The sequence below is a fragment of the Gallinula chloropus genome (genome assembly GCF_964237585.1).
Source record: "Gallinula chloropus genome assembly, chromosome: 19".
NCBI lineage: Eukaryota > Metazoa > Chordata > Aves > Gruiformes > Rallidae > Gallinula > Gallinula chloropus.
The window spans coordinates 10,457,086-10,678,839 of NC_140104.1; the positions used below are offsets into that span (position 1 = coordinate 10,457,086).

Genomic DNA, 221,754 nt, shown 5'->3' on the forward strand with positions numbered 1-221,754 from the left:
CCTCCTCTTCTCCAGGCTGAACACTCCCAGCTCCCTCAGCTGCTCCTCACAGGATTTGCCCTCCAGCCCCTTCCCCAGCCTGGTTGCCCTTCCCTGGACTCGTTCAAGGACCTCAATGTCCTTCTGATGGTGAGAGCAGGCCGAGCTTTTGTCATGAGCTGTCTGCTTGCAGTATGGCTGCCTGGTCAGGAAGGACCTTTGCACATGCAAGCAAAGGGAGGTAGCAACCCTCAGCAGAGCTTCATCAACAGCATCCAGTTCCTGCAGCAACCCCTCAGCAGAGCTTCATCAACAGCATCCAGTGCTGGGCCAGCTTTCCCAGCAGGCTGTGGCCAGTGGCTGGGGTGTTCAAAGCAGGCAGGCACAAGGCCAGAGTGGAGATTTCTCTAAAGCTTCAGCTGTGTCCTGGGGTCCAGCTCCCTGCTCAGCACGTGTTTGATATTGAAAGAGGCACAGCTGTGGCACAGATCTGTTTATTGGTGCATCCTGGGCTGCACCTGGAAATGCAGCCAGGAGGCCAAGGAAAGGGATTATTCACTTGTACAGGTGGGAGATGACAGCTGCAGTGCTGTGGGACACCCTCTGCACAGGGGACTAAAACTCCAGAATGAGTCCAGCCAAGAGCAAGACAGTCAAGGCAGGAGCACATGACATCTGTGGGCAGGCTGAGAAAGATGGGCTTCTTCAGCCTGGAGAAGGGAAAGCTGGGAATGGTTCTTGTTGCTACCTACAGCTACCTGGTTTGAGGGCAGAGAGCAGATGGGGTCAGGCTCCTCACAGTACTGTGTCTTGTTCTGGACCCCTCATTATAAGAAATATAATGACAGACTGGAGCAAGTCCAGTGGAGACCACCATACTGGTCGGGGATGTATCAGAAGAATCTGAAAGAACTGGGCTCACTGGAGAAGAGCAGGTGATGGGGAGGTCTTATTGCTGACTACAACTACCTCATGGGAGGATACAGACCCAAATTGTTTAAGGAGGTGCATGGTGGTGGCATGAGATCTAAGCTGGAACATGGAAATTCCAGTCAGAAATAAGGACTTCTTTTAACATGAGGTCTGCCAAATACTGGAACAGTTGTCCAGAGACAGGCTGTCCAATTCCTGTCCTCAGAGCTGTTCAAGACTTGACTGGACAAAGACCTGATTTTTTTTAGATCTGCTTTGAGCAGAGGCTGGTCAAGATGCCCTCCAGATGACCTCCACTAAATAAGGCTGTAGACAAGTGCCCCAACCTCTAACCAAACAAGCAGGGGTGAGATCTAAGGGTTCAGATGTCAGATGATCCAGGGATCCCTTACCTCAGAGAGGTCTGGATGCTGCTGTCCAGACCTGCAAGTTGTACTGCTTGATATGGGCTTCTGGAAGGTGGAAGGTTTGGAGGAAGCCAAAACTGGCTTGCTGAGAACAGCAGGTTTAAAACTGTGCCATGAAGAAGACAACTGGTCAGTAGGTTTCTGAAGACAACACATGAGAAGAAAGTAGAAAGGACAGATCTTTATCCCCTTAAAACTGTCTTAACAAAGTGATGGAGCTGTTTGCACCTTCTGGCATGAGCTACAGCCCTCTTGCTCCTCTGGTCCACATTGCTGGGACCAGAGAGACACCTGCAGGGTCTCACCAGGCCAAAGACAAGGACTGGGAAGGAGACTGACGAAGGGACCTGTTTAATACCTGGTGCCCTTGCCCTCTACTGAGAACACACAGATTGGGGTGCAAGGGGACAGTGTCTGCAGTGACTTCTGGCTGCTGGACACTGGTTCCAGTGATCCTGAAACCTTCCAGCAGAGAATTAGCAAGCAGGCACATTGCTTGAAGACCCATCCTCATCTTTCCAAGGTCACCTTTGGGACTGGGCAAATAGGAGACCTAATCTCTCTCTCCTTTGCTAGTTTCTATGTGCATGTCCTTCAAAAAGCTGGGTCTCTCCACTTCAGTTTGATCACAGCTCTCCAGAATTTGTTTCAAGCGTGGAATTCACATGTAGTGTTTGTGTGGCTGGGAGAGTCAGTAATTGAAATCCCTCCTCATGGAGGGGATTATTTTGCCTCCCAGCCCTCGGGGGGCTTAGCTGTGCTGTCATGGGACCTGAAACCAGCTCAAGGCACAGTATGCAAGTGCCTCTACAAATAAGGAGTGTGAACTCAAGTGGGTGTGTGCAGTGCCTATAAAGTCACCCTGGAACTCTCTCTATGGGAGGGCACAGCACCAGGTTCCTGCTCTCTGCTCAGCCGTGCGGTTGTGATGGGTGAGTTGTCTTTCCAGTGGCACACTGTGTTCGTGTGTGCTGCTGGGCTCAGGCAAAACCTGACTGGGGTGAGTATATGAAGGCACAAGATGATTAGCAGGACAGCAGCCATGGTCTTGCCTGGGTGCTGCATGCTGCCAGGCATCCTGGTAGCAGAAAGGATGCAAGACCAAAGCAGCAGATGACACAAATGCTTGGTGCCAGCCTGTGCTTTCCCCAGGCTGTCTCTGCCCTGTATCCTCATGTGCTGTCAAGGGAGGTAAATGCAGAGACCTAGATTTCAACTTGGTCCTTTCCTTTTCTGGCCAATGCATGTGGCATCTTCCCCAGTAACTGAGCTAGTGCAGGGTGTAGGGGTGTGCTGGTGGCCAGCACAGAGGGTTTGGGCTTGTGTCATTGTGTGTACCCAGTAGACTTCCTCTTGTCTGCCTTAGAATGGTACCTGTACAATGGGACCCATCCTTTGGATCTGGGTTTCTGCTGTCTGTCACTGGGCTGGAGTGGCTTGTATAAAAGGCTTAAGGATGAGTAAAAGAGCTGGTTCTTGTGATCCCTACCCCTGGCAAAGTACTGTCCCCAGATCCAGCCAAGTCGCTGTGCTCTCTTAGCTACTCTTGGGGTGTAGGTTCCAAGAAAAGATCTGCAGATTTCTTTCTGGTGCAGGGAAGGGGCTGATCAGGAGGGAGTCAAAGCCATATCTCACCATACTTAACCCCTTCTGGGCCAGAGCCTTCACTGAAGCTGCAGCTTCCATCACCTCAGGAGCAGCCCGCTCCTGCCTGCACCCCATGGCCCTGCCTTCCCCAGCCCGAGCTCCCTGGGGGCTGTTGGCAGGGTCAGAAGGGACTGCCCAGTGACTCTAATGGCTCTGGGCCCTTTCCTCCCCAGGGCTCCGGGCTGGGATGAGTTGGCTCCGTGGGGACCTCGTCCTCCTACCCACAGTGGTGACAATGCTTCTCCTCTGCACAAGCGCTGGCGCCGCGGTACCCACTGCCAGCTCCAGGACTGGTGAGTATGGAGCGGGTGGGGGCACTGGCTGGGTACCCTGGCACAGAGCAGTAAAATGTGTCCCTAGTTCAGCACTGACTCCCAGGTCTGCTGAAGCACTGGGAAGGCCAGCAGGCACCCAGAACCCCTGAGCCATGGCTTGGTGAGGTAAGCAGCCCAATAAAGGTCAGGCCACCCTCACCCCCTTGGCATGTCAGTGTTGACACTGAGGGGTTTCTGGCCAAACACCCTAACTTGGGAGGACTGATCTTTCTAGGAGAGATTGTCCCACCATTATTTTCTTTAGCTCTTGTTGGATTAGACAGCAAATGAGTTTGGCAACCGAGTCATGACAGATCAGTCCTGCTAATGTAAAATGCAACTGGCTGAGGGGGAGAGATCCCTATGTGGCCAATGTAGGACTCAAGTCTTCTTTTGCAATGCCATGATACCCAATGGAGCATTTTGGACACTTCTGATCCTTGCAAGAGCTGCAGCTCAGTATATCAAGGGACTTGTGTGAGGGCCAGATGTACTTGGAGGACATCACTGGCATCTGGAAGGTATTTTTTTCCCCACATCTTTTCTTTGCCAGATGCATTAGACGACTCCAAATGAAATAGCGAGTTATATCCTAGGGGTCACACCAGGACCACTGTCTTAGAGACCTTCAGTTGCCCTGAGGATGAGCAAGTGGAAAAGCTACTCTACACTGTGGAGCAGACCACAGATAAAACCAGCCCTTCTAGTCCCGAGCCCTCACTCCCACCCAGGAGCCCATGTTGCCCTCACAAACTCACCTGACCCTTCTCTCTCCCACCTCTCTCTCCCACCCCGCCCTGCGTTTGCCGCTGTGCAGTCCCAGGGTTCCCCGCAGACTGTAGCCACCTCCGCAAGACCAGCCCCAGCGGGGTGTACGTCATCCAGCCGGCCGGGTCACCCCCACGCGTGGTCTGGTGCGACATGGAGACCGAAGGCAAAGGCTGGACCGTCGTCCAGAGGAACTCTCAGGACACTGAGATTACATGGAAGCAATCCTGGACCACCTACAAGTACGGCTTCGGGAACGTGCAGGGCGATCACTGGCTGGGCACCGAGTACCTGCACTTGCTGACCCAGCAGGGCACCTACAAGGTGCGTTTCGTCGTGAGGAATAAAGCCAACGTCACCCACTACGCCGAGTACGACATCTTCCGCGTGGAGAGCGAGGCCAGTGGGTACCCGCTGAGGCTGGGCCGGTTCTCCGGCGATGGGGATGACTACCTGACCCTCTATCACCCCAAGAAAGGGGGCATACATGACAACATGAAGTTCAGCACATCTGACAGGGACCAGGACCAGTACAGTGGGAACTGTGCCAGCAGCTACGGGGGCTGGTGGTACGACAGGTGCCAGAACGTCCTGCTCAACGCCAAAAAATACATCGTTTGGCCGGGGTTCTGTGATAACGGTGACTGTTCCTCCTCCCTCATCCTGGTCAAACCCACAGACGTGTGCTGAGCATGCCGCAGCGCCCGGCCTCCCAGGAGTTGGTGGGAGTGCCACCGTCCCCAGCTCAGTGCCCTGTCCCCACGCCTGCCAACAGCCCTGTGCCAGCCCCAGTGCACGTCCTGCGCTGCCTGCAGCTCCTGCGCCGGCACCAGCTGGAACAGGAGCAGCTGCCCGGAGCCCTGGGCACACCAGCAGCTTCACCCAGTGCTGTGGTGCTGGCCAGCACTGGGGCACAGGCACTGCTTTGGGGTGGGTGGTCCACTCCTGCCCTGGGGAGGGGGAGACAGTGCAAGCTCCCCTCCCTGTGTATCAGTGTATCCCTGCTTTGCTCAGGCCCCGCTGCCTCCCTGGGCCCCACAACCTCCCCACCTCCCCCTCCCCAACTCTGCTACATATGGTAGGAGAAATCAGCTGCAATAAACCCTGGAGCCAGACTTTGCTGCCTTGTGTCTTCCTGCCACTGAAACACTGCACATAAGTGTGTGGACATCACTCTCTCCAGTCCCTGGGGTGGTGGACCTAGGGGAGAGTAGATGTATTATACAGGTCCTCTCCTGGGCAAGGAGACATACCTGCCCAAGAGGTGCTAGGTCTCACAGGGCATGCAGAGCTCACCTCTCCCAGGGCTGATGTGGTGGCTGCTATTTTCAAGGTGATTTATTTTTTCAGACAGTGCTGGGCCAGGCCAGCTGTGGAGCTGATTCTGCTCTTAGACTGAGCTGGTGCAGTGCTGGTGTGGCATGCAAGGGCTTCCTGATGATTTTTCTCTTTCCCTTGAAATATTTCAGCCCTGGCACTCTCCCAGCTGCTCATTGTCCCCAGCATCAGTCTGTAACAGCTTTTCTCCCTTTGATATGGTGGTTGTGCACAGCTGAGTACAACTGCTGCACCCAGTTATGTCTGTGGTTTGGTTCTCAGGTCTCTGGATGCAGTAATGCTTCCAGTAGCTTGTTCCAGCCACTTTGCACTAGCTGTAAAGGCCACAAGTAGCCAACAGAGCCAGCAAAGCCCAGTGCCTGGCAAAACCCTCACCTACAGCTTCTCCCTGTCCATGGATGGGTGGTTGCTTTATGCTGGGAGGGGGAAGAAACTTCTACAGATGGAGGTGTGAAGAGGGTGGCAGGTTCCTTGGGGCATGAGCAATGTGGGTAAGTCAGCCACGTCATACTCTGCTGCAGAGGGGAATGTGGCTATGGGTCTCCTCTGTGACAGAAGGAAGTTTGTCTGCACAGGTTTTGAAAGCAACTTTATTCTGCAGGTTGAACAGTAGAGCTGAGATATGATACACACACGGCCTGCCTGGGCTTAAAGCAGCTTGTATGAGTGATGACTGGTACTTTCCTGCTGAAGTCATCTATGCCCACAACACAAAAAGAGAAAAAGACCTTGCTGGATCAGGAAGATTTTTTTGTTTCTGAGTTTTCTCCACAGTGAAATATAAAATTTGCTCTAAAAATGATCTCTACTAACCTCCCACGTGTGAAAAGCCAGAGACAAAGCAGGGAGCTTTGCAACTCCAAGAGGAGAAGAAAAGAAAACAGCTCTTGATACAGAGGAACAACCCTATTCCCCCTGTGCCCCCAGCCACAAAACATGCCCCAGCAAGGGGCACTGAGCTGGTCATGTGCCCAGGGCAGATGGAAGAGGGAAGGAGAGCTAATAATGGTGCAGAGCTGGTCGGATGAGTATGGCAGAGGCTTTGCAGTTCCCTTTGCACAGGCTGCCCCATGTCAAGCCCCCCTTGAAATTCAGCCGTACGGAGTAACAGGCCGAGTACCACCACCCGCCCCCGTGGCTGTAGGCACAGTTCCTGCGGTGTGTGTCCTGGTCCCGATCCTTTGTGGAGAACTTCATGTTGTTGTGCGTGGTGCTGGGACTGTCCGAGGTCATGGCATCCCCGGCGGTCCCCGCGTACGTCCCCAGCCGCAGCCGGTAGCCCTGGGACTCGTCTTCCAGGCTGAAGAAGTTGTAGTCTGCGAACTGGGTGTTGTTTGCAGAGTCCCAGAGGACAAACCTGACCTGGTAGTCCTTCTGCTTGGCCATCTGGTGGATGTACTCGGTGCCCAGCCAGTACTCGGTGCGCACGTTCCCGAAGCCATACTTGTAGGTGCTCCAGGACTCGGCCCAGGTGATCTCCGTGCCCTGCCGGTTCCTCTGGATGACCGTCCAGCCCCCCCCAGCCACATTCATCTCACAGGACACCACGATGGGGTGCAGCCCCGGTGGGTGGATGACGTAGACACCGCTGGGGCTGCCAGCAGACACCTCGCTGCAGTCCCTGGGCCAACCTGGGGCAGCAGAGAGGGTGAGTTAGCGAAAGTTTCTGTAGCAGGACAAGACCACCATGCCTCACCCTGTCACAGTGTGTCCCTCCCTTCAGAGGGACATCTGGCCTGAGTACCTAGGGAGCATCAACTGTCCCAGCCCAAATAGCTCAATGTGCTGGGCTGGAGGTGAGAGTGGGTTGGTCTCAGCACTCTGTTCCTCTTCCACATGGGACACCTAACAGGAGGCAATCCCAGTGAATGGCTCAAGATCCCTGTTGCCAGGCCACAAGACTGATATGGACACCAGTGGGCTCCTTTGGGTCATCTGAAAAAGGGGTTGTGTCACTAAAACAGGGTCACGCTAGGGAGGAAGGTGAAGAGGAGCTTGCCCCTTCCTGTGACTGAGGGAGCAGGAGAAAAGTGGCCACTTCAGACACACAGACACCCAAACCAGTTTGCACATTGCACACACTGGCGTATGAACACACCCCACCCTCCGCCCTGGAACAGGGACAGGGGTGTTGTAGGGTCCTTCCCTACACAGAGCTTGCACACCACGCTGGATCCCCCTTGTGCTGGCAGCTGTGATCTCCCCATGCCTTCAGTGTGCCTGCTGCAGGACCTCCCACTGCAGTTTAGATCATCCTGTGGGATGGGCAGGGCTTTTCTCCCCAGCTGATGAGGGGCTGATGCCACATCCCCGTAGCCCACCTGCCTGTATACACCGTGGAGGTGTTTTATCTGAGGCATCACATCACACCCTTTCCCAAATATCAATTTCCAAGCTTGTACTGGCCCTGAGCATGGGCTGGGGCTGGTCATCAGGTAGGGCTTTACCAGACCAAGAGGTGGGTGAGAGCACTGCAATGCCCACAGGATGCTACATACCAGTTTTCTTCAGAGCACTTGCTGAAGCGTTGAAGGGAGATTTCTTGAAGATGCTTAGGGTTTGTATATTCATGGAGTGGCCTGGGGCAGCCAAGACCAGCATGCAAGGAAGAAGCAGAAGGCACCAGGCTGCTAGAAAGGGAAGAGATAGGAGAAAAGATGAAATGTGACTTTCCCTCCAGAGAGGGAGGAATCCCACGGCTCCAGCACTACCCATGTGAGATGCAGGAGCCCACTAATGCTGCACAGCATTGCAGTGGTCCGTGGAGGCTAGAAAGCTTGACTAAAGGCCTCAAGTGTTTTGCAAAAGGGGAGACAACCTTGCCTTTTCCTCGTGACCAGCTCCCAAGAAGTCATGCATGAGAGCTTTGGACATAGAAGTACCCAACAGCTCACTGAGCCAAGTTCCATCCCTGGCCCCTGAAGCAAGGGACTGGCTGGGGTGAGCCAGAAGGCAGGGCACAAGCTGCTGGTATTCAAAGGGGTGGCAGGTGAGCATGCCCTCTAAGGGCACAGATGTCACTGCACCCCACCAGTGTGTGAGGACCAGTGGATGGAGCCTCTCCCTATGGCTGGGCTGCCCTACCTGGGCTCCTCCACCCCTAGCAAAGAGCCCACCTGCTTCCCAGCCCAGTACTCACCCATGGCACCCACATACAAATGCCCTCTGGAGCACAACACTGCAGAGCAGTAGGTCTCACAGGGGCATTTGTAGTGTTCCTCTACAGTGGGTGGGGTAAGTGGGTCCTACCACACGCCCCCACCACTCCCCTCTCCATCAGGCTCTGTTTCATTGGTGCTGTTACAAAACATCAGCCCAAAGGAAGGTGCCCTGTTGTTCCAGGTGCACAGCTTCCAGAGCTGCAAAGAAAACAACCACGTGGCAGCAGAAGTCCTTGGCATGGTCTCTTCTGAGAGTGCTTCACTGCTTGGATACAATTTCCCCTGGGAACAGCAGATTTGGGAGCTTTGAAGATTGCAGGTCAGTAAAACAACACTTCAGTTTCAGTCACAAAGGAGTGTGGAGGGCAAATACTGGGCACATCTCCACCTCCCACCGCTACACCAGGGTTCTGCCAGGCTGATGGGTTCTTGTTTAACGTATTTTTGACGAGCCCAGATTAGCTCTTGGTGGGGAAGTCAGAGTGGCCACAGAATCCCAGAGTTGTGGGAGAGTGTTGGGAGCAGCTGGTGTTTTCTGGACCACATGAAAGCAGGCAGAGGGCTGTGGTGCCGATGGCAGTTACTGGGGGCAAGAGGAATGTGAGTGTGCCCAGAGGGGAGAAGTCTAAGGAGACACTGAAAGGAACAGAGAAGATCTGAGGATTCGAGGAGGAGAACAGAGGAGATGTGGGTGCATACAGAGGGAAACAGAGGACACTTGAGTGTACAGGTTGAGGAAGGGAGGAGATATGTTTGTGCTAGGAGAAAAACAGAGGGATTCCAAGAAGGAACAACGAAGGGAATGGAGAGGAAAAGCAGCTGGAGAGGAATGGAGAGCATCTGAGAGTGCTTGGAAGTGAACAAAGTGAGTCTGAGAGGCTCTAGAAGGACCCAGAAGGGAACAGAGGGAATCTGAAAGCATGCAGAGGGGCTGTGTTTTGGATGTAAGGAGCTCAGAAGGGATGGCAGTGCCTGTGCGGCGCACAAAAGGGCAGTGGAGGAGATCTGAGCATGCATGGGTGGGAACTGTGGAGTTCAAAGGCACAAGTAGGGGAGCAGGGAGGGAATTGCGGGTAATTGAGGGTCTACAGAGGGAAACAGAGGGAGCCTGAGCATTCAGAGAGAAGGATAGAAGGGACAGCAGTGGGGTGTGGAGTAACAGAGTGTGCACGGATGGGAATGGAGGGCATCCGAGTGAGACTGCAGCTGGAGTACTTACTGCATCCAGCTCCAGAGTCTTCGGTACAGGAAAGACATGGAGCAGTTGGAGCAGGTCCAGAGGAGGCCCATGAAAATGATCAGTGGGATGGAACATGTCTTCTATGAAGAAGGTATGCCCTCATTTACTCCCCAAGCCCTCCGCTGCCTTCTTATGCACTCTGTTTCCCTTTGCACATCCTGTCACCCCCGAGGACCTAGCAGGGTCCTGCACAGTACTGGAACTCTGTGATCCTTGGGGTCCCTTCCAACCCAGACCATTCTATGATTCCATGACCTTTTTGGCAGGATTCTCAGTAGAAAGTCAGGACAAGACCCTAGTCTGGGGATAGTGGCAGTTCACTGCTTGCTGGGGCCATAAACCCAGCGTGTTTCCAGATATAGGGAAGGTCTGAGGTCACGTCTGGAAGCCATGGCAGTGGATTCCATCCAGGACAGAACTGGAGGAATGAGAGTGGGAGCAGACATAGCTGGTGCATACTTTGCATGGAGCCAGCTGTAAAGGTGCAGCTTAAAAGCAGCTCTTCAGGAGGAGGAGGAGCAGACCCTCACTTCTAGCTTTGTTCACAACAGCCCTCTTCAGTGAAGGGGCTGACCTGGGACGTGGCCAGCTGACCTTCTTAACTCAGTGAACTGTACTCCAGGAGGGTGGAAAGGGCTCAAGGGTGCTGGCATTGGTTTGCCCTCACAAGCAGTAACACAGGAATCTCTGGAACAAATGGTGCAGAGCCCTGTGATAGGGGAAGCAACCCCCAATGGCTCCTGGGACCAGCTCCTGCCTCAGGATCTGGGTCTTCCCACATTGGAAACACAAGGATCCTAATGGCCTGTTAAAGACAGGTTTGTAGTTCCAAAACTAGGGCCAAAGGACAGGGTCTCTGGGTGCCAAGTGCCATGGCTACTCTAAGGTCTGCTGGGTTACTGCCCCATCATGTGTTCTTCTCCCATCTGTAACAGTGACAGTGTTTGGGGAGGGTCTGGGTGTTCCGAGCAACTTCAGAGGCCACAAACCTATGGGAGGCCCATAGGGGATGGTGAGGACAGGGGGTATTGATAGCCAGGTCTGAGACCTGCCTCAGACTCTGAGGAGGGTGCACTCTGGCCAGCTCACTACTGAAACTTTAGGCAGCCCCAACCTGAAGTGGCCCATAAGGACTCACTCCTCTGGGTCAGACCCTTTGGACAGCGTCAGGAACAGGATTTTGTGCTTAGCAGCTGATGGGTTCTGTGCTAGAGGTCCAGCAAGTTCCAAGGCTGGCTGAGCTGCTGCTGCACAGCTGAGTCCCCTGCCCCACAAATGGCTCCAGAGCATGCAATAAGGCTTGAGAGTCCTGGAGGACATAGTCACTGCAATCCTCATTGCAAATGACCACTTAGCAAGCCCTTCACTGTGTGACTGCAGCCAGCCAGCTCCCTTTCTGCCCTCCGCTGCTCCATGTCCTCCTGAGCCCCTCCAGCACTCCCCTTGCCTGTGGCAGAGATAAGCAAGGAGGCCAAGAGGTGTGGGAGGAAGGGAGAGCCCATGCCCAGTGGCTGCATCTTCCTGTCACCCTCCTTTGCCAGCTGTCTATGCTCCTGTCATCAGCTTTTAGGATGGGAAGAGCATCCTCCCCTTCCCTTTGCTTCACACAGTTGTCTGCCTGAAATAAACCTGTGACCAAAAGGTGTGTGATTTACCCCCCACCCCCATCCCAACATGCTAGTCCACTTGTTAGCAGCAGAAGAAATGGGGATCACACAACCTGAGAGTGTTCCTAATGGGAATTGTTACTTGGATGAGAAGATTGAGCTGCAGCCTGCAGGATGAGCACATGGTGGCTCTGCCCCACCATTACCAGGTGACCACAAGAGGAGAACAGAAGGTCTTTGCTGGGGTCCAGACCGGCCTCTTTGGGGTGGAGAAGCACAGGCCAGGACTTGAGGCCAGAGGTTGAAGCTCAGTCTCCTCAACCGTGCCCAGCACAGTCAGCACTGCAGATTGAACTGCAGCTGGACTGCCTGCAGCTGGGTGATGGAAGCATTTGACCAGTTGCTTTGGGCCTGAAGGCACCAGTGGGCCATGGGCACCTTCTGCATGTGCTGCATTTGCAGCCTGGTTTGTCTTATTTTTCTGGGAGTTGCTTTTTCTAACATAAGTCTCAGTTCAAGACAGCACAGAGCACGGGAGAAACCATGAGCACAGTCGTGAGGGTTGGTGGTTTGTTTGGGTTTGTGGCTTTGGGGCTTTATTTAACCTCCTTTCCAAGGAGCTGTGTAGCATTCTTCCCTCTCTTGTTTGTTCCTTTTGCTACAGCCTGGGTCTACAGGGGGGTAACACTAAACACACAATAAACTGCATTTAGACAAACAATCAGAGGAGGGAGTCCCTTCTCCTTTGTAGTGGCCATGAGACACAAACATCTTACTATACACAAGTATCTTTAATCCATCAACATGAAAAGAAAGCTTTCCTGCAGGCCAGGCCTTCCCTTGGTGCCAGCTGTTGAAACGCAGGGTCAGAAGCATCAGAACTCGGTTTTGGACTGTTTATGTACCACCCAGCACCCAGTTTTTCTCTATTCCAGCCCCCAGATGTCCATCTTCAGCATGATCCAGATGTTTAGATCTCAGTGGCTGGTTTTAGACTGTTCTCCTTTGCACACACCAGGCTCCAGGGAGGAAAAGCCACTGCAGACACGCTGATCCTCGCGGATGGATCCGGGATTCGAGCTCCCTTAGGATGAATCCAGTCATTTGAAAGTCCATGGGGGACGCTGTGCTCCAGTCCATGGGGGACGCTGTGCTCCAGTCCATGGGGGACGCTGTGCTCCAGGTGTGTGGGATGTCTGGGAACCACGGAGGTCTGGGCGTTTGGCATTGCCAGGTGAGCCTGGGAGGCAGAAGGAGTAATGCAGAGAGAGGAAGGGAGGAGGAGGAGGAGACGCTCTACCCCATCAGGGGGTGGGGTAGGGTTGGGAATCCTGGGGCATCTGGCAGGCCCAAGGGGAAGCTGAGAGGTCCTGGGAGAAACTGATGGGCCTAAGGATGAAAGGATGGGGCCCTGGGGACAACTGGGGCAACTGGCTGTAACTGGGGCCCCAAAGGCATGGTGGAGGTTCTGGGGAAAAAGGGGGAAGTGTCAGGGTCACAGGGGCGATTAGGGAACGTGAAGGAAGGGAGGTGGCCTGGAGTGCTCCTGGAAGGGGCCAGAGGGCAATGGGCAGCTCAGAGGCTGTTGTAGTTTTGCGTGGCTGGGTTCTGGTGGGGAAGGGGGGCTGCAGGGGCGGCTGCTGCAGGAAGCAGCCAGAAGCTCCCTGCAGACCCCACAGAGCAAACACCAGCCGGCTCAAGGCCGGAGTCGCTCTTGGGAATCACAGTGAGGAGAAAAAGAAATGCAAGCAGCTGCTTTTTGCCCCCAGAGAGCAGAGTGAGAGGATGTGAGAGAGGGGCCAGACACCAAGGCCACTGAAGAGGGGGAGGAGGCGCCCCACCTGCAGCCTGTGGAGAGGCCCAATGCTGGAGCAGGGGGAGATGTATGGAAGATGCTGTGACCTGCATTGGCCAAGCCCCTCCCAGCATTTGCAGCCCGTGGAGAGAGACAGAGTCACAGAGATGAGCAAGAGAGACAGACCCATGCCAGAGCAGGTTTGCTGGATTGGAGGGGCAGGGGGGCAGCTTGTGACCGTGTGGAGGACCAGGCTGGAGCAGTCTGGGCCTGAGAGACTGAGAGACAGTCTGTGCTTTGTGACTGCACCCATAGCAGTGCCCCAGACTGGGCCAGCTGAGAAGAGCTGAAGCCCTGTGGGAAAGGACTCACCGTGGAGAACTTCACGGAGGACTGTATCCCGTGGGTGGGACTCCGCGGTGCAGCAGGGGCTGGGTGTGAGGAACACCCCACTGGCCAAGAAGGAAAACAGCTTGTGAGGAACTGACTGAAACTCCCATTCCCCCAGTCCCTGCCCCTCCCTGTGCCACAATGTGGGGAAGAGGGGGCAAAATAATGACTAAACTTTTCTGCTAAGAAGGGAGGGGCTGAGGGGAGGTGCTTTAAGATCTGGTGACATTTCTTATCACCCAACTCTGGTGTCACTGGGTGTGCAGGGCAGTGGCCAGGATGGGGGGTGGGTTGGGGGCGGGAGGGGGTGTTGTGGAGGGCAGGTTGGGAGTCCCGTATTGGTCTGTGGGGAGCCCCAGAAGCCTGGGGATTTTGAGGGTAAGGGTTACTAGGTCAGGAGGACTTACATCAGTACCAGGATGAGTACCATGGAGCCAAGTAGCAGTCCCAGCCCCAGCAATGCCATGTGGTTCAGGGGCAGCGTCCTGACATGGGGCCAGTGCAGTACAGTTCTGAACCGAGCTTGGAGTTGCTGCTCTTCCTCTATGCTTCTGTCTGATACTGTGGGGACCAGAGCCTTGGGTCATGGGGCACTGCCCCCCCAGGGACTAGGTGTCCCTTCAGCACCCGCTCCAGCCTCAGATCTTCCTGGCCCAAGGGACCCAGGTGCCTGGGGGGGTCCCACTTCACTCCATGCACCCCACCTCCCCCAGAGGAGCCAGACATCAGGGAACACCTTGGTCCACTCCAACTGTCCACCATGGACCCAGGTGTCCTGGCAACTTGCTCACACCCCCATGCACCACCCTCCCATGGGCACAGGTGTCTGGGGTCCTAGTCCACTCCACCCCACCCACTGAATTCCCCCCATGGCATTCAGGCCTTGCGCACCGTTGAGGTAGAAGTACTTGCGGGCCACGGGCGCAGAACGGGTTCCAAGAGTGCAGGCGATGGTTCCTGGCTTGGGATCCGTGATGGTCAGTCTGAGAGGGCCCTCCTGCAGCTCCTCAAACAGCGCCAGATCCCGTGTGTACAGCTGGGGCATGGGGGAACACAGCAGCACAGCCTGGTCTGCCAGGTACCCAAACCAGCATATCTGTGCACACGGCGGCACCTGTGTCCTGCGTGTGCTCATCACGTCCCCTCCCAGCTGCCGGGAGCCCGTGCGTGTGCACGTGCCTCACGCTCCACGTGTGCTCCTCGTGCACACACAGGGCTGCACAAGCAGAGCATATGCAAAAGGCACACCCTGCACACGTGTGCACACAGGTACCCTTCAGCCTGCAAGCACTGGAGCGTCCTGCCTCCTGCTTGTAGGCACCCTTCCCACGGGTGAGCACCTGTGTGCAGCCCACACTTCCACGTGGTGCTGCTGCACACACACATCTGCTGGATAAGCACTCCCTGTACCCAGCGACAGCTCCCAGGCCAAGCACACAGCTCTGTGCATGCAGGCCTGGCACGTGCAACTCACATCCTTGGCAAACATCCAGGTGGCGTGCAGGTTGGAGGGGGTGGGAAAGGACACACCGCAGCGCAGCCGGATCACTTCATCCCCGTGGACCCGCACGTCTTCCGCTGGGAACACGGACAGGCCTGTGAGACCACATCTGCTCCCACCCCTACAGCAACGGCCGTGCTGGCCGTGGGCATGGGCAGGCGTGCGGCTTGGCACGCTCTGCTGGCTGCACTCGTGGGGGGACCCAGCAGGTGTGCCCACATCTGAGCAAGGAGGGCTGCCCCCAGAGCCCTGGCTGCCAGGGTCCATCCTGGCGCTGTACCTGGGCAGTCCAGGGGCAGCCGGCATTCCCTGAGGCTGCAGGTAGCGCACTGGAAGACGCGGGCAGCTGGCTGGTACCCTTGGAGAGAGAGAGAGAGAGAGAGACTTGGTGGCCCCAGGAGGATGGGTGATGTACTAGGGGCAGCGGGTGGGAAGACAGAGGGATGAGCACTCACCACAGGGAGGGATGCATTCTGGAGCTGGTGGGGAGGAAGCAGCATTAGGCTGGGGATCGTTTGGGATCCACAGCCCTGTGATGAGCTGTCAGGGCACAGCCCTTGTACAGCCCAAATGTGGTCTAGCCCCTAGAGGTTTCTCCAGGATGGGGTCCCCACTCTACCTTTCTCCAGATGGCTTAGCTTCTCCCAGATGAAGTCCTTGGTTTCCTGCATAACCACCTCCAAGGGTCCTGGGGTGTGACAGATGTCCAGGTTAGACAGTGTGCCTGTGCCCTGATTGCCATACCCCCTCCCTGGCCTTCACAGGTCCCCTGTACAACTCATCTCCACCTCATATATTTATGCTCGAGTGCCACATATCCCCAAATATCCCCATAAAATCCCCCAGAAGCTGTGTATCTGGAAGCCCAAATACCTTCAGAATTCCCCAAATATCCCCTTACAGCCTCCAGACCTCCATATATCCTGCATTTCACCCCACACCCCATTCAAGGTCTCCACGTTCCATTCCCCGTGTCCCACATCCCCTGCTCACCTATGTCCTTCATCTTCTCCAGAAAATTCAGGGCATCCATGACGATCACCTCAAGTTCACTGATCTGCTCTAACCCTGGGACCAGGACAGGGTTGGGGTTGCAGGGATGTGAGTGGGGTGAGTAGGCTGGGGGTGTCCAGTAAAGGCTGGGGGTTTTCTGGGGGTTCCTGGAGTCTTGGTCAAGGTTTAAGAATACTGGAAATTCCTGAGGTCCTGGGTAGGGCCAGGAGGTCCCAGGGAGTCTCCAGTATGTCCCTGGTCAGGGTTTGGTGATTTTTTTAGGGCCCCAGGCAGGGTTGGGGTTCCCAGAGGTTCCTGGGGTGCAGGTAAGGACCAAGGAGACTTTGACATAGTTGGGAGAGACCCTAGGCTGCTTGTCTGTGGGAACAGGGGGGCAGGGCAGGGTATATCTATAGGGTCCCTGTTTAGGAAAGGGGTGACCAACTGCCTGCGAGCCTGGCCAGGCCTCGGTTGAAGTGATGAAACCCAGAGGGGTCCCCTGACTCACCCACAGTGACAGAGCCAAGTTGCAAAGCAGCCTGGACAAGGGCCTGGACGCACTGTTGGTGTTCGGGGTCCCTTGGGAAAGCCCCAGTAATGTAATAGCAGAGCCGTGACCTCTCAATGGGCCGCGAAAAGCAGAACAGGCAGGGATGCACCCCAGGCAGCCAGGGCAGCAGGGCCACCCACTGCCACAGGCCAGGTCCCCCTGCCCGCATGCCTGAGTTTACAGGGAGCCAGGGGGGCAGCAGCAGCAGCAGGGCCATCCACCACCACGCCATGGCCTCACAGTGTAGCACCCAGGTGCCTGGGTGCCCAGGGACCAGCAGGGTTTCTAGGCGGAGCCCGGTTGCCTGGGTGCCAGTGGGGCTCCCAGACAGGTCACAAGCAGCCCCTCAGAGTTCTCGTAACCAAGGGAACAGTACTAACTGTGCCCTGAGTCATTTTCAGGCTCTACCAGGGTCCACCTTCAAAAATGGTGATTGTCCAGCAACTGCCCAGTTCTTCCAGCTGTTCCTCATACCACTTGTGCTCCAAACCCTTCACCAGCCTTGTACAAAGGGTTAAGCAAGAGCCAAGTAGCACCAAGTTTCACACACACATGGGACAAGACTTGTTCAAGAGCCAGCCCGAGGCTCCTTGCTGTCCTGTTGCCACGTCACAGCTTCTGCTGAACAACCCTTTGAAAGCTGGCCCAGGAGTCAGCACCTCTGCACACCAGGACTGGCCATGGACACGTCCACCTCTACACTTGAGAGATGCTGCTTGTGCCCAGCAACTCTAGGTGAGTGTCAGATACACCACGGCTCAAACACCGCCCTGCTGGTGGGCTGAACAAACACGACCTATTGATCATCTCTACAGCCTGAGATTGGAAAGATTCCTTAAGTTATGAGCAAGTTCCCAGTAACCAGCTCAGCTCCTGGCTAAAGACACGAGAGCATTCCATCTGAAGCCTGCTTATGTAGGTAGTTAAGGCCTGGCGTTGGGAAGATGTCGTGCTGTACGGAAAGGTAGAACCCCCTCCAGGTAGCCAATAGCATTTAGCCTATGATGTAAGCGGGTAGAAGTGATGTCAGGAATCTGAGCTATGTAATGCTGTTGCAGTCACCATTAAATGCCATTTGCTGTCCACCACATTGGTGTCTGTGAGCTGATGGCCCGAGCAGCCTGGGAGTGGTCGCCGTGCTGTTCCTGAACCAGGTCGCCACGCCTCGAAAGGCAACAGCTTATTAGATGATCCTGCTGTAGATGCTGCATTCTGCTTCCTAAGAGTCATCTTCTCTTGTGCAAAGTGATGTTTCATCTTGCCCTGTCGCTGTTTGAACTCCGAGGTCCGTTTGCCTCTGACCCCTGAGCCAACCCTGAGCCGCTGGTGCCACCTGTTGTTGAACAGAGCCCTGGCCAGGCCAGAGCTCAGCTCCCCAAGCAGCCAGCCCAGGGGAGCTGAGTCAGGCAGGGCTGTTCCACACCCCACAGAGTCACCGAATCACCAGGTTGGAAGAGTCCCTTGAAGATCATCGAGTCCAACCATTCCCATCCTAAGCTAAACCAGATCCCTAAGTACCTCATCTGCCCTTTTTTTGAACACATCCAGGGAAGGTGACTCAGCCCCCTCCCTGGGCAGCCTGTTCCAGCCCTGACAACTCTTTCAGTAACAAATTATTTTCTAATATCCAATCTGTCCCTGCCCTGGCCCAGCTTCATGCCATTGCCCCTTGTCCCATCTTCTGTCCCCTGGCTGAAGAGGCCATCACCCACCTCTCTGCACCCTCCTGGCAGGGCAGTGTAGGTGGTGATAAGGTCTCCCCTCAGCCTCCTCTTCTCCAGGCTGAACACCCCCAGCTCCCTCAGCTGCTTCTCACAGGATTTGCCCTCCAGCCCCTTCCCCAGCCTGGCTGCCCTTCTCTGCACTCGCTCAAGGGCCTCAATGTCCTTTTTATGGTGGGGAGCCCAGAACTGCACACAGTACTCAAGGTGTGGCCTCACCAATGTCCAGTCCAGGGGCACAATCACCTCCCCAGACCTACTGGCCACACTGTTTTTGATCCAAGCCAGGATGCCATTGGCCTTCTTGGCTGCCCTTGGCCCCCTGACATCACTGCCCCATCAAAGGGGCTGGCTGGGGAGGGCCAGGGGCTTGGTGCCTCGGGGGCAGTCTGAGTGCCTGGGTCGGGGCTGGGAGGTGCTCTATGTCAGCTGGGAGTGGGAGTGGAACTGGCCGTTACTGTTCGTGTTCAGGTGTTTCTCGGCAGGGGCCTGTGCGTCCCCCAGCCCAGCGCCTGTTCCTCTCGCGGGGGGCAGCGAGCGAGCGGCTGGTGGTGCCGCAGTGTGAAAGCACAGCCTGCTCCTGAGGCGCTGGCACCGGCTCCTCCTTCCCTGGGGCTAATGACGTGCTCAGGGGTGATCACGGGAATACCCTGACCCTACACCCGCAGCAACCGGTTGTTATGAAACAGACTGAGTTGTTTTGCCCACGCTGAGCTCGGTCATTTGGGAGGGGGGGCGGGGACGACACGGAGGGCAGGAGGGGCGACTTTGGCAGCCGCAGAGGCCCGGCCGGGCGTTCTGTTCCCGCCCCTCAGGCCCCGCGTCCGCTCCTCTCCGTGCGGCTCTTCCTGCCGCAGCGAGGGCGGGAAACGGGCGGCGGCGGCGGCCAATAGGAAAGCACCCTCGGGGGCCCCGCCCCCAGCGCCGCTCGCGCCGGGCGGGGGAGGGCGGGGGGGGGGCAGGAGCGGCGGCCGCCATGTCCATCTTCACCCCCACCAACCAGATCCGCCTCACCAACGTGGCCGTGGTGCGGGCGCGGCGCGGCGGGAAGCGCTTCGAGATCGCCTGCTACCGCAACAAGGTCATGGGGTGGCGCAGCGGAGCGTGAGTGCGGGGCCGGGCCGGCTGCGGGGGCGGCGGGGCGGGAGGGAGGCCGCTGGGGCCGGGAGGTGGCCCCGGCTGTGGCGGCGGGGAGGCCCTGGCCGGGCCCGGGCTGCGCAGGCCGGGAGGAGCCGGGCCCGAGGAGCGCCTCGGAGCCCTGTGCCCGGCCCGGCCCGGCCCTGGGGAGCGGCCTGGCCCCGCTGGCTGCGCCCCGGCAGCAGGGCCGGTCCCTCCTCCTGCAGACTCCTGTGCTCTGCCTTAGCCTGGCTGCCTTGACGAGTTCTCCCCCCTTGCCCCAACCCCTAGGGAGAAAGATCTCGACGAGGTGCTGCAGACACACACGGTGTTTGTCAACGTCTCCAAAGGCCAGGTAGCCAAGAAGGAAGATCTGGTGCAAGCCTTTGGGACTGATGACCAGACAGAAATCTGTAAGATGGTAGGTCGCAGCTTCTCTGCACTTCCCTGCTTTCTATAGAGCTTGGAGAAGGTTTCCCAGCTCTGTTGTGTGAGGGACACGCAGGTGCAGTAGGGTTGGTTCGGCCCTGGGAGGGCTCTGTGGGGTGCAGCACTGTTGTAGTGACAGGATGGGCTGGTTGGTAAGAGACAGGTAGGGAAGAGTGGCAACTCTGTCATCCAGGCTTCAGTTTTATGCTTGCATTTGACTGAAAGAGGCTCTGAGTGTTCTGTGTAACGTACAGCTGCTGCGTGCTGATGTCTGTGGTGTAGCTTTGGGAGGCTGGGTTCTGGTGGGGAAGGGGGGCTGCAGGGGTGGGTTCTGCCAGGAGCAGCCAGCAGCTCTCTGCAGCCCCACAGAGCAAACACCAGCCGGCTCCAGGCTGGAGTTGCTGCTGACCAAGGCCCAGCCCATCAGCCATGGTCACAGCGCCTCTGGGAGTCACAGTGAGGAGAAGAACCCACCAGCAGCTGCTTTGTGCAGGGCAGTGTCATAAATCAGTTTTCTGTCCTTTATTCTGTGTTGAGTCTGTTCTGCCTGTGACTCTGATTGCAGAATGATCTCTCCCTGCCCTTATCCTGACTCTTGAGCATCTCAATACCCATTTTGTCCCCTGTCCAGCTGAAAAGGGGAGTGTCAGAGTGGCTTTAGTGGGGGTCTGGCCCCCAGCCGGGGTCAAAGCACCACAGTCTGTTAAGCAGTGCTGAAGAGCCTGTCACCTAAGAGACATTGTTAAGCGTGGAGGGAAAGGAAGAGACAGTTGCTTCCTTCAGACAGTTCAGTTCAGGGTTAAGAACAGATCTGGTCTCTTAGTCCTTCTTGGATATGAACTGTGGGCTTGTGGGTGATGGGAATTCAAGTCAACTTGCACTTCTCCTTCTGTAGTTTGGTAGAGTTCTTGTCTGCAGTCTTTTTGCTGTTGTCTGTCATGTGCATCATGAGTGTGGCTGTTCTTTTCCTGCACTTCACGTCTAACCAAAGCATTCAAGCAAATGTCAAATGTAACAGAGTTCCCAGAGGTTTCACTCCTCAGCCTGTGATGTTCAGTCTGTCTGCCCAGAGAGGGGGTGGGTGCCCTGTCCCTGGGGGGGTTCAAGGCCAGGTTGGGTGGGGCCCTGGGCAACCTTGTGTAGCTCCAGGCCTGGAGGTTGGTGGCCCTGCCTGTGGCAGGGGGGTTGGAGCTCTGTGGCCCTTGGGGTCCCTCCCAGCCCAGCCCAGTCTGGGGTTCTGTGTTTATTGACTGGTTTTGTTTTCCCTGCACAGATTCTGTCCAAAGGTGAGCTGCAGGTGTCAGACAAAGAGCGACACACACAGCTGGAGCAGATGTTTAGGGACATCGCAACTATTGTGGCTGACAAATGTGTGAATCCAGAAACAAAGAGGCCATACACAGTAATCCTTATAGAAAGAGCCATGAAGGATATCCACTATTCTGTCAAACCACACAAGAGCACCAAGCAGCAGGTTTGTTTTCTTCCCAAGTCGGTTTCTGCTCAGAGGTTTCCCCTTTGAGTGTAACTTCTCCTTGGCAGTCACAGAGGGAGCTGCAGAGCCCACAGAGGGGCTCCTCGACTGCCTGACAGGTGAATGCTGTGTCCAAGCAGCCTCTGGAACACGTGTGGTTTGTTTTCTCACCCTTCAGGGAAGGGAGAAGGAAAGAAACTTAGTTAAAGCAGCACCAGTAATATGCCTGGGAGACAAGAGCCCTGTGATGTCTTTAACTGGAGATGGTAAATGAGGCTGTGCCCCTCAGCCACGTGGGTTTCTGTTGTGCAGTGTGACTGCTACTTCATGTTATGTCAGACAGGGAGATTGTAGCATTTGAAATGATCACAAGCAGCAAGAACTCTGCATCTTGTTAATCAATCCAAATAGCCTAATAGGAAACTCACTGTAGCAGAGCAGCAGTGATCCATAGTGAGAAAGGTGTCTGAAGCTGATGCAAAGGGCCAGAGATCTTCCCCTGCATGGTGTTCTTAAGCAGCTGTGTAAATGCTTTTCCTTCATGTCTTTACAGGCACTGGAAGTGATCAGACAGCTAAAGGAGACCATGGAAATTGAACGTGCTCACATGAGGCTGCGATTTCTGCTTCCAGCAAAGGAGGGGAAGAAGCTGAAAGAGAAGCTCAAGCCACTGATTAAAGTTATTGAGAGTGAAGACTTCCATGAGCAGTTGGAAATTGTAAGCAGGGAAGCGGCCCGTGGCTTTCACAGAGTGTTAGGGGTTGGTAGGGACCTCCAAAGGCCATCTAGTCAAAGCTCCAGAGCAGGATCACCTCAACCAGGTCACACCTGAACATGTCCAGGCAGGTTTGAATGTCTCCAGAGGAGACTCCCCAGCCTCTCTGGGCAGCCTGTCCCAGGGCTCTGTCACCCTCACAGGGAAAAGGTTTCTCCTTCTATTCCCATGGCACTTCCTCTGCTCCAGCTGCACCAGCTGCCCCTGGTCCTGTCACTGGCCATCCCTGAGCAGAGCCTGGCTCTGGCCTCCTGCCACTCACCCTTTACATACTGATAAACGTTAATGAGGTGACCCCTCAGGCTCCTCCAGGCTAACCAGCCCCAGCTCCCTCAGCCTCTCCTCATCAGGCAGCTGTTCCACTCCCTTCAGCATCTTTGTCACCCTGTGCTGGGCTCTTTCAAGTAGCTCTCTGGCCTCCTTGAACTGAGGGGCACAGGACTGGACACAATAGTCCAGATGTGGTCTCATCAGGGCAGAGTAGAGGGGGGAGGAGAACCTTTCTCAGCCTCCTAACCACAGCCCTTCTCACACACCCCAGGGTGCCATCGGCCTTCTTAGCCACGAGGGCTGGTTCGTGGTCACCCTGCTGCCCCCCAGGACCCTCTCACCCACGCTGCTCTCCAACAGGCCAGTCCCCAACCTCTACTAGTCCCTGGGGCTGTTCTTCCCCAGATGCAAGAACCCTACAACTGCCTCTGTTGTAGTTCATGAAATTCAGCCCAGCCCAGCTCTCCAGCCTCTCCAGATCTGGCTGGGTGGCAGCACAGCCCTCTGGTGTGTCAGCCACTCCTCCCACCTTGTGTCATCAGCAAACTTGCTGACACCTCCCTGTCCCTGGGGGTGTCCAAGGCCAGGTTGGATGGGGCCCTGGGCAACCTTGTGTAGCTCCAGGCCTGGAGGTTGGTGGCCCTGCCTGTGGCAGGGGGGTTGGAGCTCTGTGACCCTTGGGGTCCCGCCCAGCCCAGCCCAGTCTGGGGTTCTATGACACTGCCCTCAGTTCCCTCACCCAGCTGCCTGGTGAATATATTGAATAGTACCTGTACTGTCATACTTGATTTCACTAAACCTGGACAGTTTACTAGCAGATGCACTGAGCTGCAGCTGAACTAGAGATCCTAAACCAGAGGTGTAGTTTGTACATTTAATTTCACAGAATGCCAGTGATGAAATCTTGGAAGCAGCCTTTAGTACAAGCTGCTTCAGACTGAGAAGTGCTGTGAAATTCTTCTTATCACTGACTGTCCTAACAATTTTCTCAGCTGGTATGGAATGTCACTCTGTCTATGTGGTGGGTCAGCTGGTATTTAGTGGTATTTATTGCAGGCTTTCATTTATTTATCACAGGTATTTATTACAGGTGGTGAGTTTTTTTAAGTAATAGCCTGTTGCCCTTCTTGGTCACTCAACAGTATTGTTTTAAAGGAAAAGTAACACTGACCCTTGGATTCATAAAGCCATTTAGGTTGGAAAAGGCCTTGTAATATCAAAGTGGGCTAGGAAAAAGCAGAGTGTTCCTGCCTGCCTGCTCACCTGTGCCCTGTTCCAGGTCTGCCTGATCGACCCCGGCTGCTTCAGAGAGATCGACGAGCTGATCCGCAGCCAGACGAGAGGCCAAGGGACGCTGGAGGTGCTCAGCCTGAAGGACGTGGAGGAAGGAGATGAGAAGCTTGAATAACCAAAACACTTCCTGCAGCACTTTCCACAACATCCTCTGAAACAACAGGCACGAGCCACTCTTTTCTGTTAGGCCTTTGTGGGGTTGGTTTTTTTCCCCCTCTCTCTTGCTGCCAGATACTCTCTAACACTAATCCCTTGGGATTTTTCCATGCAGTGTAAGGGGGTTTCTTTCTAAATCATTTTACACTTGCTTGGTTTACTAGCTGGGTTTGCTTGTAGGAATGTGTGCTGCCAGAGTTGCACTGCTGACGACTGAGTTAAGCCTTGCTGTGGAAGTTCATCCAGCTTTGGTTTGCTCTGAGGGTTGCTGTTGGAGTGTTTGACCCATAAAGTGCCAAGTGGGTTTGCTGTTAAGTTGTCAGTGTTGAGTGGGAAGTTGACTGAGTTGCTGAGGGGTTGGTTTCGTATGTGAGGAGAAGAACCTGAAGAAAAGGGAGCTGCCTTTTTACTCTTAAACAGGTGCAGATTGTGGGTCCTGTCTAAACTGAGCTCTTGGCAGCATGGAAAATGTCCTAGACTCCTCTAATTGGCTGCTCAATAATTAGAGAACTTTAAAGGACCATTCTTAGAGATTCTTTTGCTGGATATAGCAGCACTTGCTGACTTAGGGAAAAAAATGCTCTCCAAATAATTTATTAATGAAATATATTTAGGTACATTAATAAAAATGAACTATCCTCCATTTATATACTACAGAGACAGAAAAAAAATGACTTGTTTTTGTTAACAGTACAGGAGGTGTGTGGCTGTGGCAATGCTCTGTGTAGGCTGAAGGGGTCAGCCTGAGCTTGGGAGCTTCTCTTGCTCACGTGGTGGAATGAATGTGGAACAGGCAGTGGTGGCCCGAGCTGTTCAGAGCCAGACAGGCTTTTGTCGGGCTGCAGTTCCCTGGCTGCTTGTACATGACCCTTTTCTTCTTAGTAAGATAGAGAACCATTCTGGCAGCTGTCCTGGAGCCTTCACATGGCTTTCTAGTGCATGCACAGAGTGTCACAGAATCACAAGGTTGGAAAAGACCTTTAAGATCATCCAGTCCAACCGTTCCTGTCCTGTGCTAAACCAGATCCCTGAGCACCTCATCTCCCCGGCTGTTAAACACACCCAGGGAAGGTGACTCAGCCCCTCCCTGGGCAGCCTGTTCCACAGCCCCACAGATCTTTCAGGGAAGAACTTTTCCCTCACATCTGAGCTGACCCTGCCCTGGGGCAGCTTGAGCCCATTGCCCCTTGTCCTATCTCCTGTCCCCGGGCTGAAGAGACCATCACCCACCTCTCTGCACCCTCCTGGCAGGGCAGTGTAGGTGGTGATAAGGTCTCCCCTCAGCCTCCTCTTCTCCAGGCTGAACACCCCCAGCTCCCTCAGCTGCTCCTCAGAGGATTTGCCCTCCAGCCCCTTCCCCAGCCTGGTTGCCCTTCTCTGCACTCGCTCCAGGACCTCAATGTCCTTCTGCTGGTGGGGAGCCCAGAACTGGACCCAGCACTCGAGGTGCAGCCTCACCAGTGCCCAGTACAGGGGCACAATCACCTCCCCAGACCTACTGGCCACACTGTTTTTGATACAAGCCAAGATGCCATTGGCTTTCCTGGCCACCTGGGCACACTGGTGGCTCATATTCAGCCTGCAGTCACCCAACACCCCCAGGTCCTGGGTGACAGCCTGCCTGACAGCTCTCCAGCCAGTCTCCCCCAGCCTGTAGCGCTGCCTGGGGTTGTTCTGTCCCATGTGCAGCACTCTGCACTTGGCCTTGTTACACCTCATCCTGTTGGTCTCAGCCCATCAGTCCAGTCTGTTCAGATCCCTCTGAAGAGCCTCCCTACCCTCAGGCAGATCAACACTTCCTCTCAGCTTAGTGGCATCTGCAAACTGACTGAGGGATCATTCAATCCCTTCATGCAGGTCACTGATGAAGATGTTGAACAGAACTGGACCCAGGACTGAGCCCTGGGGGACGCCACTCGTGACCGGCCTCCAGCTGGATTTGGCTCCATTCACCCTTTGGGCCCATCCAGCCAGTTTTGAACCCAGCTGAGGGTCCCCCTGTCCAGGCCAGTGGCAGCCAGTTTCTCAGTCAGAATGCTGTGAGAAACAGTGTCAAAGGCTTTCCTGAAGTCCAGGCAGACACATCCACAGCCTGACCCTCGCCCATTCAGCGGGTCCCCTTGTCACAGAAGGTGATCAGGTTAGTTTGGCAGGATCTGCCTTTTGAAAACCCATGTTGACCGGGCCTGATCCCCTGGCCATCACGCACGTGCTGCAGGACAGCTCCCAGGGTGCCCCTCTCCATCATCTTCCCCGGGACTGAATGAGACCGACAGGCCTGGAGCTGCCCGGATGCTGCCGGGTGTGACACCTGCCGGGATGCAAAGGGGCTTGGCCAGGACATCAGCCCCTGGTCTCTCACCAAAAACGCTCCCCCGGCACTAGTGAGCCGACGCTTTGGTTCCGCCTGATCGACGCTGTGATTTTTGGGTTCCGGGCCGCATTGAAGCTGTGCTGTTAGTCGCCAAAAAAAAACCCCAGTCCCCACAAAAAAGTGACCCTGAGACGTTGGTACCGGGTAACTTTGGTTCCGGTCTGTTTGTTACTGGTGACTATGCCAACCACAGGCAGTGAAAGCCCTGAGCCCCCGGCTGGGAGGGGCTGCTTGTGGGCAGCCTGGGGAGGTTTCAGGCCAGCTCTGTCTGTCAGTCCTGGCTCCTTGGCTTTGGGAGCCATTGCTGGATGTTTGGAATTGAACATGGGTACGGCTGAGAAGAATCCCTAGGGAAGGAGTAGGAGGGTTCCCTGGAAAAGGAAAGCCCTGAGCCCCAGGCTCAGAGGGGTTGCTTGTGGGCTACATGGGGAGGTTTCAGGCCAGGTCTCCCATTCCCACATGGAAAGAAAGAAGCCTGGAGACGGCACCGCGTGATCTGTCAGCTGAGGCTTCCAAATGGCCGCATGTCCCTCGCTGTGCCTGTCCAGTGTCCTCAGGCCAGGCTGTACGAGTCAGCTGAATGTTAAGCTGGAGTAATTCTGGGCTGATTAAACAGGCTGGCTCCAGACAGTCCAGGGGTTTTTTTCCCCCCTCCAGAATGCACTGAAATGCAAGGACGTAGCCCAAACCATAAGATTGCTTTTAAAGATTACCTGGCCCCATGCCTGTGCTTACACCACTGACCTGAAGTAAGACTAACAAGATTTCCACGACAGAAAAGGAAGAAGCTGAGCTTCCAAGGTGCTCAGTTAGTGCAAACAGCAACACCACAGGGCTCCTTTTGTGCAAATGTTGGAGCTTTGCGTTTTTATTAACATTTTTTTTTCCTCTCCTCACATGGTTTACAGCCATTTAACTTTTATATTCTACAGAAATTGAAACAGAACACAAACAAAAATAGATCCTTAACAACTTTTGAAAGTCAAATATTAATTAACAGTTCTATTCTACCTGTAGCTGCAAGAGTCCAACCCCCCCAAACACACACACACACTTTTCCTTCCTGTAGGGACAAGCAGAAGCCAGTCCCAGGGCTGGCTGCAGCTTGTTGTGCCAGGGCTGTGTGGACTGGGCCTCCAGCCACTGTCGTGCATGGGGGGGGTGGATTTGGCTATACAGAGTCTCCATCTGGAATGACAGTATCATGGACAGAGACTTGGACACATGTAACAAATCAGACGCACACAGGGATCCATTGTGCAGTGGGATCTGAAACTCGGCCTCCTTACTGGGGCCAGGGCCAAGACAGAGGCCTGGTTCTTTCCTGCAGTGCTGTTCCCCTTCTCTTTAGCTGGTAGTCAGGAGGAGCAGGGTCTGGAGTGTGAGCCCTTGGGAGGGGGGGGGAAAGGACCTCCCCCTCCTTTAGTCGCTTTGCTGGTGCGAGGCCGGCAGGTGCTGCCTTCCCTGGGGAGGGGGGCTTGGGACATACCTGGTGCATGGGTGGCAGGCAGCTGGGCTCTACCTGGAACAGTCCGTTAGTCAGGAGGGTAAAGGCAGCAGGGATAGGCTTGGTCACTTCTCATCTGTCTCCCTTTGGCACAGGAGAGCACAGGGGCCAACACAAGGGGGAGGGGGGGGGGGCTTTTCCCACGAGGACATGGATTCGGCTCACAGAGCGAAAGGTTTCGTGTCTCAACAGGTACCACCAGCACCTACCTGTGAGTGTGGGGGACACACTGGGAGCCAGGCACTCGGGCAAGCAGCTGTCCTGCTTTGGGACATGGCCTGACAACTCCAGCTGTCAGCCTGGGGGGGGAGGGGGTCAAGTACTGGAGCCACCAACTAAACCAGACCTGAACTGGCCATTTTGTGAGGAAATGAAACACTTCTGCCTTTAGCAGCAAGAGCCACAAAGGCCTTCCTCCTCCCTGTGCAGGTTTCCAGGGTGGGTGATGGTCCCTCTGCTGCACAGAGCACTCGCACAGTGGGCACTGAGGTGGGACCATGTGTTGCCATTTGCCTGGTGCCTGGGGCAGCAGGAAAGGCCAAGGAGGGACACAAAAACCTCCCCGTTCTAGTGGCCATAGCAGGAATGGCTGCTGCCCCAGGGCACAGCAATCCTTGTGGCAGTGCTGGGCTGGAAGGGGTGGGGGGGTGGTGCATGCCTTGCTCCGGCACAGACACAGGCGTATGGATACAGCAGGGAGCCTGTTCCCTACTCTGCCAAGGCTTCTTGGGGGAACTGTGGGATCCACATGCCCTGATAAGACCTTACTGGTGGCAGAGCACAGCCCTGGGATCAGCCCTGTAGAGGAGGAAGCAGACCTGCCCTTCAAGCCTGCCATGGACTCGAGACCAGCACAGCACCGCTCGCTCCAGCCTTGTGTGATGGGTTCCCCCAAAATGCTCCTTGGGGAGGCGAGAAACAGCGAGGGGAGTAACCACCAGGCTACACACACACACGGGGCAGGGCAAGGGCTGTAGAGGGGCCTGGCCTGAAAGCACCCAGAAGAGATGCAGCGAGGAGGAAGGAGCAGCCGGCTCCTCCGCTGCCGTGGTCGCAGGTTTGCTGTGGCCAGAGCAGGATCCAGGCACAGGGTCCAAGGGTTGCGCAGGCAGCAAGCCAAAGCAGAGCTGGAGGTCACTGTGGAGGGAAGCCCCAAGCTCCCAGCCTCTGAAGCAAGACAGTGCTGCACATGCAGGCGCAGGGGGAAGAGAGCTGGGCACCGAAACAGGCACTGGTGGGATGCTGCAGGCTTTGAGCTGAGCAAGACGAGGGGTGGGGGTGCCTGGTAAGGAGTGTGTGGGCAGAAAGGAGTCCAGGAGAAAACGAGCCAAGGAGGGAGGGGGGGAAGCCTGTGTCCACAGCCCTTGTCAGTCACTACCTCTTCCATTGAACAAATATACATAAAAACAATTCTTGAACACAAGGAGGGACGTCAGACACAACTACTTTACAGAGAGGCACGGTGCCTGGGGTGGGACCGGGCCACTGGTAGGCGATTGTACAGGAGCTGCAGGTGGCACTGTCCTGGGTCCGGGCCCGTCTCCCTGGGGAGCTGCAATCCAGTCCATGACCCCAGCAGGGAGCTGGGAGTGTTTGCAGCTGGTGCCTTCTCCCTGCAGGCTACACGTCCGTGGAAAAGTAAAGTGTGTTGCGTTTCAGCTCAGTGAAGGAGATGGGAGGATGCTGCAGGTAGTAGAGAAGGACCTGGACCTGTAGCAAGCGAATTAAGGGGTGTTAGGCCATAAAGGGGCAGAGCTGCCACTTCCCAGCTTGTCCCTGTGCGGTCACATCCAGCAAAGAGCGACAACTCTACCCAGACACACAGGTAAACCCCTCTGCTCCTCACTCCAGGGGCGCTGGCACAGGCTGCGGCCCCCACAGCTCTTACCTGGGCCATCACATCGTGGGACCAGATGTCAGAAGCCAGGGTGAGGTGTCCCTTGCTCTCCCCCTCCGAGGGTCTCAGCAGTGTTGGCCCAAAGACCGTGGCCAGGTTGTGGAGAGACATTTTGTTGATGGGCTCCTTTTCAGCCACCCTGCGGGGTACAGAGACGGTGGAGGGGGGGGGGAAGAGAGAGAGCTTGAGCCCCTCACTCTCTTCTCCCAGAACGGGGGGAGCCACAGAGGAGGAATGTGTGTGTGGGGGGTGATGTGAGAGCCAATCTCCCCTCTCCCAGCCCCAGCAGGACCCCGCTGCCCCTCGCAGTCCCCGGCAGCCCCAGGTGCAAGGCAGGGAGCTCTGCCCCTTGCGCGGCCTCCGACAGAGCTGCCGGGCCTGGCCGGGAGCCCCGGCTGTGATGTGGCAGCGACCAAGCCCTTGCTTCCTCCTGTGCTGCAGAGCCTCCACCCTCCCTGAGCCCTGCCAGGGTACAGGGGAAGCTCCACACCAGCCATGAGGGTGCTTCCCTAAGGCTCCTTACCCCTCCAAACCCCACAGGCCCCCAGCCAGGCCGGCACAGAAGGAAGAGGGGTCACAACATTGCCATGTTAGGAGGCAGCTGTGCTCCCCGGCACAGGCTGCAGGGTTGAGCCCCAGCCAGGGGAACAGATGTGGGAACTGGCTGTGCCCAGTTCTCAGGATGGAAATGGATTTTTTCCCTTCCCCACCCCCCCCCCCCCCCCCCCCCAAGCATCCATCACTTTTTCTGTTTGGTTACAGCCAAACCAGAGAAAAGAAGAAGGGGAAGGGAAAAAAAAAAAGAAGCTTCATGTTGCAAGTAACATGAGCTGTGAGCTCCATCCTAAGCTCAGGGCCAGCTCTGGCCAGGCTCTGTGTGCTGTGCTGCTGCCCTGCCACAGCCCTGGGCCCTTCATGGGGTTTAGGGCCCCAGGAACCCCCAGAACTGCCAAGGCAAACCATACACTGCTCTGCTCGCCCCAGGGCAAGTGACACAGGGCATCACCTGCAGCTCTGGGACATGTCCACAGAGCTGACTGGTGCTGGCTCTTGGCCCCCCCACTGCAGACAGGTTTCAGGGGTCACTGCACCTTGTGTTGCAGGGGCTGCTGCTGGACTGGTGGGAAGGGCTGCAGCACCCAGTTTCCCTGCTAAAGCCGGACACTGCACGGCTCCCAGTTGATTCCCTGTCCCACACCAAGGCCTGCTGCTCCCCGTGGAGAGCTCAGGGGCTGCAGCAGCCAAGAGCTGCCTCTCACCAGAGGCTCTGCAGAGCTGACCCACAGCGACAGCCACACACTGCACTGTCCCTGCTGGCACCGTGGCCGGTGGCCCTGGGGGCTGCTCTGCAGAGCAGAACGGCTCCAGGATCCCCCCCCCCAGCATCTTACAGGGCCCACAGCACGGAGCCAAGGGAGGCCAGCACCAACATCAGCCAAAGGGACTCATGGCAGCCCGGGTTCCAGCCTCAGCAGGCTGCAGCCTGGCCAGGACCCCAGCAAACGTGTCAAGAGCTCAGGGACACAGGGCAGGTGGGTCACATCCCAGGCTCCACTCACTCAGAGGAGCTGGGAGGGGAAGCAGAGACACCCTGCTGCCTGCCCTGCACTGAATTGACGTTTCTGGCCCTGGCTGCCACCCACAGCCCTGCTCAGCAACAGCACAGCACCATCTGCCTCCAGTTTGGGATCATCCTGCGGTCAGCACAGTAATCAGGCAGTGACTCCAACTCTGCTCTCGTCCCATCCCCATGGAAAAGCAGCAAGGCAGACCTGTCCTGCACCTCCTGCTGGTGCCCTGCAGCCCTGGGAGATGCAAGCCAAGCCATTACCTTTTCAAGTGCTCCAGCAGGAAGAGGAAGGTGATGAGGTTGGGGTCAGGCAGCGAGCGGAGAAGGTGCATCATGCAGTTCTCCTTGGCAGCAGGATCCGAGAGGGCTGGAGACAAGGAGGGAGAGGGCTCAGGACAGGGGCTGGTGACATCCTGGGCTGCAGTGGGACCCACCACACCCAGCTGTCTCCAGGCAGGCAGCGCCCTGGAGAGCAGCACCACAAGCCCTGAGCTGGCAAGAACAGCCAGGACTGAGTAGACTGAGCTGGGAAGGACCCTTGGGAGTCTCCCATCCTGAAGCAAGCAATGCCAGAGCCACACCTGGGCACTGACCCCTTCCCCAAAGCCCTTACCGATCCCCTCCATGAAGGCAGGGTAGAGTCTGTCAGTGAGGAGGGGCTCTGGCAGCTCACGGAAGTACAGCTTCAGTGTGCCAGCGATGGCATTGATGTCCATGTCACTCAGCATGACCAGGATGTCCTTGTTATCTGTCCACAGAGAAGCCACACGTGATGCCTCCTGCGCCTCCTTCCCCTCAGCTCCAATCCCCCACATGGTTCCTTCCAGCTATGTGGACAGGCTGCCAGCTGGAGGGCAGGAGCAGCACTGCTGGCTCCACAGCTCAGTTTAGCCAGGCTGGGGCTGGGAAGAGCCGAGCGGCTCCTGCCTGGCTGGGCAACGGGACATGGAACAATTTGCAAACCCATTTGACATGTTGCCCTGACTCAGTGTGTCCCAGGAGCCAGCCAGGCAAGGATGCAGCTCAGAGTCATCAAGGCATAAACAAGGCTGGGATCCTTGCACGGTTGTTTTCCCAGCTACACCCTCCTCTTTGCTCCCCCCAACCCCTTCCTGGGCACACCAGCACGTTTGGCACACATGCAGGGCAATAACCAGACCCTGGGCTTGCAGGACAGGGCACCAGGGATGGGGAGGTCTCAGTGCCTATGAACCCTCCCAGGGGGAATGTGATGTGAAGGGTGGCTGTCCCCTGGGACACTCACTTGCATCGAAGACAGCTTTCAATGCCTGGATGTCAGTGGCGACTCCAGAGATCCTGTAGATGCCAACCTCTTCGATGCCCCTCTTCTCCACCTCCTCAATGCACTGGCGCACGATGTAAGGCACCTTGGAGCGCTCACGCCTGGCTCAGAAAGCAGAGGCATGAGCAGAGGGTCCCAGGGCAGCCCACCACGCTCAGCCCAGCTCAGCAACCCCTGGGCCAGGGGCAGCAGGATGGACAGGGCTGGGTAGGATGGACAGGGCTGGCAAAGGAATGGGCAAATCCCCAGCAAAGAGCAAAACCCAAGCGCTCCCAGTGTTGCTGGGAGCCAGGGGACATGCTGCAAGGATGGCACAGGTCCCCCAGGGTCCCCAACCCCACAGGGACTGGAGCAGGTCAGCCTCCTCGCACGTACTTTGTCACGACGCTGATTTTGACCCCGAAGACACCAGTCTGCTTTTTGGATGGGGTCCTCTTCAGGCTCATGTCCCTGCTCGTGAACTTCATGGAGAACTCCACTTTGATCTGCAGGAAGACAGGGGGTGAGTCCCAGCAGCCCAGCTCCTGGGGAAGGAGCTGCAATCCAAGTGAGGGGCCGTGGGGTCCCTGCTGCCACACTTACCCCATTCATCTCAATCACATCCATGTGCCAGTTCTTTGTCTGCACGGCCTGTGGGTCCAGCTGCAGGGAGAGATGATGCGTGAGCTCCACGGGGACGCAGCCCCATGCAACCTCCCCCCCACTGCTGCCCCAGCCCACCAGCCCCCAAAGCCCCCAACCCACAGACAGTTAGGGGCATGGGACATGCTCTTCCCTGGCAACGTGCTGCCCACGGCAGGAGGATGGAGACGGGAAGGTCTGGGGTCCCTCTGGCCGTGCCCTGAAGCTGGTGGGCTGAAGGACCCTGCCTGGACCCCCCCCTGAGCTCCCCTGAGACAAGGCTTTAACCCACACCCCAGCAGCAAGAAATTTCCAAGAAATCAGGACTATTTCTGGCAGCAGATTGATGAAACAGAACTAGGGCAGCGTTTTCCATGCAGAAAAACAACATCTCCCCATAGCCAAAAGCTATTTATAACCCCTGGGAATGATGGGCTCTGCTATTTCTGGCTTTGGGGGTAGCGGGGGACTCGGTGATGCTGCCCCCAGTGCCCAGCTGCCATGGTGAGGTGCTGGCATTCACAAGGCCCTGGCACGTGCCGTGGTGGGTGCCAGGCTGGGTGGTGGCTGGGCAGAGGTGGGTGCAGTCAGTCGCCTTTCGGGCTGTTGCAGTCCCTGGCTGGTGGCATCGATCTGGCCCCATCGATCCCGGTAATGCACGGGATGGGCAGCAGGGCAGAGCCCGGCACTAATGTCCCCTCAGGGAAGGGGATGGGACACAGGGGCTGGCAGGGGCTGGTGGGGGCTCCTGGGGCCACGCACACGCAGCTGCCCGGAGAACCTCGCGCCAGGCACGCGGGGTCACTCCTCAAGGACGCGGGGATCTCCTGCGGCTGCTGGCTCGGGAGATGCTCTGGGCCAGTGAAACGACATCCAGAGTCGCTGCTCTGGCTGCAGAGCCTCTGTTGCCCTGGCCCAGCTTCTGGCTGCCCAGGAAACCACCACATGTCACGATGGGAAGGGGACCCTGGGGTTCTTCATGTCCCCTCTTGCATGGCAAGACCTTGCGCTCCCATGAGCGATGCTCTGGCTCTTGGCACAGACCCAGCACCACAGCACAACCCCACCCCAGCAGCTCTGTGGGGGCTGGGGAGCTTTGGGAAAAGCTGCAATCTCCAGCACAGCCCAGGAACAGCCCCTAATGTAGAGCCCTGCCCTTGCACCCTAGTGCCAGCACCCAGGAGAGCCCAGCAATCACAGCACTTTCTCTTCCCTACCAGTCCTGTGGCTGCTGGGAACAGCAGTGGGGGGGGAGCAGGAGGAGGAAGGCTGCAGCTGGTCTGGCTGTTCAGATTCCAGGACCATGAGGCTGCAATCAGACTGCCACCAACCCCAGCACTGCTGCCCCCAGCCCCCATGTCCCCTCCTGCCTGGCACCAGGTGACCCTGCGGTGCTGCCGTGCACCCACCACAGCCACCACCAAGCCAATGCCAACTGTCCCAAAGGACTTTCACCCACTTTCCACACACAGCCAGGTCCTGCTGGTGGCAGCATCCAACCCAGAGAGCCCCACGCAGCAGCAGTGAAGCCCCTTCACCCCTGGGTCAGAAGCCATGGGGCTCCCTGCTCTGCAGCACAACTTTAATTGCAACCACCACATACACCTTCCCCGTCCCCCGGGTCCCCACGGCTGCGATGGCCCTGGCAGCTCACATCTGGAAAGGCTTTAGCAGGACTCTGAAGAAAGCTTTAATAAAAGCCAGGTTGGCTGTGACCAGTGCTGCAGCCCTTACCCAAGCACACTAGTTCCTGCAGCTGCTTGCCCCCCAGTCAGGCAGAAAATCCCCCATCCAGCTCCCCCCAGCCACTGTCACAGCCCTGGGTTTGGACTAGTTTAGCCAGAACCACCAGCCTGAGCCTTCTTGGAGCTGGGGCAGGTCCCCCTTCACCCACAAGGCACCAGGCTGTGGCCTGGCCCCGGTGCTCCTCCAGCCCCATGGAGGACACAGCAGCCCCCATGCATCACCACGCTGCCCGCTGCCCACAGCAAGCAAAGCTGCGGCTGATGCCTCGTCTCCAGGCGTGGGAGGACGGATGGGAGCATCCACCCACCCTGCCAGAGGCAGTGCCTGCCCACACGGTGCAGGCAAACACCCCATCTCAGCTTCCACCACCATCTCCTTCTCCACCAAATGGAGCCTCCTCGCTCCAGCAGGATGCAGGGACAATCCCAGGCCGGTGGAGAACTGCCAGTGCTGTGCAGGATGTCATCTCCTCCTTGGCAACTCAATCACCAGCCTGCACCCAGAAAAAGAGCTCATCTGGGCCACCCATGCCTCTCCAGGCTGCTATGCAGCCCCTGGTCCTGCCTGCAGGGATGTGCCATCATCCTGTTATCCTAAATTATTTTTGCTTGTCGGGTGAAGCCCCCAGTTGCCAAGGGAAAGGCAGCAGTGTGGCAGGCCATGAGCATCCCAGCAGCCCTGCAGAGCTTCACCCATCCTGGAGAGGCCCCGCTGGCAGAGGGATCCCCCAGTCCCGCTGGTGCTTGCCCCCCAACCCCCTGCCTGCTCCTCATACCGTGCACGGGGTGACTTTGGAGTTGAGGTGATGAGGCCAGGTGCTGGGATTTCGTCCTCATGACACCTCTGGGCCGTGCACCATGGATACAGGTCCTGTGTGGGCACTGCACCCCCAGGGCTCACGGGTGTGGAGCTGGGATAACCACAAACCTTTGTGGCAGCTCTCTTGAGCACTGGGATGCTGTGGCAGAGCAGGGACTGCCAGGCTTGGCACACCCCTTCCTTGCATCTCACACTCATGAGGTCACCCAACCACCAGGCTGGGGTGAAGCCATCAGGAGCACACTGATGACTCAGCCGGCGAGTCCATCTCCGCCACGGCCCTGAGAGAGGGATCCCAGGGAAGCTGCTACAACTGGGGTTGCTTCAGTCAGCACGGTACCCCTGGACACCCCAGCCTGGCCTCTTGCACTGCCCTGGCTCCAGCAAACAGATGCCCCCTCCAGAGCTCCATGCCAGGAGCTCCCTCCCCAGGGAACAGGAGTTCCCCGGAGCTGCTCCATGCCACAGGGGCTGAGCAGCCCCCGCCCCACTCAACGCTGCCAGAGGCAAAGCACAACCCCTAAAACAACCAGCGATTCACAACCCCATCCCAGAGCGACCCGAGAAGCAGCACAGCCCCACAGCGTGCCCAGGCTCTGCACACACCTTCCAGGCCCACAGCCAGTCCCCGCAACCCCAACCAGCACTCCCGGGCTGCAGCAGGCAGCAAAGCCAGCGGCCGTGGAGGGCTGTGTGGGGCTGGGAAACAACAGTCCCTGGTGTTTTGACCCAGCAACAGCCGGCGGGCAGGCAGCCTCCCCACGCAGCCCTGGCAGCCCCTTAATCCCCTCTGCGGAGCGGCGGCGGCACAGAATGGAGGTTAATGCGGCTGCGTCACAGCAGCCCCGCTGCCCCGCGCAGACCTCGGCCCCGCTGCCGCCAAACCCAACTCCCAAGCGCCCAGGCAGCTCCTGCCCACAGCCAAACTCCCTGCACAAGGGGTACCCCGCAGAGGGAAGCCTCTGAAGCCCCCCCATGAGATCGCAGGGGCTCTGGGACAGGCTATGATGGTGCCGCTCCCCTCCCTTGTCACCTCTGTCGCCCACCCCTGCCCTGCACTGGCTGATGTGGCTGTGACATGGCTGTGAGCTTGGGGACACAGGGATGGATGGAGCTGGGGGGGGGGGGGCTGCAAAGCAAGCAGCACCCGTGTGAGAGTGGGGTACGCAGGGGCTGGGTGCTGTGGTCCCACAGCTCTGGCCAGCCTGCAAGCATCGCTGCCTCCGGGGCAAGCCAGGGCAGGGGGGGGGCTCCACTCCCTCCCTCTGCAGGAGCCCCCAGTGACCTCAGCCCAGTCCCCCCCAGCTTCCCAGCACATGGAAGGGGAGGAAAGAATGGAAACAAGCACGCTACAGGCTTCTAACTGCTTCTAAGAGCTCCAAAACAACTCCCCTGCTCCACACACAGACCACACAGCCCCCTCCCCACAAGCAATATAGCCTCCCCCGTATCAGAACCGCCTGCACCCCCAAAGCCACCAGCCAAAAAGCAACTACCACCATGCACAGCAGAGCCCAGCAACGCCACGAAGCCATCCCAGAACCCATTTGGTGCCTGCCACCGTGCCCCCCCCCCGCCCCAAATCATCCCTCCCCCCCATCCCTGCCCCAGCCCCCCCCAGCCCAAGAGGCACCTTCTGCCGGAGCAGCTTGCTGCGCACCCTGCCCCAGAGCCGGGCACCCGTGTTGGGGGGTCGCTTCCCCTCGGGCTCCTCCACGCCGTGCTCCGGCCGCTCACCCACAGGACCGGGGCTGCTCTCCGGCTGTACCAACACCTCCGTCATCGCCACAACCGACCGAAGCTCCGGGGAGGCGAGATAAAGGTGGCCGGGGCTGGGTTAGGACAGCACCCGCATCCCTTCAGCTCCAGGCGGGGCGGAGGGGGGGGGGGGGAGTGGGGGGAGGGCGGGTGGTCAGCGGCAGCCAGGGCCGGCGAAGGGAGCCCGGCCGGGGCAGCGGGGAGGTGAGAGGACAGGGCTCATCTTCAGGGTGTGTGAGCCAGGCTGGCGAGAGGCAGCTCGGCAGCCCAAAAGCCTCCCTCCCCCTGCGAGGAAGTGACTCAAAGGCAGCGCTCCCCCCGGCGGCCCCCACGCGTTTAACTCTCGCCCTGCCGCCCGGCGCTGCCGCTCGGGGGGGGGCTGAAGGGGCTGCCCGGCCTCCCCGCCCTTATCCGCCCTTATCCAGTAGCCGCTTCCCTGCGCCTGCGGCCCCGGGAGGCATCGCCGCTGTCGGGTGCAGCATCCCCGGCTCCGGGCTGGTCCTCCCGGGCTCGGCAAGGAGCGCGGGGACGGGGCTTTGGGGGTCTCCTGACAGGCCTAGGAAGAGGTGGGGAACCCTCTCAGTCTGCCCTGACCCTCGTCAGCCCCGTTGGCAGGAGGTGATGCGGTGGGCTGCAAGGCCAAGGGATGGCTCAGCCCCCGCAGCCCAGCCCGGGAATGGTCCCTGCCCACCGCATCTCCTGCCAGGCAGGGACACGGCGAGCTGCTGGCTTGTGGGGGAATTTGTGCTGCAAGTCCCTCAGCAGCCCCCTGAGTCTCCAACCCTGTGGGTCCCGGCAGGTCTGGGGAGCCACGACGCCACAAACCTCCCCCTCCAGAGCCTCTGCCAGGCCAGTGTGAGGGGGACAGATGGAGGAGCAGCTATTCCCCGCAGGTACAGCAGGCACGGTGCCCATGACAACACAGGCTCCACTTCAGCAGCTGCACCCCCCCCCCCCCATGAATCTAACAGGGGCTGAGGAATGGGCTACTCCATCCTGCCCCATCACACTGTGACACCCTTCATGCACCCATTGCCCGTCTCCCCACCAGACACGGGGGCCAGACCCAGCCTCTCCTCTCTGTAATATGATCACAAATGCTCACAGCTTGCCTCTGCCCACCACTGGCATCTGTCTGCCACCTCGTCACAGCACCAGGCACCCCTGCCAGCACCCAGAGGGCACAGCCCTGCACGAGGCTGTCCAGCTGCTGGGAGCAACTGGTTCAGCTCAGGGCAGGCTGAGTGCTGCAGCACTGGGGACAAAAGCCCCCCCCCCCAAAGGGATGCAAGCCCCCCACGGCACCTCTACACCAACCACATCACATCACAGCCTTGGAAACCACTCATAAAGCAGGGTTAATGCCAACTGGGAGACCTCCCCATGGAGCAGACAGTGGTGTAGCCAGGTCCACACAGCACAGGGTGCCCACCCTCTGCCAGCCACAGGGACAGGGCACAGGATAGGGGGTCCAACACTCTCTACGCTACAGATCCCTTGGGGCTCGTTGCCAGGATGCTCAAGAGGAGGCTGGTGCAAATCCCAGCCCCTCCAAGCACCCAGCCACATCCTTTGGGCTGGCAGGACGCAAGTCCCTTCAATGGCACCTCCACAGCCTCAGGAAGCCCCTGCTGCTCCCTCCAGAAGGGTTGCAGTGTCCCCCCCTTTGCACACCGACCTGCTCCTGCTGACCCACGATGCACTAAGCTGCTTTTGTGGCTGACCCACGTGCCTGGGCCATCAGATTAGAGCCAGGCAGTGGGCACAGCGCCGGCCTCAGGGTGGGGTTCAGCCATCCAGGCAGCCCTTTCCACACCACGGGTCTTTGCCAAGCTGCTGATGCCAGTGCTGTGTGTCTCCTGCTCCTAACTGGAATCAGCAGCAGCTCATGCTGAGCCTGGGGACCAGATGGGGTAAGGACCATCTGGGGCAGCAGCTCTGCCTGCCTGAACTGCTCAGGGTGGAGGGCAAGGGGGAGCACTGCAGTTTGGCCACAAGCCCCCCAGGCAGCACTGCTCACCCTGCCTGTGGCCGTGGCTGCTCCGTCCCTGTCGTGTGACCCACCCCGCTCCCAAATCTGTGGCTCAGGGTGTCGACAGATCAGCCCCCCAACCCTGACACTGCTCTGTCCAACCAGGTCCTCCCTGGAATAACTAGCCTCAGGGCTTCCTCTCTCTCCCTTTCTTCCCCCACAACTTCTGCATGGCAGGGACAAGCTGTGCTGTCCCTGTCCCAACCCCCGTGTCTCCCAGCGTGACTCATGTTTATTGACCCAAGCTATTTCCGAGCGCGCAGCTGGGTTGATCCCCATGGGACACTGAGCCCCTTCCCTGCCTCAGCCCTCCCATTTGGCATGATGCCACCCCCACGTTGCCATTTCCTGGGGGGGGGGGGGGGAGAAGGCAGCAGACAGGTGATCTCAGGCTGAACAAGTTGCTGGTGAAGCTGAGCCCCCATCTCCCACCCCAGGTTCGGGGCAGTGCTGTCCGTCTGCAGCGTCCCCTTCCCAGCAGCTGCTCCCTGCTCCCCAGGGACCTGCCCTCAGCTGCTTTCCCACGGAGCAGGCGGCTGTGCCAGGGCCTTTGAAGTGGCCTTGGGTAGAGAGCTGTGTCCCAGACACAACACTGTCCCCAGTACAGGGGGGAAGGCAGCTGGACCAGGGGTCCTCCCCCAGGAAAACACAGAGGCACCTCCATCCCAAACTGTCCCCACTGCCCTGAGTCTCCCTGAAGGCAAGGTGGGTGCTGGAGGAAAATGGGGTCTGGCAGTAGCTGACAGCCCCCCACCACCTTCCCTGTCCTGCTCACCTAGGAGCATGGCAGGGCAGCCCAGGGCTTCATCCTCCCTGCCTGGCAACCGCAAATCAGAGGTGGCTCAGCAGTTGCCCTGGAAACCCCCGTTGCCATAACAGCAGCTGATGGAGGCTCAGGCAAGGCAGATGGTGGCAGAAGGGGACAGCCATGGCTCTCACAGAAGCAGAGGGGGCTGCATGCTCAGAGCCCTCCCTGGGGCAGGTGCCAAGCCTCCCTGCAGCACCCGGATACATCTCAGCCCAGCCAGCCTGCCCAGACACCTCTCCCAGCTCCCCGGCTGGCACATGCTTGCTTTGACCTGGGGACTGGGGCTGGATGCATGCCTTGGGAAACACTCTCTCCCTTTGTCCCACCTTCTGCAGCCTATGCACCCCAGGACCATCACCCACATGTCCGATGCCCCCCCCCCCCTTACTGCCCAAGCTGCAGTCCCTGCCCTCTGCTCCCAAAAGCAGAGCAGCCTGCCCATGCTGCCAAGGTATCTCCCATCCCAGGCACCACCCCAAAGCAACCCTCCCAGCCCAGATGCCTGGCTCCAAGAGGTCCAATATTGGCTGAGCAGTTGCCCAGGACCCCCAGCACATACCTGGATCTGCCCCTTGCCCATGATCTTGTCCACAATTTCATTGTTGTCCTTGTTGATCTTGGTCTTGTCGTAGCACTTCTCGTAGCAGAGGATACGCAGAGACTGGGAGCCCTCCAGCTCGATCTCGAACTCCTGGGGTGTGGAGGGAGGGTGGCTCAGCCCCAGAGCTGCTTCAAAACTGGGGCTGGGAGGGAAATGGAAGGGCACAGTGCTCCCTCCCTGCACCCCACCCTCCTCTCACCTCATTCCACTGCGGCTCGGTGGTGTCCCGAAAAACCCTGGTCTTGGCTTTACTGACGAAGTAGCCGAAGGAATCCACCTCCAGCGTGCAGTACAGGTCTGAGGGAGCACAGACATGGCTGAGGGCCCCAGGAACACGTCCTGGCTCTGGCAGGGAACATTCCTGCCGAGCTCCTGGGGCTGGGACCCGCCGTGGACCCCAGCTCCTCTGATCCCATTGGCCCCTCTGAGCGAGAATGGGCACCCACACTTACTGGCAGACTGCTTGAAGCCCTTGGCGGAGTGGACAATGACATGCAGGAACCCGTAGAGCCCGGGGGACTCGTCGTCTGTGGTGGGGAGAGCAGAGGCTGTGTCAGGGCTCAGCTGCCACCCCCCATGCCCAGGGCCAGCACACAAGGGCTGGGAGAGGACACCCATCCTCTGTGGCTGATCATCCCTGTCGGACATCCCGAGCTCTCCTGCTGCCGGAGGTTCCCAGTAGGAGGGACTGGGTCTCACCTTGGGGACACCCTGGTTCTGCCAGCCCATGGAGGAGCTGGAGAGGCCCCCAAAAATAGCCCTATGTTGCAGCCAGCATCGCTCTGCCTGGGAGCCTGACTCTGCTCCGGCACTGCCACCTGGTGGGTAGCTGTCCCCTTGCACATCCAGGGTCCCTCAGCAGGGAGCCTGCTCCAGACAGGGACCCTGCAGCTCACCCTCAGCATCGTACGGAGGCAGAGGGACCTGCCAGCCCAGTGGACACTCACCGTCCTTGTTGCTGGTGACTGGGATGTTGTGGACGGTGCGTAGCTTGAAGCAGGATCCCGTGAGCACCTGCAGCTCCACGGAGCTCAGGACAAAGGCCTGGAGGTCTGGGAGAGGACAGGAGAGGAGCTTCAAGTGGATGCAGCCAGCACTGGCCATGGGGACCAAACGGCAGCAAGCTGCAGTCGTGAGAGACCTCCCCAGGGCAGCTTCAGGGCGGGGGGGACACAGGAGCCTCCCAAGGATCCCAGCAGCCCCAAACTTACCCTTTTTCTGCAGTTTCTGAATGGCCTCTCTCCACTCAGACCTCTCATAGTCAGATGACAGCAGGAAGAGGTAGCTCTGCAAAGGAGAGGGCAATGCAGAAAGCTGTGCCTAGCCAAGGCAGAGCCCCCCCCACCCCACCCCCCCAGCCCACCCTGCTCACCTTCCCGTTGCGGTTGTGGATGCGGAAGGGGATGGCAGGGGAGTTGAGGAGCAGCCAGAATTCATTCTCAAACATCTTCTTCTTGAGTCGCTCAATGGCCCGGCTCTGCCCCTTGTTGGCTTTCTGCAGGCAGGGAGTGGACACCAACCTTTGCAGGCACCCCTGACACCCCCCCCCCACCCCCCCCATATCCCATTGCTGACCCCAGGGGAAGGCACCCCAGCCCAACAACAGCAGGTCTCACGTGCTCTCTGACCACCCACAGCCTCCTCTCACCTCCTTCTGCACCTCGCTCTTGATGGCTGAGATCTTCATCTTCATGTCCTCCAGCTCGTGGTCAGGGATGACGTGGACCTGCGGGCAGTGCTCCGACTCCTCCGGCGAGGGGAACACCAGGTCGGCCAGGGGCACGTACCACTTGCAGTCGTACTGCTGGTGCTTCCTGCAGCGGGGCGCGGGTGCTGAGTGATGCCTGAACCCCTCCCTTCACCCCACAACCCTCCAGCCCACTGGAGGACAGGGGGGGTTGTGAGACGTTCCCCCGTGCCCAGCATCTTCCTTACCCCACTGCTGTCTTCTTCAGCTTGGCACAGAGCAGCACATCGGTGAAGAGGAAGACATGCCGCAGCTTCCGCGAGCCCTCCGACAGCTCCACCAAGAAGCCATCCTTGACAAGCTGCCGGGTCTGCAAGGCAGCACGGCTGGCATGAGAGCAGGCAGGGAGCAAAGGCCAACACACCGCAGCGGATGGGTGCCCCTGTCCCTCCCCATGGCCAAATAAACAGGAGCACGGGAAGGTCCACGTCCTCTGGGTGCTGTTTTGGGTATCATCCTCTCATTAGGGTGCCAAGCAAGCAGTGAGAACCCAGCGGAGCCCTGACCTCGCACCCAGGACTGCATGCAGAGGAAACTCTCCATCTCCTGGCCAAACACCATGGATCTCTTCAGGGTGGATACACTGCCCAGGGGCTGGCAGAGGGCTCAGCCCTCCCCCTATGCCCAGGCACTGCCCTCCCCACTGCCTCACCTCCCCCTTGGGGGTGGTGACTGCTGTCCTCCGGGGATCGATGTCCTCATTGATGCTGGAGAGGAAGTTCTGGGAGATGCGGAGGGCGTCCTGGAGCAGAGGGTAGTCAGGGTGGTCGGCTGGGGTGTGCTTGAGGAGGTCCTGGAAGGCAACAGGCATGGGTGAGTGGCCAGAGGGCACTGCCCTGGAGACCTGCCAGCAGCATTGTCCACAGCAGCAGGTTCCCCAGGAGCAACAGGGGCACAGTCTCCCCCCCCCCCAACTCCCCCTCCCCTCAGCCCTGTCCTGGGACTGGCGTTACACTCACGTGCAGGACAAGGGTGCTCCGTGTCACCCGGTCAATGGGTTTGTACAGCAGTGCTGCAGGGAGAGAAGAGCTGTCAGCAGCCACCCATAGCCAAGGCCCCAGCCCCACTCCCACCCATCAGAGCTGGGCAGAGGTTCAATAAAAGCAAGTGTAGAGTCCTGCATCTGGGAAGGAACAACCGTTCGTTTCAGTACAGGCTGGGGCATGACCTGCTGGAGAAGAGCTCAGTGGAGAAGGACCTGGGGGTCCTGGTAGATGACAGGGTGGCCATGAGCCAGCAGTGTGCCCTGGGGGCTGAGAGAGACAATGGGATCCTAAGGGGCATCCGGAGGAGTGTGGCCAGCAGGTCACAGGAGGGGATCCTACCCCTTTACTCTGCCCTGGTCAGGCCCCACCTGGAGTATTTTGTCCAGTTCTGGGCTCCCTGGGATAAAAAGGACAGGGATCTCCTGGAGAGAGTCCAGAGAAGGGCCATGGAGATGATTAAGGGCCTGGAGCATCTCCCCTATGAGGAGAGGCTGAATAAGCTGGGGCTGTTCAGTCTTGAGAAGAGAAGACTAAGGGGGGATCTAATTAATGTCTATAAGTATCTTAAGCAGGGGATGCAGGGGGAATTAGCCAGCCCCTTTTCAGTGCTCTGTGGGGACAGGACAAGGGGCAATGGCTGCAAGTTGGAGCACAGGAAGTTCTGCATCAACAAGGGGAAGAACTTTTCCCCAGTGAGGGTGCCAGAGCCCTGGGAGAGGCTGCCCAGGGGGTGTGGAGTCTCCATCTCTGGAGATATTCCAGCCCCATCTGGACGCCTCCCTGTGCAATATGAGCTGGGGAGCTGCTCTGGCAGGGGGGTTGGACCCGATGGGCTCTCGAGGTCCCTTCCAACCCCTGGGATTCTGTGAGAGCCAGCACCACACCTCACTGCAGCAAGGAAGGGAGACCAGAACATTCCCAGAGACCCCCAGGTCTGCACAGAGCCCTGGGTGAGCACCTGGGGTCCATATGACCACATTACCACCCAGGGCAGTGGGGAGCCAAGGCTCAATGCCCCAGCTCCGTGCCCTGCAGTGCCAGGAGCAGGAGAAACCTTGGCCAGGACAGTGTGCGGAGCGAGGGGCACAGCCCAGTGCTGGCAGCCACCCAACACACACCTCCAATTTGAGGCTGCACCCAAAGGGTTTCACCAGCTTCGTGGGCACCTGCGAGGTCCCTGGTGGGGTGACAATCCTGGACAACTGCCACACGGCGCTTGCCACAGTGCTCTGCTCCAGCCATGGCCCTGTGCTGGCAAAGCTCTGTCTGTCTGCACCCTGGGACAGGGCACGATGTGGACACCAACCCAGACACCGTGTTCTCCTCTCCTCTGCTGCCACAGTTGGCAAAGACCCAGGGGCTGCCACCTCTACACCTATTGTCACCAGCTGCAACTGCGCCAGCACATTCCCCCCCGGGCTGAAGGGCATCCCAGGGTGCAGGGACTGGCACTGCCAGCTTGCCCTATGGTGGCTGTGGAGAAGAGCCACTCATCACCCCTGGCAGATTTTTCAGGTTCCTTTTTAGCTCAGCAGCAGGTCCCATCCCTGCCCTGCCCTCAGGGTGCTCTCCCACCCCATCACATACCCCATATCCCCCTGCCCCAGCTGGCCCAGGGGGGACCCAGCCTGCCCTGTCAGCAGTAAACACCCCCCTCCCCCCAGCCAGAGACCCCGGGGGCCGAGGCATCATCCCAACACCACTGCCCCATGTCCCCTCCATGCAGCCCCGTCCCCACATGTGCAGCTCCATCTGGGGCAGAGGGGCCAAAGCTGCCCCGGACACAGACACAGACACCTCCCTTCTCCTGTTGCTCTCCCTCCCAGTGGGAAATTGGCCCCAGGGCCTCTTCAGAAGCATGTTTCAACCCAAGCAGCTAGACCTTTTTCCTCCTCTCCCTCCCCAGCGCTTCTGGGGGGTGAAGGTACAGAGCACATCCATGGTGCTGCTCTCCGCACCCGTCCACTCGCGTGTCTCCCTGGGCTGCTGGGAGCAGGGGTTTTTGCTTCAGACCACTTCCCCAAACTGCTGGGGCCCAGTGGGACAGGGCTTCTGGTGGGAGGAGAGGAGGGAAAGGTGCCATTTGCCCCACTCTGAGTATGAGCCGCAGGGGTCCCCTATTCCACTTCCCCCAGAGGGTGCTGCCTCACGGCGCTCAGTCTGGAGAGGGGGATCCCCTGTCCCATCGAGCAGGGGGGCCCTGCCCAGAAGGTGAGGACATGGGGCTGGACCCCAAACTGGAGGCTGCATCCCCCCCACGACTCCATGCCAGCAGGTAAAACCGGAGCCCCTCCCCCTACAGCGACCAGTGAGAGTCCTGCCCTGGGACAGAGGGGGCAGGCAAGGTGACCCCCCCCCCCCCACTTTCCCCACAACAGACCCACAGGAAGGACGGACCCTCCTTGCTACAGGCACATGCAAAGCACTGGGGAGCCCCGGGAGGGCTGTGCTGGCACAAGAGAGGAGCACTGGGCTCCTTGCTAGCACAGTCCCACCAGCCCAGGACCCACACGTGGGCAGTGTGGGGCCAGACACCAGCAGGCAGGGCTGCCCCACACCTCTCCTCCCAGCCGCCGAGAGATGGGCGTTCCAGCCCCACGATGCTCCCAACCTCCAGCAAGCAAACGGGGACCCTTCCCTACTGCCAGCCCCACAGCACAGCCCAGGCAGAGGGTTCCCCCCCACCCTCCCCAGCCCCTCACCATCACACCACCAGCACGAACCCCCTTCCCAGTGGGGAAGGCGAGCGCGTGGCCGCGTGTGCCGGAGCCAAGATGATTCAATAGAGCCTGGAACAAAGACGCTCCCAAGTTCAAGCTGCAGAGCACAACGCAGCTTCCATCCTCCCCCCCACCATCTCCACCCCAGCAAGGACAGCCAGCCCTGGGCCAGCATCCCTGCTGGGACCCAAATTTGGAGCTGCACTCCCCCCCACCCTACACCTCACCATAGGTGCAGTTACAGCAGAGCCGGACAACGATGAGGATTTCCATGGCAGCTCCGTCTCGGCGCAGCCATCTCTGCCGCCTCGCGGCAGCTCAGCCCGGCTGCGCCACGGCATCGGGCCCTCAGCACGGCTCTCAGCGCAGCCAGCGGGCGGGGAGGAGGGGGGGGGTGGGTGGGTAGGGGGTGAGGGGCTGCTACACGCCCCCAGAATCCTAAAGAGCTGCCTTTCCCCACATCCTCGCCAGCTCCGCACATGGCAACACAAAGGGCTCCCTGCTCAGTCATTCAGCCCTGCCAGTCCCGTGCACAGACAAAAGGCTGAGCCCCCCCACCCCCCCAGCCCCCCTCCTCACGCCCGTGCCTGTCATACCCTCCATGGTGACGGATGTGTGGCTCTCCTTCGAGTCCTTGGGGCCCTTCACCTTCAGCTCCTAGGGAGGGAAAGGCCCATCAGAGCAGCCCAAGGTAGAGGTGAGGAGAGGGGGTGGGTGGAGCGGTCACTGATCAAGGTCAAGGGGCTCCCCCACACCGTCCTGTACCCTGCTATCTCCCCCTGACCCCCAGCCTGGCTACACTGCAGGCCACACGTGGGTGCTGGAGTGGAGGTGAGGACTCCATGGGATGCTGCTGGGCCATGGGATGCCATGGACCTACAGGGCACCCAGCTTAGGGAGGCTGTTGGTCCCACTGAGCTGGACAGCCCTGCTGCTCAGGGGCTGGAGGTGAGCCACAGGTGCTCACTGGATGGGGCAAGCAGGTGCAGGCTGCCCCAGCATCCAAGAAATGAGGGCAACAAGGGTTGAGTTTGACCCAAGCTTGCACAGACCAAAGGGCAAACCCTCACAATACCCAGAGGCCACAACACCCTGGCACAGCCACCAACCACCCTGCCCCAGGGACGGTCCCCAAGAGTCCCCAGGGCAGGGAGAACATCTCCATGGGGCACACAGCATCAGCTTGGCCACAGGGATAGCATGCTCTGTCCTGCCCTGGGACAGCCCCACCATGGCAGTCCTGTCCCCCTGGCACAGCCCTGAGCCAGCTTACCTCTGAGATCTTCTGGAACTGGTAGTTGCTCTGGCTGCACTTCTCTGCAGTCTCCAGTGCGATTTTGTAGTTATCCACAAAGGCCTTGTAGACCCCCAGCTGGCTGGCCTGCAGGGAGTGGGGGGGGTTAGCCAAGCATCCATTGGGATGCTGAAGCCCCTCCACAGTGTGAGGGGCCAGGCAGCCACCAAAGGGACATTGCCCAGAGCCATCCCCTCCTAGCAGGGTATTCAGCCAGACCATACTCAGCTGAGGAGCCACACGCTTGGCCCCACATGGAAAAGTCTTGCCCAGGGCATGATGGTGGAGGTGCCACCCAGCCCTGTGCCCCCCCCAAAATTCAGTAGAGCCAAAGGGTGATCAGACAGCAAGAGCTGAAGTGACAGCACACTTCAACCTGCGCTCTCCTCCTCCCCTCCCTGACATGGCCATGGCACCCACGGGCACAGCCCATCCAAAGCAGCAGTGGCAGGAACTGGAGCATGACCCCGAGGAGCCCCCGCTGCAGCCTGCAGGCAGCCATGGGTGAAGAGGCAACAACCCCCTGCTTCTCCCCAGAGGCTCACCCACACAGCCCCAGGGCAAAGCCACACAGCCCCAGGGCAAAGCCACACCACGGATCTCCAGCCAAAACCCTGCTGCGGCTGCACCCAGGACTCGCCAGCTGCGGGTGCCCCTGCCGCGGAGAGGGGCACGGAGGCTGCGCTGACTCCCATCCTGGGGTGGCAGGGCTTGGGCAGGTGGCTGCAGCTGCTGTGGGGAGGGATGCAACAAGCCCCACAGTGAGCAGTGTGGCAGTGTGTGAGCTGAGCTACGCCATGGGGTCGAGCACGGTGCTCCATCTCCCCGGCCCTCCTCCTCTTCCAAGCAGAGCAAGCTCCAGGGAAGGCGCGTACCAGCTTCTGGAAGAGGTGGCCCATGGTGACGTTGCTGTCCCACTGCTGCACCTTCGGGCACAGGCTGTCGTAGAACTCCTTGTGGATCTCATAGATGTCCTGGATCTTGTAGAAAATCGTCTCGATCTGCTGGAGTGTAAGGACAGGCTGCGATGTAGTGGCCGTGGCCTTCAGCGGCTTCATGGGCTGCCGAAGGAGAAGGGAGAGCATTTGAGGTGAGGGTTTGGAGGGGAGGCAACTCCAAGACTCCTCCAGCCCCACACTATGGCTTGTGGCAGCCCAGACCCACACCCCATGGGCAGCCCTGCCCAGCCCTGACTCCGCACCATGGGCTACAATAGCTGCCTCCTCTGTGGCCACGCTAATACTGTCAGCACAGGAGCCTGGAGATGCTGGGGACAGAGGGATCTGAGCCAGCAGTGAGGGCTGCCCAGGACAGGTTCTGGCTGGCAGCTGGACCAACACCAGCTCCCGGCTCGTGTATCCCCGCAGATTTCCCCATCCATGGTGGTGGTGACCCCCTCATTGTGCAACGGTGTCTCTGTCATGAGGGCCAACAAGTCCACAAGAGGAAGCGGGCTATAAATACATCCCCACCAGGCATGCTGGCAGCTGGGGGCGGTGAGACAGGGGGTGGCCAGCCAGAGCGTGGCTGGCTCTGGGATGGCTCCCGCAGCTTTGCTACTGCCCAGGCAACATCCAAACCAAGCCTGATTGGGGAAGGCTATCCAGGAAGAAATTACTTCATGCATCTACCCATGCATGCATCCATCCATGCATCCATCAGTGCATCCATCCATCCATGCATCCATCCATCCATGCATCCATCCATGCATCCATGCATCCATCCGTCCATCCATGCATCCATCAATGCAACCATCCATCCATGCATCCATCAATGCATCCATCCGTCCGTCCATCCACGCATCCATCTGTCCATCCATCCACCTGTCTGTCTATCCACTCCTTCTGGGGGATGTCCCTGGAGGGGGTGCCCTGCCTGGGGACAGTGCTTACCAACAAGAGGGCCTCCAGCTGGTTGATGTAGATCTCCTCGCTGGCCAGAAAACCGGAGAGTACCAGCTTCCGCATCTCCAGGCCTTTGCCAGCATCTCGCTCACCCTGCACAACAGGAAGAGGCCTGACTGAGCCAGCAACCAGCACGGGAAGAGCCCACCGATCCCACCAGAACATCCCCACCAGACCATCCCCACCATCCCCACATGGACACATGTCCCCAGCCAGCATCGGGAAAGCTCCACGGCAAGGGGCGGGCACGTGCCCACGGTGTGGCACAGCCAGGCTGGAGCCAGCTGGGAAGGCTTGGGCTGTGCTGGCTTCGCTCCCCTCCTTGCTGGCCAGGAGCCCGGCACCGCTGGCAGGGCTCCAGAGCGGCGTGCGGCATGACAGGCCTCTCGCAGGGCAGAGTCCAGAAGCGCCCGGTGAAATCATGCCCGGCGGCGGACGGTGCTGCCACGTGATCCAGCACCACCCTTCTCCCCAGCTTGTGGCTTTCCTGGCTGGGAAAGTGCCACCCCAGCGGTCATTGCCCGATGGCACCGGGATGGATCCCGAGCGGCGTGGAGCCCCGGTGCCGCTCCAGCGGTGGCTCAGCCAGTGCCCGTGTCTGTGGGGCAGCGGCACAGCCCTGGCAGCAAGGAGCCAGGCAATGCCCAGCTGGGCTGGGAACTCTGGGACCCCCAGCCAGGCTCTGCCCATACACAGGTATGGATACCCCCGGTCCCCTGACTGCCTCAAACACCCGGTGTGCCCTGGCCTGCCCCACAGCACTGCTTGTCCTAAAAATGGCACTCAGGAGCTGGGCTTTCTCACGCAGACCAGGGCCAAGCAGAGCCATGGGGACATCAGTTGCTCTGCAGAATGAGATATTTGGGACAACTTGGGGGTGTATCGGTCCTGTTCCACCCCCACCCACACTGCCTGCTCCTGCCATTGTGCTGGCAGCTACAAACACCCAGGGGTGCACAGCCACGGGGCGGGTGCAGTCACAGATCAGCATCTCCCCATCCTGCTCCAGCATTCACCCGTCAGCCCTGGGGGGCTGCTGCACCAACCAGGGTGCCCACCCCGTGGGTCCCCACCCAGCTACACCGTTAAGGCCGGGCTCCGCTGACCGGCGCAGTAGAGGGGTGCGCGGGGGGGCCAGTTTTGTGAGCCAAGATCTCGCGGGCTCTTTGCCACCGATTAGTCACAGGCTCTTCCTGCTTCCCCCAGCCTGGGCCCTGTGTGGGAGCTGGTGAGATAAGGGGTCTGTCCGTGCCCAGGACCCATAGTGTCCCATGGGGATGCCAGCTGGAGCCCCCTGACCCAGAGGAGGAACCCTAAAGCAGGGCCTGGCAGCCACCCCATACAGGAGACCCCCCAAGGAGAGCAGGTCCAGCACCCTCCACAAGCCCTGTGCAGAGCCCCTGGAGCACCCAGAGACCCCCGTCTGGGTGGGCAAGAGATGGATGCCAGGCTGCACCCGTACAGGGGTTCCCCTGGTCCTCCCTTCAGTGATGGGGTTTGGGGACATTTAGGGGTTACTGGTGGCTGTGCGGTGAGGCAGCAGCAGAGTGTGGTCCAGCCCCTTCCTGAGCATCCCACAACGGCTCTGCTGAGCCCCACAGCGCCCCACAGCAGCACATGTGCACCCTGCTCCCCCATGGGAGGACAGATGGGTGCTCACTCCATTCTGCACAAGCACCCACTGACCCCTTTGCACCCGATGCTTTGCCCAGCCCTGCCCCGTGCCCCCAGCCACAGGCAACCCCGGGGGAGGAGGGGGTGGGGGGAAGGGGAAGGGGGAGGGGCAGGGGGGGTAGGGCTGCAGTGATGCTCCCACTGCCCCCTTGGCTCTGCCCCCCCCACACACCAGCTCCCACCACACCAACACCGGAGCTGCTCTGAGACCCAGGTGTCATCAGCACCACCGAGATGCCCCTCATCCCCCCACCTGCCGCCCAGCACGGGAGCGGGGTGCCCCCGCTGCCCACCTTCTCGCCGACTGAGAACGGAGACCCGGGGCTGGTGGGGGTTCCAGGCTCAGAGTCATCTTCATCCTCCAGCACTTTATCCAGGTACCCTATGGCCTCCTCTTCCTCCTCCATGGCTGGCCGGGTAGCGGGGACCCCACGAGGCTCCAGGCAAGGGGCTCACGCGGCCGAGCTGTCCCGGCCTGACTCAGCCCTGGACGCCAGCCACCGCCGCGGGATGAAAGGAGCCATTATGGGATCCCCGGGGCTCCCGCCTTGCCCCAGCTCCAGGTCCGGCCCTCGGCCCCGGCGTCCCGGCCGCAGCGCTCTCCTGGGGCGGCGGCACGACCGGCTCTGAGCGGCGGCAGCGGCGGCGGCAGCAGCTCGGGGCTCAGCGGTGGCGGGACAGGAGCGCCAGCCTGACTCTTCCCCGGCCTCCGCTCCCCCGCCGCGGGGGTCGCTGGCAGTGGAGGGCCGCTGCCCGCCGCCCTGAGCCCCAGCCAGCCCCGCCGCTCCGCCCTGCACGCTCGCTACAGGAAATGCATCTCTCTCGGCGGTGGAGGTGGGGCTGCTCTGCGGCGTGTGGCCAAGGCTGGGGTGGGTGCGCGGCAGCCTCCTTCCCCAAGCCGGCTCTCCCGGCGCGGGCAGAGCTCGGCGTGCCCAGCGAGACCCATGGGGAAGGGGGTGGGGGGGGGTGTCTCCTGGCCCCAGCCAAGACCCTGCGCCCTCGCCGGGCAGAGCAGCCAGCAACTGAGCGCACCCGTGCCCCTGGTCCCCTGATCCCCTGTGTCCCTTGGGAACGGGACTGCAGCCAGTGAGAAGTGACTTTGCAGGGTAGCAGCATCACCAAGTCCCACAAGGGGATCTGGCTCTGCACCCCCAGAGGGGTACTGGACCTGCTAACTAAGAGCTGTGCCTTCCCACAACATCTGCCCTGCATCCCAGGGGGATCAGCACCGGCACCTTGCCGCTGTCCCCAGTCCAGTTACCACCCCAGGAACAGGAGCAGTGGTGTGATGTCTGTGAGGGACATCATGGGCCCCAGCGAATGGGGCAAGAGTGGGCTGGAGGAGGGGACACTAACGCAAGAGCTGTTTCAGCAGTTTCCCTCTGCACCTCAGAGGCAAAAGGGGAACCAGTGGCTGCATGCGCCCTGCCCGCAGGAGCCGGGTCTCCTCCCCATGCCTGTCCAAGCCTGAAACAAACTCCTGCTGTGAAAAGAGTGCAGGGACACAAACACAGGGACTTTCCAGAGCCTGTACCTGGCCCTGTGTCCATGCTACAGCTCATGCCTTGCCCAGCCTTTGCTAATAGGGGTCTGTGCCAGGGCACTCAGACCCTACCCACCACAGTCAGGTCCCCAGAGCAGGAAACACTTCAAGCCCAGGGGAAGGCTATACACTGTGCCAAGCCTGGGAGCAGAGCCTGGGCCACCACTCGACACCAGAACAGTGGCCCTTGTTTCTCATGTGGGGGAGGGAGGGACAGGCTGTGTCTGCACTTAGTGGCTGGGGGCACCAGGAGCTTGCAAGAAGGTATGTTCCACCAGAAACCTCCTCCAGCCCTCCAAAGGCAGTGACACCAGTCCTACCTCACCAGAGTGATGGAGCAAGCCTGTTACCCGGTGCCACCAGCCACAGTGGGACCTACACACAAGCCTGCACCCATCACAAAGCTGGACGTGCAGGATTGGATGTGCCCAAATGATTGAATGCGTTCAAATGATGCTCTGCTGAGCCCCAGAGCAAGGAGCCACAGATAAGAGCTGGAGGCAGAGGCAGCACTGAGCTCCACCACCTCCCAATCCTGTTAGTGCCAACCAAGCCAACTTCACCACCTGCATCCAACCCCAGCACACTCCACCAGCCACTTTGCCAGTGTCCCCGCAAACCCGTTTCCCCAGGCCCATGCTCTGCTAGCCCAGCTGTCCCCTGGGGACGGAGCCAATTGCCCACAGCACGTCGTCCATCGCCAGACCCCGGCACTGGGGGCTCAGGGCTGGCCAGGCTCACAGGGCGCTGTCCCGCTGGGGAACAAGGGGGCCTGAGCCCGGGTGGCTTGGACCCAGCTCCGGGACAGGATCCTGCGCGCAGTGGAGTGGCCGAGGGCCGGCAGCCTCCCTCCATCCCCAGGGACCGCAGCGGGACGGCGCTGGGTGCTGGCAGGAGGATGCTGCGCAGCAGCGGGCCCTGGGGAGGAAGCCACACCTCTCGCCTCCTCTGCCTCAGCATCCGGGTTAAGGGCTTAACCCTTTCCACGACAAAAAACCTTCCCGTTTCCCAGTCCGGCCTCCTGGCCCTGCCACGCCACAACGCACAGCAAGAGCCCGGCACTTCCCCCAGGCTGGGCAGTTGCTGGCACCGGGGGTGCTCCCCCAGCCCGGGGCTTGGTGGTCGCTCCCCGCACTAGCCCTAGCCCAGTGCCGAGGGGCCAGAGGCGCCCGCTGCCCTGCCAGGAGCCCGCAGGTCCGGGCCACACACCGGGTACCGCAGCCCCGATGTCCCCGGGCACAGCGGCCTCACCCACTCCCCCCCCACCCAGCCTTTACACAAACTTTTATTCTGGAAAACAACAGGTTTTCCCTCTGGTTTCCCGCCCCACAAGTCTCCGAGCGCCGCCCCCCCCCGCCCCGTGAAATATCCTGGATAAACGCCACGAGGTGCCCGAGGATGCTCTCGGAAGAGCAGAAGGCAGAGGAGGGGTTAAATCTAAGTTCCCCGGGAGGTGGGACACACACACACACACACGGTACGTCCCTCCCCAGCTGGCGGCTCGTCCCCAAGTGCCGCTAGATGGAGCCGGCGGACCGGCTGCGCCCCCTCCCATCCTGGAGCGGGAGACCCCGGGAATCCCCCCCGCTTCCCAGCAACCCCCGGCCGGGCTGCGGGACCCGGAGCCTGCTCTCCGGACAGCCCGCGGCGTCCGGGCTCTGCCACCGGCGTGGGACACAACGTGGCACCCTCACCACCCGCAGCAGAACAAGGTGCTGCTCCCCTGAGCGCAAAGAGCCGCGGGTTTGGGACGCCAGGGGACAGTCCCTCGGGTCACAGCAGCACCAGAGCACCCCCGGCGCTGTCAAGCCAGGCATCTACAGCCCCGGCCTCAACCACACTCACTGTACTGCACATCCCGAGGACTCACCCCTGTGCCGAGGCCATCGGTGGGTGTGGGCGAGACACCGTCTCCGTTGTCCTGGCCACGAGCGCTGAGCTGGGGGGACATGGTGGGTGACTCGTCGATGTAGGGCATGGTTTCCGAGCCCTCCGGCAGCGCCTTGGGCTCCTCATTGCCCTCGGCGTCGTACTCATCTGCACCATAGTTGAAGTCTGCCGGGGAAAGAGAGGGCGGTGGTGAGCAGCCAGGCAGCAGCAGCACAGACAAGGGTCACTGCACAGCTCCAGCCTGCAGTTACCTGTGGGCAACTGACCCTGTGACCAATACCCCGGGGCCACGTATGGGCACACAAGCCCACACCCGCAGTCCCTGCTGGCCTCAGCTGCCTGAGCAGGCAGGGCATCACACCACACAGAGCATCCTCAGCCCCGCAGGGCATCCTCCGCTTGACACACTTCCCTATATTTGCATAATGAACAGGCACTGAGGCTGAGGGCTGCTCTGTGCAGGGACAGCTGCTCTGCCAGACACCCTGGCCCCGCACAAGCGGCTCTACCCTGCCTGCCCAGCGGCCGCCATCCCCATTGCCATCCCCCAGAGAGGGATGGAGCTGGGCTGGCAGCCACCGCCGCCATCCCCTCCGCTCCTCCATGCCTGTCCTCGTCAGAGCATGGGTGCCAAGACACCCGGGTCCACAGCATGGAGGAAAGACACTGTTGTCTTTCCCCAGAAGAAGGGGGATGGCAGCAGCTCCATGGTGGCTGGGCAGCCTGGGCCATTCCCTGGTGTAGAATAGGGCCACAGCCACACAGGGCCAGCACCATTTTTGGATGCTCTGTGCCGTTCCACAGGCTCAGGGGATGTAATTTTGGGGAGCCAGAGCCCCAGGTAAGGGGGAGGGGGGGCCCAGGGTCTGCAGCAGGTCCCTGGGGCACAGCAGGGGACCAGGGTACATCCTAACCTGTTACCATGGAAACGGCAGCGGCTCGGTAGCGGCGGGAAGAGGCGGCTGCAGCAGCCCCGAGATGCTGACAAAGGGGAGGGGGAAGGGAGCCCGGCTGCGGCAGGGGCGGCCACGGGGGTGCAGCCAGCATCCTCATCTGGGGCCTGCAGCCAAGAACCCCTCAGCAGCTCCCAAAGAGGTGGTGGGTACGGCTAGCCCAACCTGGCCCCACACCAGCCTCTTGCTGCTCTCCTCTCCCAGCAGCCCCACGGCTGTCCCCACAGACTCCTTGGGCACAGACAGCACAGAGCCCCTGAGCAAGGCAATACCCTGGATGAAACAAGGTGCAGAGGCTGGACCAGCCACCTCAGACCAAACACCACACTGCTGCCACTTCATGCCACCATGGCCCTGCCACCCTGGCTGAGGACTCCCCTGACTCCCACCAACAGCACTCAGCACATTAATGCTGCATTTGGCTTCATATTGAAAGTGGATAAATCTGTCAGTCAAAGAGGCTGTAAAGCCTGCCCAGGCCAGGAACCCTGATGGTGCCAGTTGGGAAGGATGGGGAATCCCATCCTGCATCTAGGCGAGGGATGGAGAGCCCTAACATGGGCCAGATGCATCCCAGCTCTGCAGGGCAGCACAGCCCCTCTCAGATGATGCTTCATTAGCAATTAGCAGCTATTAACAATCCCTCAGAGGCTGAAACGCTACTGCAGCCCCTGCTCAAACTGGGAGCTGACTGGAAATGAACAAACTGGATGGGCAGAGATGGGGGAGCCCATAGATCCCCATGGTCCTTAGCTTCCAAAGAAAGGGGATCCCGAGTTCTATGCTGTCCTGCCTCCTCGTGGTGGGATGTCCCTAGTGCCTCTCCTGCCTTTGACAGATCCCAGCTGGGATGCCTCCAGCACTGATCAAGAGCAAGGCAGCATGAGGTACGTTAGCACCAACCTGGGACACAAACCACACACAGCGTGCTGAGTCCACTCAACTGGGTGCACTCCATGCCCAAGCACCCTTCCCCATCAGGCAGGGCCAAAGGTGGCAAGAGAGGTGACAGAGCTGCTAGTCCCCATCAGGCACACGAACTTGGAGGCCACCAGGCTCCACCACCTACCCTCCACAAAGGCCAAGGTCTGCAGCTCTGGGCTTAACTGCAAGGCAGGCAACAGGAGCACCCAGAGTGGCACTGGCACTGTGGGAGACCTGGCAACCCAGGCTGGCAGCAAGGTAATGAGGAACACAGCTTTAATGAGGTGTCTGGGGACCCTGGGAGGTGACACAGTGGTACAGAGAAGAAGGTGGCATTGATGGTACAGAGGGGGAAAGGACTGGCTTGCAGGGATGCAGGAATGAGCCAGTGCTCACAGAGCCATTGCTCCCAGTTGGAGCAGATCTATGTCCCAATCCCAGACCCAAACTGGGGATGGGGCCTACAGGCAGTGCCCCAACAGGCACCCAGGGAGCAGGACCCCATGCTGCCTGCAGGAGGGAGGACGGAACTGTGTCCCCCCAGCTCCAGCAGTGCCACCTGCAGTCGTTCAGTCTTTATGGGGCTCTCACCCGGGAGAGATGGGCAGGGGACATCCCCAGCACCTGCTGCAGGGAGGGAACCAAGCACTGCCAAGCACCTGGGACAGGTGAGGGGGGACATCGCTGAGCGAGAGGATGTGGAGGGGCTGCCCCTGCATCTCTCTGCCTGTGGGGTGCTCCTGCCAGCCCAAACCGAGCACCTCCCTTCTTCCTCCTTCCCTCGCAGCTGCATTGCCCCTGCAGCCTGTGCCTGTGCCTGTGCCAAAACCCAATGCTATTTTTGCTCAGCTTTTTTAGCAGCAGTGGAAATCCTCCTGCTCCACCCCAGGCAGGGGGACCAAGGGGAGGGAGGCAGCCTAGCTCAGGGGAGCCACTTTGGGGGGGTGAGGACAACCCAGCTCTCACACACAGACCTATAGCCCCGAGCTGGGTCCAGCTCCATGTCACACCAAGGGCTGTGACCTGCAGGACACCAGCACCCATCGGGCAGGGCCCCACAGGATGGCACCTTCCTGGCCCCAGCAGGGTGACAGGGCCAGGCATGTCTCCCTGGGGGATTATTTTCCCCATGAAAACAATGTTTCCACTCTGTCACTTCCCAGGTCTGACCTGGGGTACTCCCAGTGTGATGGTCCTCAAGAGGAAGTGCAGCCAAGGACAGCAGCCCAGGGAGGTGACAGCAGTCACAGCAGCTCAGGGTAGCATTTTCTTTGCTTTCTGCCCAGAGGTGTGCTGTACCCCAGCACCCCAGGAGCACACCAGCACACCCCAACACTCACCCATCCTAACCCACTGCTGGGAGAAGCCACGGCGCCTGTGAGGTTTTGGGGAACCACTGCGGTTTCCCTGTGCCTGGGTGAAAATTCACCATGACAACACAGATGCGTGAGCTGGCCTCAGACCTGCCTCCGCGGGTCCCTCCTCCAAAGAGTGGCTCCAACACAAACAGCATCTCCACGCTGCTGCCACCTTCCCTGGCATGACGAAGGCCAGACCCTGCCCCGCAGCCCCTGAAACGCAGGCACCGCACCAAGCAGCCTCCCCCGCGCCGCTCCCCTCCATGGTGAGGTTGGCTGGAGGAGGATTTGGGATGGCAGAGCCATCGCTTTGCAGAGATACTGCGGCTGGGAAGGAGTGTGTGGAGGCTGGGGCTGGATGCGGCCTCTGGGCTCCAGCCCAGCCGTCTGCACAAGCTCTGCTGGACCTGGGGACTGCTGCTGCTGGATGCAGCCTCTGGCTGTGGGTGTCAAAGGCTTTGGGCTGGAAAACTGGGGGGCGAGGGGGGGGTCAGCCAGCTGCAATATGCCCCTTGCAGCCCCCACTCCCTTCAGGGCATGTTAGATGCCAGATCCATGCAGGGGATAGCATGGTCCCTTCTCTGGAGCACCCCACCTTTCCATACACCCACCTGTGCTAAACCTCACTGCCCCTCAAATGCCAGGCTCTGAGCTCAACCCTGCACCCCAAAACCCACCTCCAGGCTGCCCACACAGCCCAACACTCTCCCAGAATGAACAACAGGGATCCCGTGACCAAGCCCCCCCCCCCCCCCGCTTCCCTCGTCGTGTCCCTGGCTCCCCTGCCTACCGCCGACACAGCTGCCATGGGACCGGGATGGGCACCGGCACGGCTCCGGGGCTCATTCCTCCCCACTTCCCATCCGTGGGACGAGGGGACGGCGGATTCGCACCCGCCCCGGGGCTGCTGCAGGACGCCCCCGGCCCCACCGGCCGCCAGCTCCCGGGTACCGACACCGCGTTGCCACAGCATCCTCGGCGTAGTGCCTCGGAGCTCACTGCGAAAATCACGGCTGGGGGAGAGGAGCCTTTCCACGGCCACGCAAGGACGGGGGTGGGACCCGAGGCAGGAAAGCACCTACGTCCCCAAGGACCCCTGTGGGCAGCACCGGCTGTCAGGCTGCTCCGGCCTCAGTGAGCTCCCCCCACTCCGGAGCCACCGTCACCCGTCCCACTCATCCCGCCTCCCGCAGCGGGCAGCGGGTCCCCGGAGCCCGGGGAACGCTGGACCGCCGCCGCCCAGGGCTGCCCTGCCCCCGGGATGCTCGGGGAGGGGATCACAACCCCCCGGCCAGCATCTCCCACCCCCTGCCCGAGCTCGGCTCAGCCCGGAGCCCCCCGGCACGGCGTCCCTCCCCAGCGCGACGCAGCATTACACAACAGGTAGGGAGGGGGGGGACCCACCATCACGACCCCCCCCCCTCCTCGCCGCCCCCCCTCCCCAGCCCAGGCCACGTACTGCTGTAGAGAGTGTCGATCCAGGAGAGCCGCGGCAGGCCGCGGTGGCTCAGCGGCTCCATGCTCGGGAGGGCTGCGCCGGCTCTCAGCCCCGCCAGCCGGCTCTCATCGCACAACAAAGGCGGCGGGCGAGGGCGGGAGGCGGGGGGCCGCGGGTCCAGGCGGGGGCTGGCTGGGGAGAGCCGGGCACGGCCGCCTGCCCGGGCACACGGCGGCTCTTCTGCCAGGGGTACCCAGGGAAGGAGGTGCCGCCTGGCAATGGCAGCGCGTCCCGCCTCCCGCCCCTGCCTTGCCGGGGGGAGCCAAGCTCAGCGTCCCCCCCGCACGCAGCCACGCTGACCCTCCTCAGGGGTCTGGGGAGGAGGAGGAGGGGACGGTGGTAGCATAGGAACACAGTGTGGGGGGGGAAAGGGGAAGCCCGGCTCCATCACCTTTTTCACCACGTTATTTCCTTCCTATGACCCGGAGATGCTGTGACCCCTTGACAGAAAAACCTCGCCAGCCCCTCAAACCGCTACGGCTCAAGGACCGAGACTCCTTCCGGCTTCACACACCCCCGCCTCGCCCCCGGCTCCGCCGGTCACGGGAGGAACCGGGACCTCCAGGAGCCGGGAGCTGCCCTGCCCCACGCAAGCGGGGTCGGCAGGGCAGGGCGCGGGTAGACAGGGGTTAAACCGCCCTCCCCCCAGCTCCGTGTAGCCAAAGGAAATGTAAAGTGCCAGAGTCATCAACCCCAATATGTCAGGGCTCCAGCCAAGCGTTCAAGTGCAGAGGCTGCCCTCGTTCAGCCTGTACCAGCACCGCTGCCCGGTCCCGGCAGCACGGGCAGCTTCCCCCGCCGGTGCCCGCGGCCGCATCCTGCCCGCAGGCTCAGCCGTGCGGGGAAGGGCCTGGACCAGGGGCCAGATGGCAACCGGGCAGGAGGGATAACAGAGCCACCGGAGCGTGAAGTGCCAGGACGCGGGTGGCATCGGCAACCAAGCCGGGGACCCTGCCAAGGCACTGCCACCACCTGGTCCCCACTCCCAGGGATGTCTGTGCCGGGCTTGGATGCGGCCGATGCATTTTTGGGGGAGCGCAGCAATGCCAGGGCTGTGGTTCAGCATGGCTGGGGCACACAGAGCCACCAGCAGCCTGGCAGACAGGCTGAGGAGCCACTGGCACAGCCCTGCCTCCCCAGGAGACTGTATCCAGCCCCAGTTTGGGTGAGGGCCTAACGGGCAGCCCACCGGCTGTGAGTCACCAGGCGCTGAGTCAGCGGCACAGGGCGCAGCCCCACAGCTGCCGTTTCCCACCCCTCCCCTGCTTCACTCCTGGGTATTTCGGAGAGCCAAGGGCACCCACCCAGCCGCCCCATGGGATGCTGCTGGGCACCACCACCCCAGCACTGCGGTGCTGAAACTCCCCTGGTCCCCAAGCCATTAGCATGGGTGGTGCCAACCCTGCCCAAGCGTGACAGCGCAGGCACACCAGGACACGCTGGCCCCTCTCCATCCCCCACCAACTACTGCCCAGACTCCAGCTCAGTACCAGGCCTGTCCCTGCTCCATCCCTTACAGGTCCCAGTCCCCTTCATCCTCCACAGCCAAATCCTGTGCCTCCACAGTGCTCCACAACATGAAGACCCTGCCGCCTGGTGCAGCGAGCTGCCAGGAAGGTGACCGTGCTTCAGCTGAGCAGCACATCCACCCTGTTCACAGCAGGAAACCACGCTCCACTCACACCTCAGGAGCACAGCAGCAGCAGAAGTAGCAGCAACACAGGGTGCAGTTCCTTCTCTGGCATGGTGGTTGCAGAGCCATGGGCTCAACAGGCAGCCCACGGACCCCCAGCATGGCCGGTCGTGCACACACAGCTCTCTGCATGCACACAGGTGTTCTTCTGCATGCAAGGTCAGACACACTTCCTGGCCACTCCTGCCTATCACACCGGCCTCTCCACACCACTGTGCAAATTCCCCTTGTACATCTTCCTCTTGATCCAACTCCACGCATGAGCTGAGCAGTGGGATGAGCCACCCTGGGACCCCTCCACAGCCAGCCATGCTCAGCGTGACACCACGCAGAAGGCCCTGGCAGTGCTGAGACCCAAGAGGCCCAGGCAGGCAAGCATCCCCATGCCCAGCCAGGCTGGTGTCCAGGAAAGCCTCCCCATGCACCAAGACAGACCTTACTGCTGCACACAGCACCCCAGGCAGGTGCCCTTGCACAGCCTGGTCAGAAGAGCCTCACCACACCGCCAGCTTTGCAAAACCACCACCACCAAAACTCCAGAACCTGCCAAGCAGTTAACCCTCTCTCCTTCTCCCCAGGGTGAGGGAAGGGGGGGCACCCACCCACACCCAGGCACCCATCACCCTGTGGTGACACAGACAAGCCCTGGATGAGGAGATGCTGCTAACCAACCCCCAGCTCCAAATGCAGCACAGCTCCAGCTGGGAGCATCCCTGCGGCAAGAGCCAAAAGCTGAGCCCTGCGGTTCCTCCCCGCCACCAGCCAGCCCTGTGCAGCCTGCCTGGTGTCTGGCTGTCTGCCTGGCATCTGCCCAGCCCCTGCTCGACAACCCACGCATCACTATTTCTGGACTCTTCTGCAAGAGGCTCCTCCAGCCACAGCCACACGAGCCCCAGTCCTTGCCCAGGGCTGGGCTGGGGCTGCTGGTGGGCACCCAGGGCTGGGACATCCTGTGCTGGCAGCAACTGGAGAACAACTCTGGAGCTGCCTACACCTCCAACAGCAGTGTGGGGAAAAGAGGGTGTTTCTGGGGGAAGAGTGGAGGAGGAGAGAGTAACTGGGGAGCACGGTGCAAGTGGCAGCGTTAGACAAGTACTAAGGGAGCAGCTGGAGTCCTTTGGTTGGGAGAGGAGAAGCCTTAATGTCCTGGAGCTGTGGCAGGGACACAGCCAGGGCTGCTTGGCACCAAACTCCACTGGCAGCCCCAGGGCATGGCTGAGGGGTATCAGGAGCACAGGGCAGCTGCTTGGGGCCTCCTGCCCTCAGGGAACCAAGCAGGGTGAGAGCTGGGCAGGTTCCCCCCAGCAAGCAGAGCCCCAGCCACAGCAGCAGCACCCTTTCCCTCTCAAAATACCAGAGAAGGAAAGAAGGGTGGTGGCTGCTTGCAGGAACAAGCTTCTAAAATAAGATTAAGGCCCTGCTCAGCTATCACATCCCATCTCTCTTTCCAGAGAGAGGAGATGGCAGTTGTATCTGCCAGCACCGCAGCCCCAGGCTGCTCCTCTCCTGCCTGACCCTGGTGCCAGTGCTGCTGAAATGGCTGGGCCAGGTTTGCTTCCCACTGCATGAGCTGTGGAGGAGCTGGAAGAGGTCTTGGTTTGCAGTATCCAAACTGCAAACAGGTTCTGCCCGTGGCTGAAAGCCCTGGTCCTGAGCACAAAAGGTCTAAAGATCTAAAGATCTGCCAGGTCTTAAAAACAATCCCTGAACTTTGCAGCTGGGACTTATCTCAAGGCAGATCTCAAGGACATCCTCTGTGATCCCACTCTGCTTCCCAGCCACAGCCAAGAGCAAAGAAGTGTAGCTGCTACTGCTCTACGTATGCAAATTTTCCTGCTTAGCAAACACTGATAAACTAGGGGTGAGAAAGCCAAGTCTGTTTGAAGATGTCTCTTGGGGAAGCAGCAAGATCAGTGTGTTCCCTCTGGCTGCTCAGCCCCGGCCAGGCTCCCAGCTCCCTGTGGCTGCTCCAGCTGACTTCTGTGGGAGGGGAAACCCAGCAGTGCCACCAACCAGGGGGCAGGCGTAGCGTTTTCCCAGGATGGATGCACACTTCAGTGAGCTGTCTTAACTAAACTGGGCTCCCCTCTCCATCCTAAGGGAATATTATTCCTCTGCCAGCACGGGGAAAGCATCTCCCTCTTGTTTGCTGCTGCAGGGCTGGCTGCAGCAGGCAGTATCCAACAGAAGACAGAGCAAAGCCATCCCCCAGGATCCCAAGTGGCAGCATCGCTGGCCACTCTGGGCAGAAAGGGAGGAGGAACCACTCGAACAAAGAGCCCTGCTGCACAGAAGTGTCTTTCCAGGGAAGAAAAAACCTCCCCAGACTTCAATAGACTTAACAATGCAAATGTATTCAGGCCCCGCAGGGCACTTCTGGCTGCAGCCAGCCCCCTAATGAGGGTTTCTCAGTGTCCTGCTGCTGCTTCTACCTGGGGACCACCGACCGCCCCACAACCAGCCACCACTGCACCCAGCCCAAGGGGTTTGGGGGCTGCCTTGGAGCCAAAGCGCTTGCCCCTGAGGTGGTGGGCACAGCCCCTGGCACTGCCAGCTCCTAAAGAGGAACTGTGTCCCCTCCTCCCCTTCCACAGGGCTCTGGGGCAGAACACGCTGCCAAGCACCACTGCCCACAGCCTGAGCGCTGCTGAGCTGGGGGAGCTCAGCATCCTCTCTACCCCAAATGCTGGGTGGCAAATACCCTGGCAGCGTGATGGTGTACAGGGATGCACAGGGATGCTGCAGCCAGACCCAGCTCCTGCTGGTGAGATGTCAGCATCTCCAGGCCGACGCGAGCAGGGCTGCTGAGGGGAGATGGGGAAGTCACCCCAGGAACGCTCATGCTGATTTTGAGAACCTGGTTTGGGGGGGATGCAGATTCATGCAAGAGCTGATGGCAGGGGGGAGCAAGCCAGGGGAAAGCCAGGATATACACACACACTGGGACCAGTTCACCCACTGTGCCCCTGCCTGGTGAGAGGGACAAGGACCCCCATCCCACCACGTGTCCATCCTGCGCGGCGGTTGCAGGGCTCCAGCTGCTGGAAGAGATGTTTCTCCAGCCAGCAGATGCTGTGGCTGTGGCTGGCTCTGCCCTGGAGCAGAGATCCCAGTGGTGCCCACAGGCAGAGCTGGTCATGGGTCTCCCCTTTGCTCCTCCAGCTCTTTTACAAGCTATTTGCCCATCACAGGGAAAGTTACTGCAGCAACCAGCACTTACTGCTCTCAGTTAAAAGCCCTGCTTTTAAACAGCAACTGTGCTACTCAAAGGCCTTTTAACCTCCTGAACTTTTGCATTTATTTATGATTTTCTTTAACTGCACCGACCTGCCCCAGTATTCACCCTGGAGTCCCCAGCTCGGGCAGCACCACTCTCCAGGGAGGCAGTCCCACATCATCAGGGGCTGGTGTCACGCTGCCATCAGGGGCGTTGGTGGGGAAAAGCCACCTCCCAAAATGCTGCCAGGCCCCAGAGCAGATGGAGGCAGTTCAGAGGTCCCCAGCAGACACACACACACACAATGTGGTTTTATATATATCCTCGCCTAAGCAGTTAAAATTAAACACTGAAACCCTCCCTGGCCTTCCCTGGCCAGAAGAGGAACTCTCAGCACCTTCAGACCTGAGCAAGCACCTTCCATCAGTAGGGGGAAAAAACCCAGTAAGATCAAAATTTAAAAAACATAAAAGAGGACATGGAGGTGGTAGATGGACTTTTGGGGAGGGACAACTCCCACCCACACACCTCCCAGCTTTGAGATCCCTTCTAGTACTAGATGAGGGGAAACAGATGCACAGAGAATGCAACACTTCACTGGGATCACTGCTCCTTTGCCTCCTGCACACCATGACCTACCCCAGACAGAGAGAGATGCACTGGGATAAACTGGATTTTGCTCACTATTTCCCCACTCTTGTTCTGCTGGGGTTTTGGGGAGTCTCCAAAAAAGGGATGAGGAAACAGCAGGGTCCAAGGGTGGCTCAGGACAGCAGGACAGTGTGCAGCCCACAGAGCTGCTTCATCCTGAAGGAGTTTGTCCAGGACACAGAGAGATGCTACTTCTGCAGCATCATCATCACGCATTTCCTGGCAGCAGCATGAGCTGAAGGCAGGGACAGAGCAGCAAGAACAAGCCCTGCCTTTACACCAACCCCACACAACATGATCCAACCCCCAGCCAGGCATGCAGGGATGAGGCAGCTGATGTCCCAGGTACTCTGGATGCCCCTGGGTCCCTTCCCCATCTCAGCCCAACATCACTGCATTTCTGGGGTCACCACCCTGCGAGGCGGGGACCCCGCTGCTGCCAGCAGCTTCCCTCCCCATTTCCCAAGGTACTAGTGAAGGCAGTGTGGTGGGGCAAGCAGAAGAGCCCATGTGACTCCAGGATCTTTCTGTAACAGAAACTGTAATTCCAGCTACACAGAGAGCTAGGGGTTTCATTTACAGCACAGCCTGCAGCTGCGGCATCCTACCGTAAACAGACCCACCAGCCAACTCCAGCAAGGACTCTTCTGGCTATGCCAGATTTCCCCGCCCCACAGCTTGCATGTCTGGGGTGCAGGGAGATGCATAGGGCAGGTTGGTGATTCCTGAACCCAGCAGCCTTCCAGAGGAGCTTCCAGAGCTCCCACAGCATCCCAGCCAGCTGGCTTCTCAGCTTCCCAAGCGCAAAGTGGGGAAAACCCAGCACCACTTTTGTTCCACCTCTGTGCACTAACCCAGCTGCCGGGCACAGGAGCATCTCCCGACGCGCATCGCTGCATCTCTCGGTCACCAGCACAAGTCACCTCCTGCTCTCTGAGCTCACCATCTCCTCGTGGGTACCAACCCACAGCACCGCACCCTTCACCCCAGCCTCCTGCCACAGCAAAAGGGAGGTGATGGAGGCAGCACCCAGCCCAAGTACAGCCGCACCCCGGCACAGCCCAACCACCTCCCGGCACAGCCACGCGCGGCACCGCGCATACTCAGCTGCGAGGCCAGCTGGGTGTTTAGCCACAGGGACAGGTGACAGCTCAGATGAAAGGAATTTCGGGCCTTTCCACGCTTCATTTTTAGCCATCTGCTCGCTGACGCTCAGATTGTGTCGGTCCCGGGTGAGCTGGCACAGGCGTTATCTCGGATGCCAGGATCATGTATCTGGCTGCCGCACGCGCTGCTCCCATGCAATAGCCACAAAACAGGGGCATCTTGCAGGCTTCCTCGCTTTAAATCAGATTAATCACAAGCTGCTTAAAGGAAACCACTGTCTTTCCCTGGTAATTCCCATAAAGGTGATATTCACCACTCCTTCACTCGCTGTCCAGACAGTGCTGATGTGGGTTACAGGGAAACGGCTGGGAACCGACTGTGTTCAGCCACAGCACCGTTAAGCTCCAATATTCACATTAAAACACTGAGGGACCCAGGCAGAGCAGCGCTAACTGAGTTACACACCACCCAGACCGCTGGCAGGAGAAGCAAAGGGCACCGGGACCAGGAATTTTTAATTCTATCTGAAAGATAAAGAGAAGTGAAAAGAAAACAATGGGAGCACAAAGTTAACCGACTGTCTGGATAAAAGGGGGATCCAGGCAACGACTGCACGCATTTTACTGTACTCTCAGATTCTGCTTTTAAATGTCAGCGCCACCAGCGTACACAGGAGCCCTTATAACACTGAACAAAGAAAAGTGCTGATGCTTGGGAAAGGCTCAGGACAGGCTGGGGAGAGCTCAGCACTGCCAGCATCATCCAACTCTGCGCAGAGCCCGGCCACGCCATGGGGCAGGGAGCTGGGTGCTCAGCAGAGGGGATGCCGCATCCTTGGACAAGTGCAGGAGCTGGGGACCATGATAGACACACATTTAGCACACACAGGAGGAGGAAGAGCCACATTTAACCACAGCAGACATGACCTTGAATTTCAAGGACTTGCCCAAAAGGCTCAGGCCAAATGGCTGCAAAGGTCTTGGTCCAGCTGCCTGGAAGGGCAGTGCAGGGCTGGAGGACCCCTCCAGGTTATGAAGCCAGGTCCCTCCTGGGCTTACACCGTGCACCAGGGAAGCCCCTTTAGCAACACCCCCCTGCCCCAAGAGCAGCCTTGCACAGTCCTGGGTGTTTGGAAACACTGAGGAGCACCACTCAGACAGAAAGCACATCCAGGATCCAAGCATAAATCAGGATTTGTGCTTGGCTGCTCCGACACACTCGACTCCCCTTGGCCGCTGGAGCAGCTCTCCAAAAACTACAGCCAGTGCCTGCTGAGGCAGGGCTTGGTGCAGGTCTTGGTGCAGGTCTCTCAGGGCGACTCATCAAACACCTTCAGTCCTTGCCCAAGGGCTGGGAAGGAGCAGGCTCCCACCAGCAGTCCCCACTGATCAGGGAGAGGCACAAACACACGTGAGAGCAAGCGAGCCCTGTGTAGTACGGAGACAACACCGAGAGCAACCACGTACTTTGGACGTTTCACCTCAGCTTAGGAAGGTGAAACAGAAACAGGGCCGTTCCTTGGCCTTGCAGGCTAATGCAATAAGTATAAATTACACTAAATACTCAGCATGGTTCGACATCAGAGCGTTTGCTACCCAGGCAATCTTCAGCCAGCACTATACAGCCTTGGGGAAAAAACCACCACCCCAAACGATCGAGTAAGAACAAAATTAAGTCACTTGCAGTATTAGCAACATAAAAAGTGACATTCCTTAGCTGTCAGGACTCTGCTTGAACCGGGATTAAAGCTGATGCAATAACAACTTCCAGGCCGCTGGAAGTAGGACAACATGATGGGTGACAGCACTAGCTGGCTGCGCCTTCAGTGCCACGGAACAGCCAGTTGCAAAATAACATCACCCTTCATGCACCCAAAGAAACGCCCCAGGACACCTCACTGCCCCGGCACCTTTTGCTTTAGCAGCTCCAGGACTTCTCCAAGGGAGCTGAAAGGGTGTCACCTGAGCTGAGGTGTGCCAGGTCACACCCGCAGGAAGTGACTCTCCCACAGCAAGCAGCCCCAGAGGCAGCAGATCACCTCGTGTGCCTGAGGATGGGGACTGGCACGGGACGCCTTCTGAAGCGGGATGGGGATGACACAGGGGGCTTGGGGCGACCGTAGCAGTGGGATGGGGACAGCACGAGGGGTGGGGGTAGCATGAGCTGTTTGATGGGGATGGCATGACGGCTTGAGGCGGCCTCAGCCACGTCATGGCACGGCGTGCCCCTGGCATCGTGATGGGGACAGCCCCGGGGAGACCGTCAGCCCCTCTGCCGTGCCACAGCAAGGGGGGCACCGACCGTGTGATAGGGACGGCGCAGGGTCTGGGGATGGCCTCAGCAGTGGCACGGCACAGGGCCGTGGGGACGGAGTGCCCTTGACCGTGGACGGACAGCAGGAGGGCCAGGGATGCCCCCAGCCACAGGACGCCCTTGACCATGCGATGGGGACGGCGCAGGGGCTGGGGCCGCCCTCGTCCCTGGGGCGGGATGCCCTGGGGCGCGGGGTGGAGACGGCTCCCCCTCGGCCGTGCCGCGGCCCGGGGTCCCCCCCGGCACCCACCTGCCGAGGAGGCGTCCTCCGCGTCGGAGCTGCCGCCGCTGCCTCCCTCCGGGGAGCTGCCCGCGGTTTCATCGCCGGGGCTCGGCGGCGGCCGGGGGGCGGCGGGCAGGGGCGGCGGCGGCGGCGACGGCGGCGGCCGGGGGGGGGCTCTGGCCAGCGCCGCCTCCAGGTATCCCACCTTGAAGCGCTCCTCGGCCAGCGCCCGCTGCAGGCGGCGCAGGTGGCGGCGGCAGCGCTCCAGCTCCCGCTCCATGGCCCGCACCGAGCCCAGCTCCATGCGGGGCGCCGGTTCCCCCGGGAACTCCGCCTGCCAGTGCCGCGCGAAGTCCGCCCGGGCCACCTCGCCCGCCGCCGCCTCCGCCTCGCCCGCCGCCATCCCCCCCGCCCCGGCCCCAAGTTTCCCCCCCCGGCGCTGCCGCCGCCGCCGCCGCCTTCCGCCCCTCGCCGCCGCCGCGGGGCCTGACGTCGGGGCCCGCCCCCGGCCCGCCCCGCCTCGGCACGGCCCCGCCGGGGCGGGGAGCAGCTCTGCCACCGCCCCTCCGGGTCGGCTCCGGCTACAAGCCCCGGTACAGGCAGCAATCGGGTTACCTGCGCCCGGCGGCTCCGCCTCCGCCGCTCGTTCCCCGGGGAGCACCCGCAAAGCTCCCCCCGGCTTTGAGGCGGGACGGATTTGGGGTGCCGAGGCTGTGCGCTGTATTCCCGGCCGTTTGGAGCTTCGGTTCCTCCGTCCTCACCTGTGGGTCTCCCTGGAGGAGCTGCGGGACGGGACGTGGGCCGGGAGGATGCTGAGCAGGCGAGGAAGCGTCTGGTGCCGGCAGCGTCGGAGCAGTTAACAAAGCGACAGCTAATGACACAAACAATCCCACGCACTGCGAGGAATCGGTCCCGGAGCCAGGAACAACCGAGCCTTCAAGGCACCGTGTAGCTCCTTTCCCACCAAGCTGCTGAGCCCCCCCAGCCAGTTCGTGTCCTGGCCTTTGGGATGGATCCTGCCCATCTCCTGGCCACCCTCATCCTCTGGCCAGTAACTCTCTTCCTGTCCTGTCTGTCTCAGGAAGGATGGGCCCTTCCCAGCATACAGAAGGGCAGGCACGAACTCCTGGGGTGGGTGATAAGGGTCCACAAAACCCTTTGCACTCACTGTGCCCACTGCCAGGGCAATACATATCCCCAACTCTCTCCCACCCAGTGGAATGGGGCTTTCCAACCCCATGCCCTGGGCAGGCTCAGCGGTTCCCTTGCAGCACGTGAGGTGCTGGACCTCACGAGGTGCTGGGGTGCAGGAACTCAGGAGGTTCTGGGGTGTGGGACCCCAGGAGGTGCCAGGAGCAGAGGCAGGAGCCTCCAGGCAGTGCGGCTGCAGGGAGTGGTTTCCCTCCCTCCTCCTGGGACCTTCGAGGTGGCTGGCTGTGGGTGACTCACAAGCCCATGTCCCTTGTGCCACCCAGCCTTGCCCTAGCAGGAACAAAGCACCCTATTTATTTACCTACGGGGCCCAGGCAGTGTTGCAACAACCGCCTCCTCCTTCCCCTCGGTCTCCACCCAGGCACACTGGCTTGTGCTCTGTCACGCTGCAGCGTGGCTCTCAAGTGCCTGCACTGTAGGCTCCCTCCCCACAGTCGCCCTCTGACACGGCCATGCCTCCCAGTACAACCATCCTGAGGAGGATGGATGGTGCTGGGACACTGCCAGGAGCTGGGCAGACCACCAGCCTGTTTCAGCTGCCCCCTCACCACCCTGTCAGGGTTTTATATCCAGTGAGTGCTGTGGTCCCAGATGGACCTGTCAGTTCTCATCTGGAAGTGGCAGCATTTTGGGGGTGTTGGATGAATGCGGATTTTGAGGGGGGGGGGGAGGCAGCCAGTCCCACATCCCTGCTCAGTAGCAGTTTTAGGGGAAAGGCTCCCAAAACACACCTCTGGGCTGTGGGACCCGTGAGAGCTGTGATGCTGCTGCCCAGCAAGGGCAGGTGCCCAGCGCTCAGGTTCAGTGCTGGAAAAGTGGGGTGCCCCCAGAAGTTGAACCCCTTGATGGAGGCTGGGAAAGAGGAGGGAGGGGTTTGCCATAAGTGGCCTGATTTATACATGGCGACGGATAATTACAGCTCTTTCATCATCTGTCAGGCAGACAGGCCCAGCAGAGGCTTACAACACATTTCTGGCTCCCCATCTCAGCCCATAAATCTCTCCAGTGCACAGTAATAAATCAGTGGGGGCCAAGGGAGCAAGGCCAGGGTGGGCGTTCCTCCTGGCCTCCCACCCTGTAATGGGTACCTAGGTAGGAAGTGCCCAGGACGAGGTGGGGATGGCCCAGCGGGATGCGCTGATTACAGGCGGCAGGTGGCATCCGATGACCGGTGATTTATGGGATGATCCTGCCTGCTTCCGAAAGCTCGGGCTGCATCTCTGCAAGGACCCCGGGCTGCCCAGAGCTGGGAACCCCTGGAAGTGCTTCCCAGCAAGCTCTTCTTGGGGGCTGCAGGCAGGATGTGGCAGCCTTGGGGCTGGCTGCTTGCCCAAGTTTCGCCCCTGCTTGGCACACAGCTCTGTGCCCACCTCAGCCACCTCCGTGTCTGCTCTGTACTGCCCCTCCCCACCTCCCACACGAGCAGAAATCCCACTGCTGGCAGGGATCCATCCTACTGAGCTGGGTTTTGGACAGGTGGGTCTCTAAGTGGGCCTGGCACACACGTCCTGTCGGCATTAAAGCATCCCAAGGAGCCTCTGGCTCACAGGAGGAGCTCCCCATGTAAGTCACTGGCTGGGGGGATACCTGCTACTGGGCAGAGTGAGACTGGGCAGCTGGAAGCCTGCTGGGGAGAACAAGAGGGCCATAGTGAGCACAGGTGAGTGCTCAAAAATATTTGCAAGCCTCACCTCCCTTTGAAGTCCTGCTGCTTGGTCCTCCCCTCTCCCCGAGGCCCTGGCTCCTGATTTATTGGGTTCTGGAGAAGAGGCACCTAAATTAGCTCCAACTTCAAAGAGCCAAGAGAGGAGAAGGGCAATAGACAAATAGCCCCCCACTAATTGCAGCTATTGATCACACATGAGCTGGGACAATCAGATAGGAAGGGATGGATCAAGGGGAGGGGGGGCTTTTGCACCAGTCACCCCAACAATTTGTCAGGCCTGCTCCTGGGCCATTTTTCAAACTGTTACCCCCTGCACAGGAAGGCATTTAGGAGCTGTTTGCTAATGAAATGATGGGCAAACACACGTGGGAGTCCCGTGCTGCTCTGAGGATGGGCACCTGGCCCTCCCCATGGCCTCTGGACCCACCACACCCAGCAAGACCCTCTGTCCCTCCAGCCTGGGGATTCAGGGAACAAGGAGCTGCTTTCAGCATCGTCCTCCCCAGACTAAGCACCGGGCAGGGCGAGCAGCACCAGCCCAGACAGCTCTGCCCCGGGGCTCCCTGCTACTGGGAAGGGACAGGAAGGCTCTGGAGGCAGGTAGCACTTTAGCTCTTTTATCACCTGCCCCAATCCCCCCTGCCACATTCCTGCTTCCTGCTCCGCAGGGCAGAGGCGTGCCAAGCCCCCCACATTCCTCCACTCCTCCTGGAGCTGCTCCTGCCCAGGTACCCACCTACCTCTGTGCCCATGGATCCTCCCAGCACTGGGGCACAGCTGCATGGGCCAGCCCTAAGGCACTGTCTCTAAGGCAGCTGAGTGCTCCAATCCCCTTCCTGGACCATTTTGTCTTCTCCTGCACCCAGGCAAAAGTTCCACTGCTCTCCTCAGCAACCTCATCACTCCATGCCTCAGTTTCCCCTAGATGGGGAATAACAGAAATACTGCAGCACCAGTGAATGTGGGGGAGCACAGTCCAGGGGAGGTGACACCCTGTGGGGCTCTGCCCCATGGTTACAATATCATACTCAGGGCTATCCTGGCACAGGCTGAGCCACCAGCCTGCCAAGCAGAGGAGAGGGCAGAGCAGCACCGGGAACTCCTTCAGTGACCCAGCTCTTAGCAGAGACTAAAGCAGCTGCAGCTGCTGCAGCGTGTGCTTGGTTGAGGTGCTTCCCCCTGGGCCCCGTGAACATCTCACCCAAGCTCTGGGCACCCCAGGACTGGTGCCCCACACTCCAGCCTGGCAGCGTGCACAAGAGCATCCCATGCCCGTGGGCAGAGGCCAGGCAGGGCTGGCCCCGTGCCCCTCCGCAGGCAGCACACCTGCAGGCAGGTGAGGAGGGTTGGAGGGAGACACGTGACGAGCCCTGTGGTGGGGTTTTTTTTAGAGGCAGCTGCTTGTCCCTGGAGGAGTGTCTCCCACACCTTGCAGGAGGCAGGACCTCAGCAGCAGGTCTCCTGCTCCCCACCTTGCCACGGCCATGTCTGGAGCACCCATGGGGAAAGGCACAGCACCTGAGCCGGACAGCTCGGAAGAGGAGCTGGAAGAGGGGACCACAACCCAGCTGTGCTACGGGCAGGGTCTGTGGGTCCCCCAGGGGAGGGGATCCTCCACCTGCCTGGGGGATGCTGAAGGGCTGAAGGGGAGGAAGAAGAGCAGGCCGGTGCGCTCCAAGGCCAGGCGGATGGCTGCCAACGTCAGAGAGCGCAAGAGGATCCTGGACTACAACCAAGCCTTCAACGCCCTGCGCCTGGCCCTCAAACACGACCTGGGTGGGAAAAGGCTCTCCAAAATCGCCACCCTCCGGCGAGCCATCAACAGGATCACCGCTCTGTCCCTGTCTCTGCACGGCGCCGGGCGCTGCTGGCCCTGCACCCACGCCGAGTGCCGCGGCTGGGCTGGGGTCCCCGCGCAGGAACTGGGGGTGAAGGCCAGCTGCCCCCAGCCCCCCTGGGAGCCTGGTTATGCAGGTGCCGCCGGCTTGCAGCGCTGCCCTCCGTCTCCTCTCTACGCTGGATTTTCCCCTGAGAGGCAGCTCCAGCACTATGAGAGTCCAAAGGAGGATCGCTCCATGCCCAGCCCTGCCTGTTGCTCCAGCGGGACCCACCACCCTGGTCTCCGAGGCCAGCAGAGATACACGGGCAGCCTGCGGGACCCCCTGGCTGGGGCTGTCCACTGGCAGCTGGGCTATTGCCAGAGCTGGGGACACCAGCAGTGCCCCCCCATCCACTCACCTGCGGGGCTGGGGCGGTGAGACGGTCCGGGAAGGTAAAACACATCCGTGGGATGAAGGTGGGGAGCGGGAAGGGGCTGTTGCATGAGAGAGCAGCACTGTGGGATGTAGAGCTCAGCTGCAGTGCTGGTGAGAGCCGTGAGCTCCCGACACCCCATCCGGGCCCCAGCTGCAAGTCTCCACTCTGCAGGAAAACTGGGGAAGGTGGAAAGTCCTCTGGAAGTGCCATCTCTGTTTGTGGGGTGAGATCTCTCTGTTGCTGACCACCAGTTATTTATTCTCTCTTGTTTGCTCTGTGGGAAAACATGACTTAAAACCTCAGCACCAGGGCGCTGGCTGTTAATACGTGTGGGGTGAGGGGGTGGGGGGACAGATGGGCTGTGGGGATCACGATAAACTCCCTGGCTGGCTGGTTGCTCTGGCTCCCGATGGTGAAGGAGGGGACTGAAGCAGAGAAAGGTTAGTGCCCTGGGACTTTGGATGCTAAGCTCATTGGTGTGGGCATTTGTGCCCAGCAGATTTGTGAGGCTGGGCTGGGAGGGGAGACAGATGTCAGCTGCTGTACAACCCACCTCTCGGTGGTTGCAGTGTCCTGGGTGGGATGGGCAGATACCGTGTTCCTGACCAGTCCCAGTGGCAAGGGAATTTTATGAAAAAGGACATTTTGGCCTTTCTCCCCAGCTGAGAAAGCTCAGTACAGCTGGGAGGGATCCCTTCTGCCCAGGGCTCAGCAGGCTGGAGTTGCTGTAGGGTTTTACTGCCACACACACACCACCAGCAGCAGATTTTTTTCAACTTGGGGGGTGGGGAAAAGATCCTGTGTAATTTCCTCAGTGCTGAGCACCCACAGAGCTCCTCCAGCTCTTCCACTCCCACCTCAGTGCTCCCAGCCGAGCTCCAGCACTGGTTGCCAACACAGCAAGGGCAGTCTGAGCTCTTTCCCTGCTGGGCACACACACTGGAATAACCACCTCAGCCCTCTGAGTCCCTCCCCAGGGTCTCCTCCTTCTCCCTTAATCCCCGTGTGGGACAAAGCAGCTGGGCAATGAGCAGAGGAAAGCTATAGCAGCAGCCGGGAGAGAGAGCTCTTTACTCAGCAAAGGAGCAGTTCTAAAGTGCTGATGGTATGAGACATCTTGGCTTTAATCTCTGACAGATGTTCCCTTTGCCAGGAGGAGGCCTGCAGCGATGGAATCCTGCTTCTCCTAACAGCATCCCTGTGCCCGGCAGCTTTCCCTGTGCTGAGTCTCTTTGGAGCTGTACCTGCCCCTGCTCTGCCCCTTCAGCACAGGGAGGGAGAGCCCAGCAGTACCAGGATTCAAAGAAGGTTTAAGAGAAATGCAGCCCCCACCCAGACACAAACTCCTCCCTCCAACCGAATTTCCCTACCCAGGTTTTGCCCCCAGCTTTGGTGGTTAGTCAAAGGAGACAGAATCAGATGGACAGAGATGCAGGGGCTGGGGGGTGTGTGTCACCCCATGAACACCCCCCTCCTCCAAAGCAGAGTCACCCTCTTGGGTTCACACATAAAAAACACGGGTCCTAAATCTGTCTGGAGGTTGGGGGATGGGTTTGGGTGGGCTGAGATAAATCAAGGGTGTGGACAGGCTCTGGGGTAGTGCTGCAGGCCCCAGGCAGGCTCCTGGGGCACCTCTGGGAGAGGCAGAAGGTGCTGGGTGTGCCCGTAGATGGCACTCACTGCCAGGGAAATCCCTGACGTCTGGAGCTGAAGCGTCACACAGAATGGGTGGAAAACATCCCCCCTTTGCCAGGCTTCCAGGCTCTGCGGCTTTTCTTGGGCTTCCTTCCCGCCCACCACAGCACCCCCTGCTCCCAAGGCTGCTGGTGTTTGCTTTACAGGGTGTAACCCCGCGCCGCACCAGCACCCTTTCTCCTTTGCAGGTTCTGTGTGGGGACACGGTACCTGTCACTGATCCGATATCCCTGTCCCTAGCTGCTGCGTCTCCAGGATCACCCGTGCGTTGTGAGGGCAGGGGGAGCTCCCCACACCCTGCCCAACGCCTCCTCTCCCCCTATGCCCGGGGAGGATGCTTTCCCCGAGCCGGGGCACCCACACACCACCCGGAGTCGGGTCCATGTTGAACATCCATCCCCACGTCCCCCACCTGCCCGGGGAAAGGTTCCAGCCGGGAGGCACCCAGGGCTGTGTGTGCCGCCACCCATCACAGGGTGCCCTCGGCATCCCCCTGCTCCTCCATGGCTGGCGGTGGCCACCGAGCCCGCTGGCACTGGCGGAGCCGTTTCGGGGCTGGGCTCTCACGTACAGCTGCAGCGGAGCAGAGCCCGTGGGAGCCCCCGGGAAGACCGGGGGGGAGGCGGGGCGGGGGTGGGGGTCGGTGAGGCGGGACAGAGCCTCGGGTAGGGCCGGATTGGAGACGCCAAGGGACACCCCGGCTTTCCCCCCGCCGCATCCCTGCCAGCATCCCCGGGGGCGGCGACACCGCCCTGCACCGGCTCGGGCGGGGGCTGCTCCGTTCGGGGCGGGGGGGGGGTGGGACGTGGGAAGGGGGCGGGGGGGTGGGTTTGACGGACGACGACGGGGGCCGGGGACACCCCGGGGGCGGTCCGCGGCCCCGATCCTGCGCCGGGGGCCGAACCGGGCTGGCCCCTCCTCCGGCACGGCCTCCCGGGGGGCGGCGGGCCCCGAGCGCAGAGCGGCGGCGGCGGGGCGCGCTCGGAGCCCGCTCCGCCGGGCCATGGCGAGCACCGGCGCCGCGCCCGGGGGCCCGGGCTCGGGCTCGGGTTCGGGCACGACGCTGCCCACCCGCTTCCAGGAGACCGAGAAACTGCTGGCGGCGACCGAAGGCCGGGAGGAGAAGGGCCTCCGCGGCTCCAAATCCTTCACGGCCGCCCTGGCCGGCGAGGCGGAGCGCAACGGGCACGGGCTCGCCTACAAGTCGGTGTCGGTCGGGCACCTGGAGGCGGCTCCGCTCTCGCCGTCCCGGCTCAGCCTGGGCAGAGCCTCCTCCACGGCCACCAGCACGGCGGCAGCGGAGCAGGGCCGCCCGCGGGACTACCTGGTGCTCGCCATCTTCTCCTGCTTCTGCCCCGTCTGGCCCATCAACGTCGTGGCCCTCGTCTTCTCCATCATGGTGAGTGCGGGACCCGCCGTGCGGCCGGACCCGCCCGGCTCCCCCCGCCCCCCACCTTCACCACCACCTCCCCCCACGCCGCCGCCTCGACGGTCGGAGCTGGGAGCGGAGCTGTCCGCGGTGCTGCTGCACCGCCGGGGACCGGGGCGCGGCGGGGACCGGGGCGGGCGGAGCCTACGCGGCTCCCGCAGCTCAGCCGGGGGCGCGGGGAGCTCGGCCGGGCTGCGCCGCTGACGGGCACCGGCAGGATGCTTCGATCGGGGTCCGGGGAAGGGAGATTGGGCGGGGGCGGGTAGAGTCCCTCCGAGCCGGCGGGGACCCTCGGCAGAACCGGCGCCTGAGCCTGGGACGGATGGCGGAGAGGAGGTGGGATGGAGAGGGGCAGCCAGGGGTTTGGGGCGCACCCAGGACAGGGCTCCGGGAAGCCCAGCGGCCCCGGGAAGCCCAGCGGCCCCGGGAAGCCCGGTCCCTGCCGCCAGGCATCGGGTCAGAGCGGCTCGCCGGGCTTCCCCGGGCAGGAGCTGCGAGGCGAAGCATGGACAGGGGACCCCCCTCCGCACCTCCTAGCAGCCCAGCCCAGCCCTGCAGTACTGGGGAGACCCTGGTCGGGGGCTTGTTCCCATGCTTGGACCCTTCAAAGGGAAGGGTTGTACCTGCCGTGCTTTCGGTGGTCCTGGAGAAGGAATTTTCTCCATTAAACATCCCCCACTCTGCAGCAAAGGCACCAGCAGCAGAGCAGGGCAGAAGAAAGCCAGCCAGGCTCCCACCCATCTCAGGTACAGGTGGCTCAGACAGAATAGCCTTACAAGCACAGCCTCCCTCCCTCAGGACACTCCACTTCTGTACAGCCCCCCCCGGGCAACTTTCACACCCCTGATTTAACAGGAGGCAAATCTCTTTGATGATCAGCCCAGGGAACGTAATTACCTCCTTACCCCACAGACAGAGACTGAGGGGCACCAGCAGCCAGCACTTCCCCAAAACCCACCACCAACTTGAAGACATACCCTTGCAGTTGCCACAGAAAGCCCTTTAGAGAAACCTGTATCCATTTTGAGGAGGAATCATCATTTCTGCCAGTGCCAGCTGTCATCTGTGTAGTACAGTCGTGTAGCAGAGCCTGGTTAGGCAGCGTATGGGGAAGCCAGCCAGCCTTGTTTGGCTTTGCACTGCAACGGGAGGGAAAGCAGCAGAGGATTGCATATCCATGGTAATAAACAAGGGCTCTCATGGGGATTTTCCAGCCACATTAGCCTTCATGCAAAATAGACTCTCACACTCTCCCTCGCAGGCGTTACAGCCTCCAGCGTGGTGGAGATGTGCCTTGGGCCACATCAGCCCTACAGAATGGAAGAGTAAACAGTGAAAAAAGAGCAGGAGCCAGTTAATACTGCTAGACAGCAAGGTACTGCTGTGTGTTTGCTGTGTTAAGCACAAAGGGAGGCAGGACTGACAGGGAAGTAAGCCTAGTTGGCTGCTATCTGCTTCTAAGACCCCTGACAGCATCAACCAGAGGGCACCCAAAGGTGGGGAAAGGGATGCCTAACCCCAGTTCTCTGTGGCTGCCAAGGCAGAGGGTGCAGTCGGATGAGCTTGTTCTCCAGGGCAAGGTTTCTAGCACACACAGCACATTAGTAACCAGTGTGCATCCTCTGGCTCATTCACAGTCGCCCCTGCACTCCCTGTCCCAAGGGACACTTAATTTATTACTGCCTGTTCTAGTACTGGCCATGCCTATACCAGCACACCCCCACCCTCCTGCCAGCCAGGGACCACTGCACAGTGCCAGCAGAGCAAGACAAGGAATGCTCCTTGCTCTGTGATGACCCTGGGGAGTCAGAAAACATCTGGCTGGGTCCTCCTGCTAGCAGGAACAGCTCTTGGGGCATCAGCTGATGTTTCACCTGCTCACACCAGCCAGGAATTTAGTTCCCAGTGCCCCCCTGAGGCTCCCACAGGCTTAGGTCTCCCCACATAATAAAACCCAGGAGTGCCTGAATGTGTGCAAACTTGAGCAGGGACCAGGCTTTTGTAATTCCCAGCACCCAGGGAAGGGGACAGGGGTGAGCAGGGGGAGCCCTTCCACAATGTGCTGACATCCCTTTAGCTCTGCAATTGTATTTTTCTTTCCTAAGTCAATGCTTTTTGCACATGAAAGCTTTTTTTTTTTTCTGGGTAATAAGCAGCAACCAGAGAGGAAAGCAAATGAATGCTTTGGGGTTTAGTGTCTCATAAATCATTGTTCAAAAGCTGCTCTCAGATCCCAGCAGGGCCTGTGGCCAGAGGTGGGGAAGAAAATCTGCTCTAGTGCCTCCTGTCTGGTTCCTGGGAACGCTGGTCGCATGGAAATGAGTTACCTGGAGGCTCCTCTGCTGCCTCTTGGATGTGTTTTCTCAACCAGGAGAGAATCTGGCTGCGCTAAGGGGATCCCCAGGAAGGATGGGACCCGTGGGACCCATCTCAGAGGAGTGCAGGGCAGAGCCAGGTAGCCCCCCCCCTCCTCAGCCCTGTTATCAAATCCCTTCCCCCTCCTATCAAAGTGCAGCCACATCAGGTGCCAAAACAGAGAGGGGCCACTTACCAGGGTACAAACCTCCCAACAAATGAAGTGATGGGAAAAAGGAAGGTAAATCCAGCCAGAACCAGCATAAAGTAACAGCAAGAGCAGCTCTGCACAGCGCTGGCTGCCCAGAATTAGTACTGTCATTCCCGAAAGCTGCCAGAGAAGTCACATCACCCTCACCCATTTAACCAGCACAGCCATCTCTCTGAGGCTGCTGGTGACTTATGCCTCTCAGAATGTTTTCTTCAACAAAAGACAAATGTTGAGGGCTTGTGATTTATTGTGAGTAGCTGGTGGAAGGCAGCAGAGTGCATCCCAAGGCGATTGATAAGCTGGGAGAGATTGCAGGGGAGAGGAGGTGACGATTCATCTTCTCTGTCCCTGGGACCAACATGGGAAAGCAATTGCCTTCATTTGCCACCAGCCAACTTAGGTGATCAATTATGGGGAGGAAAAAAACCCAACCCCCCCAACCCTCCTGGATGGTAACTTGGGCAGCTAGTTTGGAAACAGAGAGTAATAACTCTCTTGATTCACCCAGGCTCACCTGGCACTGTGGGTGCTGTGGTACATCACCATGGGCGCTGTCTTTCCAGCCCCACTTCTGGGGGTCCTTCAGATTGCCTCACTCCTTGGCTGGAACAGTGAGTCCCTCAGCACACGCTGTGACTCGCTCCCCTTGTAGCCCCCCCCAGCCTTTCGGAGGGATCGTGTCTCAGCCAGTCTCCACTGATCACCAAGATGTTCATCTGGAAAGCAAAACACAGGATTAGTGATACTAGAGAGTTATAATCAAACCATTCCAGGCCAATGAATAATATATGTACAGTAAGAAACGCTCGCTGAACACCCCCTGCCAATGCTGATGGGGTTTTTTTTCGTGGTTGTTCGGGGTAAACGAACAGTAAAACCCTTCCAGAAGCTGGAGTGATAAATACATCACATTCATTAGCCTATATGTTTTGCATAGAAGACAGCTTAAAACTGCATCTTTGCAGTCTAACCCACACCCTGCAAAAAGATGAGACTTCTTACCAAAAATCCTAAAAAGAAAAACCCACCCCAAACAAACCCAGATGCTGGAAGCTGTCAGTGAGCAGGGATCCTGTCAGTGAGCAGGGCAGGGAGCCTGTCAGTGAGCAGGGATCCTGTCAGTGAGCAGGGATCCTGTCAGTGAGCAGGGCAGGGAGCCTGTCAGTGAGCAGGGCAGGGATCCTGTCAGTGAGCAGGGATCCTGTCAGTGAGCAGGGATCCTGTCAGTGAGCAGGGCAGGGATCCCATCAGTGAGCAGGGATCGTGTCAGTGAGCAGGGCAGGGATCCTGTCAGTGAGCAGGGCAGGGATCCTGTCAGTCCCTGGGCTACTGCATTCTCCCCATCTCTCACCACCAGCCCGTGAGGTTTCATTTTGTCACCTCCTCTTCCAAAATGAAAATAGGCTCTTGGCAGCATCCCATCCATTTTATATATTGTCTGTCAAACGTGATGTGGAGACCAAAAGCACCAAGGTCTCCAGCTGCCTGGGTGTCAGTGCTGGGGACGTTGTTACACTGGATGGTACCTGAGAGGAGTGGGGTGCAGTGGGAGCTGTTGCCTGTTTGAGACCCCACAAAGTTATTTATGTGGTGATGCCAAGTGGAATTGGTACCCAGGCATCTTCAAAGCTGCATTATAGCTACTCAAGCACTATGGAGCAGCAGCCAGTGCACAGCCTGGGCTGGGGCTAGTGACCTTTTGGCCACGGAGCTGCCAGGAGGGCAGTGGCATTAAAGCAGGATGATGGGGAAATGGGGTAGTGACATGAGTATTTGTTAGTTTGAATTTGTTAGTTTGAGCTGCCAGCCCCTACAGCCTGCCCCAGATCTCCCTCTTCTCCTGAGACCTGGCTGGGCTGAGGCAGCATGGCTGGAGATGGATGGTTGGGGTGGGGGGAAGCCTTTAACCCGTGTAAGAATGTTAATAAATACTTAGAGCATCTCTAAAGAGAGAAGCAACTGCTTGGAGGCAGTTAAAATACCGACAGCACCCTGTCCACAGGGAGGTCAAGGGGAGGTTTGTCCAACTCCTCCACCACCTCAGGGTGACAGACCTGTGTGCTGGACTTCTCGCCCCGATCTCTCCACCCAGACTACGTTCCTCCTCCTTCCCCCCACCCTGACCCTTCCCAACCAGGTGAAAATGGTACCCATGCACCTTAAAACTCCTTCTCCACTTTCTCTCCCTTCCTGAAAGGGTTTCATGGGGGACAGAAGGGCTCTGTGTGACTTGGGGAAGGCTTTTCAGTCCAGAGGGCTGCAGTAGCCGCTGCTTCCCGAGCAGGCAGCTCCTGCTTTGCTGATGGAGGGGCTCCAGCCTCTCCACCACAGGCACAGGGAATGCTGACGCACGGTGAGTAATTTCACCCTAATAACCTCACCGTGGCAGTGCACAGCTGCCCTCCTGCTAAGTGCCAGGTCCTCCCCCAGCCAAGCGCAGGAAGCCCAGCACGCTGGCTCCAGCAAGCTGAGGAGCCCTGTGGGCTCTCCTCTCCTTGCTTCTCCCTCACCAGGAACTTTGCACTTGGGAGCCAAATGATTGCCAATTACAAGAGAAAGGGCAAGATGGGCCCTTATTTCATCCCTTCCTCCAGCAGCGTGCGCTGCATCGGGGTATTAGAGTTGCACTTCGCTGGTGAGCTCTGCTCAGTCTCCAGGTTGCTGACCCTGGAGCTCAGGGTCAGGCCACAGCATCACCTCGCTGCCCCATCAGGCACCAGGAGAGGTCTTGGCGAGTCCCTGCTCATCCAGTCTTTTGTCTTTCCTCTTTGGGTGTGAGCCCAAATCCTGCTCCATCCAGCTCAGACCCCAGTAGCGCTGCTGGGCAGATCCTAGGAATGCCTCACTGGAGATGCTGCCAGGGTCTGGATCGCTCACAGCCCACGGCAGCCAGCCCTGACTGAGCAGTGAAAGTCAAAGTTTCCAAAGGAACCTCCAGGTTGTGTTCTCCATCCACCCTGGGGTGCCACTTGTTCCCAAAGACAACCACCACTGCAATTTATCCCACTGAGAGCCTCCTGCTAAGACACCAGTGCCCACCAACATCAGCACCAGGCAAGTCCTGTTCTGGCTCCAACCTTGGAGTTCTTTCTTCAGCCCTTAATAAGAGCACACCCAGCAATTTCCAGGCACCTACTAGTGCCTTCCTCCATCACAGTAGTCACAGAGCAGAGGAAAGCTTTCTCTGAGCTGCCTGGAGAAATCAATAGAGCATCAGGGGAGATTGCAATGAAACTAGAAGCAGAATAGAGAAGCTATATGGACTATTCCTTCCCTCCCTACAGCCCAGCCAGAACAGGAATTCACCGTAGGAGGACTGCATCTCAAAACAGAGAGGGTGAACACAACCCATCTATGTTGATGCAGAAATTGAGGGTAACACAGAGGCACCAAAGCACATCCCCAAAAGACAGACCTGAGCCAGCACAGCTCCTCCCCAAGGTAGGGCAGCATCCCAGGTGGAGATGGGGATACATGTGCCATTCTGCCAGAGCCCAGGGTAGCAGATCCAGCCCTTGCTGACACAGCAGTTCTCATTTTGGGGTCTACAGCCAGAGGGTCACCCTAAAACCACAGCTGTTCTCAAGAGCCTCTTTCTGTGTTTGCCTCCAGTCGAGGAACAGCGGGCAGCAAGGGGACCTGGACGGAGCCCGGCGACTCGGCCGCATGGCCAGGCTGCTCAGCATCGTCTCCATTGTCCTGGGGACCATCATCATCGTGCTCTACATTTCACTCAGCGTCAGAGGTAACGTTTCCTTCTCTTTGCCCCCCCAGCTCAGCTAGAGCAGGGATCTCACATGGCTGCTGCCTCCAGTGTACAGGGTGCCCACTGCCCACAAGGACCCCAGGGCAGACGATGCTCCATTCCCACCCCAAGTGTGGGAATTCCCACCCCAGTGGTAGGGCACTAAGCACCCATGAGATTCAGGCTGGTTTGACCATCACTAGCTGCACATAGACATGCAAAACACCTTGGAGCATGGGCTCCTTGTAGTAGCAACAAACACTGTTCAAGCAAGCAGAGTGGAAAGCCCCCTTGCGCTGTCCCACGGCACAGTGGTGACCATACAAGGTTCCCTCTGGTGAAAAGTCTTGCCCTAGAAAAGGCTGTGGTGGGTTTAGAAGAATGTGGTGGGGTGAAACTAAAGTAATCCAGGACACACACAAAAATCAATCTGCCCAGAAGTGCAATCCCAAAGAAACAGTTTGGGAACCTCCCAAACACAAACCCACCTGCCCAAACCAGCATGACCAGCACGCAGCTCAGGCAAAGAGGAACTTCAGAAACAGAGTCCAAACTGAGAGTGTAAGGGAAACACCCCTGTGACTCCTGGAAGCTGCCCTAAGACTTCCTTTATTTTACAGGTTCCTAGAAGATGTTTTAGCATGCAAATGCCTCGAAGAGGAGGAAGACAACTTTCCTTTTGGGGTTTTTACTTTCAGCCTTGCAACAAAAAATTGTCACAGTGTAGGTGGGCAGCCCTAGACAGCCTGCTCCGGAGCGCCGTCTGAAGGAATGCATGCTTCTACTTCACCACCTCTTGGAAACAAGTTTGTACAAGTGATGGGATAACAAAAAAAAAAACATCCCAAGAAGGAATGGGGAAGGACATCGGATGCCAAGCGGAGAGGAGAAAGGGGAAATCCACTACCTCATTCCCCTCCAGCAAAACTCACGGAGTGGGGAGACAACTAAAGTACAAGAGGAGGAGAAAGTTCCAAGAATGAAGCTTGTTTTAACAGGAGAAAAACAAATTAAGGCAAGAACAGGATATTTTGAGGAATCCTACTAAGGATTTTGGCATAAGTCACTGGATTATTGGGGGTTGTTGGTTTTTAAATCGTCCAATTCTGTCTCTACAAACAAACAAACAAACAACAAAGCTCAAACTGCCATGGGGAGCTGAGAGCTGTTCCACGGAGAGGGAAGGAGAGCAGAGCTGCAGCGGGACCACGGCTCTGCTCTGAAGGAAGCTCAGCTGCAAGAGCTGGAGGACGTGGTGGGTGCTTTTGTATTTTTGATGAAAAAAACAAACAAACAAACAAAAAAAAACCAACCAAGAGACAATGACCATTTGCATGCCTTTGGGAATGTTCTCCATGTCTGTTCCTACGAGCTCTTTTATCGCTTAGGGCAGATCTCAGAGCTGGCAGAGTGGGATGTTGCTGCATGGGAATGCCAGGCTCCTCCTCACCCCAATCCCATGGTGGGGTTTTTTTTTTAATGGAAGGAAAAGCGATGCTTTCTCTGTGAACCCACACATCTCTCTCTCTCTCTCTGTGCACCCATTGTGAGGTTAATACTTGTGGCGCTGAGAAAAGAGCCTGGTTAATCTGTAGCAGCGGTACCAAGGCATGGAGAGCCTGTCCTACCCACTTACACGTTTGTGTCATGTCATGTCCATCACATAAAAGCTTCAGCGTGATCCAGCCCCCCCACCACTGCCAGTGTTCATTGCCCCAACCCTTTCAGGCTTCAGCTTAGGGCCCTCCAGGAGATCTTCAGAGACACAGAGGCATTTAAGTTTCCTGCCCCCATCTCCACACCCCCTCACACGCTGTTCTGCCTCTCTGAAAATCTCCAGCACCCCTGGAGCCAGCTGGGGTCAGTCCCAAGAGCAGTATTATTTTTTAACCTTTTATATTGAACACACCAAGAAAACAGACTTTGCTCCTCCTGATGTGCCGATAGGTACCCTGCCAGGTCTTCCACAACATACAGCTCCTCAGTTGTTTCCCACGGGATACATGCCAGGACAGACCCTCAATCCTCCATCCACCCCCATCCCCTCTTTTTCCACCCAAACCTGTCCTTGCCGTGGGTTACTGGGGCTGGTTGTCTATCTGACCAGCCAGACTATGCAAAGTTTCATCACCTGTTATTTTATTCAGGCTCTGTAGATGGCTTCTGGCCATATCCATTGGCTCCATCTTAGCTGAGCCTCTCTCTTCTATCAAAACTTTGTGGGCACAAGTAGCTGCACTCCCCAGCCCTTCTGGTGTCTTTAGCTGACAGCCTGTGACCTAGAAATAAGGATTGCCTGGATAAATAAGGTGTTTCAGGGCACTTCTGCTCCCTACCACCAATCTCCCAAAAGATTAGACCAAATCTAATGCCTCTGAGGGCTTGTCTACATGGAGAATCTACTACACACAGTGAGAAACTTCTTCACACCACGATGCCTGCTTGGCACTAACTTCCCTGGAGCACGTGTGCAGGTGGGGTTAGCACAGGGAGGTGTAAAATTCACCCTGCCCTTACTCTGCAGTAACCAATGTGCAAAGTCAGGGGCATCACTGTGAGAATTCTCTTGCCTCCCCTTTGACTGCTCCTCCAAAAAGTGTTTCCTCTTGCTGGGCATCATCTGAATCTGGGGGCTCAGAAAGCCAAACCCCCCTTGAGACACGAAAAGGGATCACCACAGCACTTTCTTGGGCTCCATTCCCTTTGACAGTGCTTCAATACAAACCATGGGTTTCTAAAATGAAACAAATTTGCCATGGCCCTTTCTTTTGTGACTCATTTTTTTGGGGGAGCTTCAGCAAACAGGGGCCAGGGAGCACCACTGGGTGTGAGCTCCCTCCTGCAGCCGCTGCCAGGGTGCCCTTGGCACCGGATCTCTCCTTCCCAAGCTCCTCAGAAACTCTCCCTCAGAGAGCCAAACTCTCATCTTCTAGTTGATGAAATCCCATCACATCTCCCAAACATCTCCTCCTTTAACGCTCCAACCTGAAAGCTGCTTGCTGGGAAACAAGCTTTATCTTTCCTGAGGTACGTTAAGGGCAGCGCTGTCTGTCCATCCATCTTCCACCCTTTGCTCTTGGAGCTGCTGAAATTCAGCTCATGGGAAGAGCTGAGCAAGCTCCTCCCTTGGGCTGGAAGATGGGACATTCAGGGAAAACTGCCACAATGATTTATAGCACCTGAGAAGGCCAAGTATTTATTAAGGAAAGAGTTTCAATGCTCTGTTATCATTATGTGAAGCTTTTCATCCAAAGGGCTTTACCACATTTAAAGGATTAAACCTCACCCCTCCCCACGAGGTGGGTTAGCATCACGCTGCCCTAATTGCACAGAAGGCAAAGTTGCTCACAGTCACACACACCATAGAGCTCCAAAAAAGAAACCCACTGTTCTTTCTCCTCCTTACCAGAAACATGCATCAACACAGATTTCCTTTGAATCTGGTTTTTCCAAAGGGATCTTGGCAAATACTGTGCTTCAAAATAGACTGGGATACCTGGAGTTGTAGGAACAAGGGGATTTTGCGAGGCAAACGCTATGGTCCTTGCCAGGAGAAGCCCCAGGCTGGTGAGGCTCAGAGCAGTAGAGGTACCAGGATTCATCTAAAGGCAGAAGGTTTCCCAAAGAATAAACCCCACTGTGATGGTTTGTTGCATGTACCCAAACGTGGCTTGTGCCTCAGGCTGCCAGGGCTGTTCCTTCTTAGCTCCCTGTTAAGTAGAACAAAAAAGGGAAACTAAGGCACATAACTTCCTTCTGTGGTTAATCTTCTTCCTGGTCAGATGTGATGGCACCACTCTGCACTCTTGAATACAGCTTTTGGTTCTTATCCTGCCCATAAATCCAGGGAAAAGCTCCTTCAGTTACTCCTGACAAAATATTGTCCCTCCTTGCAGCCTGGCTCCCTGGTGCTAGAGAAATAATCACCCCAGGGTTATATGGGAAGTCTCTTCTCCCCCCTCTCCCCCAACCTCTCCATACATTTTGCAGCCTGATACTTTGCAAAGGTCTTGCCACTAGACCCTTGCTCTCCACACCACGTGTGGTTTTACCCCAGCTTAGCTGCCCAATTAGAGAATCATTGACCAGTTTGGGTTGGAAGGGACCTCAAAGATCATTCTAGTTCCATCCATGGGCAGAAACACCCTCACTAGACTAGGTTGCCCAAAGCCCCATCCAACCTGGCCTTAAAAGCCTCCAGGAATGGGGCTTCCACAACCTCTCTGGACAACCTGTTCGTACTTGTAAGGGAAGAAGCTGCTGAGTCCCCACACTCTTGACACATACATCCCATGCAATTGTGTTATGAGGACTTACACCATGGCAGAACTTCATCCTGAGCCCACCAGCAGGCAGGTCTGGAGCTGGGGAACAAGCAACCCCTCATGGTTTGTTTGCTGACTTCCTGCTCACCTGGGGCACAGTCATCTTTTCTTCCACATCCAGGCACAACCACTCCTCTCCTTAGTTTTGTATTTAGCACACAGGAGGGCAATCACCACAAAAACTGTGTCATGAAAAGACTTCCCCTTCTCCATCCCCACAAAGGAGCCCTACTGCTTCTGTCACAGCTCTTTGCCACCTGCTGCAGCCACCTCTAAGCACGTCAGAATAGAGTTTTCTAGGTGCTCACAACTAGAACAGTCACAAAATCCTCAGGGTCTGGCCAACTGCTACCCCCCCCCCCCACACACCCCTTCCCGGTGAAGAAGAGGCAAGAGATCCAAGTGATGTGGTGGCAATCTAGCCTTACCTGACAGCAAAGTTGAGCTGGTAGGAGGATGGCTTGCTGAAGAGCTGGAGAAGGTGGGAAACGTCTCTCTAAATGTAAGTTGAAGTAGGAGTTACGATCGACAAGTGCGAGGTCCTGGTGGGATATAAATACCCGGTTTGCGCTGCTGGAGAAGGAATCTCAGAGCTGAGCGCACGGCTGATGGCACCTCTCTGGCATTGGTGTCCCTGGGCTCTTCTCCCCAGGGTTTGGGGGCTGAGCTGGGCTCTGAGGAGCCCTCACTAGGTTCAGTGATCGAAGGCTTAAGCTGAAGAAGCGATTGAACTCGCTCGGTTTCGTACCTGCTTCCTGTAGGATGCGGCAAGCAACAGTCAGAAAAGGTGTGGTGGGAGTCTGATGGGCACAGCAACACGCTGGCAGGTGCCTGCAGAGGAGCCTGGAGGGTCTGAGCAGGAAGGGAGGAAAGAAAAGAACAGCAGAGTTGATTTGCTGCATTAGATGGGTTGGCTTTTTCAGGTCGGTGTTTCCCACTGGTCTGGTTCACCCCTCTCCCCATCTTTGCCAGTTTAACGTGCTTTCCCCTCAGCATTTCTACCCCCAGAGCAATGTGCCAGTCTCACCAGCTTTCCCCCCAAATCCCCTGCCTTTCCTATAAGCTGGGACAGGTCCCATTGGCAATGAGATGGCATGGCCAGGCATTGCAGAAGGGGCTATCGGGGTGGGGGACCAGCTCCTGTAAGGCTCTGACCCCCCTCAGGCACAGACCACCGCGGTACCTGACCTTCCCAACACTGACTTCTCCACGTAGACAAGGGGAGCAGATCCTGCCTTTGGTATGAAATGAGAACTCCACTTCCATTGGGTGGGAGTCCAGGCAGAGGCTGCAGAATTGCACCCACTGGGCTGGTCCCATGACAATTTCTTACCCCCCTCCCCTCCAACCTCACCCTATCACTTTGTTACTTATCCCAGAGCCTCAGCCAGGGCTGCACAGTCAACCTGAAACAAGTTCAAGACGGGAGGTGGATTTATCTTTCAGCAAACATCCTTTAGTTTTGCAAAGACCTTTAGGTTTGGATTGAAGCCTCCCATGCTTGGGCACAAGCCAAGGGGTCCAGGGCAGGGGGGGAGCAGCCTTTTCAGAGCAGGAATGTTTGTAAAGCATTTGCTGACACCAGTAGGTAGCGGAACCCAACCCTATAAATAGCCACCCAGAACAAGAAAGGGAATGTGTGCAGGACTCACCAAGGCAACCCTGCTGCCACTGCAGAGCAGGTACCCTTGTTCCATGATGCCAGGACACAATCCTTGGTGTGGAAGTGCAGGGTCTATCCCCCCCCTCACCTCCCTCCACTGCTGTCACCACCGTCCACGCACCGGCTCCTCCTGTTTTGAAGCCAAACTGGAAGAGCCATGTCTCACACACAGCATAAACCACATCAGGAATCGCAGCTGGATGCTTCTCTTTGCTGGTAAATGTTTCTCTCTCTCTTTTTTTTGCTGCAGGATGCTATGGTATACCTGATATACTTTCTTTGTATTTCTTGGCATGAGAAAAAGAAAAAAAATTAAAATGTAACATGCATGGTCAAAGCTGAACTGGTTTCTTCTGTCTAAATGAGAAAAAAAAACCCATCCAAACTACTCATTGAACTATTTCTTCATGTAGATCAGCTGGTGTTTTGGGCATGGTGGGTCACCAGTAAATACAGATAAGCAAAAGGCAGAGGAAACAGCACAAGGCAGAGCAGAGCAAGGTCCCAGACAGCTCAACCTTGTGCTGCAGAGAGAAGTGGCATCGAGCTCCTGGGAAGGCACAGCTATGGTGGGAGGTCTTCAGCTGCCCAGGGAAGCAGGAGAAATCCTCCTTGCTTGCTCACTGCTGCCGGCCCGTGGTGTGTCACACAGTCAAGTGCCAGAGAATAAATTCCAAACCTGGTCAAAAACTAGGATCAGGGCTCAATACCATGGAGTTCAAGAACGTGCAGCAGTGTTTGGTCTCTGCTCGAAGAGCCTCAATGCCAGCAGCTCCCAGGAAACAAGTCCCTTTTAAAGTTTCTTAAGCCAGGCCTTCCTTTAAACATCAGCAGCTCCAGGGAACATTGGCTGTAGTCTTCTCCCAGGAGGAGTTTTTCCAAGCCCACCACACTGGAAGGCTGCTGACTCTAACACGCACCTTGGGGCACTACCAGTTTGTTTCTGTGTAACAGCACACTGGTCAGTCAAGGCTACTGATCTGCACCAAAGATTAGTCACACAACCACCTCATCCAGTCCAATCCCAACACCCTCCCCTGGCTGTGCATCGCTGGCATCCCTGGGAACGAATGGCAGTGCAGTGTCCAGCCACGCTCAGCTTGGAGAGATGATGCCCTTGATGAGGGAATAGTATCGACCCTCAGCAAGTACCTGATGATACAAAGCTAGACCTGGACAGGCTGGAGAGCTGGGCAGGGAGAGGCCAGATGAAGTTCAACAAAAGCAAGTGGAGAGTCTGGCACCTGGGAAGGAACAACTGTTTGTATCAGTACAGGCTGGGGGATGACCTGCTGGAGGAGCTCAGCGGAGAAGGACCTGGGGGTCCTGGTTGATGACAGGGTGGCCATGAGCCAGCAGTGTGCCCTGGGAGCTGAGAGAGACAATGGGATCCTGGGGGGCATCAGGAGGAGTGTGGCCAGCAGGTTACAGGAGGGGATCCTCCCCCTCTACTCTGTCCTGGTCAGGTCCCACCTGGAATATTGTGTCCAGTTCTGGGCTCCCTGGGATAAAAAGGACAGGGATCTCCTGGAGAGAGTCCAGAGGAGGCTATGGAGATGATTAAGGGCCTGGAGCATCTCCCCTATGAGGAGAGGCTGAATAAGCTGGGGCTGTTCAGCCTTGAGAAGAGAAGACTAAGGGGGGACCTAATTAAACTTTATAATTATCTGAAGCAGGGGATGCAGCGGGAATTGGCCAACCCCTTTTCAGTGTCTGTGGAGACAGGACAAGGGGTAATGGCTGCAAGTTGGAGCACAGGAAATTCCACACCAACATGGGGAAGAACTTTTCCCCAGTGAGGGTGAGGGAGCCCTGGGACAGGCTGCCCAGGGAGGTGGTGGAGTCTCCTTCTCTGGAGATATTCCAGACCCGTCTGGACACCTATCTGAGTGAGATGTCCTTGGGAGCTGCTTTGGCAGGGGGGTTGGACCCGATGAGCTCTCGAGGTCCCTTCCAACCCCTACAATTCTGTGATTCTCTGATTCTCTGATTGCCAAGCCTGTGGGGCACCAGTTGTCTTACACAGTGCTCTCCTCTGTAGCAATACACACAACCTGTCCAGACTTGGGGTAGGGTTCACAGGAGGTAGGATGGTCCCACAGCTTCCCAAGGGCGACTCCTTCCCTCTTCCTGCACACACAAGCATGACATGGGAGGCAGGTGCCACCACCAGCAGCAGCGATCAAACCCGAAGCTTTCCAGCCCCAGAGCTGGTACCAGCTGCAGCGCTTCCCCTTCCATCCCTGTCTGTGATGGAGAAAGATAGCTGTAAATTCCCTGCAATGTTGGCATCCTGCAGCATGATTCAGCACCAGCCTCACTTAATGGCCCTGCCTGGAGTGCGTCCTGCCCAGGAGATTCGCTCCAAGGCAAGAGGCGGGCGACTCCCACCCAAATGCCCAGATGCATTAAGGGGTGCTGAGCCCCCAGCACGGGCTCCGCTCTCCTGTGAGCAGCTCACCCAACAGAGCCCACTGGGTAATAACTCAGCAGCAAAACACAGCAGTGATGCAGGTCCAGCTGTTTGACTTGCTGTGGTGACGCTTAGAAACGCAGCAGCAGGACAAACAGACCATTCAAGATCACCTCAACAGCCCGAACCCAAACCCCTCAGCCTCTGCTGTGGCACAGCAAAGCTCTGCTCTGCCCATCGTTTTCATCAGCAGTATTAGGACACACACCTTTCCTCCCTCCCTAAAGATGCTGTGAGTTGGTCTCTCTCTGGAAGGAAAAAAAGGAAAATAGGGAAAAACACCCCAGGTACTGAAAGCCAGGGAAGGATGCAGGTTAAGTAGGTCAGTTATTCAAAATGAGTAAAGGAACAGTTAATTATTTCTTCTAGATCTGCTGCTTCTCACAACACAAAGCCCAGGTCCTCTAAGCCAGAGCTGGTGTCAATCCTGGACCTGTCCCTGAGGTTCCCAATGGTTCAGGCAGCGTGGCACTGGTATGTCAACACAGCCTCCCCACACACAGCAGCAGGCTCAGGCTTCTGGTTTATCCCATAGCCCCCCTCCTCACACCACACCCATCTCCGACTGGGCTCTGCAGCTTAATGTGTGTTTAATGAATTAAACCTATTCCTTTGGTGCATCCCTTCCCTCCTGCTTTGAAAACTGCCAATCTAACTAGGTGTGCCCATCCTTACTCTTAAATCCTCATGTAACAGCACCTAAATCAGCACTCTGTTTGGTGTCAGATACCAGTGCCAGGATATCCATGGCTCAGACCTCTGCCTTTAGGAGCCACCAGCCATGAATCCTTCCACCCAAACTTACACCACACCACAGCTACTCCCATTTTGCACTAAGGTTTCTGTATGAAGCCCGTGTTACTTGGCAGCCTCTACCTTGCTGCCTCTACTCATCCACAAGCACAAGAGGTATTAATGTTCATACACAGGCCAAGTGTGATCTCTGTGGAGGGACAAAGAGCCACCTTTACGTGTCCTGATGGAGAAACAAAGTGTAAATGCTTAGAAAAGTCAGTGTAACTCACTCCTCACTGCTCAGCAAAGCAGAGGGACTTGTGGCTGTGGTTGGTGTAGCTGGGTATAACAAAAGTCCAGGGCAGAGGGGTCCTGGTGGGGAGAGCTTTGGAGAAACAGGTGGAATTTGTATCCCAGCACACGACATCTGAGGCTGCTTTAAGCCATCTTTGGCCACCTTCACACATCGCTTCAAGAATTCAGCAGGCAAGAAGGCCGAGCAGGAAAGAACGATGAGTTTGTGCTGGAGGAGGAGGATTTTCTCCCATAAAAACCCCCACACCTTGGAGAGATTTCCCTTCAGCAGTGAGATTCCCCTCGGAGCATCCTGACCGTGTCACCGGCGCAGCTGGGCAGATGCAGGTTCCAGACTTCAAAGAGCGAAGCTTCCAGCCTTGCCTCTGATGTTTCACTAAAGAGAGGGGAGTGCCAAGTGCTTTAGCCTCCTGTTTTATTAATATGTTGCTCTGATGGGCTCATGTATAATAGATTGGTGAAGGAACAGCAAGAAGTTTACATCCAGTTTCCATGTTGCATATGTTTTCTACTAAACACTATATAGGCTCCCCATTCACCTCCATCTTTGCTAACAGATTTGCATGAGCTTTGGGGTTCAAGCAAAGGACAAGCTGGTCACCAGTTCTTCAACTGGTTTCCATGACTTTGCTCCAGACCAGGAGCTAAAAGAAGTAAAAAGCCCAGGGAAAACATTTCCATTTTCTCGCGCTGCTGAAGAAACAAAGGTGGGGTCAGGGTTTCCTTGGGCACCCTCAAAGCCATGCAGACCCTCTCAGCAAGTCATTTGTAGGGTGCTGGAACCAGCCAGAGCCCTGGGCTGCTGCAGCATCGTGTGGTTGCAGCAGGAGAGCGCAGGGCTGCGGATCTGCACCAGTGAGACCTCGTGAGGGGCAGCGCACCGACACGCCTGGCTCTGCAGAGCTCCAGCCCACGGAGACACAAGGGGCTTGTAGCTCAACACGGGGCAGGAAAGATCACAGATTGTGCTTGAAGCTTCTTGCTACTCACTGAGCAGGGGCTGAGCTGCAGGGGGTTAAAAAAAAAACAGACAGAGAGCCAGCATGAGGGTGCATGGTGGGTGTCTCCTTCAAGATGTGGAGTTGACCAGACATACCCCATGGACTCCTCTAGAAGAGCAGGGACTAACTGAATTTGACTTTGTGATGGTGCTGAAAGCCTCCATGTTCCTATTTTCCTCCCTGGAACCAACTTTCCCCTTTAGAGATGAAGACTCTTTGGTTTTTGTGGCACGACTCTGCACTCAGCTCAGAGCTGTCACCGTCCCCCTGCAAACACAGTCAGAGCGACACAGCCACATTCCCACACCTACACAGCGAGGTGTTCAGTCAGGAGTCCCACTGACCCTACCTGGGACAAGGTAGACATTTCCATTGCATCTTAAACTAATGGTTTTTTTTTAAATCAGATGAGACACACTCAATAAACTTCATGGAAGGACTTGGTGGTTGGGGTTTATGGAATGGGAGAGCCTGGCTTAGACAGCGTTGCACCAGCACGTTGCACCAGAGACGTCAGCTCTAACTCTACATGAGGACCTTTCCTTTGTGCTGGTTACTGCTGGATCCTTCAGAGGATGAAACCTCCCATCCTTCAATCTCCAGAATACCTAAAATAGCGTAACAGGGATTTCTCCCTGAGCTAAAAGCTACCTATAGCTTCTGTGCTAGGAAAAAAACTACAAGAAGACGACTGATGGCCCTCATTGTTTCCAGCTTAGCTGCAATGTTAGATGCTATTCTTGGTCAAGAGCTGCTGAAGGCTTCTGAAGCCTGTGAAGTTGTTTGCTTTAATAGCACACAGCGTGAAACCCAGCAGAGATGGGAATTCTTCCCAGCAAAACGCATCCTTCTGCTGAGCTCGCTGGATCTCGCTGCCTCTTGGAAATGTTTCATCACAGGCTGCAGGTTTAAAGCATTTCCTTGCAATTATTTGGTTTCAGGTCCAGTTTCATAAACTCAGTGCTTTCTATGCTTTCCCAGTGAGGGATCACTTCAACAATGCTGCATGGGCAGAAAAACAACACATCACCTCACCCAGCATGCTGGAAGTCATCACCAGGCTGAAGCAGGAGGCCAAGGCTCACAGGAGACTGTAGCAAAATTAAAGGGATGTTGCTAAGACCTGGTATCTTTAAAGCTCTAAAATGATGTTCCCATTTTTACCTTGGTTTTCCACATTGCAAACCATACAGTGGGTTTAAGAGTCCCAAAAACCGAGTGAGCAGCTGTAGAACAGGCTCTTTGTGCCCTGTCTAGGTGATGGTTTGTCTCTGCTTCCCAAGAAAGAGATGGTCCATGACTCAGCAACTGGGTCCCTTCTGCAGGTGTAGTGCCCTTTGGAGGTGAGTGCTGGACTGGCTGTGGTCTGGGGGCTCTGGGCAGGTAGCTAAGAAGTTTGCTCCCCAGGGATGTAGCTGTGTCTGTGGTCACAGTGGAGGAAGCTGGGGGTGGTACAGAGCTGCCAACGTTGCCTGATGTGGTGAAGCACAGTGATGCTCAGCTAGCAAAGACACAGCTGCCTCCAGGAGCCTCAGAGTGTCTGAGGCCAGACAGACACACGTACCTGAACTAAGGAGAGAGGGCTGAACACTGAAATCCCTGCAGCAGCATCCTTTGCATCCCTGCTTTCCTCTTCCCAGAGGCACAACTGGGCCTGATGTATCCCTGAATGGCTACAGGAACTGACAGACGTATTCCACAAATATTTGTTGGGTTTGGTTTTGCTCTGGGGGGGTTTGTTGGTTTCTTTAAACTCCACCTGAGCCAGAGCGTGGGCTTGAAAATGATTTCCATTTCCTGAAACACAGGGAAAGGCAGGAGGAGGTGGCCAGCAGATCCCTCAGTCCTGCTGAGGGATCCAAAGGAGTGGTTGCTATCTGAAAACCAAGACCTGTTTATTTTGAGCAGGCAGCCAACACACCAGGCACGGTCTCTGCTGCAGGCTGAGCACCCTCCTGCCTCTCTCTCTCCATTTCTTTACATAAGCAGCACAGGCTTTTATAGACCTGACTCACAAACCTCCCCACCTCAGTAATATTTTAAAGTAAATTTAGCATTGGTGATACATGCCTGACCTAAAGGGAGCTCCATTTATAGCACAGCAGGGAGATATCCACGGATGGGCCCCTCTGCACTTGGCCTCTCTGCTCACATCAAGGAGACAGGTTGACAAAGTCCAAGTGTCGCTGCAGGCTCACCCTACCCTGCAGTTTAGGGGATGCTCATGGGCTCAGCTGCTTGTTCAGCACCATGACACAGGTACCCACCAGTCTCCAGCCACGAGAAGGTCCTTGTGTGGTTCAGTTAGGCTTTACCACAATGAATGCTGTTGTGTGGCAAGAGCTGGGCTTGGCAGGGACACCTCATCAGCACTTTTACAGCTACTCCCAAGTTCTTCTCACACCTGCAATATTCCTGAGCATCCTGCAGAGTTTTAAGGAAAAGGTTCCCTTAAAATAAAAGGAAAAAAAAAACCCCAAATCTGACATTTCAGCAGCATTTCACCCTGCAAGGAGCCAGCACAGCACGGGGCTGAAGTCAGATGGATCCATAGCAGATCACACACCCAGGCACAACAAACATCTTAAAGTTCCCACTCTACATACCAAGCAGCTCAGTGGGACTTTGCAACCTGCAGCGTGGAGCTCCTACTCCTTTCCAAAGCACCTTTAGAAAGACAAAGGCTGAAGAATATTGTCCCCACTTCCAAGAACCTTGCATCAAACAGATGGGTATGGGTAAGGGAGATAAGAAAAGAAACAAAACATCTGAAGGGACTAAATTCCACCCGTTTACAGGGGCTGTGGAGGAGCATGCTGGTGTTTACAGGGGCTGTGAAGGATCACACTGGGCTCTGGCACCAACGTGGTTATCAGTGAATTTGCAGCTAGAGCTCTTGGTGTGGTTTAATCAATAAGCTCCACGTCACCCTGGGACAGCCTTCCTGGACTTCAAAGTAAGGATAGATTTGGGGTTTTTTTTTGATGAGGGCAAAATAAATTAACGTGTTTGAAATGTCTACTTGAAGCTGAGCACCCAGGGAGCAGGGGAGGAGAACCTCACGGGCACTGCAGCCAGCAGACAGAGAACGGCGATACAAGGAGCGAGACCTCCACGGACACGATCGCAGAGGAGCTCCCAAAACCACACTGCTGCCGGTCAAGAGGACTCCCTGTATGTGAAAGCCAAGAGAACCAGACAATAATCCACCAGGAGAGCATCGTTTTGGGGGAGGAGGGGCTTTGATTGTGGCCAGACCTGCTTTCCTAGCCGCGCTGTCGAAAGTGGGTTAGCAAAGCCTCTGGGTCCCATTAAGAAGAAAGAGCAAGGAGGGCTGCAGCGGCAGGAAGGATTAAGGCAGGGACCAGCAGCAGCACACAGGCTTCTACCAGCCTCAAACAGCTTGCAGAGGGGGAAGATGAAGGCGACAGCAGGCTCTGAGGATTTAATGAGCACAGCCCGGATGCAAGGCACAGCCGGCACAGCGTTTGTACCTGCAACACCCCGGTTTGGGTTCATCCAGCAAATGCAAATCCCTGCTCCAAGCACCGAGATTTTCTATTAAAACATTCCAAAAAATCACGTTATAACCCCCCTCCCCCCCAGATTATAAATCAAAAATCACCCAGCCTTGCATCTCCCCCAGCCAGTGAAACGGGCAAAACAAAGCTGCTCCTGTCTCTCCCTATGAATTTCTCATGGAGTGCTCAGCTCCCCTTTCAGCAGGAAAGCTGCTGGTGGAATGGCACCAGGGCTGAAGGAGCAGCTCATCCATAATGCACGAACACCCACCGTGCCTGAGCCTGTCAGGCAGGCCAGCAATTCTCCCTACGAACAACAGTATTCTGGGAGGCGGATGGTTAAAAATATGTATCTTACTGCCTGTGCCACTATGAATTATTGACTGTACAAGGAGCTGGAAAAAAGGATTCAGAGCTGTTAATAATTTATTTTCTAATCCAAACGAAGATGGAATTTTACGCACCACTTATTACCAGTGCCACAAACTGGAAAAACGAACTGCACGTCCCACTACCCCACAGCAGAATTGCCTTTCCATTTTCAGAACAGTTTTTGAAGTTTCCCCCTTGACTTGAAACACAAGAGTTAAAGCCTTCCCTTGAGAGAGCATATGGTCACTGCTGAATATTTAGTACGTGCATTAGAGATCCAGAAACCTCCCTCTGCTTGAAAGCGGCATTACAGGCACAGCAGGGCAGCCCTGAAAGGAGAATCACCTCTCTTCATTCCCAGCCTTATGCAGACAGACAGGTACAGGCAGTCCCTGGTTTGAGACAATTGAGTGGCATGGAAAGATTTAACACCAACTGCAGAACCACCAGATAGCCAACGGGTCCCCCAGGCAGGACGCTGCCTGGTTTGAACACCCCAGGATGGAGGTGGTCCAGACCGCAGCAGGAAGTTACAGGATGTAATGGAACTTCACAGGGAGGGTTTTCACAATTGCTCATAGAAGTATTAGCTTATTTTTGGTGTTTGGGGAGGGGGACAGTACCCAACTACAGCACAGTGTATTAAAAAAAGGAGGAGGAGGCACCTTATGCTTAGATCAGCGTCGGTTCTGGTGTGCGTTGGGGAATGACATGTTTTATACAATAGATATAGAGGAAAACTTTTTAAAGCTTACCCTGAAGAGAACCATCCTTGTTCCATCTGTCAGAGAACAGCAGGAAAGAAGGCATTACTCTATCCAAACCCTTCCACTGCGGATGCACAGGCAGGCAGGAGGAACACACCCCGCCAAACCGAGCTCTTTGGGTCAGGAAATGCTCCAGCACATCTGACACTAGGTACAGAACCGCAGAACCAGCTAATCCATATGTTCAGTGACAATCCCAAACAGGAGAGATGAATCTTCTCTGCATCTTCCCTCAAGTTTACGTAGGCACAAACTGTCACAGGGGAAAGAACCAAGCACCTTGCTTAGAATTCTAATTTATTATTAAATTACATATCAAAGCTTTTTTTTTTTTTTAATACATACAGAGAATGCACAATAGGTGAGAACAAAAATAATTACACTTACAATAAAATAAGCTTCAAGAAGCTGTATGAAAAGCCAAAAATCAGAAAGTGCAATCAGAAAATCATTTACAAGAGTCTGGGCTGGGCTATTTTGTGAGAAAGGGTGGGTTTTTGTTGTCTTGAGTGTTTAAATAAACTGCTTTCCTCACTCAGCAGTAGACAGACCAACAACTGCTTTTGTATTTGGAATTGAAAGCATCACATTGGTTTCAAATATCCAACCGACAGGAGAGAGAGAGAACACCAAGAGGACTTGGGGATGTCACCTAGAATCTGGCTCAGTTTTGTCTCAGTGTCTTTCACTGAGGTCTCCTGTCCTGGGCATTGCTCAACAGAACCGCTGCTCTGCAAGATTTCATAATCCTGTACTGGTATAAGGAGTTCCAGAATTATTTCCTCTTTCAGAAGTGATACAGCTGTTCTCTCTCCTTCCTATTTCAAATGAAAGCTTTGGGGAAAAAGAAAAGTAGAACTAGGAAAAGGTTACACATCAAGTGACCTTGGGAAAGGAGCTGCGAGGTTTAGAGAGGATGGTCCCAACCAAGCGACACAGTGAGAGGCAGCGGCCCTGATTTTGTTCCCTGTGGAGCAGTTTTGGGGAGCTCAGGAGCGCAGCTCCCCTGAAGACACAGTCCTGGAGGACAAGCTGTCCAACAAGTCACATCACTTGAAGATCTACTTCTGTCCTTTCATTTTCAATATCCAGCAAGGACCTGACTCTTTCTTCTCCCAGTGATCTTAAGACTGTCCAAAGGCTTTCTAAAACTACAAATAAAGAATTCTGGTTGGTTATTGAGCATAATGAATCCACCAGGAATTAATACCACACATGGATATTTGAAAAGCTCCTGAAATCAGTACTGATTAAGAAAAAAAATGTAGTGCCTTCCCAGGAAGGGCAAACTCTTGTATTACCAGAAGCACCACGCTGCTTGGTCCCAGCACCCAGAGAGCAAAGCCTGCCTCTGCCCTTGCCCAGGCACACTTGTGCCAGGGCTGGGGATGACTGCTGAGGGCTGGGCTAGGGCTGCTGGAACGCTCACTGTTGACTGAACACACAATACTGGGTGGTGCCCGAATGCCATTCCTCTGCTCTAACAACCAGGCTTGAAGAATCAGATAAACATGTAAAGGAAAAAAAAAGAAGTCTAAAACTAGAGGAAAAAGCCACTGGTGTCTCCACCAAGCGTGGCACAGGAAGCTATCAATGCCATCTCCTGCGTTCTGATGTCCAGCTGAGGGGCTGTTGGCCAAGTTTCAAGTAGGGGTTTGTGTACTGAGCAAAAACCAAAGCAGAAATTCAAAAAGCCTGTGCATGGGAAACGTGCCCTCTAGAAATAGTATGGACAGAGTCGCTTCACTGGCGTGGCTCAGCAGGGTTCTGTTTGGTGGGGTTACGAGTCTGCAGCTCTGCCAGGAATTGCAGCAACGAGAATTTTCTGACCACACCAACACTCAGAGAACACATTTAGCAACAAGAGCTGCACAAGCCTGTACTCTGGGGCTTGAGATTAAACACTACAGTCCTTGTCTTGGTGTATGCTCCGTTGCCCCAGCTATAGGTCTGAGTTATTAGAGGTGTTCAGAATTAACAAGCCTTTCCAAACCCTTGGCTATGCAGAATCACACCACTTCAGAGAGCAATGCTGAACGCCGGCTCACACTGCTGGGAGACAAGAAGTTGATGGTGAAGGGGAAACTAGAAGGTTAATTAAATGTATTTTTTAAAAAACCCCACAAAACTGTCTCAAAACCAAACACAAAACCCGTGGAGGGATTGCCAACACTGAGACCATTTCCAGTAAAGCTTTATCAGACATAATTCAGCACATTTCTGTTATTTTATACTAAAATATATCCGTTCCTCCATAACATTTCCATAACGTGAAAAATCAATTCTGTTTACATATTATAGTCTACATATTGTCCATAGCAGCTTTTTCACACAGTAAGATTAAATATATGCACCAAATAATCAATTAAGTCCAGTTAAAAGAGTGGTTATAAGATTAAATAAATGAATTTATTTATGGTACTGCAGATCTTCTATTGCCAACTATAGAGCAACCATATCCTACAAATCCCAGACAGGAGCACGACCGCCGATCAGGGTCCCTTAGGGTGGTGGTGGAATCAAAACAAAAAGCATCAGGGAGATGATGTTTGCTCTCTCAACACATGAATTCAATAACAAACCTCTCTTCTCCATTGAGGGCTTTCATAAACCCCTTTAATGACTGCTTCATTTCAAACCAGGAACATTCCTGGATCAACCAAATAATCAACTCTCTGTTTAAAACACAAGCCCCACAGTTTTACATGTATTAATTCCAAATACTTTCTAATCCCAATGACAAGATGACTGATTAGAAGCCTTTGTTGACTTTTTAGCACAAAGCCTGCAAAGAAGCCTTCAAATCCATACAAACAGTGTGGTTCTGCACAGTACACAGGCATGAGTCTCTACTCCCTCCAACAAGTACTTCACAGACACTATAAAAAGTGTAAAAAAGTCGTCTCTGTCCCACCACACTCCATTTGACAGGAGAACCTGGAGCCCATTTGACATCTGTGGGTAATGGCATACATGAGATCTGTTAGGAGCGCTGGAAATTGATTGTGAAAAGAGAGTTAATCAAGTTTTTTTAGAAAGGTATTTCAGTGCCTCAGTTGAAATTTATTGAGTTACGACATGACAGATGGAAAAGAGCTACTTGAAAGAGCAGAAAAATCTGTAATTGGTGAATTTGCACTATCAAAGCCATTTCTGATGTCAGCTTTGTTTAGACACACAAACATAACAGGGTTCCTGTTGTGTGTCTGGACAAAATTCTTTCCCCTCCCTGCCCCCCAATAATGGTAAATAATACTTGTTTCACTATTCATACATTCCACTCTTTACTGTGAGGAGTTATGTCCAAACATTTTGCGTTCAGATACCTTTGCCTGGGGTATAACCATCATAATTTTCATTTCCAATTGACTGTTTAGATCATAACCTACTTACAATGTAAAAATATTAATGCTATTAGAATAACTTTATCTAAATGACAATATAGACTTCTTGAACTGCTTATCGTGTCTTTACAAAGACCTTTATGATGCCAGCCAAAATCAAAGTATTTGCACCCAAAAGGCTATACTTTTAGGTGAACTCATGTTTGGTCACTTTTCAGATGACTGAACACTACAGTAAACAGCTGCTAGGACACTGTGCTCCCTTTTTACAACAGGGGACTTACTAGCCCCTTTAAAGCCACAAGAAACCTCACAAAGCTTCCTCAGGGGGTGGTTTATTCATAATCTGTGCAAAAAGTGAATTGAACAATCCTTTTTTTTTTTTTTCCTTTTTTTTTCTTTGAGGAATTTGTGTGAAGCACAGTTTTCACAGCACAAGTTATGCAGAAATAACCAGTATCTCAACCATGAGTTAAAAAGTATTACAGAATGTGCATTTAGTAGTAGAGCAACCTGACGGCTTAAAGCTGCAATATTCTTCTCACAGGGCAAAAGTGTTCAGTACAGTGCTTGGCCTACAGGAATAACTGGCTTCCTGCAGAGTTTCTACCCAAGGGAAGAGTTACAATCTTTTCCCACTTACCAGGCAACCCCAGACCTCCCCCAGCACTGCTGAGCACAGAAAATGTTCTTCTGGTCCTGGTAAGCATCCTGTATTTACTTACCTTGCAGTGAGAAAGGGAATTAAAAAGACAAACAAATCCCACAAAACATAACCTAAAGGAAGATGTATGGCAGGGAAGGAGAAACACTGCAGCTTCAACCCAAAACCAGTGTCGCAGTCTACCATCATAAGCTCTAGACATCATGCTGATACTCCCAGCCGTGACGAGCAGGCTGTTTGAAGTCTGTCGCTTCCCCCCCACTCACTTTCCCTTGACTGGGGGGGGTGGGGAGGGATGGTGGTGGTGAGTTTAGCAGAGTCCATGGGGGAACATCCATCAATGAAAAGCATATAGCAGCAGTAAGATGGTACAGATGCCAATAATGCCACCCAAGATGAGAGAATCTCGTCGTTTCCGAAGGTTGATCCTTTGAATCAGGCTGTTCACTGCTGGAAACCGATCTTTAAGGAGTCTGAGTCAAGGTCATATCAGCAAACAACAACATCTTCACTAACAGGCTCCAAATTCTGCACAGGGAAATCCCAGTACTGCATGAGATGCAGAGCTACTGCCAAGCTGGAGAACACAGATGCAGTAAAAAACCCCTGATGGATAGCTAGCAGCAATAGAGCTGTACTTCACCAGTAACAGAGGGGAAAAAGAGAGCAGAGCATCTCAGAGCTCACATTCACACAGAACTCCTCACTTGGCCACCTACAATACCAGGGTTTGATATACATTCATCTCCAGTCTGTGAAGTTTAGTTACTTTTAATAACTGTGTTTAAATGAGAATGAAAAAGAAATAAATGGGGCAGTTATATAAAACATCTGTGGAATTCATTTAGGTGAATTCTGCTACTGGTGAAGGGAACAACCAAAGGCATTTGCCTGAGACAATCATCCACGTTGCATGACCACCCACTGTTCCAGTATAGCACATAAGGAAGAACTCCCACTGTAAAATCAGAAAGATCTAAATCTATCTTTTAATGTGCAAAACAATTGCCAACAGGATAGTAATTATCAGAGCTTCAGGTCTTTGAAACCAAGAATCTTTTAAGACTGAAGCTTATTGAATTTTATTTTATTTCTTTTTTTCCTTGCCAGTTGCTAAGAACAATAATGAAATTTATGGGTTACCAAGATACATCTCTTCAGGATGTAATCTGTCTAATCAAATGATGCTAATGTTGCTCTTTGGACCCTTATGATAGAAAGGAGGGAGTGACTGGAAAAACTACAAACATGCATGACTTGACAGTCTGGCACATTCTTTATCCATGAGCACAGAATATGAGGAGAAACCAACAGCCCAAAATCTTAAGATCTACAGGACTGTGACTGCCAAGAGGAAACTCAGGTTATGAATACTCTTAGCTGTAAAGCCATAAGAAGCAGCAATGTATGCCAAGCTTCAGCTCTGGACAGTCCTGAAAGCAAAAAGCAAGAAGTAAAATGAAATTAAACTTTTATGAAGACATATGGCAGGGAAGGTTGTAAAATGCCATTGCAGATCCCTACCTGGAAATTAAGCTACACTGATTCATATGCAGAATTCAAATGTCAGTAAAACCACCTTATTTGCCACATCCATCATTAAGATGCTTCAGTCAGATTATCAAGTGAAACTGGTTAAAAAATAGTCTGTCTGTCACTGATGACAACACACCACTACAGGTTACACAGCCACTGACATTGCAAAGCACTTTCATCCCCAAGTGACAGAGTGAAAAATTGTACTATACCTCCTCTTCTGCACTGGCAACATACCATTTAGGAAAGGATACTAGCCAAGGTATTCATCTTGCTTTGTATTGACTTCAACATCCCTCTCTGCGAAGTCATATTTTCTTTAGTTGCCATGGCAATGCTGGAGAAAGAAGAAGAAGCAAAAAAAAGAGAAGAGTGGATCAAGTTGTTGGTGCTAAGAATAATCTACAGCTAAAGCAAGAGGAAAGCAAGCAGGCAACGCTCCTTCAGAGGACAATGAATGAGGTGACGCAATATGAATGAAACCACATTTTCCCCATTAATCTCTATTCTTCACACTTAAATCATTTTCTCTTTTCTACATAAACCTTTCACATTTGAAGACACTGCAATTTCTTGAAACAGCCAGAGCTTTGGCCTATCTCCCCAAGCTGTGACCAAAACCAGGAGCAAACCTGAAGGTGCTCTTCTGGCATAAGTTTTCAATTTAGAAGTTTGTTTAATTGCAGAAGCCCCATACTTACTTTCACTCTAGAGAGCGTTATGAAATTTCTTGCCTGCCATCAGGATATGATAGCTACAGAAATATTAAGCAACTAAGAGCTGACTCACAATTAAAAAATCAATTTGCAAAGTGAACATGCTGGTTGAGAGGAGATGGAATTGCTATTTGAGACCTGAGCTTTACACAGAGGGTTTCTGGACCATCAAGCCAGGACATACAGTCACCAGGTCTTTGAAGGCATCTGAACACAACAAAGCATTGAGATGTACTCCGACTCAGGATTAACACTGTCCTCTGCCTCCAGATGAGTGGGAAAGCTTGGATTCTCCTGCACTGATGTTCCTTCCCAGCAAGCCCTACCTGGCATTTCCACAAGCTGGAGTTGGGGGAACTGGTGTATAATGCCGTCGTATCAAGTGATGCATCCTTCACAGCACAGATAAAATACATTGTTGAGCTTTGGTCCTAATTAAGAATATCACAGAATCACAGAATTGTAGGGGGTGGAAGGGATCTCCAGAGCTCATGGGGTCTAACCCCCCTGCCAGAGCAGCTCCCCAGCTCATATTGCACAGGGCAGCCTCCAGACGGGGCTGGAATCTCTTCAGAGATGGAGACTCCACACCCCCTGGGCAGCCTGTCCCAGGGCTCTGGCACCCTCACTGGGGAAAAGTTCTTCCCCATGTTGGTGTGGAACTTCCTGTGCTCCAACTTGCAGCCATTGCCCCTTGTCCTGGCCCCACAGACCACTGAAAAGGGGCTGCCCATTTCCCCCTGCATCCCATACTTAAGATAATTATAGACATTAATTAGATCCCCCCATTAGTCTTTTCTTCTCAAGACTGAACAGCCCCAGCTCACTCAGCCTTTCCTCATAGGGGAGATGCTCCAGGCCCTTAATCATCTTCGTAGCCCTTCTCTGGACTCTCTCCAGGAGATCCCTGTCCTTTTTATCCCAAGGAGCCCAGAACTGGACACAATACTCCAGGTGGGGCCTGACCAGGGCAGAGCAGAGGGGGAGTTTCACCTCCTTTGACCTGTTGGCCACACTCCTCCTGATGCCCCCCAGGATCCCATTGTCTCTCTCAGCCCCCAGGGCACACTGCTGGCTCATGGTCACCCTGTCACCAACCAGGACCCCCAGGTCCTTCTCCACTGAGCTCTTCTCCAGCAGCTCATCCCCCAGCCTGTACTGATACAAATAGTTGTTCCTTCCCAGGTGCCAGACTCTCCACTTGCTTTTATTGAACCTCATCTGATTTCTCCCTGCCCAGCTCTCCAGCCTGTCCAGGTGTCTCTGGATGGCAGCCCAGTGTCCTGCATGAACATTCATCCATGAATATGATCATATGTACTCAGCTGACAAAATTTTTTCTCTACTTAATTTCTCTTCTGCTTGTAAATCAGAGTTACAGGATGGAAAACAAAAAGGTGGGCTACTACTTGTAGCTCCACGTAGTATTTTCAAGTAGCTACTTTGAATGCAATGCTTTTGTCAAGACAAACTGCCCAGACTTGTTTACATCTAGAGAAACAGTAGAAAAAAGTTCAGGCTCTGGAGATATGGTGCTTAAGAAGGAAGAGTATTGCTCTCCTTGCCTGGCATGCACTTCAAAATAAACAAACCAAGGCCATAAATACAACACAGCTGGATAGTAACTCAGAACATGACACCTATGTGGCTGTTGACAATATCTACATGAATAACAGCAATTAAAAAAACTATTGGACAAGTTTGTGAGCCTTAAATATGGAGGGAACTTTTATTCTTCCAGAACACCAAGTGGAACAATATGATAAAACAGACATAAATGTGAGGAAAGGGAACTACAGCTGTAATTTCAGAGGAGAATAAACTGACAGGAAAATGGACAATGCTTCTTTTACCCAACAGAGACATCTGACACTTGCTCACACCCAGTGTCTGCACACAAACAACACAAAAATCACAGCTAAGGTCAAGCATTGTTTCTAAGGAAGCCTAACATGAATCTCAAGTCCTGCAATCTGAACTGGACATGGCATTTTACACAAAGCCAGAGTATTTACTGCTGAAGTCTCTGAATGTACTTACTCAAGACATCTGGCTTTCATGCACTGTTCTGTACTGAATTCATCTGGTTTTGGGCTTGTCTTTCTGTTACAGTTAAAATAAAGCATCATTTGTCCAGATATTAGTCCTGAAGTACTTAGGTTGACCTGACATAACAGCATTGGAAGGTGATTATAAAAAAGGACTTTCATTCACCTCAGTGGATCCTTCCAGATAAATCTAGCAGGAAAAAAAAGTCACACACACAAATTATATTTGTCTACTTACTCAACACAGAACTGGAGTTCCTGACATTGAATTGATACAGTTATTTCCAGCTTCTCTCTGAAGAAAACAACCCTTGGAATGAGCAGCTCTGGATCATCCCAAGTACCTCTGGCTTCCCAACCAGGGCACTACAGTGTCCCAAGAACAGCTGGCAAAAACCTGGCTAACAACTGTCCTTCAAGCCTTACAGCAAAAGGTCAGTATCACAGCTCACAAACATCTCAAAGAAGAAACAGCTCAGATCAATGACCTCTAAAGTATTTCTGGAGCAATGAGTTCTTTTGGGCTCAGTTCCATCCTATCTGCCTGCTTCATCTCAAGCAGCCCTTGATACAGTATCTCCAGCCTTCCTATAAGGTGCCAGGAAAACTTTAAAGGGAAAAAGAAAAATCTGTTAGCACCTCTTCAGGTGGGGGCTGCCTTTTCCAGCTCTGGTTTTACCCATAAAAACACAAAGTTCAGCAAGCCAGAGCCCATTTTAGGTGGCATGATTGTGGTTTTAGCAGTAGCAGAATACCTTGGAAAGCAAGATGAGTTCATCACACCCACCTATGTTAAGATGTAGGTGACAGAAGGGCCAGCCTATGGCACTCACAGCTTTCAGGTCACAGAAAAGACTCTTCCAAAAGCTCTACAGAGCAATTTCTTTTACACAGAACAACATGCAGTGACAGGGCAGATCAATAATAAGGTTATACTGGCAGCCTGTGAACTTGGGCATACATTAGGAAACTGGGAGTTTATCAGTCATTAAGAGAATACAAAGTGTTTGGTATCATATAGGCAAAGCCCTGGCATTTTCAACCAGCAGCTCTGTTAGAACAAATCTAACATTTTACTACTAAGTTTGGATATACTTGACTTAAAAAAACCAAACCAAACCCCAAACCCAGAGCTGTTTCAGAGCAGAACTAAGACACACTGCCAAGCATTTTTTTTTATTTGCAGCCATCTATTTAGCCTTTTATTTTCTTTCACACTTCTGAAGCACCAATCAGCAGAAAGTGAAAACGAAACTCATCGTTAACTGGAAGCAAGGAGGGTTGCAGTCACTACCTTTGTAAAGGGGCTGCCAGAATCCATTAACCAGTGCTCTTTGTTTCTGCAGAAGGAACAGGAGACAATCTGCAAAGCTGCTCCTCCTCCTGGACTGTGTAGTACTGCCTGTGCTTGGCTCCTGTGGATACACTAACTCATCTAACCCTCAAATGCACCTGATGTATTAGATTACACAGGAGAGTCTTTTCAGGATTAAAATTACCAGACAAGAAAGTGAAAATGAGATTGGAGGAGGTGAGAAATAATCACATCATTCCCTACCCCAACAGAGCATGAGCATACAAAGAAAAGCATCTAAGAGAAGGTGTTGGCAGAAATTCTCAGCAGTGAGGAAACACCCCTGTATCAGCACAGAAAAAGCAGTTGCCAGTGGGGGCTGAAAAAGGGACTACAAAATCACATCAGCAAACACATGAAATTGCAGCACAGGTGAGAAGATATGGCATTTGATAAAGCTATTCATTTACAACTCAGCATACAGGTATTTCTTTTGTTTTCTAAAGTAAAAAGCCATAAGCTTGCCCAAACCTTACGTTTGCCAGTGAGGAGAGCACTCAGGAAGTTTTCAATCACTAGGAACCAAGTTGGAAACAAAACCCCAACCCCAAAAGAGTAAGATTTCCTAGCTGTGCACAGGAAATCTTGCTCAGTGACCTACAGTTTCTCATCTTACACCCCCACACCAACTGGATGCTTGTGCAGATGCAGTTTTAATACAGCATTTCTCAAAGCACTCCTGAATTAAGCCACATGTTTTCCTAAAATGCATCCAATGACTCATTAAGGTATGCATTAATTTACAGAAGTGAAAACACAAGATGATTGCCAGGATATAAAGGGTTGCTGAGACACTTCCAAAATGCCTCTGGAAGTAATTATTACAGATTATCATGGAACAAAAGGTTCCTGCTTTAACATCTGAGGAGTGAAACTGTCCATTTCATACAAAAAGGCAGGGTGTATCTGTTTAAGTTTTCATCTTATGAGATTGGAATGTTCTTCATTTCTTCTACCTGGTATTTTGAAAAAAAAAATGTACCTCAATGGTCTATGTTTGAATGAAGAGCCCTGAAGAAAAAAATAAGTAATTATAGTGATTACCATTTTAATATGACATGGTCTAGTAATGAACTGTAACCGTGATATCCACAAACAAGAGTTTAACTGGATTCTAGTTACCATTAACAAGTCAAAATTCAAGTGAAAAGCTCTGTTCTTCACATATAATTTGATTACTCAAAACATGAGCTGGTTTACCTAAGCCTTTCTATCTGTAAATGAGACAATTAAATTGAAGCACTAGCAGAAAACACACAGCTCCTGGGGGCTACTCTGGGGATTGGGCTGATACAGTTTTAGGTACTGCAGCTTCCTCATATCCTTCATTTTGGTTTCATTCCCATCCCTAACATATGCTCACAGATTTACTGTTGCCATTTCTCCACTGCCAAATGCATTGAAAAAAATAGTAATAATTTAAAAAAAAATCATATTCTTCCCATTCACAATATTGGCCCCATTTAGTCACTCGACACTGTTATCTCCCTGGATCAAGAATACCTTTTCTCTGATGTTTTAAAGCATCTACACAAAATGTACAATAAAAGATTAAATGCTTCTTCCTGGAAGGGAGGTGGCCCTGACTTCACGTTTCATTTGGAAACTAGCAGGAACTATTCTTGGTGCAGCACTGGCTCCATCTACTACAGTTGGGTGTAAACCAAGTTTCTAAAACCAGATGGTATTCTGCTCTCTATATTTAATATTAAAGCACTGCTGAAGTACAACAATAAAAACTGCAGCACTGCTGGAGAAATCTCTTCTGGGTAAACTGGAGGTCAGTGCCACAAAGAGCCCACCCATCTCTCCCACAAATCTGCAGCTGGATTATCTCAAATCCCTCAACATTTCACTTGCATTTCAAACCCATCCTTGAATGTCCAGCAGTGCTGTGGGTATGCAAGCAACCAAATTTGTCTTTAAAAGTAAAACAACTGATATTTTTACAGAGTTTCTCACCGGCACCAAAAAATACTGAGTAATAAACAGTTCCAGCTACTGCTACAGACAAACTAATTTAACATGCAGGGAGAGGCTTTTAATGCTGCTTGTCTTGGAAGCAAAGTGGTTTTACCTCAACAAACGTTAAAGCTGTTGGGTATTTTCACCCCACAGAGCAGCCACGTACACACAGCGTATTATCAAGTGAAACGTACCAAAAAGTCAACTCCTTGCTTCATCCATTGAGACAGCTCAGTCAAATCTACATTGATGAAGAACTAAAACAAAGCTCTAAAGGAACAAGAGATGTTTTTAAAAAAATCAAATAATTCATGTATTACTGGAATTTTGGCTTCACTTTGTACTCCATGAATCAGCCTTGCTCATTTAAATTCATGACAATGTCTATGATTAAAGGAATGGACTCTGTGACTCTGCATAGAAATGCAAGCTCTAGTTTTAATTTGGTAAAAAATATTGGTGTATTCCTTATTCTTTGAGTATACATACATATATATTTGTATCTATGAATATACATGTGTGTGTATATATATGTGTGCACACACACACACACGCTTTTTCAAATCACTTTACAGATCATTGCCTTTTGATGAAGCCTGAGATGGAAACAAAAGGAATGTTTCCCCAGAAATGCAAGAAGACACAGAATCTAATTCAATGCCTAGTCATCCCCCCAAAGTAAGGATTCAATGCCAATTTTTCCCTGTTAGTAAATCCTAATTATTACCTAAAGAAACACCCCAAATATAAAGGGGAGGTTTGGGTTTGGGTTTTTTTTTAGAATTAAATCTATGGTTTTGGTCTGGTTTCAGAGTGGAATTGGAGGAGGACAATCTTTAATACACAAACACTGACAAATCAGCCCGAATCAGGCTTCAGCAACGTTCTTACAATAAAACCCTAAGAGCTTGTCACACTCCACATGCAAAACTGTAAAAAAATTCAAGCTGAGCCAACCTAAAAATACAAGTTGTTGGAAAACAAGAAATAAATTGTTTGCTATTTTGGAGAAGTGATAATGTTTGAAAATGAAAACCTAAGAACACCAAACATATTAAGCAGAAAAAAAACCCCAAGATATCTATGCTTATATTTAAATCTGGGCAAGAGAAGCAAATGCTGTTCCAGAAGAACTGCAGTACAAAGTATCACATCCCACTCCTTTCTGGAAAGAAATATGCTGCAGTAAGAACCCATGTCATGCCACTCTGTTAAAAATCGATTAAAAGTTTAGAATTAACAAAACATCTGGAGTAACAGCCCTCCTCATCACTTCAGTAACTGAATCATTTCAGCTGAGGTGTCCACAGAGTCTCTTGAAGGTACACTTGCTCCTGCGGAGGAACCGTGTGCAGGAGGAGCTGAGGTTCTGCACCTCTTTGGTTCTCTCCTCTGTGGAAAGTTAGAGCAAAGGTTTCACAAGGAGTGCTGACTGTCAGTCCCTGGCATCGGGGTCACTGCTACAACAGCTTGTCAACAACAGCCTCTGCATGCACAGAAAAATGCTTCCCAGTGTTTAGAATCACCGTTTAATAACCACCACTAAAATAAACCAAGGAATTTTTTAGCTTCCTGAATTAACACCCAAATAATGAGTAATGAACCACAGCAGATGTAAACCTTGAAGTCTGAGCAGTATTAGTAGCCAGAACTGGCTAATTACATCTGACTTCCCTCAAGGAATCTGCATTCAAATGGCTTCCCTGTGCACAGTTCTCTCTTTTAATTGGTTTGCAATAGATAAAGCGATTGATAGTCAGGAGTTGGGTACATTTCTACCTGGTAAAATAATTTCAGGGTTTTTTTAGCACCAATTAATTAGTAACACCCCAGAATACTTGCAATTACTGGGGATGATAAGAAAAAGAGTAGAACGAGCGAAGAAATAAAATCACCCTGGTTTCACCAGAGTTGGAGCTGACTTAAGATGATGTAAATGAAACCACGTCTCCTGCTCAATGTAGTTACTGAATAAGCTTTTTTCCCCCAAAAAAGAAATGTAGAACATTTCTGGCAACAACTACACAAGTTCATTCACTATGGATAATTGGTACAATAAGGAGTGCTGAAATCCAGCCTCTTAAAAAACCAAAACAAACCAAAACCCCCTTAATTTATTAAGGGAAGGAATGTGTTCAGCAAACAGCACCGAGGAGCTCTGAGCCAAGCCGTGCAGAAGGGACTATTGCATGAGAAGCAGTCACTGTGGAGATGGTCAACTCAGTCAACCACTCAGTGGCTCAAGCAAAGGAACCTCTCAGCAGTTTGAAACCCCCCCAGGACACCTACTGATAACACCATGGAGCTTCTGAGCAGGCTCCTCACCAGGAGGAACCTGGGCGAATACTCAGGTAGCTGCCCTGTGTTCCCAGGTGCAGGGGACCTGACACAGAGGTTCACTTACCACACACACACATAGTCTCAGCTTCTCTGATGACATCAGGCTAGGCAAAGAGCTCAAATGATAAAATACAAGTAATTTTGCAGGATATTAAGCTTAATAAATCACCATATGCTGTTTAATGCTCTAGTTACCGGAGTGGCAGCAAATAAAGAGATTCAACAAATGCTGAGCAGTTTTACATGAGGAAAAGTTAGGGCTGCAAGCATGGAGAGGATGTTTCAATCAGGAAAGGACTAGAAACCAAAGTAAAACAAGTATTCACAATAACTGTGCTAAGTTTGGCCGATCTCTTTATGAGGCTGTGGTGAGATGACCACCACGTTTTCAGACATTATTGTACTGACCACCTCTAGTTCACCACTGTACGTTCATGTGGTTTAACACATTCTTCCACCACGTTAATTATACTAAGCCCACTATATGTACTTAAGCTAGCCAGCCCTTAATGGCCACAGAACCTTGCTGCACCTCTAATTACTCTTCTTGATCACTTATGCCAGTACATGCATTATCTGAAAGCATATCTTGCTTTCTTTCTTCTTTTTTAAAGCAATAATCTAAAATTTAAAACCATTAAGTGGGGCACTCTGAATTATTGGTCTGCAAAATCCCAGAGTTCAATGGACAATTGGGAAGGGCACAGATGCTAGAAGTCATTTTATGATGCTACAGTTCTAAAATTTCTACATCAGTTGGAGAATGTTTCATGTAAGTATTTAAACCATGTAAAAATCACCCCAAAAGGTGAAGAAGAGTAATACAACAGCCATAACCTCTCAAGCCCTTGTGGTAAAATCGCTTGCTGACACCAGCTGCCTGCCAGGGTGCTGAATGCACTGAAGGATTACAGAAAAATCCTGTTGCAGAAGAGTGCTGCTGTGAGAAGGAACAGCTTGACTGCTGGAATAGCTCTGAACAGTTCAACCTGTGAGTCGCTCTGCTCTATCATCCCCTGGGTTTTTGTAGGGGCTATTCACATTTCCACAGCAAGTCAAGTTTCTAAATTAGGTTGTCAACATCGACTAGGGAAATAAAACAAACCACCATCCAACCCACCACCACTTCATTGTGGTCCTGCCTACAAGTTGTAAACAACACAGTTACTGTATTAAAGAAAAAAATAGATCTTTGGACACAATTCAGCATAAACACTGATTGTACAGAAAATAATGAAATAGTGAGTTAATTCCTACCTTATTGTTTCTTCTATCAGTCGATCTGAGCTGAAAGCCAAAAGAAAAACAAAAAAGTTAAAAAAAGTAACACTGTGGTTTTGCCCCAGCTGGCAGCTAAGCACTAGTAACAAGTAATAAGCACCAAGTAGTATTTTATTAGATGATTAAATCCATGGTTGCTATAATACAAACCTTTACAAGCCTGCCCTCAAAATGTCTTATTTCAAGAGGTTATCACTTTTTGCTGCTCCATAGATTTGGTGTATGTGACAAGAATCTTTGTAGAAGATACACAGTGTCCTCTGGAGCAGCACTTCCTACCTGTGCTAGAGCAGAGGCTCAGGGGAACACATAAAGCACTGAGAAGACAGAAAAAGGGCAGTGGGCTCCGTGATTCATGGCTAATTAACATTAACTGACTCTGATATGTACCAGGAGCCCAGGGCAGTTTGTTAAAAAGAGTATTAGAGAAGGAAGTACCTAATTCTACTGCTTTTCAATCCTGGCCATTCCTGCCCAGCCCTTCAAAAAATGCAATTAAAAATAAAAGCCAAGACTTGGTTCCAGGCGATAACCACACTTCAAAACCCTGCTGCAGAGCTAGTTCACCCAACACTGTTTTTATGGTGGTTAACAAGGCAAGTTCTTTCTACAGCAGCACCAGTTGGATGAGAATGAAGGGCTGCATATGGGAAATGGAATACATGCCATCTGTAAGAGAGAGACCTTGGTAACACGTGCCCCTTCCCCCTCGCTGCCACCCGTTAATCGAGCTTTTATGTAGCATCGCTGGGGAAAGGCCAGCCTGCAGCACAGCACCAGAGAGAACACTGCCCTTCCAAACGGATGTGCAAGATTAAGATGACAAGCAAGGGCCTCCAAAGACTACAGCAATTTCTCTTTTCACAGAATCACCGAATCACCAGGTTGGAAGAGACTTTTGAAGATCATCAAGTCCAACCATTCCCATCCTAAGCCAAACCAGATCCCTAAGTACCTCATCTAACCCTTTTTTGAACACACCCAGGGATGGCGACTCAACCCCCTCCCTGGGCAGCCTGTTCCAGCCCTGACAACTCTTTCAGTAACAAATTATTTTCTAATATCTGCTCTGACCCTGCCCTGGCACAGCTTCATGCCATTGCCCCTTGTCCCATCTCCTGTCCCCTGGCTGAAGAGACCATCGCCCACCTCTCTGCACCCTCCCTTCAGGTACTTGTAGGTGGGGAGAAGGTCTCCCCTCAGCCTCCTCTTCTCCAGGCTGAACATCCCCAGATCCCTCAACCATTCCTCACAGGATTTGCCCTCCAGCCCCTTCCCCAGCCTGGTTGCCCTTATCTGCACTTGCTCAAGGACCTCAATGTCCTTCTGATGGTGGGGAGCCCAGAACTGGACCCAGCACTTGAGGTGCAGCCTCACCAGTGCCCAGTCCAGGGGCACAATCACCTCCCCAGACCTACTGGCCACACTGTTTTTGATCCAAGCCAGGATGCCATTGGCCTTCTTGGCTGCCCAGGCACACTGCTGGCTCTTTTCCTGTACTCATTATAGACAGGGTTTTAATCAGTGTTTTACAGCTGATTATGAAACCCCAGAAAAATGTATCCTATGACAACAATCAATAACTCAAGTGTGATACTGACATGGAATAGGTGACTGCATCCGTGCTTCCCATACTGCAGGAACAACGGTGCATCCCCACAATTACTGTATTTACCCCATAGATTTGCCAAAATTATTGTAGAACAACAACAAAAGAAGCAAGTTTGCAGTTTAAGAAGGAAATCAGTCTGATAGAAAGAAGTTTCATGCTGTGGTGGCTATCGCTGCCAGGATTAGAGTAGAATTTATTGTTGCCAAGCCAAGAGGAATAAGAGACACTGGAGGAGCATGACCGCCTTCGCCTTCCATCCTCCTTGTTTCAAGTGTTTTGCCACCCCAGGAAGGGAAGGTATCAACAGCCTCCGGCACAGCACAGTTCTGCCTCTGACTCAGCCAGAGCTGCCCGATTTGGAACTTTTCTCCTACCCACAGAAGTTCTGGAGATCCCCCCACACCTCCAGCTGGAGGCACGGCGAAGGAGCACGTTGCACAGCGTGCGTGTGTAAACTGCTCAGGGAGGGGGGACAAGGGGAGGGGGGAGATGTTAACAGAATGTCCTTATTTGTCTGTGAAGAGGAGTGAAAACATGAAGGTTACTATTTCAGTCTAGTCCATGGCTCGAAATATGGAGACAGCACACAAAGCACTAAAAATATTTTGCCTGATTTTAAGTCGAGAGGGACTCAACTGGGGCAGCAAACCCTGAAAACAGGGACTCCAACGACTCACATCAGTTGCAAGCACACTGGTTTAATCAAATAAACCCATTTCCATTCACTGTGTGGTATTTATTACCACTGGCACGGAGAAGTAAAACACCAGAGTTATGTACACAAGATGATGTAAGCAGTCTCAAGTCTCACAGCATCAGATAACGTCCCCGAGGCAAGCAGAAAAGTGATGCATTAAAGATTACTGTAATTGCTGATTCTCAAAGATAGAAAATTCAACTGAGAACGTGCCTTTCATACACAGAGTTGAACAGGCAAGTGTCTTGTGGGCAGTGCATAATAAGAATAAACTGCAAACCCATCAGAAGATGGTTTGGAAGGCAGGAATGGTACACAAGAATGCACTGTTTTTAAAAAGGTGTGGGGTTTTTTTTAAATTTGTTAACAAAAAAAAAAGCTATCTGAAGCCTAGCTGGAAATAAGTTCCACTGACAAAAATTCTGTGGAACAAATCATTGCTAAAACAGGCCTATTGGAACACAAGCCCTGCCCTGGAAAACTCATCAGCATCACTGTCTGTCCATATTTAACGGGTGAAATTACAGTATTTTCGTGTTGATGAAAGCGAAGTTGAACAGATTCAGTAGACCTCAAGTGAACTAGGATACTCTCCATGCTTTCCAGAGCACAAAATATTGGGCCTGCCAGTTTGCAGCAGAGCCACTAACTGCTTTTTGTGTTAGAGAAAGCAGTCATTAGGCAGTTTTATTACATAATCAGAGATGTAAATACAAAAAGTAATTAAAAGCTTGTCATTCGATTATATTACACTGCATTATTTTTCATATATATGTATGTATACACACACACAAAATCAACCCTGGAAATGTAGCTACCTTGAAAACAATGACAGGCAGAAGGTATTAACAATGTATAAACCCTGTAACAAACAGTTCTTATTACCAACACACAGAGACATCACATGCAAACACCAACACAAGGCATCTGAAGTCACAAGATTAATGTCTCTCACCACGCAGGGAGCTCATCCAACTACTTAAAAGGATGAGATGCATACAACTTTTCTTTCAGGATAACTGATGGATAGGAAAGGGCAGCCTGAATGAACTCAAAGCCTTAAATAAATAGGCAGGGAGCATACAGATTTACACAGTTTCCAGTCTGTTCTTCCCACCCTGAGGAGCACCATCGTTTGATGGCTCCCAGAGGATTTCCAAAACCATGTCCACTTACAGGCAGAGGAACAAGCCCCAGCAGAAAATGGCAATGACATTCACAGAAATTTTGGCAGCACGAGCAGGATCTGAGACTATTAACAACCTGTTTTGCACAAATAAACCTGTTCTGCAATTAGGAATAATGCTCATTTCAACTGTCTGACAAAATAAAAAACCAACAACACTGAACAAGGCAATTTTGGTTAATTTACAGATTCAAAACACTACAAAAAAGAGGCTCTTAGAAAAAAAAAAAAGACAACAAATTCAATGGACATTACCTTATGAACATCCAAGCAAGCAAACAACAGCTCTGGGCACTATTAATCTTATTTGCCATCTGTTTCAATAAGCTTTGCATTTTTGCCATTGAGACAGATGGCACTTTGACAAAGCCATTTAAAAAACACAATATAAAAGAAATACTGAAAGGTGCTGAGGTAATCACCTACTGTAATAAATGGCACAAATCCAACAGTAGCAGCCATGCATATGAAACCATCAGGCCTCTGTGCAATGGCTGTCTTCAGAGAAGATTGTGCAGTTTGTCATTTAAATATGCAGACAGGTGAATTAATCCAAAGGAAAAATTAAGTGAAATATGCCTCCAGGATGGAAGAGACGCCTGCCCATCATGTCAAGCTGTTACAACTAAAGAAAGCAGTTTATTTTCTTTGGGGCTTTTTTTTTTTTTAAATTATTTATTTAAAGCAAACCTCTATGCCAGTAGCTAAAATTCTGTGGTATAGATGATTACTTGGTGAGGACTGGGCCCCTCACAGATCCATAGACTGTGCTGCTGACTTACTAGATACCCAGTACAAGCACATCTGCACACAGCTCATTTCACAATGCACTTTAAACCCTTCAAATAAGATTAAGGGCAATATTATCACAAAGAAAACCTTTAAAAGATTAGGGAAAACCCCTGTAGAATAGATGTAGTAGTTGATAACTGTTTCTTACTTTCATAAAGAATAATTACAGAAATAACAAGTTTACTTTGTTCTTTAACTGCAGGATTAATCACTAGCCTCAGCTCTCAAACTGCCTGCACTAAATCTTTTGTATTTTCACAGTCCTGAATCACCAGGTGATAGGGAGCTTCCAGGAATGCAAACACTGCAAAACATACTTGATATTCTAATATAAATATACACATTATGATGAAGCCAATCAGACTTCCAGTCAGTTATTTCCATCATAATAATCATTCCTAGCTCACAAGTGAAAGACACACTATGCACATACCCCCCAGGCTCCAGCTCATGCTTTATGCTTGCCATCAACGTACCTTAGAATCCAAGAAATCCTGAAGATCATTAAGCTCTTTAAAAGCTTAACTAGAAGAGTGTGAGGCAGAACATGTTTGTGGGTTTTTTTTTTCCAGTGATAACAAACAAGATATTCCAGATTTTATAAGGCTTGTCTCAAGCTTGATTCAATTCAGTGTCAGAGTGAATTGTGCTGGAGCTGCTTAGCCACTTCAGACAATCTCCTACAGTTGCTAATGAAGACAAAAATTGGTGTAGAAGACAACTCACTGACTGAGACTCAACACAAGAGCATGGAGAGACAAATATTCCTAAGGTATAGGAACCCAGAGAGAAAATTCGTAAGAGGACTGCACAGACAACAAAATTCAGTCCTGCTTCTTTATGGAAGAGCAGAGGTAGCACCTGCTATGAATGCACAGAGTGTGAGAGAAACGTATTCCACAGCAAAGCACACGTCTTCCATGTCCAGCATAAAAGCAGCAGGTTGGCCAAACCCATGGGGTAAAAATGGGCATTTTTGGGGACGTGCAGTTTCCCCACAGTAACTATTCTGAAAGCAGAGAAAGGTTCAAATCACAGAATTGTAGGGGTTGGAAGGGACCTCCAGAGCTCATGGGGTCCAACCCCCCTGCCAGAGCAGCTCCCCAGCTCATATTGCACAGGGCAGCTTCCAGACGGGGCTGGAATATCTCCAGAGATGGAGACTCCACACCCCCTGGGCAGCCTGTCCCAGGGCTCCCTCACCCTCACTGGGGAAAAGTTCTTCCCCATGTTGGTGTGGAACTTCCTGTGCTCCAACTTGCAGCCATTGCCCCTTGTCCTGTCCCCACAGACCACTGAAAAGGGGCTGCCCATTTCCCCCTGCATCCCATACTTAAGATACTTATAGAAAATAATTAGATCCCCCCTTAGTCTTCTCAAGACTGAACAGCCCCAGCTTATTCAGCCTCTCCCCATAGGGTAGATGGTCCAGGCCCTTCTCTGGACTCTCTCCAGAAGATCCCTGTCCTTTTTATCCCAGGGAGCCCAGAACTGGACACAATACTCCAGGTGGGGCCTGATCAGGGCAGAGCAAAGGGGGAGGATCACCTCCTGTGACCTGCTGGCACCACTGCTATTTATTGTGGGTTCCAACACAAAGTGCCACCTGTGGTGGGTCCCCTTTCTATGGGAATTAAGGCATAAAATTAAATAGCCTACAAGAATCAATCATAAAAGCCAACACAAACATGAGCATTAAGCCGATGGATTGATTTGCTCCAAAGGAACAGTATGTTAACTACATCACACCTACAAAGTCTAAACACGTAAGCCAGCTCATTTCTGCAGGTCATCGTTCTGGGGAGTCTGACACTCAGTATTCACTTTCAGTGAGAATGAGGAATAGCTGCAAAATTGGAAAAGAAAAAAAAAATTACAACATCAAATTGCTTTTAATCAATGCAAGGGATTTGTTAAATCTAGAAAGCAAGCCACCAGAACACCACTATTGTTCTAGCCAGGAGTTAACCAATATTATTTGGTGTTGAATTTCTTTCTAGATGGTTCACATGTACACTGTATAGGAGGAAAAAACCCCAAAAATGCAAGAAGTGTGTTTTTCACCACAGGGAAGAATTTGTCAAAGGATTTCCAAGAAAATAAACAGCTGCTGGTGGTGGTAAAACCTACTCACTCCAACCTGCAACCCTACAGCACAAAATTCACTAAAAATTGGACTCCTAGCTACATCTATCTATCTTAACAGCTTATCAATTACAGCAATTTGGACTTAAGGTATGCCAATGTAAGTACTTTCTTTGCAGCTAACTTCTGTAAACATGTCTATACGTGCACCATAATCAATGCAAAGATTAGGTGTTTTAACTCGGTTTAACAAACAAGTTAGAAGGTACAAGCAAATACCAAGGGACGCTCTCCCTTTGCAGGGAAATCTCTGAAGCCAGGGATCCACCTTCAAAGATCCAAAACCACCAACAGGTTGTTTCTCCTGGGTTTCCAGAGGGTACAGTCTGCACCTCCACTGAACTCCACGGACTTGCCTGGGAATTATCAACAGAGCGAAAGGAACGGTTCTGCGAAAAGATGAGTTCGCCAAGAAAGCTCTTTGGCACGTAGGAAGTCTAGCAGGGAGAGTGCCTGATGTCTGAAAAGCCCAAGAGGCTGAGCAACAGCAATACTTCTCCCTTTAAAGCTAATCTATAAGAGCCTTCTCAGTAATCTGCAGCATACAGTTTACCCAAAGAACGCAGTTAAAAACTTAAAAGGAAAACAGCTCCCACCGCCTAAATGAAGTGCAGCAGCTGGTTGCCTATTAGTAAGAGTAACCCAATGCCAGGATGGCACCACCAGCCACATAATGAGGTTTCTGGAGGCTCTCTTATTCATGGTTGTGAAAGTTCCTGGATAGATTGACCCTCCCATGTAATTGCTCCATATTACCCATAGGAACAAAGTTAAATGAACTGAGAAGGGCAGGTCTTACTGTAAGTCATTATCAGTAACCACAACTGTCAGAACAATTCCAGTAACTTACTAATGGACTCTATCGGCATTTCCTCAAATTTTACATGCTGCACACTGAACCAGCCTTCAGTGGGAATGCTGATTTCATTATTTCATCTGGTATTTAAAACACACACTTCAGATTAAACCTTTAACTAAAGGGGGGGAAAACCCCCCTCCAAACTGAGCAGCCTTCCACCTCCAACACTCATCTGATGAAAAACCACCAAACCCAAACTGAGTTCTACCAAGATAACCTGTCATTACCCATTTGTTGGGCACACACAGACAAGACAGATGCACAAATTACAAGAAACACAAGCTGTTTATCAAATACACCGTAACAAAAAAAGATTGTGCCACTTTACCAGCTCAGTGGTTTTTGACTAAAGCTAGACAAAGCTAAAAAAAATGTTGTTTTGCTACTCACAGACACTTAATTAACCAAGAAAAGAGAACACAAGGAGGAATGTCTTTCAGAAGAACCCCATCATATAAACAACATTGTAATTAGCATCTTTTTAGTTTCCAGCGAAGCTAACACCAAAATGAAGTGAGAGTTATCTCTAGGATGACAATCAAACTTCAATTTTGTAAAAAATCCTAAAATAGCCTTCAGTAGAAAGGCATACTGCTTCCTGACAGCATTTTCACCCACTGTAGTTTTGAAGGTTTGTTTGGTACATGCTATCAGGCTTTTACCCAAGACTTGGCCAAAGCACCCAGCTCTCTACCTGCCTGTTAATTAAGTTTCAGAAAACGATTTTTAAAATTGCATAGTTAACTATGCAAGATGATGAACAATCATGGCTCAAAATTTAAAGTGCACACTGCATTTAAACCATCTGCAACCCAAATTCAGGATGCAATTTATTCATGGGTGAAGATCTCAACATTTTTCTTCCAATTTAATTTCACTGTGTTCTTAGGCTTGCCTTTTTATCTAAGGCTGAACAAGCTGCATTCTTCCAGAAGTGTGACTATACTCAATAGAAACATGGCTCTCAAGTGAGAGGAGAGCACTCTGCATCTTTCACTTGACAACAAAACTCAGGTCCTTGAAAGGTTCCAAGAGAAATTCTATTATCAGGCTAGAATTGGTATGTGTTAGTGGGAATTTGGATCTAGCTCTGCTTAGCAGCATGGATGTGATGGAAGGTACAGCAGATGGGAGTCAATGCCTTTTATCAAACCACTGGTAAAACACCACACTAAGACATCTGCACAGCCCACCATCAGAGTGGCAAGAATGGCAAGAACTTCATCCTGAGGCATTAGTCCAGTGGTTCAAATTAGATATTCTCAAGAGTGACATTTATACAGTAGCACAGTAACTTTTCAAGAGGCCCACTCTGTATTTGAGAAAAATAGGAATAATCACTATTTAACATATCTGCACACATCAAATGTAATTCAACTGCTTGTTTTTACTGGAGGGTCCAATAGCAAGTAATGAGCAAGAGTTCTGGTGTTGAAGAGGGAAGCAACAGCCACCCTGACACACGAAATACAACCCACACACCACATTCCAGTAACAAGGGATTCTCAGATCCCACTAAAGAAATTCTATAAAGCTCCACAATTGTTGATTCTGTGCAAAAGATGCACCTACTTTTCACAACCAACCCATGTAAGAAGGATTTCAGTACTTGTCAAAGTCCTAATTTCAATACAGACCTTGGAGGGGGGGGAAGCTGCCCTAGTTAAGAAACAGTGTTGAAAGGAAAGCTAAAAACAAATAAAACATGCATCACCGACTTGTTTATTTCTGAAGCCAGCAAGAAACTTCAGAAGCAAATGCAGAGCTCTGAAGTTTGAAGTGTGGCTTTACACCCCCCCCTCCCAAATCAAGGGCAAAACCTTGTGTGTAAGGTAAAGACCAGAACCATGAACCAGAGCAGAATTCTAGGCACAACCAACTGTTTTTTTGGTGATATATTCCAGGAATCTTTTACACCATGTTGTGAAGGTTTGTCCTTAGCTCCTGAAGAAATACAGAATAGCTAGGAGAGATTCTACAGCCCCTTTCCTGAGGGTACATGGAAGTTCATGGATAAACCTTCCCATTTGATACGGATGGAAAGCAAACAAGGAGTTGGAGGGTCTCAATGCTTACGCCTGTATTACTGCCTCCTCTGCTACCTGGAAAGTTCAGCTTTGTACCTGAAGATCCAAAGGCAGCCCCCAAAACTAGGTTATGTACCCCACTGCACATGTGTGTGGTGGGTTGACTGGTGTGTGTGTCCTCCTCCAAATATCCACACTGAGGTATAAAAATACCAGAGCAGTCACCAACATCAGGAAAATTATTGATTACTGTAGATTTTAAAGCAATTAAACTACAAGGAAAGCAGGCAAATAAACCTTGTGAGGCTAATACAACCTTTAGTTCAGCGTTTTGGGGTAGGTTTGGTTGTTTAAGTCCTAAATACAGCACAGGAAGATGAAAAGCACTAGCTGATTTTACTCTAATGAAGCTCAAGCTATTTTTAGAGGGAAAACCTCTTTTAAATCCTGAAGCGCTTGGCTGATTTTCACGTTCTTTTATTAAGTTATTTATAAATAATGATACCCAGGAGAGAATCTTCCTTCATTGCCTGCAAGCTTTGAACCTCCCCAAATTCTCATTAAACTACTTCAATAACTTGCTCACACAGTCATAGAATTCCAGTCACGTAACAAGCAGTGAAGTTTCTATTTTTCCAGAAAACATGGACCATCTCCCTCCTTGAGGGACATTTACTATTAAAATAAGGGAATAAGTTGTGCTTGGGCTGGTGTTGCAGTTAAGTGTGTGACAGACCCAAGTCTCATGTTCAGTCTGGGACTAATTACAGGGGAAGCCGATCCAGCCACTTACAAATTGGCCTTATGTCACTCTGTCATGAACCTCCATGGGACAGAGGTTCTGCCAGCAGGCTTGGAAGTAAACCCCATTCAGTCCCAAGCAGAGATGAGGCTAAAGGAGGGAATTACTGCAACTCAAGAACACCCTGCAGCAGTAAGAGAGCAGAGAGAAAAAGCAGAATTGCATTTTGAAACAGGATTACAGTGCAAGTCATTGTGCATCTTTAAGTAAGCTTTTGCAATACCAAAAATCCTCCTTTGTTCAAATCCCTTCCTGGAAAAGCATTTTGTGTGTGGTGCTGCTCAGAGTGAGCACATAAGCCCTACCCAAACAGCCTGTGCTACAGCCATTCAGTGGGAAGTCCATCAGGAGGGTAATCACTGCAGTCATGCTGCCTGGCTAACGAGGCACCAGCACACACTTGCAATGCAATAGTTTCCCAAACTTCCTTACTCCAGAATCAAAGGAAAACAAGCCAATGGTATGTGACTGCATTTGGGAAAACAGCGACAGCCCACTGCCAGAGCTCTCTTGCAATTAATGGCTAACAGAAAACCATTTTACCCCAGATTCCTCAAACTCTCCTTGCACTGTATCTTCCAGCTCAATAGGCAAAGTGCTGCAGGCTTCCATCACTACTGCACAGCAAGTCCGCAGCCAAACTCCAGTGTGTTCAGTGCTTCTTGGCAGACAGTCCAAGCCAAGGCCACAGACAGCATGGGATGGCTTTTCACAGCAGATCTGTTTTGTTTTGATACAGATTCTAACTGAAGCAGCATTTTGCTACTGAATAAAGAGAATAGAGAGACGAGAACACCACATTCTGCTTTGACATGAACAAAAAATAAGTTCAATTTAGCAATTAAAAAAAAAAAACCCCAAACCTTACTGGGCCTGACTAAAGCAGAGCTCAGCAGTTCTGAGGCTGCAGAGCAGGCAGCCAGCAGGCACCCAGGGAAGAGGCTCAACACACTCCTCCCTCCCTGCTGCTTCCCCAACCAACCTGGGAAGGAAAAAAGGAATTGGTGAATTAGCTGTTTTTTCCTACAGTCTCCTTCTTTCCAAGAGAAGATGAAGAAGATGCTGTGGTAAACTACTCATCAGCCAGAACAGTAACTGCCCAGGCATCTGGGTGTCCCTCTGTAAGTGGGGCTGAGGGGAGGGAAGGCAGAGGATGGAAAGGGTGCCTTTGGTGTTAACCCAGTATCAAAGGTCCACTGAAACCCACAGGAACCTGAAGCAGTAACAGCACAGTGAATGGGAATCAGGGCACGCAGAGCAGAGAACAGGGATAACAAAGAAAAGGAAATTAATTTAAATTAAGGTAGAAAACTGGTAGCTTTTCCACGAGATGATGAATGCACCTATAATCAAAGACCCTCTTAAGGTTTTTTTTGTCATCGAGCTGATTTCTCCTTGCAAATTGGTACTGAAGTGAAAACCCATGAGCAACATCAATACTTGGAGGAAAAACAGTCAAAGAAGTCAGTCCACCTGTTAAGAACTGGCCTGTATCATGAACAAAGCTTGAAAGCCGTTTCCTGGTGATTATTCCCTACTGAATGTGGTCATTTCTGCCCAAACAACAGGAGGAAGTTTTGTAACAGTACTGCTGAAAAATGAAATACAAATATTTAGCACTCCAGAGTGCTTCACATATATGAAGCACTGCATGAACATTAATTTCTCCTAATCACCTCCACAAATCAGGAATGTATTATTAATAGCACCATTACGCAACCGCTGCAGATTCCCGGTACTTCTCTTGCTCACTTCTCTTACTCCTCTTTTCTCTTTCACATGCAGAACACATCCCTCTGATTTGATCCCTCACCCACCTACTCTGGCACCCCTATCCTCTCTGTTCCCAGTGAAGAGACACGCAGGGGTGTTTCATGTCCTGAGCCAGCCTCAGCACTTCTCACACACACCTGAAACACTGTAAGTTGAAAAACGTTCTATGGATAGACCGATAACCTGGGTAGATTGACCCTCACCAGAAACACAGAGTCACCCAGCAACAGCTGAAAAACCAGCTCAAAGTATCTGTACCACCACTGGCTCCTGCTTCACTGCCAGACATTTTTTCTGGAATCACAGAATCACCAGGTTGGAAGAGACCTTTAAAGATCATTAAGTCCAACCATTCCCATCCTAAGCTAAACCAGATCCCTAAGTGCCTCATCTACCCTTTTTCTGAACACATCCAGGGTCAGTGACTCAACCCTCTCTCTGGGCAGCCTGTTCCAGGCCCCAATGACTCTATCAGTAAAAACTTTTTTCCTAACATCTAATCTGAACCTGCCCTGGTGCAGCTCTGTTCCATTAAAAGGACAAAAGTCCAATTTTTGAGCATAGAAACCGAGTAATAAAGTAACAGTCATAGACTGGCCCTACAATGATGGAATGAATGTACTACAGCAAAGACTGGTGATCACAAAGTGGTCTAGTTTTCATCTAGTTTTACAAGGACTTCATCACAGGTAACAAAATCTATAATTTCAATCTAAATCTGGGAAGCCTTCATCAATTTTTACACAAGGGGATGAGTATCAGCTGGTATGACATCATTCACATACAGTGCAAGTATTAACACAAGGGAAGTTTTCACTCACACAGCATTGCACATTTCATCAGGCACATCAGTCCCTCTGCTGCTGACTTAGGCTGTAACTCATCAATAGCTGCAGGATTTCTCAGGGCAAACACTAAGTTGACAGAGCTCTTTCCTCCGAGGCAGCACTTTTCAGAGCACTTTTTAAAACGCTAAGCTAGAGCTATTCATCAAAATTGTCTTCTTTAGATGGAAAACAGTATTACAAGAAAAAGGATGACTTGTTTACCTCCCTGGCCAAAAGCATAGAAACAGGAAAGATGAGACAAACACCTTTGCTGAGTGGCACAGACTGGAGAAAAGAAGCATTCAAAAAGGAACTGCAAATGTGACAGTGCTAGATTTGATATTTCCTTGAGCACCTGACATCCCAAAAAACCTACAGCATTAGGTAAGAATATTAACAAGACATCAAAATTAGACATGTCTTCCAGCCTCATTTTCATTAATAGGTGTTAATTTTTTAATTCCAACTTTAGACATTATTGTTTTTCTTTCCACAGGAAGGTAAAACTATCCTGGAATTATGTATATAGAAGTTACACAGGAAGCCAAGTGAGTCACTTTGCACCTGCTAGCCACACTCAGCCAAATTTGGAGCAAACCACCTTTCCCAATAAAACTCAGAATCAGCAAATTTACAAATTTATATAAATGAAATGTATAGAAATTTTATATACATTTATAGAATAATTATAAACATAGACATAATTTATATAAATTACATGATTTTCTATTTTTTGTAAATTATATACATGAAACTTTCAGCAGTGAAACTTTCGGTCAAAGAGAGAAGAATCCACCATCCTTTCTCTAACCCTCCCAGCACTGGGGTGCAGCAGGGCAGAGGCTCCATAGAATCATAGAATGAATCATAGAATGGTCTGGGTTGGAAGGGACCCCAAGGATCATAGAGCTCCAACCCCCCTGCCACAGGCAGGGACACCAACCTCCAGGCCTGGAGCTACACAAGGCTGCCCAGGGCCCCATCCAACCTGGCCTGGAACACATCCAGGGACGGATGTGTCCTTCTCTGGGCAGCCTGTTCCAGCCCCTCACCACTCTCTCTGTAAAAAACTTCCCCCTAATATCTAATCTAAACCTTCCCTCCTTTAGCTTTAGTCCATTCCCCCTTGTCCTACCATTATCTGCTCTTTTAAAAAGTTGAATCCCCTCCTGCTTATAAGCTCCCTTCAGGGACTGGGAGGCTGCGATGAGGTCCCCCCGCAGCCTTCTTTTCTCCAGGCTGAACAACCCCAGTTCCCTCAGCCTCTCTTTGTAGGGCAGGTGCTCCAGCCCTTTAATCATCCTTGTGGCCCTCCTCTGAACCCTCTCCAACAGTTCCACATCCTTCTTGTATTGGGGACCTCCAGCCCAAGGGCAGCGTGGTGATCCTGACGTGGAAGTGCAGCACCCACTTGTGCCAGCAGCACTGACACAGCAGCCAGCCCCACCCAGGGAAAAGGAATCCAAACGGGCCCACGATCCTCACAACTTAATGGATAGAAGGTGTATCTATCACAGGCACAGCAAGGGTTTGCACAGTGCTTCAACTGTTCTAAATCCCTTGGTGGTTGATATATGTTGGTTCCTTTTATTCATCAAAATATGATACTTGCAGATTTATTTATTTCTCCTCTTTTCTTTATGATTACCTACATATGTAAAATTGACAGACAGATTCTCCTTCCTTCTTCTTCCAGAGGAGGTGATGGTCAAAATGTGACAGAAAAATAAAAAGGGCAGCTTTAGGCAAAAAAGCAGAAGTGTCTCCAAAGTCCCTCCCAGAGAAGAGCTTCCTGGCTCTCCTCCTCTTACTTCCAAGTGAGATACCACCACAAACATTACAGCCCAGGGCTGCCAGCATGCTTCTTAAAGAGCATTCACAGAAAACGCTGCCAAGAGTAAACTCAAGTTTCCCGTTGCCCTGTCTCACATGGTAGTGCATCAAGAGAGAGGCTGACAGAGGAGGCTGGTAAGTCTGCAGTGGGGTAACAGCTCATACATTCTCTGTTATCAGACCACAGAATAAATATGTAATAGGTTAAAGTACTTAATATCAGAAATTAAGCAGGGTCAAGGCGCATGAAAATATGTTTGAATTTTTCCTATTGTGTCTTTGTGACAACATATATACAGATACACACACACACATCATGTAACTCTGTAATTAGTCTAGCATCATCATTTACAGCACTGCAAATAATTAGCATCAAGACTCACTTGTCATCTTACCCTAGGAGTATGTTTGGTATAATCTGCCAGCCCCTGGTGATTTCTTGGGACCTTTTGCTAGGCTTTACTGCCTTCTGGCATTAATAGCTCCTTAACTACTTTCTCTGAAGACAAGTATGTTGAAACTCTAATAGTTTCCTCTGCCAATATCTACTTCTGAGCTTACTGATTCTCAATTCAGAAGTTTTGAACATCTTGCAAGCTTTGATTTCTCACCAAGTTTGTCTTCTGCTTCTACATCACACTTCTTCATCCACCTTACAGTTATCTCCCCCTTGCAGTTGTATTCCCTGATTAGTTTTGGCTCTGTTTTTCCTAAGTATCTCCAAATCACACTTATTTCTTGGCTTTTTTCTCAATGTTGTGGGTTTGGCTGGTTTTTTAAGTCTTGACAATTCCAATCACCTAGAAGATGGATGGTTTAACTGTTTCTGAAAGTGCCTGATTTAATTCTGTTTTCCATGCATTTTTTCCTTAAAAACCTACTGGAGAGTTTTGCATCTTTCAAGAGATCAAAGTAACCAACACCTCAAAGAATATAGTCTTGAATTCTGAAGCTGCCACATAACATTTACAAAAACATTTTAAATTTTCCTCTCTTCATTGTTTCACACTTCTCAAAATAGCCCTCCCAGAGGAACATTCAGATTCTTAAGAAATGCTTTACAGCTCTAGAAGTAGTTTTTCTGTGGCTTTAACAAAATTACAAATGTATAGAAGTATTTACAATCTCTCCAATAAAAAACCCACCCCACCATAAAATCCAAGGCAAACCAAAAGAATCCCAAACACAACATCTAGAAAGAATCAGGCTTAGTGGGATTAACCAACATTGGTTCTTTAAAGCCCAGTGTTTCAGCTGACATTCCCCTCTGCAATATTCAGGTTGGGTGTTTTATCCCCACGGATCAGGCACATCTAATAATAAATCTAACCTAACAAAAGTAATAATTCAAGCTTTACATCAATTAACTTGTAAGTTTGAAAGATAATAAAGGACATTGACAATAAAGTGGTGGTAAGCCACAATCAAAAAAATTTGGTTTTAAATTTCCTGCAAAAGCTTTTTGAGCAGCTCTGGCCAGAAGTTTAAGCTGCCTTTAAGGAAGCACACTTGAGAAAGCACACGGTGTTTATTTATTTATTTATTTTAAAAGTGAAAGCCTGCCCTCTTGTGTAAATCTGAGGTTTAGCATGACTACACAAGCCAGGCATGCTACTCCTTGACTACCTAGAAAAACCTCCAGTGCTCCTCTATCGGATCCTTGTGCTGAACAGGGATTACACAAAGTAACTACTCACAACCTGACACCCTCTCTGCAACAGGAATACAAGGAAAGTGCTTTCTATTTTGCTTTTTATCTTGGCCAATAAAGTACAGTCAGTTTGCAAACGTTTGAGCACACAGGTAACTCTGGAATTTGTCTTTTGTATCACTTTTGTACATGTTCAGAAGAGATGGAAGGAAAAAAATCAGTTGTTCTTTGCCTAACACTGACAGATAAAGAATAGGAAGAACACCTAAAGCATTGGGACACTGTTTTGATTTTTAAGCCTTATCCCAGTTATAAAGGAGCCTACTTCCTTTAGAGAAAGAGAAGAGGCCAGGCACGAAGTCTAAGTCACAAGTAACTTGTGGAAACCCACGGAAGACAAAGTATAAACTTCACTGAGTGCTGACAAGTTCCTGAAGTCAAAGTCACTGAAAACTAGCATGAGTACTACCTACTACACGTCTTTCACTGTCAAGTATGAGCAATCTGTTTATCCAGCTGCCTAAGTAGCAGCACTGTCATGGAATACATGGAGCTAGATATTCATCACAGGCAAAAGGATAAAGCCTTTATCATCCATATTTAAATTAAGAATGCTTCATGCCCCCAAGAAGTTAGACACCTCCAACAGAGGTAAAAAACAAACACCACCTACTTTCGAAGGTGTTCGTGTTCCTTCAGGAATAGTTCTGTTCTTCTGTTATTCACTCCAGACCCACTTTTATAGGATCTAAAATGTAAAAGAAAAAATAAGAATTGAAAACTTTTTTCCCCAGAAGCTTTTCATTAGAATGTATTAACTGCTTTACATACCTGTCGTGGTTTGTTACTCTGAAGTGATCAAACAGAAAAGTTCCAGACACTTTTTAATGTGACTTGGCACAACTTTAACAGTTTAAAAACATTAATTCCTTTTCAGTTAAAATAAACCCAAAACTGAAACCAAGAATCTTCTCCTGCCCTTAATAAAAATCTGCCAATTCAAGTAGCTTTTTTTGCTGTGTTCAGAGCACAGATGAAGCAGCCAAGCATTCTCCTGCAGGAAGGGTGCCTTCTCCAGCCCCACAGCATCACTGTAACCTGTGATACTCACTCGATGTCTTTCCGTACTGATCCCAAGAGATTCTCCCTCTCTCGTATTGCCAAGAAGTTTGCTTTGGTTTTGTGGAATTCATGTGTATAATCCTGTAATGAAACAATGACTCCAAAATGAGATTGTGGGATCAACTGAACAAAACAATATACTCACAAGAGACCCAACCACCTTTTAAAGTGTTAACTATTCTCTAATACAAAGTGCAAGAGCAACTTACTGTGTTAATGTCAAAACCACTTGGAAGTTAATTTAAAGTATGTTAAAGCTCACTGCTCTTGCAGTAATCACTAACTTTTGATAGTTATATCTAAGGCCACAGAGGGAAATGCATTGCAATTCCTTGCCCCAGTTTCACATACCTTCATCTTTCTGATGAATTCTCATTTTCTATTGGAATTGCCCATTACTGGTTGAATCAGAAGCCCTATTAAAACCTACTTATTCCGTGTGACAAAGACATTCTTGGGTTTATTTTATTCAGTTACACCAGATTTTAAAAAAAAATATCATTTTCTGAAGACTGAAGAGAATTTTTTTTATCATTGTTGAAGTTGCAATCTTACAGTCAAACACATTCCAGGCAGCTGATACTCCTTGAAAACCAATTTAACTGGCAACTGGTGTCCACCAAAACCACTGTAACCTTTGGCAGAATGTTTCACATAAATGCTACAGCTTTTACAAAACATTATGAATCTATATTGTATATTGCACAGGTATAAAACAGAAATCAAACTGCATATGGCCAGTCAATAAATAACAAAACATGCATTGTTAACATTATTATGCCATGGAAAGCTCACCAGCTTGAAAGACTGTTGATTTACAATGCTCATTAGTAGTTCTAGCCAACATACTTCCTTCAATTCCCTTTAGCAGTTTAGATGGGTTTGCAACCATATTTTCTTATCTTAAACTGATGTTCTCTCTTATATTGCCATGTGACAGGCCACACAGACAAGATAATTAATTGCAGTAATCTTCTCCTTTTGCTACATATAAAGACACCCCCATAAAATGGTGTAGTCTACCATTCTTTCTTATCTAGGTACTAGTCACCAATATGACACAAACCCTGCTACATTTTCAACTCAGAGTTCCTCGATTGGGGTGCCCAGAGAAAAGAAAAGCAACAGGGGATCTGTGGCATTTAAATCTCCCAATAAGACATTCAAGCCTGCTGTGGCACCAGCACCACCAACCATTATTCCAAAGAAAAAGACAAGCTAAATGGCCTTGCAGCTGTTACCTGTAGGATGTCTCTGTGACGCTGTAACGTGTGCATCAGCGCAGCGTTCAGCGACGGCACTCCGGCGCTATTTGTGTACTCTGCCATCTTGTCATTTATTCCAGTAAGCTAGAAGAAACAACAAAAACAAACCCCAAAGCCTGAAATGGCTTGTTTCTTGAAGAACCTTCAGTGTCCAAGTTGAAGGAGCCAGCTCTAATGCCAGATGCATCCCTTCAGAAACATCTGCCAAACACCTCCACCAGTCCTTCCTGACATCCCTCCCAGAAACCTGCACTGTGGATATTCCTCAGCAGCTGAAGTAAAACCACAGCAACTTGTGTTACCTTTCCCAGAAGTTGTTCAATCTCCACAGCCATGGTCTCAAACATTCTGTCCTGGCTTGATCCATTTAGGAGAGGAGTTGTGTCAGAGCTGAGGGAAAAGAGGAGGAGCAGTTACTGAAAAGCACATCACCTTTGCATGAACGCAAGAAATAAGGAAACAGCAGTGTTGGGTGTTGGCAAGCTCCACTACCCAGGTTTCCTGGAGAGATGAACTAAGCTCAGGATAATTACATTTTCTTATCATGCATGCCTTTTACTCTTATCTGAACCAATGTCACAATATCACCTGGGGAAAATACAACCTCTCCTTGGAAGGTGTGTCTGACACCAAACATTTGCCTACAACCAGCACATCTCTAGTGCCAATGCCCTTCTTTCCCCAACTTTTAAGCTTGGTTTATTTATTTATTGACAGGAGGGAGCCCTGAATTATTACCATATTAACCAGCTACATAATTACACCTTAATAACACAGTGCAGGCCAATCCATTAAGCCCTTGGTGTTCTATAGGGCAATCCAAAGCACACAATCTATCCCAGCCAGTGTTTCATACAGCACACCTTCCCCACGCTTCAGAGAAACTAAAACCACAATGAAAAGTCACATCTGTGCAACAGCACAGAAGCCCAACCTGGGGTACACCAGCCTACAGAAGTGTGACAGCTAACACCCTTTGGAGACTGCTCTGCATTGGTAAGCTACCATAACCAGAGGAAAACAATTAAGCTTTGCATAGGACAGCAAAAATGACTAAAACAATTAGATTATATGGCAAATAGAGAGGGTAGGACTCTGATTCAAGAGTAACATGATCATTCTCAGGCTTCTGGACCCAGAAATTCATGTAAAGGTTTGAAATTGATTCAATAATCAAATTAACTAACTAAAAATAACCAAGACACATACACACTGCAGTCACACTCACAACTGACACACAGTGGTGGGATCCACAGTTAGGAAACGAAGCATGGCCATTCTTAAAGGTTGTGCACAGGGACAGGGAACTTGCTAACTGATGCTGTGGAACTGCAGGAAAGATGTCAACTCTGGCCCATAACCTAGAAAGACTTGAAAAGTTTTATAATATTCAAGTCTGCCTAAAGCAAGCCAAAACTATTCATGCACATATATGTGTGTGTATATATATATATATGTACATGTGTATATATGTGTGTATATGTATATGCATCTGTTCATATATATATACATTTGTATATATGTAATTCTTGCCATTACCCCTCATCTTAAGAGTAAACCATAAACAAACAGCTACCTCTCATGAAGGAAGGGTTGGTCCCCTACACCACCTTGCCCCAGTAACAGCTGCTCAGTGCTCCAGTTCCCTTATCATTAAAACACGGATAACAAACACCACATCAGCCCACCTGGGAGGCACAAGGCTAAATTCCCTCAACACTGAAGTCCCTGAACCACCCCCCCCTGCTAGTTTAACACAGGAAAAACTACAAAATAAGCTGATGTGGATTAAAAAGCTCATTAAAAATCAGCTCATGTGCTAACACCCCAGTTACAAACTGAGGTTTAAATTCAGCTTCCCCTAGTGATGCAGCTGCTCTCACCATGCACCGCTGCAGCCCACACACGTTTCTGACTCACATGCCAATACCACTCAATATTGCATCAAGACCCACACCCATCACAGCACCCAGAAGCACTGGAACAAGCTGCTTGTGAAGCTAAGCATAAAAGCCACAGGTGGGGACTAGCGTTAAGCAACTTCTAAAACCGAGCAAAAGCATCGCAAGGCGCATTTAAAACACAAAGAAACGGGGTAGTACCTATACCTGTCGCGCCTTCCGTCTCGGGTGCTGCTGTAGCTGGTGCAGAGTTTGCTGAAGGAGACCAGCTTCAGGTCCAGCTCGTTCTCCAGCTGCCTCGCCTGCTTCCTGAGATCTGCACAGACCACAAACCCGCAGGGTGACCCCGCGCCGTCGGGAGACGCGTTTCCACGAGGCGCTTTTGAAAGGAGCTGGCGGAGCCCCGGCCAGGGGAACCCCGGCGAGGGGAACCCCACAGGCAAAGGGGGAGCCGACCAGGGGAGGCCCTCACCGAGGGGAACGCACCCCGCGCCTTGCGAGGAAGGGGGAGGCGCGGCTGAACGCCCGCAGGCCCTGTCCCTCACGACCGGGAGGGTACGGAGCGGAGCGGGGTGCCGGCCCCTTTCACCGCGGGGCCCGGGCCTTCACCCACCCCCCCCGGGCGCCGACGCCTCACGGCTGAGGGGCCGATGGAGCCACCGCAGCCTCGGGGCGCGGGCGGCGCCGGCCCTCGAGAGGCGGGCAGAGGGACCCGACGGCAGTCTCGCCGGGCCGGGCTGCGGGCCGGGAGAGCCCCGCGGCGCTCAGCCGCCCCGTCCCCGCCGCCCTCAGGCCCCACTCGCCTTCCCAGTAGTTGCTGCTCCCCGCCGCCATCTTTGTTGTCCAACGTCAGCCACGGCCCGGCGAGCCCGCGCCGCCGAGACGGGCGGACTAGAGAGTCGTCCTTAAAAGCGCGGGGCGCGACGGGACGGTGGGGAAACCTCCCGCTCTATCACCCCCTAGCGGCTTGGCGGTGTATCGGCCCTCCGCAGCGCCGGTCCCGGGACGCCCCGCTCCCCGCCCCCGTTCCCCCCCCCACCCTGTGTAGCCCCCCCGGTCCGCTGCAGGAAGAAGGAGACAACCCAGGCGGACATCAAAATAGTTTTATACAGAGTACTGGATCTCAGTATACAAGTAGAAAAGAGAGGGCCGGGCTGAGGGCAGCGCCAGGCCCGGCCCCGCGCTGCCCCCCCCCCCCCCCTCCCGCCCCAAGCCCAGGCCAGGCGGGTCCCGTTAAAAACGTACATTTGAAGGCACAGTGCACGGACCGACAGGCCCCGGGGACAAGCGCCCGGGCGGGGACACACACACACACCGGCTCCTGGCCAGAACCGGCACGGGCGTGCCTGCAGATGGACGGACAGAGGGACAGAGGGCAAGGGGAGGCGGCCGCTGCCTGCCTGGAACCGGCGCCATCAACAGCCCCTCCGCCTGCTGCGGCTCCGACCGCGGAGCCAGAGCCACAGGCCCGGCCCGGCCCGGCTGCGGAGGGAAGGCTCAGGCAGCTGCGATACATCCCAACTCCACCCTCCTGCTCCCAGCTAATGGGAAAAGGGGTCAGTTCCCAACGAGACTTATTGCTAGCGGGATGAAGCCAGGCCAGCTCCGTCCCATGGCGGCTGTCAGAGCACACAAAGCCCCAGCACAGCCCCCCAGAGCCGCTCACCAACTCATCTTTAATATAAGCTCCACCTGTAGTTAAAAGCCCTCAGAAGCAGGAAAAGGTTAGCACTGGTGCAGGGTGGTGTGCTATGGCCCAGCACACAGAGAAAAGGGTCACCACAACGCAGGGCCAAACCCCAGGCCCTGCTCAGCACGCCGAGGTGGGAGGGGGTAGGGGGATATTCATGGCTCCTGCACAACGGAGGCAACAACAGCAGCTCCTTCACACCCCAGCAATGCAGGCCAGGAGCACAGGGAACGCTCAGCTTCATGGCCCTGTTCCTAGCACTCCTCCCTGGCCAGGTTGTACCCACGTGCTTCTCGCAGCTGAAGTCCCTGTGGAACAGGGAAGAAGGTATGTATTGGTGTCTAAGGGTTCTCTCTGTCCCTCCAACTAACTGCACACAAGCAGCACATGGCTGCCAAGGTGAGCAGCGTGGCAGCATTGCCACTGGCACCTGGCTCTGGACCTGTGGGCACAGGTGGCCCAGCAGTCTTCAACAGAGGCCCTGCTGTGTTCTTCCCCCGAGATGAGACCAGGTCAGAGCTCTGCAGAACCCTGCACAGTTGGGTGCAAACACACCCCACCCCCCACCAAACACCACATGCAGGTTTCACTGATGGACCTGCCCAAGCTGCTGGAGGAATGATCAGGTCAGGGCAAACTAGATGCCTAAGACTCTGTGCCAGGCTCCTGCACGCCACAGCTCAGGTCAGGGGGGCAAGAATTAAAAAAGAAAATGAGCAGCAAGAAAAGAAAGGCTTATTCTAAACCCAGCCTTCTGCCCCAAAAGCACAGGAACAGCAGAGATGGGTAAAGGCTTTGGAAATCAAACATTTCAGCCATTCCTCCTGTCTAAGCAGCCCTTCTATTCCCCACAAATCTCCTACGTCTTGGAGCTGCAGCTTCTCTTTCCAATTCCTGCCAAGTGTTACAAAACAGAATTTGACTTTCCTCAGGCCTTGCACCCAGGCCCCCCCAGCAGCAGACACATCTGCAGACACACAAGCAGGTGGAGCTCTTGCTACATACTTCAGGGATGCTGTAGCAACAGAACAGAGCCAAGCTAGGAGGCTAATTTGATGCCTACCGTGACCAGAGCTTAATGACAGGGTGTTTCCAAATTGGCCACCAAATGGCATTAGGTGGACAATGGCAAATGGTGCAGCTTTTCTTCAAAACTGAAGCTGGGCCATGACCTCTCTCTGCTGCTCTGATAATGCTCAAAGACAAGGCAGTGGTCAGATTTCACCATTTCCTCCTGAAAAGTGGTGGACATGAGCAGAACTGCTCAGGAGATGGTAGCTGATTGCTTTCCTACAGCATCCACCACCATCAGTTTATCCATTTCCTGGGAACAACCTTCAGTTGCTCTTCTAGACACTGTGCTGTTGTAACACCAACACTGGACCCCAAAGGCCAAGTCTACTACACAAACAAGCAACTGGGGGTGATGGGGATGAAGGTTCTTTCTTCCCCAGGAGTCAGGGACAGCAGTACTGCAGAGTTGACAAGCAGTTGAACTTTGTCAGAGTCTGCTGAAGCTCTGACGTTTTTTTACTTTCTCCAGTTCACACCAAGGATGGATGTCACCTCCCCCAGCTTTCAGGGCACCAAGGCATTGCCTGGAACTAGCAACACATAAGAGGTGCTCCCCAACCACTGCAGATCACAGCAAGCTACAGCATCTCACGGTGGGGAAAAGCTCCAAGGAGCAGCTCAGAACCAAGTAGAGTCATTTTCTGAGGACTGCTCTACAGAATGTGGAGTCAAGTGAAGGATCTCGCTTCCCCTAAGTGCAGAGTGGAAAACACTAAATCAAAACAGGTAGAGAAACTGCTCTGAGTGTTGTAACTCTGACCTTCTGCAGGTCTTGGGGCACTTCCCCACCATCTGCTCGCTGCGTTGAGATGCTGGGGAAGTGCCAGGAACTCTGCCGACCACCCTGTTAAGTTGCCTTTTCAACAACCTCATGTGAACCTCCAGATCTTGACCCAAAAAATGTAACACAGCCTCCAACACCCACCGATTTGCATGTACAGAGGAACAGAGCAAACAGCAGAGGGAAGTTGGGAGCTGTCGCCCACGGCTCTGGAGGACACATCCTGCAAGCTAATGTTTCCAAACTGAACCACAGGCATCGACCCCCCCCCACCACCAGCTCTGGTCCGTGGGAACCTCCTTCCCTGCCCCAAGGTGTCAGTGTTTGCTGGAGTATAATGTTTCTTCTTCAGTGTCCGTTTCATCCTGGAATTCATGGCTCAGGAGGGACTTCTTTGAGCCGGTGGACATCATGCGGATCTCGTCCTCGTAATCGTCGTGGTGCTGCCGCAGGCGGTGGAAGCCATCCTTGTGTCTGTTGGACTTAATGGAGCACACACACCAGATGATACAGGCTGTGAGGACCAGAGCAGACATACTTGCACCTGCCAGAGAGAAAACACTGCAGTTAAGCCACGGTCCCCCACTTCAGAGGCTCTTAAGGTTTTGCTACCAACTCTCCTCCCTTCTACAGTCACAACCACTTTCCTCACCTCACTGCGACCCTGCTCTGTCCTCCTGGGCCACAGAGGACATGCCATGCAAGAGGCACTCCCAGAGCAGGACTGTACTAGCTTTATTTTCTGTGCTTGCAATCTAGGATAGCATCCCTGAGCTCCTCTGCTGAGCACCAGGTTTAAACTCCAGCCTCCTCAGCAGCTGCCACTTCCACAAAAAAATCTTTTAAGGCTTACTGGTGCCACACCACTCAAAATAAACCCTGGGGAAGAAGCAAGGTCTCCTAGGTCCCATCTCTCCCCATTCCAGGCATCTCAAAGCCCATTCTGGACACTTCAGACCCCTGCAAACACTTTCTACTTCTTCCTTTTCCCTGCCATCTGCCAGCCCAGCATCACTAGATCCAAGGGTTGCTGGACCAGTTCACAAGGACAAGCATGTGCTCAGAAGGGAAAGCAGAAGATGGGTAAAGTCTGCAGGCTACTTGTCCAGCTCACTGAAGAGAAGGGTCGTCGGCAGCACGAACCCCTACAGAAATCAAAGCTCAAAGCTGTGATCTAAAGCATCACTTTACCTGCAACTGTTACAATCAGCTCCCTTGGCAGGCCAAAGATCCGGTTTTCTGTGTCAAACACAATGAACACGGAGCTGGGTGCATCGTGACGTACAAAGACCTGCAGAGAGATACCAGAGCTCAGGCTGTCTCAAACCTTATGCCTCTCTTAGGTGTCCAGGCAAAAGGGGTTCTGGCTGACCCAGGGCAGGATCAGGGTGATGCACCAAAGACAAGTGCAATGGAAAGAAAAGCAACCAGACTGTGCTGGGAATTTCTTCCCCATGCAGTATGTCAAGGCAGAAGACAACTAACCCAGGCACATAATCAGCAGCTAAACACAACCAACGATGCAGAGCCCAAACACGGGGTGTCTTCACATGACAGGGAGCTGGGGGGAGCAGGGGGAAGATCTCCAATACAGACATTCAAATACCTTGACATGTTTCTGCTGGTACCCATCAGCTATCACATTGATGTTATGCAGACCAGGAGACAACAGCACATGGAAATAGCCACCTTCTTTAGTATAGACCCTCAAACCTTCGTTAAGAACAATGGCAGCTTTAGAAATTGCCTTGCCACTCTTGTCTTGGACAAACCCATGGACTCCCTTATGAACCTGCAATAAAGCATTTCAAACACCACCATCAGATCCATGCCTATGGCACATCTGTGACTCAATTAGGATCCAACCCTCCCATCAAAATGCAGCATATTCTCCCTCCCTGACCCTCAGAATAAATAAAAGCACACATTCCTGCAAGGGCTGCTGGGGCCACCTAGACTCTCCATCCTGCTCTCTTCCTTTCCCACTCCCCACCCAGCCCCCACTATCTTCACTCCTTGCCAGAATTTCCTCCCACAGACTGCAGCTCACCTCCACAAGCATGCTAAGGAGAGATTTCCTGTGGTCTGCCCACAGGCTGGGAAGCTGCCCTGCGCTTGGGAAGTAACAGCAGCTGGTATAAACGGTGATCTCTGGACAGTGACCAACTGTCAGGCTGAAATCCTGCAAAAACCAAAGGCACAGTTACACCAAGAGGTGGTTTTTTAAACACTTTGCAAAGTGCAGCTGGAGGTGGGGAAGTTTTGTCCAGGTATCAGAACAAAGATGCTTTTTAATGTTCCTTTAGCCTTGTGTCGTGATGAGGTACCTTCATGCTTCCTATGTGACTGTGCCACTCAGAGCCACGGATCACACCACCAGGAATATTCTCATCTGTGAGAGTGAGAACACAGCGGTCAGACAGATCTGCTCTGAGCAGAGTGGAGCACAAGCTGACAGGAGGGTGGTGAAAGGATCCAGCCAGACATACCTGACTTATTTGGACAGCCTGGCTGGCCCAAATGCATCAGCGGATGGTTGTTTGCATAAAGAGATGCCAAATGCTTCAGTGTTTCTTTGTTCTCCACTGCGAAGAGAAACATGAGACTTGAGAGTTTGACTCCAATTCCCTGGAGGGGCAGAGTCACATTCTAACCCCGTGATCCTGCATTGAACAGTGACACACATTGTGTCAGAGCACTCCAGATTTCCTCTAACACTGAGCAGGGGTATCAAAAGCAGACATTATACTGGCTTTGGCAGAGGAAAAGGTTGAAATGCTGTTGCAGGAACAGAAATGGTAAGCATTCTGATCCCTAGCTGAATCCTACGTGGTCTTGTAGCTTTACTTGACAGGCTGTCAACTCCAGATGCCAAGGGCTGAACACACAAGGAAGATTACAGAACACCACCAGCAGCTCAGTCAGACAAACTTCTGCAAGGACAGCCCGAGGGTAACTACACGTGCAAGACCTGGAGGAGTTACTCATACCTGTCTGCACTGGCTTATCATACGGGTAAGTGACAAGCAGAGATCCTCCATCTAGCGCAACAGAGAGGCTGAAGTCCTGCTTCAGGATCAAGTTCTCTATGATGGCTTTGGTCTCAGGCTCTCGTGTCCCCAGGTACCGGGAGTAATTGCCTGAGAATCAGAACAACAAATAGGAAAAGGGAATTGACAGCAGTTCCCCCTGCTATATGAGGGGCCAGCAGCAGGTTCTTTCTTCATGCCTGAAATAAAGTTTGCTGCATGTGTTAAATGACATTTGGTAGATCTCAGCAGATGCACCTGTGAGATCAAGTAAAGGGACTAGTCCCACAGGGGCCATTCATCTGCAAAGCTAAACAAACGTGACACGTCAGTATTTCCCCAAGCTGTTTACTTTTGTGATGCAGAGGGTATTTCATGTGTGTTTGCTCTCCTCAGTGTCACTGAACAGACCTTTTCTTAAGAAAGCACATGGGGTGAACCCAGCCAAACCTGGCCAGAGAGAACACCTTGCCTTTTCCCAGGAAAATAAGGGACTGCAAATTGCCATCTGTAAGGGAGATCCATGCCTGAAAGCTTCCCAGCAGCTGTCCTGCCTGGGCTCCAGGGCAGGAGTGCCATTCTCCTTTATAGATAAGCCCTGTAACCAGACGACTGCATCTAACCCTAGAGCAGCTAGCAGGTGACTTCTACAGCAGCCTGCATTGCTACAGGGACACTGCACATCACATCACTTGGCTTTAGTTTGCTTACTTGTGAAGTCTGTGTCCAGGTCTCTGCCATGAGCATTAGTCCAGCCTATCTTTGACGTGCAGCCTCTCTCCTGCGCGATCTCGCGTCCGTCTGGATTCAGGGAAGGCACAATCACAATCCGTGTTCGGTCAATCAGCTGAACAAAAGGATGAGAAACAGCACACCAAGTGCCATTAGCAGGTTTCATTCATCTGGATCTCATGCTAGAACTGCTGCTCATACTGATACCAGCAGTCAGAGGTTCTCAATGGCCCCAAGGATTTCACAACACCTCCACGTGATGTGTCAGATCTCTACAAGCCTCTGTTAACAGGTCTGTCCCAGTGAGCACTGTCTGGCCAGGATGTAAGTGGAGGGCTCCAAGGTCACCCCTCACATCAGCTTCTCACCTTTGTAACAGCAGCATTTTTCTTGTAGTTCATGCAAAGAAATTCTGCCAGTGCCAGGAGCAGCTCTGTACCAACGGGAGCGTTTCCATGGATACCAGCAACAAAGCGGATCTTTGGCTCCTCAGGCTCCGACTGGTTGGGCTTGTTGGAGATTTCAAGTGACCAGATCTGACGGAACTCAACACTCTGCCCCAAACTGCCAAGAGAAGAGAGACCAGAGCGTCAGTTCAGAGCACCACACGCCCAGCCTGGCCTTATGGAAAGGAACTGCTGCCAACCTCCATAAGGAGACTGCAGAGACAAAGCGACACACAGAACACAACCATGTCATCAGAGAAGATCTGCAGTAGCACTGACCCAAATTCACTGTGCATGTCAGTTTGAACCCAAATGTCTGTGTAAGAACACATCCAGGCCCAGACCTACAGGTCACCCAATGCTCCACTCATCTCTCTATGACCTATCCCACCACCATAAATGTGGAACTGCTAAATGCCTCGATGCTTCCAATATTTGTCTGTTTGGGTTTTGTTTTCTCCTTCAGAGCAGGATGCATCTGGACATCAAACTGATTTAGAAAGCGCCCAGTGCAGAGGACACAACCAGGCCTATTCCCAGTAAGGCCAAAGCTGCTGCTACAGCCGTGGCGGTAAGTTAGCAAACCAAACACAATCGAGGCTGATGCAACAGCACGGACAATAGAGGCTACAGATCAGAAAAGCAGCCTTGGCACCAGTGGGGACAGCACATGAGCACGCTGTGCCTGGTAACAACAAGCAAATGAGGTGCTTGGACAAAGAGAGCTGTGCTTTCCAACGCTGACAGAGGGTAAGAGCTACAGGTCACAAAGGAAAGCGGAGGACTGCAGACAGCTGGTCTCCTGCAGGAGGGCAGAGACCTTGGCTCAGGGCAAGCTAACTCAAAGGTATCTTGCGCTATTGAGTTAAAATCTGAAGGCAGACAATGAAAAAAGGCCACTGGAGAGTTACAGGTCAAATTTGATCACTTTTGCTGGGGACTTTTCAGCTGGGTGGATGTCAGGATTTGGAAACCACAGGAAATAGAGCCCACGGAACAAAGATATTCACAGAAGCTGGGGATATCAATGCTGGGAATACTGCTAGTCTCAGGCACCCCGGGGAGCCAACAGCACCCCAGGTTTAAGGCAGTACAATGATGCCTTAGGTAAAAGCACATGGATGCCCTTGGGAGTCCCTGCAGCCAGTGCTCCACTCCCATGCCCTTATACATGCGGGTTCCCTTGAACCACAGGGAAGGGGAGGCTGAGCTCCCCAACTCTGCGCTGCCATTATTTCACTAGCTCCCTACTCCAGGCTGCTAGATGAGCACTGCAGCTTTGAGTCTGCACCTGGTGAGATTTGTGATGTGTGGGTAGTTCAGGTAGAGGCCTCGGAGAAACTCGGAGAGGTCCTTGTAAGGTCGGTATCGGTAAGGAGAGACATCCCCAGAGGAGGTAAGCAGGAGGCGCTCCACGCCGTTCTCAGCAGAGAGGTCTTTGATTAGAGTCTCAAACTCCTTCTCATTGGGGTCACTGGTGTCTGGGGTGTTCAAGACTGGCACTTTCCCTTCCTCCACTTTGATGTCCGTCCGTGACAGTGTGAAGTTGACCTGCAGCACACCTTTGCTGCCAATTTCCACTGTCTTAGTGACCGGATCGTAACTGCATAGGGAAGACACAAAGAAATGTCAGGGCTTCAAGGCCTCACACAACAAGCCCACCTCCCTCCTGACTAGACTCACAGAATGTTAGGAGTTAGAAGGGACCTGGAAAGATCATATAGTCCAACCACCCCACCCCCCCCCACCATGGGACTGCTACTGCTCCCCAGTCAAAAGTGAGAAGTGTGAAAAAAAAGAGCAAGAACACTTGGAAGGGACATGGCAATGGCAAGAGGACAGGGGGCAGCTCAGCACCTAATACGGCACTGAGCAGCTTGTGGGTACTGCAGGGCTACATGGCAGTCAGGCTGCTTTAACCCAAAGTGCTGGCAGCAGCTGAAGTGATGCAAATATTTCTGCAGGCAGCTGACTACAAAAGAATTTCCCCTAAAGACACTAAGTTATCAACTGCTTCTCCACACCGCCTCCAAGCAAGGGAAGGTTTGGATTGTAGGCTGGTACCAGGTGAGCAGTCTTTGACATCAGGGTAACATCACACTGCTAGTTCTGCACAGGCCAGAGGGCAGAAGAAACACCCAAGCCTAAATCTGCTGTAGGCAGAGACGATGGGACAACTCCAGCTGGGAAGTCAGAGGTGCAGCTGTTTGCTCCTTACACCTGGGCTCGCTCACCCTCGGGCAGACGCTGTGATTTTGTACGTCCCCCGGACCAAGAGGCGCCAGTAGTCTCCATCCTTGTAGGTGGTCACTGGGTGGTTGATCTCAGCAACGCTGATGGTGGCATTGAGAATTCCCCTTCCATCCACAGCATCCAGCACAAAGCCCCAGACGCCTTGGTGAACCTGGACACAGATCCAGAGCCTCACTGAGTGCCAGCCCTGACTCTACTTCCCACCCCACACATCACTGTGGGAGCACCGACAGCCACATCCCACCAGCTCCCAGCACAGGATTCAGCATTCCCAGAGGAGCAAGACATTCCCAAAAGGTTCAGGTTAGACTCGCCAGCAGCTGGCGTGGGCAAAGATCACCTGATGAGTACAATGAGCAATTGTTTGGCTCAGGTTGCCACCACAGCACACACTGCTGCTCCACACCTTTGTTTGCGTGCCCCAGGTGTGCAGCACCACCTCCAGCCCCAATTCAGATGGGAACAGCATGTAAGGACCACTCTGGCCTGGGGAAAACCAAGGCAGTGGTAAATAAAAAGCCCATACCTACATCCCCTGGGTGTTGTGTCCATACACACCTTTGGTACAGTGAGAAGAGGACATCAAGACATGCTCTGAGGGGGATGATTTCTGTGGAGCAGGTGCCCAGTCTGGCCAGGACACAGCACATGCTTCAGCAGACAGATTAGTCTGTTCATTCTGGCACACCTAATGCAAACCCCCGAGGCGACTGACGGAACTGCCTGGGGCAAGTGTCTCACCTGTTTCATGAACTGGAGGAGAGATCGGCGGTTCTGATCCCAGTATTTTGGCAGCTCTTCAGCTTTAGGATATTTCACACAGCCCAACTCAATGGTCACTTCAAAGCAGTTGGTATGTAAATAATTCCAGTCTTGCATCCCACCTACAACAGGAATACAAAAAACATTTTGATGAGGTCTCCTGAAGGCAACTGTACTTCAACTACCTCAACTGAAGCTCAACAAAAATTAAAGAAAATAAAATTGTAAGAAATGACATAGCAGAGAACAATGAAGTACAAACTACAGCATGTGTTGTAGACCTGAAGAACGCAGCTTTTACACAGGGCGAGACTCAACATTCTAAGGGATGCAGACAGCAGACAAATACCCATCCTTCTTGTAAATACCTTTCATGCTAATATACTGCTGTAAAATTTTATGAAAGCACTTTGCATAGCCAGAAAAACTACATTATAAATTCCTTCCCTCAGGATAACTTTATCTGGGTACATTAAGAGGTTATAAAAGATACCTGAGTGCCGGTAACCTGGGCTGACCGATGCAGTCTGTGACTGCTTGGATTATGTTTGTTAAGACACACGTAAATTAACTTGAAGGTAAACTGTGCAACAAATCTGAGGTCTACTTTACCTGGCACGTTGTACCACTGAGCCCCATTCGTGATGCCATGGGGGAAGTACTCGGTGGGGTACATATCCTGACAAGGGTGGCCCTGATACATCTTTGTATTTTCCTGAAAAACAAGATGGGACATGTGGAGCTGAGTCTTTACGCTCTACAGCCACTGGCACCTTGGTTCTTGGGGTGACTAAATCACCCCTTGGGGTTACCAAACAGAGAGGCTCACATAGGCACACGTTTGTATGCACAGACTGTGTCCACACCCAACCACAACCCAGACATCCTTGCTCTCCTCCCAGCTCATGTTTTCAGCATTTTCTACCCCCTTCAGTGTGTACGGCCCTTGTGCCTGCACAGAGTGCTTCTGCTACGGTGCCTGCAGACAGAACCATGGCTCAAGAGGCTCCTGCAGGACCCTTCTCCTGTGCCTGCAACACCAGCCACCCACGGCACCCACGCTGTGCTCTGCCAGCCACCCAGGAAGCTCCTGGCAGCACCAGGGGTTAACCCGGCAGGATGTGCCTGTCTTCCCCTTCCCCTTCAAAGTTACCTTGGAGTAGGAAAGCGCCAGCTGCTGAAACATGGCATCATCTGGGGATTTACTGTATATGGCTACTCCTTGTTCATCATCATCAAAGGGGTAATTAACCACCAGAGAACCTGCGGGGGAAACAAGCTTTGACTCGTACTCGCACGCTTCCCAAGCGATCCCTTGGCCTAACAGGGGAAGACTTTCTCCAAAGAGCATCAAGTCTTCTGTTTCTCAAGACTTGGCATTAAGCAAAGTATTAAGCCCAGTGGCTAGACAACAAAAACACAGGAAGAGGTTAAGACCATACTCAGCTGGAAAAGTGAACCCAACCCACGACACATCAAAGGTTTGTCTCTACCATGCAGGAGGGATGAGCACAACCTCGTAATAATCATTTCCACACAGGAGGGAAAGCCAGGGGAGGAATTTCCTAGAACATGCATGGTGCCTTCAGCCCAACCACTGCAGTTTTTCAGCCTTCTGGAGTTTCTCACCACTGTGAGTCTGTAACACCTCTGGCTTTCCCCAAGCAAGTTTTACTAACAGCACAGTGGAACCCCAGACACTAACGCTGCTGGAGACCTGCCAGCTCCCTCGTACCCACACACCGTACTGCTGCACTACGAAGTTAAACGTGCTAGCACAAAGCAACCACCTGCAAGTTGCCACAGCTACAAGCCAGCAGACAAACTGTCTAGGGAATAAGCTGTAATATGGAGACTTAATTTAGATCATTCCAAAAGGATAATTAAATTACAGCAAACTTCGTAAGTTACATGATGCAATTCTCAGGATTACATGTCTTCCCTTCGTTCTATAAATACTACAAAGCCTCCAAGAGCCACAGCAGTATCTCAGTTCCAGACCCAGCTGCTGAGCAGCTGCTGACAAGAGTCCATTCCCACCTCCCAACAGGCAAGGAGCTAGCTACCCCTCAACACATGTGCACCCTCCAGAAAAGTGGTTGTGATCCTCCCAGCAGCGTCTTCAACTCCCTATGAATATGTCTGGGGACATGGTTTTCAACCTCTGTTTCCAGCTTCTGCTCCATCTTCCAGTGGCACAAACGAAAGGTTTGGTTTACTCTTTGTGTAGGCCCTTTGGAAATGGTCTCACCCCTGCTGCAGGAACCTGGCTGCCTTTTCTCCTGCCATTTCACAGCAACACCAAGGGCAGAGAGTACTCTGCTCCTCAGTTCATGCCTATGCCATAGAGCTGACCCTGCAAACTCCCCTCCCTTGGACCTCAGTGCAAAGGAAGGAGCTGGGTTTGGCTGCCATACCTCCATGTAGGTTTGCTGAGAGCACAAACGGGTAAGTCTTCAACCAGGCCATGACAGCAAGAGTTTCTGGCTGTGGAGGATCTGCCACATGGAAGAACTGATCTGGGAAGTTCCTGTTCAGGTCGTAGTTGTTGCTGTTGTTTCTGCCAACGGTACCTCCTCTGTCACCTGAAAATTTAACACACACTCAAGCCTGAGTTCCTGCTTCGGTCTGGAGGCTTCATCCTCTTTCTAGAGAGCTTACAAACAGCAGAAAGCACAACAGTGGTGGCTTCCTACACCCCACAGTGATGGGACCCCCACACTCCTTCAACGACAGGCCTTCTCTGTGCATGGAGGTGTCTGAGGGCCCTCTGAGCAGGTGTTTGCACAGGCTCTCGGTGCCAAGCAGACCATGGCTAGCAGAGAGGCAGTGAACTATGAACAATCTCAGCAGCCGGATGCCACAACCGCAGAAACCTCAGAGCTCACCTTCTCAAACCAGCTGGACAAGTTCTTTGTTAAACCCAAGCAGAGCTCTGCTTTTAGAAAATTGTTCTGGAAAGACTTTGTTCTGCTAATGCCTAAGAGCCACACAGCTTTAGGGGCTTCCTGAAGGATGTTTCTGCAATTCAACATCATGATAAATGTCTGTATTCTCCTTGGACAAGGGCTCTGCAGACAGCCTGGCTCCCACACTGCATCTTACCAACAGCATGGATGAAAGCACAGCAAGTATGAGCTGTGTCAAAGCAATGTCTTTTTTTAGAAGAAGCCTTGGGTTAGCCACAAACCATAAGGGGACCCAAAGAGGGGCAGTGTGTAGCACTGCCAAAGCCTAAGAGTTCTCTCTCTCCAACAGCTTCACGCATCAGTTGATCACCCACAGCATGGGGGCTGCCCACTCATCCCACAGCACGCACCAAGTCCCTTCCCAGCCTCCCTGTGTGGAGAGCACTTCTGCTCCAGCCAGGCTTCTCAGAGAGGTACCGTGAACCTAAAGGCTTGTTCTCAAGAGCTACAACCCCCATACAAGTTTCAGTGCAGATGGTGATACCTTCCTGGGATTTCTCATAGCCGTCAGGGTTCATGGATGGCATGATGTGGATCCGTGTGCTCTGGACCAAGTCAGTCACTTCAGGATCTGTGCCAAAGTTCTTGCAGAGATACTCGATGAGGTTCAGAAGCAGCTCTCGCCCCACAACTTCATTCCCATGCATGTTACCGATGTACTTGAACTCTGGTTCACCTGCAGACACATGGCCACACCAAGGAGAGAATTACAACAGCTACAGTAAAGCTTGGAGACATCTCACCACCCTGAGTGTTGCGCTCTCAACAGGGGATAGACCTACAGGGTCTGGAGGGGATAGACCTACAGTTTACCCTTCTGCTCCCAGAAGACCAAAAAGGACAGACATTGTTAAAGGGAAGTCCCTTGATCCTTCTGTCCGCAGTGCTCCACAACCAGCATAGACATCCCCAGTAACTCACACTAGTGTCACCCACTCCACCTGGTTTTTAAAGAAAGGATACTGCACAGACCAGCAGAGCCTCTCTTCAGAGGTGCCAGCTCTATGCTCCTTCTTACTCTGCCCAGAGTTTCCCAAAGCAAAGGGTCTGTCACTTGCAGTTGTGGCTCACCAGAACAGGTTTTCCACACTACCTGCTTCATGGATGCCAGGGTTGTCAGAGATCTCCATGACGTAGAGCTCACGCAGCTCCACCGACTTGCCCACGGAGTAGAGTCGGGTTAGGTTGGGGTACTCGTTGGCGTACCGCCGCAGGAAGATCTCCATGTCTGAGAAGTGATGGTGGCGGAAGTCCACAGGCTGGATGGGTTGATGGAGAGATGTTGGCCTTGGGGGCTCTGCCTGCACAGGGGTGGGGGTGATGGTAGAGACAGGAGCAGGCGTCGCTGTGAACTGTGTGACGTTAAGAGCTGGTGGCATTACTGTTGGCTGCAAGGAGAAATCCACTTCTGTTGCAGCTCCCTCTTGCACCTCGATGTTCTCTCTGGTTACCGGTGTGTAACTGTGAACAAACCAGCCAGTTGCAGCGCGAAGGCTCTGCAGAACAGAAGCCAACCTCCCTCTGCAGCCTCTCCACCACTCCAGCCTACTACTTGCAGCCCAAACACACTGGGATGTTAACAACTGTGTGATTCACTGCTGAACAAGCTGACGGGACTCACTGCACTGCCACCAGACCAGACTACGCTGCTGGCCTGGCTGTGTCAGGGGCACAAGTTCCTGTTATCAGGCTCACCAGGGAAGAGGCCACAGCCCTGTCACAGGGCGAGCCCCAGGTCACGTGTCACACCCAACCTCGAGCCAGCACAAACTCTTACTGGGGTGCCCCTGCTTCACTCTGTCCCTTTCCCAAAAAGCAAGATGCAGGTTGATACGAGTAATCAGAGGCCACGTAAAACCTGTGCATCCAACAGCACCCTTCCACAGCAGGGCATGGGGTCAACAAACAGGCTGAAGCTCTAAGCTGGAGCGCTTTGCTGCTGCAGCTTCCAGACATGTCCCTTAAAGCACACAGCAAGATGGTTTGGGGGAAGAACTTAAGCAAAGGAACACGAGCAGTTGGCAGTGTGGGTGCAGGCTGCCACAGAGACATTACCCCGTTACAACCGCAGTCACGTTGTAGGTCCCAGGCACAAGCAGTCGGTGGTAATCGCCGAATTTGCCTGCTGTAACGTTATGAGCAATACCGGCAACAACAATGGTTGCATTGTCCAGGCCAGCTCCAGTGACTGCATCCCTGACAAAGCCTTTCACACCGATGTGGACCTGAGGAAAACAGTGCAAGTGTCTGGCTGAAGAATGGCAACATCAGGGGAACAGTGTCCCCTCCCAGCAATACCCCCTGCACCCCCCCCCCCCCCACCCAAATGCAGCAGAGCAGAACAGCTGCCAGGCAAAGGCACACAAGGGCCCATGCGTCACCCAGTGCTCGGCCTGATGGCATGGACAGGAATTCCAGTATGCACTGGGAGGGCAGCAACATCTCAGGACTGATCCTAACAAACCTCACCTTTCATCAGCACAGGCACACAACAGGAGGAACATAACAGGGTTACAGGCTGCCTCCCTTCCCAGCCTAAACTGCCACCTGCTCAATTCCTACAGGGAGACAGCCTGGCACAGGACTCTGCGAGCCAAGGTCTCAGCAGTGCCGGTGCTTGTGATCATCAGCGGAGATTCACAACACCGAGGCCACTCTCTGCATTGAACTCCTGAGACTGGCACTGGTCTCTAACACTGCACCCCACGAGGGCCCTCTCAGCAGAGCTCTGCTATTGTGGAGGATGTGGGAACTGTGGCGGAACCACAGAGATACACAGCAGCTTTGTAGCCACCGACCTCTGCACAGCAACGGCAGCAGTTGTGTTACCACAGGCAGCAAACGAAGCCGCAAGCGCAACTGCACGCGGTGCGCTCAGCCCACCAAGGACACGCGGGTTTCACAGCTGCTGTCGCCACTCCCAGCCCAGCCCACGGTACCTTCTCAATGAAAGTAAGGAGAGAGTCACGGTTGTTCTCCCACTCCTGCTGAAGCTCAGAGGTCGGCGGGTATTTGCAGCAGGACAGCTCCAACGTGATCTCATAGCAGCTGGCCCACACGTAGTTGTAATCCTGCATCCCACCTGAGAAAACGAGGCAGAGATATGTCTTAAGAGCAATGTATGGACATCTATCCACAGGGTGAAGAGTCTTCCCTGTCCTTCAGCCCCCATGGCATCTCATCACGTTGCCATCCTCCAGACTGAACAACGTAAGGAGAGAAGTCAGATCATCAAAGCGAGAGCCAGTGCTGGGGGAGAACGAGCTGTTTCTCCCAGTAACCAGCACACTGGGCCATTCCAATCAGCTGCAGCCAGTTCAAAGATGACAGCCCCTTCGGTCTTACAGCTCCATCAGCTGAACTGAACAGGACAACAGCACTTGGGAATTCATTAAGGTTCATTTCACTGTGAAGCCAATACTTTTTCCAGAAACCACACATCCTGCATGCCAGGGAGGCACATGGAGTCTGAGCGTTGCTGCTGTCCTTTGCTGCGTGCTCCAAGGATTTGTGAGGTTTTCCTGCAAGAGATGTTACTCTACCCAAAGTGAGCTTTAGGCTGTTGGTAGAAAAGACACACCAGACTATCAACATGTGAGGTGGCAGCTCGAATTTACATGTCCAAAGTTTCAAGGACCACAGAGCTGCTTTCCCACAAAAACATTAGCAAACTCTAGACGAGATGAGAGTAACGCTTCCCCTTCTCTACTTCCTCAGGCTGCTCTTTTCCTCCAATGCCTTATCTGAGGTCTCCATTTGCTTGAGATTCAGAGCAGCCCTAGCAGAAAAGAGTTCTGACATGGTGACAGCCCAGTGAACTGCAGCAAGTCACCTTCAGGAAGCTCTCCTCAACTGCTGAGGACTCCTGCAACCCCACAGCAGCCAGCATTGGCGAGAGAACAGGACACAGACTTGTCCACCCCAGAAACTCCAACTGGGAAACACTTTCTCTTCCCTGAGACTTGCAGCCTAGTCACCAGCCTCCTCCTTCCACACCTCCTCTTTAAGGCAGCAGTGCTGTTAATTTAAGGATGTTGAGGCAGTTGGGAACAGCTCATCAGCTTAGTGTTAAACCAGCTGAACCTCCGTGAGCAAACAGGAGTGCACAGAACTGTTTCTCAGTGTTAACCTCATCTTGCTATTCTTGCCTTTCAGAGAAACCACAGGCACTGCTAGGAATTAAGAAGGTCACTCTGTTCCAGCACGTGCCCTGACCTCGTTTGCCCAAGTTTACAATCAGCCCTCAGCAAGGAAACCAGTTTCTCAAACAGGAATGAATCACGTACCAGCAGGACCCGAGGTCTGCAGGTGCCAACGCTCCCAACCTGGAGCTCAGACTTCAGCACGCTGCTTCAGACCGAAAATGTTCAGCCCTCTGAACATTCAGGGGTGAGTTGGGGGAGTCAATAGTAAAAAGGACACTCCAAAAGCACCGCAAGTTTGTGAAAGAGGTTTTAGTCACCCTGACAAATCCCACTGTATGACGGCAGCCGGACGTCACAGCCACATGAGAGGATCTGCAGCAAATCAGACAGTTGTGTCAGGAGGAAAACCCACCACACTAAGTTTTACACATACTGATGATATCTTCTGGTTTTACACAGCCTTACAGGGTAAGAACTGGGACAGACTAGAACGTCAAAGCCTCAGCCACTGCTCCCCCACAGCTCCATCCCCGCCTGCGCAGCTCGCCCGGGGCCACTCAGCACAGAGACTCCAGGCAGGAGCTGAATGTTCCCCCCGGGGGCAGCCAGACACCAGCAAGGGGTCTCCTCCTGATCAGCAGAAAAAGTCGAGCTGGCTCTCAGAAGCCCATCTGCCAGGGAACAGCTATACACAAAACTTCTGGAGGAAGGAATGCAGAAGACAGCCTGTGGCAGTGTCATGGCACCAGCCTGCAGGACCTAGCCCACAAGTCTTTGTACTCCCATCCTCTGCTTTCCTCTCCCAAGTGTTACATTAGGGCTATGCTAATAAACCTTGCTGGCTTTGTCTGAGCAGTCTCCTAATCACTCACAAGCAAGGGACCCTCCAGGGTGCTGACCAATTAACCAGCCAGAAGGGATCAATACCAGGATGCAAACGCACTAGCTGGCATTTGCAGAAGCCCTGTCAATGCACGGCCAGGAAATACCATCAACAGCACTTTACCAAGCAGAGGAGTCTTAAAATACATGTGATGGCTGTGAGCATTTACTGGCCCCAAAGGTCAGGAACCGCTGCTCCGACTTCAACATCCCCACAGCACTCGAGCAAGGCAGAGACAGACTGACAGCATCAAGCAGGATTTAGAAGAGCAGACCCCTGGGAAGATGTGCAGGGCCGTAGCAGATCAAAGATGTCCCAGTTCCTCTCAATTCTTCTGGGAGCCTGCTGCTAAGAGAACATGAAGCTTTTATTGTAACAAATCAAATGTCACTTGCTGCCAGAAAGAGAGCATTGCAGCTTGTACATGGGCTGAGATCAAACCAGGGAAGATATTTTTCTGTCCAGCACAACGGGCCAAAAAGCATTTAAGGACTTTAAAAAAAAACAAAAAACCCTCTCAAACGCAGCTCAAGAGTTTAGAGGAACAAGTTCTGCAAACCATACTCAAGTTTTATTCAGCTCCTGTTACCAGGCTCAGAAAAGTAACCCACAGCAGGCTGCTCTCCCACCAGTAAACACCATGCAGAGCGAAACAATTTGCCAGCCTATAACCATCTGTTCCTAGCGGGACGCTAATGCATTTGAAAACATCCATACGTAAGACAGAGCCATTATGAAGCATATTTAGTGCTTCATCTGCCATTCAAGCAAATTTAGGACAGATGCTCACCCAGAATAGAGCAGCAATGGACTAAATTAGAGCTTGCTACATCAATTTTGGTAAAACTGCCTCTTGGAGGGAGTAGTCCACCGCATGCTTGAAGGTTTGGACTGTATCTGCTGCACATATCTGGCCTTCCCACGACCCCACTGCAGAGCAGGACGGTTATTTTTACAGCATATGGAATTACGTAGTTTTCCATATACCATCTGCACAGCCTCTCCCAGCAAGGCAGAAGATCTGGAGGTGTACAGGAGATCTGCACACAGCCTACCATCAGCAGAGTGCTACACTCGAGGAGCAGGGTTGGAAAAAGCACAGCCAAGGCAGCAGACTCTCAGACTACAGGGCTGCTACTCTACCTGCCTGTGTGGGTAAGATTTGGGGGAACTTGCAGGATTTATTCCAGCTTTTTTTAAAAAAAAAAAGTAAAAATCACAGGGTGTCTTTTACCCTGCACCACATAGAGCTTCACCCTCCCAGTGCAGCATCACACCTCTTTTACCGGTGAGGGAAAGCAAAGCAAAAGTGAGCAGCTGTCAGTCAGAGGAAGTCAGTCCCTGCCTGGCAGAGGGTCACAAAAGCCACACAGAACAAACCTCTCCCTTGCTCTGTCCTACTCCTTGAACATCAGGACTGTGCTTCAGGCAAGGATCCCAGCCCTCCTGCAGCACAAGCTCAGGCTGACAAGCATGCCTCTGCTCCCTGCCAAGCTCCACGCCAGCAGCAAGCAGGAGAATGAGTGCAGCTCTCCTGAGTCAAGCCTGGGGATCCAGATGCCATAAACACACCATGTGCCAGGAGAAGCCTTTCAGGCCAGTCGGGAAGGGCTGTTTTCAAACTGCACTATGCAGAAACCTCTCTTTAATTCCAGCTCTCACTGGAGCAGACCTTAGGAGATAAGGCACTTGTAGCTAAGTTAAAGGAGGGAAGCAGCTGTGTCTGCTCTGCAGAGAGAGCAGTTGGCACAAAGCAAGCTAGAGACATGATTAAATACGTGGCACAAGTCACTTCCTCTGTGGACAAAACCTATTTTCTCATAGTATGAGACCAGGGTGAGCACCAGCAGTGCCAAACTGGGGGAGGAATGTTTTGCTCCATTAGTCTGCAATCATTAAAACTCAGAGGAGGTGAAGTTTCAGCCTCCAACTCCAGCAGCCACATCACACAGCCTTGGGCAGATGTAGATGTTAAAAAAAGGCATGAGACCTCAAAACCCTTCAAGCCAGTACTTTTTTCAAGAAGAAAGAAACATTTGCAGTAAGAATTTCATGAGAACAGGAACACGCCAGGGCATCTAACTACGCACAACCCAGAGTGGTTGGAGTCTCCTGCCTGAACTCACACTGAGCAACCACTTTATGCCAAACAGAGGGCACCAGAGCAATGATGCCACGAGCACCCACTGTTCTCAGCATCATTTTACCTGTTCTGTGGCATATGATGCCACTAAAAGCTGTTCAGAAGCTCAGCGTGGCTGGTAACCACAGTAAAAACAACCTAGTAAGCACACATGTAACCTAAATCCATTTTCAACCATGAGAAGTGACTTCTGGTAAACACCAGAAACACCTCAAACACTCGGGCATCAGAGCAAAGAAAATAACCTTCAGGAAGGGACTCCAAATAACAAGACTTTCCAAAGCTGCCCACAAAGCACACAGCTCAAAGTGACACTGAGTTCAGCTTCTGAACTGGGCTCCTTAAAAACAAAGGCAAGTCCTCCCCACAGCTCAGACTGAAGCGGTTTCTTGCCCACTTCCCACACACCACCCGGGCCATACAGCAGCCCAGACCTGCTTCTGGGTTGGCTGTTTTTATTTGAACCAGCCACTTGGTAGTTAAAAGCCCCAGAGGTTAAAAAGGAAGGAAGAGTATGAGCACGTACAACAGAGATAGCCGCCAGCCCTTATCTATAGCAGTTGGAATGCAGAAGCCAAATTCAGCCCTCTGGCCCTGAGCCATCTTTCTCTGCACACTTGACCTTAACAATTACACCAATGGTTTGTACTTGCCACCTCGGTTTGACACACATTAAGGGCTTGTTTGCAAACTCAAATGAAAGTTAATGGGGTCTGGCACCAGTGTAAACCCGAACCTGGTAACTCCAGGACAATGATCCCCAAAGCAGCCGGCTTTCCAGCATGTTTGATTTCACATGATAAAACCTGGCAGGAAAATTTCCACCTGTCGAGACATTATGTTCTGATTTCTTTGTTTTTGCTGGCTTTAGTTCACTTGGAGCCCACAGTCTCTCCTGGCACAACCCCACCCCAGGCCGAGCGCGTGCCCCACATCGCTCACGGGACCGCATGCTCAGGGTTATGTCTAGAGCTCAGCCCGGCACAGGGAGCCTCCACAAGGTGCTGGGATTTCCCCAGCCTCATTTTACCACTCATTCAAATTCTGCCATCACTGGGAAAGGCCTCCTGGTCCAAATATGAACCTCAGCAGCCCTTGGCACAGAGCTGAGCATGTTGGATGACTCGATACAGCCACTGTGGTGGCTTTTCCGCTTCCGCAACACGCTGCGTACAACTGATTCCCCTTTGTCTGCTCTCCATGCCCCAGTAAAAAGGCATGTGAACATCTAACACCCCAAAGGGACACAGTAACTACACACAACATCAAAACACAGGTGCACTGGTCTCTGTGGTAGGTGTTAATTCACCTCTGCTCTCTGCTGGATCTCAGGTCCCGTGGGTTACACTTCTCCTGGACCCCACAGCCTGGGAGGTGCTCCAAAGGCCACCAGCACCCTCCACGTGCTCATCTTCAACAGCAACGAGATGTAAATTGTGGCTTAGGGGAGAAACCACACAGCTCTACCGACATCAGCACCGCTGCGTTGAGAGAGCAAGTGTGGGTGCAGCCTCCCTGTAATCTCTGCCTGTGAGTTGCCTCCAGCCATCAGCGCTGAGCCTGAGATTGTGGCTTGTCACAGCAAAAGGGTTGTTTCCACAGAGCCTGGAAGCTGGAGGCTATCACACAGAGCATAAACCACAGCAGTGGCAGCGCAAACGGGTCTTCAGTTGACACCTTGCCATTTCCTGTGAAAGGAAAGTAGGTGAAACCTCTGCGCTGTTGACAGGCAGAGGCAGCCCGAAAGGCTCGCGCACCAGCACCACAGCCACTAGCAAACCCTGCGCTGCCAGGTGTCTCACATCCTTGAGGAAGGATGAAGTTAATGCTCTGGAGAAATGTTCTGCTCACTGGGGGCAGGGGAATCAGAGAATCATAGAATTGTAGGGGTTGGAAGGGACCTCGAGAGATCAACGGGTCCAACCCCCCTGGCCAAAGCAGCTCCCTAGGACATCTCACTCAGATAGGTGTCCAGACAGGTCTTGAATATCTCCAGTGAAGGAGACTCCACCACCTCCCTGGGCAGCCTGTCCCAGGGCTCTGGCACCCTCACTGGGAAAAAGTTTTTCCCCATGTTGGTGTGGAACTTCCTGTGCTCCAACTTGCAGACACTGCCCCTTGTCCTGTCTCCACAGACACTGAAAAGGGGCTGGCTGATTCCCCCTGCATCCCCTGCTTCAGATAATTATAAACTTTAATTAGGTCCCCCCTTTAGTCTTCTCTTCTCAAGGCAAACAGTCCCAACTTAGTCTTTCCTCACAGGGGAGATGCTCCAGGCCCTTAATCATCTTCATAGCCCTTCTCTGGACTCTCTCCAGGAGATCCCTGTCCTTTTTATACCAAGGAGCCCAGAACTGGACACAGTACTCCAGGTGGGGCCTGACCAGGGCAGAGCAGAGGGGAAGGATCACCTCCTTTGACCTGCTGCCTACACTCATCCGGATGCCCCCCAGGATCCCACTGGCTCTCTCAGCCCCCAGGGCACACTGCTGGCTCATGGCCAACCTGGAACCCAAGCCCAAAGCTCCAGACCCACTTAACCTTCAGAGCACACCCATCCCGCTCCATCAAAAGGGCAGAAAGCCTTAGAGTGGCAGCTAACAGATCTCCACATTGAGATGCTTGCAGGTAACAGCCGCCACCAGAACAAGGCAGCACAGGACATCCAGGATATCCTGTTCCCCCGTAAGCAAATTCACCAGGTTACACAAACCTTCCTCCTGACGGACCTTTCACAGCAGCAGAGTGAACCTTGAGCCAGCAAACATGCAGGTGTGCTCAAGAGGGTGGAGGGCAGGAGACAGCTGCTAGAGAAAGAGGTAAAACCGTATCGTGTTTGAACACAGCATCTTGTTTGGTCAGTGAAATCTTGGGGAATGATTCAACCACTGGAGAAATCAAGACTTCCTCTTCCAGCACAGAGGTGATGTGTTCAGGCCAAACACTGGATATCTCCCTCCTTCCCAAGCAGGGTGGATGCAGGGTTAGGATATCACTTAGCTTGGAAGCCCATGTTTTGGAAAGAGACCATCTTCTTAGAATTTGATAAGCTCTGCAGGATGAACAGTGCCCAATTCTGCTGCTTGCTCAGCACTCCTGCTATCATCCCTCAGCCCCAGCATGAAACCACTCAGAAAACAGAGTGGTTCAGGTGCAGCAAAGCAACACCACTTCAGATCATTTGTGCAAGGTTTTTGCTGTATCCTCACCACAGAAGTTTCTGCACCGTCTGGCGAGCCCGTGGTTGTACAACATCCGCTGAGGGGGCACGGTGATGGTGTAACTGCTACTGACACGGCCAAGATTTCTCTTCCCAACAGCCCACAGAGCCTCTTCCAGGAGAGCATCTGTCACAAACTGTCCCTTAAATCCTATTTCCAGCAAACCCAATACACACAAGCAGCTCAGAGTGTGGCTGAGCCACCTCCACACAAGCAGAGTACTGGCACCAGGAGGTAATTTGCTTATATTCAGATCACCTCCCTGTGCAGCTTCTTAACGGAGGGAACAGCTCTCCTAAAAGCCCCAGCAGATCGAATTTAGGATCCCCTCTAGATCCCATCGCACTGGTGGACAAGAACTGGCCATGCTGGTTGTCACCCTCTGCACAGGTCTAGGAGCAGAGCAGGTCACAGAAAAGCTCCTCATCTCACTTCCAGCCAGAGCAGCTTGGTCAGCTCAGACCACACATCTACCTGATTTTACACAGTGTTGCAGCAGGCTGTTCTATAATAATTTACAAAACCACCACTTTGGAGGTTAACAAAAACCTCACAGGATACTGACACTGGCCCAATACTCTTTCCCATATCAAAATTTAGTAACCACCTGAAGACCTAATGACAGCTCATTTGGCAAATGAAGCCTCCCACACGCAGCATAACTCTCCAGTACCTACCAGGGTGAGGAAGAACCCTCCAGTTTGCTGTGATCTATTCCCTATGAACATCTCCCAAGCTGTGATTCATCAAGCACTTACTGGTATGCCTGTGATGCCACTTCCCTTCATTTCAAGCTGCTAGAACACATTAAAGCTAAAAATATCCCTTCACCCACCGTCTTCCCCTCTGTGATAATCACTGCTGGTTTGGATGTCACTTCTCAGTGGCACCATGAGGCGAGCTAGAAGAGTTACAGCGCTTCACCAGCACATCTTACCTTCTACATCGTACCACTGGGCCCCGTTTGTGATACCATCCTGGAAGGTCTCTCCCTCCTCACCGGGACAGTTGGGTTTGCCAGTTCTCATTATGGGGTGATGTGATGCATAAGCCTTTGCCAAATATTTGAACACTTCGTCATCGGCTGATTTGCTGTAGACTCCTGTGGGCTTGTGCGTGGGAGAGTCATCATAGGGATAGCTTGCAACCACTGAGCCACCATGGAGATTGCCAGAGAGCAGAAACCTGGGTTTGGGAAGGAGGACAAGAGAAGATGGAGTCATACCAGAACAAATTCAACAGGAAGCTGGGTCACAGCTGCCCAACCAGTTATCCTGCTGCTTTCCCACCCAAACTGTGCTCTCAGGAGCCTCCAAACTCTGTTTGGGATCAACAAGGCAAACGGTGCCCACTGAATGAGATGTACTTTGGAAGAGGAAACAATCAGGCCCTGCTCCATCAGCTGTGTGCAGAGCTACAGCTACACCCAGGCTGCATTAACAGATACACAGTCTGGCACCGACACAGCTCCTGTTGGACCAAAAGATGCAGAGTCCTGGGAGACGCTGCCCCTCGTGTTAACACCAGCACAGCCAGCAGGAGCGTCAGAGGAAGTCAGCAGATTTGTGCAATAAACCAACTCTCAGAACTGGTTTATTCCCTCTCCAGGCTGGTTTCTGGCATTACTGAAACTGAAACCAGTCTCTTGCTGCAGCCCAAGAACCCTCAAACTCCGTGGCAGACCAGCAGTGCCCTGCACATAAAGCGACGTGCTGGGCTCTTCACCCAGCTTTGAGCAGCACTCGGTACCTGCAGCAGAACTGACGTGCAGGAATCAAATCTGGCTGTGTGACAGAGGTGCTGAAGCCTCAGGTCAGAACATACAGCACGGCATGCCCTGCAGCACACCTGAATCTGACCTCAGGCAGCACAAGCACCTCAAAGAATCCCAAAGGTTTCTGCTCTTCTCCACTCTTCCTCTTCCCAGGAAGCACAGCTTTGAGGGGGGAAAAGAGCTCTGCCCCTCATATGGTCAAGTGAGATTTGGTTTCTGAGCAGAGGTAACATGACCAATACCTTTGCCTTGCTTAGAACAGCACACATGAATTGCATTCCACCCACTGTATCTTTCTTTAATCAGGCAGTTCTGTTTACCCCTTCATTATTGTATCAGTGCTTATGTTAGTCTAACGATTGTACCAGCGTTAGCTGGTGCTGCCAGGCAGAGGGATGCACAAAGCATCGTGTCCTTCCTGTTTCACCCTGGCTTATGCACAAAGCCCCACTCAAACACTTGCAAAAAAATAAAAGTAAAAATCGTTCAAAATGGTATTAAGGCCACACAAGAGTTTCCCTAGTAACTCATTTTGAGTTGAATCAAGTCTGGAGGGGTTTTGGTGTAAACTGCTGGGTGAGAGCTGTCCTAAAGGATCCCTGGGACAAGTAATTATTGGTGCAGTGAGAGTCCTCTGGCACAGTAATCCCAAGGGACACTGCCATCCACTAAGTTTTAATCATTTGTCCAAGTAAATTTTCTTCCCTGAAACTGAGCAAACGCGATGCGATGGTGAAGGTTGTGTGTGTGTTGGTTGGATACGACCACAGCCCAATGGAGCACCAGGGCAGTCAGGCATCCTCCCTCCGTTCTGTCCCCCTTTGGAAAGAGGCCAGTTTGTCTCTGTGTCGCTCGTGTCCGATCAGACTTTGCATTCTGGCTTTCCCCACACAACTTCACATGGTCGGTTGCGCTGACCTTAGCAGTTTGGACCATCCCTGTCTCTCTAAACACGAGCACGCAGCAAACTAAGAAACAGAGTCCAGTCTGGCCACTGCGCTTTCCAGGGCAGCCAAAAGCCCCAGACCAGAGCTGGGCTTTGCAGGTGTCATCCCCCTTCCTGAGCTGCCCCACATCAGGCAGAGCAGCTTCCCACACGTGGTTTGGGTGAGACTCTCCCCGCTCAGCATGGCTGGTTTAGGCTCAGTCCTGCATGTGACAGGAGGCCACATGGGGAAGAAGGCTGCAGGAGCACGGCTGGTATTTGGGAATGCTGCAGCACAGAACAGTATTGCTAAATCCAGGGGATTTTCCACGAAAAACAATGATGGTGAAACGCTGTTCAACACAGCCATGTCTTTGGAACACGGACCAGTTATACATTTAACCCCAAATATTTTAAGCATCCCACAGCTGTGGGTCCCAAGGCCTACAGCCAAGCTCAAGGCAAGAGAAGTTGCAAGCTGCAAGCTGCACAGACAGCCATGGGCACCGGGGCAGTGCCTGGGTGCGTGCAGGGGGCACGGGCTGTGCCCAGCGGAGCTGGCATGGCTCCTCAGCAGGTGCACGGCAAAGGGCACCCACCAAACCACAGCCTCACACATAGACCAGCCCGCTGCAAACCCGGGCAGACCCAGCACAGGAGCCAGCCTGGGGAGAAACTGGCGGGAAGGGCTTTGCTCGCCCCACAAGCCCTGCTAGCAAGCACTGGGGGAGGCTGAAAGCAAGCTGAAGCCCCCAGAGAGTGGAGCCGAGGGTCTCCCTATCCCCGGAGCAGGGGGTCCGGGGCTGGCCGTACCGGGCAGGGCAGGGCAGGTCAGGGGGGGGAACCGGGCGGGCGCCGGGCCGGGCCGCACTCACTTGTTGCGGCGCATCCAGGCGATGAGAGCTCGGACCTCGGGCACGGGCTCCAGGTCGGGCTCGGCGGCCCCGAACTGGTCGGGGAAGCTGCGGTTGAGGTCGCGGCCGCGGCTGTTCTCCCGGCCGCCCTCCGCGCCGCCGCCGCAGTCACCCTCGCGGGCTCGCTCGAAGCCGTCGGGGTTGAGGCTGGGCAGCAGGTAGAGGTCGGTGGTGTTGAGCAGGCGGCCGATCCGCGCCTCGCCGGCGGCCCAGCCCCGCACCAGCTCCTGGGCCAGACGGAGCAGCAGCGGCCGCGCCAGCGGCTCGTCCCCGTGCATGTTCCCCACCAGCTTCACCTGCGGCCGGCCGGGCAGGGCCGCGCCGCCCGGCTCCTCGCCAGCCCGCTCCGGCCCCAGACCCGCCGTCAGGCGCAGCACCCACAGCGGCCGCCCCTCCACCGACTCGCCGATGCTGAAGAGCCGCGCCAGGCCCGGGGGGGCCGCGTCCGCCAGCGCCCGCAGCGCCTCGCCCAGCTCGGCCGAGCGCAGGTACCGCAGAGCCTCGTCGGGCGCCGCCGCCTCCGCCTTCTTGATGTGGACAGCGCGGGCCGGGCCCAGCAGCAGCGCGCAGAGGAGGGGGACCAGAAGCCGCTGCCATCGGCCGAGCCCCCGCGCCGCGCTCGCCATGGCCCCTCCGCAAACCCAACCCGCGGAGCCGCCGGACAGCGGGAGGAGGAGGAGGCGGCGGCGGCGCTCGCCCCGCCCACGGGCGGGCACTCCTCCGGCGCCAGCCAATGAGCGGCAGCCGGAGAGGAGGAGCCGCTAGGGCGAGGCGACGAGGGACCAATGAGACGCGCCAGGGAGCGCCGCGTCAAGACGGGGTGGGGCGCGGGGGGGAGCACTGCGGCGCCCCCTGCGGGCCGCGCTGCTGTCGCTGCTGTGGCCGGCGCTGCCCCCCGGCCCGGGCCCGGCCGCCGCGGGAAGGGAGACGCGGGGCGCGGGGGCTGGGCGGGAGCGCGGGGAGGCGCCGGGGTCCGAGCGGCGCTCCGCGAAGAGGCGATTTCCCCCTTCCCTTCCTCCCTCCATCGCCCCTTGGGAGAGAAGCGGCCTTCTGCGCTCAGGATCTGCCCTCCCGAAAGCCAAAGCCCAGATGTGGCTGGAGGAGGAAGGCGCGGGGTGGCCTCTTGCCTTGGCGCCGTGACCAGCTGCTGTTGCGAGGGCCCAAGTGCCGCTCCCGGTGCCCCTCTTCCTGGGAGGGAAGCGTGTGCGGCCTGTCCTGCCCGGCCACCAGCTCAGAGCGGCCCTCCCGGGGGTTAAGGCCATCCCAGCAGGGTGTGATGCTCGGTGCTGCGAGCCGCCGCGCAGCTGTATGCCCCGGAACACAGACAAACAGTGCTTGGGGGGGTCTCCTCCGTTCGGATCTTCACCGATTCCTTTTCTGAGGCAGGCGAGATGATGGGGACTCGCAGATGGACAAGGAGGAAGACACACTGCAGTCCATAAAACACGGAGAGTGGCCGTCTCCCACAGCAGCTCCTGTGGATCCCTGTTTAGCTTTTCCGCAGTATCTCGTGCACACATCTGCTTCCCAGCACTGGCATTTCCTGTGGGAGACACGAGCCCCGAGTCTGACACATAGAACTGAAGTGTCAGTGGTGTGGCTCCTCCATCTCACTGCACCCCCGGACCCTTTGCGTGAGGGATCTGAGGATGCACATTGCTGTGTGAGCCAAGCGTGGTGCAGCATCAAGAGGGCCCCAAGGAAAAGCAGAGTCAATTAGCTTCTCTTTCTTGGGGGGGTCATCTTTAGGAGAGAGACAAGCAAGGAACAGGGATTATCCATCTAAAAGGTGCTCCAGATCTAATTAAACTGAAAACTCGAAAGACCTTGGTCATCAGGATGTTCTTAAATGAAAAGGGAGGAGGAAACTCTACAGGGAATTTGTCTGTCTCAGAAGTTATCACCCTTTCATAGGTTGAAGTCCTCAGTCTACAAATAAATTGCCCTGGATTTACACGAAGTAACTGAGCTCATTTCCCTTTTTAGCCGATAAAAGCCCAGTTGTCTGGAATTTCAACAAACCAATTGTAAAAGCAGCATGTGGCAAAAGACTGATGAGTCATCCACTCATTCTCTAAGCAGCCAGTAACAACAAAACCTTCTCATTTCCTTGGGCCAACCTAAAGGAGCTCTGCCTTCTCCATCCCTGGGTGAATCCCTAGGTTAGGGACCAACCTGCAAAAAGCCACCACCTCCTCCTCCTCCTCCTCCTCCTCCTCAGCTCTGTGCTATGCTCCTGCTTGATGAGAGCTGCAGCCCTGGCACTCTAAGAAGGTGATAACTCAGGGGCTGTGGCTTTTGCCTTACAAAACTCTCTGCAGTGGTTCTAGCCACAGAGGAGGAGGAGGTTTCTTCCAGAAGACTGGCAACAAATTGTTCCCTGTGAACTGGAAAGATGGAGCAGCTCGGTCTTCACAGGTTCCTCGCAGAGGGAAGGAGGGATGAAGCCACAGCAGGGAAGTTAAAACTGCTAATATTGCTTGGCAGCTCTTCACAAGATCAAATCAGCACTTGGTTTTCCAGCAGAGCACTTCCAAGAAATCCCACTGGTGATGAAAGTTCCTCGGTAGACAAAAATATCCAAGGTCCAGGCTGTAGAGCAGCCACAGCAGAATATGGCCTTGAAAGAGACGCAGACCTGAGAACACTGCAAGGGCATGTTCCCTACCAGCCATCTCAGAGCACCGAAATCAGGCAGGAGACAGCCACCCACAGCTTGGCATCATCCTCAGCCATTGTTGTTTCCCAGAGGAAACAAAACCCCCTCGAAGTCCAACTCATCAGTGGCAGAGGCATGTTTTCTGTGCAGAAAAAAGAACAAAGTCGTGGGCAGCTGGCTGGTAATCTCTGCTGTGATATGGTCCTACCCCTGGTCTTGCAAACTGGTTCAATCAGGTAGAAAATGCAGTTTCGTGAGTGGATGATGCAAAGCAAAGGTGAATAGTGCTAATTTCCCTGAGCACTGCAAGGTGCAAGAGCTGAAAGCTCCTGAACAGGACTCCCTCGCTGGGAAGCTACAAAGGCCAACATAAAGTGGAGTTTAATGCAGATAAGTCAGTTTTATCTCCTGCACGGGACCTATATTGCTAATTTAATGCCAAGTTCTTGTCACATTCCCTTTTATTTGGGACCATATTTCTCAGAGTAGATAGCTGAGAGGACAATCTCCAGTCAGGATTGGTGCCCAGAGGCAGCACCAGTGCTGGATGTAACCCAGTGAGGCTAAGAAAGAGGGGGGCTGGGCAGCTGTGTGTAGTGCAGGGTGGTACTTTGGTGTGGCCTTTGTGCAGAGTTTCTCCAGTCCTTTCTTCATCGTGCAGGAAACACTGGCAAGTACCTCAGTGCTCTTGCTTTAAGGTTAGACTTGCCCTCCTGGAAGGCGGTTCTGTTTCTTGCACTCACTTCAAAGAGGGAGAGTTTAAATGCTCTGGGAGTGCTTGTTTAGCGTGATGACTGAGGTTTGCTAAGCCTAATTTACTCATATTTACTCACACTTCTGAAAGAGAAACATGAGTACAGCACTATCAGTAAAAGCCCAGGATATGGTTCCCTGTTGCATCACTAAGACTCCACAGCGGACTTTCCACAGCACAGATGAAAAACATGAGGGGAATTACCATCTCTGAAATGCATCATCCTCCTCCTTCTCCTCTGAGACCATCACCCAAAGGTTTCAGCAGACCTGTCCTGGACTGTGGCACTGCTTTAGTCTTCCACAGGATTTACTGCCTCTGAGCTCCTGCCGTGGTGACCACAGGGAGGTATCTCATCCTGTCTCCAGTGCTGCCAGAAGGTGAGTGTCCTCCCTCCAGGACACTCACCCGCAGGGCGGGCAGCTCCCCTGGGTGGCTACCCAGTAGATGGCATCCACACCCAACACTTGTGCTGGAGCTTCACCTTCCGGAAGGTTCCTCCTGGGCTTTATCTATCTCAGGGTCTGGTTCTTCAATTCTTGCTTTTCCTTTGAATGTTTAATGCCCTCTCAGCAATTTATTTTAAAATTTCACGATATTCACTGGTTCATTGATCTTTTTGCTATTTTTTATTCTCCCAAGAATGAAGATCACTTCTCATTCCTCTGTGTTCTATGGCCCAGCACAGAACCTTTCAGAGAAGGGTGATCAGAAAACAGAATCATTAACAAAATCATGAAAAAGATCCTTGAGATTTGTCCATATCAACAGTGGAAAATATGTGGGGTAGGGGCTGGGAGTCTAAGAAATCAGGGTACATCGCACCTCCATAGCCATAGAGTCATAGAATCCCAGACTGGGCTGGGTTGGAAGGGACCCCAAGGATCATAGAGCTCCAACCCCCTGCCACAGGCAGGGCTACCAACCTCCAGACATGATCTACACAAGGCTGCCCAGGGGCCCATCCAACCTGGCCTTGAACACTTCCAGGATCAGGGCATCCACCACCTCGCTGGGCAGCCCCTTCCAGCCCCTCCCCACTCTCTCTGTAAAAAACTTCCCCCTAATATCTAATCTAACCCTTCCTTCCTTTAGCTTTAATCCATTCCCCCTTGTCCTGCCATTGTCTACCCTTTTAAAAAGCTGATTCCCCTCCTGTTTCTCTGCTCCCTTCAGGGACTGGAGGGCTGCAATGAGGTGCCCCCACAGCCTGCTCTTCTCCAGGCTGAACCAGCCCAGCTCCCTCAGCCTCTCTTCATAGGGGAGAAATGCTTGGGGAAAAACAGGTTTTGTGTGAGGGAACCAGAGTGCTGAGTAAGTTCAAGCAGCATTCCCTGACAGCCTGGCTTCCCATCCAGGTATCTGGCAAGTGGAGGCATCGGGTTTGGGTGTTACAGTCATTCTCCAACAATAGAAGTGTTGCAAAATATGTAACAGCACGTATTAAAAAGGGATTAGGAACAGGGAACCACAAGGAGTAGGAAGACCGGAGCAGCCTTTGAGCAGAGCCTCAGGCTCTGTTGCAGAAACATGTTTTTTGGAGCAGGATTACAGCCGTGTTACAGGCATTGTTTGCCTGACAAACCAGCCCATAGATACCATCCCCAGCTTCCACACGTCTGTGCAGATCCCACTGTGCCCCAGACTCCCAGAAGCAGCCTTAAGCCCTCACAAGGCTGCTGAATATCAATCAAGTTCTCATCCGCCAGAGAAAATGCTGGGGATTAGGAGTTGTGCCTCCTGCCCTGCAGGCACCCAGGATAACTGAGAGGAACCCAGACTGCTGGGAAGTTTGGAGTAAGAGGTTAAGAGACTCAGTGGAAAAGAAACTTTTGTCCAATCTCTATCATGTTCTAAATCTTCTCTTCTCAGGTTTCTAAGGCTTGGATTACACCTAGGAATAGACTGGTGTTTATTAATTAATTCCCTTTGGGGGGCTGTTCAGAGTCATATTTACCAGCAGTCTTATTCTGGGTCTGTTGGTTCCCTGTTGCCATAAGGATCATGAGCAGGAGCCAGTGTGGTCGATTGACTCTGGCTCTAGCCCACAGTCTGTCTAATCCAGCCTTGACAGTGCTGGATTCAAAACCTCAAGCAAGAGGGCTGGATCCTTCTCCTGTGGAGAGTTACTACTATGGAGTATCTGCCTCCCTGAAGAGGTTCCTCCCAGTCTGAGTCATTAGTGGCTGCTTTACATTCTGGAACACTGAGTTTTACATCCCTCCTAATCGTAATGGAAAGGTGGATAAGGCAACCCACAAGACTCCAGACCTTGGTAATTAGACACCCACAAGGAACTTACAGCCTGTATAGAAAGAAAAGTGGGGAAAATTCATTGTGAAAGTGCTTCTTATCAGTTTGAAAATGCCTCCTTTCAGTGCCTCAGGCCAAGCAGTGCTTCAGTTTTCTACTCTCTCTTCATTCAGCTGATCTCAGAGCCCATTGCAAAACAGGAGGATGCCATTACCTTCATTTAAAACTCATAAACCAGAGGAACCTGAGCTCACCTTGGTGCCTGTCACACAGACCTGACACAAACTGGGGACTGAGTTCTTCCCAGGTCCCACTTGCTGCTGTGCCTTGCATCAGGATAAACCCAGCAGAGAACAGCTGGTACTTCACAATCTTCTCCTTTACTCTCATTTCTAGACTAAAAAAAGCACCCCAAAACTCCAGACTTTCATTCTGTACATCCTCACCTGGTCTGAACACCTCCTTCTTCCCCTGGACTTTGCAATGGAGTCACTGCAACTCTCATGCCTCTGGGTCTCGCCTTGGCAGGAGCACAAGAGCTGTTTCCCAGCCCGTCCCTTTGCCTCCCTCTCTCCTCCAACTCAGATTAATAACAAACCACAAAGATCACTTTCCTCTTAGGAAGTACATTTTGATTGAAGTTTGTACTAGGCTGTAAGCCAAGATTTGGTCGAGTGCTACCAGGGCAGGACATAAAACTTCCTAAAAACAGTGGAAGAAGCTAAATTTATTTCTTAATGTTTATTAAACTGAGTTTTAAGGTAAAAAGTGAGTTAAGAGCTGGACACTTAACTCCTAAACCTGCAGTTTTTTGGAAGGCAGGCTGCGTGCTCTCTCTTTAAGGGACTTTTGTATGTATATTTTTTAAATGGAAAATGATTCTATTAGTTTCAAGCACCAATCAGTGCACACAGGAAAAAGTCATGTTGAGAAACATTCAACAACGAGCCGTGCTTGCAACAGCCCTGCCAAGATCCAGTGCTGTATGCTCAGGTGCTCTCTGTGTGCAGCCAGCCCTTGCTGCCCACCTCGCACCGCTGAGCAAATACAGGGATAGAAAAGGCCACAGTTTGGGACAGGGACGTGTCCCAAGTTCCTCCTGCTCCTGAAATGCACTTTATGGCTCTGCTGAGCCATTTCCTGCCGATTGACATGCCTGGTGCCTGCGAGGACAATGAGAGCAGTGAGGTTCTGTGAGGATCGGATCCCATCCTTTGCCATCACATCACCCCCATCCTGAGGAAGGACGAGCAGGCAGTTTCAGACACGTTTCCCCATAGCTGAGTGCTCAGTTGTGCTCTCCACAGACCTGCAGCCCGTGCACGTGTCTGTCCCGGCAGCGGGGTGACCCTCGCTCTGTGCTGGGGGGTTCCCCGGGGCCGAGGCACAGCAGCACCCTGGGGTACACACCAGGGAGCAAGGATAGTGTCTCTGCCCTCTCCTCTGCCTTGATCAAAGTCTGGATCAGTACATTTTCTTGTTTCCCAGTCAAAGGAGGATGTGGAGACAGAGCTTTGGGCAGGAAGAGTCTGTTCCTGCTCTAGGATAATCGAGGATAAACTTCCTATGGCTTGAAAGAGTGTTGTGAAAGCACAGAGAGCTGAGAGGGGAAAGGCAGTATTTTTGGCTGAAGGTCTTTACAGCTGATGCAGGAACTCTCTCATTAGTTACTCATTGCCTCAGCAAGTCTCATAAAACAGGCGGCAGAGCCCAGCAAATAGTTTTCTTCAGTGTTCTGGGAGCTCAGAAATCCAGGAATTGAACGAGGCCTTGAACCCATTTTATGAACTCATTTCTTACTGAGCTACCATAAAATATTAAAATTCAGAGCTTATAAATAAGGAGGGGAAGGAGCTGTGCGTTTCCTAGCAGAACCAGCCTCTCCAGAGATTCTCCCCAAGGTAAGTCCAGTGCTACATGTCCCAGGGACGGGTTCCCCTGATAGACAGTTGATGGGTGACAATGAGCTCACACAACAGGTTTTAGAGCCATAAAACCCCCTTGATTCCGCTCTGCTCTGGGAAAGGCCCCCTCAAACAAATGGACTCGGTGTATTCCCTGGTTCCCCCATCCCTGTCTGCAGGTGCTCTCCCAAGGGTGTCTGATGGCAGCAAGCGATGGCAGGGAGGTTGGACCCGATGATCTCTCGAGGTCCCTTCCAACCCCTACAATTCTATGATTCTGTGATTCTATGACTAATCCCCTGTGACCTGCTCTCCAACAGACACCAGCTGGGCTTCTCCGAGATGGTGCAGCGAAGCAGCCTCAGCGTCCCCTACAAGGTGCCGGTCCTTGCCGTTTGCTTTTTGGCATGCGTAGCCACAGGTAAGCAATAGGGGGAAAAAACCTCCAGCATGGCTTTGTCCAAGCCCCATTGTGCCAACATGAGAAAGTGTCTGGGGTTGGGAGGTGCCCAGGGTGATGTCCCAGCTCTCAAGACGTTCTGGAGCTCATCCCCTGAGGAGTGTCTGAAAACTGGGCTCTGATGTTGAGCAGTGGAGAAGGGAGTGGGGAAGTTTCAGTGTTTTCTAACCTCACTGGAGCAGCTGCGCAGGGATGACGAGGCCACCACCTTCAAAGCTGCTTTAGGCAGTGAGAAGTGTGATAGCTCTGGCCTCCTGGGAACACTGGGGAAGAGACAGGGAGCTTCAGGCTTCTGTGTATGCACAGGGATATAGTGCTTTTATATTCAGAGCTGGTTTTAGTTCGCTGCTGTATAACACAGGATACTGTAACGTGTTTCAGCCCGTTACATTTATTTCCCACACTTGTTCTGCATTTAATAGGTCCTGAGGGTTGTACATTGGGCAAACTGCTACTCTCCAACAGCTGGACTCAGGCTGGCTGGGGTACAGCTAAGGAGCCCATTAACCCATTTATATTCTCAAGTGCATTCAGTACCAGCCAAAAAATGGGGTATCAAACAGGGCACAGAGCCAGAGGGTGCAGGTGTGCTGCACCCATGATGTGGTGAGCCAGACCAGCAGGACTGGGAACAGCTTTTGCTGCGTGTTACAGTTGCTGCTGGGTGTCAGAGCTTGCTCCAGGTCAGGCTTTGGCATTCCTGGAGTCAGTTGCAAAAGCCTGGCTTTTTATTTTAAGTAACTGGGAAGAGAGTTTTGTGATGAAGACACTTCTTGTCTCAGAAACTGAAGTCCCACCTGAAACCAGCTTTTGGACTGAAGCTAAAATTCAGTCCTTCCTCCAAGGTCAAGACCTGGAGAAGGTAGCTGAGCAGCTTCTATAGGAAGGGTGGTAGAGCTTAGGGTGCTTAGTGCCCTCATTCTGCTTCGTTTGCAGGTTTGGAACTGTCTGTAAATAACCACATTGCCGACTTCGACCTGACTACGAGCCGTGTCCCTTCCCTCTCCCTCTCCTGCCTAGCACAGAACAGCAGCCAGGCTGAGGAGCTGCTCTGGTACCGGGGAGAGGGGAAAGTGGATCTGAAAGATGGGAATAAAGTGAACATCAGTAACATCTGCATATCCCCAGTCACCGAGTCGGACAACAAAGTCACCTTCACGTGCAGGCTGGCGCGTGACCGGTCTGTCCGGGTGTCTGTGACCCTGGATGTCCAGTGTGAGTTGCAGTGGTGACTATCTGTTCAAAAGGGCTGGGGCGGGATGAAATCATGGGCTGAGCTCCTCCATGTCTGGGCATTAGGTGAAGGCAGGGTGTTTTGTACCCTGTACGCTGTCTTCACCAAGAAAAAATGCATTTAGGAGGCGATAACTCACATGATAAGCCACTCCCTTCCCACAGTGGTGCTTATGGCCTGATCTAATGCCTCTTTTATAGGCAGTGGGTGGGTCCCTAAGTAAGGTGATGTTCTGGATCCATCCCTGCCTCCGCCCAGATTCCTTCTCATGGATACAAGTCAGGGCAGAGGAGTCACAGGAGTGACCATCCCTGCCACTGATTGCCCTGCTGATTCCTGGGGATCATCACGCAACCGGGATGTGTTGCACCATGGGAAAATGTGCACAGGGGATGTGGAAAGGGAACTTATTTTGCCTTAAACAGTGAGCAGCATTATTAATGACCCCCTTGAACTGCCAACAGTTCCTCCCCAGCTGACTGGAGAAGAAGAGTCCATCCAAGCTGAAGAAGGCAAAGACGTTACTCTGAGCTGCAATGCCAAAGCCAACCCTCAAGCCCTAACAACTTGGTACAAGAACAACAGCACCTTGACCCTAGAGCAAAATCGTTACCAGCTGCACCAGACCAGCGAGGTCTCTGACCTCACTATCCAGAAAGTACAGAAGTCTGACAATGGGACCTACACCTGCGTGGTGAAATCAGATTTGGGAGAGGGGAGAAAGGATTTCCACCTGACAGTTGAAGGTAACCAGCCTGCTGCTATAAGCTTTCCAAGTAACTCTCTGTTTTCTTTTATAATGAGCACAAGCACAATCTGTCTATAGTAAGAAGGGTTAAGTAGAATGTGGTAAATCCCCTACGTTCACTTGTGAGGGCACAGCAACAGCACAGAGCTCTCCCTGCACCTGTGCCTGCAACCACAGCACCAGGAAGGGCCTTCCCTGCTCTACGTGTTAGCCAAAGGCATCTGGCAAGCGTGACCCGAGGCGGGCTCATCCCACTGTCTCACTTCCCACACTCACATTCAATTGTGCTTTAAATCACCTCAGGTCTTGAAGCTTCCTACTCCTACCACAGTCTTCTGTCATGCTGAAAGGGCTGCTTAAGGCCAGGGAAGTTGTCCTCCTGAAGTGACAGTAGCCCTGTGGACAAAAGGATGTTTGAGTCTCAGGGGATGTGAGATGAGGTGACCCACCAGACACACACACACCCATTTCTCACCCACTGGGCTCCTCTCTCATCCCTGCACTCAGACCAGGGAGGAAAACAATGTTAGCTGTGCCAGTGGTATTGCTTCCCTTGGGGATTTTCATCTTCTTCAGGGACCAGCATTTCAATTCTTCCTTCAGTTTGCTAAAATACAGGCTGGGTTCTGTTCTTTCCAGGGCACTAACCCACACAGGCAGCCTGTGGACAGCACAGAGAGCAACGGCTCAGATCAGCAGTGCCAGCCAGGGGAAAGGAAAGAATGTCCTTCCGCAGTTCTGTGAAATGTTCTGTTTGATGCCACTGCACCAGTCTGTCACATACTCAACTTCCTCTCCCTCTTGACAGATAAAAAGCCGGTTTTCCCCAAGGAGGCTGTCATTGCTGCTGTTGTGGTGGTTGCACTCACGGTGCTTTTTGGAATTGTGGCTCGAAGAGATAAAATTTTTAAGGTATGGAAAGCTCTGGTTTCTTAGAAAGAAAAAAAATAGTATTGTTTTACTGCAATACCCTGGGGATTTTTTAACCACTTCTATGCTGCTTTGTAGTGTTGTGTTCCCCTGTCAGAGCACTGCTACGTGCTGCCTCCTGCTTTAGAATCACCAGTAGATAAATCAAATATTTGGTATTTTAAGATGTAGGGCATTAGGCACTTGCAAGACATTAGGAAAAAGTATCCCTCTGGCCAGGATATACAGAAGATAACAAGACTGTTTCTTTTTTTCAGTGCTTCAAAAGATCAAGTGAAACAGCACTGTAAGTATTTGACTTGCTTATTCACGCAGCTTCCAAACGAAGCCCCTTCTTTAAGCCTTGGTAGAACCTGGGAAATGAAAGAGCCCTCAACATGCTGAGTGCAGCCACGTTCAGTACCGAGCTCTTGGTCTGGCTAAGGGGAGCCTGCACCTTCTCTCCCAGTGGAGAGGGGGCCATGGGAACTCAGTAGGACAGAGGCAAATACACCCCAGGTACAGCACAGCTCCATCCCATGGCCCTGGCTACACCGGTGCGGAGGCACTGGGGAAAAACCCCGTAACAGCATAACCCCAGCTTGTGGGAAGCTTTCTGGAGCTGAATGCAGCCCAGGTGAATTCAACTCTCTCAGGGTTTTGGGTTTTTTTTCCCGTAATAGGTGATTTTAATTTCTCCTTTTCATCTTCCTGCAGGTGAAGACCACAAGGTTCCTGTGCATACCCGGAAAACATCATTTCTAGAGGTGGAACGTAAGACTTTGTGGGAGATGATGAGATAAAGCACTGAAACAAGTTTCTTTTTGGGTCAAGTTTATATGGTCTTTTCAAAATACAAGTGGTTCTTTACGTCTGTTCAATCCAACCTACTGTTCAGCGTGCTGCCACGGGGCAGGGGGGGGTGTGGGAACTGCCTGAGGTATTGCAAGATCTTGCCTGTTCCTCAAAGACACGTGTGTGCAGTCAGGCATGTAGGTTGTGAATGGGTCCAGGGAGGAATCCATACAGGGCTGCCACAGGTTTTGATGATGTGCAGCTAGCAAGGTGTTGAACTGGGAGCTGCTTTCCCATGTCCTGCTGTCTCTGCTGCCTCTTTCTGGAAATCCTATGGGCATCTTGGCTTCTGTGGGCCTGGGTGAAGGCTGCCCGGCACTGAGCACTGCTGTCACACCGCCCAGCTCCCCTGGCTGCCAGTATTCCACCGGGAATGCTCCAGCACTGCCAGGACAGCAGGAAAACACCTCTCCGTCCCTCCTCCCCAACGCAGGTGCCACTCAAGCATTTTTCTCAAGGTCCTGGCAAGCCTCGAAGGCCTCGGCGTGTCTGGGAACGGTACATTACTGTCAATAAACACCCCGTGCTGTAAATCGACGGGAGTCTGTGATGCACAAGCGCTCCTCCTCCCAGGAGAGCAGGGCCAAGCCCCTGGCAGCGTGACCCGGAGCGTGTCCTGGGCTGACACGCAGGGTGCTCAGGGCGGGATGTGGCTGCGCAGGGCAGGTGCTGCCTCACGCTGCCGCCTCACGCTCCCGCCTCACGCTTCCCCCCTCACGCTCCCGCCTCATGCTCCCGCCTCACGCTGCCGCCTCACGCTCCCAGGCGGCTCGGCCTCCACACCGCCTGCTCCAGGGACCCGTTTCAAGCACAGCGGGGGACAGGGTGCCACCAACGGAGGCTGAGCCCCCGCCCAGGGGAGCAGCAGGATGGGGATGCTCCCTCATCGCTCTGGTCCTGAGGGAACGCGGCTGCCCGGAGGCACAGAGGCCGGGCCTGAGCCGCCCCGCAGCTCCTCGGGGGCTGGCAGGCCGCCTGTCCGGCGGGGCTCTGCCTCGGGCGGCGCCGCAGAACAATCTGGAACCGGGGGCGGGGGTGTGTGTGTGTGAAGGGAAAGGAAGGGCCCCCCGGCGCCCTCGCGCGGTTCCCGCCGTAACGGCGCGCGCAACCGCCTCAAGCTTGTCCCTCGCGCCGCCCCGTCCAACCCCCCCCACTGCCCCCCCTAATCCCCCAGCCCCGTCCCCGTGTCGAGCCCCTTCCCGCCCCTCCGGTGCCTGCGTGCGGCCCCGCTTCCTGCTTCCGGTGCCGGGGCTATAAGAGCCGCTTCCGCCTCGGCACGCGACCTGCGGTGGGCCCGGCCGTTGAGCGGCGCTTCCCGTCCCGGCAGCTCGCGCCGCCTGTGCCATGAACGCCCGCGGTGAGGGGGGGGGGAGGGCAGGGGGGGCCTGTCCGGGAGGGGGGGGGGGATTACCGGGCCTGGGGGGGGGGGGTTGGCGGGAGACGCACCGTTAGGCGAGGGGGTGGGGAGGGCGGCGGGTCCCCGGGGCTGACGGCTGCCGCTTTGCTGCTGCAGGGCTGAGCACGGAGAAGGCCGCCGCCTTCACCCGGCGGCTGCGGGCCGAGCCGCAGTTCCTGCTGGCCCAGAACGTGGCGACGTGCAGCGACCCGCTGGAGGTGTGTCTGCAGCGGCAGGTGGTGCAGGACACGGTGCAGGTCTTCCAGCACGCCGTGCCCGCCGAGGGCAAGCCCGTCACCAACCAGAAGAACTCCGGTGAGGGGCTGGGGGGGCTGTGTGTGTGTGTGGGGGGGATTAGGGGGGCTGGGGGGGAGGGGGGGACTGTGGGGGGGAGGGGGGGTGGGGGGGCTGTGTGTGGGGGGGAGGGGGGGCGGGGGGGCTGTGTGTGGGGGGGAGGGGGGGACTGTATGGGGGAGGGGGGGGACGGGGGTGGGGGGGACTGTGTGGGGGAGGGGGCATTGGGGGGGTTGGTGGGGGCTGTGTGTGTGGAGGGGGGGTTGGGGGGGCTGTGTGTGTGTGTGGGGCTGATGGGGGCTGTGTGGGTGGGGGGCTGAGTGTAGGGGGGGTTGGGGGCGCTGGGGGGTGGCTTGGGAGGGCAGTGGAGGGGGTTTGGGGGCTGTGTGTGGGGGCGGGGGGGTTGGGGGGGCTGTGGAGGGGGGTTGGGGGGCTATGTTTGGGAGGTGGCTTGGGGTGGTGGTGGTGGCTCTGTGTGTGGGGGGTAGGGGGGTCTATATTTGGGGGGTGGCTTGGGGTGGTGGTGGGGGGCTGTGTTTGGGGGGTGGCTTGGGGTGGTGGTGGGGGGCTGTGTTTGGGGGGTGGCTTGGGGTGGTGGTGGGGGGCTGTGTTTGGGGGGTGGCTGGGGGGGTGGGGGGGGGAGGCTGGGTGGGGTTGGAGGGGCTGTGTGTGGAGCCCTTTGTGGCTCTGATGCTTGCTTGGGGAGCCCGTGGTGTTTTGCTGATGGTGCTCCAGGGAGCTGTGGCTCCCCCTGAAGTCACTTCATGGGGCTCTGAGCAAAGTCCCTGCAGCATCCTCTGGAGGAAGTGACAGGCTCTGGACCTGCAGCGTTATCCTGCCCTGTGGTGTGATGAGAGACCTGTGTCTGCAGGGAAAGATTTCTCAATGTCTTGGGAGCTTTTTGGGCTCTTATGACCCAGCCAGAGCCGTGGCCAAAAGCCTGGGGCAGAATAGACCCAGAATCTTGTGTTTAAACACAAAAGGCTTACAGACCTCTTCAACATTCTGATCTAATTCCTGTTCCTTTGGTCTCTCAGGGAGATGTTGGATCTTCTCCTGTCTCAATGCCATGCGTCTTCCCTTCATGAAGAAATTCAACATCGAAGAGTTTGAGTTCAGCCAGTCCTACCTCTTCTTCTGGGATAAGGTACAGTAGTGCAGGTCTCTGGTTGTGCTGGGGTGGCTTCTGCAATCAGGTGGTGGTATTGGGACAGAGTTTCCTTTCAGTTGGACCGTTTTAGCAATCCAGGTGGGAAAACCAAAGTGAGAAGAAACTTCCATAGTTCTGTAAATAGATGTTTTCAGTGTGGCTTGAGCAAAGTGGGGCTTTCAGCTTGAAGGTGGCTGTTAAGATCTTACTGTTTTGGCACTGTACAGATCTTCTTTCAAGTCTTGTGTGTTTTACAAAAGTCACTTGTAGGAGGTTCAGTAGAAACATGACTAATGTTGCTCAGCTTTCGTGTCTGTGAGCTGGGTGCCTGCTTTCTATCCCTTAGGGAAACTGATCAAATTTAGTACTAGTTTGGGCCAGGCTTCATTGTGTAACTTCTGTTCCACACTTCCTGTTCCCCTACCCTCAAGCTCTGTGCTAACTCTCTCCTAAATAACGCCCTCTGCCACAGAAATAAGCTTGTAGGATAAGCCTTAGAGTGCTAAAGGGAAAAGAAGAACTCCAGTAAGTGCCCAGAAGGTATCTTAATCTCATTAGGACTTCCAAGAAGTGGATGCTCAGGAATTAATTAGTGCACAGTGTCACACTTTGAATCTCTTGTGTTCTCTGTCTGTCTCTTCCAGGTCGAACGTTGTTACTACTTTTTAAATGCCTTTGTGGAAACAGCTCAGAAAAAGGAGCCTGTGGAAGGAAGACTGGTGCAGTTCCTGCTCTCCAACCCTACAAATGATGGTGGACAGTGGGACATGTTGGTTAACATCATTGGTAAGAGAATTGCTCAACAGGAGCCCTTCCTGAAACTGCACACTGGTTTGAGACATGAGGAATGAAATAGAAGAAGGAATTGAGTTTGAGACCTGGGAGTTGGCTGAGGAACATGGTGTTAGTCACTGCCTTGTTTTAATCAAAGCCCTTTTTTGTGCCAGCTTATAAAGGTTGGACTGAAATCATGGCTGGGATCTTCACTCTTCTGTATTGCTGCTGCTTGGATCAACACAAGTAACTAGATATCCCAGACAGTGAAATGGTTTAATCCCCTTTTCCTTCAGTCATCAACTTGACATCATTTGTTTATATCCCTGTATACAATTTCTAGGGCATGTGGTTAGGGAAGAAAGTAAACTAGGGTGTGTCTACAAGGCAAAAGCAAATCCACCTAGAGGTGCAGCCTGAAGAAAGATGGAATAAAGATCAGGGAGAGGGAAATGATGTGGAATGTGGCAATGCTGGTCTTGCAAAGAGCAGCTTAAGTGGGATCTTCCTTGCACACTGATGGAGGAGATATTTCTCCATGTCTGGATTACACAGCATTTGCTTTCATTTGTGTTGTGAAATAACGAGCTGCCTGTGTAAATCAACAAGCAAATAATGCAAGTTTAGAATCACAAAAGGAATTTGCTTATTTGAAGCCTGGATGTTACTGTTTTCACATCTAATTGTGTTAAATAATTAGGCTGCTGTTCCTTGCTCAGTGGGATCTTTGGTATGATAAAATAGGAAACAGTTGAGCTGTTGCTGGTGTCTTAGAGATGTTGAGGAGAGTGGGAAGTTAGTCACTTATCCTTCAATAAAATACATGGAATAACTCAGGAGAGGCCCAGTTTTGTTAGAGGATATTTCAGCAGCTTCATTTCCAACTGAGTTGGTTTTTTTCTGGTGAAAAGAGCCTCTTAAAAGGAGTTAATTAGTGTAGAATGTGTCTTGAATTAAATGATACTGAGTTGCTCAGGGATTTGACCTCTTGAGATCCCTATGCAATGCAGATCAGAGGTCATGAGTGAGTCTGAAATCAAAATGTAAACTCTGAGTACTTGTGAACTTTAACAGACTTTCCCCTACACTTCCTGCATAAACCCCAGCTGTACTTAGCTTTTAGGAGGTAAAAGTAGAGGAACTAGCACTTGTTATGTGGAAAAAAAACAATTGTTAACTCAGTTTTCCTACTTTTAGAAAAATATGGTGTTGTCCCCAAGAAATACTTCCCAGAGTCTCACACCACAGAAGCTACTAGGAGGATGAATGAGATCTTGAATCATAAGGTAAAATTCACTTAGATAATAAAATTAAGGGGAAGGGGATGGCAGTGCCCCTGCTCCAAGTGTTCCTTCTTTCATTTCTCTTCATTGACCAAAGTACTAAGTGCATCTCAGCAACTTAACTCATGTTTATTCAAAAAGCAGCCTGAAGTCTTGGCAGAGTCTTGAAATGCAGAGCAGGAAGGTGTGTTTATGGAAGGCTTTCCATTGCCAGGCTTCAGTAGCTTGAAAGTACCTCACATGGATTTAGTAGCAATTGTTCCCAATCCTTAAAGTTAAAAAATCACTTTTTGATTTGTTTTGTTTCTGCACAACTAGCACTTGGCCTCTAGGTGACCCTTTTTGTCCCCTCAGTGTTTTAGCTGGCACCAGTATGCCAAGGCTTCTGGAGATTACTGGCAAATTGGATGCAAAAGATGCCAAAAAAGTATTTTTTTCAAAAGAGTGAATCTTAAACCCCAGCTTTCAGTATGGAAACATGCAGCTTTGCCTGAAGGAAAGGTGTGAGTGTTCCCTGAACTACCAGAATTAATCTGGAAGGTGCTGGAGCAGGTGGCTGGGTAAGAGGGCAATAAAGCATTCTTTACAGTGGGCTTTGTTTCTTCTTTTCCAGCTCATACTCAGAGTTGCCTGCTGAAATCCCCATTAAAAATGTAAAATACATGCTACAATGAGCTTAGGAATAATGAATGGTGTTCATGTTGTTCCAGTCTTGAGCACTGCAAACCAGCTGATCTGCTGGGAGCACCACTCAGTGCTCCTGCCCTTATGGATGGTGACAGGTTGGGAAGCTGGAGCTCTTCCTCCTGCAGCAGGGCAACACTCTGCTCTCTTCATCAGCCCAAGAGATCAATTATGCAAAGCCTTCTGAAAAGAATTTTCATTTTGAAAACATGCCTGAAGAGTAAAAATGAGTTTGGAACAGCCAGATAGGAAATCCTGAGAGCTGGTAAGGTGGCACCTCTTCTGCTCTCCCAGTAACAGGAGTTTCTCTCTGCACAGATGCGTGAGTACTGCTTGAGGCTGAGGAACATGGTGGAGAGTGGGACAATGAAAGGGGAACTCTGTGCTGCAATGGACACTATGATAGAAGAGGTAAAGCTCTTTGATGTCAACTTACTTGGAACATGAGGATGGATGAGATTTCCTCCTTATTCTTCTAGAGCTGTTGGGTCAGCCAAAACAAGTGTCTTGTTTGCCTAACTGGGAATGTTCTGTGTGGCAGCAGGCTTGGAGCTATTCAAGTGAATGTTTTGATGTGGAGTGTTGCTTATCTAATCCTGATTGTTTTAAATACTTCCAGACAAATCCCTTGGATGCTGATTCCAGGACTGATGTATTGGGCACCTGCCCCTTTCTGTAGGCAGGCAGTGTTTTGTATCTGGAGAGATCAAAATAGTGGCCTATCAGGTGTTTATACATGGGGATGAGACAGGTTAAAAACTATTCTGGTGGCTTTTGGGTGTAAAATCTCACAACACAAGTGTTGTTACAGAAATTCCCCACAAGAGAGCAGAAAAGAACAATGAAAGGCAGTTCTTCCTGTATGGAAAAGATGTGCTGAACAGAAGGTGAATCCAGCTGTGGTCTGAGAGAAGGGCAGCAGGGGATGGAATCAGAGAATCTGTTTCTGTGTGAATTCAATCTCACAGGTCTGTAGTATGCAGTGTATGTGTAGTGGTTTGCACTCTGTTCACACTTCTCTTACTCAGGAGTCCTCATGCTTGATTCTTAAACAGCCAAAACTAGTTCTAAAAAGTTCAGGCTGTTCTAGTTTGAAGTGCTTGCATTTAAAAACCCTTTCTCCAATACACAATGGCAAGTGACCCCATGGCTTCTATGTCTGCTTTTAGATAACAAATGCTTTGGCTGTGTGGCTTAGTTTTTCTGCAGTGCAGTAAACATCAGGATTGGGCAGAGCCCCCTTGGGCTGTTTCTGTAGAGCTCCAGGCAGTTCTGCTGATATGCAAGTATTGATTCATGTGTTGGCTTGGGAATTCATCTTTGTATTTCATGTGAAAAACTTAGCTGCTTTTTATCTAACATTAAAGTTAGATTAAAAATACTAAGATTAGATAAAAAAACCCTGATTTTTGTTCTTTGTGTTCTATTAATCAAACTAAAAGTGAGGAACTGTATGCCTTAAGGTGAGCAGTAATTTTGTGACCCTTCCCCAGTATGCTGCCAATCAGCACTTGGGTTAAAAGTGAATTCACAGAACTCCAAACACCCTTGGAGGATTTTACAGCAGACATCCAAAAGATGCTGATTTTTAGGGCAGCAGCATACAATTCAATGCAAAATGGCCATTTGTTCAGAGCTTCTTGCCCTCTGACAAGGGATCTTGGAACTGACACTAAAGGCTCATTAGCTGATTGCAATTTGGCTGTTGTGCAATAAGGCTGTGCCTAATTCTCTGAGGTTAACACAATATTTCCTCTCTCAGTGGTAATAGGGGCTTGCAGCTTAAGTGGATTTTCCTGCAGTAAACACTGAAATGTGTAATTGCACCTGTCTTGTGTCCTTCCAAGCCACTTAGTTTTACAGGCTTGAGACCACTCCTAATGGGATTATCTGCACATAAACAGAATCCCATCTATTTTTTGTATGTGGCAGAGCAGAACTTGGGTTTGTTCTGTGACCTTTGATTTGCTCAGCAAATCTTGGTTTGCTTGTGGTGGGAGGCAGTGCTGTAGCTGAAATGGGGCAGTTGTACAGCAACACAAGATTAAATATTCACTCCAGAACTGTATAAACATTTTTCTTATCAAACCAGTGCACAGCAGGTCAGGAGTTGAAATCTGTGCAGCACATGGGATTGAGTTTTTCTTCCTCTGGAGACTCTTATCAGGAGTGTCCTTTCCCCTCCTCACTCATTTTGGCTTTTAGCACAAGCCACTCTCTTTACCTTATCTTGGTTTCTAGTTGTTGCTGGAGTGATACAAGTCACCTCTTGGTTTAAATATGTTTGTTTACTGATGGAGGAAGCTTGTGAGATACTACTAGGTAACTGATGATGGGTGTGGTGTCAAAACAATTGAGGGAGGCCCTTCTCAGGCTTGGCTGCCTCTGTTAACTTGAGACTTCTGTCTCCATCACTTTCCTTCCTCTGGCTGCAGCCCACTTGCTCCTTCTCCCTTTAGGCATTTTTCTGGCTTGTTTTGTTCCACAGCCTCATCTCTTGCTACTTGGGGTTATCTGAGGTGATGTGGGTGTAGCCACAGCAAATGATACCTCTTGTGCAGTCTGTGCAAAGCCAAATATTTAGAGCAGTTTAAGGATTTACATTTGCTCTTTAACATAGTTATTGAGACATGAATGTGCAAGTGCCTCCAGTGAAAGCATGAAGCTCACACCTTTGTTTCAGCCCATAATTAATCACTCCTTTTCTCAAATGGCTTGGAGCAAGAACACCTTTTTGTGGCTTGTGCACAACACAATGGTGTTGCTTAGCACGAGCTCCTCTTGCCATCAGCACAAAGTGCTGGTTCTTGGGGAGCCTCAGGGTACAAATGCATTGGCTCAACCAGCTCCAGCAAGAGCAAGTCAGCTTTGGGAAAGGAATTGAGTCCTGTTAAGGAAAGTGTGAAGTCTGACAGCCTGAGGAAGGTGGCACAAACAACAGGCATTGGATCCTGGTGCAGAAGCTGCAGCTGAGATTTGATTTCCCCCTTTCTCTTACTTGAAACATTCTGTTGGTTCCTTGCAAGGAAAAGACTTGTCTTGTGCTCAAGATGTGGACAGGGCTGAAGCAGATCACTGAGAGCTGAAGGAAAACAGATTCAAACCTGTCTAAATAGGATTGAATTTTCTGTCCTCAGAATACCTACAGCAGGTCCTGCTAAGCATCCATAAAGAATCATCTGGTTAAAGTGCCTGTGACTTGATAAGCCCTGTGAGAAAGTGCAGTAATGACTCTTAAGTGCAGCTTCATATTCTGATATATAGGGACAACTCATGGCTTGAAGTCTGGTCAGCTTTTTGTGCTTGAGATCTGTAGAGAGCTGCCAGCTGGAAAGGATGGCAGTCAGAGCAGAGATCCTGAATTAAATTACATAACCTGTCAGCTCAACCCTAAACAGACAATATTAAATGTATTAAAACAGATGAGAAGATTTATTCTGAGCTTTTCAGAAAGAAGCAAAGGCCTGTCTTTGAAATACAAATGAGCTTGACAGGGACAGGGATTAGTACAGGGGGAAACACTGGGCTAAAATGCTTTGCTCTTTGCATGTTAGAAGGTCTGATGTGTGTCTGTGGGGTGAAGCTTCTGGTAGAACAGGTGATGCTGAATGCTTAAGCATTTGTAGAATCAGTTTGTCTTGCATTGGGAAAGTATCTTCAGAAGAACTTCAGAATTAATCCTGGAATGTTGGCATGAGGCTGGGTAGTGTGTTGTGTTCCTGGGTTAACCTGGAATTCACATGTTCAGCCTTAGGCTTCTGTTTTGCCTGATGGTTTACCTGAGACTGTAGTGTGTGAGAATGAAGAGATGTCCTGGTGACTTTCCTGTGGCCTTTGATTGGCTTTGAACTGTTGAAACACCTGGATGTCCAGAGCTGAATGCAAGTAATTCACGTGTGTAGGTTCCTTCTTGCCCTTCAAGGGTGGCTGTTAAGATCCCATTCCTCCAGCTGGCTCTCAGAAGCAGAAATCCATTCATCAATGGCATTGCTGTGGTAGGAGTGGCAGATCTGCATGTTTCAGCAGGTTCATGGCTGTTTGCTTCTCTCTGCAGGTGTTCAGAATAGTGAGTACCTGCCTGGGCAGCCCTCCAGAGACCTTCTGCTGGGAGTTCCGGGATAAGGAGAAGAACTACCACAAATATGGGCCTGTGACACCAGTCCAGTTCTACAATGAGCACGTGAAGCCTTACTTCAACATGGAGGACAAGGTTGGGGGTGCTCAAAGGCAGTAGCTTCCCAAAACCTTCCTTTGCTGCTAAGCTGCTTGTTTCCCACTGCTGCAAGTGTTCACCCCTGTGACTGCAGCGTAGGGGATGGTATTTCAGCCAAGCAACTTGTTTGCTAATGAGGGAGGTGGCTAATGAGGGGCAGTCTCTGAAATCCAGCTAGATTCACTCCCCTGAGGTCTCAGTTGAGATGTCAAATGAAGGTTCAACTTGTGTTTATTGGCAGATTTGTCTAGTGAACGATCCTCGACCTCAGAACCCGTACAACAGGCTGTACACAGTGGAGTACCTGGGCAACATGGTAGGAGGGAGGAAAACCCTCTACAACAACCAGCCTGTTGATGTCTTGAAAAAATTAGCTGCAGCATCAATTAAGGATGGAGAGGTTTGTTCTGGTTTTGCAACACTTAGCATGTAAAAGTCCCTGGGATGTGGCCTGGGCATGACTCTTCCTCCTCCTTGTAGGCTGTGTGGTTTGGCTGCGATGTGGCGAAGCACTTCTATGGCAAGCTGGGCATCAACGACTTGAACATGTGAGTAGGGAATCAAAACTCAGTGCTGCTGGGGATAGTTGGCTCTAGTTCAGAAGCAGTGCTTTGGCTGCTTCAACCAATTCATATATACTTTGGATTATGCTCCCAAAAAAGAGTGTATTTAAGTAATTCAGCAGCAACAGAAGTTCTTTCACTTGGTAGCTAAAATCTTAATCCTTTAAAGATGCCACACAAAGGATTGTTAATAGTTTTACTCATTTGGATTGTCTTGTATCTGGTGAGAGGAACCCCTGAGGTTTTGCACTTATTCAATTATTTTTCCTGTCAGAATATGGGACAGTATGGTCTACTGATTCTCTGGTTTAAGAATCCTCCCTGCATCCTTTTTGATATTGCTTGTGTGGCTTTCTAATAGATATAATCATGAGCTGGTGTTTGGTGTCTCTGTCAAGAACATGAACAAAGCAGAGAGATTAATCTTTGGAGAATCAATGATGACCCATGCCATGGTCCTGACAGCTGTCACTGAGAAGGTGAGTCTCCCACCAGAAGTTCTCATGTGTTTGAATGTTCTGGCAGCCTGTTTGTGTTCTGGTCTCACTGGAAGGGGGTAAACTAACCTGTTGGGTGTCAGTGTGTGTGCCACAACACCCTGCTGCCCAAGGCCTGGGTTGTCTGTTCTCTCTGGGGTGTTTGTTCCTGAGTGTTTGGAACTATAAATATTTAATGAGGAGGAAAGAATTTTAGACATGTCAGAGCTGCTTCCCTTCTGCCCACAAACTTTTACTGGGGAAAGGAAAAAAGTTGGCTTCTATTTTTAAGATACCACAAAACCTCTGTTAGCTGGTTTTTAAATGCAGGTTCTTGTTGAGCAAGGAATGTAGTGTGACAGCAAGGATTTCCTACCCTGCCCCACTGCATGGGGTGTCCAACCTGTGTTTTATAGCATGAAGCTCCTGTTTAGATGCCAGTAGGAGGCACTTTGCAACAGTCACAACCTCCTGCAATGTGCTGGCATGTGACCTCTCTGACCCCCTCATAATTAGGGCAGGAAAAGAGTGGCCAAAATAGCTCTGTGGCAGACAGGAGGCTGAGATGAATTCACAAGTAAATCTGCTCCTGGCAGTATAACAAAGAACAAATGAAGTAAAAAGCCATTTGAAAATTTACAGCCCAGGGTTATCTGCAGTGTTGGTGTGCTCCATTTATTTCCAGAAGCTGTCATTACTAAAGTTTCTTTGAAGTGATCTCTTCCTGTCCAACATGACCTTGGCTTGAGAAATGACAGGCTGCATGAAACTGCAAATGCTTGTTTGAGCTCTGGACTTTGAGGACTTGAGATGAGCCCACTGAGTCATAAGAATTTTTCTGAGTTAATTTTTACAAGTCAATATGATGTTTTCTTGTGGTCTGCATTCTGAGATCTCAACACTTTTGTGTGTCAGACTGCAGGAACACCTCTTAAAAGTAATAATTTGTTCAGTTGGGTACTAAAAATTACCAATTTATCTGTACACAACTGAACTGTGCCTGTTTGTACCTCCTGTACCCAGCTATTGGCAGCTGTAGGCTGTGGAAGCCTAAATGTGTAGTTGCAAAAAGTGTGAAATGTGTCCTGATTTCTGTAAGAAAAAGGATGAGTGTGTGATGGATGGTATCTCTAAAATCAAGAGAACTTAGAAGAAATTATTGAAGAACAAATTCAGTATTTAGAGGTTTTTTCCACATTCAAAACTAAGTTGTTTCTGTGTTTTGTTGGAACATGTTGTCTGATATTAAACATAACATCTAATCTAAAGGAGCTTTGATCAACTGAGCTGTAAAATGTAATATTTTGGATTTACCTACTTGATAAAGAGGCTTTGAAGATTTAAAAAAATCCTATTATAGTTCTACAACATAAAAATCTACGTGGATTAAATGCACCTTTTGGTTAAAGTTAATGTACATGAACATGTTTATCCTGGTTGTCTGACAGCCTCAGGAGTTGCCTCATCCTCAGTCTGGTAGCTCCTGAGTCTCATTTTAAGGACCATCCTGTGTTTCTTTAAAGTGAGAATAAAGCAATACAGAAATATTCCTTTGAATACTAAATACAGATTTATGGGGTGTTCTCTAGATTAGGGGTTTTTTTTGTCTTAAAAATATTTCAGTAGCAAAAGAAGAACTCTGGCTCCTCAAGGGACCTGCTGCTTCCTCATGAGAGCCTGCTGGAAGGAAGCAGCAGCCTGGGAAGCTGTTCTCAGTGCTGTTATGTACCTGGCAGATTGGAACCAGACTCCAGATCCACCCAGTGCAGGCCAGGGTGTGGCACACTTATAAATGTGAAGTCAAGTGTATTTCATGCTCATTGGAAGCCTTGTGCCTCTTTCAAAGCACCCAGCTTGGAGCTGTAGCCTTCAGCTAGGCTCCCCAAGTGTCTGCAGGTGCTCTTACTGATGCTGTTGCAAACTACTGGGGTTTCTTCACTCCCTCTGTCCCTTCCCTCTGATTCAGGTTCAAGCAAGTTGTGTGTTCTGCTTCAGAGGAGCCACATCCTGACTGGTGGCAGGGAAAGCTGCTTGATTTCTGTCAGTCAGTCAAGTCCAAGCTTGGATTTAGTTCAATTTATATGTTCTAGTTCAAATAACCATTTGTTGCAGGCTCATATTGTGTCAGCACATGCAGAAGTTGTGTAGAACATCACATAAACCACTGTCTGAAGCCACCAGTGCCTGTAGACTTCTGAGAGCAGAGTTCTGCCAGGTGGTGGTGCTGGATTTAGGCTTGGAAGGGTTGGCTGCTATAAACTCAAGTGGCCCTTCACTGCTGAGGAGCCATCAACTTGTTTTCTCTCACAGGATGGGCAAGAAGAGGCATTTGAGAAGTGGAGAGTGGAGAACTCCTGGGGTGAAGACCGTGGTAACAAAGGTAAAGTCACTGAATGGTGGGAATGGAAAACTGAGCTTAGTCCTGGAGTAAGGAGCTGGCAGGAAGGAAGGGGATGGATTGTTCCTCATCAGTTTGTGCCTACAGGCAGCATGTGTGTCACTGGAGTTGGGCACTGGATGCCTGAAGACAGACATTCTGCACCTCAGTGTGACTTATGTCTACACTGAATGGAGGAGCAGGAAGTGTCACTGGATAAACCTGGTGCTGTGGCTGCAAGTTCCACTCTAGAGGCAGTTGTGGGTTTGGGGAGGTGTCTGTAAGTGGTGGATGCTGATGCTTCTTGACATCTTTGTCCTGAGGTTGGGAGGACAAAGCTGATGGGAGCCCCTGTGGAGGCTGGAGCTGGAGCTCTGGGTGCAGCTCTGATATGGGGCATGTTGTCCTTTGCTACAGCTTTTGATCATCAAATCACCCAACTGTTTAGTTTCCATATGGAAACTAACAGCAAGATACTGGTAGACTTCAGATATAGTTCACTTAATTTAATTGAAGTTTAAATATCATTTAAGCTTAAGGTTGATTAGCTTATTGCTGTAAAGCTGCTTATTTTCCTAAGCTTTATCAGTTTGCTCTTGATCACAAATAAATTGCCAGTATTACACCTGTCAAAAAAAGGAGCTGTAGGAGTTTGACAAGGGTGTGATGGGGAGAGTGTGACCTTTTTGTTGCTCTTTTTTTGCTGCAGAAAAGTCTGAGAACCCTGGTACTGTTAGTCTGAAAATAGTAGTACTCTGAAATGCCAGGAATTCTAGGGGCATGTAAAGGGATCTCCTAATAACAGGACAACAGGTACTGAAAGCATTTCTTAGCAGACAAGGTAGGATTGCTTCCAGGAGCTGAACAGTATAGAAGTGCTTTCCCCTGGTATGCAAGGGGAAATAAAGACTTCACTGCAATACTTAACTTACCTCTGTTACAAAAAAAATAGTAGATTTTCAATCTGTACACTGCAGCTGGCCTTGTGCTGGCTGTGGCTGGTATTACTTAATCTTCCTGAGTCATGTGTGAAACCAGAGTGGTTTATATTCCCTTGTAAAGCACTGTTAATCAATCACTGCAAAGCTTTTCCTTAGTCATTCTGTCAATGAGGAGATGAGGAGGGTACAGCTGCAGTGTGAACTGTTCTAGCTCCAACACCTGTCTCTTAAAAACATGAAGAAATATTCCAGTGGAATTCTGGTGCCTCAGCTGTGCTGAACACCTGATCTGTGGCATCCTTGTGGTGTTCCCCTGGTATGACAAGTACTGGCAACAACAAAATCCAGTTACATGCAGTTCTTAGGCCAGGTTTTCTGTGTGAACTTGCTTTCCTGTTGAAGGCTGTCTCAGCCTGCACTATTGTTCCTCTACAAAGGATTTGGGAGTGCTGTGGGGCTGTAGTGGGGTGGGTGAGCCAGCCTGGCATGGCACATGGCCGGGCACTGTGGACAGAAGGCTGAGTCACTGCTGAGCACTAGTTTAGGAAACAGCTTCTAGTTGCTTCCTTGCTCAGCCCAGGAATGCCCAGAAGGCTTTGCCTGGTCTTGGGAGGGCCAGCTGTGTTCTCCCTGGCCCTTGGGGAGTGGGACTGATGGTGTGAGTGTTGCTCCTTGCTGTGCTGAGGCTTTGTCAGTCACTTGTCATCAGAGACAGGCCGGATGCAGACTCAGCCATGGCATGATAGGCTCACTGATGAGGATGCTAAGCCAGGCTGCAGGATGTCTCAGGGCACAGCCCAACAGCCACTGACCACATCTTTCTGGTGCAGATTAATTCCAAATGTTGTGCTCACAAGATTTGGGGTGGCTGAAGTTTCTTTTGGGAATAGGATATTTCCAGAGAACTCTGATTTGGGATGTGGGCTTTATGAATAAGCTTTTGATAACTTCTGTGTGAACAGCTTACTAATGGAGACTTTCCTTGGAACTGTTTTTATTTCCATTCTGGGCCCTTAGTCCTGCAGTAGTGCCTGTTCTGAGTTAGCTGTGTACCATTCACTGCAGAGTATTCCAATAAAGACCTTGAGTCTTGACAAAACTGAAGCTGTGCTGATGTTCAGCCTTCAGCTCAGCAACATGACAGTAGCAAAATGTACTTTGGGATGTTGGGCTAATGAGTTTAGGCAATACCAAAATGAAATCCTATCAAAACTTTTGTCTCTAAATACAAACTTGGAACTATTTTGTTAAGCACCTGTATATGTAATACAGATATAAAACTTAGAACACTTGGTTTGGAGACAGTCCAGGTACTGGTTTGTGATGCTGGATGCTACTCCTGTTAGAGGATTGTTTCTGGGAATGAAGTGCCTTACTCAGCTCACTGTACAGCTGCTCAGTGTGGGCTTTCCAGTGTTCTGAGGTTGGTAGGTGTCAGTCAGCAGCTTTGTGTGAGCCATATGTGCTCCTTGGCTGAGGGTCAGAGCTGTTCTTGGAGCCCAGGGTGTCCCCAGTTCTAATGTCAGGATACTGGTGGTTCCTCCCAAGCCACAGTGTGGTGGGCTGGTGCCTGGCACTGGTGTGAAGGGTGTACCTGTGGAGCTGTGACTGAGCAGCAGCACTTCTGTGCTGGTTCCTGGGCTGGGATGGAGCTGTGATGGGTGCCTGTGCAGTCATGTGCTTCTAGCTCAATTCAAAAATCTAGAATCCAAACCTACAGCAGCCAGGAATGACAGGAGCATGGAGTCTCAGGATTCTAGTTAGGAATAACTTGAATTAAATGAATTAACCCAGCTGGTCCTCTTTGAGGATTACTTGGACTTGCTTGCCAGCCCTACAAGCTGAACTTGCTACTTGGTTTGAAGTAACAGTTTATTCACCTTAGATGCTATTTCTGTTCTAAATGTGGATTCACCTCTCAAGAGTAAGTTCTAGAGCCATTTGAGAGGAGCCAGTTAAGACCCCAGAGTGGCTTGAGTACACCCTCCTTGTACCTTGACTGCATGAATGCCATCTGTGAACTTTCCTGGGTGAGTCACTGTCACTTACTGTTTTGTGCTGGTTTCTGGAAAGTTTTGCTCACTGTCTGTATCTTGTTTTGGTTGGAGTTGCCTGGAAAAGGGCCTTGGGAGAAAATCCCACCAGAACTGCAGAGCTTGGCTTCTATTTCAGGCTGCTTTTTTTAGGGAGGGGGTGAATCCTTGAATGATTTTCTTTGGTGTGACCAAACAGTCCCTCTGCTGAGCTGAAGGCAATTGGATATACAAACCCTTTGGAGCTCATTTGAAAACATTAGAAGAGGGAACTCAACAGGGTTTCCTCCCTTCTTCCTGCCCTGCTTTGTCACTCTTCAGCATTCAGTACTAGCTGGTGTAGGAGGGTGAGGGTTTGTAGTCTGTCCTGACTCTCTTGTGATGCTGCTGAGCCTGGCAGAGATTTCTTTATCTGCCTTGTTAAGGAATTGGGAAGCTGCTTAGATAAGTCCAGAGCAGAATCCACATCAGTGAAGAGGCAGCCAAGAATGATACTAAACTTGGCACATCCCAGTTGAGGCCCAGTTGGGTGTGGGGGATAGAGGCACACCCCAACTCCATGATTTGGAGAGACTGATAAAGGGTACAGCCTGCAGCAAAACACCAGACCTTGAGGCATTAAAACCCCAACCAAATGGCTTAACACAGGTAGGACGTGGGAGTCTCTTATGTGGGGTCCCTCTTTGCTCTGAGGTTGGGATATCCTGGGGTGAAGTTATCCAAACTGCACTCCCTGGGTCAGGCAGAACTGAATTCTCATAGTAGCACTTGTCCCAGAGCAAGGGAAGCCCTGGGGAGAGCCCAGCACTGCCCCTTCTAAACAGTGACTGCACTTCTGTCTGGTGTAAAAGTGTTTCTTGGAATCTGTCTGTGTTTCCTTGAGGACTGAACACAGCTGCTGACAAACACTGCTTGTTTTTGGAGGTAAAGTCACTCCCCAGGCAAATGTTTCCTTTCTGTGTGTTACTGGCACTGTCAGCCATAGAGGGAAGCTTCATTACTCTGCTTACTCTCTTGTTCTGGAGACACAGGACATCATTCCCTAACTTTGAACCCAGCTTATCCCACCAGCAAGCAAAGGGGGGGAATGTTAAATCATGTTATCACGGCTATTTTGGGGTCCATCTGTTTGGTTTTGGCATGAAAAGACCTTTCTTGTGGTACCTCTCCAGCTAGAAGCCAGCTCCCTCTTGCTGTGTTACATACTCTTGCATGAAGCCAGTCCTGTGGCTGTATGCAGAGCTGGGTGTGGGTACTGGGTGGAACTGGGACAGGGGTGCTGTGAGCTGGCTCTCCCTCAGGAGGAGTTACAGCACAAGCAGCAAGTGGCTTGTAGGAGCCCCTTGGCAGGGGCTTCACTTGCAGGTACCCACATCCTGGGTTACACAACAGCTCCCAGACCAGTTGTCCTCAGCTGACCTCTCCCTGGCCAGCAGCTCCTCTGTCTTGGAATGCTGTGTGCTTACATGTTCCTCTGGGGAAGCTCACAGGGACCAGCCTCAGGCAGAGAGGAGTTGAGAGCTGTTCTGATCCAAGCAGATGCTGCTGCTCAGGGATCTTCCCTGTGTTCTGGCCTGAATGTGCACATGGTTTGAGGAGAAGCCATAGCTGGATTGTCTGTGGTGAAACTCCACTGTGTGCCCTGCCCAGAAACACAACCTTTCCCTCTTCCCTGGCTGGAGTGCAGAGCTCAGGGCTGCCTTGGCAGGCACAGAGGTAGATGTATCACTGTGTATAAAGTAATGTCTCCTTTTAATGAAGGAATTGATAATGGCTTTCATTGTGACACTGGGCACAGGCCTTCTCAAGGATCAACCTTACTTATTTGCATGTTCTGAAGTTCTGCTTGACGTTTCCTTCTTGTTCAGACACTGAGATCCTAATCAGCCCTGTCAAGCTTGGAGATACAGGATGTCAGAAGCAGAGTTCATTATCCTCTCAGGGTGCAATTACTTGTTGGCTCTTGGGAGTGAGAGGTTTTTGTGTGTCCCAAGAACTCATATCCTGAAGAGAGAATAATCAAGGCAGCTCCCTTTGGCAGTGTTTCCAAAATGGCTTCAGCTGGGGTTACAATTGATAGGGTTTTTAATTTATGGGAATTATCTGATCTCTTGCTTTAGAAACAAGATGGTGAAGATAGATGGGTTTATTGTCCATATTCTTTGGACATTTTCTTGTTTCATTTGATTGTGTGATGATATTGTATAAGGACATGAGGAACTTTATTACATAAAGCCTTCTCATCTGTCTTCTAAATGCTTGCTTTCTCCCAGCCACTGGTATTTTCAGTTTACCTCAGTTTGCTTTCAGTGGGAGCTTTCTGTTAAAACCTGTGGTACTCAAGGTGACTTTTTTTCTCCCAATTCAAAGGCTGTTCACTGAAATTCTCAGTCAGAATTAAGGGAGAAAATAAAGATTTAGTTCAGCCAAAGTGTGATTCAGTTTGTTAGGGGAAAGCAGGTGGCCCCTTACTGCATGAAGTAAACAAGCAGAGCTGTCCTGAGCAGAGATGCTTTGGGTGTTCACCTGGAGAATTTCCCTTTTCTTAACAAAATCCTGAAAAGTTCCAAACCAAAGACTCAGAATTTCATATTCTGCCTTAAATATGAAGACACTGTCATTCACTTGTGTGTTCTTGATACCTGTTTTACCAGAGGAAGCACAAATGAGGAATATTCTGGGTCTTGCTGTTCCCAGGAGGGTTCCTGGCTTCTTGGTGCACACGAGGCACGTGGGGTCATCCTGTGTGGTGATTTCCTTCTGAGTTGTTTTTCCTCTTCAGAAATAGGCAGTATGACTGGGCCATGTTTGTAATGCATCACCCATGTGAGACTCATGTGTGTGACTGTTCCCCTTGGTAATGGTTCTCTGCTTTTTGTCTCCAGGTTACCTGATCATGACTGATGACTGGTTTTCTGAGTACGTGTACGAAGTTGTGGTGGACAAGAAGCATGTACCAGATGATGTCTTGGCAGTGATGCAGCAGGAACCCATTGTTTTGCCAGCTTGGGACCCCATGGGGGCTTTAGCCAAGTGAACTGCAGAATATTTGCCTCTTAATGGTCAACCAGAATTAGATGCAATAGAGAATTCCAGTGGTTGGAAGCCATAGCCAAATGATAATGTGACCAAGCACTCAGCATGGTCCCTACTCTTGAAATGTAAGTTAAGGATCTTTGGGAATTAGTGCTTTACTGATTTGGCTGAGCAAAGCTCCCAGACAGGCTACTCTGCAAAACTAAAGCAAAACAAGCAACTCATTAAAATGTATTACAAATGCTGTCAAATGGCAGTTTGATTTTACCTTAAATCTTTAAAAATCAGCATTGTAACTTGGTAGAATTACTTTGACCAGTGTTTTCCCTAGAAGAGGGACACAAAAGGCCCTTTAGAATTAACTGCTAGGTGATTCTTAGAACAAATACATCAAGATACCTATGAATTAACCATGGTCTGACTTGTACCATAAAGAAAAATTGCCCCAGATCTTTTATATATTTACATTTTTAGTTTTGCTGAAGTTTTGGGAGGGACATAGGAATTGAATCTGCTAAAAATTACCTTTAAAAAACTATCTTCCAGCAGAATTAGAGGGGGAGAAAACTGTTTCCTTGAGGTTTCCAGTTTCACTTGGTTTTTACTCTTCCATTACTGAGCTAGGAACTGGTTACCCCATCTCCAGGCCCAGTGCTGTGTCTGTGTGCACAGGAGTGCTGTTTTTCAGTTATATTAGCAAGAACAACCATAAATGTGTTCACAGGTGGAGTTAGTGTCATGCTCAAGAGAAAACCCAATGTTTTAATTGCTGCATTTTATTTGGATGTTTTAAAACAAGATGGTGCTATGAAGCTTTTGAATAAACACTTTCTAAAGTGACTGGCACAGGTCTGTTTTCTTCTGTTAAATAAGCCTCATAACTAATGAAATAGGAAGATTAGTGACCTACAAGCAAACCTGAGTGAGCCAGAATGGGAACACAGAGGGGAAACTGTGCTGTTCTAAGTAGTCAAAGATGCTGTTCCTGCTGAACACAAACTCTCATGCACTACAGGCACTGGAATGGTTTGGTGATGAGCACAGGACAAACCCTTCAGTTGGAATTGTGCTGAAATGGCACATTGTCTTTGTACCCTGACACTGTGCCTGTAGTCACAGGCAAAAAAAGAGGGTAAGTAAGGGTGATGAACACCTCATGGGTTGCAGATGCATGTTGCTCAAGTGCAAGCAAGAAAGATGTTTGGTCTGGCTGTGGTACTTGGTTTGACTTCTTTTCCATTGGGACTGAAGGGGTGGGAAGCTATTAAATGATTCTGGAAATAGATCTCATGCTGGTTGTACAGCTGTGTGTGCAGATATTAAAAATGCCAAGTTAAATCACTTCATGTTGCCTGGTAAACTAAATCCAGATTAGGGTTTGTTGGAGTCATCAAAGATGATTCAACCTGCTGGGATTTAATGTTTCCTGAAGTGGGCAGGAGTGGTTAGATAAGAGAATTTGGTGGGGAAGGGCAGCAGGAGGTTGTTCGTGTCCCCAAGTGATGTCATGTCCCCAAGTCTGTGCCCTCAGCAGTACTTTCTGTCCCAGTAACAAAGCTGTTCTGCAGTAATTCTGATAGTAATATCTGGTTCTCTCCTACCAAACTCAGCTTGTTATCCCAGGCTCATGTCAAAGGGTTTTCTGTCCCCTCAAGGCCTGTGAGTGTACAGGAGCAACTGCTCTCAGCTTGCCTCTTCTCACAGTGGTCAGGAACAATACCATATCCTCATCTAAAAGACTCCCAAGTCCAGTGCTCAGATCTCTTTCCATCCAGGAACACTAAATGACCTTTCCTGTATCACTTGCAGTTACCTCTCTGGAAGTTTGGGCATATCTTTGGGATATCTCCACTGGGATATTGTGGAGTAGTTTGTCAAACCAACATTTAATTTTCAGGTTATTGTTAAATTCATGTCAAGGAAATGTGATTTCAGTCAAATCATGCAAGGGTGTGGTGGTTAAAGAACAGTGGGGGGAGCTGGGTACGCACAGGACTAAGTCTGGGAGGTGTGGGAAGAAGAATGTCCAAGTGTCAGGGCTGAGGGGATGCTCCTGTAGAAAGAAGTAATGGGCTGTTGGGCTGGCTGGAGAGGAGCTGCCTGCACCATGTCGTGTTACCCAGCTCTGCCCAGGGCTGCTGGGGGTGAGCTGGAGCACCTTGGGGACAATGCAGACTGGAGTGGGAAGAGCGCTCAGAGGATGTGAGACTGGGACTGGTGAGAGGCTGAAGAAGCCTGGTGTTTAGTCAGGGAAAGGGGCAGGCACCACTTGATTTAACTCCTAAGTGGGTGCTTTAAAGGGAATTGTTGCTTCTGCTACTCACAATTGATCAAAAAATCACCTGTTTCATGTGAGGCAAGAGTGAGACTGGGGAAAGCTTTCTGAGTGGAGAGCTGGGATTGGCTTGAGGATGTGTGATGCCCCTGTTAGAGATCTTTAGGAACAGGGTACAGAAGACTGTGTCAGAAATGGCATTGGCAGAGGGATGGAGGTGGGAGTCCTGTTTGGCTGGGGGGGTCTGTGATGCTCAGTCTCCACCTCACGCTGTTACTCAAGGCGAGTAAACGGTCGTCTTGTACTTGATGCTGAACCCTGGTGCCTCTGAAACGAAGCCAGATCTCTGGGGAAGCTCTATGCTGCACAATATTTTGATTATGACTAATGCATGTGGTGTTTTGGGGGCTTTTTTTTTTTTTTTTCTTCCCAAAGGTCAGTATTTTAGTCTCTCAAAATCTTTCTGCTGATGACATTACACCAGCTCTCCTATTTCCTCTGCTATTTATGAAAGGGGGAAAGCAACCAGAGATTGAACTTTTTCTCTGGAGTTTAACTGACCAACACTTTTGTTGCTCACAGCAGCACTAATGAAGATGGAGCTTGACAAATTAAAACAGGTTTCCAAGCCAGTTTTTGTTAATTTGAGTATTTAAAAGTATTGTCCAGTACGTGCTTATCTCTGTAGCTCTTGCCCAGCTATTTCCCTTACAGCTTATACAATAGTATGGGTTGGGTTTTTTTTTTCCCCTTTCCTTCAAATAAGCTCAGAAAATCCACATGGCTGAAACACGTTGTAGGAAATGAAGCCAATCTGGCAGGAACAGTTTTGCATTTATGCCCACAGCAGTTTTGTAAGTTCTTTGTAAGAAGGAATGGGGAAGAGGAGGGGAAAATACAGAAGTCAAAGCAAGAGCTTTAATTCTTCTGCTTTGAGGGCTCTAAAAGTGGTTGAACAAATTCTTCTAAGGTCTATGCCAGCAACTCTCTTAGGAATATGGGTCAGCAGAGGACAGGGATGGTTGGACTCAATCTTAAAGGTCTTTTCCAACTATGTGGTTCTGTGATATTAGGTAGGATATTGTTTTGCTTGTGTGTGCTAACAGGTCCTGTGTCTTTAAGAATCAACAGCTGCTTAAGTAGCTGATACCCACAAACTGAATGTCCCACCTTACAGGCCAGTGGTCTTGTTTTAAAGGTAAGTTCTGTACATATAAACTGTTATTTCCCATTAACTGGTTGCTCCCCTTGATGTGGTGGTTACTGGATCGCTCTGCCCTTGTGTCTAAAGGAAAACTCACTGATGTGATCAGCAGCCAGCAGCTGGGGATTAAGATTCCAGACACTTGAGCAGGTGATGGAGAGGCTGTGTGCTCTGTATGGAGGCTGAGGAAGTTCCTGGTGTCTTGTGTAGCATGAGGCATGGCTGTATCTAGAGGAATCTCAGTCTCAGGTGCTTGGAGGTTGCAGTACAGCCCAGAGATGGAGATAAATTGGCCCAGGAACATCTAAATGAGGAACAGCCTACTTAGCTCCTCTCAGTTCACAGGAAATAGTTTGAAGAGGATCAAAAAGTTAAACATTTTCTAATGGATGGAGTGGAAGCAACGTGGGAATAGCCCTGCTCACTGCAGGCTTCTCTCTCAGCAAAGCCAACTGTGAGCTGTAAACCCAGGTTATGAAACAATTAACACTGATCTGATAAAAAGCTGCTTAGGTTAGAATAAAGCAACCAAACCCAAGCCCACTGTGTTTCACTGCTGCTCCTTCCTTCAGTTTATATCCTCTGCAAATCCTTACAAAGACCTTTGGATCACTGATGAACCAGCCACCTGACAGTTCCTTGTACAAAACCGCGTGGATTTCACGTGATCCTTCACAGACAGCTCCCTGGCAGGTGACACTCTCTAAGTCACCTATCACAGGTCCAATCCAAACTCAGAAAACAACCCCTGGCTGGTGAAGAAGAGGCATGAGGTGAGGTTTGCTGTAGTGGTGGTTGGTAGGTTCTCAGAAGTGGCTTTCTCCACCCCAAGGTGCTCTTCAAACAGTTGTAGTGGGAACAGCAGAACCCCTCCAAGACCCATCTAACTCCCAGGTGTATATCCCAGCACAGCCTGCTTAGAAAATATCAGGGAAGGACAATCAGAGTTTCTTTTATCCCAAAGCCAATTGTAATAGTTCCTAAGCATAGTCTGGTTCCTAACTAAGCAAAAGAATGGAACAAATAAATATTGGAGGACTTGTTTGTTTTGTGTCACTTGGAAGATTGTTCCTATCCTCTTATTGGCAGCAAAGCAGAGACATGCTCCCAGAGTTATTATTAATCTCCTCTTAGTACAGCTGGTACTACTGTTGTTAGGTAATTTGATTGATGCTTCTCATTCTTGTGCTGGCATTGGTAGCTGGAATCTACAGCTGCTTTATCTGTGGAAAACTGGAAGGGTTTGAAATGACTCCTTGTGTAAAGTCCATTTTCTTCTTGGTTTTTTTTTTTACATTTCCCTGAAGTCATTAGGATTTTGCCCACTAATGCACTGATTTCCTCCAATTCCTGCACTGGCTCACTACAGCACCTGAAAGTTTTTCCACACAGGAGGTAAATAAGTGTCACAGAGCTCAGGGCTCTGCCTGGAGTCTCAAGTCTGGTAGTTACATTATGCCCAAAGGTTCCAGATGGTTTGGCAAGAAGTTAAAATAAAAAAATGCTGCTGCAGAAGACATTACTGGGGGAACAAAAATAATCAACTGGAAAAAAAGGCCAGGGTAAGTCATAGAAGGTGGGTTTGTGTTCTTAATGTGCTGGTTTTCACCTTGCAGCTTTGTATGTCCTAGAAGAATAACTGACTAGTGCCACTGATGTGAGCAGATGGAGGCAACTCAGTGCAAGCCTTGGCTGAGATGAATGGTGTGCCTTAGTGTCAGAACTTGTTTAAAGAACCTTCTAGACCTACAGGCTGAAATGGAGAGAAACCTCAGACAAAGATCATGATGCCTCTAAAAGTTTGAAGCCTCCCCCCCCCTCTCCCAGCCACGTAGGGGCAGAGGGAGCCGAAGCACAAAGAGTTCCTTTCATGTAAGTGGGTGGGAAAAGGGGGTTTCCAGTCTCCCAGCAGCAGCAGCAAGCTGGGAATCTGCAGGAAAGGGAAGGCAGAGATTCCCTCCTACCGTCCATCCTCCCCTGAAGGAAACGAGCTGCTCCCCCAGGCAGGGGCTCTGCCCCACGGGTGCATCCTTAGCATGAAGACATCAGCCTTTGACCTTCACAGAGGTTCAGTGAGTGAGGCAGGACAGCATCTGTCCTTGCAAACCCTTCAGAACAGGACAGGGGAGGCTGTGAGTGGTTAGAAAGTGCAAGGACACGAATTTGAGGGGTTTTTTTTCCTCTCCTGTCTGCAGCTAAGTGGAGATGAACACAACCAAAACTGTTTGTTTTGGAAAGAAGAGTAAGGAGGGGGTTCGGCATGGCCCTGAGAGGAGTGAGAGAGATCCTGCTGCTTGCACAAGGACCCAGTCAATCTCTGCAAGAGCTGAGGGCAACCAGCTTCATCTGGCAAAGCATTTGGAATATACTGCCCGCCAAGAATTAATGGGAAAGCACAAATTCTTATTCCTAAGTCTCCCTGATGTTTGTGAATGCAATTCCTGAGCTCCCCTTGAGATGGTGCAAATGACACGCTGCTGACCGAGCGCTGCTCTCATTAAGGGACCAGGAGACAGAGAAAGGAGAAGTGCTAATTATATCCCTCTGCTTTTCAGTTTTCAGAGTTTGTTTTCTTTCCAATTGTTTGGAACAAGGCTCTGAAAACTGGCAGCCACTTACAGCAAAACTGCTGTCGCCCAAACAATTCCCTGTTCTTATTTGTCCTGGTGCTGGTTTTCTTCTCTCTTTTATTTTCCCCACTCTGCCACCTAAAGTGTGGCACTGGTTTGTTAACCTGTGACTTACAGCTTTTTATAAAGGAACTGTAAAGGCTGGGGCTGGAGAAATCCTGGGTGAAAAGAGCTGGAGACAAAGCAGGTGCCTGAGGTTGAGTGAGAGATTTGGAGTAGGAAGGAAATTCCTCGTTGAGCTTACAGAAGCAGCAAAACGCCTTTAAAGAACCTGTGCTTAGCACTTTAAACCAAAACTAAACCTTCTTTGTTAAAGTACTGGAAATACTCTGCCATAGAAACTCTTCTTTCTGAGCCCTGAGAATAGCCCCGACCTTCCTACCTGTCTGTAACCCCCAGACCCACCTGCAAAACTCCTCATTTACTGATTCTCCCAAAACTTCCATCCCATCTGTTGTCTCCATCAGCATCATCATCATCATCACCACCACCCTGTTATTTATAGCTGTAATAACGGCCGGCAAACCTGTCCCTTAGCAGGGAAGCTTCCCTCCTTCTCCCTCTGCCTTCATTGGATCCTGCCTTTTTGAACGGCTGGGAAGAGACAAATGTAGCCACCCACCTCTAGGAGGAAAACTGAGCCGCAGCCCCGGTGAAACATAAAGTTTATTTGACTAAAGTGACGCAAAAAATTCTTAAAGAGCTCTTTGGCAGCAGATTATCTGGCAATCAGACCATGTGAGGGGGATTGGTGTACAAAAACCTCCCCCAAGATGCTGAGTTGCCCACAGGCTGAGTTCCCGAGACTCTGAAGTAAATGTGGGTGAAGGTTCCTCCAGCTTGGATAACTCCAAGGAAAGAGCTTCCAACCGACCCCAAAGACAGGTACTTTATGACTTTGTTTTTAACAAGTGCTTTATGAAATGTAGACTGGCTCCCAGACAGCCACCTTCAGAGCCTACCTTCTGAGGCAAACAGATACCAGCCTTCCAGCAGTACCTTTCCCTCCTTATCGCTGCTTTGGGTACAGAATCTGAAATACTAACCACAGCCTGAAACACGTATCCTCTGTTTTGTCTGGTTTTAAATCAGCTTTCAAAGTCTTCAAGTAATTTCTGAAACGCTGGGAAAATGTGCATGTAACGAAGCTTTTTGGGGAAAAAAGCATAACTCTGATTTTTGGTGAAAGTTTGCTTTGTTTTTTTGGGTTTTTTGTTAAACTTTTAATGCTTTTTCTTGCTTTTCTGATGTGACATGCTCTCTCCTCTGTCTTGTTCAGGCACTTCTCCAGCAATTATGAACATTGGGAGTCAAATGCCTGTAGCAGAACATGTTATGACAATCTGAAATTAGAGTTTGGGCAGTCCACATAATTGCATTGTGAATGTAAAGTTTGCTTAGAGTTCACCCCCCCAAAAAAAAGCATTAAACTACAAGGAGGGATAAATGAAAGGGGGTGAATCTGAAGCAAGAAAAATCAATGCAAACTATTCTTTAATTTCAAAGGGTAAAGACAGCTTTATTAACTGTATGAAGTTATATTTTAAAAGGTAAACTGTTCCAGTACAGTAAATTACCTAACTCAATGGGACAGATTTATTGCAAGTAATAAATCTGAAGAGTATGTTGTATATATATATATTTATAGTCAATCATGTTTACTGCTGAAACCAACTGGCTTGCTGGCATAGTTTGCTAAGTAATATGGAAGTTTAAGTGAGGATTGCAATAAATATATAAATGAATATGTAAATGGTCATGGGAAACATGTTTTGATGTGTTAAGAAACCCTGGGGAGAAAAGGATCGGGCATTTAATGCATCTGGATTCTTGGAAACACTGGGGAATTTGTTGCCTGTGGGTTGTGAGCTGTCAGGCGTTTTGCTGGGAAGGTCTCCTACACTTAAACTTCATCTTCTGGTGCTTTTGGTGAGTGAATTGACCTTAATCTTCTTGGAGAGTACTTTGTAAACTTGGCATGTAGCAAATGACTGTTGTGGGTCGGTTTTCTAAGTGGACAGGGTGTGATGGATTTCAAGTGGCTATATAAATTAAGAGAAACTGCCCCAATAACCCCCCTAAAGTATTCCTGCACATGGAAAGGTGCAGTGTATCTTTCCTGCATTCCTCCATGGAAATACAAGCTGCTGAGCTCTCAGTAGGAACAGTATTAAGAGCCTAAAGAAACGTTCCTGCTGTAGCCTGGTGTCCTCTCTGATGGTGATGTTTTAACTCTTTCCAGAACTTTGTATCTGCAGCCCTGTTGATCTGGCAATCTCTACTGTACAGAACTTACACAGCATGATGATACTTGTCTGTGGGATAACCTGGAGCCTGAAAAAAAGGGGCTGTAATTTGGAGGTAGCTGTTAACAAGTCTCCTTCAGAGAAACATTGTCTAGAAACAAGGGTGACTTGACTTCTTTGCTTTGTTTAGGTAACAGCAGGGCAGACACAAGCAATATACGTGCTGGCATGCATGTGCAGCCAGGCTTTGACTTGGGGCTGCAAAGATGTCTTTACTTGAAACACCATGCCAGGTAATTTGCCTGCCTGGAGTCACATTAAGGACCAGCACTCTGTTTATTTGGTGACAGTCGCTGTGGTATCACTCTTCCTTCAAGTTTATATAAATAATTCCACGAAGAATAGAACAGGAAGATGATTCCCTCTAAGCTTATCTGTTTCCTTGCACTGCATATGGAGAGTCTCCAGCCGTAAAATGCATTTTCTTCCCTCCCTCCTCCCCCCCCCCTGCCCAGCCCTGTTCTTTAAATGACTGTCATCAGTCTGGCAGCGTTCCCATGACAATACAGTGTCAGTCTTCTCAATGATTTTTTAAAGGTAAAATCTCTCTTTCCTGCTGACTTTTTAATTTCAGGCTGAAACACGGGCGGGATGATGAAATAAAACTCAGTCTGGGTTTATGCTCCCCCAATACTATCCGTTTCAGAGGCACTATTTTCTTTTCTTGCTTATATTTAGCCTTATCTGGGAATACAGGGGTTGACCAGAGAGAGTTCTCTACTCATGCTATTCTTACTTTGGTAAGTAGCCTTTTATTCTCCCAGAAGGGCCACCGTCCCGGTGGGACACTTGTTGAGTACAGTTCGACTCTGTTTTAATAAGGATGTGAGCAAGTCCTTGGAGAACTGCAAATATTCACAGACAGCATCCATTTTTTTCAACTACATACTGCAAGTTTCTCATAAAACACTCAGATAACTAGAGTGATGTGCAGAAGTACCCAAGACAGATACGTTTAAAATCACCGGTGCTGGGATCAGACCTGCTCTGTATGGAAATCATTCACCAGACCCATACATTTCAGTGGGTTTTGATCACTCTTTATCAAAAAGTCAAGTTTTGATTCTCTTCATCTAGCCTAAATCCTGAAGAAATCAATTTTCAGTTCTTGAGGGGTGGTCTTGATGTCAGCTTGTATCTGCTTTGGACCTAATACCCCCGATTCTGGGGGTACCAGCAGCCCCTGTATCTTCTCACTACGTAGTTATGAATGCTTTGAGAGCTGATGTGCAATCCATCACTCTTGCTATCAGTTTGCCTAATGGAAACATGCTAGTAGAAAAGGATATTCTAGGTACTCAGGTTTTAATGAGATCAAGGGGAACCCGCTCTTTAATAGCAAAGGCGTTAATGTTTCGAGTTCTGAACTCTAAATGTGACTCATCTATGACAAACAGCAGATTATTCATCATAAACTCGTGCAATCTACTTTCAAGATCTAACTGGCTGAAGTGTGTATTTTCTAACAACCCCTCCCAGCATGGGAGCATCTGAGCTATCCCGTAGTAACTTTGATTGAAGGGTTACAAGCTCCCTACTCCTTCACACCATGCTCAGCGCGCCAGGAACTCGACAGCCCACAAGATCCTGTCTAACGGAAGAAACTTGACAAGGTTCTGGGTGTCGCCCAGTTCGGGTACCTCCTCGGAGCAAAAGGACAGACCAGGGCTGTGTGAGGAGACCTCTGTGAAGACCAGAAGTGTTGACTGCTAAATTTGTCAGAGTCTAGAGTACCTGGAAGCTCTCAGGTATGTGGCTGTCGGAGCGTCACGGTTGATATTGTGGCTCAGAAGTGAGGATGGTGCCTACAGATCAATATCACAGCTTTTTTCTTTCCCTGCACGGGGTGTGTGATTTCTACCTTGTCATACAAACATCTCACTTGATAAAAGTCATTTCCTTGGACTCTTTCCATTTACACACAACTGGCTGTGCGAACCGCTGCTTTATCGCAAGGTGTAGCACACAGCCAAGCAGCTACAGATTTCTAACAACCTGAAATCCTTTGGGGGGGGAAAAAGCAAGATTTAGGTCAAATTTAGCAGAAATCATCTTTCTGTTTGCCAAAACTTCTGGCTAACTTTTTGTCTCGGGGTTCAAAGTACTTTAATTCTTTGCAAGCGCCAGCATGTAAAGGGGCAGAGGTCAGGCAGACAGAGGAGCGGAGAGCTTTGCTCCAGGAATGCAGCTGTCACCCAGCCAGCGGCTGCTGCTCCAGCAAGCATCGCTGGGTAAGAGTTAGCACTCAAAAAAAGGACCATCACTTGCATGAAGTGAAACACATGAAACCAGGTGAGTTCAAAGGTATTTGATCATTGGGAGACAAGTTGTGACTTCTGGAGTCGTGCACGGTCAGGCTGAGCACTCCTGGTGCTGAGGAATTCAGGAAGGCAGCGCTGTGCTGCCTTGAATCAAGTATTCCCAGGTGACTTGAGGTATTAAGATTTGCCTCTCTTGAAGCATCCGGCATTTTGCTGCACCTCAACCTAATTGTTTTCATCTCCTCGACTCATTAAAAGTCAATTTTCTCCTTTAAAAAAAATGTAGAGAAAACAGGAGAATAGTTTTGGTTTCAAGTGCTGGCAAGGTTTGTGTTACAGCCTGGCAGAGCAATAAAGGGAAGGGATTCCTGCACTGCCACGAGAGGTCCCTGCCTGCCTCCAGACATGACCACGGTGATGATGCATGAGTTGTGCAGCTCACTGCTTGGGAGGGAGCCGAATGCCAGGACAGGGATGCTCCTTGAGGATTGTTTTGATAGAAGCAAAGGAGTTGGTTTTTGCATCAGGAGATGTACAGGTCTTTTATATCTACAGCACTGGTTCAAGTTTAGCTGTGTGGGAGTAGCTAAAAATTCTAATTTAATTAATATTTGGCTTATGTGAACTGTGTCGGTGGCTCCAGCCAAGCTTGTAGAAACACATGTCTTCAATCATCCATCCCAGTGTTTTTGACAAACAAGCAAAGCTGGGAGCAGTTGGGAATAGTTGTGGAGAACACGCTGCTTGTCACAGGGTGCTTCTCTGGGGCAGTGACTCCTCTTTAGTCACTCTTTGCAGAAGGAGGAGTGCAGTCCAGCACGGCACCCTGCACGTGCTCCTGGGCTGCACGGTGAAAACTGCCACTCAGAATAACCTGCTCAGAGCTACCAGGGAGAGAAAATGCTCAGACACTTAAGGGTCTCTCAGAGGAGCAAAAACACAGATCAAAACAAAATGAAGGCACAGATAGCTTTTGCTTTTTCTTATATTTTTTTTCTTTTCTGTTTTTCCTTTTCATCTTTTTTTCTTTTTTTCTTTTTGTCTTTTTTTCTTTTCTTTTTCTCTTTCTCCTTCTCTTTCTCCTTCTCTTTCTCCTTCTCTTTCTCCTTCTCTTTCTCCTTCTCTTTCTCCTTCTCTTTCTCCTTCTCTCTCTCCTTCTCTCTCTCCTTCTCTCTCTTTCTCCTTCTCTTTCTCCTTCTCTTTCTCCTTCTCTTTCTCCTTCTCTTTCTCCTTCTCTTTCTCCTTCTCTTTCTCCTTCTCTTTCTCCTTCTCTTTCTCCTTCTCTTTCTCCTTCTCTTTCTCCTTCTCTCTCTTTCTCCTTCTCTTTCTCCTTCTCTCTCTTTCTCCTTCTCTTTCTCCTTCTCTCTCTTTCTCCTTCTCTTTCTCCTTCTCTCTCTTTCTCCTTCTCTCTCTTTCTCCTTCTCTCTCTTTCTCCTTCTCTCTCTTTCTCCTTCTCTCTCTTTCTCCTTCTCTTTCTCCTTCTCTTTCTCCTTCTCTCTCTTTCTCCTTCTCTTTCTCCTGTAGCAGTTACACTGATGATAAGAAACCAATGTGTATTTATGCAAGAGCATCCCTTGCAACAGCTCAGATTGAAAACAGGTAATGAATGGCTGTTTCTTGCACCATTCTCTTCACTACCACCATAGTAGCACCTGTAACCACCAAAAGATGGGTGCGTAGAGATGAAGCGGTGGCCGATGTGGGCACCATCCTTCAGGGTTAGCGTCACCATCCCCTGGATATCCTCCCTGGTAGTCCTAGGATTCTCCTCAAACCCCAGGAGCTCTAGGTCTGCAGCTACAGTTTGTAGCAGTTACAATCCCTTTGGGTAATTTTTATTTGTGGAATTGCAACAAGAAGGGACATTCTCCCACAGCTTTTTACAGCGTAATGAAAACTTCTCATTCCGTAACTGTTCCGTTTTCATGTGCCAACTATGCCACTGTGAACACCACTGCGTGTGTGTCCATCACTCCAGAGACTTCCCCAGGGAGCTGACGAGCTCTAATTCTCTCAGAATGGAAAAGTTCAAATTTCAGCTGAAGCCCTTGAAAGTTCACACATCATTTTGCACTTTTGAGGCTCAAACTACTGACAAATCCAGGACAATATTTTAGATAATGTGTTATTTCTTTCCTGTGGTCTGCAGAAGACCAGAAGAGGTTTTGAGCTGGGTAAGGCAGCTATCTTGGCTGTTGCAGACCTGGGAAATCAGCGATACATTCAACAACCTCTCCTTAGTAAAGAAAGTGCCAAGAAGTAAATATGTGCAGAAATAAAGTGTTTTATAAATACAGTAAGAGTTTTGTCTCAGCAATGGAAAATTCAGTCTCATGAGATAATGCAGGTAAATCAACATCCTTTACTGCGTTCCCCCATATGAGTAAGAGGTGTAAAGTCCAGAAGGGCTCAGGTTACTTTTCCATATTCCTGCCTTATCTTTAAATTGCTCTATACAAGGGGAGGACTGGCTGTGGCTTCTTGTTGTGTCACCACTGGTGGTGGGATCGTTTCCATCTACATAATCTCTTTGGGGACATTTGGAAGGTTTTGGACTCCAAAGACGTTCAGGTTTTGTAGTCCTGCAGGTAAAACTGAACCTCCTGTTCTTTGCCTTATTATATTTTGTTGGAGCTCTGAAGATATTTCAGTCTTTGTGGATGATTAACTAATGGTAGTGAAGTACTGCTCTTGTAAGAATTCAGGATTAATGATGTGCTGCTTGCTATATGAGGGAAAAGACCATTTTCTGGGTAAAGATAGAATGTGAGCTTGAAGAACTAGAGATTTCTGAAAGTCATAAGCAACACCTTCAAGTGTCTTCTGTCTCAAGAACATCCTCCTCTTTGCTCTGCAGCTCGGTAACTTTCCTTCTCTTTCTGCTCCCCCTGATGAATGTTTTGGAAGAGGTGTAACAAGTTGTCTTTGCACAAGGCTGAAAACTGGGGCCAAACTCAGGTATTAAGGGCTCAAGCCATGAGGAAAATCTGGCAGTGAGAAAATACTATCCCCTTTCAGCTTTAGTTTTTCCAACAGTTAAAAGTGAAATGCTGCTGCTCCTCCTGCTAGGCTGTGACAGTGATACCTACTGCAGTAGAATGCCTTGAGAAGGAATAATTAGATAACCTGCGGTGGCATGGTGAGATTATGTAACATTTTACTAGCTGTAAAGCAAGGCTACTACCCCAGGGAATTTACAACACAGAGGATCAGCTCCTGGTTCATGACTTTGTTGAGTAAGGTCAGCTGGGCATTTACATTTTCTGAACAAAGGAGCAGAAAACAAAACACGACCCCTTGTTCTTTTGGTTCTGAAGGAAAGGATAATTGTTCTGTACTTTATCACATCATGACTAATTTCCCCTGGATTACACCTCTAGCACAGGGAAAGAGAGTAGGGAAAGCCAGGGATTCTCCCAGTGCCTGTTTTGTGCTGGCAGGGGACAGCAGCACGGGATTAGTGTCCACTACCCTTCCTGGGGTGGGAAAGTGTTAGCAGAGCAAACAGACTGAAAGATGCCTTTATTTCCCCAAGAGAGAAAATAAAACTGGGGATGAATTTTGTCCTTTAGATGTATGTGTTAGTTCTTTCTCAAAACAATCAAACTGAGGTTTCCTGATCTATTTTTTCCCCTTGTTAGGAGGGTTGACCAAGCCTCAAAAGCTAGTCGATGTGAAAGCACTTTTCTAAGCTTCCATTTAAGCTCTGAGGTGTGCTGCTCCACGCAGCAGATGCTGTGGGGTTAGTGAGGAGAGGTGCTCATGAAAATCGTGTATCTGTTGTTAACTCCTATGTGTTTGAGTAATTCTTTTCCTGTCGTGCTGGGTGAATCTAGAAATTGCCAGTAGAAGTCACAGGATGAACTTATGAGAATGAATATACAAGTCACACTAGACTCAGCCCTTGTTTTTACGAACTGGGAGTTCCACAACCTCTCTGGGTGTGAAACCAGTGTTCAGAGGGAGAACATGCTGCTAGAAGACAGCAGGACTGGGACTGCCTATGAGTTGTCCAGCAATGCACAAAGTCCAGCCAATCTACCTGAGAGGTTATAAGCCAGGTACACCGACCTCTGCTCTAAAAGATGATGATTGCTTTCCTCTGATCTCCGTACAAAGCAGAGTATCTGCTGGGTGATTCACATTGCATGCTGTGATGGTTAATTATTTCCAAAAGTATTTTAATCACTGCATCTGTCAGTTGTAACTTGAATGTTACCGTTATCAGTAAGCCCTGTAACAGGTTTTTAATTACTTTTTTATGTTTTAGATGGTGTTTTTGCCTTCAATCTGATGGATTTAAATATGGAAGAGGAATTCTAGGAGTGCTGGGAATAAGGGTGTGGGAAGACAAGCCACAAGGGGACTCTGTGCCACTGTCTGTCTGCAAGTCTTCAGGACAGAACTTGGGAAAAAAATGGAAAAAAAGGCAACAAGCAATGAAACTGAGCCACTGACTTCTAGGAAAGATGTGTCAGACTGTAACGAAGGAGAAGATTGTAAGGAGAATGGACTTCTGGTCAGGAACCCTAAAACTGCCCTACGGCTAGTGGAGGATGGCACTAAGGTCCACCCCAGCCAGGGCGATAAGGGGGAGGCGGCTCAGATCTCAAATGGCTATTCCGGGGTTCCCAGCTCTGTTCCCTGCAATGGGATGGGCGAGGTGGAAGATGCCCAGTGCACTGCCCCAGCAGCTACAACCACCACTACAACCACCACTTCCACCACCTGTGGAGCAGAAGGCCAGCAGCAGCTGATGGAGCTGGAAGACAGAGAGACCTGGAGTAAAAAAATTGACTTTCTACTCTCTGTCATCGGATACGCGGTAGATCTGGGAAACGTGTGGAGGTTTCCCTATATATGCTACCAGAATGGAGGAGGTCAGTGCCTAGATCTGTATGCTGTTCTTTAACACAGAGCCTCCTTGCTTAGAAATGGATATTTAGTGGCTTATTTTAATATTATATATAAAACAAATGACCTAGGGGAAAGTACTTTTCAAGCAGTCTGGAAAACCTGAAGATTGGGATAGGATAACTAGACACATTAAGATGGAAGAAAAACTATTTGGCAAGATCTAAAGAATCAGTACAGCCAGAAGCTGAGAGCCAGTTACATGCAGAACCACTTTCCAAGGGCAAAGACTCACCCCTGTCCCAAGGAGTATTTTAAAATCAGATAAACCTACATGTCAAAACCAGCTCATCAGGAAGCCTAGGTCTTGGGCTCACTGACATATCAGCCAAAGTATAAATCTAATCAAGGAGATCTTGTGTCCTTGCTTTCCTGATATAACAAACACAAGCATTTTACTGAAGAAATTAATTACTTTAGCACTAGCCCATCTCACTGATTTATCCATTGTAGCCTGCTCAGTCTTGGTAAATCCTATGCGTGCTTGCAGGAAGTTTGGCCTTAGTGTTGCTTCTTATTCACACTAGTAAGTAGTTACTCTTAGGAGAAATCCTATGGTAATTCAGTGTGGCACACCAGCTAGGGAGGGGGTGTGCATTTTTCCTGTGGGATAAAAGGAACTGTTGTTCATGGAGTGCTGGTACTGTTGGAAGAGAAGTTCTGTGAAGAGTTATAATCAGCTGTTTTCTTTCTTGCAGGAGCATTCCTCATTCCTTACACAATTATGGCCATCTTTGGAGGGATTCCTCTCTTCTATATGGAACTAGCACTAGGGCAATACCACAGGAATGGGTGTATTTCAATTTGGAGGAAAATATGTCCTATATTCAAAGGTAAAGAAGGGAAATGGAGAATTACTAGGAACTTTCTGAATAACTGGAAAATTATGACATGAAACATGACATAAAATGAAAAAAATGACATAAAACAAAGTAAGGTTTGTTCTATAGAAGGTTTTGGCTTTAGAAAGAAAGGTTTCCTAAAACTTTATGTACACCTGCAGACGTGGATGTGTGTTCTCCTATACACGTGTATACGAGGATACACAAAGTGTATGAGATAGTCACAAAGTGATTAGATAGAGGCCACTCCACTTTCTCTGACTCAAGCCTGAAGATATATTAAAAAAAACCCCAAACCCTACAAAAAAATGTAATTAATAACATTAGTGCAACGTTACTGAATCCAGGGCAAAATTAAAACCAGGTAAGAATAAAGATCTAGTTTTTCTATTACAAAGATATTACGAAGAAATTATTCCCCATCTCTAGCCTGGTCTGTCAATTCTGTCCTACCACAGAGACTTTCAGAGCAGGAGGACTTCTCTATGCTCATTACTTTTCCTCCCACTGTTAGAGCTCTTTTTTATTTACTGAGAGTGCAAGATGCCTACTTCTAAATTCCAAGAATTTAGGAACAGGCCTAAAATAAAAAATAAAGCATAGGAGTATTTTCTGTCTTGATTAAGGATGCTTTTTGGAACTGGAGCCTGATTCCAATGCCACTAGAAATACTAGTGTTGTAAAGACTTGGGAGGGTATGTGTACCTCCTGCAGAGCTGCCTTGGTTACTACCTGTAGTTGGTGTAATAACCCATTCCTTTTTTTTTTTTCTGGCCTAAAAGTTATACTCACTTCATGTCATTATTTCCTGCCTCACTAGGAATTGGCTTCGCCATCTGTGTAATAGATCTTTACGTAGCCTCCTACTACAACACCATTATGGCTTGGGCCTTTTACTACCTCGTATCCTCCTTCACGGCGGAGCTGCCATGGACTAAGTGCACAAATGCTTGGAACACAGGCAACTGCACCAACTACTTCAGCAAGGACAACGTCAGCTGGTCCCAGCACTCCATCTCTCCCGCAGAAGAATTTTATACGTAAGTGCATGTAAGTGAGGACAGGGATATTAGAGAGAATGGTGGAGTGTGCAGCAAGCTTTCCTTTGCAGGGGCAGTAGGGCTGGTTGTTAAGGGTACCCTTTTTCTGAGCTGTCCAAATAGCCACATACTTGTGGGGGTATGTAAGCTTAGGGTGTATGGGAGGGTATCAGAGGTTCCCAACCACTGTCAGCTGTCATCGATTATCAGTTATCATCACAATATAAAGTTTTTAATTCAAAATATATATATTACTTGACTTTGAAGGCTATCAGGCCACAGTATGGGACTGTTCAAACCACACTGTACACAAGTATTCATTAAAATATATCTGTGCTCTGTTTCACTTTCCTCTTTTTCAGCCGGCAAGTTCTCCAGGTGCACAGGTCCAACGGGCTGGAAGACCTGGGGGGCATCAGCTGGCAACTGACCCTCTGTTTATTGCTGATCTTCACCATTGTGTATTTCAGTATCTGGAAGGGGGTCAAAACATCTGGCAAGGTGAATGCAAAAGCAAAACCAACTTGGTACAGTATAGTCCAGCAGCGGTTCTAAAAGGGCCAATTAACTTGACAGAGAATGATTGCAGACTGTCCTCATGACAGGGCTTATAGGCTCATGTATTTGGGCAGCACTAGCTGCAGAGTGACTGCTACTGTTATCCAAGTAATACAATCAACAGTGAGTCACACCACTGTTCTCTGGGCAGGAACAACCCTGCAAGGTACAGATGTGCAAACTGCCTGTTTACAGACCTTCTCAGAAGTTCTCATGATGTTCTAAATGTTAAGAGCTGTAATAAAAAGAACTCATTCTTCTGATCACCTGTTAACTTTCTATCCATGGCCAATGCTATCCTGCTGTTTTCCCTCACAGGTGGTGTGGGTGACTGCCACATTCCCTTACATCATCCTCTTTATCCTGCTAGTGAGAGGTGCAACTTTGCCTGGGGCTTGGAGAGGTGTCCTCTATTACTTGAAACCTGACTGGCAGAAACTCCTGGCCACTGAGGTAAAAAACACTATAAAAAGGTCGAGCTTTGGTTTTAGTCTATCAGCATCTATGTATTTCAATGTCTGTTTTCAGTACAGAGTAATATTTAAATAGGTATCTCAGCATGGACTTAAAAGCCTGACCTCATTCTCCTGTTTAAACAATCCTGCTGTTCTTTCCATAAAGATTTCTTTGAAGTTCACCATCAGTTTAGCCTGAACTAATGACAGGTTGAATAAATTTAGTGGTTGAATGAAATTAGTGATATGATGAGAGAGAAAATGAGTGAGCAAGCAATTTTTGCCAGGAAAATGGTGAACAGCCTGACACGGAGTGAGAAGCTACAATTGCTGCTACACTGCAACAAACCCCTTTACCTATGACAGTCATACTGAGCAAAATAGATTCATTAAGCCCTAATAACTGGTTTAGCTGCAGGTTTTGGGGCTGTGAGGGGATCTTTGTACATTTGGGCAGGCTTTTCCAGAGCCCAGTGGTGCCCACAGTTGTCCATGTTTATGTAGTGCAGGTTACTAGAGTTGAAACTTCAGATCTCCACCCCGTGATGAGCTTTGGCACATAAGCCCAAGGAGAGTCTCTGCAGCCACCCAATACAACATGACTGAGTAACACATGTGAGTGCATGTGGAGGAGGAATACATCAGTTAGGCCTGCATACACCACCAAGATGTGAAAAGAAAGGAACAAGGACAAGACTGAGCTAACCAACAAACTGTTGCAGCTTTGAACTCTGCAGATGACAAGCAGTCCATCAGGCTCAAGGCTGCAGGCACTTCACTGCCTATGAAAGTGTCTAGTGAGGAGGGTGATGGAAAAACCCCAAAGCAATAAATACTACAAATACAAAGATTAAAAATTCTAATGTTTGCAAGCCTGCTGCTGCCCAGCTGATATGTAGAGGTCTGAATGAAGAGGAAATGAAAAGACACCAGTCTCTGATAAAGCAGCATCTCCAATAAGGGACCACATCTTCTGAAAAAGCAATAAAGGGCATTGATATTGTATTGGATGTATCTGAAGTGAGGACAGCAGATTGTAATCTGTGAGCTGGACGGTGACAGAGCTCTGGCTGTGGATGATACAGGATGGCCTCACACGATGGAAGAGAATATTAGAAATGAGTTGTAATGAACTCCATGTTTCAATCAAAAGAGGATAAATGAATGAGGACTTTCACCTTCAGAAAGAGAACTGATATGGTACTTTAGGAACACTACTCATTAAGGCTGTGGCCACTTTTCAAGTACAACAGGCTTTTCATAACAAGATCATCACACTTGCATCTGTCACGGCTACAACAAAGCTGAAGTGAGTCCTGAGGACCAGCACTGCATCCACATTGGCATGTATTTCCATTCAGTCTGGGACTGAGCAGCGATCATCTACTACTTAGCTCTGAGGACACATGGCCAAACATAGGACTATTCCACAGCATACTTAGTCTGGAGGAACATGGGCCAAGCTCACTGCAAAACCATGGCTAGAATGCTCTCTATACCTAACAAAAGTTGTGTTAAACCAATTCCAGGCAAATTACAGTGAATTAATCCAAGATGCTGTCAGAAGTGAAACTGCCAGTGAGTACTTACAATAGCATAAGGAGATACAATAAGCACAGTGCAGGAACTGAAATGATAGTGGGTATTTACAACCCTCATAAATTCGTATTTCAACATGCTCTCTTAAGACAATGGTTGTTAGATCAGGACTGGAATATCAGCAGAGGAGTGAAACATGGTTTTATAGGGCTATGTCTTATTCTGAATATGCCAAACTCCTTTCAATCCATTTCATGTCATTTTTTTTCTTGATCTTCAATATTTTTCAGGTTTGGGTCGATGCAGCAGCTCAGATTTTTTTCTCCCTTGGTCCAGGTTTTGGAGTCCTATTGGCTTATGCCAGCTACAACAAATTCCATAACAACTGCTACCAGTGAGTTCTACCTTACCCTATATCTAAAATTGATTTTAAAAAAAAACAACTAACCATGAGTATTTACAAAAAAGAAACACCGTGCTGGTGAAAGGCACTGAACTGTCAGACTTGTATAGCTCCAAATCAGGCAGAAGCCTAACAGGGCAAAAGTTCTTATTGAAAAAAACTGCAATCAAAACCATTTCTTCCATTGTGAAGAGAGGTAATCTCTACCAGTTACAGCAAGGAGTCTAAGATGTTGAAAACTGCCACAACAAAATTAATTAAAACCCTGCCAAACAATCACATGATAATCCTTTAATCTGAGCAGTCAGTTAGGAAATAGTTTGAGAGTTTTGACCTGAAAGGCGATTTACTTTTGTTTCCTTCTTGTCTTAAAAATTCTATTTATAACTTTTAAAGCAGAATTCTCAATTTTTTACTCTTTCTACAGTAATTGCTATTTTTTTTTGAACATTGGCATACATTCAGCATTCAATCCAGTGTGAGACTGGCCTTACAGCATCTGTTTGAAGTTGAAGAAGAAAAAGTGGTCATCTCTGTTCTTTCTTTCCAATCAGTGGCTTGTTCTTTCCATTGGGTCACCCTAGTCTTTGTAGGAGTCCATCCAGATCAGTAACTTCCTCCGTCCGGTAGTAAACTGTCCTTACTAGCAGATGCCGATTCCCTGATATGAGTTAGGTCTTCTGTTGCAGAGATGCTCTGGTTACCAGCACTGTGAACTGTGTGACTAGTTTTGTGTCTGGATTCGTCATTTTCACTGTGCTGGGGTACATGGCAGAGATGAGGAACGAGGAGGTATCAGAGGTCGCCAAAGATACAGGTAGGCTCACTTTTTGTACACATCTCTCAAGCTGCTTGGAAGACAGACTGGGTTAGTGTATTATCTTTGGGTTTGAGAACAGCCCAAGTTGGGCAAAATATTTATCATGTTATAAATAGACAGTGCTGCTAGGAAATGATTCCATAAAGACAGCACATAGAAGTCAGGCTGCATGCAGCTGCACAGATGAGGTGGCAACTGTACACTGCCAAACAGCCTGTGGGGAGAAGCTTCCCCCTGGAAGACAACATGGTACAGTGCAACTGCCAGCACTACAGCACTAACAGTTACCCTAATTCTCTGTTCCAATACAGGACCCAGCCTTCTCTTCATTACATATGCTGAGGCCATTGCAAACATGCCTGCTTCCACTTTCTTTGCCATCATCTTTTTCCTGATGTTACTCACACTGGGGTTAGACAGCACGGTGAGTAGATGGAGCACGAGATCTGGGCGCCTTTGGTATTCAGTGTGTGTCCTTACCCAGTAAATATCAGAAGAAAGAGACTTACAAATACTGCACTGTCACTCAAGGGTTTAAAGCAGGATTGGCATCTCTGTGAGTCTTCTCTAAGACAGGAACTCCTTCTCAGATTTTGACCTTAACAGGCCTAAAGACAATGAAATGGTTTGTCAGTGTCATACTGTGACAGTTCATAACAGACCAGGAAACACAAGCACAGCACTGTGATTCATACACTTCCTTCCAGGATCCTCCTTTCTTGTAATTATTAAATTTTGGATTTTTTTTGCACCAGTTGGATTTAAAAGGTGGGGAGTGGAGGTGGCCAAAAAGGGAATCTTCAAGATGCAAATTGGAGTTGTTCTAAAAACTTGCAGGTGAGCCTCTTTTTTACAGATCGAGAAGCAGCTCCTCCCAGGGTGGCTGAACTCAGCTCCTTTCACAATCTTGGTTCTACTGAGCCACCCAGCACTGAATGAGCACCCTGTTTCTTGTAGCAGAGTGGATGACAGACACTTCCTACAGATATGTGAAGACCAAATCCCCACCTTGAAGAGTTTAAAAGCTCTCAAGACAGATTGTCTAAACAACAGTTGCACCAACTCTACAGGCAGAATAAAGCACCAGTGTTTCAATGCTTTAAAGCTCCTTTAAGCATTGAAACCTGCTTTAAAGCAGGTAAAACTGCCCTGTATTTGCCAGTGATTTTTTCCATGCTTTTCAGTTTGCAGGACTAGAGGGAGTGATTACTGGAGTACTGGATGAATTCCCACATGTCTGGAGCAAGCGCAGGGAATTGTTTGTCCTTGGTCTGACCATCATTTGCTTTTTGGGGTCATTAGCAACCCTGACATTTGTAAGTATTTTACCAATCCCCCAGCTTTCCTTACAAGCAAATGACATCTTGGGGAGGGTAGTACTGTTCTGAAGAGAGTTACAAAACATCAGATTAAATCTCTAGCCTTTCTTTAGGCACTAGAAATCTGTATTTAGAATGAATGTGAACAGTTTCTCTCACTAGGAAATGCCATGTGAAATGATACTATTGCAATTCAGCAAAACTCTGACATCATAGATGATGCAGCCAATGTTCCAAGTGCTGAATCAGCAAGCAGACAACCTTCCACATTTTGTATGTGATTTACTTCTTGTTCTCAAAAACCCCAGGTTTAAAAGTAATATGAATTGTTCTCTTAATTTTTGCAGTGTTTGAAATGTATTTTTAGTTAAAATAAGAATGATCAAAAATTACTGGCCAGAAAAGGCTGTAACTGACTGCTGCTGTTCCCCAAACAATTAATTTCCTGGATCTTCCTTGTCAGATCAGGCCAGAAATCAAGATCACACACTGAGCAGTCTCTGTAGGGCTTGTGGCATTTCATTTTTGCAACAAGTAACTTTTGGACTCATAAGTGTGATGATCATAAGGGACAAGGAAAAAAATACTTGACTTTCCTGTCCCATTTCACTCCACTTGCTAATTTATGTGCAACTTCCTGCTGATTTAAAGCATCTGCTGTAAAAGGAGACTTGGTTCCTCTCCAAGGCACAATACTCTCCTCCTTTGTGACTGTGGATCCCAAATGGAAAGAAATCAAAGTAACACCTTATTCATTTCCTGCCCAGTAACTGACTCAAGTTGGAGGAAGAAGCTGCCATCACAGAAGGCACGCAAAAAGCCATCCCATCAAATCTCATTTGCTCATTACACTCCAGCAGATTCAGCTTTAGCTTTGCTGCGTGGCAGCTCCACTGGTGAAACACGTTCACAGGGAGAGAGCAGATAAGCAACAAGCTCAAGGATTTCACTGGCAGGAACAGCCACACTGACAGAACTGACTTGAACTACCCATCTGTGAACACTCTGCTCCAGATGAAGGCAGTAATAAATAAACAGCAGCCTGACAGGATCCTTGGTTCACTGACAGTGTCATCTCCTTCCTAGGGAGGCGCGTATGTGGTGAAGCTGTTTGAAGAATACGCCACTGGCCCAGCTGTCCTGACCGTCGTGTTCCTGGAAGCCGTGGCTGTGGCCTGGTTCTATGGTAGGTCTGGTGCCACGCTGACACAGGATGCTGACCCAAACCCCTCAGCTTCTGCTGACACTCCTGATTCTGGAAAACAAGTTTTACCAAACCTTTTTCTACCAAAATCTGTGAGAATGGTTATTGACTGCTCTTTGGCAGAAGTGCCATTGGCAACCAAAAGTAACAAGAGCTGTAATTCAGGACTAATTCAGGACTCATTATAATTGGGTTATAGGAACAAACCAGCCTTTTGCAACAGATTCTGAACTTACTACATGTACTAAATGCTGTGCAGCTACTTACACCTTGTATCTGCTGTCACCGTTCTCCTCCTTCTTGTCTCCACAGGTATCACCCAGTTTTGCAACGATGTGAAAGAAATGCTTGGCTTTACCCCAGGCTGGTACTGGCGGGTCTGCTGGGTAGCAATTAGTCCCATCTTCCTCCTGGTGAGTTTTCTTTATAGCTTTTTCTTTCCAGCCCAAGAAAACTACTGTTGAACAATGGAGTTCCTTGGACTTCTAAAAGCTTGATGCCAGAATTTTCTTGTGTAGTTCTTCAGTAATAATTCTTGTTAAACCAAAACGGTTCAATTAGTGAAAAATCCATCACAGTGCTGCAAGGTCTTGTTGCTAAATCACTAGTTTAAGGATTTCTGTAGAAAAACTAGATAAGTCAGACCAGGTTCTGAGTAACTTCCCTCCTTCCATCTCCTGAACAAAGTTACTTTATTTTGTTGCTTTGTATTTACCTCAGCAAAGTGAAGCAATAAAAGATGATGAAACACACTGTCTGGAGAGGAAGCCCAAGACAAGTGAATGTCCTGTCTCAGCAACCGCTGACTCAACTTTAGAATATTCCACTTGTAAAATTCACAGCAGATAAATGCAACCGTTATAAATCTATAATCCAGAACTGGAAATCCTGGCCCAGTGTTTGACTTGGCAGTAGCATCGATAACATTTTAACCTAAAGTGTTCATTTCCTGATCCAAAATTAGCTCACACTATCTTTTATTGTTACTGCCCTTAGTGGGAGCGAAGCAGGTCAAGATGGGAGTTTACGAGGCACAGAACAGGGATTTAAGACCTACAGAGTGAACTGAAAACACCTGTAATGATCAATGCACAATTAAGAGATTTTGAGTTTGTTACTACCAGAAAATAAGGGAAACTAAACTAAGGAAAGCCCAGGAAGCAGTAAGTTATTTGTGTCTGGAAGTATTGCTGGGAATCCCAGTCTTCTGATGCTCTGGAAAAAATGGAGTCAGAGATCCTTCCAAGGACAGTCCCAAATATTACCCCTGTGATGTTCAACTAAAAGTATTTGTTGTTTCATAAGAAATTTCAGTTGTGAAGGAGAGGCATAGGAGTCTTACCTAACAGCATTAACTGAGCTGATGCCAGGCCACTGTATCCAAACTATTACTGACATTGGTAAAAGTTACCAAAGAACTAAAATGCTATGGAAAAATGACACAGAAAAGATGAAGTGTGTAGAAAATAATTAACAGTGAAAAAAAAGGAATCTGTCTAGCTTATCACAGAGAAAACAGAAAGCTGATGTGATTACCAAAGGTAAGTACTTTAACAGTATTTGAAAGAGTATTAAAAGGGTCTAAAACCCAATAAACAACAGCATAAACCACCACTGCTCTGGCTGCGAGTTCAATTCAGAGAAAGCAGAATTGACACTGATCATGATTAAATATGGGACAAGTAGCTGAAAGTGTACACTTCCCATTCCTGGTGGCTTAAAACCAGAAAGATGCTGCCTTTCTGGAAGGAGTGCTTTAGCTGGAATCGAGTTACAGGGCTCAGTACAAGGCTAACTGGATGAAATTCTGCACGCTGGTATCGATCAATCAATCTCATTTTGTCCATCGCACATCTTTTTTCCTTCCCTTTGTGTACAAGCGTGGTCCTAAATTTTCTTTCTAATTTTTCTTAGGCAAGAAGCTCCACCATATTTTTGTATTTCTTTTAATGTGTGTTTATGAAATAGGCAACTTGTATGGGAACTTTTACCGAGTTTCTTTTAGTTAGTGGTTTTGGGCTACACCCCAAATCACCACAGCTCTTGCAAACTTCCTGAAGAAAAGTCTGGATATCCAGAAGTAGTTTTGAGTGTGCTTTAGCTTTTCTTTTTTAAAATCCATATTCATGTCATTTAGGATTTTTTTTCCAGTGTTGACATATATAGATCCTTCTTGAGCCCTACTCTTTTTTTTACTTTGATGGTATGTTGGGACACAGAATTCCCTAAAGTAAGTATATGTGGTCAAAAGACATGTATTCATCCCTTCTGCTCTTTCTTTTTCAGTTTGTCACTTGCAGCTTTCTGTCCAACCCTCCTGAGCTTCGGCTTTTCGATTATAATTATCCCTACTGGACCACAGTAGTGGGTTATTGCATAGGAACCTCTTCTGTCATCTGCATTCCAATCTACATGGTTTATCGGTTGATCATCACTCCAGGAACACTTAAGGAGGTATCCACAATGCTCTGTTGCTTCTGACTGTCAGGAAGAAGGCGATCCCTATAAATATTAGGTGTGGATTTTCATAGGGTCTGATGGCCTGGGACTGGAGGATTACTGCTCTTCTGTTCCTAGTTGATAGCTAATTGTCTTCTGCCTACTCCAAGTGACTGACAGATCTCCCCAGGCGTTAGTGGGGTCGCTGACATATTCATAAAAAATATTAAATCCAGTATTCTTTTTTTTAAGCTCTGGTGAACTGGAGGTTTTTCTTAGAAATCAAATAGGGGACAGTATCATATGAATGAGGCAGTGAAAGACTGGTTCCCTGGGGTATGTCTGTAAGAAGAAGTTTCTTTTTCTCTCCCTCACTTAATAAGATTTCTCTGTCATAAATCTGTGGCAGCATGTGATGACTTTTGGGGATTTCTTGTAAGTTCATGTAAATACCAGTTCAGAAAGAATATGTTCAGTTGGCTCAGGGTATCCAAGTAAACTGCAAAGTCCTAAAGCATTAATACAACATGTCACACTTTTATTCACATTATATGTTACTAATAACTAAAAATGATGCTGTGCACTTCTACAGCAGCTCATGTCTTCACAGTGCTGAGATAACAGAAGCCTGAAAAAATCCTTGTGTGGTTCAAGAGGCAGAACTCAAACCAGAGTCCTAGTTTTATTGTATGTCTTTCCAAGTGGCCATCATCTTACAAACTTTAAAATGAATGAGTTTGTAATATCATTTTCTTCCCCACAGCGTATTCTGAAGAGCATCACGCCAGAAACAGCCACAGAGATCCCATTTGGAGACATCCGCATGAACGCAGTATAAGCTGCCCCGTTTCCTGGGGGAAGAGAGGGGGAGCACACATTTAACTCCCCCCCACCCCACCCCACTCTGCCACTCCAAAGAATTCCATTTCCAGCCGAGGAGTTTTCTCTGGAGGCTGCATCACTGACAACGGGCATTGGGAACCAGGCTGCCTCCAGGCACGTTAATCCAAGCAATTCAATGAAACCTACTGTGCAATTCTAACCAGACTGAACTGCCTGAGAACTCGCTCACTCTGGAAACACGAGGACGTCCTTGTGCATGAGAACACCACTACTCCATGCACGGGCATGGGGGCTCTCTGACCACCACTGTAGGATGAGTATCAGTGGGTAGGGTTAGGTGTAGAGCCCCAAATCTGTGGCAGTACTCCTGTATCTTCCTCAATGTGATCGTTCGTCCTGGGCAATGTTGTATTCGCTTCTAAGGTTCTAATTGCTTAAACTACATTGAAAAAAAATATATCAAAAAATATTTCTGATAGCCATACATTACTCAAGTAATACAGGGTTTTATAAGCTAGAAAATAAAATAGTCAATTCTTCAATCCCTCAGACTGTAGCGGAGCAGAGAGAGGAAGAGGAAACAAGCCTGAGCAGCACTGTACACGGCTCTGCACACATTAGCACACACACTTGGTAGTATTTCCAACATTTTGCAGATGGGAACAGTTGATGCCTCACAGTTTCTATTGGTTTTTTGCATAACAGATACCACAGAAGCATTTTTTGTATGTTGTAGGCTTCACTTTCCTTTAATCCCATTAAAGCCACGAAGACTCACCGTGGCTTGACAAGGACCTTTGCTAGCACTTACTACAGGGTTTTCATAACTAAGGCAGTTTCCATGATGTCACTGTCCTGACCTACCACACCCAAAGAAACTACAAAACAAGATATTTTTTTGTTGAGTTCCGATGCCAAACCCCAGAAACTTAAAGACCTGCTTCTCTGCTTTGGTTTGCAAGGTTTAGGGTTTACATTTTTTAAATGTAATTTCACACCTAAAATTTGCTGGAGCCTGTGGCTTTTTCTATTCTTTCCTAGAACAGAACTGCAGTTGAGAGCGAGCCTTTTGGCTGGCTGACAAAAGTACATTTAACAAACTACACAAACCCACTTTGGGATTTATTAGCTCACACTCTAATGTGAACTCATTTAGTTTTCACCCTGAAGAAAAGGAGGGAATTTGTTTTTCAACACAAAGTTGTGTAGAGTTCAGCAGGATTGGTTCTCAGCAGAAGTAGTTATAATAAATTTCCAGGCACTGATATGCAAATTAACCTCCATACACACACTAACCTCTTTATGTTATATGCATACACATGCTCTCCAGATGTAACTTCCCTTCAGCCTGGCTGCAATTGCCAAGTCAGTCAGAGGATGGTAGTTTTGCTGCAGCTCCATGGAAGTTTAGGTAAACCTAAGTAGCTGCCATTTATGTAAAAACTTGCATTGTATTTTTACTCTACCACATAGACTAAAACAAAAGTAAAATAAAGTAGAGGATAAAAATCTCTTTTGTATCTCATGGTTGACTTAGGTAACAAACTGCTAAAACAAAGAAGGTTATATATGCATTCATAGCAGCAGGCAGTAAACCTATTGAAGACTTCACATTGGTACAAAGGATTTCCCATATTACAGGAAAGCAGGGATGGGGTGTTTGCTTTCTGAAAACATTTCCATTGTTCCCATCAAGGTTTTTCTCCCTTGGGTGTGCAGGCACCTCCTAGAAAGCCTCTTACACTTCAGCTATTGACTTGAGTTCACTTAAGTCTCAAGCCCAACTTACAATAAGGAAATAACTTAAAGGGACAAGGACTGTTCTTTTGGAACTACAAAAGACTCCTCAACTATTTTCAAATAAAAAAGGGAGTATCTTCTTTCATTGCCACCAGA

The 221,754-nt window shown here is 51.5% G+C and overlaps 11 protein-coding genes across 16 annotated transcripts; 7 read left to right on the forward strand and 4 right to left on the reverse strand.

Moving 5' to 3' along the window:
• Window positions 1-1,356: 1,356 nt before the first annotated feature.
• Window positions 1,357-4,738, forward strand: LOC311199043 (fibrinogen-like protein 1-like protein; the record flags this gene model as incomplete). The annotated part of the gene is made up of 4 exons (XM_084273088.1): window positions 1,357-1,448; window positions 2,166-2,251; window positions 3,140-3,259; window positions 4,104-4,738. The coding sequence occupies 4 exons, from the start codon at window positions 1,357-1,359 to the stop codon at window positions 4,736-4,738; spliced, it is 933 nt and encodes a 310-aa protein (XP_084129214.1).
• Window positions 4,739-6,385: 1,647 nt separating this feature from the next.
• Window positions 6,386-16,113, reverse strand: LOC311199044 (uncharacterized protein; the record flags this gene model as incomplete). The annotated part of the gene is made up of 9 exons (XM_084273089.1): window positions 6,386-7,017; window positions 7,885-8,016; window positions 13,562-13,641; window positions 13,987-14,140; window positions 14,471-14,615; window positions 15,054-15,157; window positions 15,361-15,438; window positions 15,700-15,768; window positions 16,074-16,113. The coding sequence occupies 9 exons, from the start codon at window positions 16,111-16,113 to the stop codon at window positions 6,386-6,388; spliced, it is 1,434 nt and encodes a 477-aa protein (XP_084129215.1).
• Window positions 16,114-19,311: 3,198 nt separating this feature from the next.
• On the forward strand, window positions 19,312-24,513 carry SBDS (SBDS ribosome maturation factor). Its single transcript, XM_084272992.1, has 5 exons — window positions 19,312-19,448; window positions 19,752-19,881; window positions 21,163-21,363; window positions 21,917-22,081; window positions 23,688-24,513. The coding sequence occupies exons 1-5, from the start codon at window positions 19,321-19,323 to the stop codon at window positions 23,814-23,816; spliced, it is 753 nt and encodes a 250-aa protein (XP_084129118.1). The 5' UTR covers window positions 19,312-19,320; the 3' UTR covers window positions 23,817-24,513.
• Window positions 24,514-27,088: 2,575 nt separating this feature from the next.
• Window positions 27,089-59,406, reverse strand: ABR (ABR activator of RhoGEF and GTPase; the record flags this gene model as incomplete). Of its 5 annotated transcripts, none has more annotated exons than XM_084272950.1 (23): window positions 27,089-29,448; window positions 29,627-29,774; window positions 31,467-31,572; window positions 31,819-31,953; window positions 32,470-32,609; window positions 32,884-32,993; window positions 33,091-33,150; window positions 40,852-40,983; window positions 41,093-41,190; window positions 41,346-41,420; window positions 41,841-41,945; window positions 42,105-42,180; window positions 42,266-42,388; window positions 42,542-42,707; window positions 42,829-42,950; window positions 43,293-43,433; window positions 43,600-43,652; window positions 46,943-47,003; window positions 47,620-47,727; window positions 48,516-48,701; window positions 49,533-49,631; window positions 54,632-54,816; window positions 59,346-59,406. In XM_084272950.1, 23 exons carry the CDS (start codon window positions 59,404-59,406, stop codon window positions 29,359-29,361), a joined length of 2,580 nt encoding a protein of 859 aa, XP_084129076.1. In that variant the 3' UTR covers window positions 27,089-29,358. The 5 variants fall into 5 exon arrangements, with proteins under 5 accessions (XP_084129076.1, XP_084129075.1, XP_084129077.1 ...); XM_084272949.1 differs by having other exon boundaries at window positions 49,533-49,637; XM_084272951.1 differs by lacking the exons at window positions 54,632-54,816; window positions 59,346-59,406 and adding an exon at window positions 51,512-51,638 and having other exon boundaries at window positions 49,533-49,637.
• Window positions 59,407-72,950: 13,544 nt separating this feature from the next.
• On the forward strand, window positions 72,951-73,724 carry BHLHA9 (basic helix-loop-helix family member a9; the record flags this gene model as incomplete). The annotated part of the gene is made up of 1 exon (XM_084273091.1): window positions 72,951-73,724. The coding sequence occupies one exon, from the start codon at window positions 72,951-72,953 to the stop codon at window positions 73,722-73,724; it is 774 nt and encodes a 257-aa protein (XP_084129217.1).
• A 2,696-nt stretch (window positions 73,725-76,420) lies between these two features.
• TRARG1 (trafficking regulator of GLUT4 (SLC2A4) 1) lies at window positions 76,421-94,766 on the forward strand (the record flags this gene model as incomplete). Its single annotated transcript, XM_084273092.1, has 3 exons — window positions 76,421-76,816; window positions 83,025-83,157; window positions 94,651-94,766. 3 exons carry the CDS (start codon window positions 76,421-76,423, stop codon window positions 94,764-94,766), a joined length of 645 nt encoding a protein of 214 aa, XP_084129218.1.
• A 5,621-nt stretch (window positions 94,767-100,387) lies between these two features.
• Window positions 100,388-134,903, reverse strand: GOSR1 (golgi SNAP receptor complex member 1; the record flags this gene model as incomplete). 2 transcript variants are annotated; one of them, XM_084273038.1, is made up of 9 exons in its annotated part: window positions 100,388-102,799; window positions 104,128-104,210; window positions 113,554-113,583; window positions 130,455-130,529; window positions 130,893-130,984; window positions 132,145-132,252; window positions 132,471-132,558; window positions 134,277-134,385; window positions 134,873-134,903. In XM_084273038.1, 9 exons carry the CDS (start codon window positions 134,901-134,903, stop codon window positions 102,675-102,677), a joined length of 741 nt encoding a protein of 246 aa, XP_084129164.1. In that variant the 3' UTR covers window positions 100,388-102,674. The 2 variants fall into 2 exon arrangements, with proteins under 2 accessions (XP_084129164.1, XP_084129163.1); XM_084273037.1 differs by having other exon boundaries at window positions 134,271-134,385.
• A 2,657-nt stretch (window positions 134,904-137,560) lies between these two features.
• On the reverse strand, window positions 137,561-162,436 carry CPD (carboxypeptidase D; the record flags this gene model as incomplete). The annotated part of the gene is made up of 21 exons (XM_084273284.1): window positions 137,561-138,158; window positions 138,806-138,905; window positions 139,221-139,406; window positions 139,665-139,796; window positions 139,942-140,006; window positions 140,104-140,199; window positions 140,605-140,754; window positions 141,355-141,490; window positions 141,744-141,939; window positions 143,113-143,424; window positions 144,056-144,225; window positions 144,816-144,958; window positions 145,449-145,551; window positions 145,990-146,099; window positions 147,254-147,421; window positions 148,290-148,481; window positions 148,899-149,266; window positions 149,861-150,030; window positions 150,745-150,887; window positions 159,135-159,382; window positions 161,772-162,436. The coding sequence occupies 21 exons, from the start codon at window positions 162,434-162,436 to the stop codon at window positions 137,932-137,934; spliced, it is 4,080 nt and encodes a 1,359-aa protein (XP_084129410.1). The 3' UTR covers window positions 137,561-137,931.
• A 7,286-nt stretch (window positions 162,437-169,722) lies between these two features.
• On the forward strand, window positions 169,723-173,608 carry TMIGD1 (transmembrane and immunoglobulin domain containing 1; the record flags this gene model as incomplete). The annotated part of the gene is made up of 6 exons (XM_084273203.1): window positions 169,723-169,801; window positions 170,777-171,055; window positions 171,539-171,820; window positions 172,631-172,734; window positions 173,010-173,038; window positions 173,449-173,608. 6 exons carry the CDS (start codon window positions 169,723-169,725, stop codon window positions 173,450-173,452), a joined length of 777 nt encoding a protein of 258 aa, XP_084129329.1. The 3' UTR covers window positions 173,453-173,608.
• Window positions 173,609-174,839: 1,231 nt separating this feature from the next.
• BLMH (bleomycin hydrolase) lies at window positions 174,840-193,646 on the forward strand. Its single transcript, XM_084272862.1, has 12 exons — window positions 174,840-174,943; window positions 175,100-175,297; window positions 176,314-176,423; window positions 177,071-177,212; window positions 178,398-178,486; window positions 179,486-179,578; window positions 183,222-183,377; window positions 183,622-183,780; window positions 183,861-183,928; window positions 184,305-184,422; window positions 186,730-186,799; window positions 192,656-193,646. Exons 1-12 carry the CDS (start codon window positions 174,931-174,933, stop codon window positions 192,805-192,807), a joined length of 1,368 nt encoding a protein of 455 aa, XP_084128988.1. The 5' UTR covers window positions 174,840-174,930; the 3' UTR covers window positions 192,808-193,646.
• A 9,237-nt stretch (window positions 193,647-202,883) lies between these two features.
• SLC6A4 (solute carrier family 6 member 4) lies at window positions 202,884-219,998 on the forward strand. Its single transcript, XM_084273287.1, has 14 exons — window positions 202,884-202,969; window positions 207,753-208,362; window positions 209,095-209,229; window positions 210,059-210,278; window positions 210,641-210,779; window positions 211,155-211,289; window positions 213,121-213,224; window positions 213,923-214,050; window positions 214,365-214,477; window positions 215,238-215,369; window positions 216,459-216,558; window positions 216,889-216,989; window positions 218,863-219,030; window positions 219,779-219,998. Exons 2-14 carry the CDS (start codon window positions 207,900-207,902, stop codon window positions 219,851-219,853), a joined length of 2,013 nt encoding a protein of 670 aa, XP_084129413.1. The 5' UTR covers window positions 202,884-202,969; window positions 207,753-207,899; the 3' UTR covers window positions 219,854-219,998.
• Window positions 219,999-221,754: the final 1,756 nt, after the last annotated feature.

Excerpts from the sequence above, each read along its gene's own strand:
- SBDS (XM_084272992.1), top strand. The coding sequence starts at position 19,321 with ATGTCCATCTTCACCCCCACCAACCAGATCCGCCTCACCAACGTGGCC. Across the intron at positions 19,449-19,751 it reads ATGGGGTGGCGCAGCGGAGC|GGAGAAAGATCTCGACGAGG; the intron begins GTGAGTGCGGGG and ends CCCAACCCCTAG. Across the intron at positions 22,082-23,687 it reads TCCATGAGCAGTTGGAAATT|GTCTGCCTGATCGACCCCGG; the intron begins GTAAGCAGGGAA and ends GCCCTGTTCCAG.
- BLMH (XM_084272862.1), top strand. Across the intron at positions 178,487-179,485 it reads ATGAGATCTTGAATCATAAG|ATGCGTGAGTACTGCTTGAG; the intron begins GTAAAATTCACT and ends CTCTCTGCACAG. Across the intron at positions 183,781-183,860 it reads CATCAATTAAGGATGGAGAG|GCTGTGTGGTTTGGCTGCGA; the intron begins GTTTGTTCTGGT and ends TCCTCCTTGTAG.
- SLC6A4 (XM_084273287.1), top strand. The coding sequence starts at position 207,900 with ATGGAAAAAAAGGCAACAAGCAATGAAACTGAGCCACTGACTTCTAGG. Across the intron at positions 210,780-211,154 it reads GGGTCAAAACATCTGGCAAG|GTGGTGTGGGTGACTGCCAC; the intron begins GTGAATGCAAAA and ends TTTCCCTCACAG. Across the intron at positions 215,370-216,458 it reads CATTAGCAACCCTGACATTT|GGAGGCGCGTATGTGGTGAA; the intron begins GTAAGTATTTTA and ends TCTCCTTCCTAG.